Source organism: Camellia sinensis, chromosome 5 (assembly GCF_055761805.1).
Source record: "Camellia sinensis isolate YWXY chromosome 5, ASM5576180v1, whole genome shotgun sequence".
NCBI lineage: Eukaryota > Viridiplantae > Streptophyta > Magnoliopsida > Ericales > Theaceae > Camellia > Camellia sinensis.
In genome coordinates this window covers 33,877,845-34,149,752 of record NC_138965.1, presented here as the reverse complement: position 1 = coordinate 34,149,752, position 271,908 = coordinate 33,877,845, and the positions used below count along the sequence as shown (strand labels likewise).

Here is a 271,908-nt window from a genome sequence, read left to right as displayed (position 1 = left end):
ATCGAAGTGTCAGCCGAGGTGTCACGTGTCCTGGTCATGATGCCGAGATGATCTCGGCTAGGCCGAGGTTATCTGCGAAGATACCGAAATCCAGGATAAGCGGATAAGGGACAAGAGTCCTAAAATGAGAAAGGACTTCAGTTTGGGTGAAGATAAGACTCTTAGAGAGTTTATCCCAATCCTACTGAGAGTCCAAGATTAGCAGTAATCCTAAGTCCATTGAAGCTAGGCTTCTATTGGGATTACGTTTGTGTTGGCTATAAAAGAGAGGCACCCTCATGAGTCTAAGGTATGTCTTTTATGCTCTGTCTAATGAGTTAAGCACTATTGGTTATCTTTAAGAGATATTTTACTGACTTGATCGTCGGAGTGCCCCCGGGTGGACGAGCCACCGCCAGAATCTCTTCTTTCTATTGCAAGTTGTTAGGGCTTTACCTATTCTGTCGGTGTTCTCCAGTTGAGTACTAAGTTGGCAGTGTAGTCGGAAATTGCCACACACATGAAGATGTGATTTTAATCCACCAACTTGCTTTTTGTCTCACATGACTCTCATAATAGCTTTTGATTCTTCTAATAAATTATATAAAAGGTTAATTACACTTTACTCTCTCATTTATTACTCCTTTTTTTTATAATTGGGTATCTTGAGTCAGTTTACGCGTATTTTGATTAATCTCATAACCATGCAAAGCACATTGATTAATTAAGCTTTACTCTCTCATTTATTACTAAATATCACTCTTGCTCGCAACTTTAAAGTTAGTACACTAATTATCAACTATAAGAGATCATACTAGGGTTGTTCACGGGTTGGTCGGGGTCGGGTTTAATTTGGCCATGAACCATCAGCCGACTGAACATGGTCAAGTTCAGATGTGGTGAAACCGTTTTCGAACCACATGACTATTGAAATCGACCGAACATCAATTCAATTTTTCAGATCGATTGCGGTTGGATTACACAGGTTGAAAACTCCAAACGAAAATCCTAAATCAAAACATCATCAGATCAAAATATTTTGAAATATTTAAATAAAACCATGAAAATATGAAACAAGTACAAACCCTAAATCAACCATCATCAAATCAACAGATTTTAAAAATAATAAATCAAAACATGAAACCATAAACAAACATAAAATTACCTCAATTTTCTACGATTGTTGGAAAATCAAAACCTCTAAGGTTGAAGATGGACTATCACTCTTTTTAGAGAGAGACAAGAGACCGAGAGTAGAGAGAGAGAGAAGCAACAAATCGAATGAAGAGAGAGGTCAACAAATTTTTTTTTTAACCAACAAAAGCACCGAGCTGATGAGAGAGAAGAGAAAGAAAAGAGACAAAGAGTCATAAGAGACCAAGACTCTTAGCCTTTTGTGTTTAATTAGCTTTCTTTTTGGAAATGATAAAATGAGATAAATGAGAGACAGAAGGAAACACTGGAAAGTTAAGGAAGGTTAAGAGACGGTGGTCTATAATAAACATGTGGACAAGACTATCTTTCGATCAGATTGGTTCTGACGAGTGAATATATCACAAACCCACTACCGACCGTGATTTTAGAAATTCACAAAGAATAGAACCGGTGCCGACCGTGCTGCAACTTGAAACCATCCATATCTTTGTAGGGCCGATTCGGGCCGAGCGGGTTCATCTGATAAGCGGTTTGAATGAACAGCCATAGATCATACAAATACTCCCTCCTTTTTTTGAACGCAAAATACCCTCCTTTATACAAGTGTTTTTAATGTTTAATGTCCAAATCTATAATTTTAAAAATTATGAAAATAAATATATTTAATAATAATTGAGAAGTAAAATGTAATTATTCCTTATATAAATTTACTAAACAAACTTTTTGTAAACACGAGGCATCAAGTGTGACTGTGACCTTTGTTAGTGGATTCCAATCTTGTAGTAGGAACTCGGTGTGAGTTGAATCGCATTTCCAAACAGTATGAGTTGAATCTCATTTCCAAACGATTATGAGTGAATGTTATTGAAAAATAAAAACAAAATTGAAATATTGTCTTTGTCAATCTGAAAAAAAAAAAAAAAAAAAAAAAGAAAAGAAAAAAGAAGAAGGAAGCCAGAGTCTTAACTTAAATTTCCATTATTTAGTTGTATTTCATTGAATTCAAAAAAAATTCAACAGATTTTTTAAGTGCAATTTGAATATGATTGCTACTTTCTTTTTTGTTGTGAAATGATGGAGGCAAATTTATAATAGAAATAGAATTACGGGGCTAACAAATAATAATAAGATATGTTATTGATCATTTTCTTTTGGGTAAATTACATTGACCTTTCTTGTGATATGAAGAAAATTAGTAACTCTCACAATTTTGATATAATTAACTTTTTTTAGATTTTAAATCACATAACACTTAATTCCATTTTTATGAATAATTTGTTAGTCATGTAGATAAATAATAAATAAAAAGAAAAAAAGAAAAAATTAGTGAAACATATCTCTCTAACTTTGTGTAGTAGGAGAGATCTAAGATGTTTTTTTTATTAGCTAAGGTCCCTCAATGAAATTTCTCTATAAAAATTTAAATTTTTCTGTATCGGAGCCGAAATTTCTCTAAATCAAATTTTTTCTATGAAAATGTTGAGAGACCTTAACTATTATGAAAATATTGTATGCCATTTATCTTATAAAATTTTAATATTAGGGATCTTTAAAAAAATTTCCCTAAAAAAAATGATATTATCATGTCTTTTATTTTAAAATGTAAATTTTTTCTTTATTTATTTTATTTATTTTATTTTTGGTGTGTTTGCACACTATTTATATTAGTTTTGGTCATTTTAATCTTACTAAATAGAAGTCAGTTTAATTATATTAAAATTTCCTAAAAGGAGGTCAGTGTAATTAAGTAAAAATTGCAAAGCTAATTGTATTTCTTTCAAACCTCATTGGAGGTTAGTGTAATTTGAAAAAAAAAATGAAAATTATTCTGAGATTAGTAATTTATCATATTTGTGAAAGAAAAAAGATGAAAGAAGAATAAAATGGAAGAAGCCAACACTATAAATAAGCTCCTTATAGACTTATTGGTTATTTTAGACATATTATATTTTTATTTTTTTGCACATTTTTTCATAATAAGTAAAAAAATCAACTTATAAGAGATACCCAAAACAATCCGCCATGTTTAAGATTGGATTTGATTTGTGTGGTTTGGGTTTGATTTTTGTGGATGGTTTGTAAAATCAATTGGAGGAGGCAGGAGCACAAACTTATCTAGATATGGTTGAAAAATTCTATTCATCAAGTCCATGAAGTAGGCAGGAGCATTGGTCAAACCAAAAGGCATTACAAGAAATTCGTACAACCCATATCGGGTCCGAAAAGCAGTAAACGGTATACTTTCTTCTGACACACCCATCTGATGGTAACCCATTCTGAGATCAAACTGAGAGAACATGGCTGCCCCCTTCAACTGATCAAACAAGTCATCAATTCTAGGTAGCGGATACTTGTTCTTGATAGTCATCTTGTTCAGCTCTTTATAATCTATGCACATACGGAGAGTGCCATCTTTCTTGGAGACAAAGATCGCGGGTGCTCCCCATGGGGAGTTACTTGAACGAATGAACCATTTCTGAAGCATCTCTTCCAGTTGCTTTTTCATCTCCACAAGCTCCTTAGGCGTCATTCTGTATGCCACCTTAGAAATTGGTGCAGTTCCTGGCACTAGGTCAATGCGAAATTCTACTACCCATCGAGGTGGAGGTCCAAGTATCTCTTGAAAGACATCCTCAAGCTCATGCACCACATCTACCTCACTAATATCCTGCTTAGGGATTTCTACCGAGCACAGATAACTCGTCATCACCGACTCTTCTCCATCGCTAGAAGTGTGGATAAGCCGTGGCATACCGGGAATATCTATATTTCCAGTCCTTCTAGTACAATCTAGAGTCACAAAGTGTTTTCGCAGCCAATCCATACCCAAAATAATTTTAAACCCCTCAAACCCTAACACAATTAGGTCCGCATACAAGACTCTACCCGCAAAGTCAATCTCAAAATCTTTACACATGACATAAAGAGTAACTGCCTCTCCTAAAGGGGTCTCAACACGAATAGGTCTAGCCAATGAGGTAGTTACAATACGTTCTCTTTCTACAAACTGCCTAGATATGAAACAATGAGACACTAGAATCAAAAAGTACTTTAATGGATTCTTGAAAGAGATTAAAAGTACCTTCTAGCCATCACCTTCAAGTTAAACACACAAGAAGAATTCGTTCATAAATACTTAGAATAAATTCAACCACCAAACTAAACCAGCTAACCCATATTTCCACAATCCGAGGATCACCTAAACTCTCATAAGTCTAGGGTAACCTAGAGCTCTGATACCAAACTGTCACGCCCCAAAATTCGGACAATTATATATTAAATTAAGACTAAACCCAATCAATATTTCATCATCCAAATCTTAGGGGTGAAACAAAAAAAACTAAACGCCAACCAAACCATCCATTATAATTTCATAACTAACCAAATACCTCAACATTAAGGTAGCAACAACTAGTCAAAACAACTTAAATAAAGTACGGTTACAAACCATGCTAAATTATTCCAATACTAAAGTCATTAAAAAAAATAATAAATACATAAATTAGTATCAACCCTAAGCTCAAGAAAAATAAAAGAACTCCAAACAACATGTCCTACGATCACAGTTATTTCTTGTCACCACCAAAGCCTCTACTAATCCTGCAAAGGAAGCTCGGCTGCGCTCAAACAGAACGCACCCAAATTGTCAAGAGACAAAACGAGTCAGTATACAGGTATATTGGTATGAGTACAAGATTCAACACCCACGTGTCCACCAGACACAGACAAAAATACATTTAATTCTTATTACAGGACAAGACAAGTAGTTCCAACCACACCGAGACGAATGGGTAGTTTCCCGAGATACGGTGGCATTTAGTTTCTTGTTCGTATACAATGAAATATAAATTTATTATAAAATAAACAAAATAGAAATAGAAATATGGGGGGTCAGCCTTGCACAAAAAGTTAGTAACACCCACCATCCTGCAAAAAAAATAATGTTAGTATAAATTAATCATAAGTAACTTGCTAAATACGTATAAAAATGCACCGTTTCCTGCTTAAATAATTTGAATTGATCAAAACTCAAAGAACGAAAGTTGTACAGAATTAAATTTCCTAAAAGACTAAGCGAACGAATTTAACATAAACTAAACAGGTTGAGAGAAAAACTTGATATAAAAACCTAAACGGATTTCAACTGAAAAATATGAAACTAAAAACGAACAGAAACTATCCTAAGATGATTTTTTTCGAAAAAGTTCAAAACACGAAAAGTGTGCCGAATAATGTTTTACTTCAGTTTTCGCGAAACCAATAAAAATGAGCTCGTTTCATAGGTTAAAACAGCCTATAAAATCTGCATTACCAAAATGAATCAAATCGACAATAACCAAGGTCATCCGATTATAAGTTCGAATCGATCTTTTTAATAAAAAGTTACAACACAAAAGTTGTCCAAAATCACATATACATGCCTCTCCTAAAATTTCATAATTTATTGAGGTCGATTACTATTTTTCAAGATATACAAATCAATAAACTCATAATTAAATTTTTGTACCTTAACTCCACCACTTCGGCCCTCCCCTTCCGGCCTACACATATATCCCATGTGTCTCCCGTATACCTAACACCGCTCCAAAGCCAAACTTGCACGGAATATCGTCCCGAGTTTGACTCACACTCCCCAGATGGTTAGCATATACGTACGAGCACAAATCAAAGCACTCGTCTACTCATGAGAACGAGGCAACAATATATATATACACAACATCTCATACATGAGAATAAACATAACAATGCCGAGCCTAAGGCGTTCAAATAAATCTCATAATCCTCACTTTTTTTTTTATACACTATTTCTCACCATCACTCAAATAAAACAACAATCCATGGAGTCATGGTAGAGTATAAGGAATTTATCTATATATTCCTAATTAATTTTAAATTTCATATATTCGGGAATGTGATTATAATCATAAAATAAATACATATAAAAACCCTAAACATTACATACACATCTAACCAAATAATGAAATCAATCCATCATCTACATGCAAATACAAAATCAAACCAACATCAAATAAATAAAAATAAATAAATACCAACAACAAATCAATCCATCATCTAACCAATATCTGTGGATTCTAAGTTTATTCCAATTTCATATAATTATGAGTGTGATTAAAACCATAAAATAAATATATAAAAAAAATCATAAACCTTGCATACACAACTAATTAAAATAATTGAAATAAATCAATCATCTAAAAACCCTAAACTTTACATACACAACTAATCAAAATAATTAAAATCAATCAATTATCTAAAAAAAACCTAAACTTTACCTACACAACTAATCAAAGTAATTAAAATCAATCAATTATCTAAGAACCCTAAACTTTGCATACACCGCTAGTCAAAATAATTAAAATCAATCTATCATCTTTATATGAATACAAAATCAAACTAATATCAAATAAATAAGTAAAAACAAAGAATTAAATATAAATAAAGGGAAGTGGGTTTTGTACTCACAATATTATTTTGAAACTCAAAAAATTATTTAGAGAACTAATGGAGCCACCAAAACAAAACCCTAACTTTTTTTATTATTATTTTTCTCCTCTCCTCTTCTCCCCTGCCGTGTCTCTCTTCTCTCTTTTCTCTTTTTTCTCTCTCTCTCTCTCTCTCTCTCTCTCTCGGTTTCCGCTGCGCCTCCGATTCACTTTTCTTTGATTGACTAATCTATTTTCTAACCTAATACACCATTATATAATATTATATTATATAATACATTACAATATATATAAATATAAATATAAGATTAAATATATATAAATATCCATATATAACACCTCTCTTTTTTTATATAACAAATATAAATATATAAATATTTAGATTAATTATATATAATTAAATAACAAATTAAATTAATTAATTACCACATTAAATTTATTAAATAACACATTAAATTCTCATGTGACCACACAATTAATAAAGTCAAAAATAAAATAAGATGATAATAACCATAATAAAAAAATAATAATGACTTAAGAAAATTAGGATCGTTACATTTTTCAAAACTGTTGCTACCCAAATTTTGGCTTGTTCGCTTAAGCGAACTTTCTTACGCTCGAGCGAATTTTGAGAACTTCCAGTACTTTTGTAGGTTTGCAAAACTACTAGGAGTGTGGCATTCTTCGTTCGAGCGGTGTTTTTTGCGCTCAAGCGGTCTTGGCTTGAGCGGTCCTTCTTGAGCTCGAGCAGTCTTTAAGAACTCTCAGTACTTTTGCAGGCCTACAAAAATATTAGGAGGGTGGTGTTCTTTGCTTGAGCAATACTTTGTTCGCTCGACCGGTCTCTCTTTTTGTGTCGGGTTGCTCGAGCGGTTTACGCGTATATCAGATTGTAAAAATCACTTTTTGGATCACTTTTTTATCTATCTCTCTCTCACTCTCTCTAAACATTTCAAAATCTCAGATCTTCTCTCTCTCTCTCTAGAAAACAGCTTTAAACTTCAAATGCACCTTGATCTAGTGGTTTCTCAACCTTTGTCTTTTGGAGAAAAAGATAGAGCTCACCTAGAGCTTCCATTTGATCGGAACAAAGTTCATTTTCAGCTTCGTCGAGTTTCAACTCTTGTTCTTCTTGGTTTTTGTCTTTAAGGTAGAGATTTTTCTGCACTCTAGTATGGTTTTTAACTTGGTTATTTGTCTTTTTAAAGAAATCTTGATATTGGGGATTCTTAGAACAAAGCTAGGGTTTTGGTTTGAAATCAAAAGAGAAATTTTCAAAATGGGTTATTGAATATGAATATGAGTTTGTAAATGTGGTTGAGTTGTGATAAAATGGTAAATTTTACCTTGGAATTGATTTATAAAGAAAATGGATTTTTGCCTTAAATTGTGAATATTTGATTTTGTAAAGAGAAAATGGAATTGATGTTGGTTTTACGAAATTGGGATGATGATGATGATGGCGGTGGAGTTGGATATGAATTATCACTCATATCTTGAAATGTTAGGAAGTATACCTTTATTAGAAATTATCTATCTGTTTAGAGATATCTGTTTTGAGCTATCGGTGAAGGATAGCTATGATTATTGTAGAAATTGCATAAGAATTAGGTGAATTGAAACTAAATTCTTATCCATTTGCATTGAGCATTATAACATATTTAATACATTGAAAATGTTTATTATTTTGAGAAAAATGGGTGAATACCTTGGTGAATCTGGGTAGGGAGTGTAGTTGTGGTATTAAGCTAGCTTGTGTGTCCTTAGTAAAAGTCTAGAAACCCGCACGGATAGGTGCCGAGCCTTTTGATTAGTACCGGCAAAAATGGCAATTGGTAGTGCTTGTAGCCTACTTGTAGACACATCATAGAGATTCCCAGTGTTGTATCTGTTGCCCTGTTGTCTATTGTAAAACAAGTGATTTCATAAACTGTGATATATAATTGGTATTGCATAGTTTTGGAAAGAGATATAAAATATTTTGACACAAGCATTACATATGCATTCACGTTACAACTCTGTTAAGATTTATACACTGTGTTAGAGTTTCTCTACTGGGTTTTGACTCACCGTATGTGGAAAATCATTTTTAGGTGCTGATGATAAGCCTTCGCCAAGGTCGTAGCTTGGAAAGACTTGGAGCCGAGAGCTTCTTGTTTTGTTTTGTTGTATTTATTTTTGTACAAGCCAAGAGCTTTATTGGTATTGAGCTTCAAACTCACTTTTGTTGTAACAAAGTATCGTCTTGAAAAGTTGTAGCCAATAGGGCATTACTTTATTTATTTAGTTTTCCTTTCATATCTTTTGCTTATGACACATGCTATAGAGTCAGAGTTAGCACGTATGAATGCATCACTGCATGTGTTACCCTTTTGTAAAAATGGAACTTTATGAATGAAAGATAATTACTTCGGCATAGGTTGTTATTTAATTAATATTGTGAGATGGTTTTATTGTTATATTTTCAGGGCGTTATAGTTTGAACTTCTGGGAGTGTAAGTTCTATGCTCGAGTGAAAGTTTCATTGCTTGAGCGGTATCGTGTCTCTAACACTTGAGCGCATGTTTCATCGCTCGAGTGGTCTATTTCGGATCAGCACTTTAAAAAGTCACTTTTTGGTCAAATCTAAATCATTTTCTCTCTCTCATTTTCCTTTATTCTGCCATTGTTGAGGGTTTCAAGCTTTCTAACTTGGTTTTCATCTGTTTCCACCCACTTTTTACCCCTAGTTTTGTACCAAAATGTAGAGCACGAAGAGAGCTTTCTAGTAATCTGAGCGGATTGTGTTTTCGTGAAAGTCGGATTTTTGGGCTTTCTTCTTTTCTTGTTTAAGATAGGGATTTCTTTACTCATTTTCAATACTTCTTTATAGATAGTCATATGATGTATTTTTATTGCATAAAAAGGGATGATTATTTATGTGATTACAAAACCATGAAACAGGGTTTTGGGGTTTTAAGCTTTGGAAAGTGAGACTATATGTTTTGGAAGATTTTTGGTGTATTGGAAGGTAGTCAATCTTGTTTATGTTATGAATGGAGAAAAATCCTAATTTTTATTATCAAAGGTTTGATGAAATGTAAAGGGTTAAGTTGAGTAATTGTTGTGTTATATATATTATGGAAATTTAATTAATGTAACACTTGTTAAAAAGGGAGTTAACCGAGATATTAGGAATGTTTTTGATTAACATATGGTGAGTTGAGTGGAGTTGGATTGTGGTTTTGATATCCATGTATTGTGTTTGTTAAATGAAGGAAAAATGGATTTTGGATAAAGATTGGAGTATAGTGAAATTGGGAAAAATAAGAAAATTGATTTTTGGAAAGAAAAATGAATTCATAACACTTTGAAAATTGAGAATAAATAGGAGGTTGGATTTGAATACTTTATTTATTATTGTTGTTGTTGGACTCGAGTCTCCTGAGAATTGGATTATTATTACGCATATTAAATGCATATACTTAGAGATTTTGTCCTTGGTTATCGGTGAAGGATGACATTGATGTGTTTAATAGATTATGTGTATGTATTACACTTGTGTTATTTATGCTTTTAGCATGTTGTGATGGTTGGTAATGTACACGCACTGAGAATGAGAGATATCATTATCTTCCACCTAACGCTTGGAGAATTGGCTGCGCTTAGAATGAGAGGTACCAGTACCTTCCAGCTAATGCTTGGAGAACTTGACAAAGGTACCATTACCTTCTAACCGATATCTGGTAAATTGGTATAGGTACCATTACCTTTCAACTTACGTCTAGTAAATTGACATTTCGTTATGGAACGGTGTATTCTTGACTTAGCGTGCTTGAGGCAGGTAGAACATTATTTTGTTTCTCATTTTGTCTTGGTGCATCCGTGTGTATCATGCGTGGTAATGGTTATGATTAGATGAGGCTGAGTTGTCTTATGTAATAGTGTAGAGGTCATTGCACATGTATGGTTTTCATATTCGTGTTAAGATATATATGTATGTACATAGGTGTATTGGATAAGTTGTTAAAAGTATTTCTTCACAATGGGCTTAAGGCCGAGGAATGCGATGAACATATTAGAAATGAGAGGAGGTCATGTATTGGGGCGTAAGTAATGAGAAGTAATCGGGTTTTTGTGAACATGTTTTAAACAAATTAGTTGTTATGTGATATTTATGAAATGAGAAAGAAAAGTGGATCTTTTGTGTATTGAATAAATTGAATGATTTTGGAAAAAAAAATACTTATATAAGTATACTTTGATTATAAACCGTCACATTATTTATATAGTATGATATGAGGCATTCATGATTATAGCTATTTATATATTGTTATTGCTTACAATCATGTTAAAATCTCTACTGGACATTATGTTCATTCTACGTTGTCAATCATTTGCTGAGAAGTGGCTCAAGATCAAGGATCTTCTTTAGCTGTTGGCCACAAGGTCTTTATTTGTTGATGGAACGCCGTTATTGTAAAAAGGTTGAACCCTTTCTCTTTTACGTAATAGTGTTAGTCTACAGGCAATTTATCAGTTATAATTCATGTTGCATTTCAATATGTATATACAACTGGGAGGAGTTTTATGTATTTCTAGATATTTGTGGACTTGTCTCCATATTGTATCAATGAAAATGGACTATAATAATGGATTTAGTAATATTAACCATGTAATAAAAAGTAGGGCGTTACATAATGGTAGGACAATGATAGTGTTGGTGATGATGGTTAGGGTGATTAAGGGTAAGACTTATTGGGTGTGTGCAGAAAGAGAGATTTTTTGTAATGCGTACCGATAGTTGGTGATGATTAAGGGTGAGGGTAGAAAATATGTTGATTAGAGGTGTAGGTGGTAAATGGTGATTTTTAGGTGGTAAACGGTGATTTTGGGGTGGTGTTTTTTTGTTTTTCGATGGATATTTTGGGGTGGTGTTATAGATTAAATTTTATAGAGTGATTAGAAAAAGACCGAGGGATATAAGAGCAATCGATAAAGTTGATATTTCAAAAAATTATTAAACCATCAAATATGATTATTAATTTTATTCCTTCAAATGCTTCATTTTCTCTCTTAAACCATTAATCCAAATGAAAGTAAATGTAATTTTCAAAGACTTGAGAAATTATTATAATAACAATTTAAAATGAGAACTTGCTAACAAGTGCTAAATGCACAAGATCACGACGACGGCAATAATAATAATAATAATAATAATAATAATAATAATAATAATAATAATATAATAATAATAAATTTGTTATTAATTTTAAAATATTTTTCATTGATTTTAAAACTTTGTAAAATCCTTTTTCAACATTTTTAAAGGGTTTAAAATATTTTTTAATACACTTCCAATATTAAAACAAGACAGATGCTAAAAAGTATCCCGGTGCACTATTCAACATTGGGATTTAAAAAATTATCTTACAAATATTGAAGAGTATTAAAAAGTATTGATTTAATAAAAACTAAAATAAATTAAGGTAATTCCAAATATGACCTTTACCAACGCTCTGAGTGTTGGTGAAGCAAAGCTTGGCCATGGATGCTCCACTGAGGAAGAAGATCACTTGATACGAAGCACGAAAAAGATAAAGAGCATCGAAGGAATAGAAGATGCTACAATGGTGGAAAACCAGTCGGTCGGGGGTGAGAACATGGGGGCTATGGCCCACCCAATTGCTCTTGACGTTTCAATGAATGAGAAAGGAGTTTCAGAGGAAGCCAGCAGTGAAAAAGTGCAATCCTTCAAGCAAGCCCTTCTTAGATCAAGATTCAACGAGAATAGGAATGAAAAGAACTTCGATTGTGATGTGGAGGAAGTATCATCTGATGAAAATGAACCAGAGATGGCACAGGAACCAACAGATAATGAAGAGGATATGAACGATGTTAATAGGGGTATTCCCAGAGTTAAGATCCCCCAAGCGTTGCTGAAAAAAATTAGGAAACCTTGGAAGAAGTGCTTGATTGTAAGACTGCTGGGAAAGAAGATAGGATACAAGCTGTTCATGGCGAAAATGACTCGACTCTGGGGTCTTCAAGATGATTTTGAAGCCCTAGATATTGGCCATGGCTTTTTTATTGTTAAATTTGATATGATTGAAGATTACACCAAAGTTTACATTAGGGGGCCATGGATTGTCATGGACCATTATGTTACGGTGAGGAAATGGCAGCAAGATTTCAGATCGAATGCTGCAGAAGAGGATACAACAGCTCTCTGGGTGCGATTTCCAAATCTACCTATAGAATACTACAATGAAAAAGTCCTCTTTCATATTGCGAAGGTCCTGGGCATCCCATTAAAGATTGACATCAACACTGCCATGGCATCCAGAGGGAAATATGCACGCATGTGCATTGAAATGGATCTGCGGAAGCCCCTTGTGTCTCAATTTGCTATTGGCAAGAATATCTATTTAGTGGAATATGAACATCTTCACTCTGTATGTTTTTCTTGTAGCAAGGTAGGACATGTGAAGGAGGTCTGTCCTGATAAACTGGTGCTGGAAGGGATCAAACAGTAACAACAGCTCACCAAAAGGGAAAACCAAATAGAAGAAACAGCAGGGGCTAATGGGTTGGGCTCCAGCAGGGTAAAGGATATGGGTGAGACAAGTCAAGTTCGATATGGGCAATGGATGAAAGTCATAAATCAAAGGAAAACTAACAAAGGCCCAAGGCTACAAAAAGGCCCTACCCACCAACAAGAGAATAGATTCAGCAGCCTTCAAGAGGAAGTAGAGGAGGGGGCCCAACAGGCCCAACCAGGAAAAGATAAAGAACCACTACTACTCGTCTTTCTGGAGTTGGGGTTCAAGTATAAGGTAAAAAATAAAGACATCAATGCCAAAAGAAAATGAGGAGGGAACCAACTGGAAATAGCTCAGGGGAAGCACAAAGATGAGAGCAGAAGAGCAAAAGGGAAAGGGGTCAAAGAGGCTAGCACACATAGCATTGAGGCTGAGCAGAGTCACAAAGCTGACACACCAATGCTTACCTCTAGTCACTGTCCCGCAGTTACTAATCTGTCACATAGCCACCCTAATAACCCCCCACATATACATCATACTAATCCTTCACCCACCACCCATGTTATCTCTTCCATAACCCCCCTCATTAGGGAAAGAAAGTCTAGACCCAAGTTCAGAGAGCCACCAGACAAAAATAGAAGAAGAAGAGGGCGAGAACTATCCAATGGAGCAGCACGTGGTGACCCAACACAGAGTTCTGCTAATAATTACCCCCGAGAGAGAAGTGTTTCACCTCATCACCTCAGAATGGTGGATGGAGGAAGTAAGCATGAGGATCCAACCATGGAGACAGATAGAAGCACGTCAGGAGAGACATTATGTCTCAGTAACTCCCCCATTGTCAATGGAAGTTAACCATAGCAGAACAAGGGGTTTTTTGGACTTTCCAGCCCAGACCCCTCTTCCCCAACTTACTCAGACAAGTATGGATCTATTGATTTGGAATTGCAGAGGTGCAGGCAATAAACGTTTTAAGAGGAATATGAGGGAACTAGTTCGGATTCACAAGCCGGATTTATTAGTCCTTATGGAAACCAAAGTGGAGTTTAGTGCTATGGGTATGTTCTTCAATAGAATGGGGTATACCACTTCAGCACATGTGGACCCTATTGGCAGGAGTGGTGGCATCTGGATGGTTTGAAACCCTATTATTGTGAATGTTTAAGTCACTGAAGCAAGTTCTCAAGTAATAACTGCTAGAGTCTCTAGGCAGAGCTATAGTGACTGGATCTTGTCAACTATTTATGCAAGCCCTTGCACGAATAACAAGGTTGAACTGTGGCAAACTCTAGAAGACACTGCTCAATCCATGTCTGAGCCTTGGCTTGTAGCTGGGGATTTTAATGATTTTGCTAATCAGTCAGAGAAAAGAAGCTTGCTGGGGGTCAAAACCAAAGCCAGAGTCAGGATCAAAGAAGAACTCAAAAATTCTTGGATAGAATGAACAATTGTAACTTGATGGATTTGGGATGTACTGGGCCCAGGTTAACTTGGTCAAATAACAGGAAAGGGTGGGCAAATACCATGGTCAGATTAGATAGAGCTATGTGCAATACTGAATGGAGGGCTACCTTTCCTAAAGGGCTGGTTCAAAATCTTCCACGTACCTACTCTGACCATTCACCGCTAATGATCTTCACCCAAGGTAAGGCTCCCCCTTCTTCTAGAGGTAACTCTTTTAAATTTTTGGCTGCTTGGATCTCTCATATGGATTTTCAGTCTCTGGTGGAGAGTAATTGGACTAATTCACCTCCTCATCTTATGGATAAATTGGAGAAACTAGCTTGTAAGGCTAGTGAGTGGAATAAAGATAAGTTTGGTAATATTTTCAGAAATAAGAGGTGGTTACTTGGAAGGATTGAAAGTATTCAGAAATCCCAAAACCTTAATTACTCTCACAACCTCCATATCTTGGAAATGAATTTAATTGAACAGTACAATAAAATCCTTTATCAAGAGGAGCTATTGTGGTTTCAAAAATCTAGATCCAACTGGATTACCCAGGGGGATAGAAACACCAAGTTTTTCCACCTTTCCACTTTAACTAAAAGGAGGAAATGCAAAATTAAGACTCTCAATGATGAGAGTGGTACCTGGGTTGATAACATGGATACTTTGAAATCCATGATTTGTGATTATTTTGTGGAACACTTTTAGAGGACTCCAACTATCCAACTGGATCATTGGAATAACCTCACTCCTGTTGTGATTGGGCAGGAGGAGAATGATGAGTTGTCTAAGGAGATCACTGGGAATGAAATCTGGAGGGCTGTGAGAAACATTAAGGCTTTTAAAGCCCCTGGCCGAGATAGTTTCCAAGCTATCTTCTACCATACCTATTGGGAGATTGTTGGTCCCACTGTGTGTCAGTTTGTCAAACACTGCTTTGCTACCTGCTCTATACCCCATCAGATAAATAGAACACTCATTCCTCTTATTCCCAAAATTGAGAATCCTAAGACCATCAAACAGTTCCGCCCCATAAGCCTTTGTAATGTGTCCTATAAAATCATTTGTAAGATCCTTGTTGGGCGAATCAGACCTTTTTTGAATAAAATGGTTAGCCCTAACCAGCGTGGCTTTGTTCCTGGTAGATCCACTAGTGACAATATCATTATCACCCAAGAGACCATCCATACTTTAAGCCATAAAAAAGGGAAACTAGGGGGGATGATTTTAAAGATTGATTTGGAAAAAGCGTATGATAACATATCTTGGGACTTCCTTGAACAAACATTGAGGGAGTTAAAGTTCCAAAATAGATTCATTGAGCTTGTGATGTGTTGTTGTCACGACCCAAACCCGCCCCTATGGGTTTAGCACCGTAACCGGCCAGTAATCTGAGATTACCGAAGGCCTGCTTAGTAGTAATACAGTAATACAGAGTACAGGAGCTGGTAGAAGCCAAAACAGTAACTAAAAAATGTCCAATGAGCTGTGACAGTCTGTATGCAAAAAGACTTTCATATATATATATACAATTAGTACCAAAACAGTATGTACAATATATACAATCATTCAGGACAGGGACTTAATCCCTATTAGAGTAGTACAATACAACACCATTCAGTCTATACAAAACATAAACAAAAAGGGAAAAAAACTAAAACACCCCAAAAGCCCTAGCTTGACAGGCTCGAAACCTCGCAGCGAGGCACAGTGGATGGCTTTGACAAAAGGGAGTCTAACCCACGCTCCTAGCTCCGGTCTGGTGCCTGAACACCTACATATATATATAAACAGTGAGCTAAAGCCCAGTGAATAACATAATGTGTAAAGAGGTTAAGAATAAATGTCCTTACAGTAACGAAAACAGTTCATTGAATCAGTATATCAGTCATTCAGTGATAACAGTCATATGTGGTATATCCATTAACAGAACAGTACAGTAAACAGTAGGTCTTAAAAGACCGAACAGTCAATGATGGCCATCGTAACAGTAAACAGAAGTTTCAAGATAGGAATTGACAGAGATCTCTGTAACAGTAGCAGTAACAGTAACAGTAGTTGCTAAGGATGCCACAATACAGTTCAGAATAGAAGACAAACATCCATTCAGTTAACAGTAAACGGTTCAGAAAACAGTTCAGTTGATCATGCAGAAAATATTCATTTTCGAACATATCTTTACAACATTATTACTCACAGAGTTCTGGGCTATAAGCAGCTAGAGCGCGTCTCCGAAAGCCAACCCTACACAGTTACAGAATGAACACACACTAAACTACACAGTTGGGAAACAATAACTTAATCCCTAACTCGACTCGGTGTGGTCCTACATCAATATCCTCATTGAGATGCCTTAAACTAGGCCTAAGAATGCCTAGGATAAAATGAGGATACAAGGATGCACTTAGAAAACATTTTCAAGATTTTCAGAAAACAGAGGTCCCGCTCGAGCGGACATGCAAACAAAATTATCCGCTCGAGCGTAAACCTTCCCGCTCGAACGGTCTGCAAAACATGACAAAAGTACTAGATGGGTGAAAATCACGCTCGATGGGCGCTCGACACCCGCTCGAGCGTGTGACACAACTCCCCGCTCGAGCGTACATTATTCCGCTCAAGCGGATTGTAAAACAAATGAAAGTGCTGGGAACACGATTTTCCTGCTCGAGCGCCTGTAACCCCACTCGAGCGGAAGTCTAAATTCTGGAAATTCCATATTCGAACCTCAAGCTCAAAACCAAGTTTTAAAACACCAAATCCGATCATCTTGGGCCAATTTTCTGGAAAACTCTTGTAAACTCATAATATAACATGATTCAAAGCTCGATTTGTAAAATCAAAGCCCAAAGGTAGTTCAATTAAACACAATTTCAAACCAATCTCATGGACATGATGTAAAACATAACATGCATGGATTTAATCAACCTCAAGACTTTCATTACAAGAACAAATGAGCCAATCCTTTCAAAATCATGAGGAATTCATGAACTAGAACTATGATATGAACATGCATGTGGAATTCCATGGACAAAAATCCTCAAAACTCAATAATGGCAACATTCATGCATGAATTCCTACTCAATTCAACATATTAAGCTAATTTTGACTCCAATTTTTCAATATAACAAGAATCAAGCAAGAACTAACTTAAAGACAAGTTTAAGAAGGTGGATTCTCTACCTTAGACCTTGAATAACAAGTGTAGGAATCTCAACTATGAAATCAACCTTCAATTTCTTTAATTCACCAAGCAATTCATAAGATGGAACTCAATTTCTCTCTCTCTCCCCCTCTCTTCTCTCTTGGTCGGTTTGTCTCAAGAAAATGGCTGAGGAAAAGTGATGCCAACATTTGTAATTGAAGACTAAACAATAGCCTAGCTAAGTCCACTAGATGGCAAATTAGTAAAAAGGCCCAACTTATGTAATCTAGCTTGTTTAATCTAATTTAATCATACAGAATCACATTTCAATTAAATATACCCTAAAATCACATAAATCTCAATTAGCATAAAACACTAATCAATTTCCGGTTTGGCCGCCGATAAAGCCTTCAATTTGCAGTTTAAGGCATAAAACATGAACAAATAATCTAACAGTCAACAGATAGAATTGCATTCAAACTAGCACAATCAATCAATCAGTTTAGTAATTCAGTCAGTCAGTCAGTTAACATGCCTAATCATAGATTAGCACTAATCAGTAGTGAGGGTTGTCACAGTTGTGTCACATCTGTTACTACTACTGTGTTGTGGAATGGTGAACCGCTGCCAGATTTTAAACCTACAAGGGGGTTGAGACAGGGTGACCCCCTATCTCCCTATCTATTTGTGTTATGTATGGAAAGGCTCTCTAATATGATTAGATCCAAGGCTGAGAATAAGTTGTGGAAAGGGATTCATGTTGCTAAGGGTGGCCCATGCCTGACACACTTATTCTTTGCTGATGACCTGATGCTTTTTGCTAAAGCTGATATGAAGAACTGTGTTACAATTATGAATGTCTTGAATGAGTTTTGTGAGATTTCTGGTCTGAAAGTTAATGCCCATAAATCCAAATTATATGTTTCCCCTAACATCATTAGAAGGAATGCTAGAGAGATGCGCTTTAAATGTGGCATTCCTCTAACTGATGACTTGGGGAAATATCTTGGAGTCCCCCTTATTCATGGTAGAGTGCATAGAGGGCACTTCAACACAATTTTGGATAAATTGCAAAAAAGGCTTGCTGGTTGGAAAGCTAGTGCGCTTTCGTTACCAGGAAGAACAACACTCATTCAATCTGTGTGCTCTGCCTTGCCTGCATACACTATGCAGACAATAGATGTGCCCATGAAAGTGTGTAATGACATTGACAGACTCAATAGGAGATTTCTGTGGGGTGATACCATAGAAAAAAGAAAAATACACTTAGTTAATTGGGACCAGGTTTGCCAACTGAAAAAACTGGGTGGTCTTGGGATTAGGAAAACTAGACATCAGAACCTAGCTCTGCTGTCTAAGCTAAGCTGGAAACTAATTTGTGAAGAAGGTGCCTTGTGGAAAGATATCCTCAAGAATAAGTATCTTAAGACCACAAGCTTGAATAAGTGGCCTAAAAGTAGGCCTGCCTCTCATGTGTGGAGGGGCATCTTGAAAACAAGACACATCTTGAGGAATTGTGTAAAATGGGAGATTGGCAATGGTAAGAATGTGGACTTGTGGAGTGATTGGTGATGTGAAAACAAGCCTCTTGTTGAATCTGTTCCCTAGATTCTGCAGAATCAATCTGCTAGTACTGAGGTTGTCTCAGTCCACACTATTGCTAATAAACAAGGAGATTGGGATGTGATGAAAGTTAATGAACTTCCACCTTGTGTTTCATCAACTATGCTGAATTTACCTCCTCTTAATGCTAATGTTGATTCACCCACTTGGAAAGGTCCAGGTTGTCACGACCCAAACCCGCCCCCGTGGGTTAAGGACGTAACCGGCCAGTAATCATGATATTACCTACGGCCTCAAACCAAACCAAACGTATTTTAACAGAGTTAATGGGGGCCAAACGGAAGCAATTTAAAACTTTGTCCATAGAGCTGTGCTTATATGCACATCATAACATTCCAGACATATGTACGTTAATAACTCACGACAGAAACATAGTGACATAAGTTCTGTACAAACAGGATCATTCAAAACTAAGTCAACCCATCACAGCTATGTATAGATATACACAAAGTCCTCGCCAACATGACAAAATGTAAATACATAACAAAAGGGCGAAGACGGGTCTCGTACGTGAGACACGAGGGCTGACTCTTCGAAACCTTTGTTGCTCCTCACAGACTTCACTAGGGCTGGGTTTGGACTTCTCTTGGCTCACCTACAAACACATGAATGAGCGTGAGCGAACGCCCAGTGAATAATATCAAATCAAATACAGAAGTTACATAACAATGTAGAACAACATGTTCCAAACGGCCTTGGGCCCAATTCTAATTTCTATTTAACAGATATATACTGTACAAAATTCAAATCAAGTGACTGTAGTTCCAAACATTCTGGCCTTTGGCCCATTCAGATTTCCATTCATGTCAAAACGGCCTTCGGCCCATTCATTTCTGTCAAAACGGCCTTCGGCCCATACATTCGTGTCAAAATGGCCTTCGGCCCACTCATTCATGTCAAAATGACCTTAGGTCCATTCATATATGTCAAAACGACCTTCGGTCCACTCATTTCTATCAAAACGACCTTCGGTCCATTCATTTCTGTCAAAACGACCTTCGGTTCATTCATATATGTCAAAACGACCGTCGGTCCATTCGTATAGGTCAAAACGACCTTCGGTCTGTTCATATATGTCAAAACGACATTCGGTCCATTTATGTTTATCGAAACGACCTTTGGTCCATTTATGTTTCTCAAAACGACCTTTAGTCCATTTATGTTTATCGAAACGACCTTTGGTCCATTTATGTTTATTCCTGTCTGACTTTTGTCCACAATCTCAATTAGCAACTCATAAAGCTTATAAGGGAATAATAATTGGACATTCACAATCATTCAAATATCGATATTACTCACAGTGATCGGTTTGTGGATTTGCCCTGAAGCTTGACCCTACACATTTCATGAATACAAAAGGGTCACTAACAGTTCAATCCGTTCTTTGATTCACATATTCCTCTTTAGGCTTTATTCTTATCTCATTAACTCATTTACAATGCTTAACATATGCCTAAGAGTGCTTACAAGTGAAAGAGAACAGAAAACGAAACACAGAATGAGCATACAAAATTTCAGAGAACAGGGTCCCCGCTCGAGCGCCAACTTACCCGCTCGAACGGACCCTTAAGGCCTGCAAAAGTACTGGTTGCATGAAAAATACGCTCGAGCGTGGAATAGAGAGCTCGAGCGGAAGGCCTGTCTACAAAACTCCCCGCTCGAGCGTGAGATATCTCGCTCAAGCGGAAATCCAATTCTGCAAAAAGTGCTGGGAGCACGATTTTCCCGCTCGAGCGGCAATCACCCCGCTCGAGCGGACATAAAAAATCTGGGTTTTCCAGATTGAGTTCTTGAGCTCCCTTCAACATTCAAACCATCATTTCATGCTCTTAATGGCTCCAATTTCACATATACTTGTACTAACATGGTATAAACACCAAAACACATCTTCATGGAGCTCAATTTCAAGGATTTAACACATGCATGGCTCAAATTGACACCAAACTCAATTCTAGCATACACCTTCATGCATTCAAAGCTCTTATTTTCATAGATTGCACATGCATGTGATGTCTAGCTCCCATTCTCAACTTAGATGATACCAATGGTGATTATACATGAGCTTCAACTACAAATTTACATGGACCATACCCCTTTGAGCTCAAACATGCAACATTCAAAGCAATTACACACACATTGTGTTCAAATATGGAAATTCATAACAATTTCCTACATGCATGTGTTCTAAGACTTCAAATTTAACAAAACCAACTCAATTCATGTTCTTTAACATTTTTCAACTTTGAACTTACAAATTACAAACAAGAGTCCATGAATTCACTTACCTAAAAGCTTCAACACTCAAGCTCTAGCCAAATCTTGAGCTAGATCTTCAAGAGATTCAAGTCTTGAACCAAAATTGTACAACTCTCCCTTTTTTCCTTCTATAGCCGACCCTCCCCTCTCTTATCCTAGAGTTGAAATCAGCCCAAATGAATATAAAAAGGGAATTGAGTGTAGAATGCCCATTTAAAATAAGTCCCACTAGCCAAAAATATAAATATCAAATAATTGGGCACTAAAACCATTAATTAAATCAATTTAATCTGACTCAAATCAATTTCCAATTAAATTCCACCGTAGGCTCTAAAAATTATGCCAATCACAAAGGCGTAGTCAATTTTGGGTTTTGTGGCCGATAGGGCCCTCAATTTAATTCCCAAAGCAGATTATTCAACAGATATTCCCACAGTGAACAGATAGAACTTCAAAACCACATATTTTCACATAATGGAACACAAAATCATATCAAAACACATAATCACATCATATTAAGGACCGATTAACATATTACGGAACAGGGGTATTACACAGGTGATGGAAGGTTCTCTACCTCTAGTGCTTACAGGTTCATTTCTGGTAACTTAGGACTGGAGAAAGACTGGAGCTGACTGTGGAAATTGCGGTTACCACAGAAACTTAAAAGTTTTTTGTGGATTGTTATGCATGGAAAAATCTTAACTAATCAGTTGAGAGAGCAGAGGGGTTTGTCTTCAGACCCTAGCTGTCCCAGCTGCAATGAGATGGAAAACATTAATCACCTGTTTTGAACCTGCTTCAAAGCTAAAGCTGTTTGGTTAGCTATGTTTGGCAAGCCTTGGTATACTGCCATGATTCAAGAACCTTGGCTGGATTGGTTAATTTCTAATTCCAAAAAGAAAAAACACTTTAATGCTCAAACCAACTGGTATACCATTTTTATTATATGTCTCTGGCAAATCTGGAAAAATAGAAATCAAAAAATATTTCAGCAAACTGTGACTCTTAGCCAAGACAGTGTGAAACTTATTATGAGCTATGCCAATGAGATCAACCAAGCTTTTAACATGGACATTGTTAATGCCAGACTAGCTTTTAATCTGATTAAGTGGGTTCTTCCCCCTGTATGTAGGATTAAACTGAACACAGATGGATGCAGAAAGGTAAGTGGTGATGGTGGCTTTGGAGGGCTATTTCGAGATAAAGCGGGAACATGGTTGTGTGGCTACTATGGCAGAATACCTTATGGGACAAGTCTAGAAAACGAACTCTGGGCCATCTATAAAGGCCTAATAGTCCTGCTACAAAGAGGATGGAACAACATCATCATTGAAACGGATGCTATGCAAGCTGTGAAGCTGCTGGAGGAGGATACAGAAGCGACCTCGCCGTACAAAGGCCTATTAGAAGATGCCAAGATTATCATGAGAGGCTGCGACTGTACTGTGCAGCATGTATTCAAAGAGGGCAATCTATGTGTTGATGCACTCGCAAAATTTGGAGCTGAACAACCATAAGATATCCTAGTCGTGAATGAGCCTCCAGCTGAGATCCAGAGTCTGCTTGTTGCAGATATCATTGATAGAGCTAGGGAAAGGGCCTAGGCCTTGTGCTGTGTTTTATTTTTGATGTACCTAAAAAAAAAAAAAAAAAAACTAAATTAAATTTAGTGAAAAATATTTTGTATTCTTAAAAAAAAATATTGTAGTCAAGAACACTAATCAGTAAGATCCATTATCCAAAAACACTTATTAACATTTAGGGTAATTTACACTCACCTCTCCTGATATTTTGAGAAAATACAATAAGTTTTACAATTTTAAGATAATTATAGTAGGCTCTGCTAATGTTGTAATTCATATAACACTTAATTCTATTTTTATCAGAAATTCGTTAATTGTATGAATGAAAAATAATAATATTGTCATCTTTTTACCTTGCGATATATATTTGTCCTTGAGTATGTCTGTATTTTCATACTATCTATATTAATTTTAATCTCTTTAAATTTATTAAAAAATAAATTAATATAATTATTTTAAAATTATAAAATTTATTATATTTTTTTAAACTCAAAAAAAGTCTGCATAACTTACCCTTGACATTTATTATAATAATTTATCTAGCTTTCTGAAATCACATTGGGCCCAATCTATAGAATTGAAACAGTGGGGTCAGCATAAAGTCTCTGTCGGTGGAAGGAGAGAAATGAAAAAAACATTTTAATTGTATGATTCTTGCACTTAAAAAAATAAAAATAAAAATAAAATACATAATCGTATGAACCGACGCGTCATTTTCCTCAACAATAGAGTGGAACGGCTAAATTATCAAACCGTTAGGTGGACCCTTCCAGCGAAAGTTGCATTGCAGAATATAAAGGGTAAATTACACTTTGTCCTTTAAAATTTCACTTATTTTTTATTTAGCCTTTTAAGTTTAATTTTTTTTATTTAGCCTTTATATTTGTATTATTCTCACTTTTGCCATTTAAATTTAATTTTTCCTACTTTAGTCTTTCACGTTTGCAATCCATCTCACTCTGACCCTTCATATTTGCAATCATTCCCACTTTATTCCTAAACTAACTTTCATTCAAAAAACTAACAGAATCTGTTACATTACTAACACATCAGTTCTATGTATAATGTAAAAAATTCATTAAAGATGCAAAAAATAAAAAGCAAAAAAAAAAACAAAAAATTTGAAATTTTTTTAGTCACTAGTAAACTTCTTTTTTTTTCAAATTTATTCATAAACATTATTACATTATAGATGTATCTAGATTAGACGCAGCTAAAAAAATAAAAACAAATTGAACTAAAAAAAGAAAAAAGTTTACCAAAGATGAAAAAAATGAAAATATACTGACTCAAACACTTGTATTGTCAACTCTAAAATGAAAATTTTACTATCATTTTTTTTATCTTTAGTGAACTTTTTTTTTTAGTTAAATTTGTTTTAATTTTTTTAGCTGCATCTAATCTAGATGCATCTATAATGTAATAATGTTTATGAATAAATTTGAAAGAAGAAAAAAAAAAGTTTACTAAATTTTTTTTTTAGTTTTTGTTTTTTATAAACATTTTTTTTTATTTTTTTAGTTTTTATTTTTTGTTTCTTTTGTGAATTTTTTACATCACATATGGAGCTGATGTATTAGTGATGTGACAAATTCTGTTACTTTTTTTTTATGGAAGTTAGTTTAGCAGTAAAGTGAGAATGATTGCAAATATAAAGGGCCAAAGTAAGAAGAATTACAAACATGAAGAGTCAAAGTGGAAAAAATCAAATTTAAAATACTAAAGTGAGAAGGATTGCAAACATGAAGGACCAAAGTAAGAAGAATTGCAAACATAATAGGTTAAAGTGAGAAAAATCAAACTTAAAGGGTTAAAGCAAAAAATAGGTAAAATTTTAAGGGGTAAAGTGTAATTTATCAGAATATAAATGAAGCAAGTTGGCTACAGCAATGTCCAACCCAACTTAAATACTAGTTAATTTTCTCAGGAAAGAAAAATGAAAAAGAAAGCAAACGAAAATTCCACAAGTAACCTTCAAGACAGAGAGAGATTGGTTAGAGTTTATTTAGACAGTCTGTCTTTGTCTACTAGTGAACTCGTCATGACTCACTAACTACACAGTATTTCGGAATACAGTCCAATAATAGCCAATTACAAAGCACTGGTTTGACCTGATGAGTTGGAGTGAGTTGTGACTAAAATAATTATAAAAAGATAAAATAAATTTTTTAATTTTAGATTAAAAAATATCACATTTAAATTATAATTTTTTTTTTATAAAAGTCAAAAAAAATGAAAAAGTCTGTTACAAACAAGATTTTTTAATCCCAAATTAAAATAGTTAAAAAGTCAACCCATATCTCAAATAAAGCCAAAATAATAAGAGTAATATTAGAGATTCTAAAAATTCTACCAAATGTCTTATATTGGTGTGAGACCCGTAAGTCTCATGTGACTCTCACACCTATGTAAGAGTATCCTCATCAGCCTCTTTAAATTTTTAATCAAATTATAATCCAAAATCTATTTTTGCTATTTTAACTAGTCATCTTTTTAGTATTCACTGTATCAAACTCTCTATTTTAACTTAATTTTATTAAAATATTAATTTCTTATTATATTTGTTATTCTTTCTTTTTTTTATTAAATTGATGAGGTGCCACCCAAACAATCCTTAAAAAATGTAAAAAAATAAAAAATAAAATAAAAAATTGTCATTGACTGTTGACCGGCCGATCGACCAGTTAAGCTAATTTTGGATATTTTTCTTCTTCTGGTACAGGCACTCACGAGACATCCAGTAAGATATTCGGGGAGGATATCCGAATGGACAACCGATTTAAAGATTTTGGCCCAATTTTGCTCCAGAAAATATAATAAAAAAATATGTAGCTAATAAACAGCACCTCAACAAAGTTGTTGAAGTATTGTAGCAAATTTAACAAAAAGTTCATTTAAAAAAAAATTGTTCAGACTGATGGAGGAACAATTTTGTGATTTACTAACTACATTTTACCGGTTTGTTATTTTGGTTATGCTGATGCGGATGCTCTAAGACATTTGGTATAATTTTTGATAAAAAATTTTCGGTCTTTAGCATTTTTTAAATAATAATAAGCTTGTTTGGTTTGGTTTTTTAGAATTCACTTTTTAAAAAATTGAATTTTTTTATTTTTATATTTTTTTCACTGAATTTTTTTAATATTCTAAGCGATATTTTTAATTTTTAGATACACTTAACATAAATATACTTAAAAAGTATAATACTTGTGAAAAAAATCTTTAAAAAATTTACTAAATGCAAAAAAAATACTATAATTCAATACATCTTTCGTATTATTGTATATTTATTAATTTTTTTATAAATGTTTTACTTTTTAGATATATCTAAGTAAGATGCATCTAAAAAAATTACTTAAAATTTTAAAAATATTCACTAAAAATAAAAAAAAAATACGAAAAATAAAAAACTCAATTTTAAAAAAATTAAATCTAAAAAATTAAAACCAAACATAGTGAATAAAATTATTTAAGGTTTAATATAAGATAAATGACTTTTAAAGTGTAGGTTGTTATTTACCCTTACTTTTTTATTTTGGTATCGCACTTCTTTGAACTCTTACCCACAAAAATGAGTTTTCTTCATTTTTTTTTTAAAACCGTTACCTTAATATCAACTATACCCTTAACTCCAAATCAAACACAAACTCTAACTCCTAATCCTAATCCCATCCCCACCCACTCCGGCTAGCAGTTCTACCCCTCATAATACCACCCTTCCATAACCTCCGACCACTACGAAGTATAATGTACATTTCAAAATGGAGTGTGTACTTATATGCCAAGTTACAATCAGTGTGTTTTGTTTGAGTTTTTTGGATTAAGTTTTTTGAAAATTGAATTTTTTTGTTTTCGTATTTTTTTATTTTTAGTGAATATTTTTAAAATTTTAAACATTTTTTTTACTTTTTTAGATGCACCTTACTTAGATGTATCTAAAAAGTAAAAAAATTGTGAAAAAATATTTTAAAAATTTAATAAATACATAAAAATACAAAATATGTATTGAATTGTTATATTTTTTTGTATTTTTGGTATTTAGTGAATTTTTAAAAAAAAATACATTTTTTTTTTAACTTTTTAGGTGTATTTATGTTAAATGTGTCTAAAAAGTAAAAAAAAAATCCTAAAATATTTTAAAAATTCAGTAAAAACAAAAAAATACGGAAAATAAGAAAGTAGAATTTTCTGGAAAATATTTTTTGAAAAATGAAAACAAGACGTATTTGTTTATGACCCATTGTGATGTTAGTTTAAACTTAATTATGATATATTGTAATGTTAGTTAAGACTAATTATGATATTGATTATAATACATTGTAGTGTCAGTTATAACTGATTGTAGTGTTAATTATGACTTATTATATCATTATTTTAGTTATAATCGAAAATATTTTTATAATATGTGATATTTGATTATAATTTATTATTTTTTTAGAGTATCTCCAATAGCAAATGCTATGATAGCATTGCCATTGTTATAATTTGACAATGAATAGTAAAAAATTGTACAATTATGGTAATGGTACTTTAATGGTTAGATGTTATTTTGGCAGAACCAAACACAGAAACTGATGTGGCCGGATGACCACCTGATCAACTGGGTGGTTGTTCGGCCAGTCGTTCCGAACACATCAGTTTCTTTATTTGATTATGCAAAAATGCCAATTTTACAAAAACTTATCTGTTTTGCTGAAAGGAATGAAAGTTTTGCCTGAGTTGACACATATGACAGCTATCATATAGCACCATTACAGCATAATTTTTTCTCCAACTGTCAAATTATAACAATAATAATTCCAATGACAAACCGTTACAGATGTAGTTATGATTAAGAATATTATAGATTTATCCTTAAAATATATATATATATATATATATATATATATATATATATATATAACATAACCATTAATTAGTATGTTTGGTTTCAATTTTTTGAATTAAATTTTTTAGAAATTGAGTTTTTTATTTTTTATTTTTTGTGTTTTTTTTACTATTTTTAGTAAATATTTTTTAAATTCTAATTTTATTTTTTACTTTTTTAGATGCACCTTATTTAAATATATCTAAATAGTAAAATATTTTTAAAAATTAATAAATACAACAAAATATGAAAAATAGACTGAATTTTCATATATATATATTTTATATTTTTAGTATTTAGTAAATTTTTTCAAGATTTTTTTTACAAATATTATATTTTTTAAGTGTATTTTTATTAAGTATATTTAAAATTTTTAAAAATTACTTAAAATATTAAAAAAAAAGATAATGGTAGGAATACCAAATTTTCTACTAAATAAATAATCAAATATCTCACATAGGTGCGGGATTCGCAAAATTTACGAACCTCATACTTATGTTTGCGGACCCTACACTCATGTGAGACGTTTGATTATTTATTTAGTAAAAAATTTAAAATTTGTAGCATTTTTCTTAAAAAGGATGAAAACAAAAAATACGAAAATTGAAACTAAAATATGCCAAATAATTTAATAAAAAGCATTAAACAAAAAAAAACAATTTTCACAATCCAAATCCACCACCCACCGCATGAAAGGTACGTTATTGGGCATTTGCTCACAGCTGTTCACAAACAAGTCCAGAGAGATACACAAAACTCTCTCAATAATACCCCCTCCAACACCACCTTCAAATCATTCCCAGTCCACACACACACACACACAGACTCAAAACTCAAGTCACAGTCCCCAAAACGAAGTTCAGATCAAAACCCATTTCTCAACATTCACAGATCTTCCTATTCAGATCTGGGTTCTGATTAGATTTGGCATAGGAGCATGTACGGTCGAGATCCATGGGGAGGTCCGCTGGAGATCAATGCTGCGGACTCCGCCACCGACGACGACCGCAGCAGGAACCTCCACGACTTCGACAGGGCGGCGCTGTCGCGGCCTCTGGACGAGACGCAGCAGAGTTGGCTTCTGGGTCCTGGAGAACAGAAGAAGAAGAAGTATGTTGATCTGGGTTTCATCATCGTGAGTCGAAAACTGTTTCTTTGGACTGTTGGGACTATCCTAGCCGCTGGTTTTCTTGCTGGGTTCATCATCCTGATCGTCAAAACTGTTCCCCGCCACCACCGTCCTCAACCGCCGCCGGACAATTACACCGTCGCTCTCAATAAAGCCCTCATGTTCTTTAATGCCCAGAGATGTGAGCCAAAATCTCATTATCTATGTTTTGATTATATTCATCTTGATTTCCATCAAATTGAAAGAAAACCCATTTCAAATCTTTTATCTTTTAACAATTTCATCGAACTTTGAGTGGAAATGGGGTTGTTGGAAATTGGATGAAAGATTTGACTCATACCTATTTTGATGAATTGTTTGGTGAAAACTTGATTATACTCATCTCTTGCTGTATCACCTTTTTTTTCAAATCAAAAATCCATATTTAACCATCTCAAATCTTTTATCTTTTAACAATTTCATCAAACTTTAAGGGAAAATGGGGTTGTGGGAAATTGGCTCAAAGATTTGATTCATACCTATTTTTATGAAAGGATTGGACCTCATTGTCACTATAGTTGAATTTGATTAAGGATTTGGTGAAGGATTGGAGATGCTTAAGTCATTGTTTCTTAGATCTGATGATTCTTTATTGATTGTTAGATCACATCTACACTAGTTAGCATTTCATTTTGGAATTTACATGTTGTTGAGGTCATGATCTGATTAACGATATTGTTATGCTGTCTTTCTCTCTACTTGTTGTAGATTGTTGTTATTTGACAGGTTTGACTTTAAAAAAAGAAGAAGAAGAAAAAAGAAATGGGTATAAGGTTTTCATCATCCGTAGTCCTCTGATCGATCCGTAAAACTCTCATGTTTTATAGATTTAAAAATAAATAAATAATTTAAAAATTGTCCATTGTTTGACTAATTCAAAGACAAAGGAATCCGATGGAAGCCCTTTTATTTTTCAACTAAATAGATTCTTAATTGTTGTTTTCTTATGCATCTCCAATCCTTACTCTCTCTTTTTTCATTAAATTTCAGTAAAAATTTGGTTAAAACTTGATCTAGTATAGAACACAGCAATCCTTTATCTCTTTTTTCACCAAATCTTTTTGAAAAATGTCAAGATCATCCTAAAAAAACTGTTTTAACCATTTTTAATGAAAGAAAATTATCTACAATCCTTACTCTTTTTAAAATTTCATCAAATTTAAGCAAAAATATGAAAGTTGGAAATTTGGCATAGGATTTGGTTCAACCTTGATTTGTTGAAACTTTCGCCTTCCTTGATTTGATAACAACTTTGATGAAATGATTAAAGCTCACTTTTAGCTCTTTATTCATCAAATTTAAATTTGATGAAAGAATTGGTGAAGGATTGGGAATGCTCTTATATATTGATCACTTGGGTTTTAATTTTTGTTAATATTGAATATTGCAGCTGGAAAACTTCCAAGGCATAATAATGTTTCTTGGAGAGGAAACTCTTGTCTGAATGACGGCAAGGGTGACGCGCAAGCCCTAATGAAAGATCTGGTGGGCGGCTATTATGATGCAGGCGATGCTATCAAGTTCAACTTCCCTCAATCTTTTGCCATGACCATGTTGAGTTGGAGTGTGATTGAATACAGCGCGAAATATGATGCTGCTGGAGAGCTTGCCCATGTTAAAGACGTCATCAAGTGGGGGACCGATTACTTTCTCAAAACTTTCAATTCCTCCGCTGATACTATAGACCAGATCGCTGCACAGGTAAATGCCTTGCATTTTTAGGACAATTCATTTGGCAGACTTTTGTGATAAATCATATTTCTTCTTCTAGTAACCTTTGATGTTTTTAACTCAGGTTGTATTTTTCTGTCATTGTTTTCAATTTTTTAAGTCTTTTTGTTAAGGAACAAATGTCCATGTAGTGTTCTTTTTTCCTAGTCCTTCGAGTGTGTTTTTTCGTCGTACTTTTTCAGATTTTCTTGGCAAAATGATTATGCTTCCAGTGTGTAGTTGCTTATAACTTTTAGGGTAAATTACACTGACCTCTCTTGAGATTTTAGAAAAAATACAACAAGCCCCACAAGTTTGGCATAATTGCATTGGGCTCCCTTAGGATTTTAATTTACATACCACTTAGTCCCATTTTCATCCAACAGAAATGTGTCAGTCATATGAATGGAAAATAATGGTGTCATCTGTTTTACACTGAAATGTATATTCCACCTTGTTTATTTTTATGTCGTCACACCATTTGCATTAGTTTCGGTTCGTTTAGCCTCACTAAAAGGTAGGTCGGTGTAATTATGCCAAAACTGTGGGGCTGCTTGTATTTTTGTCAAACCTCAAGGGAGGTCACTGTACTTGCCCTCATTTTTAAACTTTTGGGCTATGGTGATTTGAAATCTAGCACTGCAACCTGATTAACCTGCTTTCATATCGTCTCTGTCTGACAGGTTGGAGTTGGGGATACTTCAGGAGGGACAACTCCTAACGATCATTATTGTTGGATGCGTCCTGAAGACATTGATTATGCACGGCCTGTTGCTGCATGTCATAGTTGTTCAGACCTTGGTGCAGAGATGGCTGCTGCTCTAGCTGCTGCATCTATTGTTTTTAAAGACAACAAGGCCTACTCACAGAAACTTGTCCATGGTGCAAGAACCCTCTTTAAATTTGCTAGGGATCAGCGTGGTAGATACAGTGCCGGTAGTGCAGATGCTTCAATTTTCTATAATTCTACTGGTTACTATGATGAGTATGTCTGGGGTGCAGCTTGGCTATATTATGCTACTGGCAATTCATCCTATCTTCAACTTGCTACCACTCCTGGTATTGCACGGCATGCCGGTGCCTTCTGGGGAGGACCTGATTATGGTGTACTTAGCTGGGACAACAAGCTTGCCGGAGCTCAAGTAAGTGGAGTTTCTTGTTAAAAGTTGTGCTATATAACTATATCATCTCGAAGGCAAATTGATATGCCATAAACATGCGCACATCATCTGCAATAAACAAAAATTATTGGAAAACATGTTGTTTGACTCCTAGAAAAATGGCGATACATGTAATACAACAACCTTTTTACATGATCTCCTCCTCTCTTTTTGTGGGATTCAAATAATATGTTTTCCAATTATTTGTTCTTTGTTGCACATGGTATTTGTGTGTGTGTTTATGCTTATGGTATAGTCTTTTCCCTTGGGTATTCCAAATGTTCTGTGGTTCTTTGTATTCATTAGAGCTGAACAAGCCTTAAATATAGAGATGCTTAGTTCCTACCGATATGGCAAGAACCATAATCAAAAGATTTGCCAAGTTTCTAAACATTCTTGCTATGGCATTGCAATGGTTGGATACTTCTCATTGGTTCTTAAATGGTTGCTTGTTACCTGATGTACATTTATCATTTTTATGCTATCTTTTCCAACTTAATGTTTTTTAATCAGCCTCATTCTTGGAGTGTGATGTATGTCATATCATAGTAAGTGACATGCATCTCGAGTGTTGATCTGTTCCTTAGAAGTTAGGATTGGACAGGGAATAGCTATGATTGTATGGGAGCTGCTAAAGCATACGTGTTTGATGTGATGTTAAACATGCACTTCTAATTTTTAACTAGAGCAACTAAATGCGCAATTGAAGTTTTGTTTACTTTAGATTCATTGACCACAATATATAATTTTGTTTCAAAGGCTTTGATAATAAAACATTTTGGAGGCATGACCTTTGATTGGATTGGACATTAGCAGCATTAGTTTGTAAAATGTCCATGACATTGTTTTGGCCCTTTTGAATATTCTCTGATTTTAATTGGTGCACAGCTTGCTTTTAGAAAATATATACTCTCTCTCCTACCCCTTTCATAAGATGGTTGTGGAAATTCTTCTATATTTTCTTTTTTTTTATAGAATTGTGATAGAATGAGTCCATCTTATTCATGATTTCTCCTGCTTCACCTTTATTTCCGTTTTGCTTTCTCTCTTTTCTTGTTTGTTGGATTTCTCATCGTAATTTCATATTCATACAACAATAAACAAATTTGAGTAGCTTTTGTTAAATTAGAGTTTTATCACCAAGAAACATAATTTATATATTTTTATAACTTGGCTGGATCTTTAGCAAAAGTTTTTTCTATATAAATGGATTAGCTCTCATTGATACCCAAACTTATTTTTGTTGACTGAAGAACATTGGTGTTATTTATTTCAGAAACCTAATTTGTCATAGATTTTGGAGATACCATGCACTTTCCATTGCTGATGTAGTAATCTCTTGGTATTTATATGTTTAGGTGCTCTTGAGCCGTTTGAGGTTGTTCTTGAGCCCAGGGTATCCATACGAGGAAATTTTAAGCACATTCCATAATCAAACCAGCATAATCATGTGCTCGTATCTTCCATATTTTACAAGCTTTAATAGAACAAACGGTATGCTCATATCTTCCATTACTTCATTTCATGAGTTTGTGTGTTTCATGTAAATATGGGATCTTATTGAAAATGCTGTGGCCTGTTGCAGGAGGCTTGATCCAATTAAACCATGGAAGGCCTCAGCCTCTTCAATATGTGGTCAATGCAGCCTTCTTGGCTACTCTTTACAGTGATTATCTTGCGGCTGCTGATACACCTGGGTGGTACTGTGGGCCCCATTTCTACTCAACAGATGTCCTGCGTAAATTTGCGGAAACACAGGTTTGTGATATACTGAAGGTCAATATGGTTTTCTCTTTTCCATGTGCATATATATATTTATGCATATCGTTTACCCCAAAAGAAGTCTAGCTAGCACTCACAATTGGAACCACTGATGACCAAAGTCTTAAAAGGCTTTGGCAAGGCTAAGGCGAAATGTATCGAGACTTTGATTTTTAGGCGACACTTTGTGCATCATAGTCTGAGGCGTGTGCCTCAGGAGCGCCTTTTATGCGTTTTGTGCATAAGCAGATGGAGAGCTTGTTTTGAGCTGTTGTTAAATTTAGTCTAATATATATTTTAAGTAAATGACCAACAAAAAACAAATGAAACCAGAAACTAAGGCTCAAGTGGGAAGTTTTATAACTGACGCCAAGTAAGGTTGATTTTTTTTTATCTTCAATGAGGGCAAGTTTCGTACTCTCTAGTGCAATGTCCGACACCTTGAGGAGGAAACTATTTACACATTTATATATAATTTTTCATATTTCTTTTGCTATTTACTAAATAAAAAATTCGAAATTCGAAATGCTTTGCGTTATGCATTCACCTACCTTTAAAAACTTTGGCGATGGCTAGTTACAATAATTTTTCTTTTTTTCTTCCACATTTTTGCAGATAGACTACATTCTGGGCAAAAACCCTAGAGGAATAAGTTATGTTGTGGGTTTTGGCAAACATTATCCTAAACATGTCCACCATAGAGGTGCATCAATCCCAAAGAACAAGGTCAAGTATAATTGTAAAGGAGGATGGAAATGGAGGGACAGTACAAAGCCGAATCCAAACACAATTGTTGGAGCCATGGTTGCTGGCCCTGACAAGCACGATGGTTTCCACGACGTGCGTACTAACTACAATTACACAGAGCCAACAATTGCAGGCAATGCTGGTTTGGTTGCTGCCCTGGTGGCTCTTTCGGGCGACAAGACTGTTGGGATTGACAAGAACACCATATTCTCAGCAGTTCCACCAATGTTTCCAACCCCACCACCGCCTCCAGCACCATGGAAACCATGAGATGCCAACGACTCAGTCTTTATCTTTTTTTCTTTGTGTCGTGCGACTCGTGCTTTAGATGATTTTGCTGCCAAGAGTTTTTGGATTTTCAACGCTGAAAGTGAAAGTAATACAAAGAATGAGGAATATGATGGGCATAAAAGCATTGAAGATGGCTGGGCTGGGGACTGTGAACTCGGGCTACCATGAGAAAGTGGGTAATTGAAAGTCTCAGATTGTTTTTTTCATTTGTAATTTGTGATATATACATAGCATGTATGTACTAAATCGGTCATGTATTCTTTCAGAAACTAGAATTTGAACAGTTGGTACATTTAAGTTCGTTTACAATAAATTCTAACTAGTCTTTTTCCATGCATGTAGTGTCTTCTTTACTTATATGCTTGACTTTTTGTTCACATTTTTTGGTTTGTTAAGTTAAATCTTATGGAAATGGCAATAAATCATGATTTGGGCAAACTTGTTCATTAATGAGGGGAAAAAATCCTAAGCTAGTGTTTGGTTTATTAGAATGAAAATGGAATGGAATAGTTTAGAATGTTCATTTTCATATTTGACTCATCAGAAAAACAATGAAAAATATAATTTAAATAAAAAAAATGGTGCTATTTTAAACTCATTGCTTGCATCGTCCACAAATTACACTTGCACTATGCACAAAAGATTTGCACTGGGTCATAATTTTCACTTGGACCGAACAAAGTTTGCAACGATGTTATTTTGAGTCCTTAAGTTTTCGATAGTGGATTAAAAATAACAATTTTCAATCTAGAAAGTAATTTTAGATAATTTTATGATTTATACTAATTTCAAGAATACATCTCATTTTAATTATGTATTTTTTCTCAAAACAATGTAATTATTGTTTTTTTTGAATTATTATTTTAATTTTTTTATTAAATATATTTAATATTAATCTCATTTTAGGGTTCAATACATTGGCCCGTTTGATATCAATTCTAAGTTAATTTTTACGATTAAATTTTTTTAGATTATCACTTTAAAAAATTTAAAATAAATTGTAATTATGTTTGGTGCATCGTTGGTGGCCGGCGGCGGTTGGTAATGGCGAGGTGGACAAATAAGTGATACATATATAGATACGTGACATTTAGATAGATAATTGGACAGATATGTGATATTTGGACAAATATGTGTCATTTTGAACAAATAGACAGATAGGTAAACTTTTGGATAGATAGGTGTCATTTTGGAGAGATAAAATGTTCTTTGAGTCAAAAAATATTTAAGCATGTGTCTATTGCCCTACAATTTTAGAAATCAATTTGTTTTATTTTTTTAGATGTACATAATTTAGATTCATCTAAGAAAATAAAATATTTGTGACAAAATTTGAAGAAAGATTATTAAAGAAAAATAAATGAAACTGCATTTATTTTTATTTTTACGTCTTTAGTGATTTTGTTATTTATATTTTAGTCAATTTATTTTCACTTTTTAAATATACCTAATTTAGATGCACTTAAAAAATAAAATATTATTAAAAAATTCACTAAAGATAAAAAATAAAATAAAAATGTATTTTCTTTTTTATTTTCTTGTTTATCTTTAGTATTTTTTTTTTTTTTTTAAAAAAAGACTTCACTAATAGTCTATATTTTAGACATCTTAAATGTAAATAAAATTTTATTAAAATATGAAGAAGTTACTAAAAACATACCAAAAAAATTCAAAATCCAAAACCAAACACGATAAATAACTTTGGGGAAAGAGCAAAACTATGGTCCCAGACTTATTCATCTAGAGTTTTTTTGGTGAATAATTGTGCAGTGAAAATTAAATTTGTGTATTATGGGGTTCATGCGTATAACAAATCTGAACCACAAGATAAATGTTCGAGGTAATTTCTAGGTTGATAAGAGTGGGTTCATAGTATTACTCTTGGAAAAATATAAAAAAGTAAAAAGTAGAAAAAGTAATTACAAATTCATGAAAGCACAACACTTATTTGCACATACTACATAATTTTTTTTTTTTTTGAGAACATGGGAAACATTATATTAATAAACAACAAACATTAGATAAATAAAATCCCAAAGGGTCATCTCAACCAAATAACAAAACAACAAAACGAACCAAAAAAAAAAAAAAAATTTGTCAAAAAATAGCTACGAGTTAGGAAAATTTACTGATCTTCTCAAAGATGTGGTCTAGAAAATAAGATATGCTTCAAAACTTGCCGTCTCTGTTGACGTCGTCCCTGTCATTACTGCGTAACTCCGCTGCCACCGAATATCGCCGAAAGCTAGAGTTGAGAAAAAAGTACACCCACAATGGTATGAGAGAAGACTTGAGAGAGGAAGTGTCACGACCCAAACCCGCCCCTATAGGTTTAGCGTCATAACCGGCCAACAATCCTTGGATTACCGAAGGCCTCTAAACAGATTAACAAGATTAAGGGGCTAGCGGAAGCTAATACATAAATATAGTTGTCCAATGAACTGTGCTGACTTATATGAAACGGAATATTTAAAAACTTTATATACATAATCAAAAGTCATTCATGCATTATACCCACACACATTAAAGTATCAAAAGTACAGGTACAACTAACAAAATTAAAACAAGTCATACAAATGCATAAAACCAACAGAACTTGAACACAGGACACTTCGGGAAGCTCCACGTGAGGTACAATGGTTGGCTGACAACAGAACACAGATCCAAACAAAAGCCTTCATGCTCGGGCTCCAGAATGCTCACATATACATATATATACACAGTGAGCTAAAGCCCAATGAATAACATTAAGGTAAAGGGGTTAGTGAACGAAATCCGAATATATCATAAGCAGAAAACAAATCATAGCATAATCATTTTCATATCAGAACATAATAATGGTACATCTCATAGAACACATCACAGAACGTCTTCCGACTAGAGTAATCGATTCCGGATACTGATTAGACACATATTACCACAATAAAGTGACTAACGAGATCTCGTAATTACTTGTATGTCATGGACCCGTATTTTCATGTCGTCCCTCATAACTTGGGACTATCTACGGATGCCATAATAGATTTCAAACTTGGGATATTTGTTCACGTAAACAGATATCATTTCAGAAATCATAGCTTATCACATTTCATTTGGAACATAATTCATATCAACATATCTTTACAGAAATATTACTCACAGTGGTTCCAGTAAGTGGTCAAGCAATCCTCGAGTCTTGACCTATAATCACAAAATACATAATACAAGCATGTCTTATCATTACACATTCAAGTGGCCATTAAGACTAGCTTCCATTACATTGGTTCTTATTTTATCTTATCACATTGCCTTAAACACACTCTTATAAACTCTTAACTTAGTACATTCTTTACTTAGTGTGTTTCTAATCCATAACCTCATTACTATGGCTTAATTAAGGCTTAGGAATGCCTAAGATGCCAAGAGGATGCCAAAATGTGCCTTGGAACACTTAGGAAAAATTTCTAAAAATAAGGTCCACGCTCGAGCGTAGCTTTCCTCGCTCGAGCGGACATGCAAAATGTGAAGGGTCGCTCGAGCGCATATTCCTTCGAACGATCTGTAAAAGACATGAAACTTCTGGGAGCTTGCAATTCACACTCGAGCGGACTTTTGGTCGCTCAAGCAAAGTGCACGCACTCAGAGTGGTCGCTCGAGCGTGAACTCCCACGCTCGAGCGTAGATGCAAATTCTGGAATTTCTATATTGCACTTTAAAGCTCAAAACTCGAATTCCAACCTTCAAAACACATCTTTTAGGCCCCAAAACTTGAGACAACATAGTAAACTTATAAAACATGAATAATTTAGGATCATTTCATAAAATCATGGCCCAAGAGTTTGTTAAAAACTCATAATTTCAACTTAAACATGATGAATGTTCATGAACACAACATGCATGAATTTTCTTGTATCAAACTTCTCAAAACATGATCAAACACCACAAAACAACTTGAAACTTGATGATTTTCCCAAATGAAGTTGAATTTCAAACATGCAAGAGAGAATTCTTGGAGTTCATGCTCAATTTGTGAGAAAATGTACATGCATGCATGATTTACTACTCAATTTAATATTTAAACCCATTCTTGACTTTAAACTCTAAATTACCATGAACCATGCAAGAACCAACTTGAATTCATAAACTAAAGGATAAATATCCTACATTGGGTCCTCAATTTCAAGTCTAGAAGCTCAATTATGCAATCCTCTCTTCAATTCTTCCAAGTTCAAGCAAGAATTCCTAGTTGAAACCAATTTTCTCCTAACTCTCTCTCTCTCTCTCTCTCTCTCTCTCTCTTTCTCTCTCTAGTCGGTTTTGTCTCTAGGAAGATGAATGAAGAGTGATGCCAAGCATAGATAAATCAAGACTAATAGATGGCCTAGCATTGTCCACTAATGGCAATTTGGTAAATAACTCAAATTGATGTAATATAACTTTTTAATCTAATTTAATCATACCAAATCAAATTTCAATTGAACATACCATAAAATCACATAAATTCTAATTAGCATAAAACATTAATCGATTTTAGATTCGGCCGCCGATAAGGCTCTTGATTTACATATTAAAGTGGAATTCCAAACAGATATTTCTCTAAGTAACAGATAGAAAGCCAAAATCATGGAAAACACAAAATAAACACATAAGTTATTTTAATTCTCTTATTAGCATCGTTAAATACGGATTAGTAGCCAATTATGAATCGGAGTTATTACAGGAAGGAACCATTGCAGGTGTCGAAAATCCAAAAATATATGTCGAAATCAGGAGAAAACTTTCAAAATCTCTATTTCAAACATAAAAAGTCCATATTTATAGATCTACACTCAAAAACTATATATCTATATTCTACAAGTGTAGATCTACACTTTAAAAATATAAAATGGGTCGCCAGAACATCGACGGAATACTACCAAAAATCACCTAGACAGAGAGGCTCTACTCTTTTTACTTTCACGAGTTTGCAACTATTTTCCCAACTTTCCATTTTTGTGATATTTCCTCAATAACTTTCCTCTCTCATTCATTAATTTTAATTAAAAAATTAGAAGAAACACACACAAAAAAAAATAAAAAGAAAAGGGGTTTGACCCTTGTAACAAAATGACATTTAAGTGTTTAATTTTGTAAATTTAAACTCTATTATTTTGATTTGTTTTTCAATTTAAACCACTCACCTATTTGCGTTAAGTAAAACTAATGAAAAAAATATATATTTTAGGTATATAAAAAATGTCTAAAATATCATTTTTCATTAAGTTAAGTGACTAAAATATATTCTTCTTATTTCTTCTTCTTTTTTTTTTTTGTATTTAGTTTATTTAATGAAAATAAATTGATGATTTAGATTGAATATAAATCAAAAGATTAGAGTCTAAATTGATAAAATTAAAAATATAGGGTTTATTATGTTAAAATAATCAAATTCTAGGTTTTTTTTTTTTTCTTCAATCAAGTGGGCTATTTTTTAAAATATTTATTGTAAGGTTTTTAAATACAAGGTTTGAACAAAATACAATAACACACTATAAGTTTGACGTAATTACATTGGTCTTCATTACAATAAACACTACAAGTTTTTTTTTGGTTTCCATTAAGGTTTTAATTCATATAACACTTGGTTTATTTTGATAAAACATTTGTTAGTCGTATGAATAAAAAAAATAATATTTTCATTTCTTTTATACTAAAAAATATATTTTATCTTATTTATCTCTGTGTTTTCGTATCATTTATATTAGTTGCAGTTTTTTTTTAATCTTATTAAAAGAGAGGTCAGTATATTTATGCCAAAAATATGAGATTTACTATATTTCCTACAAACCCCAAGGGAGGACACTGTAATTTACCCTCTCTTTTTATTTATAATTTTTTAGTTAATTTATTTTTAGAGTAAAATACAAATACACCCCTTAAAGTTTAGTTAAACTACAGATTGCACCTGTAATTTTAAAAATTACAAATATTCCATTGTAAGAATTTTCTATTTAACATAATTAATAAAAAAAATTATAATTACTTCCTTATACAACTATAAAGTTACTTGAATTGTTAACTAAAATACATTTGTGACATCATTAAAAGTTATTAATTGACTTATTTTTTTATTAATAAAAAAATATTTATTATGCGATTATAAATTTAAAGGGTAAGCTACATTAACACACTTTTAAATTTAGAGTGCTGCTATTAGCACTTATCAAAATTCTTTGGATCTCTCATTTTTTTGGACCCCAACCCTAAACCCTAAATTTTAATAATATTTTCTTGAACACCCCACTTATTACCAAATCTACCCATATTCATAATATTTTCACAATGAAATGCACACCCACCTAATTTTTCATCCCTCTCCTTCCCCGACTCACTCAATTTTTGGAGTTTGGAGCTTTGGTCCAGTGTAGAATTCTTGGACCGTAACCCTTTATCACTCTCGTCACCGTCTCGGCCGTCAACGGAGTATTCCGACGACTCTCATCTTCTCTGAACGCTCTTCATATCGCCGAATCAGTAACCTCTCTCATCCTCTCATCATCATCTTCTTTGTTGCTTTTTGTATCTTCGTCATCGCTGAGATCGATCGAAGATACTTCAATGTCTACAGGATTTGCATAACCGTTTGCGAGATGAGGAAAAATAGAATCATCGTCTGAATCGCCACCAGAATCATCATCTGAATCACTATCAGAATTCTGAATGTAGCCCAAAACAATTTGTTCACCACTGTGTAGCCGAAAAAATATATTTTGTCAGAACTGTTTTGTTGAACAACAATGATCCTGTCAGCACTGTATGTCCGAACAAAATTTGTTCATCACTGTGTAACGTGAATCCATTCCAATTCACAACTTAAAATAACATAAATTAAATCCATTCAAAATACATAACTTAAATCCATTCCAATTCTCTCTTTTCCATTCTAAGTTAGTCTAACAAAGAAAATTACATAACTGACTATCTGTATTAATGTTCAGAACCTATGTATTGAACGAAAGGATTATGTTCAGTACTGTATTACCGAACATAATTCTAACAGTCAGCAAACCAGTACCGAACAGCTCGAACGAAACAAGAACGACTAAAAACGACCGAGAATGTTAATATAAGACAGATAAACTTATCAATGGAACGCCGGTCTCACTAGAATTGTTGTCCTCATCCTTCATTGCTCTACATAGTGAAATAAGTGATGAAATATACGTTATACTTGAAGCAAAACTTTCAAGTTCAATAGCGTTGATGATGGTGATGAAGATGATACATTCAGATTTAAAATGATTATGAAAAATAATAGATTTAGGATTTATGTTAGTTAGTTATGAAAAGTAATAGGTTTAGGGTTTACAAACATAGAATACGTATAGTTGGAGTTGGAGTTGGAGTTGAAGGTGGGAGTGGGGGTGGGGGTGGAGGTGGGGGTGGGTGTGGGTGTGGGTGTGGGTGTCCAATATTATAGAGTATTAGTTCTTATTGATAGGTGGATGTTCCATTTAATAATGTCTTTTAATGTAATTTTACTTTAGGGTATAATTGTAATAAAAAAATTTATAAAATGGGAAGTCCAAAGAATTTTGACAGGTACTAATAGTAACACTCTAAATTTATTTGAAATCAAACAGTCACTTCCTTAATTTTTTGAAGTATTGCTTACCTCCTCCTTTGTAAAAAAACAAAAAACCTTTCAATTTTTTCCCCCTACAACTCCTTCCAGTGTCTCTCAGTAGCTCTTTTCAACCTCTCTCTCACGCACACCACAAGCCACCATAGCCAACCACCTTCATTGTTGCTTGCGATTGACGACCATCACTCATTGATCATTATAGTGCCTCCATTGCTACCCTCACTTTTCTCCTTCTTTTTGCATCTGCAATTGAAGCCCAAGCATCTGCAATGGGTAGAGTCAATGATGGATCTTTGGGGGGGGCTGCACCCCAAAAATTTGAAAAGTATCATATATTATACTAGAAATTTTAAAATAATTTAGAATTATAGGAGTTCGCATTCCCAATTTTTTTTTAGATAATGTCAAAATTATATAGAGCAGTCCCCCAAATTTTTTAAACTATAGAGTAGCCCCACAAAGTCATAATCTTGAATCCGTCCCTAGATAGAGTTTGACGACAACCTTTCATAAATGGTGCCACAGTGGCAAAGTCAGAAATTCAATGTAAAGGGACACACATTAATCACAACATTGAATTGTTTCCCCCATAACAAGTAACAACGAGATATTATTAAATTTACACAACTATATTTTTATTTTTATTACAATTATTCTGAGATTTATATTAATGTGACTTATAAATCCACTGAATAACTAAATTTTATGAACCAAATAATCAATAAGTTCAATTCTATCAACTCAAAAAAAAATGTCCCACAATGAGAAAAAATAAGCAACTAAACAAATCTCATAATAAGAAATGAATTATCAATTGATTTAATTCTTGCCTTGACCTACCAATTAAAAGTGTACAAAAATGATCAAAATAATAAAATAGAGAATTTTTAAAATTTTTAAAAAGCTGAAAGTTTTACATAAGTTAAAGAGGGTTACTATTACAATTTTATAAAGGATACATAATACATAATCTTTATCTATATGGATAACAGTTTAAATATTGAAAATTTAGGGACACGTGACCCCCACAGGCCTTAGATGGCTCCGCCCTGGCCACAGCCCTGCCCCACTGTTATGGATGATGTTTTAGGTGGCAATAGATGATACCTCACCATAGCCAACACCATAAACACCAATTCTCTCACTGCTACACAATTGCCCACAAATGTAGATGCATATATGTATACTCTTTACGATCATTATCTGGATGTAAATATTGATATATATATGTAGAATGTTTATTTAATTTGTACCAATGGCTACTCGTTTTACTCATTTAATTAACATTAATAAATTAGATTGCAACACATCAGTATATATATGAGAGGGTAATTTATGTGAAAATTGGGCTGAGCTGGGTAATGGGCCGTTATGAGCCGCAGTACAAAGGACCGAGTAAAATGGCCATGTAAGTTACTCCGGTCGAGTGAATATTTTGAAGTTAGTCCGGTCCTAAGGCCGTAAAGCTAGTCCGGTCCGACAGAAGATTGAAGTTAGATCGGTCTAACGGTGCATTGGAGTTAGGCCGGTCTTGGAGTTACACCAGTCATGACATGATAGTTCGGTCTAACCACGCCATGGGTTGTGCATGAGAAGCCGACGTAAGAGCAGTAAAGGAAGAGCTAGTTCGGCTTAGTCTGCCGCTATGCACAGTCATGTTTACTTTGGTCATATTGGAGTTCGGCCATGATAAAACCATCTCACTTGGTTTAAGTAGTGAGGGGGGTGTTGAAGGATAAGCATTATCTTTCAGGAGTATGAATCCTAGGAGGACTCTGCATGGAGGAGTAGAAGTCCTACTAGGATTGTGCCACACGAAACCCATAAAAGCTCACAAACATCACCTTTGGAGAGGTAACACACAACTTTGCTTTCTGAACACAAAACTTTGCTTTCTGAACACACAACTTTGCTATCTGAATACACAGAGCTTTTGTCTATTTGTCAAGCTTACTGACTTAGGCATCAGAGAGGTTTCCGGCACACACCCGCCGGCTAGCTCACGTTTGTGTTTTTAGGTGATAAAGCAACGACGTACAAAGGAGCGCAGACTTGATCAACAGGATTATACGAGAAGGTTTATTTCTTTCCCGTACAATATATGTATTATTATTACTACTAGCTAAAAAACATAAAAGGCATCACTATAAAACATGCAGCAACTCTCTAGTGATAGGAAATAATAAAATGAAAAGCAATTGAGAGCTATTCTTGGAAGACTTTGCTTTGATACGATGCAAGTGGCAGTGATGGTGTTGAGGTCATTATGGGTGCTTTATGGTGGGTGTGACTGATGGTGTTACCATAAGGTTGAGGATTGATTGAGGTTATGGGGAGTTCAAGCTTATGGATATTGATAATTTTCATTTGGTTTTTCATAGATGATCTCGGCTCACTTTCTTTGAGGGTAAGGCCTAATTTGAGCCGACTTGTATACGGCTCATTTTATTTTCAGCACTCACAGTCAATATGGTGTTGTTCTAATCCAAAATTTAATGAAAGAATTGAAGAGAGAGAGTTGATTATAAGGATAATTTGATTTTCATTTATGCTGGTCATTACATTTTGTTGGGTTAACTAATAGTCAACTAACAGATGGGCTTAATTGTTACATACTTTTATAAAATAAGGGAGGATAATGATATTTCAAGGAATAGAAAGGGTATATCCACTATTTGCTTCTCTCTAGTTTGAGAGCTTCTCTCTTTAAACTTTTCGTCCCCTAGGATTTCAAAGCATGCAGCAGCCAGTAGTGGGGGAGGGGGTTTCCGCCGGCCTCCGCCTCCTCTCCTCCTCCCCCTACCCCTCATTTCTCTCTCTTTTACTTGCTTTGCTATCAGATAACTTGGAAGCTCTAGCTTTCCACCTCTCTCTCCTTTGTGAGATGTTTCCCCTCTCCCCTCTATCAACTTAGGGAGTGGCTTCTTGGATCCGCCATCACCACCACCTCCACCTCTGTCGGTTTCTCAGCCCTTTTCCCCGCCACCTTCACCTTTGTCGGACTCGCCGACGCCACTGCTCCCGGTAGTTTTCTTGGGTGTGGTTTTGGGTCTTGTTTGTTTCCTTTTTATTTTTCTTCTGTTTGTTTGTTGTTTTTGGGTTTGTCTGGTTTGAAATCCTCTGTTTTGGATTTGTTGGCTGATTTTCTTTGAGTTCATCAGTGTAGATTTGTTTCAACTTACCCTCTCTGTGGTTGGGATCTATGATATATCTTGAACATGCTCTATCGTCGAACTTTTATGATCGACTCTGCTTTGCAGTATAAACACAGACACGAAATGTGGGTTCGAATATTTTCATAGTTTTTCCTTCCTTTGTGCTTCGAGAGCATCTATTTACACACACCAAATACACTCTTTGCACATCCTTCTCACTACACACACCAAAAAAATTAATTCCTAATTATTTTACTCACTGCACACGCGGTTCATTCCACATCTACCCTCATACACACACACACCCCCGACCCTCAAACCCAGCTCTCCCAACGGTGCAAATACACCCATTGAAGCTGAAGCTACATCTCTCACATTACCGTGTTGAAGACATTACCCCATAGCTCCCTACTTCACACAGCTTTCATCCCCAAAGCTGCATCCATTAAGACATCCCATTGAAGCATTCCAGTACATTTTCCATCCTCATTTGTATTTAGGTGAGTTTACTTTTCAATCCTTATTCCTATTTAATTTGTAATGTAGAGTTTTGTTTTTATCATTTTCAAAACGAACGAAGGCCCACGGAGTGTAAACAAGTTGTTCAGAACTGGTTTTCCGAAAGTAAGGAATTTGTTCGGAAGTAGAAATCTGAAATTAGTGATTTATTTCAATAGTAGGTTTCCGAATTTTTTTCATTCTTTCGGCAGTCAACTTCCGAATATTTTAAATTCGGTCACCATTCAACTTCCGAAATTAATTTTTTGTTTCAATTTTCAACTTCCGAACAATTTGTTTTTGGTTTTTTTTTTTCCCTCCTTTCTTTTGTATATTCTTTTTACATTTGTATAGTCATGGATTTTGAATATTAATTTTTGCAGATAATATGGATTTTGAATATCAACAACATGTCCCACTTACTGCTTCAAATAGATGACGTCGTGAATTGGATGTTGACCATGGACGGGGACGAGGGCGTGGGCGAGAACGAGGTCGAGGTCGTGGCCGAGGTCGTGATCCAGTTTCGGTAGAATATGATATCCCCAGTGCCAGTCAAAGACGAGTTCAAGGTGATGATATGCCTGACATTGTTGTGGAGGACGCCTCTTTACTCGATTCTCCTACTGTCCAGGAAGAGTACCTTACTCATGCTCTTCCAGGTGGACCGACTGATCCATCAATACTGCGGAGTTTCAATAGTCATGTCACTGCAGCTGTTTGACACGAGGAGGTAAACATTCCTGAGTATAAGTGAAATTCATTTGTATGTGAGTTCTTTTTTTCGTGTGTGTTGTATGGTAGTTTCTAATGAGATATCATTTCTGTTATAGGAACAAGGGCCCCTAAAGTGTCATAATCACTCTTCAAAGATCCTTGCATGGCCATGGTGGTTAATAGACAACAACACCAGATTCAAAGCCATTATTGAGCAGTCTGGGCTGTCACAGTTAGCTCGTTGCACTTATCGATTCGTCAACAAGCTTTTAATCTCTAGTTTTGTTGAGAGATGGCAACCTGAGACGAACACATTTCACATGACCGTTGGTGAGATGACTTTGACTTTGGATGATGTTGGCACTATTCTTAGCCTTCCCATTGTAGGCAGATCAGTCAGCGTACCAGATGTGACGGCTCATCATGGAGTTACACTACTAGTTTCTGGCTTGGGGATTACTGAACGTATAGCACATGAAGAGGTTTCTACTGCTGGTGGCAATTCAGTCAGGCTTGAGTGGTTGTGACGTCAGTTTGCTGGTGTCACAGATTCAAACCCCGATGAGGCTATACAGTGCACTGCTAGAGCTTATTTGTTGTTTTTTGTAACAACTCTCGCTACTGTTTACCGATAAACTACTGATTACCGTTAAACTGAACTGATTATGACTGATAAGTGAACTGAATAAACTACTGAACTGATTGACTGAAATTGAAACTGAATTGATTTAGTATATCTGTTCAATTGTATGTCTATCTGTTTGATTGTTTGATTATCTGTTTGTGTTTTTATGTTTGAACTGCTAATTGAAGGCCTTATTGGCGGCCGAACCGGAAATCGATTAGTGTTTCATGATCCTCATAATTTATAGGATTTTATGGTATATTTACCTGAAAACTGATTAGGTATGATTAAATTAGATTAAAATGAGTTAAATTGTAATAGTTGCCTTATTTACCTTATTGCCATTGTTAGTGGGCCTTTTATTATAACATGTTAGAGCCTTTGTATACTTGAAACAAACATTTTGCTCAGCTCATTCTCCTTGTTCTTGCCGACTTGAGAGAGAACGATAAGAGAGAGAGTTAGTTTCATCTCATTTGGCTTGGTTTGCTTGGAAATTGAGTAGATTAGAAGGACTTTTGCATAATTGAGCTTCCCTACCTAGAATTCAAGACTTAGGTATGAGAATTTAACCTTCTATTGATGTATTTGAACTTGTTCATGCTTAGTTCTTGAGCCTCTAGTGATTTGAGCCTTGATTTGGCCCATGTATGTTGAATTGGGGCCTAGTTCATGCATGCATGCCTTTATTTTGAAGTTTTGAAGTTGTCTTTCATAAAATTGTACTTGCATGCTCATATTTTTACAAAAGACCATGAACCCATCATGTTTTTGAAAGAATTGGCTCACTAAAGCATGAAATTGGAGCTTTGAATTGTATTGAATTCATGCATGTTTGCATGTTCTTCATATTCATGGAAATTGGTTTGAATTGAATTTATTTGAAACACCCTTGGGCTTTGATTTTGCAAATTGAGCTTTGAATCATGTTAAACTATGATTTTTGATTTGTTTTCTGGAAAATTGGCCCAAGAGGATCGAAATTTATGGTTTAAAACTTGGTTTTGAGCTTGAGGTTCAAATCTGAAATTTCCAGAATTTTACTCACGCTCGAGTAGGGTGACTGGCGCTCGAGCGTGGAAATTGTGCTCCCAGCATTTTTGTTCTGTTTTGAAGTCCGCTCGAGCGGAATAATTGACGCTCGAGCGGGACATTGTGTCTCATGCTCGAGCGGGTGTCGAGTGCCCAATCGAGCGTGATTTTCACCTTTCCAGCACTTTTGACTGTTTTGCAGAACGCTCGAGCGGAAACCTTTGTCTGCATGTCCGCTCGAGCGGAGTAACCTACGCTCGAGCGTGACCCCTGTTTTCCGAAAAGTCTGAAAATGCTTTTAAAGTGCATCTTTGCATCCTCATCCCATTCTAGGCATTCTTAGGCCTAGTTTAAGGCATCTTAATGAGGATATAGATGTAGAACACACCGAGACAAATTAGGGATTAAGTTATTATCTCTTTCGACTGTGTAGCTTAGTGTGTGTTCAATCTGTTAACTGTGTAGGATTGGCTTTCCGAGGAGACGCTCTAGCCTTACTGTAGCCCAGAACTCTGTGAGTAACGATTGTGTAAAGATATGTGCAAAAATGATTATTTTCTGAACAACTGAACTGTACTGTTTCTGAATTGAATACTGTTAATTGAATGAATGTATGTCCTGTATATTGAATTGTATTGTGGCATCCTTGGCACCTACTGTTTACTGTTACTGTTACAGAGATCTCTGTCGGTTCCCTTGTTGGAACCACTACTGTTTATTGACTGATGGCCATCACTACTGTTCGGTCTTTTAAGACCTACTGTTTTACTGTACTGTTATGCTAATGGATGTACCACATATGACTGTACTGACTGAACGACTGAAATACTGATTTAATGAACTGTTTTCATTACTGTAAGGACATTCATTCTTAACCCCTTTACGCATTATGTTATTCACTAGGCATTAGCTCACTGCTCATATATATATGTAGGTGTACAGGCACCAGAACGCGGCTAGAAGCGTCGGAGTAGACTCCTGTTTTGTCAAGCCAACCTATGTGCCTCACTGCGAGGTTCCGAGCTTGCCATGCTATGGCTCAGGGGTCTTTTATTTCCCCCTTATGTCTCTGTATCTGTTTTGTGAACTGTATAGACTGATAGCACTGTACTGTACTACTCTATAAGGGATTGAGTCCCTATTCTGAATTAATGTAAATATTTGTACATACTGTTTTGTCTGACTGTATATCTTTGAATAAAAGTCTTTTTGCATACACACTGTCACAGCTCATTGGACGTTGTTTATTTACTGTATTGGCTTCCGCCAGGCCCTGTACTCTGTTTTACTGTATTACTGTTAAGCAGGCTTTCGGTAATCTTGGATTACTGGACGGTTACGGTGCTAAACCCATAGGGCCGGGTTTGGGTCGTGACATTTTTGTTGGGATGTACACTCTTCAGTGACAAGAGTGGCGGCAGGGTTCCTGTTGTTTACCTTGGCTTCTTGATGGATTTGGGATCCATTCATACTTACGCCTGGGGTGCTGCTGCATTAGCATTTTTATACAGACAGTTGGGGTATGCTAGCCGGTCCGGGGTTAAGTAGATAAGTGGTTATATGACTCTTTTGGAGGCATGGATTTATGAGCACTTCCAAGCATTCCGACCTCACCAAAACATGGGCTACAATGAAGACATGCCACACATGTACCATTGGGCATCTAAGAGAGAGACGGGTTCCTCCATTGATCATTTGAAATCTTTTCAAGCGAAGCTTGACAGTTTGGTAGCGACTGATGTAAGTTTACTTGTCCTGAGATAATTTTAACACTTTTCATTTATCTTACCCTTTATATACTTTAATTCAAAAACACTTTACGTTTACAGGTTATTTGGGATCCATACCACAGCTGCAGAGACCGGCATCCATGTAACCCGGTTACGTTCTACCATAGATGCTTAAAGTGCTTAGACGTGGTCGAACCCTATCACCCAGATAGAGTTTTGAGGCAGTTTGGCAGAGTTCAAACCATCCCAGATGCACTGCTAGCTCCCAGTCGTGGTGCTCGAGGCAACATATCTGCACGATATACAGTCATGTATAGATACTTGGATATGATCTGGGAGGCTTGGGGTAAACCACATGTTATCTGAGCAGCGGAGGAGCACACCAGTTCGTCAGCCTTGGGAATGCGTACCAGGTTACATAGATTGGTATAAGAATATCATGCACCTATATGTTGAGCACACTGATGAACCGCGTGTCCATGACCATCAGGATTTCAGTCAACATGCCGATGTAATATATTATCCTCTTTTATGCATTTGTAACTTACTTTTTATTTTCTGATATGTTCCCTAAAATGTGATATTCTTTTCAAATGCAGCGTATTGCATATGCACTGCAGATTGCACATCCTATTATTGAGGCTGATTATGAGGAGGGGATTCGACATCCTCATCGACTTTACCAGGCTATCGAGACTATGACACATGTTCTTGAAGGTCAGCACATTAACGAAGCTGGACCTAGTTATACTGGAGGTCGCTTTTTATCTCCGACATTGACATACAGTCGTAGGCCTAGACGTAGGCATACAGCTGATTCGTGACATGTTATTTGTTAGTTGATGAATTTTTTGTGGTGTTTTTTGTAAGATGACAATGGTCGATAACAATGGTCGTTGATTTTGTAAATGATATTTTGTTTTTAGAATGGAATGGTAGCAATGGCCGTTGATTTTGTAAATGATATTTTGTTATTAGAATGGAATGGTAGCAATGGTCGATAACATTCAATCCATGCCACAGAACACATCAACATCAAAAACACATCCATTAATTTCTTCTATAATTCTAACACTGTCAAATGCATACATGTGTCATGCGACATCAACAACATCAAATGTCTCTCGAGTAGCTACAATATCATGAATAATGTCCTTGAAATGCTGAATGCGGCATACATATGCATCATCCCAGTCGACAGTGCAAGGGTGCCGGTATTTTCGCCAATTAGTGGCTATAGGAGGAACTGGATGGCCTGGTTGCAAAAAAACCTACACCAAATGTCAATTGAGTTAGTGGTCATACCTCATAACTGCTTGTACATGCAGAAATTGATAAGTTTCTGTTATACCTAGATGAAATGATTTCCGTTGACAAACCCAATGACAATCTCACATCTATCAAGTTGAGGTACTGGCACTGTTCTAAGAGGTAAAATGGTGAGACATTGATGTAATGACAAGTGGTATAACATAAGATTGTAGCACAATGCAACAAGATGTCCCATGTCTGACATAGTCATCCAATGTGAGTATGCAGGACTGTCTTCAAAGTATGACAATATGCTTGTCAATTCTTCAAACCTTTCATAGGACCCATAAAGTGTAATGTATTCCTCTTTGTGTGTGTGTAACTCACCCAAAAGATCACGCCTAACCTAAGCCCAATCATCTTCTGTATGACCAATTGAAGCAGCTATAGCCCTGAAACCACAATTCTCATCTGCAGCTACATCCTCGACAAACTTAATGTATGGTTTTAACCCAGAAGGGAAAGCATCAACATATGCACCAAGTTTCATTGTTCTAGTAATGTACACCTTCCCTTTCGCATTCACCTTCTCATTTCCCTTAACAAGTCGCTTCTTTTTGGTTTCCATAGTAGAAGCTGATGTAGTGATTTGAGTGTCCCTAGGTGAGAAGGAATCATGTCCAGATTGCACCAACTCAAATGCACATAGATCACGATGGGTAGAAACATTGATCTTCTTATGATTTCGAGTATGTGTTTTGGGCTTCACCTTGGACTCAACAAGAAAAGTGTTTCTCGGAAATACAATCTCTTTAAACTTCTTCAAAAGCTCCAACCGCATGGTTTTATCACTTTCATTGAACTTTTTCACAAACAACTTTACTTCTACATGACAAGTCACATCCGTTTCCGCATGGAGATATGAAGTTGCCTCCACTGTGAGTGTATGGTAGCAAGTGGTATTGGACAATCTCGTCTGATGTAGTCAGCAATCTCATGGGCACAAGGTAAACCATGAGTGTGGCGAAGGACGCATCCACAAGCTTCAGCATCAATACCAATGGAATTGGCTCTCTTACTCTCTACAAGCAAATACTCTAATGCAGAGATAGACACATTACCCCGTAGCTCCCTAAACTGAGAAGGTTTAAATTGATGTTGCACAACAGTTAGACTTTTCTCAAATGAAGCCTTGATATCAGTGTGTTGCAACTCAAGCAGACTGTGTATTTTCTCAAATGATGTCTGAAATGAGACTTGACATGAACCCAATTGTCTTTTAAGTTTTGCATGTGCACTCTCAGCCATGTTTAATTCAATGTAAGTGAAATTAAAATCAAGTACATGGCACTTATTAATAACATATTGAACAAAAGTAATCTTACCGATTAGTTGTAACATTGCCACAATGCATACACGTGTTTGTCTATGCCGCCGCAAATTTCTCCTTGTAAGGAACCAACCAATTATCTATGACGTAGGTGACTGCATCAGGATAACTACTGAATTCCTTAAGTAATGATTTAAGACGCTCATCGTATTGAATTTCAGAAGATGAATACACTAAAGAGTTTCACTCATGGTTGAACTTCTCCCATTTCTGCTGTGTCTCAAACATTTTCTTGCATTTGGTCAATACATTCTTATTGATATACCAACGACATAATAAATGTCTGCTAGTCAGGAATATCTTCTGTATGGCATTCATTAAGGCTAGCTCTCTGTCAGTAACAATAATTGATGGCAAAACAAAACCATCCATGACATCACGCAATGTAGCTAACACCCACGCATAGTTATCGGCCCTCTCATACTGTAAGTGTGCGAAAGCTACAGAGAAAGTCATTTCAGTTGATGTTACCCCCACAATTTCAAGAAGAGGAAGACAATATCTATTGGTTTTATACGTGAAATCCATAATTAATATACGTGGGAAATACCGAAATAAGTCTAAACTAGTAAGATGTGCCCAAAACAAGTTTGTCACAGTCATCGTGGACTCTTCACATCGATGGCGCTCAATGTAATTATACTTGGCCAATTTACCTAATAAGTGTTGCATCTGTGATCTTCCAGCTCTCTGTACCACCCTGTTTCGATGGCGTACATTGTAAATGGTTTTAAGTGTGCTTACATTGAGGGCATCTTGCTATTTCAAGGTTACTAGGATTTCTTTTGGCCAAACCATGCTCTTTGACATATCCATTAACAATGCTTTCTCATTCTTTGACAGCCTCCCCGCATATGAATGTCCCTCAAGGTGCTCTGCAGGTGGATGGATATGTAATCTGCATACTACGGTCAATGTCCATTCATCATGTGTAGTAAACCTGTGAGCCCTCATATCAAAAGGACAACCACACTTCTTTGTACCAGTTATTCTTGATGTATTGTTGCCATTATGTTTTAACTTCTTTGTCGCTCTATATTGGCCACTCCTCTCACAAGCAAGATACATCCTGGGTCTTTTTTTTCCCTCTACCATAGTCTGATGTTTTGATTACAATGACCGAACCATTTCTCTTTCCAACTTCACGTACTCAGTTGAGCAATTCATCCTTACTTTTGAATACCTACAAAGTCAAATAAATATTATCAAACATTTACATTTGTTAAGCAATTCGAAACATAATCATTATAATTTTATAGAGTGAATCTGTTCAGTTGTGAATTGAGTAGTGTAATCTAACACACTATCTGCGCAAACCTGACTTCCTTGAGTTGACACATATTCCTATATGTTTTGTATAACATTACAAATTTTTAATGGCATTATAAAAATTAATTTGCAATTTGAAACTGTAAATTTGGTATGCAGTTTACAAATTTGGAATATAAAATGGGGAAATTTTTTTTTTACTTCATTTAGAAGTACAGTGTTGAACAAAATGCTAATTTTCGAAAATAGTTGTCCGAATTAATTTAAAAATTTCGGAAGTTGAATGTTGTAAAATTTAACTTATTTCGGACAACAACTTCTGAAAATTAAATATTTATTTCGGAAGTAGATTTCCGAACATAATGATATAATTCGGCTCTGGTTATCCGAACGACGTTGAAAAAAAAAAACAAGACTTTTACATTGCAAAACTCACATTTCCTTAGCTATCTTGCTCATAAACATTTTATTTGCTTCTGAAAATCTGAATTTCCAGAAGAGAAATCCTCCATAACAATGATGAATGATGATGAGGTTAGTGTGTAAACTAATGGAAATGGAAAGCTACGAATGGACTTGGAGCTTCAATAGCTTCAATGGACTTTGAGCTTCAACAGCTTCAATAGAAGAAGTACTAGCTACGAACTTTGAGCTAAACAGCTTGAACAGCAGATGGATGAACTTGGAGCTAAACAGCTTGAACAACAGATGGATGTGAAGTCTGGATGTGTATTGAGATGTTTGTTTATTTGAAATGGTATGATGTCTAAAATAGTAATTTCACTTAGGGATAAAATTGTAATAAAAATAAATATCATTAAGTGTATGTATAGAGTGTATTTGGTGTGTGTAAATAGATGCTCCCTTGTGCTTCTCGCTTTATTTTCACTTTGTTTGGTGTAAGTTTTGGGTTGGATGGACTCGTGTAAATGCCGTTTGGCTTCTTAAATGAAATATTTCTTCTGATTAAAAAAAAGAAAAGAAAAAGGGAATAGAAAGGATGCTAATGTAATTTCAAATTAACAGAAGGTCAGAGTAATTTAACCAAATTAAAAAGGATGGAATGTCATTTTCAGACCAATAAAAATGAAGGAACTTGTGTGTAAGTCCTAATTGGTAGACTTGTCCAATAAGTCCTATGATAATTAGGCCTAGTTTGGGAAGACTAAATAAGTGCACTTTTTGACTTTTTATGAAATATGGGTTGGGTTTGGGTTGGGTTTTAAGTGATGTGTTAGATAGGTGATGTGACTTAAATAAGATGATGTGACTTAAATAGGATAGTGACTTTTTGACTTTTTGTCTTTTTTGCCTCATGTCAAACTTGGCCTTAATGTTTTTTTTTTTTTTATCAAATGCTATTAAAAAATGTTACTGATTGTTAATTTTCAGCAACAGTTTAAAAATTTTATCACAAAAAAGTCACTAATTATAATTTTTAATAACAATTTAAAAAAATTGACACAAAAAATCACTAATTTTTCATTTTCAGCAACAGTTTAAAAAATTCGTTTAAAAAAATATTACTAATTGTAAATTTTAACAACAATTTATAAAAATTGTGACAAAAAAATCACTAATTATCAAATTTTAGTGACATGTGTAAAAAATTATTACAAAAAAATTATTTTTAGTGACTATTTTATTAAAACTTAATTTTAATAAAAATTGATAGGAATTAAAGTGGAAATATTAGCAGTATCTCCCGATTCCAGTGGGTTTATATGTAATTAAACTTTTTTTTCAAGAGTGGAGTGGAGTAAAGCAAAAACCCTGGTAAGCGCCAAGAACTCCCCAACTCTTCCTCCCTCTGCCTCCGACAGCCCTCTTCTACTCTCTCTCTCTCTCTCTCTCTCTCTCTGTACTCTCTCGTAACGGCTAGCTAGGGTTTTGAAAATACACACATCAAACCAAAATGGGAAGTAGGTCTTTGGTGGGGACAGAGGTCCCCATCATCGGCAGTGACTCCGTCAAGTGGCTCGAAGTCTCTCTACCTTCCACTTCGCCGCCTTCTTCCGCCGCCACCGCCGCCGATTTTCATACTTTGCCTCCGCCGTCGCTGTTGTCCCCGCCGACGGTGGACGCCGCTTCCTGCTACATCGTTGGAGACCCTCCCACCTATCTCATTTGGTACTCTCTCTCTCTCTCTCGTGCTTATTTTAGTGGTTTTGTGAATGAAAAGCTATTCTGAAGTATCAATCACACCACGGAAATGCAATTCTGAGGACTGGTTTTTCGATTTCCAAGTTCATCTACTCATTTAATTTTATTTTATGGGTTAATTAATTATTATTACTCTATTTTGTAAATTAAGAAGATTGTTTGAATCTAGTGGCTCTAACTGATGGTTCAAGCTTTTGCTTTGTCATGACTTCCTAGTTCCAACTACGACTTGTGTGTTCTGCTTACGTGATTAAACCCATTCCCCCCTTTATGTTGGGTTTGGTTCATGGATTTGAAAAAGGACAGGGAAAATGTGTGTTCCAAATCTCTCCCCAAATCTATAAACCAAACACAGCCTTTAAGGTTTAGAAAAATGATGTACAAACCTACTTTTTAGACTGGGTGATGTGTGAGAGAGATGATTGGCAGATGAATAGAAAAGATATGAGATAGAGAGTTGCCTTAGATATTCTAATAGACTGCCTAATCATTAGGTTTAGAGTAGAACTATTCTTAAGTTAATTTGATTTGTCATGGGCATATTTTGACCATTGATAATTTGATTTGTCGTGGATATATTTTGGTGAATTGGTGCTGCTTGTGTGGTCGGGCAACGAAATCGATTGATCATTTCCTCATTCATTGCTTGGTCTTTTTTCGTCTTTGGATGCTTGTGGTTGCAATTTTTGGGATGGTTTGGGTTCAACTGGATTCTGTGTTCGCAGTTTTGCAAAGTTGGGTAGAGGGGAGGGTGGGGAACAGGCGTCGAAAGGCTTGGATTCTTGCTTCGCACTGTTTACTGTGGTTGATTTGGCTGGAGCATAATAGGCGGGTGTTTCACGGGGTGGCTCATTCCATCCCTTGGTTAAAGAGGCGGTTTCTTACTATCTTGTATAGTTGGGTGACAGGTTTAGTAGATCCAGATGTGTTGGCTTTTATAGATTTTGTGGAGAATTTGATTTGTTAGTTTCGTTCGGCTCTTTTGGCTGTTTTTGTATTCTTTGCATCTTCTTGATGCTTTATCTATAAAATTTGGTTATTTATCCAAAAAAAAAAAAAAAAAACACTATTTTTAAGTTAATGCTTGGAAATTGAGTTTGGTACGGGGTTAATGCATTAAATTCTAGCTGGTGCAATATTTAATTTTTAGATAGTTTGCTGATTGGGGAATACTTATTCCTAGTTTTGGATGGTTTGATGAATGAGAAAATTCATTCTAATGGTTATTGAATGGGACGGTTACTGAGTTAGTTGGAAGGGCATTTTTGGAAAAGTAAAAGCATGATACCACACCAACTCATGTATACTCTTTATATAATAGAATAGATTTGTCATTACTTGACATGGTCGCTGGTTAAGTTTTATCAAGGACAAGAACTAAAGGGCTATGTATTCCTTGGACAGAGCTTAACTAGTTTTGAACCATTTTGCACATTGGCAGACCCAATGGGTGGGTAGGGCTATGGTTCAAGTATCTTATATGCTTTTGTTCTTCATCAGGTTTATTGAAGTGCTCTCTATTGTGACTCTGAGTGTGTTTACACAATGTTCAGTTTAGTCTGTGTTTATCTGGATCTCTATGCTCCACTGGGGCAAGGGAGACCTTGACAAAATTGTTGAGCCCATTCTTGGTAGCTTAAACTTTGGAGCAGTTAATTGTTAACGGAGTTTGTTAGCCTAAAAGTCTAGGAATCTTTGTGGTCAAGTAATCTTGGAAGCCAATTAAGGCGACCCACTAAACGCATTAAGTTTGACTTACAATAAATTAGTCAGTCAAACCAAAAGATTACCAAGGCAGCCTACTCTACAACCAAAAATCAAAATTATCAAAACACCCTAGGAATGAACTTTTAAATATATTATTTCCTAATATCACAACAATACTTTAATTAAAGCATGTAAAGACTCCAAAATTAGACAAGGAAAAAAATCAAGTTTTGTTGTTGGTCCTCACTTTTTTGTTTTTTAATTATGTTATCAGCAAAAAAACAGAGTTTATTGGTAAAGAAAGTGAAGGTAAAAGATGAGGATAAGGAGTCTTCTTACAAGTAAAGACAAACAAAAACCAATATCAAATATAACGAAGAATATAAAAGATTCACAAACAACTCTCCAATCATTGGATATCAAAAAAAGCGGGACTCCCTTGAATGTAGGAGAAACATAATCCCAAAACGTAGCCAAATGGCAAACCCTATTCCATAACGAATCCAAGTTTGCAACCTTTTGCATTCCTTTCCAACTAAATAACCCAAAAGCTAGTGAACACAACACAACCACAATGTTTTTGCTTTCTTGTTGCCTCCAAAGCCCCGAAAATCAACTAAGAGCATTTGAAAGCTACCACCCATCTTGCTTTCTTCTTGTTGGTCCTTCCTTGACATTAGGCCAAGGTTTTTTAGTTAGGTTCTCCAAAATACAGAAAGATGGGAAGCAGAATGTTGTGCCGCAGGATGGAGGTCCCAATTGCTGGTCCTATGTCAAGTTGGTTGAGGTCTTTGTCCTTTCCTCCTCACTATGCCCCATCTTCTGCTGTGAATAATTCTGCTTGATGCCTTTTGTCCCTGTCACTTATACTAACGTTTCTTTTACCGGCCTGAGTGCTTATACTCCACTGACAGGAATCTGATTATCATCCACTCATGTGCTACAGGAGAATTCACAAGGATCAGCCCAATGCACTGGAGATACAGGAGCTCTATGGTTATAAAGAGTTTCCAGAGATCGGATTGCGAATCATCTTTCCAGATGCACTCTGCCCATTTGCTTTAATATGCAAGGATGAGGTTTGTGTTGTCTCATATTTTTCTGGGTGATTTTTTATAATATTTTTGTTTTGGCTGAGTCTTGTATTACTTGTTATTTTTTCCCTCTCTTGTTTGCAGACCAATTGTGCTTCAGGGAATCAATACCTTCTTTACACATTGACTGTCTCAGGAGTTGCTTACCTGATTAGGCTCAAAAGCATTTATAACTATGCATCATGCTCTGTTTTCCCACCAAACGAGATCACAGAGTTCAATATTCAAAATTATCCTCATTATGGAGCAATAACAGCCGTAGCAGGAACAGCTGGATGTCTGGTTATTGGGAGAAATGACGGGTCTGTCAGTTGTATTCAACTTGGCATACTTGAACCTAGTGCTCCTGGTGAGAAATACTATTGCATTTTTTAATATGTGAATGTTTGTGCAATGATTGCACATCTCTTGCACTGTTGTAATTTGATAGTTCGTCTGCTTTTTTAAATCATGCAATTGTATGAGTTTATGAGTTCACTTACTTTCTGTTTTGGATTATGGAAGGGCATGGTTATGAGTTTATCACAAAAGTTTTGCTTGTTTTTATCAGAATGAAGTTGCTTTTTATGCCGATATGTTTTCCTCAATATTGATGATCTTTTAAGTTTCTATGATAGTGGTTGAGCATCATTCCTGACATCTTTTCCCCATCGTATTTATAGGCTTTGTGCATGAACTGCGTGATGATGCAGGATTTGGTCGCTTGTGGAGTTTAATGTCAAGGTACTCAATTTTGCATCTGCATCTCAATTTATTTGAAAAATTCGATCTCTTTTTCCCCCTCCCTCCCCTTTTAATTCAATGGAGATTAATAAGTTGTTTTGAAATGGGTTGGAGAAAGAACTGCAAAGCTCTTTAGAGTTCCATACTCCATACTATATATCCCGTAATTTATTTATGTTGATGTTGAAGCCATCATGTTGTTATAGTTTTACTATCAAAGAGAAGATTTAGAAATGCTGCTTTTCTAGTGAATATGTCTCAGCAAATGAGTGCGTCTTAACAGGCCAATGCTTCCACTTGTTCCAAAATATAATGTTGTTACAGCTTTGGAGCCTGTTAATGATTGCGTTCTGACATGTTGAACAAATTGCTTGAAGTTTCTATTCTGCCTTATGATGAATGGATAATGGAGAGATAGGGTCTCTTTAGTTTGGCGAATCTGAATGAGTATTTATTTAGGTTAATGGTTGAGCAGTGAGCACTAGAGCAAATGCCAAAGATTGATTCACTTTCTGTCTGAAGTCTATGTTCATTATGATGGAAATTTTGAGGAAGATTTTCTCCCCAGGAAAAAATATGGACTGTATGCTTGATACATTTTTTATCCCAAAACTAATTGTGGATTGACCATAAAATCTCACATAATCTTAGATTAATGAAGTCTCAATAAAAGAGCTTCTCCAGCAATAAAAAAATTTCCGTTTTCTATTTTCTGTTGAAATGAATGGATCATATATACATTTAGGCATCTGTTGCACAGAAAACTGGTCTATAATTCCAAGGAACATGTTAGCATGCTTTTGGTGTATCATATTATTATTATTTTTTTTTGATAAATAAGTAAATTTATTAGAAAAGCATCAAGAGGATGCAAAGAATACAAATTTGAAACTCCCAATGAAACAATGCTAAGCTAACAAATCCTCTATGAAATCAACATAAGCTAAAACATCTGTATCAATCGATCCCATAACCCAATTATATAACACGAAAAAAACCTGCCTCTCCAGCCAAGAAATCGACTGAGAAACCCCTTGGAATACATGCCTGTTACCTTCCAACCAAATAAGCCACATTAAACAGTGATAGGCAATCAGCCACGCCTTCCGACAACTCCTCCCAACCCTCCCCCCAGCCCAACTTTGCAAGACAGCCAACATCGAATTGAGCTGCACCCAAACCAAGCCCAAAATCCCCATAATAAGCATCTAGAGCCGGTATGTAACTGGGCAATGAATGAGCAAATGGTCTACCGACTCAGCATCACTACCACACAAACAACACCAATTCATCAGTATATGCTCACGACGCATCAGATTGTCAATCGTCAGAATACGTCCTAAGGCCGCCGTCCACACAAAGAAAGCTACCTTGGATGGCGTGCCCGACACCCAGACACATTTCTAAGGAAACAAAACTGCATCAACATGAACGAGCGCACCATAGTAGGAAGACACAGAGAAAAGCCGCTGAGAACCGGGACAAACTCAAACCATAGAATCTTTCCCTACACTCCCAGGTTGCAACCCATATAAAAATCCCAACAGCTCCACTAACTGATCCACCTCCCAATCCTGAACCTCACGACGCAGCTGCACATTCCATACCACCGCCTGTCCTTGCCCTGTTCGAGCCGCCTCTACCATAACCTTGCAATCCTCTGCAATCCCAAAAATCAAAGGAAACTGATGCTCGTATTTTTAAACTCCTGAACAATAATTTTTCTTCATCTTTTCTTCTTTTTATGCATTAAAGAAATCACTTGAAATAACATGGATCAATCTGTAGAGATATGGGCATATTGTCTTGATTCTTAACTATGGAGGCTGCAAAGGACCTCTTAAATCTTTCTAGAGGCTGAATAGAATTAAATATTGGATTCCTGGCTCCTCCATCTATTATTCCATTCTTCAATTGTACAATTTGTTTACTTACAATACCATTCGATTATACAATGATGTAATGTTCGGTCATAGAAAGGTGCCTTTAATTTTAGATATGCCTATTTGTCTCCAATTGGCTTAAATTTTCCATCTACTTTAATATTGTTCTTCTTAGTGTCACTTGCATTAGAGATTGAGCACAATTGAGCGTATTCACCTGGCTGACCAATTTTTGCAATGCTCCCCTAGAATCATTTTCGTTTTCGTTTTCTTTTTATTTCTTATTTCTTATTTCTTTTTTATTTTTTATTTATTTTTAATTTTTTTTAATGTTCTTGAAAATAGAAGAAATGGAAACTGACACAGAACTTGTATCGCAAACTGTTTTTGAAAATGGTTTTCTGTAAAATTTTCTGAAAACACCATTTTTAGGAAACACTTTTAAGTTGTTTTGAAAGTGGGTTTCACACAAAAATGAAACTGATATGATAACGATGGATGTTTTTCAGACTTTTAATTGTTTTTGTTTCCTAAATCATGAAGAATGAAAACATAAAAAATGAAAATGATACCAAACAGGTCCTTAATCTTTTTGGCATGTGCTAGGTTACATTTCATCTTTTCTTATTTTTTGAGAGCTATATGTGTGATTTCTTGCAACCAAAATTTTTGAAAGGCATCGTTGAGGCTTGCTTCAAGGTGAGGCTAGAGAAAAATGCATGGAGGATTTGATTTTTAGGTGACTGTTTTCAAAAGTTTGTGTATCATAGTCTAAGGTGTGCACCTTGTACACTTTTTGTGCTATAAGGAGTACGCATATGGAGAGCTTGTTTTGGGCTGTTGTTAAACTTGGTCTAATACATCATTTACACATGAAAAAGAATAACCTCTTTTGTAACTATATTCTATGAGAAAAAATCAACTAAACAACAAACCAAGAAAAACACAAAGCTAAGACTAAAGAGAGAAAATTGATAATTGAAGCTAAGAATGTCAATTTCACCTTTGATGAGAGCAAGCTTCCTTCTGTATAATGAAATGTTTGATGCTTTAAGGAGAAAAGTATGTACACTTTTTTTGTTTAATTTTTAATATTTTTTTACTATTTTTAAAATATTTATTTATTTACTAAATATAAAAATTCAAAATTCAAAATGCTTATGCCTCAACACGTTGAGGCTTACGCATCGTCTCATGAGTGATAAATTGTCTCATTTTACGCATTTGCCTTCAAAAACTTTGCTTGCAATGAATGTGGTTTTTCACAAACAATATAATAGTGAAAATGCTATTCTCACATGGATTATTTGTTCTCCCATGCAACTCAACTCAAATGCATTGTTCCTGAGAATGTTTTGCAGGAGGACAATAGGTGCTGTGCAGGATTTGGTAGTATCAGAGGTGTATGGGAAAAAACTTCTTTTTGTGCTTCATTTTGATGGGACCTTACGAGTTTGGGACTTTCTAAGTCGTAGCAGAATTTTCAGTAATACAATGAGTATTCCAACGTTGACAGGCAATTCTTATCACCTTTATCTGATTGCTATCTTCTTTTCAATTTGTATGTTGATTTTCATATCAACAATGATAAAGACCACTAATTTTGGAGCTCTAAAAAGACCACTAATGACATGACACTCAATAAAAAAAGAAAAAAAATACAACACCAAGGCCAAAACATCAAATCATTCATGGTGGGGCCTACTACCACATCATTAGTGATAGCACTAATTAGTGCTCTCACTCATTTTCCTTTTCATATTGTGTAATTTTTTCAACATGAAGGATTTATCATCTAGTATGCAAAATCCTAAATGTTATGTGCATGTTTTAGTGATCTGTTTTTTTTTATTAGTCTGTTCTTCTTGTGACATAATTGTATGCTAAATTTGAGCTTCCTTTTTACATTATTAAACATTTTAAATATTTTTTTTGATATGTATTTTAAAATTTATCATACTCGGCTGATGAATAATATTAATAATGTAACAGTGGAAGTTGTAGGGAAATATTCACTCAAAATTCAGAAGATTCCCCCCCCCCCCCCCCCCCCCCCCCACACACACACACACACCCAAAAAAATAAAAAAATTGTCATAGTTAATTTTCTTTGCATATGTTGAACTGGGTAGTCAATATTTATTTATTTTCTGTTTGATTACTCATTCTATTTAATCTCTCTTTTTTTTTAATAAATTTTTGGACTTCTGTTTTTGCAATGTGCTTGTCTTGGTGACATTTTATTTGATCTTTTTGGTTGCAGGTGCTACTTTTGTAAGGTTATGGGTTGGTGAAGCTAACAATGATACAAGTGCTATTCCTTTGGCAATCCTATATAAACGTTCTCCAGTATGTATTGCCAAAACAAATAATGGATATTTAAATACCCTTTTGATGTGAAAATGATCCCCTAATATTTTGCGCACTGCCAGTCCATTTGTTTGGCCTCTCTTCTTCCATCCTTCAATGATGGTGCAACATCAGTTTTGAAGGTTTTTAGTGAGTTTTTTGTACATGGCATTGTTAACGCTTGTTCCAATGCCATTTTGATGTACAACGGAGTTTTATTTGTTTCATTCCAAAGAAGGAGAATTTATTAAAAATTAGTGATTTTCTACCCATTAGTTTAGTTACATCATTGTATAAAGTTTTGGCTGAAGTTGTCTTTAAGGTTTTAAGAGATACTATTTCTTTGTCTCATGGGCATTTGTTGAGGGGCGTCAAATTGTGGATTGGTAGCAAATGATGATACGAAGATTATAGAGGGTCGGTCTATCAGGGAAATATTTATTTGTAAGGCTGATTTTGAAAATGCATATGATCATGTGGATTGGGATTTTTTCAAGCTAAAAGTATTTTTGAAAGAGATGGAGGAAATGTATTAGTGGATGCTTGTCTTCTTGTAATTTATTCAGTTATAGTAAATGGTGAAGTGAGTGATACATTTAAGGAATCTAGGGGGCTTAGTTAGGGTGACCAATTGTCTCCCTTTTTGTTTACTCTAGTGGTTGATGGTTTGGATAGGTTGGTTAATAGGGTTAAAGAGATAAGTTTGGTGCAAGGTTTTTACATTGGGAGAGGATTTATGTTTCGAATTTACAATTTGTTGAGGATGTTATTTTTAGCCTCTATTAAAGAGATTAAAGTGGTGAATTTTTATTTTTATTTTTTATATCCTTGGAATCTTTGAAGTGTTGTCAGCACTTAAGGTGAATATGGATAAGGGCTCTTTAGATGGTATTAATATTCCAAATGATAGGTTACACAGGGGGGTGGGTCAACTCAGGCACGCCATTAAATCTTTTCCAATTAAATACTTGGGCTCCCTTTGAGAGATAGTCCTAAGCTACGTTACATGGACTCGGGTATGAGTGTTGGGTGCATGTGTATATCTAAAGGTCAAACCCATCAAACTTCAAATTTAAGGGTGCACAGACTCAAGAAAAAAGCGTCGTATTTTTATATTTTTTTAATCTATTATGTGAGATAAAATGGTGTTGTGTGTAGCAATTAGTGTAAAAAGGCATTTCATGTATTTTATAGCAATTATATGACAATATATATAATGATAGTGTTCAATGCAAATAGTATCGAATGAAAGTATTGGACACATCCACATCTTGTCCAAGTGTTGGGTGTCTGACACAGGTATTTGATTTATTTTCAAGAATTCATGTAACATAGGTCCTAAGTTTGAAATTTTTTGGATTCCAATGATTGACAGGATTAGTAAAAGGCTGGGAGGTTAGAAGAGGACAATGTTATCTAGGGGGAGGCTTAGTTTAGTTAATTTGTATTGTCTAGTGTGCCAAGCCAATTCACCATATTTCTTTCTTTGTTTAGAATTTGGTTGGGGGTGGTGAATAAGATTGAATAAATGGTGAGGGACTTTTTGTGGGAGGGAAGTGCTGAAAAGAGGAGAGATCATTTGTTCAGTTTGGGGGTGCTTTCACTTCTAAGGAATAAAGGAGGTCCTGGGTTAAGGAATATTGTTGCTGAAAATACAATTTTTCTTGGTAAATGGTTGTGTGAACGTTTCCTTTTGAGCGTGGGTTTTGTGGCATGTTATTAGAAGCAAATATGTGGTTCAGGAAAATGGATGGGATTCTTGACAGGTTGTTAGGAAAATTCTCCATCTTCTTGGAAATCCATTTCTCATTGTCTTTCTTGTTTTTCTAGAGATATTCATTTTGTTTTGGGAATGGGATAATTTTTTTTTGGAAATATGTTTACAAAGGAGAGGCTTCTTTTGCTCATTTTTTTTCTTTATTTTTTTGCATCATTATCTCGGTCTCATGGCACTTCCATTGCCTCTATGATTTCATCCTATACTCATCTAGTTTTGGAATTTCAATTTTTCCAAAGATCTTAATGATCGAGAGGCAATTGATTTAGTTTCTTTCCTATTCATTTCTTATGATATTTTTGAGACGAGAAGGCAATGATAGGAGAGTAATCTATTCATTCTTTTGGGGTTTTTTTTCTTGCAAATTCTTTTTTGATTCTATTATTGATCTTAATGTTCCCATTCTTGACACCCATAAGTTAATTTGGGCTGCAAATGTGCCCTTCCAAGTCAATTTTTTTTGTCTGATTTATGGTTTATAAGAAACTTACTAATGACATGGTTCAAAAAGGTGAGGAGCTAAAAACACATGGACACTTCTATAGAGGAACCATGTCATGTCCGACACTCGTGGCGGACACCAACACTTTTTGGACTAGGACTGTGCAAAATACCGCCCAATCCGTTAAAATCGCACCGATTTACACTGTTCTATCCTCTAACCGCAGATTAAACTTTAAAATTTATAATCCGCCTTCGAAATCGTTCCGCTCCGCTATAGTTGATATATATATATATATATTAATCTCTAATGAAATATCAAAATAAAAATTTAATATGTGAAATTTGTTACAAATTAGTAGTTATATATATGAAATATACCAAACTAAATCAAACCAAGCCTTAAGTCCCATCAATTGGGGTTGGCTACATGAATCCTTCTGCTCCACGTAGTCCTATCAAAGGCCATTTCGTTAATCAAATTAAGTAGATCCATATCTCGATTTACAACGCTAGCCAACGTTAATCTAGGCCTACCTCGTCCCCCAACACTACCATCTACCGTTACAGTATCTCATTTCTTCACTACTGTCTTTGTTAGTCTCCGTTGAATGTGACTAAACCATCTCAATTGATTCTCTCTCAATTTATCTTCTATTGGTGCTGCTCTTACCCATTCCCGAATATACTCATTCCTGATTCTGTCTTATCTAGTCTTGCCACACATCGATCTTAGCATCCTCATCTCAGCCACACTCATTTTATTTGCATGTTGTTTTTTGGTTGCCCAACACTCCGTCCCATACAACTTCGTTGGTCTAATAGCCGTTCTATAGAACTTACCTTTTAGTCTAGTGGGTATTTATTTATCACACAGTATCGCAGACGCACTTCTCCACTTACACCATTCCACCTTAATCCTATGGTCCACATCTGCATCAATCTCCCACGCTGTTGTGATAATCGACCCTAAATAATGAAAATGTTCACTCTTAGGCAGTTTTTGGTTCTCAATCTGCACTTCTCCTCTGTTTTCATTGTTATTGTTTGTTAAAAATATATGTATGGATGATTGATTTATTGATTGATATGTTGTATTACAAATCAGAGTGGCATTATATAGGAGAGGGTTTGGGTAGTAGGTGTAGTGTAGTGGAGGTGGTAGGTGAAGTGGGTGCTAGTGGAGATGGTAGGTGGAGGAGTAAATTGGTAAATTCTAACAGCCCCCCGCAAACTCAAGGAGGATAGAAACTAACCAACTTGAGTTTGAAGAGAGGAACAAAACAAGAAAATACATAAAAATAAACAAGAAAATACATAAAAATAAAAATAAAAAAAAGATAGGAGACACTGTATGGTCGTGTCAGACCGTTGGTGAAGACTCTGAAAGGTGGTGCCATAACGATGTAGAGGACACTGGATGGCGGTGTCATAACGGTGTAGAGGACACTGGATGGCGGTGTCATAACGGTGTAGAGGACACTGGATGGCGGTGTCATAACGTTGTAGAGGACACGGTATGGTGGTGTCATAACGGTGTAGAGGACACTGTATGGTGGTGTCATAACATTGTAGAGGACACTGTATGGTTGTGGCAGAACGCTGTAGCAGATAAAGTCTGGACAGTTGACGAGGTCATACCGGACCGATGGAGATGCTAACCGGAATCAAAAGTCGGGACAGTTTATGGGGTCATGTCGGACCGTTGGAGATGCTAACCGGAATCAATGTCGGGACAGTTTATGGGGTCATGTCGGACCGTTGAAAAAGCTAACCGGAATCAAATGTCGGGACAGTTTATGGGGTCATGTCGGACCGTTGGTGAAGTTGCACCCTCAAAAGGCGTGCCCAATTTTATCAAAAAGCGTGCCATCAAAAGGCGTGCCCAATTTTATCAAAAGGCGTGCCGGATTCATCATGGCGAGGCACGTGAGTGCCTTGGTTGGAGCGCCCGTTTGTCGGCTGGTGGCAAGAGGCGCGCGATGCGCGTGGCTGCCTCGGCTATAAGACGGAGGCTGAGGCTGAGGCAGAAGCTGAGACAGAAAAACGGATAGAAACCTCTGAACATTGTCATTCTGAAACACTCGGTAAAGACGTTGTAACCAAACCTTCTCTGAAACATCTGAACAATGGCCTCTTCTTCCCGTTCAGCTACCCAGAATACGGCATCCTCATCCCGAGGTCTACTCACTCTCTTTCCCGACCTCAATGAGTCAACGAGAGAGAGAACTGGTGCGGTGGCACTGGAAACTCAACCAAGCGCCCTGGAGTATACTCCGTTGAACTTTCCGATGCGGTCTGTGGAGCAAAGAATGGCAGTGCTGTCGGATGTGGAGGCCAATCAGTATACTTTGAAGGCATGTGTGGAAAGCATGACGGCGGTCACAAATTTGTCGAACCGGCTGCAGAGTAGGACAAATGAGGTGCAGCATTTAAACGCCCAACTGGCTCTGCTCCAACGCATGTATAAGGATGCGCGAGCAGAGATAAGCGTGCTAAGGGCAGAAAACAAGGACCTGAAGCGGAAGACCACCGTGATGTTCCGATTTGGAGGGCCGCCATATGCGGCAGTGGAGGAGCAGGGAGTAAATGTGCTCGGTGGCGTGGGAAACACGGAGGCAACACCGTCAAGGGCAGGCCAGGACGGAGGCAAAAAGAAGAGACCGGCGGCTGAATAGAGAAGAAAAAATCCCGCCTGTGGATGTGTTGCTGTTGTTTGTTTGTTTTTTTTTTTTTTTTTTTTTTGTGTAAAATTGGGATCGGGGTTGATCCCAGAGAGGAATAAAATATGATTTGTTGTGTAAATTGGTAAATTGTTTTTTTTTTTTTTTTTTTGGAAGATATATATAATAATAATAATAATAATAATAATAATAATAATAATAATAATACAAAGAATGGGTCAAAGTGGGAGGGTGTGAAGAAATGTTATTTTAGAGGATGGTGGAAGACATGGGTGGAGTGCAGAAGTGGACGTGCCAGAGCCACTTATTTTTTTTTTTTTTTTTTTTTTTTTTTTTTTTTTTTTTTAAGAAAAATAAAAAAAAAATAAAAAAATAAAATAAAATAAAATAAAAGAAAGTGATAATGAGTCCCACGGGTTTGGGTAAAACCTGGTTTGTTGGTGCAAAAATATTGTTTAAACAAAAAAGAAAGGGAGGTGGTGGAAGATATGATGATGAATAAAAAATAAAAGAAAGGAAAAGAGAGGGTTTAAAGGAAGAGAGAGAGAGAGAAAACATGGAATCTTTGTACAGTTGAATGCACATTTCGGGGGGCTTTATCCTCCATGCCGAGCTTGTTAATCATATATTCTATGATGTTCTTGGTGCATTCTGCAGACAGACCAGATTTTAGGGGATAAAGAGTATCATCGACATCAAAGAGGAGGCAGTCATATTTCGGGTTTGGATCTTGATGGTGAGAAAGTTTAAACATGTCTGAACAGGTGGCTTCAGCCTCGGAAGCCTCGTCGAGGTCCGGCGGAGTCAGGCCGGCGCGACCGAAGAACTTGGCGACGAAGACGGTGGCGTGGCCTTGAGATTCAGGGGAGTCGATCCACTGAAGGCATGGTCGGAGGATACAGTTTTCACTGCAACCCTTTCGAAGAACTCGACAGCCATTGCAACTCATGATTACAAGCTCAACATATCAGATTCAAGCTATAAACGAGGAAATGAATTTGGTAGCCAAACGCAGAAACTGGGGAGAGAGAAAGATGAAGTTACAGTCTGGGTATGTGTAGAGGTCCGGCGGGCGGCCAAGCTGAGGCTGCCGCCCGCCGGTGAAGCAGAATGAATAGGCTCTTAACCTTGCTCTGATACCATGTTAAAAATATATGTATGGATGATTGATTTATTGATTGATATGTTGTATTACAAATCAGAGTGGCATTATATAGGAGAGGGTTTGGGTAGTAGGTGTAGTGTAGTGGAGGTGGTAGGTGAAGTGGGTGCTAGTGGAGATGGTAGGTGGAGGAGTAAATTGGTAAATTCTAACATTGTTACTAAATTTACATTTCATGTACTTTGTCTTAGTCCTGCTTATCCGGAATCCTTTAGATTCAAGAGTTTTTCTCAAAATTTCTAATTTTGTGTTTACTCCTTCTCTAGTCTCATCCACTAGCACAATATTGTCTGCAAAAAGCATATACCATGGCACGTCATCCTGAATATTTCTTGTTAACTCATCCATAACTAAAGCAAAAAGATAAGGACTTAAGGTAGATCCTTAATGTAACCCTACAGTGATAGGAAATTCATTTGTCTCTCCAGCAGGTGATCTAATAGCGATCTAATAGTGGTCACCACCCTTTCATACATGTCCCTAATCACATCAATGTAACTTTTTGTCACCCTTTTCTTCTCTAACACCCACCATATTATATCTCGGTGTACTCTATCATATGCTTTCTCAAGGTCGATAAACACAATATGAATGTTTCTTTTATTTTCTCTATACTTTTCTATTATTCTCCTCAAAAGATAAATCGCTTCCATTGTTGACCTGCCAGGTATAAACTCAAATTGATTTTCTGACACCTCTGTTATATCTCGCAATCGGCGTTCCATCACCCCCTCCCACACTTTCATTATATGACACATTAACTTGATTCCTTTATAGTTGTTGCAATTCTGGACATCTCCTTTATTCTTATAGATTGACACTAAAATATTCTTCCTTCATTCATCCGGCATGTTCCTAGTCAACAAAATTTTGCTAAACAACCTAATCAACCAAGCAATTCCCTTTTTACCCAAACACTTCTAAACTTCAATAGGGATATTATTGGGTCCTAAAGCCTTATTTGATTTCATCTTTTTAAGTGCAATCTCCACTTCAAAGTTTCTAATCCTACGATAGAACCTATAGTCTTGGTTTATTGTATTACTGGCTATTTTTTCCCCTATTGCCGTATCTCCATGTTCCTCATTTGATAGTTTCTCAAAATAGTTCTTCCATCTTTCTTTAATCTCTTCATCCTTCACCAATACCTTAGAATCCACACTCTTGATGCACTTAACTTGATTAAAATTTCTTGTTTTCCTCTCCCGTATCTTAGCAAGTTTGTATGTCCTCTTCTTTCCCTCCTTACTATCTAGTCTAGTATATAGTTCATCATAAGCTTTCAACTTAGCCTCTCTCGCTATTTTGTTGACCTCCTTATTAGCCAGTTTATATCTCTTAAGGTTTTCCTCAGTTCTATCCTTCTGCCACTTTTTAAAGTACTTTTTTTTTACCTTAACAACCGCTTAAACCTCTGTCCTCCACCACCACCAAGTTTCCCGGGTCTTATCCCTTTTGACTCTTTAAGCACTTCCCTTGAGATTCTCCTCATACAATAGGCCATCGAGTTCCACATAGTGTTAGCATCATCTTCCAAGTCCCAAATACCTTCTTTATCCATTCTATTCTTAAATATTTATAGTTTATCCCCTTTTAGGTCCCACCATCTCGTCCTACGATGCCCGCCATCCTTCCTAACTTGGTATTGCCCTCTAAAACATAAATCTAATACCAAAATCCTATGTTGAGAGGCCATGCTCTCTCCAGGAATCACCTTACAATCATTGTATTTTAGGCGGTCCACTTTTCTCATTAAGAAGTAATCTATTTGGTTCTTAACTGACCAACTCTTAAAAGTTATCAAATGCTCCCCACTCTTCTTATATAGATGAGGAATATTGTGTACATTAGTGTTATATATTATGAAAATACTTGATAATTGGTTAAGAATATTTTTCGATCCGCCAATCCACCCCAAATTGCCCAAATCGCGATTTGGTTATTTGCCAATCCATCAATCCACCAATCTGCCATTTGGTTTGTAATTTTACTCTCAAACTGTCCGAACTGCACCATGCACACCCCTATTCTGGACACTTCTAAATGCGTGTCCGACATTTTTTCAACGTGTATTAATTTAAAAATCAAAATTTTAATATTGGACACTTTATCGACATTTCACTAACACTTCGGCAACACTTCTTGAACACTCCGAACGAACACGTCCTATGTGATAATGTGATGAATATTTTGTCGTAATAACAATGTTTTGCATTCTTCTATGTAGTACTTTAAGTATGTTTTGAAACGTTAACAAACGAGTGTATTGTAATGTTCTATAAGAATGTAATTGTTACTTGAAGATATCTTAATGTTTAAACAACAAAATATACAACTTTTTTATGTAATTGGTGTTATTTTACATATTTTTCATTGTCTTTGAATAAATTATTCATATATATGACATATAATAAATTAAAAAAATATAAAATTTTAATTTATCCTAAGCTTGTCGTGTCTTGCATTTCTTGAAAATCGATATGTCGGCATGTTAGTGTCGTGTCACATGTTCGTGTTTGTGCTACTTGGAGGGAGAGGATTGACCATCTATTTTTGCATTATCCGCCGGGCACAGGGTGGTGGTTTTTTTTTTTTTTTTTTTTGGGGGGGGGGGGGGGCGTTGCTTTAGTTGGTAGGCATTGATTGGGTGATTACATCTTCCATTGATTTCATCATTGACTTAAGTGGTCTTGGTTCAAATGAAAAGTCACAGGCCCTTTGGAGTTGTGTGATCTGTGCAGATTATGGCTAGAAAGAAACTTCATTTTCGGTGTTGGTTGTGGCACCTTTTAAAGGAATTCCTATGCCAGTTGTAATTGTGTTTTATTTTTTCTTTTTCTCCTCTTAGAGGATGTATTTTCCTCTTTTTTTTTTATTCTTGTACTTCTATTTTCTCTCTCACTGGTATCTCTTTTTTTGTTGCTGATTAAAAAACATAGAAGACATACATGCTGCATTAGATTTCTTTTTATGTTTCTTTTATTTGAGCAAAGAGTTAACTTTTTATTAAAGTGGCACTATATTTACTACATGCAATATACAAAATTTATTGATAGATAGCTAATGGAAAAGTATCTTTCATAGGCAAAGCACGCTCTTCTATTCCCAAGTCTGGCTTGGCTTGTCTTGTCTTGTCTTGTCTGCTTGAGTTGAATCAGTCCCAACATGGACTAGAAGTTCAGATTAGAGTCGGGCTTAGGTCCAACCCAACATAAATAATTATTGGATTTGGCCAGCCAAAAGTTTGTGTTGGGTTGGTTGGTTTGGGCAAGCCCATCCCAACATGCAGAATAGGGATATATTTTCCAGTTGTTCAGTTTCTAGACGTGACTCCAAATGTGTTCAGCAGCAATTATGTGTATAATGCTGTAGTCCAATGTTATGGGTTATTATATATCTTCATCTTTTATATTGAAGAGTTGCTGTTTATGTTATTGCTTACCCAATTAGATATCTTAGCTGGTTTCTCTACTTGTCAAGCTAAAGTGTGTTAGTTTGATGCAGTACCTTGTCAGAATATTCATTTGACTTCAGAATGTTTTTACACTGCTACTGAACAATTTTTTGGCTCAATTGTGAAGGGAGTTAGCATGGAGATGATCTATGTTTATAGCCTTCATTATAGTGTGGGGGACAGGATCATTTTATTGTTGGACTCTTCAGTGCAACACATCCCATTGGAGGAGGTAATCTAATCTTTCATCACTCTTCCGGTTTATTTTCTTTATTCTTTGACAAGAATCAACTTCTATTCATTGTATTGAATGTCTGTGCTTTGATTCTGTTAGGGTGCACTCATTGATGTCAAAATTACTTCAAACAAAATATGGATACTCAAAGAAGATGGACTAATAATGCTGGGTTTGTTTAATACAACTGATAATGGGTAAGTATTCCAGGAATGTTACTCATTGACCAATGATATTTAAGAGTGATGCTTTGGCTTTACCTTAAATTTCATTATGTTAACTGTAAAAGTTACATTAATTTTTTAGGCATACTATAGCACTTTTAGGTCAGTGGGATGTATCCATTTTATTCCTGGCTTGGATTTTTGAACTATGAACTTGGTGCTCTGATACTTTACCTGACTGTCAGAACTGCGGCTTTTTTCTTCCCCCCTTTCAACTTGTAAAAAGGGTTTATATTCACTACCAAAAAGAATTAGATGGATAATTTTTGCTTTGTAACGTTTTCTTTTCTTCTCCATAACTGTTCTTGGGTCGTTGACTGGAAAGGGTAGTTCACTTGAGTTGTTGCTTGCTGTGATTTTGCAGGTATCAATTCATATGTGTTTCTTCTTGATAATGATTTGTATCCCAGTAATTGCTACTGTTGATTGTAAATGTCAATTAAGTTGACAGTCGCACATATATCTTCATTTGTGTTTTAATTGATCTAATGGACTCTATTTAATGTTTATGCTTAATTGATCCTGCAATTTTGATGTTAGGGGGGTAGCACAATGCTATTCTTTGCAGGAAGCAGTTGTTGCTGATCAACTATTTCAAAGTTCTGAACATTCTTCAGATGATCTTCTTTGGCTTGCTCAATCAATTTTTTCATCTTTGAAGGTACTGGGAACATTTTTACCATGTCATCTTCAATACATTTGTCTCTTCACTTTACATGATACTTCTTTCTACAATGTTTTAGTTAGTCCACTTAATAACTTCGGAAATTCAACATTTTCTTCACCTATTAGCCTGTTGGTGTCGGTGTCTGATCTTTAATCTACTCTTCTTTTTGAGCTTTTTGTCATGATTTTCTTATCTTAATTTAATAAGAAACGAAATACTTAGAAAATATGAAGAAGAAGAACTCCGAAAATATGAGGAAGAAGGAATATATTTCTGTTATATTCAAAACTTCTTATCTTACAAGACCAAATGACACTCCTTATATAGGAGATATTACAAACATCATCATAACCCATTATATGCCACTTACATATTATATATTACCACTATCTACCACTATCATATTATATACATGCCACTATCTACCACCAACGCCACTATCATATTCTATGCATGCCACTATCTACAACCAACACCACTATCATATTCTATACATACCACTATCTACCACCAACACCACTATCATATTCTATACATGCCACTATCTACCACCAACACCACTATCATATTATATGCATGAACACAATTTCCAGCACTCCCCCTCAAGCTGGTTTGAAGATATCTTCCATAGCCAGCTTGCTAGCCAGCTTGCTAGTTGGCTTATCAAATTACTTCTTGTGTAGTCCCTTCGTTAGCACATCAGCTAATTGTTCACCTGTTGGAAGGTAGGTCATACAGATTATGCCAGCATTGATTTTCTCCTTGATGAAATGTTTATCCACTTCTATATGTTTTGTGCGATCATGTAGAACTGGATTATGAGCTATAGATATAGCTGCTTTGTTGTCACAATAGACCTTCATAGGTGTCGGGTGAGAAAGCTTTAATTCTTCAAGAATTCTTTTAATCCACATTACTTCACAGATTCCATGGGCAACAGCTCTGAACTCTGCTTCTGCACTACTTCTAGCTACCACATTCTGTTTTTTACTCCGCCATGTAACTAGGTTCCCACCTACAAAGGAGTAGTATCCGGATGTTGATCTCCTGTCTGTAACACTTCCTGCCCAGTCTGCATCTGTGTATACTTCAACTTGAAGATGTCCATGTTTCTTGAATAGTAAGCCTCTCCCTGGAGTTCCTTTCAAATATCTTAAGATCTTATAAACGGCCTCAAAGTGCTCTACCCCTGGTGAGTGCATGAACTGACTTACCATGCTGACTGCAAAGGCAATATCAGGCCGCGTATGAGACAAGTAAATCAATTTCCCTACAAGTCGCTGATATTGTTCTCTCTCTTTGACTTCTTCAGCCTTAGCAGCTTGTAACTTCAAGTTAGGCTCGATCGGAGTCTCCGCCATCTTACAACCAAGCATACCTGTTTCTCCAAGGAGATCAAGAACATATTTTCTCTGATTAACGAATATACCTTCCTTGGATCTTGCAAATTCCATTCCGAGGAAATACTTGAGGGCTCCCAGATCCTTAATGTGAAATTCTTTTGCGAGTTTCTCTTTGAGGGCTGCTAACTCTGCTTCATCATTACCAGTTAAAATGATGTCATCAACATAAACAATCAAAATTGCAATTTTACTGTTTTTTGAATGTTTATAAAATATTGTGTGATCTGCTTGACTCTGCGAGAAGCCACAACTGATAACTGCCTTCCCAAAGCGTTCAAACCACGCTCTTGGTGATTGTTTGTGTCCGTATAATGACTTGTTCAATCTGCATACTCTGTCACTTCCAAGTCTCTGCTCAAATCCCGGCGGTAGGCTCATGAACACCTCCTCTTCAAGATCACCATTGAGAAATGCATTTTTAATGTCAAGTTGATGTAGAGGCCAATCTGAATTTACTGCAAGAGATAACAGTACTCTGATGGAATTTATTTTAGCAACAGGAGCAAACGTCTCCTGATAGTCGATCCCATAAGTTTGAGTGAAGCCTTTAGCTACCAGTCTCGCCTTGTATCTCTCAACGCTTCCATCTGCGTTACATTTTATCGTAAACACCCATTTACACCCAACTGTTTTCTTGTCTTTGGGTAGATCAACTATCTCCCAAGTACCACTTCTCCTTAAAGCATTCATCTCCTCCATGACTGCTAATTTTCAATTCGGATCATCCAATGCTTCCTGTATATTCCTTGGAACAAACAAGTGTGAAATCCTAGATGTGAAAGCTCTATGGTTTTTAGACAGTCTTTGATAGGAGAGGTAATTTGCAATAGGATGTTTAATGCAATTTCGGACACCTTTCCTAATTGCTATAGGTACATCAAGGTCGGAAATAGAAGGAATAGGATTACCTAAAATTTCGATGCCAGAACTCGGGTGGACATTCGGGTCATTAGGATGGACGTTCGGGTCATTATTCCTCAGATGAAATCGCTTCCTAGTATAAACCTGAAGCTCAGGATTTAGATCATTTTGTAGTACTTCTCCCCCTAAGCAAGAATCTTCTTGACTAGGCACCATAGAACTTGGTTCTCCTAAGTGATCATTATCAGACAGATGTGGTTTTTGTGTAGGATAAATGACATTGGGGAGCGGGATAGAAATATCCCAAAAACGGTCTTCTACTCCACTTGTCTCCCCCTGAAGAGAAGTGTTGGGGAAATAGGATTTTGTTTCCACAAATGACACATCCATACTCACATGAAATTTCTTGTTTTGAGGATCGAAGCACTTATACCCCTTTTTGTTTGAGGAATAACCCAAAAAAACACATTTTATAGCACGGGGGTCAAGTTTTGAACGAAATTGACTAGGAACATGAACATAGGCAGTACATCCAAAAACTTTGGCGGGTAAATCAGAAAACAACCTCGTGTCAGGAAAAAAAGTTTTGAGACAATCAAAATGTGTTTTGTATGTTAACACCTTTGTAGGCATCGTGTTTATCAAATAAGAGGCTGTTAAAATTGCTTCACCCCATAAATATTTAGGAACATGCATGTAAAACATTATAGCACGTGCTACTTCAAGTAGATGTTTATTTTTTCGTTCTGCAATGCCATTTTGTTGAGGGGTATCCCGACATGTAGATTGATGAAAAATCCCCTTTTTTTCCAAAAACTCACCCAACTGCTCATTGAAATATTCTGTTCCATTATCAGAATGTAAAATACCAATTTTGGTTTGAAATTGGTTTTCAATCATATTGTAAAAATTTGTGAATAAATTTTTCACGTCAGATTTTTTATTCATCAAATAAATCCAACATAAGCGGGTATGGTCATCAATAAATGTAACAAACCATCTTTTACCAGAAAGAGTAGTGATTTTAGAAGGGCCCCAAACATCACTATGAATCAAATAAAAAGGTTTTGAAGCCTGGTAAGGTTTTGGCAAATAAGTAGAGCGATGAAATTTTGCAAAAATGCAACTTTCACAATGAAAAGAAGAACAATCAATCCCTTTAAATAATTCTGGAAATAAATGTTTCAGATAAAGAAAACTAGGATGTCCTAGCCTATAGTGCCATAGCATTATTTTTTCTCGAACAGAGATTGAACTGGTACTATTAAAGCTCTGAGCTTTTTTATTACTAACAGGTACTTCATCAAAGTAGTAAAGACCTTCAAGCATCCTAGCACGCCCAATCATCATCCCCGAGTTCTGGTTCTGAAATTCACAATGGGATTCAAAAAATGTAACACGACAATTAGAATCCTTAGATAGTTTACTGACAGACAAAAGGTTACAGGCTAAGTTGGGGACGTGAAGAACAGCATTGAGATTAATTTTCTCAGTTAGTTTAATAAATCCTTTTCCTGCAATAGGTGAAAAACTACCATCGGCTATTCTGATTTTGTCATGACCAGAACAAGGGAAATAGGTACTAAATAAATGGGAAAAACTAGTCATGTGATCGGAGGCACCGGAATCTATGATCCACGGAGAGAAGTTTAGGCAAGAGAAGGCTTTAGGATTTCTACCTGTTTGTGCCAACAAAACACTAGGAGTACCGGTTGAGGAGTTGGATTTTATCAGCTTTAAGAGTTGATCAATCTGCTCTTTGTTGAAGGGACCTGAATCGGCTTCATTAGCGGTAGGAAAGCCACGATTCTTCTCTCCTTGTTTGCTGCTTTTCCAGTTGACAGGTTTGCCATGAATCTTCCAACACGTTTCGCGTGTATGGCGAGGCTTGTTGCAAAAATCACACCAGACCCGTGGCTTATCATCAAACCTGCGCTGGTAATTTGCAGCCTTGTTGGCCGCAGCATCGCTAATTAATGCAGAAATTTCAATTGATTCACCATTACCTTTTTTCTTAAGCATGACGCTCCTTCGGCTCTCTTCCCTTCTGACTTCGGCAAATACTTCGCCAATGGATGGGAGAGGAGGTCTGCCAATAATTCTTCCTTGCACTTCATCGAACTCAATGTTGAGGCCGGCAAGAAACTTGTAAATACGGCTGTCTTCCACAGTTTTCTTGTGGTGGTTGCAGTCGTCAACCGATTTCCATTCGTATGTGTTGAAGATGTCAAGATCCTGCCACAACCTTTTCAACGAATTGAAATATTTGGTGACGGAATCATCTCCTTGACGAATCTCTCCCAACTTCAAAGTTAATTCGAAAACTTGAGATTGATTTCCTAGGTCAGAATACATCTGACTAACATTATCCCACAATTCTTGTGCAGTAGTATAGCACATGTAATTAGAGCTTATATCCTCCTCCATGGAATTGACCAACCATGTCATAACCATGGAGTTTTCAGCGTCCCAATTGTCGAACAGCGGATCATTAACAGCAGGAGCCTTCTTGTCACCAGTGATGTAACCGATCTTTCCTTGCCCACGGATATACATCCGGACAGATTGTGACCAGCGGAGAAAATTATCACCATTTAGGCGGATGGTGGTGATTTGGACAGAGTGAGAGTTGGACGTTTTCACCGGAATGGCAGCGGCAGGGGTTGAAGTGGTTCCGGACGTGACTTCCGACATGGCTATGACGGTTTTAGGGCTGCTGTGTTTTTTGTTGCTCTGATACCAACTTAGAAAATATGAAGAAGAAGAACTCCGAAAATATGAGGAAGAAGGAATATATTTCTGTTATATTCAAAACTTCTTATCTTACAAGACCAAATGACAATCCTTATATAGGAGATATTACAAACATCATCATAACCCATTATATGCCACTTACATATTATATATTACCACTATCTACCACTATCATATTATATACATGCCACTATCTACCACCAACACCACTATCATATTCTATGCATGCCACTATCTACAACCAACACCACTATCATATTCTATACATACCACTATCTACCACCAACACCACTATCATATTCTATACATGCCACTATCTACCACCAACACCACTATCATATTATATGCATGAACACAATTTCCAGCAGAAATATTATGCAAAATTCTCACTTGACTATGTTCTAGAATGCGAGGAATGATATAAATGTATCTAGAACCTGTTCCTTAAAATTTATAAGGAGTGGTGTAAGAGAGTTGAGTATCTGATTGCGCAGAACTGAACTGTAATTGTGTATAATTACTATGGAACTAAACAGAATTCTCGCTTTGAGTTTGGAGGGATTCAGTGGTAAATCCAAACTAAAGTGTAGACTTTCTCTGGGGACGTCATTGTTAGTTCAGAGAATTAGCCAGAAATTTCTGCTGAGAGGATTAGACTGCAATATGATGCCCATAATTTAGAGGGTTGTCATCCTTCTTGTGTATCATTTTTCATTTATATGATTTTCTGCTTTCTTATAATGAAGGAGGTTAAAAAGAGATTACCATCTTATATATTTGCATCAATGTACTGAAACCGAAAGATGTCTATTTGATTTTACACTGTTCTCTGTCTCTCTGTTTTTTAATTATTGGTGGAAAGAATGTCACTTCAGGATTGCAGTGATGGATGTCAACGCATTGGTTTTTAAGTTATATTGTTCATTTTACGTCATGACATCCTCCTTAGAATGTGCTCATTTGACTTAGCACTGCTTACCATCGTACTATTGAAAATCAACTGTGACTGTAACTGTAACCTATTGTCGTTAATATGTAATTGGATATACATGGCCATGACACGTTACTTTCTTAGAAGTGCCATGCTTCTTAGCTTATAGATAAATTTCACTTAATATTTTTGTTGTACTTGTAGTCTTGACTTATATTTGTTGTCATTAACCTACTAAAAAAAAGTATTTGTAGTAATTAAACTGACAGAACTCTATAAAGCAAAATGAAGCTCACACAAACAACTGTGAATCCGATAATCAAATCTATTTCTTACACTAATTTATCTTCATGAGTTTTAAAAAAAAAAAAAAAAAATGTATATTCCTACTTTCAAGCTAGTTGTGTGACTACTTAAAAAAATCATAGTTTTAGAATTAAATCCCATTACTTGACATTTGTTAGGCCTGTTAGCATATTATATTAGCCGAAAGTTTCACTAAGGTCTGTCTGTAATCATTTTGTGCCCTCAGGGATTATCTTGTAATTGACTTTCTTGTAAACCCTAATCTTCATTTATAAATAGGGGGTGATATTCTATCATACCTCTAAGCTGGTTACTCAAGCTTCATGGTATCAGAGCAGAACCTCTAGGGTTTCGGCTCACCCTCGTTGGTAGACCTTTACACCAAAGACACTCTAGGGTTGGAAGCTTGCCTGGGTGGATCATCACACAGCCGTCAGCTCGTCTTCCTCGCCTTCCTCTGTCGTCTCCCTCACCTCGTCAGCTCGTCTTCCTCACCTCGTCGATCTCCTCAGCTCGTCTTCCTCGCCTTCCTCTGTCGTCTCCCTCACCTCGTCGATCTCCTCGCCTTCCTCTGTCGATCGTCGCTCGTCGTCATCGTCCTCAGCCTCTGTCTCACTGTGGTATGATCTCAGCCTTGGTATATATAAATATATATATATATATATATATCCTGATATTTATATAAATATAGCCTGTTATATATATTTATATATAAATATATGTATACATAAATAAATCGATATATATATATATATATAAAAAAACACAAAAAAACACAAAAAAACACAAAAAAAAAAAAAAAAATGGTTTCTTAATTTTGTTATGTCTTTATAGTGGTCATTGTGCCTGTTATCTCACTGCCACCTTCCGGGTTTGTGATTTCCGCTAGTTTTGTTGCGGGTTTGGTAGTATTGTATCCATGACAGATTCCACCAGTGTGTCCCCTTCTTCTCAAACACCAAAGAGTGAGAGTCCCATTCTACCTACTACCATGACTGAGAACCCCAACCCTAGTCTGAAAATCACTACCTCTCTATTTAATGGTGAGAACTACCTAGCATGGTCTCAAAGTTTGACTATGTTTTTGAAAAGCAGAGGGAAGATGGGGTATGTTGATGGCAGGATACAGGCACCTAGTACCACTGACTCAGGTTATGACCAATGGGAGATTACCAACTCTTTGATTATGAGTTGGCTTATCCATTCGATGGTTCCAGAACTTGGTGAGGGCTACTTGTCTATGGAGACTGCCCAGGACGTTTGGGAGGCTGTGGCTGTTACCTATTCCCGCAAAGGAAATTTTTCACAAGCATTTGAGTTGCGCCGATCTATTGAGAGCTCACTTCAGGGGGAGCAGACTGTTCTTCAGTACTTCACTTTCCTCACCAACGGCTGGAAACGCCTTGACCACCTAGAAGACTATAAGCCCGTTTGCCCTGCTGATTCTGTCGGGTACAAGAAGTTCATCGCATGGGAACGGGTCTTTAAATTTTTGGCCGGCCTAAATGTGGAGTATGATCCAGTTAGGGGTCGAGTTCTGAGTATGGACACTCTTCCTTCACTTCAGGAGGCATTTGCCTATGTACAAAATGAGGAGAGTCGTCGGTCTGCTATGATATCCCCTGTCTCTACTGACCGTTCTGCATTACTGTCTACTCCTCGAGATGGCCTCAGCCTGCCTCCTCCGTCTGCTGCTAAGGAGTCTGTATTTTGTGATTATTGCAAGAAGCCGCGGCATACTCGTGAGACGTGTTGGAAGCTTCATGGGACTCCATCCGGGGGTCGAGGTGATCGGTCTGGTTCTCGAGGAGGTCGGTCCGGCCAATCTCGAGGACGTGGTTCCTATTCCCGGGCTCATCAGTCTAGTGCCGTTGATACCCTTGATTCTAATTCTACTTCTGTTACCCAAGCTTCTGATACTGAGCTGGAGGATGCTTTGCGCCAATTGTTGGACCGCCGATCTTCTACTGCTCTCAGTACCGCTTCCTCGTCCTTTGCCCGCTCAGGTAACTTAGCATCTTCTCCTTGTGCTTTCCTGTGTCATACATCTTTGCCTTGGATTATTGATTCTGGTGCCTCAGATCATATGTCTGGCTCCTCTGATCTTTTCTCTGTCTATAAGCCCTCTTCAGGTCAGGACAAAGTTAGGATTGCCGATGGTACTGTTTCTTCCATTTCTGGAAAAGGTTTAGTCCAAGTCACTCCTACCATACATCTATCTTCTGTTCTCCATGTTCCCAAGTTTTCTGTTAATCTGTTATCCTTAAGTCGTCTTACCTAGGATTTGAATTGTAGTGTGACGTTTTTTTCTGATCATTGTCTTTTTCAGGACCTTGTCACGGGGAGGACGATTGGCAGTGGTAGTGCAGAAAATGGTCTCTACTTCCTAGATCAACCGGACAAACTTGCTTATTCTTCCACCACGTCTTCTACTACTCCGCTGATTTATGGCTGTGGCATCGGCGTCTTGGGCATCCCTCATTTCATTTACTTAAACATTTATTTCCTTCTCGTTTCGCAAATCATCATGTGTCTGACTTTCTTTGTGAGTCTTGTCAACTTGGCAAACAACATAGAGCTTCTTTTGCTCCCAGTTTGAATAAAAGTTTCGTTCCTTTTTCATTAATACATTCTGATGTTTGGGGTCCCTCTCGTGTTCTGTCTATGAAAGGTCATCGCTGGTTTGTTACATTTATTGATGATTTTTCTCGTGCTACTTGGGTGTATCTCATGAAAGATAAGAGTGAGGTTTTCTCTGTGTTTCACACTTTTCATAAGATGATTTGTACTCAGTTTGGGGCCACTATCAAAATATTTCGTTCTGATAATGGCGGGGAATACATAGATTCTGGGTTAGGACAATATTTCTCTACTCATGGCATTATCCATCAGACCTCTTGCACAAATACCCCTCAACAAAATGGGGTGGCCGAACGCAAGAATCGGCATCTTCTTGACATGGCTCGGTGCATGTGTTTTTTTATGAATGTGCCTCGGCCCTATTGGGGCGACACTGTTCTCACCGCTGCCCATCTTATTAATCGTCTCCCTACCCAGGTCTTGGACAAACAGGCTCCGCTTCACGTCCTCCTCGGTTCTCCGTCCTTGTTTTCTATTCCTCCCAAAATATTTGGTTGTGTCTGTTTTGTCCATAATCACTCTCCCTCTCGTGGTAAGTTGGACCCTCGCTCCCTCAAATGTGTTTTCCTTGGTTACTCTCCTACTCAAAAGGGGTATAAATGTTACCACCCTTCTTCTCGTAAGTGGTTTGTGTCCATGGATGTAACTTTCTTTGAGTCCCAGTCCTATTTCTTGTCCTCTCCGGTGTCACCGTCCTCATTTCCGGGGGAGCCTTGGTGTGAAGTGAGTCTTGTGCCTCCTATGGTGGAACCAGTTCCTGTGCCTCCTATGGTGGAACCAGTTGTTCTTGCACCACCCTCTACTACTGTGCTTCCTATGGTGGAACCAGTTGTTCTTGCACCCCCCTCTTCTACTGGGACTATCGAACCCACTGTCACCAAGAATAAGGACGGGCATGTTTATGTCCGGGACATAGATAGAAAACCAGTTAACTGGATACACGGGACCATTTCTGCTACTCCACTGCCATCTCCTGCTTCTGATGAGAGTCTGGGTAGCTTTGAATCTCTTGAGTCCATTGATCTTGATGTTCCTATTGCCAAGAGGAAGGGTGTGAGATCTTGTACTCAACATCCTATCTCACAGTTTGTATCATACTCTCATTTGTCATCCTCATATAGAGCATTTGTGTCCAATATTTCCTCTGTTAGCATTCCTAACCATTTTCAGGATGCTCTTGCTACCTCTGAGTGGAAACTAGCCATGATTGAGGAAATGAAAGCACTTAGGAAGAATGGCACTTGGGAATTGACTGAGTTACCTACGGGCAAACGACCTGTGGGATGTAAATGGGTATATACTGTGAAACACAAAGCAGATGGGTCTATTGAGCGTTATAAGGCAAGACTTGTGGCAAAAGGGTTTACTCAGACATATGGCATTGATTATCAGGAGACCTTCGCACCAGTGGCTAAAATGAATTCAGTCAGAGTACTTCTCTCTCTAGTAGCTAATCTAGATTGGCCGCTTTATAAATTTGATGTCAAGAATGCTTTTCTCCATGGTGACCTCGAAGAAGAAGTATATATGGACATTCCTCCGGGTTTTGAGGATCATCAAACAGAAGGCAAAGTATGCAAACTACGGAAGTCATTATATGGTCTCAAACAGTCTCCAAGGGCTTGGTTTGAGAGATTCACTCAGGCTATGTTTAAATATGGCTTCAAACAAAGTCAGGCAGATCACACATTGTTTGTGAAACATTCCTCACGCGGTAAGACTACAGCACTTATTGTTTATGTAGATGACATAGTTCTTACAGGTAATGATAGTGGGGAAATACCTCTGTTGAAGAAATATTTAGCTAAAGAATTTGAAATCAAAGACTTGGGAAGCTTGAAGTATTTTCTGGGAATTGAAGTTGCTCGCTCAAAGGATGAGATATTTATCTCACAGAGAAAATATGTGCTTGACCTGTTGAAGGAAACTGGGATGCTTGGCTGTAAGGCATGTGCCACCCCACTGGAACCCAATCAGAAATTGGGGGATGATGAAGGAGGAGAAGTTGTGGATAGGGGGAGCTATCAACGATTAGTGGGTAAGCTCATTTACCTATCTCACTCCCGTCCTGATATTGCTGTTGCTGTCAGTGTAGTTAGTCAGTTTATGCATGCTCCTCATCAGATTCACTTTGATGCTGTCATGAGAATCTTGAGGTATTTGAAGTCTGCTCCTGGTAAGGGTCTGTATTTTTCAAAGTATGATCATCTTCGTGTAGAAGCCTATACAGATGCTGACTGGGCTGGGTCAGTAACTGATAGGAGATCAACTTCAGGGTATTGCACATTTGTTGGCGGCAACCTAGTTACTTGGAGGAGTAAGAAACAGAATGTGGTTGCCAGGTCCAGTGCAGAAGCTGAGTTTAGAGTTATGGCCCAAGGTGTGTGTGAACTTTTATGGATTAAATTATTGTTGCGTGATCTAGGTATTGATCAGACGGACTCCATGCGGTTATACTGTGATAATAAGGCCGCCATCAACATCGCTCACAATCCAGTTCAACATGACAGGACAAAACATGTTGAGATTGATCGCCACTTCATTAAGGAGAAACTCACTAGTGATACCATTTGTACTCCTTTTGTCCAGTCTGGTGAACAACTTGCTGACATTCTCACCAAGGGGATTGGGAATAAACCATTTCATGACATATTAGACAAGCTGGGCATGAGAGATATCTTCGCACCAGCTTGAGGGGGAGTGTTAGCATATTATACTAGCCGAAAGTTTTACTAAGGTCTGTCTGTAATCATTTTGTGCCCTCAGGAATTATCTTGTAATTGACTTTCTTGTAAACCCTAATCTTCATTTATAAATAGGGGGTGATATTCTATCATACCTCTAAGCTTCAAGACCCATGTCCGTGTTAGTATGCTACCTACTGCTATGAGTGATTGCCATGCGAAGGTTGATTCTTGTGTCATTTGTTGTTGTGTTTTTTTTTGGGGTAAGGTGAATTGCATATCATAGTGGTTATTATCATGTCGGAGATTTTGTATTCTTTTATTAATATTTTGTAGGCTTGTTGCTTACAATATTTTGCTCTACTTAAATTGTTTCAGGATCAAATTGTCCCATTTGTGTCTTCTATTTTCTTACGTAGGCTACTTTCTCCTGGGGTTCTTCAAAGTACTGTTCTCCGAGCAACATTTCAGGATTATAACAAGCACTTGGCCAATTCCGAGTTCTATTCCTTAACTGTTGACAGATTGAAAATGGAAATCCTTTCACTTGTTGAGCATGAGGTTTTCTTTAGTTATCTCAGTTTCTCTTGTTTCTTTAATCTCTACCTTCAAAGTTGCTCCTTCTGTGCCCTTTGAAGTAGAAAGTTCTGGGTATGTTTGGTTTGGCTTTGTAGAGTGATTTTGGGAAAATTTTTCTAAAAAACTTGTTTGGTTTGTAAGTTTTTCAAAACAATTTCCAAAATCGCTTTCTCTCTCTTATACATCAATCAATCACTTTTTCTCTCTCTTCTCTTCTTCTCAATCACTTTTTCTCTCACACACATCTACTCAGTTATATTAAAATATCAAATCATTCCAAACTCACAAACTCCAAAACTACTTTCAAAATACACAACCAAACAAATCAAAAAAATTTCTAAACTCTCTCCCCAAAACAATTTTTAAAAACTACTCTCTCAAAACCAAACCAAACATACCCTCTATTGCTGGGAAAGGGAGTTTTCAAGGTAGCTGATAACTGAGTGTTTTTTGCTAGGGGATCTCTGAAAGTCCAGTTTCAATACTCTATCGCTGGAAAACCTTTTGTACACGCTATTTCCATTGTTGGTGCAAGATGAATGCACCAATTGGTTTCCTCATTGATTCATCCATGGGTGCTATTGGCTTAATCAGAAAAAATTCAGTCTCACTCTTCCGTTGTTTGGAAGATATAGAGTTTCTTATCTACGGTATGTGGGGAAACCATAGTTCTCATGTGTAAATTTTCTGCTTGATTTTTCTGAAAAATTATTTTTAGTTAATCTATTGACTAGCATCTCATTTAAGAAGTTCTATGTACTGATGTTTTAGGTTCTTTTGATGAACTTGGAGATATTGTAAGCTCTGGGCTGGATCTTTCTGATGATAACGTTGACCGTGAGATTCTTTTTGAGGTGCTCCGATGTGTCAGTAATGTCAGCCAACAATTGGGAAAAGGTTCTTCTGCTATATTTTATGAATCACTCCTTAGTGCGCCATCTATATCATCTGAAGAAGTTGTGCCTCGCTTGCTGAAGATTTTAGAAACAGGATATAGTTCATCAGTAACAGCTTTTCATATATCTGAGCTGGGAGCTGATATTGCTTGGGAGAAGGAAATGGCAGATCACAAAAATCTGAGGAAATTCTCTGTAGATATGTTTTTGTCACTTCTTGCTTTGTCAAATAAAGCTACTGCATGGGGAAAAGTTTTGGATGTCATAGAGAACTACTTAAAATTTCTTGTACCTCGCAAAATTATACAGAAGTTTGATTCTGACGTAGGCTTCAACATCAACACTTGTGTCATGATCCAGGCTACTTCTCAAGTTGCAAAAGTGATGTTTGAATCTTCGTTGGACATACTTCTGTTGCTAAGCTATCTGGTGAACATCGGTGGGCAGGTCAGTAATTGTTCTGTCTGAGGGAGCATAATTACTATTATACGCAGTATATGATATAGCTCAATATTTTTGTGTATGCTTTAATCTCTTGGCTGCCTAGTAATTGTATTTGAAATTGGATTTTTATGTTCTATTGTTGCTTCATTATTACCGTGTTATATGGCCTTGTGAACTGGACTGTGGAAGCTCTGAAGGAAAAAATATTGACTCCTGTAGTTTCCTGTGTACATTCAATTATGTTATGTGGTTTGTGTATTTAGGATGAGAATGGTAGTCTGTCCAAAGCTGGTCATCTTTGGTTAGGGAGAGTTAGCTACTTTTCGGTAAGTCTGTTTTAGAGTTCCTGCTCAATTGAAGTTGCTCAATTCATTTGAAACATGATGTTAATTGATTACCATTGGCTAGAGCATCTACCAGTGGATTATCAGTTGAAACAAAGGCATACAAGTTTCTCCAGTTTCATGTGCTTTGCTATATGATGTTAGACAGGACTATGTGGAACACTAATAGCTTCCCCATTATCATAATAAAAGTATCTTGTTCCCTGTCCAGTTACTTGGATTTCTTCGACAATAGTTGACCGACTTTTCTGCAAAATGGCGCTCTTGTCCAAAATTTAGCTAAGCGGTAGACATGGCTAGCACAATTTGTTTCTTTGCCAAGTCTTAAATTCCAAAATCTATCATGAGTAAAGGACATAAACCAGTGTAGGTCCTTGTTAGTCGAGGGTGTTGGGAGGGGTTAGACTCGAGACAATTCATCACATAAGTGCAGTAGCTAAATGTAGATTCTCAATCTTCATAAAAACCAGCTGTAAAATCCCCTTGCTAAGGGTAAACGGGTAACGATGGAGTATATCTGCCCTCATGGTGGTGTGATATTTGGGTTTACAAACTAATTGACAATCTTCAAAGCATATGGAAATTTCAGTTTCTTTATAGGTAATATGGTGTTTTTAATTTTTTTTTTATTATAAGAAATATCATTAATGAGACACCAAACACTAACAAAATATAACCATCAGTGTGTCATATTCCTAACTGAACTTGTGATTGGATTAGTAGTTGACAATCTACTGGTTTGCATCTTGTGGCACATTATAAGTGAGTGAGGCAATTGTCAGACTGCACCCTTTGGGAAGTATAGTGGGCATTGAGTTGGTGCAGAACCACAAGAGTTAGGTTGGGCAAGATTGGAGGTATCCTTGGGAGGAGAGACCGAGAGAGAAGCAATGGTGTTTTGGCTTGTAGAATCAAAGTCTCTATGATGCAGACTATAAGAAGGTCAAGGGAAATTAAATTCAAAGAAGCTATGATATTTGAAAATTGGCATGATTTCAAAGAGAAGCCAATAGAAACCATACATAATCATGTTTCTAGTGTTAGGAGAGATATATTTTATGATTTCTAGGGTTTTTAGGCTAAGGGTGTTTTGGTAATTTCCTATTTGCTGACATGGGCTGTAGGGGTCATCCATGGGTTGTCTTGTGGGTCAAATTGTTTAATTGGTTTTTATTTATAAGATTTATTTGGTCTTAGATATGTTTTAGAAGTTAAACGCCTAGTTTCCTCTTTTAGAATCCTAGTAAAAAACTCCTATTTATTAGTCAAAGCTTTTGAGCCCTCTTTCCCTGGGATTGATTTAAGGCATGAAAAAGCGGTATTTTTGGCATCAAATGAATCTCTTTCTGGCTAGGGCATATAGGACACATAAATATAGTTTAAAGAAGAAGTTTCTAAAGACTATATAAAGTATTATAGTACTTCTAATTTAATGGAGTTAATATTTTAAACAGTTTTCAAAGCGTTGAAGCTTTATGATGCTTGAGGCCTCTAGGAGTGATTTTTAGAATTATCTTTTTCTTCCTTGAATTTCTACACTTAAATTCAGAAACACACTGTCACGGTTACTGAATCATTATCTCTTGAGGTCTAGTGCAAGAGTCACTGTGTAGCGCTTGGGTGCCCTATGATTGTGGAACCAACCACCCCAGAATCTGAATTTATTATTTTCAATGCTGTTGTAATTTGTAAAAAGTTGAATATTACTCCCTGTCTCATTCTACCCTCATTTTACCTATATTATTAATTACAATCACAATTCCCAAAAAAAAAAAAAAAAAAAAAATTCAAAAAAGACTAGGGACATTTTTGTGAATTTATCATTCAATTATTCTTCCTTTGAACTTTGTGCATAGTCAGCTATAAGACTCGTAAAACGTGGAGGAAGTACGTGTTTACACCTTATTAATGCTTTGTGATATTGTCACAATGTGATGATGTAATGTCTATTAGCCATGAAGCTTAACTTTTATAAACAACCAGTGCATTTTTTTTTTGTCTCCGTTTTGCTTTTGCAGATTCATATATTACATGATGATATTTCCAGAATACAACTTGAGCTGGTCCCAATGATTCAAGAAATTATTACTGATTGGCATATCATCCATTTCTTGGGGACCACATCATCTGAATCCCCTGCTACTGAAGATTTCAGTTATCAACTTTCATCTTTACAAATTGGTAGGTTGGTACTAATTTTGATTGCCAGATTAAGATACTTCTCTCTGTTGGTGGGGTTTGCTGCCATTGACATGATTGGTGTCCTACTATACTTGTTCTAAATAAATTACATATCCGTGAAAAGGATTTCCCCTTTGCCTTATTGACATTCATTGATGGTTTTCATGTCACATGCATATGAATATGGCCATAGGTTCAGCGGCAGCAGCATTTTCAGTTTTTTGAGTTTATTGAGTTGGATACTGTGGCGGCATTACTTCTGTTGTTTATTGTTTGACAATTGTCATATTTTTGTTCACTGGTCAGATAACAATATTGATAAGAGATCATGGAATGTGAACCTTGGGAAATGCGACTTCACATTGGCTTGTATACTGTTGTTAAATTTTAGAAGTTCCTCTGAAGACCAGGCTTACCTCTCGGTAAAATGTCTGCCTGATCCTGGAAGCTTTATCAGTTCTGTGCGGAACTTTACTAGCTGGATAATGTGGGGCAGGACTGGGGGAGAAACCCCTGCGTTCTTCAGCCATTCAACTGAGCTTGCTTTAATCTTACTTAGACATGGCCAGTATGATGCCGTTGAGGTTTATTACTGTGATTTAAATTTCTATGATTATCAGACTTTTTTCTTTGAAAAAATTTGTGTTTTTATTATTATTTGCAAGAAATGTATTGAAGGTCTGAAATAAGTTCTTGTTTCTTCTCCAAGTATCTACTTACTATTGTGGATGCACATTCACGGAAGGAGAAAATATCTGAAAGTATTCAGAGTGGTGATGGTGAATGGGGCATACTTCTCCATCTTCTTGGATGTTGCCTCCTTGCTCAAGCACAACGTGTACCACAGGGACTGCTGAAAGAGAAAAAAGTTTCTGAAGCTGTTCGCTGTTTCTTTAGGTATGTTATTTTCAATAAATGCATCAATTCACTTTCTGATATAAATTCTAAACTGCAGTGTCCATTGTTTTGATCCAAGTGTTTGAGTCAATGTAACAGCTCTGGACAAACCAGTGCTCTTCAGATGGTAGGAATGTAGTTGAACTTTGTCAGGAATTTTAAAGGTTTGGTTGCAAAACATTAAATATACCATACTTTTCTTTATCAGTTATAAAATATTATGAGGCTTCAAATTGTGTATCTAACACAAGTTCCCATCCTAAAAACAAAACAAACATCATTTTATAAACCTAAAATTTCATGTACGTGCAAGGAGAATCGTGGATACTGAAATCGAGAATCTGAATACCTACGAATTGTGTGCAATGCAAAGCACATTGTCATATCCACCTGTATATCTCTTTAAACTCTAAGCAAAATTTCTATGATTTCTTTTCAACAATGAGCGATGGAGTTCAAATGGCAATGCCCTGTTATTTCATATCTAGTGAATATGTCTCAATAAAAGGGTTGCGTATATATGTGTCTTTAGATACACAATGCGTCTGATATGTCATACAATACGTGTAGGTTCCAGAATGATATCATTGGCACAGATCAGGATTCATTTTACTGAAAGTGAATACAGTGTGAACTGGTGAAGAAAACCACTTAAGAATGTAGAATTAGGTTGTGTACTTGTCTGTAACCACACCCTGTTTCTCTTTGTTGTTTTCGTTTGAGTATGTGTGTCGAGTAAGTTGATATTCAATATGCTGTGGATTTCTAGTTTATATAATATAGATGTTCATTGCTTTTCGACTGATTCGTCCTATCCACTTCAAATTTTTACCTTTGTTGTATACATGAAGGCAAAGTGTTTCAGAATCTGCTTCTTTAACAAGTTTTAAGGGGTTTCATTAATTAGAATTATTTGCTAACCAGATTGCGGCATTTTTTCCCGTGGTTGAGAAAGAATTGGATTATAATTGATTTTGTACTGTAGATATTACAGTTGCGCAGGTAAGCATAAAGCAAACTTTGTATTGCTTTTTTCTACTGGTTTCTAAACCAAACCAAACCAAACCAAGCCAAGCTTTAAGTCCCATCAAATGGGGTCTCGACTACATGAATCTTTCTTCTTCATTTGACTCTATCAAAGGACATTTGATTAGTCAAATTAAAGAGATTCATATCTCTATTTACTACACTAGCCCACGTCAATTTAGGTCCGTCCCTTTCCCTAGTACTTTCCTCTACCGTCACTGTATCACATCTTTTCACTACTGCCTCTGTTGGTCTTCGTTGTATATGACCAAACCATCTTAATCTATTTTCTCTTAGCTTATCTTCTATCGGTGTTACTTTTACCCATTCAAGGATATAATCTTTCCTAACTCTGTCTTTTCTAGTCTTGCCAAACATCCCTTTAGCATCCTCATGTTAGCAACACTCATCTTATCTACATGTTGTTTCTTAGTTGCTTAACATTTCGTCTAATACAACATCATTGGTTTAATAGTCGTTTTATAAACTTACTTTTTAATCTAGGAGGTACTCATTTATCGCACAATATCCCAGACGCACTCCTCCACTTAAGTCACCCCACCTTAATTCTATGGATCACATCTGCTTCAATCTCCCCAGCTGTTGTGATAATCGATCCTAAATAACGAAAAAGTTCTCTCTTTGGTAGTTCTTAATTCTCAATTTTCACTTCTCTTTTATTTCCATTGTTATTATTACTAAAATTATATTCCATGTATCCTATTTTAGTTCTGCTTATCTTAAATCTTTTAGATTCAAGTGCTTTTCTCAAAGTCTCCAACTTAGTGTTAACTCTTTCTCTAGTCTACGATATCATCTGCAAAAAGCATACACCATGGCACATCATTTTGAATATTTCTCGTCAACTTATCCATAACTAAAGCAAAAATATAAGGACTTAAGGTTGATCCTTGGTGTAACTCCACAGTAATTGGAAATTCACTTGTCTCTCTAGTTGGTGATCTAATAGTGGTCACTACACCTTTATACATGTCCCTAATCATATCAATGTAGTTTTTTGTCACCTCTTTCTTTTCTAACACTCACCAGATTATATCTTGAGACACTCTATCATATGCCTTCTCAAGATCGATAAAAATCATATAAATGTCTATTTTCTTCTCTCTACTTTTCTATTACTCTCCTCAAAAGATAGATCGTTTTCATTGTTGACCCACCGGGCATAAATCCAAATTGATTCTGTGTCACCTTCGTTATATCTCGTAATTGACGTTCCATTACTCTTTTCCACACTTTCATTATATAATACATCAACTTGATTCCTCTATAGTTATTGCAATTCTGGACATCTCTTTATTCTTATAGATTGGCACTAAAATACTCTTCGTTCACTCATCTCGCATTTTGGTAGTCAAAATCTTACTAAATAACCTAGTCAACCAAAAAAATCCCTTCTTATCCAAACATTTTCAAGCTTCAATAAGGATGTCCTCGGGTCCTAAAGCCTTATTCAATTTCATCTTCTTAAGTGCAATCTCCACTTCAAAGTTCTTAATCTTGGGATAGAACTCGTAGTCTTGGTTTTCCTTATTACTAGCTATTTCCTCTCCTTTCGACCTTCTTTTATGTTTCTCATTTAACTTCTTCGCAAAATAATTCTTCCACCTTTCCTTAATCTCTTCATCCTTCACCAACACCTTAGAGTCCTTACTCTTGATGCACTTCACCTGATTAAAATATATTGTTTTCTTTTCTCTTATCTTAGCAAGTTTGTATATTCTCTTTTCTCCCTCCTTACTATCTAGTCTAGTATATAGGTCATCATAGGCTTTCAACTTAATATCTATCACTACTTTTTTGACCTCTTTATTAGCCAATTTTTAGCTCTTAAGGTTTTTTTCAATTCTATCATTCTGTCACTTTTTAAAGCACAATTTTTTTTTTTAAACCCGTTTTCACTACCGCTTCAAACATCCCTCCACTACTAAATTTCCTTAGAGTTGGGTCCCTTTCCTTTCGACTCTCTAAGGACTTCCCTTGAGATTCTCCTCATACAATTGGCCATCAGGTTCCACATAATGTTAGTATCATCTTCTAAGTCCCAAGTACCTTCTTCATTCATTCTATTCTTAAATATTTCTAGTGTATTTCCTTTTAGGTCCTACCATCTCGTCCTACTGCGCCCACTATCCTTTCTAGTTTGGTGTTGCTCTTTAAAGCATAAATCTAATACCAAAATCTTACGTTGAGACATTAGGCTCTCTCCAAAAATCACCTTATAGCCGCTGCATTTCAGACAGTCCATTTTTTTTACTAGAAAGTAATTTATTTGGCTCATAATTGACCCACTCTTAAAGGTTATTAAATGCTCCTCTCTTTTTTTATACATAGTATTGGCCACCACCAGGTCGAAGGCCAATGCAAAATTTAAAATACTTTCTCTAGCCTCATTTCTATCACCAAAACTATACCCACCATGCACCCTAGTTTATTTATTCCTACGTAGAATAAAATGCCATTTTGAATAATACAGTTGCACAAGTTAGCAGAAAGAAAACCTGCTTTTGCCTCTTGCCTTTGGTTTTCTATTGGAATGAAATATTGCTTTTCCCCCAAAAGAGATGATTAATCTGCTTTTCCCCCAAAAGAAATATTGTTTTTGCATCTTGCCTTATGATTAATTACATGTACCATCCTTTTCTACTTGCAAAATCCTTCTGCTAAAATGTTGGTGATGCGAAAGTAAAATAAAAAAATAATGTTTTGAAATTACTTTGTATCAAAATGGTCAATTTTTTATTTTTGAATATGGTCAATTATCTATATAAATTTTTGTTTTATAGGCCAAGGATATTTTTATAATTTGCAGAATTTCCTTACATGGTCTGTAAAGAGTCGTCCACAAGTCATCTTATGGGTCAGTTGCGTATTAAGGTTTTTATTTATGGGTTCTAGTTGGTTTTAGATGGCTTTAGAAGTCAAAAATCTTAGTTTCCAAGGACGAAGTCAAAATCCCATTAGGACGATGAATTCTCAGAAGTCTATATAATGTTACAGTTCTAAGGAGTGATTCCTAGAATTTTTTTCCTTATCTGCTTCTTCTTTTTCACTTTTAGCCTATACGTTTTACATGCCTATTTTACAAACCTATACCCTTCTTCCTCCAACCTAACAAACCATATCTCATAAAAGAAATGCAAAACCAGCCTCCATATTGTTCTTGGGTTCACAGCCCTTTGGAACAGTCCCTCAACTCCTTATACCTTTTTTTTTCCTCCATTCCCGAAACTTTATCTGTTACCACTTTTAAACTGTACAGTTCTACATAATTTTTTCAATTTTTTGCCTCATAAAGTAGTCAATTAAGTGGTTAATTGCACTGAGACTCCCTCAACTATTAGTAGTAAATTAAGGGGTTAATATCAACTAACCCCCTCATCTATGAACTCATACATTTTAGCCCCTTCAACTATGTAAATGCATTACTTTCACCCCCTCCAACCACCTTCAAAAAGGGTGTATTTGTACGGTTTTAATAGTTGAGGGGATGAATATGTACGGGTTTATAGAACTTTTTGTTGTTGCATCTTAGTAATTTTGGGCTCACTACTTTTAGGAGAGTGTTACCTGCACTTGTCCTACATCAGTTGGCCTTGGCTATTGCCAAAGCAATACATACGGTTAGTGCTTAGTGTACAACTAATCAAAGCGCTAGTTGATTTGGCAATAGAGTTGGTGAAACTGTTCTTTGTCTGGTTAGAAAGCAACTTTAGTTTGGTATTTACTCAATCTAAATTTGAATATTGCCTTTTTCCTAGTTAATCGCCAAAGGAAAGGGGAAAATAGAGGTACATTCAAAACTAGTGTATTGCATCTCAATGCAACGACATAAATTATTTTCTATGTTACTTATGCAATGCGTTAGTGATGTAGGATAAATTAGGAAACTAGTGTGCCTAAAGCTACTTACAATAAGAATTTGGTTGGTTTTGGCTACGGAAAGTTTTCAGTGTTAGTATTCTATGAGGTAGAACAATTAGTGTTCTACACTTTTGCTTTTGATAGATTTTAGAGCTTTTGGTATATGGGTTATTAGGTTGGAGCGCAATGTTAGAATCTTTGAGGACAAAGCTTAGTTGCAGGAATCGTGCAATCAGGTGGCGATTCTTACTCAGTATCGCAATTCTGCGTTTCCTAGAAAGAAACGTGTAAGAATCGCGTTTCTGTGGAGAGAGAAACGTGATTCAGTTTAAAATGGGACTGTAAAGGGGGGAGAGAGAGAGAGAGAGAGAGAGAGAGAGACCTGGTCTGGCCATCGACTTCGACCTTCGCTCTAGCCCTAGCCTTCGACGTCGACCTTTGCTCTAGCCCTAGCCTTCGCCTTCATTTTCTCTGTCTTCATCTGTGTCGATCACCTTCGTCTTCTTTTCGCCTTCGCTTGCCTTCGTTGTCTTCTTCTTCTCCTTCTTCCTGTTCTTCTCTCTCTCTCTCTCTCTCTCTCTCTCATTTGTGTATCTCTCTCCCCTCCCGTTTATAACATATAATAAATAATATAATTTGTTATATAATAATAAATCTAATTAAATCATATATAATAAAAAAAATATCTAATAAAATCTATAAAATAAATCATTCAATTTTTATTTTTTATTTATTTTAACATATTTTATTATTCCTTATTTGTTATATATTTTTATTTATAATATATATATAATTTTAAAAAAAAAATTAACAATAATACATTATTTAAAAAATATAATAGATAAATAAAATAATTAATGTGTATTAAAATAAAAATATTTATAAAAAATTTCTAATGTGTATTAAAATATATATATGTATATATTACCGCTCCCCAGGGCGCTCCCAACCTAAGAAACTTCTATCGGCTCATGCTTCCCAGCTCCCCCCCCCCGCTTTCGTGCAACTAAGGGACAAAGTTGAGGATACTAATTCTCTTTAGGATAAAGTGTGTTTTTTAATCCTCTTTTTGTCTTAGGTTTCTTCTTCTTTTAAGGGGATTCCTTTATTATTTATTTCTAGGGATTTGAGGGTGGTGTGTGTCACTAGTTGCTTGCTACCTTGATGAGTTTTGCTTTTTTCATCTCTTTTGTTTTCTTTGGTGGAGTTCTTGTCTCCCACTTTGTTGTAATTCTTTTTATTTTTAATATAATTAGTTTTATTGCCAATTACCAAAATAAAAAAAAGGATTTGGTTTTTCTTTCAAAAGTTGCATAGTACAAGAAATTTGGAACAGACGAATTTTTTAGGGCCTAAATTGCTAATTAGGGTTCTAAAGGTTAAATTGAAGGCCAATGGGTAACTGACAGGGTTAGGATTGACGTGGAATTTTGGGGTTGAAAGGGACTTTTCTAGTGTTGTGAATAATAACCTAAGAATTGTTACTTTGTGAAAAGAAGAAGAAGAAGAAGAAAAAGAAGAAGAAGAAGAAGAAGAAGAAGAAGAAGAAGAAGATATAACAATTATTGTTTCATTACTTAGTTTGGCTTGGTCATCATATGTTAATTTTTTTCTGTTAAAGTGCTTGTATGTCTGAGCCTCTAATGAGTTTCTATTTTTTACTGTAATCTTTGTCTTCAGAGCTTCATCAGTACAAGGTGCTCCCCAGGCTTTGCAGGGTTTGTCTTATGAAGCAGGATTGCCGCATCTTGGTTTCAGTAAGTAATTTGAATAGTTTATGATTAATTCCTGAAATGAGAAATTTCGTTTTTTGCTGTCATCTTTTAACTGTATCTATATTTTTTCCCTACACCAGCTGATTGTCAATCAGCTGCAGTGTGGAAGCTTCATTATTATCAATGGGCGATGCAGATATTTGAACAGTATAATTTGAGTGAAGGTGCTTGTCAATTTGCTCTTGCTGCTCTTGAGCAAGTTGATGAATCTCTTGGTTCTAAGGATGACAACTCTGGAGCAGATACTCTAAATGAATCAGTTAATACAGTTAAAGGACGTCTTTGGGCAAATGTCTTCAAGTTTACACTGGATCTCAATTATTATTATGATGCTTATTGTGCAATAATTTCGAATCCAGACGAGGAAAGCAAGAATATTTGTTTGAGGCGTTTCATAATTGTTCTTTATGAGCGTGGTTCCATTAAGGTAGGCTTTCTATCAAATTATGTTTGTTATTTTTTGAAACTATTTCATCCTTAGTTTTCTTTATACTTCTCACTTCCGGAAATTCAAATAAAAAATAAATTTTGGCATAATGTTAAGTGAGCTTTAAATCAAAAATAAGGTTGAGGCATTTCATTTAGGATTGCTATACGCTTCAATAAATAGCTTGGCATTTGTTCTCAGGAACGGCCACATGAAGAATTTGTCTATGTGCTTAAAGCTATGAAATGAGCCTGGTTTTTTTTCTGGTTGGAAGAAACTGCTGCAAAAGTTTTAAACACTAGCAATTAAAAAAAATGCTTGCTATTTTGTCAACTGATTCTCATGCATTGTGTGAATTGTGTCTTCTTCTTTATTTTGTTTGTTATAATGCTGATAATTCTTTCTTGTTTAATTGTCATTTGTGCAAAAGTCCAAAGATGTGAATTTTATCGTGGCATGTGGTGAATGAATAAAAAAATGACATGTAATAATTGACCTTATATTGATAACTGCTTTTTATTATTATTATTATTATTATTTGAATGCTAGAAAGACACAATGTTTTCCTAATATGCTACTTATGGAAGACTTCTGCATTTTTGTTTGCTGTAGATTCTTTGTGATGGTCAACTACCTTTTATTGGTTTAACAGAGAAGGTAGAGCGAGAACTTGCTTGGAAGGTCTGTCCTAGTCACAACAGAAAATTTACTGGTTTTTGTTATTTATTATTTATTTTTTCTTGATATTAGTTGTAGACAAAGTTATGCATGTTTTTGGAAGTTTTCTGAATGAAACTGTATATTAGACTGAATAGTTAAAACCAAGAATACATATGCATCACTTATATAGAACTCTAATTCCTAAGCCTACAAGAATACATCACTTGTATAGAACTTATATAGAACGCTAATTCCTAAGCCTAAAAGGAAAAAGAAAAACCGAATAGAACTAGAACTGAAGGAAAACCGAATAGAACTAGAACTATATTTTCACTCCTGCTCAAACTTAAGGTGTGTTAGTAGAAAACACTGAGAGTTTGTCAAGAAGAAACCAAAACCGAAACCGAGTAGTGGTGTGAGTCTTAGTGAAGAAGTCAGCAAGTTGTAGAGTCGAAGAGACAAAATGAAGTGAGATAGAGCTAGACAACAGATGCTGACGGACGAAGTGACAATCAATCTCAATATGCGTTGTTCGTTCATGGAAGACAGTGTTATGAGCAATCTGAATAGCACTTCGGTTGTCACAATAGAGAGAGGTTGGAGAAGACTGAGGGATGCCCAAGTCAGATAAGAGACCACGAAGCCAGACAATTTCAACTGTAGCATGAGCCATAGCACGATATTCAGCTTCGGCAGTAAAATGGGGCAACAATAGTTTGTTTCTTGCTTTTCTAAGAAATCAGAGAATCGCCAAGAAATATACAGAAACCAGAAGTGGATATACGATCATTAACATCATTAGCCCAATCAGCATAGGCCACCAAGTCTAAGGAAGAAGTAGAAGATAGTAGCAAGTCCTGAAAGATAGTACTACAAAGATAGCGAAGAATCCAAATCAAAGCAGCCCAATGTGTAGAGCGAGGAGCAGAAACAAACTGACTAACCACATGGACATCATAGGCAAGATCAGGGCGAGTAACTGTCAGATAGACTGAGCAATCCACAAGCTCGCGATATAACGTAGGATCGTCCAAAGGAACACCATTAGTGGTGTTGAGCTTCACATTAAGCTCAATGGGGTATCAGAAAGCTTAGTGTTAGTAAGACCGACACGATGGATAACCTCGTTGGCATACTTGGCCTGAGACAAAAAGTAGCCCTTGGTAGAAGAAGCTATCTCAATACCAAGAAAATATTGCAATGGTCTCAAATTCTTCATTTTGAAAGTGCAAAAGAGATGCTGCTTGACCTTAGAGATAGCAGAAGAGTCAGAGCCAGTGATGATCATATCATCCACATATAATAATAAGGCAATAAAACCAGTAGAGGTGTGGAGGAGAAACAATGCAGCATCGTGGGCACAAGGATGAAACCCAAGTCTAGTAATAGCTGTCTGAAAGCGATCATACCAAGCACGAGGAGATTGCTTCAAACCATACAGAGCACGCAGAAGACGACAAACCTGACCATTGGAATGGTAAAGGCCAGAGGGAGGACGCATGTAAATCTCCTCGGTGAGATGGCCATTAGGAAAAACATTCTCAACATTCATCTGATATAGAGGCCAATGACGAATAGCAGTAACAAAGATCAAAGTACGGGCATTAGTCATTTTGGCAACAGGGGCAAAAGTCTCCTCATAATCAATACCATATTCTTGTGAGAAACCTTTGGCAATTAGGCGAGCTTTATGGCACTCGAGAGAACCATCAGAATGAGTCTTTACTTTATAGACTCATTTGCAATCAATCAGATTCTTGACAGCAGACAGAGGAATTAGCTCCCAAGTACTAGTCTTTTGTAATGCAGACAACTCATCCTTCATAGCTTGAACGCAATTAGGATCCTCACAGGCCTCCTTGTAAGACTAAGGTTTTGAAAAAGAGTGAATAGTAGACAAAAACGTACAATATGAAGGAGAAAAACAGGTTTTAGCAAAACCAAGTTTGACTACCTGTTTACGGACGCGAAGGGGGTACTTACGGTTGGCTAGATTAGGGTCATCAGAAGCAGGAGGATCAACAGTAGGGGCAGAGACAACTGGTGGAGGGAGAGCCTTGCGACGAGAACTATATTTTTTAAGGCAAAAAGCGAACCAAGGCGACATGGTCTCCTAATGCCTAAGCGCGAGGCGAGGCGAGGGCTTCATTGAATCGAGGAGACCACAAAGGATATTTTTTTAAAATAAATAGTATAGACAAAAATATAAATATTTTCAAGAATCATCATGCATTTATCATTCTAAATGCTAAATATCTATAAACAACAGAAAATATCCAACAAAGACAAATACAATCCACCAACAATTTCAGCATAAAGAAATTAAAGAACAACATATTTTTAGGAGAGGTCATGGAAAAATAGTGTTTCAGCAAAATTAATTGAAATTTTTTTTCGGCAAAACAATTATACAATTAACACTGCAAAATAATTAAACAATTTTAAAATCAATTTAGTAAAATTAATTGAAAAATTTTTCAGCAAAATAAATAAGAAGAGAAACAAAACAAGAACCAGGGAAGAAAAAAAAAGGGGAAAAAAAAAAGTCTGCCGAAAAAGAAGGAAAAAAAAAAGAGTTCGAAGAAGAAGAAAAGAAGACAAAAGGAAGAAGAAGCAGCAGGAGAAGACGAAGAGAAGAAAGGAAGAAGAAGAAGGAGGTACTCACCTTCTCTTTCGACTGGAACGATGTCGAAAGCAGGTAATCAGTGAGGTTCTTGAAAGCAATTGTCGATTGGAACGATGTCGACTAAGGTTTCAACTTCTTATTCAGTAGAAAACAATTATAAAGTGCTACGCATGTCCACAAATAGCACAAAAGTCATTCAAATCAAGGGCCCAGATCTTTTGAACTGAAAGCAAACAAAACATGGTGAAGCGACGCTTCGCATCGCCTCTCGTTTCGACGCCTAAGACTCGCTTCATGCGCTTAGACTGCGCTTCAACATTTCGCCTCGCCTCAGTGGGTATGAAGTGCTAAAGGGTCACCTCACCTCGCTTCGTGCTTAGGCGAGCGCTTAGTCGCGCCCTTAGTTGCACGAAGCGGGAGCGGAAGCGAGAAAGCGTGAGCCGATAGAAGTTTCTTAGGTTGGAAGCACATTGGGGAGCGGTAATATATATATATATATTTTAATATACATTAGAAGTTTTTTATAAATATTTTTATTTTAATACACATTAATTATTTTATTTATTTATTATATTTTTTAAATAATGTATTATTGTTAATTTATTTTTTTATTTTTAATTTATATGTATATATATTATAAATAAAAAAATATAACAAATAAGGAATAATAAATTATGTTAAAATAAAAAAAAAATTGAATGATTTATTTAATAGATTTTATTAGATATTTTTTTTATTATATATAATTTAATTAGATTTATTATTATATAACAAATTATATTATTTATTATATGTTATAAATGGAAGGTGAGAGAGATACACAAATCAGAGAGAGAGAGAGAGAAGAGAAAGAAGAAGAAGAAGAAGAAAAAGAAGAAGAAGACGACGAAGGCGAAGGCGAAGGCGAAGGCGAAGAGAAGACGAAGGCGACCGACACAGATGACGACAAAGAGAAGGCGAAGGCGAAGGCGAAGGCTAGGGCTAGAACAAAGGTCGAAGGTGAGGGCGAAGGCGAAGGCGAAGGCGAGGGCGAGGGCGAGGGCGAGGGCTAGGGCTAGGGCTAGGGCTAGAGCAAAGGTCGACGTCAAAAGTTAGGGCTAGGGCTAGGGCTAGAGCTAGAGCGAAGGTCGAAGTCGACGGCGAGGCCAGGTTTCTCTCTCTCTCTTTCCCCTTTACGATCCCATCTTGAACTGAATCGCGTTTCTCTCTCCACAGAAACGCGATTCTTACATGTTTCTCTCTAGGAAATACAGAATCGCGCCACCTGGTTGCACGATTCCTGCAACTAAGGTCGTGCCTCTAATAACACTGGACAAGAATAGATGGACAAGAATAGACTAACAACGGAGGAGGAGAATGAGCAGGCGAGGGAGGAGGTGGAGAGGATGGAACAGACTCATGGGGTACAGTAGAGAGGGACTTAGCAGAAGGTGTAGTAAGAGGAGAAGAAGGAACAAGTTCATGGGAACATGAGAGATGTACTCATCAGGAGAGACCTCAGAAGGAAATGGATCAATGTGAATCAAATCTTCTTTAGAAACCGGAGCAGTGAGAGGAGGAAACTGAAAGTAAGTTAGACGTTCCACCAGGAAGGCAACATGGCGAGAGACATAAAGGCGGTAGGAAACAGGATCGTAATAACGATACCCTTTTTGAGTAAGACTGTATCCAAAAAAGACACACAGGATAGATCGGGCACTAAGTTTTGTCCTGTCTTTCCGAGAAAGAAGGACAAAACATGTAGACCCAAAAACACGAAGGAGAGAGTAATGAGGGAGTTAGAAAAATAGAGCCTCATAAGGAGAACTACCAGAGAGTAGAGGGGTAGGCATATGGTTGAGAAGAAAAGTAGCTGTAAGAACGGCTTCCCCCCGAAAAGGAGCCGGAACAGAGGCAGAAAGAAGGAGAGATCTAGCTGTCTCAAGGAGATGACGGTGTTTACGCTCGGCATGACCATTTTGGGCGGGTGTGTCAGTATAGGAAGTTTGGTGAATAGTACTTAAATTGGCTAGATACTCATAGAACTCAATTTTAAAATACGCCCGACCTAAGTTAGACCGTAACAATTTAATGGTAGAGCCAAACTGTGTAGTGATCATAGACTGAAAGTTATAGTATATTTGGTAGAAGTCAGATTTATGAGTCATAAGATAAACCCAAGTATAGCGGGTGCAATCATTAACAAAAGACATATAGTATGCAGGACCCCCTTTTGTAAGAACATGAGAGGGTTCCTAGATATCAGTATGCACAAGAGAAATAGAGAAACAGAAAGGCATACTTTTATTAAATGATAAAGCTGACATTTTGGTAAGTTTATGCCCCCGACATTCATTAATTTGATTAAGAGAAACTTTACCCAACAACCCTGACTGAGCTAAAGGCCATAAGCGATCAACAGACAAATGACCAAGGCGAGAATGCCATAAGTAAAACTGACTCGACTGAGAATCTAATTGAAACGAGGAAAGTGCAATTGGAGAGGTGGATAAGGGGAGATGTAAGCTTTCTTCCACATAGAGATCTCCAACTCTACGGCCGGTCCTAATCTGCTTCTTGGACACCCGATCCTGCACACAACAGACATAAGAGGAAAAGATAACATCAAAACCAGAAGTATCAAGTTGACTGATAAATAATAAACTGACAGATATCTGAGGGACAAAGAATAGAGGGAATAGTAACAACAGACATAGCAAAGGGTAAGACAAACCCAATAGACAGTACAGATATACCAGATCCATTAGCAGTATTAACAGTAATAGGAACGGGTGGGGGAATACAGTTTTGAAGTAAGGAAAGGTGTGGAGGCATATGATGAGAGATACTAGAATCAAAAAGCCAGACAGAAGAAGAGATACTAGAAGAGGACCTAAGTAAACCTGAATGAAGAGAGGTAAGAGCGGTGGCAGATGAGGATGGTTGAGAGGTGGACAAGATACCCTGAAGTTGCATAATCTGAGCACTCAAGGAAGCCAAGTCAAGATCGGGAGCTGAAGCAGATGCGGTATAAGCGGCAGAATGTCGGAAAGTACTTGGAGTAGGACTGCGGAACTGTGTTTGAGAAGACGGAGTAAGCTGACATCCCTTCTTGGGATAGTTGCTCTTCCAATGACCTCTCTGATGGCAGAAAACACACTCATATGGACCTAATGGTCCTTTTTTGGGTTTTGTAGTAGCTTGAAGCTGATGAGGAGGTGGAGTCGATAATAAAGGAGGCTTAGAAAGAGCCAAAAAGACAGAGGGAGGCAGAGTCTGATTGGTCGTCTTAAGACGGGTTTCCTCGGAGAGGAACTCACGAACAATAGCATCCATGGAGAAAAAAGGAGACCGGTGAAGGATGCCACCTTAGATAGCCTCATACTGAGGGGAAAGAGCCGTTCAGAACTGCACTAAACGACCCTGCTCCTGAAACTCAATATAAGCGTCTAGTATCTTGAGACTAGGTGGTTCCATAAGAGCTAACTGATCCCAGAGACCTATCATCTCAATATAGAAGTCCTGAATAGTCTGATCCCGCTGACGAGCACTCTGAATAGCTATTTCAAGCTCATATCGCTTGGCAAAGTTGGGCTGCTGATAAACACCTAGTAAATAATCCTACACTTCCTTGGCAGTACTGTACTTGGAAAATATCATTCTGTAGAAAATTTAATGTATAAAGAGAAATAGAGAATTGTATTATTGATTGATATATATTGATATGTAGAAAATTTAATGTATAAAGAGAAATAGAGAATTGTATTATTGATTGATATATATTGATATCTATTACAATGATTCATGATTCCTATATATAGAAGAGGGTGAGTGTGTAGTAGGTAAGGAGTAGGTGAAGTGGAGGTGGTAGTGGTGTAGTGGGTTAGGTTTAGTGGAGTAGGTTTAAGTGGGTGAAGTAGGTGGAGAGTAGGTGGATTTTAACAGCCCCCCGCAAACTCAAGGGGGATAGGAACTAACCAACTTGAGTTTGGAGAGAGTAACAAAACAAGAAAATACATAAAAATAAAAGAGGATAGGTGACACTGTATGGTCGTGTCAGACCATTGGTGAAGACACTGGATGGTGGTGTCATAACGTTGTAGTGGACACTGTATGGGGTTGTCATAACGTTGTAGAGGACACTGTATGGTGGTGTCATAACGGTGTAGAGGACACTGGATGGCGGTGTCAGACCGATGTAGAAGACAGTTTATGGGGTCATGTCGGACCGTTGTAGCAGACAATGCTGTGACAGTTGTTGTGACAGTTTACGGAGTCTTGCTGGACCCTTGTAGAAACTAACCGGAATCAATGTCGGGACAGTTTACAGAGTCTTGTCAGACCCATAAAGGAGCTAACCGGAATCAATGTCGGGACAGTTTACAGAGTCTTGTCGGACCCATGAAGGAGCTAACCGGAATTAATGTCGGGACAGTTTACAGAGTCTTGTCGGACCCATAAAGGAGCTAACCGGAATCAATGTCGGGACAGTTTACAGAGTCTTGTCGGACCCTTAAAAAAGTTGCACCCTCAAAAGGTGTGCCCAATTTTTTCAAAAGGCGTGCCATCAAAAGGCGTGCCCACTTGATCAAAAGATGTGCCATGAAAAGGCGTGCCAGTTTGTCGGGCGGCAAGAGGCGCGCAATGCGCGTGGCTTGCCCTGGCTATTTAAAACAAGGTTGAGGCGAAGGCTGTGCATACGAGTCTGAAACCTCTGAATGCTCGGAGAGCTTGTCTCTGCAAATCTTGAAACACCCGGAAACCAACCCTTCTCTGAAACACTTAGCAACTCAAAAACATGGCCTCTTCTTCCCGTCCAGCTACCCAGAACCTGCTCACGCTCTTTCCAGAACTGAACGAGCCCACAAGAGAAATAACTGGTGCGGTGGCCAGTGAACCGCAACCAAACACCTCTGGTTTTGCTCCATTGAACTTTCCGATGCGGTCGGTGGAGCAAAAAATGGCGATGCAAACTGATATTGAGGCTAATCAGTATACTCTGAAGTCATGCGTGGAAACCATGACGGCGGTCACAAATTTGTCGAACCGGCTGCAGAGTAGGACAAATGAGGTGCAGCATGTAAACTCCCAGCTGGCTCTGCTCCAACGCATGTATAAGGATGCGCGAGCAGAGATAAGCGTGCTAAGGGCAGAAAACAAGGAGCTGAAGCGGAAGGCCACCGTGATGTTTCGATTTGGAGGTCTACCATATGCTGCAGTGGAGGAGCAGGAGGGAGTGAACGTGCTCGGTGGAGTGGGTAGTATGGAGGCAGCGCCGGTAAGGGACACCCAAGAGAAAAGCAAGAAGAAGAGACCTGCAGCAGAGTAGAGAAGAAAAATACCACTGTGGGTGCGGGTGTGTTGTGGTGGTTTGTTTGTTTGTTGGTTTTTTTTTTTTTTTTTTTTTTTTTTTTTTGTGTGTAAAATTGTGATCGGGGTTAATCCCTGAGATGAATAAAATATGATTTGGTGTGCAAAGCTATATGGTATGAAGGGAATTGGAAAAAGATTAAAAAGAATGTGAAAGAAAAATAAAGAAAAAATAATAAAAATATATTTGAAATCAAAAATAAAAGATGGAGGAAATAAGGAAAGTGGTTTGGAGAAAATAAATAAAAATAAAAATAAAAATAATGGAGTTGGAAATCAAACGGAGGAGAGATGAAGATTTTTTTTTTTTTTTTTTAATATAATATAATAAAAAGAGATATATATATATATATAATAATAAAGAAAGTGGGGAACAAGAGTGTAAAGAAAAGAAAAAGTATAGGTTGCATCGTGGGTCACATGGGTGAGTAAAAGAAAACAATAAAGAAATGAGTGGGTGCCCCCCATGTGCAAGGATAGTGCTGGCACTTCAATAGGTGGTACAGCCTGCTGAGCATCAGCTTTGACAGGAGCTGCCTTTGGACCTTTTCTCTAATAAATGCGTCAAACTGTTGCTGTTGGTGTTATCAAGAATGTGGAGAAGAGGAGGCTTGTCTGATGGCCTCTTGGGCTGTGTAATCATATCGAGGTTGGTGGACCTCTCAATCATGTTGTCACCCTCAAAACCAGAGATGGGGACAAAAGGAATTTTGTCAGGGTTGTAACCAACCTTCTTCAGATAGGAAGAGACTTCCTGCACAATTTCATCATACCTTGCTTTTGAGTACTTAGGAGTGGTAGCATCCATCTTGTTACAGCAGCAAATCATCTGCCTCACTCCAAGAGTAAAAGGAAGGAGAGCATGTTCACGGAAGAACTTGGGCTCCTTCTCAATCTCCTTGCCAGATCGACGATCAATCTCAGCAAACTTGACAGTAATGTGGGAGGTGTGGCAGTCAAGAACTGGAGCATACCCATTACCAATCTGACCCGGGTGATTCATAATAATAACCTGGGAGGTGAAATTTGCAGCTTCCTTGGCTGGATCATCCTTTGAGTTGGATGCAACAAAACCACGCTTGAGATCCTTCACTGCAACATTGTAGATGAAGACGATCGAGACGGTGGTGTATGGGAGGACAACAGTGAGAGGAGAGGCAGTGGTGGTGGACTCGAAGAAATTTCAAGGTATGTGTAGAAAATTCTAGCAGATTAGGTTGAGGTCCGGCGGGCGGCCAAGGCGAGGTTGCCGCCCGCCGGTGAAGCGAAAAATACTAAGTGCTTAACCTTGCTCTGATACCATGTAGAAAATTTAATGTATAAAGAGAAATAGAGAATTGTATTATTGATTGATATATATTGATATCTATTACAATGATTCATGATTCCTATATATAGAAGAGGGTGAGTGTGTAGTAGGTAAGGAGTAGGTGAAGTGGAGGTGGTAGTGGTGTAGTGGGTTAGGTTTAGTGGAGTAGGTTTAAGTGGGTGAAGTAGGTGGAGAGTAGGTGGATTTTAACACATTCCAATACGATCATTCATATAATTAAAATCCGGTCAGAACTTGGACATTATCACAATCCCACGTATTATAGGAAGTCAAATATCTTTTTGCCTTCGGGTTCGATGGACGAGGAATAAAACCAGAAACATAGCCCCATTTTTTTTGATTGAGAAGAAAATTCTTCATAACACTGGCCTAATAGGCATAATTGCCACCAGTGAGTTTGCATTTGATGGCTTGGATTTCAGTGTCTGACATTGTAACAAAACAAATTTTATAGAATGTTATGGGTCGAAGTATAAATAAAACAAATTAGGGCTTCAAGTGTAAATACCTAGAACCAGCAACAAAGATAGAAATCAGCGAGTGAGATGGATTTCACGAAGCGAAGCTGAGCCAGAGAGAAGTTTTGCGAAAACGACACCACCGAGAGAGAGAGAGCAAACCTTCGCGAGAGAGGTTCTTCACGAAGCAAAGCTGAGTGAGAGTGAGCCCTTGTTGCCTCGAAGCAGAGTGAGAGAATGAAGAACCCTCGCGAACACGATCAGACCTAGACGAGAGAGCTACGACTTCGGACCAAAAAATCAGAGAGCCTTCATGACTTCAGACCAGAGAGAGAAGACGACTTGAAGCACCAAGTCGACGCACTGAGAGAAAGCGAAGACCAGCAAACACGACTTTGAATTAGGAACAGATGGGTCACCCACCCAAGTTGAAGACAACCAGTGAGTCCGAGAGAGCACGAATCAAAGAACAATGGTGACAGTTCTAGGGTTTTGAATAAGAGAATAATGGTGACTGTTCTGATATCATGTAAGTTTTTTGAATGAAACTGTATATTAGACTGAATAGTTAAAACAAAGAATACATATACATCACTTATATAGAACTCTAATTCCTAAGCCTAAAAGAATACGTCACTTAAATAGAACTCTAATTCTTAAGCCTAAAAGGAAAAAGGAAAACCGAATAGAACTAGAACTATATTCTCACAGTTTTTGCTCTGACTTCTTGTAGGCGGGGCGCTCAGATATTTCAGCAAAGCCGAACCCTTTTAAATTGCTTTATGCGTTTGAGATGCGCCAACATAACTGGAGAAGAGCAGCAACTTATATTTATCTATATTCAGCTCAATTGAAAGCTGAAGCAGCTTTCAAAGACCACCAACGCAGGTCCCTGGTTCTGCAAGAGAGGCTGAATGGGCTCTCTGCTACTATCAATGCACTGCATCTTGTTCATCCTGCATATGCTTGGATCGATCCTCTACTTGAAGAAAGCTCTCTTCAGAAAGAACATTATTCAAGTAAAAAGGCTAGATTAACGGTGGATGAACAGTGTAAAGAATCCATTTGCTAGGAATTTCTTTAATTTCTTTTAATAATCATTATAACTGCCCTCTCTATGATTCTTCTCTTGTTTACCATATGCTTTTATCACCCTACAAGTATAGTAGAGTGGTCATGTACACAATAATATGTTTTCTTTTCTGCTGCAGCGGCTGGCAATGGTATTCAAACACAAAGATTGCAATCTTATGTTGATGTAGAGAAGCTTGAAAACGAGTTTGTGCTAACATCAGCTGAATATATGCTCTCATTGGCAAATGTCAAATGGACATTTACTGGTACAGTTCTTTTGTTATCCTAGAAACATTGTACTTCTCATACATAAATATTGGAGACAACTTCAGGTTTGAGAGTAATTTATGTTAAGCCCAAAACTAAAGTTCTAGCCTTATCCCTCTACCTATACTCACATTAACTCATCTTCAGAAGTGAATGATGTTTATTATTGTTGTTGCTGCTGCTGCTGTTAATATTATTGTGATGTGGATGAAACCCCATCCTACCCATCCTGTGAATGGGTTGGGTAATCCCTGGATGCATGCACCCGTCGGCAAGACATGTATATAGTAAAGACTGGGTGTGGGCAACAAGAGTTGAACCTAGAATGTCTGAGTTTACAGTTTGCCCCAAGGCCCTTGCCATTGGGCCACCCATGTGGGTTGAGTGATTGATGTTTAATATAATATAAACCTTGAAATTGCCATCGGGCCACCCATGTGGATTGGGTAATTGATGTAGAAACACTGCCCATGATGATGAACTTGTGTAGAAAATTGACCCTTTCTCAAGCATTCTGACATATATTCAACTTTTAACTAGTTGGGCAGAACAGTGTCAGCTTTTCTTTCCTTTCTGTTCTTATTGGCCTTTTCTCCTTCCAGGGAATGAAAAACCCCCGCCGGACTTGGTTGACTTGTTGCTCCAGGCAGACTTATATGACATGGCTTTTACAGTTATTTTGAAGTTTTGGAAGGGTTCGGGATTGAAGAGGTGTAGCTCCTGTTTCAAATTGTACAGTATTATATGTGCTACCTTTGGATCTTTGGCGTAACCTCTATAATATTAATCCTTTTTGTTTTTTGTTTAGGGAACTGGAAAGAGTCTTTATTGCAATGTCATTGAAGTGCTGTCCAAATAGAGTAGGTCCCTCATTGATTGGGTAAGATATGTTTGATATCTGTTTCTTTATTTGTTCAGAGTGTGTTAAATCCTTTTATTGTTTGACATTTTGGGTCTAGCTTAATGTTTATTTTTGACATAAGTCCCCTCCCTTGGATTCCTTTGTAAATTATTAATGTAATATATACCTTTCAGGAATGACATTAAAATGTCCGGTCTCCTGTTGACATCATCAAAAGATGAAGTGGTTGTTCATGGTTCACTTGATACGATTCCTCCAACGCATCAGTCTAAAGGGAATACCCAGTGGGAAACACTTGAGCTCTATCTTGTTCGTACTGCTTCCTTCGTTTTTAAGTCATTTTAACTTTCTGTTATATGTGAAGTTTTTGTTCTTACTTTTCAATAAACTCAAGGGATTTTTAATTCCTTATGTTCTTTGATAGATATTCATCGAAGCTGTTAGTTGTTTTGTATGCATGCTGTTGGTAGTTTAATGTCATGTAGGGAAATATGACACTAATATATTGCTGGCATTTGCCAGCAGGTTACTCTGGCCTACTTCATCTATAGGCATTTTTCTATCCGCCCATCCAAGATTCCCCACTGCCGCCTCCATGGGAGTCCAGGGGATTGCTTACTAAGCCGCATTTAGAATTATTGTAATGGGTTAGGCGCCGTTTATGGTGTGATATTTTTGAAGAAATAAAATGAGTTTGGCTTCATTAATTAGTGGTATTTAGAACTTCCTCAAAGGCCTTGTGATTGTATTCTGTGTTTTTGTGGCATTTAGAACCTCCTCAAAGACCCTGTGATTATTTTATATGTTCTTGAAGGTAGACTTGTAATAAAGATTTTTGTCTCCAAATTTCTTAGTAGAGCTGAAATTAGAACATTAGTCTAACCTTTGGAGTGGCATGGGTCAATGTTGTGCTTAATTGTTTGATTAATTCAGGAAATGGCGTAGACTTTTGTGGATTATGAGCAATAATTGTAGTTTTCTTTTTGTCCTGTCTCATATGACTGATATATTTTCCATTGGTACTTATTAATTACAGGAAAAATACAAAGGATTTCATTCCAGATTACCAGTAATTGTTGCAGAAACTCTTCTTTCTGCTGATCCTCAAATTGAATTGCCACTTTGGTTGGTTCAGATGTTCAAGGTAAATTATTTAGCCATACATCGGATAATGTGCGCCGACCCCATTTGATGGGACTTAAGGCTTGGTTTGGTTTGGTTTACATTGGATAATGTGGTTATATATATATATATGTTATAGAAATGCAACAATGAAGCTTCCTTCAAGTTTTTTCATTTTTTTTAGGCTTTTGGTCTTTGATTTGAATTGTCTTCGTAGGTTGTCCATTCTTTCCTAATTTCCAATTTGCCATCTTTGTCTGACGACTAGATATTCACATCGTACATTGATTAGTTATAACTTCCTGATGACACAACCCTTGACTGGCTGGAAGCTAATTATCAGAATTGAAGCCTAGGGTGAAGCCCATGGGCTTGACGACCTTTTGGTCTTATAAATGTCATTGGTAGATTATTATTATTATTATTATTATTATTATTATTATTATTATTATTGTTTAGTTAGTTTAATAATATAATTATTAGAAAGATATTCTAATTTTGTTTCCAAATAATAATAGGAATAGTTTCGTACTAAGAAGCACGGACATGGACACACCAATTTTCTAAAAATGCAAGACACACGACATGTGGGAGACACATGAAATATATAATTTTATATATTTATTATATGTTAAATATATCATTCAAAGATAATAAAAAATGTAATATGACACTAATTTCTATAAATTTATATAGTTTTTGTTTTATTATTGTATCTTAAGTTATTTTGTTCAAACTTATAATTAGTTTCACTTGTGTCTAATTGATAGATATGTGTGTTTAAGCGATAGACATGTGTCCTCCAAGTGTCTAGGTCTTTAAAAAAATTAAAAAATAGGACACACGCTTTGAAGAGTGTCGAACACGTGTCAGGAAAGTGTCCAAAGAGTGTCAGTGTCCGACACGAACACGGCATGGATACATCACTTTCTTAGAAGTATTCTTTCAATTATACACTAGGGTTTGCAGCGTAATAATCAACTTTTGGAATAATATTATTGAGAGTAAAAGGCTGCGGCTGTGTGTTCCTCTTTCCCTCTCTTCTACTTATTTCTACATCACTTCCTCTAGATTGTAGAATTTCATTCCTTCTCCTTTAGTCAAGTTGTTGTGCATAGCTTAACAGTTTGACTAAAGTTCATCTTCTATTTGAACTCCAACAAAATTGGTGTTAGAAAAAGAACTCCCACAAAATCACTCTAAGTTTATGTCAATGTTTTGTTTTTCTTCTTTTTATTCCTTGCACCTCTATCCTTTTTTCTCCTCTTGCTGTATTATGGTTCTCATTTTCTTGGGATAAGTTTTGGGATGCAGGAGGAGGCCTTCTTAGTATCTTTGAAAGAGATTCACCTTTTCGGATATTCTTTTCACAAAACTTTAGTGCAAGCCTTGATACTACTATATCTTTGCAAGTTGAATATTTTCCTTATGAATATATTGAAGTTCAATTGTTTTAGGTCTCTGTTTCCACATTTCATTTGAAGTCAAAATTCTCCCTACTTTTTTTCTATTATCTTTTACAAACTTATTAAATATCCTAAGTTTCTAATTTATCACATTGAAATCCACATGATAAAACAGTAGTTTATCTTGCAAGGACTTGAACTAGATACTAGATTCAACATAAATGTGAGCCTGCATAAAACTTGGACCAACCAGACACCGTCACTTATGTTGCTCAAGGCTAGCTTACACAATGCCCTAGCCTCGAGCCAAGGCTCTTGGAACCAATCTTCAGGAAGCCCCAGGCACGGATGATTCTCTCCCATTTGCTCAAGATAGCTCTCTACCCAAGGATGCCGACCTGCACTTGTGATACATTCGCTCGACCCTCCCTCAGCTTGGCTGGGTAGTTCTTCATTTGGGTGCACATCTGCTATGATCTAAAGGCACCCTAATACTCTACACTAGCTTCTCTCTAGAGTGGGGCCTAGAAACCCCCTCCCTCAAGGTTGGTACCGGAGCCCATAGTCATGGGCTGTTCAAGCGATCCCATGACCCTCATGAGGAATCATTGGGGTCTTGTGGCTTGGTGATTAAATTCGAGTTTGTCAGGGTGGCTGGTCCCATTTCTTTCGAAGGACTTTCACCCCTTCACTAATTTTAGAGAGAGATCTCTACATGACAATAAACTCTAGATCATGACACAGGCACATAGATGGCTCTGTACCTTTCTTCTCTTGTTTAGCATCAGTCAGCCATTGTAGTCACCGAAGCCTCCGAGTACTTCAGTGCAACTACCAAAAGTGCTTTCTACCTCCAGATTGACAGCAGAAGAACATGTGGTATTGTGCTCTCAGATAAATTGGCTTGCAAGGCCAGACCCTCTTACAAACAGAAGCCAGCTCTCTTGCTTCATGATCGCCTATGCTCCCACCCAGTCCATCTTCAGTGAGCTAGCAACCACCACCTCAGACAGCATTATACCTCCCAAAGGGCTCCATGGCCATCCTGCTTAGCAACTATCTCCCTCAATAAAGCTATATGGTTAAATGGGAACTTGAAAGAAAGTAAATTTTCGGTATAAAAGTAAATTTTCGGTATAAAAAGCAACAAGTAATGAAAATAGTAGATTCTGATGCATTAAAAAGAACCCAAAAAAGACTCTTTATATTTAGTAAATGACTAATCTTGACTATGCATTAGAGGACATATTTTAGTAATGTCAGGGTTCTGAATCTAGAAGCAGTTTTGGACTTAATCGGATATTTGGGCCTTTTCAATTTGGCCAGACATTGATAGGCTAGCCTGCCAGATATGATCCCTCATCACCCAGTCAGTGAGCGCAACTCCTATTTTTCAATATTTGTTTGAATGTCCTGAAATGGTATTTTGCTCTTAACATCAATGGATGGGGGAAAGGAAATTGGAACACGATTAATTGGCAACTCTTTGTCTTGTGTGAGCTTTATGAACTGATCTGTACCTCAATTAGATCTCACCTCTCCACATAGTACTTTGCTATGTAGTTTGTAATTTCTAATTGAAGCAAGTTTATATAGTTTTAAATGGGTGAATATCTGGCCTTGTTTTGATTATCTTGCCTTATGTGAAGTTCTTGTTTTCTCATGACTAAAGCCATACCCTACGAATTTGCTTGATGTTCATGGTTATGACAGGGTGTTCGAAGGGAAAGTACTTTGGGGATGACTGGCAATGAAGCAAACCCTGCATTCTTGTTTCAACTATATGTTGATTATGGCCGGTATGCAGAGGCTACTAATCTCTTGCTTGAGTACTTTGAATCCTTTGCATCAATGGTAAATTTCTGTCTCTTCCTTGAAACAAATAGCTTTGATCTTTGCACAAGTACCAGGAAACGTTTATTAATTTATGTTGATCATGGGTATTTTTAAAGATTTTATTATGTTGATCACTATGCAGAGGGTACTAATCTTCTTCTCAAGTACATTGTGTCCTTTGGCATTAGTTGAAAATATCAGTCTTCTTTGCTAGACAGAGCATTGATCTTTACAAACTGCCACTGAAATTTTATGAACTGTTGGTCCTAGTTAAATTTAAAGTTTTTATTGTATTTCCATTGCTTACTCTACCTACTAGTCAATATCTGTGTGAAACCCAACCTATAATGCCTAAGCGTAACCAAAAATTGGAATGTGCAAGTACTTCGGCAAACTACCTTCTTAGTGACAGTCCTTAACCCATTTGCAGATATTGTTTTCTTTCTTCAGTTATGTGAAACTTAGAAAATATGAGGAAGAAGAACTCCGAAAATATGGGGAAAAAGGAATATATTTCTGTTATATTCAAAACTTCTTATCTTACAAGACCAAATGACACTCCTTATATAGGAGATATTACAAACATCATTATAACTCATTATATGCCACTTACATATTATATATTACCACTATCTACCACTATCATATTATATACATGCCACTATCTTCCACCAACACCACTATCATATTCTATACATGCTACTATCTTCCACCAACACCACTATCATATTATATACATGAACACAAATTTCCAGCACTCCCCCTCAAGCTGGTTTGAAGATATCTTCCATAGCCAGCTTGCTAGTCAGCTATCAAATTGCTTCTTGTGTAGTCCCTTCGTTAGCACATCAGCTAATTGTTCACCTGTTGGGAGGTAGGTCATACAGATTATGCCAGCATTGATTTTCTCCTTGATGAAATGTTTATCCACTTCTATATGTTTTGTGCGATCATGTAGAACTGGATTATGAGCTATAGATATAGCTGCTTTGTTCATAGGTGTCGGGTGAGAAAGCTTTAATTCTTTAAGAATTCTTTTAATCCACATTACTTCACAGATTCCATGGGCAACAGTTCTGAACTCTGCTTCTGCACTACTTCTAGCTACCACATTCTGTTTTTTACTCCGCCATGTAACTAGGTTCCCACCTACAAAGGAGCAGTATCCGGATGTTGATCTCCTGTCTGTAACACTTCCTGCCCAGTCTGCATCTGTGTATACTTCAACTTGAAGATGTCCATGTTTCTTGAACAGTAAGCCTCTCCCTGGAGTTCCTTTCAAATATCTTAAGATCTTATAAACGGCCTCAAAGTGCTCTGTCCCTGGTGAGTGCATGAACTGACTTACCATGCTGACTGCAAAGGCAATATCAGGCCGCGTATGAGACAAGTAAATCAATTTCCCTACAAGTCGCTGATATTGTTCCCTCTCTTTGACTTCTTCAGCCTTAGCAGCTTGTAACTTCAAGTTAGGCTCGATCGGAGTCTCCACCATCTTACAACCAAGCATACCTGTTTCTCCAAGGAGATCAAGAACATATTTTCTCTGATTAACGAATATACCTTCCTTGGATCTTGCAAATTCCATTCCGAGGAAATACTTGAGGGCTCCCAGATCCTTAATGTGAAATTCTTTTGCGAGTTTCTCTTTGAGGGTTGCTAACTCTGCTTCATCATTACCAGTTAAAATGATGTCATCAACATAAACAATCAAAATTGCAATTTTACTGTCTTTTGAATGTTTATAAAATATTGTGTGATCTGCTTGACTCTGCGAGAAGCCACAACTGATAACTGCCTTCCCAAAGCGTTCAAACCACGCTCTTGGTGATTGTTTGAGTCCGTATAATGACTTGTTCAATCTGCATACTCTGTCGCTTCCAAGTCTCTGCTCAAATCCCGGCGGTAGGCTCATGAACACCTCCTCTTCAAGATCACCATTGAGAAATGCATTTTTAATGTCAAGTTGATGTAGAGGCCAATCTGAATTTACTGCAAGAGATAACAGTACTCTGATGGAATTTATTTTAGCAACAGGAGCAAACGTCTCCTGATAGTCGATCCCATAAGTTTGAGTGAAGCCTTTAGCCACCAGTCTCGCCTTGTATCTCTCAACGCTTCCATCTGCGTTACATTTTATCGTAAACACCCATTTACACCCAACTGTTTTCTTGTCTTTGGGTAGATCAACTATCTCCCAAGTACCACTTCTCCTTAAAGCATTCATCTCCTCCATGACTGCTAATTTTCAATTCGGATCATCCAATGCTTCCTGTATATTCCTTGGAACAAACAAGTGTGAAATCCTAGATGTGAAAGCTCTATGGTTTTTAGACAGTCTTTGATAGGAGAGGTAATTTGCAATAGGATGTTTAATGCAATTTCGGACACCTTTCCTAATTGTTATAGGAACATCAAGGTCGGAAATAGAAGGAATAGGATTACCTAAAATTTCGATGCCAAAACTCGGGTGGACATTCGGGTCATTAGGATGGACATTCGGGTCATTATTCCTCAGATGAAATCGCTTCCTAGTATAAACCTGAAGCTCAGGATTTAGATCATTTTGTAGTACTTCTCCCCCTAAACAAGAATCTTCTTGACTAGGCACCATAGAACTTGGTTCTCCTAAGTGATCATTATCAGACTGATGTGGTTTTTGTGTAGGATAAATGACATTGGGGAGCGGGATAGAAATATCCCAAAAACGGTCTTCTACTCCACGTGTCTCCCCCTGAAGAGAAGTGTTGGGGAAATAGGATTTTGTTTCCACAAATGACACATCCATACTCACATGAAATTTCTTGGTTTGAGGATCGAAACACTTATACCCCTTTTTGTCTGAGGAATAACCCAAAAAAACACATTTTATAGCACGGGGGTCAAGTTTTGAACGAAATTGACTGGGAACATGAACATAGGCAGTACATCCAAAAACTTTGGCGGGTAAATCAGAAAACAACCTCGTGTCAGGAAAAAAAGTTTTGAGACAATCAAAAGGTGTTTTGTATGTTAACACCTTTGTAGGCATCGTGTTTATCAAATAAGAGGCTGTTAAAATTGCTTCACCCCATAAATATTTAGGAACATGCATGTAAAACATTATAGCACGTGCTACTTCAAGTAAATGTTTATTTTTTCGTTCTGCAATGCCATTTTGTTGAGGGGTATCCCGACATGTAGATTGATGAAAATTTTCTTTTTTTTCCAAAAACTCACCCAACTGCTCATTGAAATATTCTGTTCCATTATCAGAATGTAAAATACCAATTTTGGTTTGAAATTGGTTTTCAATCATATTATAAAAATTTGTGAATAAATTTTTCACGTCAGATTTTTTATTCATCAAATAAATCCAACATAAGCGGGTATGGTCATCAATAAATGTAACAAACCATCTTTTACCAGAAAGAGTAGTGATTTTAGAAGGGCCCCAAACATCACTATGAATCAAATAAAAAGGTTTGGAAGCCTGGTAAAGTTTTGGCAAATAAGTAGAGCGATGAAATTTTGCAAAAATGCAACTTTCACAATGAAAAGAAGAACAATCAATCCCTTTAAATAATTTTGGAAATAAATGTTTCAGATAAAGAAAACTAGGATGTCCTAGCCTATAGTGCCATAGCATTATTTTTTCTCGAACAGAGATTGAACTAGTACTATTAAAGCTCTGAGCTTTTTTATTACTAACAGGTACTTCATCAAAGTAGTAAAGACCTTCAAGCATCCTAGCACGCCCAATCATCATCCCCGAGTTCTGGTCCTGAAATTCACAATGGGATTCAAAAAATGTAACACGACAATTAGAATCCTTAGATAGTTTACTGACAGACAAAAGGTTACAGGCTAAGTTGGGGACGTGAAGAACAGCATTGAGATTAATTTTCTCAGTTAGTTTAATAAATCCTTTTCCTGCAATAGGTGAAAAACTACCATCGGCTATTCTGATTTTGTCATGACCAGAACAAGGGAAATAGGTACTAAATAAATGGGAAAAACTAGTCATGTGATCGGAGGCACCGGAATCTATGATCCACGGAGAGAAGTTTAGGCAAGAGAAGGCTTTAGGATTTCTACCTGTTTGTGCCAACAAAACACTAGGAGTACCGGATGAGGAGTTGGATTTTATCAGCTTTAAGAGTTGATCAATCTGCTCTTTGTTGAAGGGACCTGAATCGGCTTCATTAGCGGTCGGAAAGCCACGATTCTTCTCTCCTTGTTTGCTGTTTTTCCAGTTGACAGGTTTGCCATGGATCTTTCAACACGTTTCGCGTGTATGGCGAGGCTTGTTGCAAAAATCACACCAGACCCGTGGCTTATCATCAAACCTGCGCTGGTAATTTGCAGCCTTGTTGGCCGCAACATCGCTAATTAAAGCAGAAATTTCAATTGATTCACCAGTACCTTTTTTCTTAAGCATGACACTCCTTCGGCTCTCTTCCCTTCTGACTTCGGCAAATACTTCGCCAATGGATGGGAGAGGAGGTCTGCCAATAATTCTTCCTCGCACTTCATCGAACTCAATGTTGAGGCCGGCAAGAAACTTGTAAATACGACTGTCTTCCACAGTTTTCTTGTGGTGGTTGCAGTCGTCAACCGATTTCCATTCGTATGTGTTGAAGATGTCAAGATCCTGCCACAACATTTTCAACGAATTGAAATATTTGGTGACGGAATCATCTCCTTGACGAATCTCTCCCAACTTCAAAGTTAATTCGAAAACTTGAGATTGATTTCCTAGGTCAGAATACATCTGACTAACATTATCCCACAACTCTTGTGCAGTAGTATAGCACATGTAATTAGAGCTTATATCCTCCTCCATGGAATTGACCAACCCTGTCATAACCATGGAGTTTTCAGCGTCCCAACTGTCGAACAGCGGATCATTAACAGCAGGAGCCTTCTTGTCACCAGTGATGTAACCGATCTTTCCTTGCCCACGGATATACATCCGGACAGATTGTGACCAGCGGAGAAAATTATCACCATTTAAGCGGATGGTGGTGATTTGGACAGAGTGAGAGTTGGACGTTTTCACTGGAATGGCAGCGGCAGGGGTTGAAGTGGTTTCGGACATGACTTCCGACATGGCTATGACCTTCTTGTCACCAGTGATGTAACCGATCTTTCCTTGCCCACGGATATACATCCGGACAGATTGTGACCAGCGGAGAAAATTATCGCCATTTAGGCGGATGGTGGTGATTTGGACAGAGTGAGAGTTGGACATTTTCACTGGAATGGCAGCGGCAGGGGTTGAAGTGGTTTCGGACGTGACTTCCGACATGGCTATGACGGTTTTAGGGCTGCTGTGTTTTTTGTTGCTCTGATACCAACTTAGAAAATATGAGGAAGAAGAACTCCGAAAATATGGGGAAGAAGGAATATATTTATGTTATATTCAAAACTTCTTATCTTACAAGACCAAATGACACTCCTTATATAGGAGATATTACAAACATCATTATAACTCATTATATGCCACTTACATATTATATATTACCACTATCTACCACTATCATATTATATACATGCCACTATCTTCCACCAACACCACTATCATATTCTATACATGCTACTATCTTCCACCAACACCACTATCATATGATATACATGCCACTATCTTCCACCAACACCACTATCATATTATATACATGAACACAAATTTCCAGCAGTGAATTATAATTATCATTTGTTGTTATTATTTGATAATTTACTTCAATTGTGATAATTATTGTTATATGGTGTATATTGTTCCAAGCATTTGACCTTTCTGGATCAATTCAGATTTCTCCAGGCGGAGACTTGGTGTTCAAGTTGATGTTTATATTGACGGATATAATTACGTTAACACTGAATAAGATGAAATTGTTCAAATTTGAGAAAATACTTTCTAAAATTTGGGAATTCTCTGAAGGACTCTGTCAAGTTCGCATGTCTGCGTGTGCAAGATTTTAAGGAGGAAATTTGTTCTCAACTATTAGTGGTTAAGAAATAATCAACCACCATTGAAGCGCTAAACATTTATTTTTCTGCAATACAAATTTCATTAAGTATAATAATAACTTGTCCCCTATGAAGCATGGGTACTCTGAAAAAGTGATACCCGTACTGGGTATGTATTGGGTATTGTACAATACTTGCATGTGTGTATCAAGTATACAAAGCATGTACTCAATTTTATTTTTTCTTAATTTTTAGCGTACCCCAGAGGGACCTAGTATATACCAAACCATACTTTAGCTGGAATAGTTTTTTCCTTTAAGTTGGTATCATTGGAAAAAAAAACTTGCTTGCTTTGAATAAATTGATCCATCATCATGATGGGAAAGCTGTGATTAAGCTTGTATCGAACCCTTTATAAAGTTGTGAATTGACCAAGGGAAATTAACATTGGATGTGCACAACATATAACATCTATGGATGTTTTATTAAAATTGTTTGCTCACATTCAAGTACAGTTTTATTTACTAATCCGTTTTTGTGAATTGGAGCCATAGTACATGACAGCCATCATCACAAATGAGAAGAAAATGTTGAGCCATTTTCATGAAATTTGAAACCAATTGCAATTCATAGTGACAGCTAAGCTTTCATTTTATTTTATGGCCTTATTTGTGTTGCGTTAGTAGCATTCTAGATTATGTAAAACGATGTTCTCTGTAGAGCCATTCAATTTCCCGAGATGTTCAAATGAGATGTAATTGTTTGACCATAGTTGGATCATTTAACATGATAATTATCATGTGCGACCATTGTTGACATCTTCTGGCTATCCACTGAAGTTGCTATTTTCTGCAGAGACCAACTGACATCATTCGTCGAAAAAGGCCATCTGCGGCTTGGTTCCCGTACACAACAATCGAGCGCTTGTGGTGCCAACTTGAAGAATTAATCAGAATGGGTCACATGGTCGATCAATGTGAAAAGCTGAAAAACTTGATACGAGGGGCTCTGCGGAACCATCTCAATCTAGTATATGCTATATCCTCTTTTTTACAGCTTCTGTTTTTTAAACCTGTTGCCATATGTGAAATTCATGATCATTCTTATTTTGTTGTTTTCAGCTGAGAGAAGACTCAGATGATGTGCAATCTTCTGCAGCTTGCTAAAAAAAATTCCATTGATGGCTAATATGTTGCTAAATGACAAAGATTTTGTGGAGATCATGACGCCAAGTGCAAGAGAGAGTACGAAATAATGCTGAGTGAGAAAGTTGAGCTTCATCGTTCTTCTTTACGTATGGATTCAGATCACCCTCAATGTCCCGTTCTCCTGAATTTGGGTTTTGTGGGAAGAAACTTAAATGGGAGAGCAGTATAAGAATATCAATTCACACATTTTGTTTATAGGGTGATGTTGTATGGACGAAGGGAAGGAAATGAGCAGTCTTTTCTTTTTCTTTTTTCTTTTTTTGGGATGGTTAATTTATGGTCTACACAAACAGGTGCTTGTCTTTGTTGATAGCAGCATCTAGTCCTTTTGGTGTAAAATTCATAAATCAATTATTCATCTTGATGTGCATCCTGTTGTTGTATGTGCTTGTGACTGTCCATGTAATTGTCTTTTTCGGTACGGAAAAGTAAATTCACAAGTTGTTCTGTGGATGTATGAGGGTTGGAATGACTATTTCAATGGAATAACAATTTTCACTTGCATAAGGCGTATCAAATAAGAGAAAGGAAATGCAAAATTATAATGTGCATTTCATTCTAGCCATTGTACCAAACATGCTTTCAAGGAATTGTACTATGAAATCACAGGTTGATTTTGGTTGTGGTGTCGGGGGCTGCTTCTTCTTCTTTTTTTTTTTTTTTCTTTTTTTTTTTCATTTCTATTTTTGTGTTTACTTACACAAATATGATTTTGAAAATTTAAAAATAGTTTTTGATATTTCTTTAAGAAAGTGGGTAGTTTTAGAATTTTATCACAAGTGGTTATTTGAGATGATTTGTAAGATGAGGGTTTTTTTATTTTTATTTTTTATTATTTATAAATAAAAATCAAAAACCACAACAACCAAATAGGAGTTTTAATTGATTAATTAAATTTTTTTTTTTTGAGGAATAAAATAGGAGTTCTTATCCTTTGTGTGTTATTTCACGATTAAGACAACCTTTTCTTTTTCGGTACAAAAAGAGAACCTTTTGTCATTCTGTGACCTTTTACGTGGAGAGATTGTCTTCATGTTTTGTAGTGCACGTTACTCTCACTATTCAGGCTAAGGGGTTGGCTGGTCTATTGATTGAGGCACTCTTTTAAAGAATAAAAGTGTAGATTTTAAAAAAATTTATCAAATATTTTACATAGATGTAAGACGTACATGGGATCCATACAGTGTGGGTTTCAGACCCATGTGAGACATTTGATAAAAATTTTAATAGAATTTTTGAAATTTCTAGCATTACTCTTTAAAGAATCCCTTCATATTTAGACATGTAGAAAAATATTTTCATTTGCCATACCCCAAAAAAAAAGATAACTGTTTTGTGTCTTGGATTGTGATATTGGTGTTAAAATAAGGGAGCTGCTATTACACACTAAATTATTTCTTTCAATCCCCTTTCTGTTTTTTCATTTTTTTTTTAACACCTACCATAATCCACTTTCTATCATTGGACCCTACACTACTCCAACTGACTCCGACAGCCCCACCCTTACCTACGGCGACCTTCTCCAGCCTTCTTCCCCATCCGATGACCCTCTCCCAGCCCTTCTCCCCTTTTGCCAATGCTTCCTTCCCCTTTTTTTCTACTTTCCAACAACCATCTCTTTCCATCTTCTTCTTTCTTAATCACCACCACTTCTTCTCCCCCCCCCCCCCCGGTTGTTCCTATTCTTCTTCTTATTTTTTGTCATGATCTGTAAACCCTAGATTTAAGGTTTATAGGTCTCAAGTGAAGAAAATGAAGAAAGAAAACCAAGAGTAAGAAGGAAGGGGTGGATTTGATGAGGCAGACAACAAGTCGACTCAAGAAGGCGAGGAATGCATGATGATGGTGGGCTTGGGTTGGAGAGGGGTGACAAAAGTGGGGTCGCAGTGGTTGCAGCCGATGTTAGAGAGAGCTAGTGGGGGGAAGTGGGCGGAGTTAGGTTAGTGTTGGAAATTGGGTCGGGTTTAGAACTCATAGCTGATTCGGTCGCCTATGGTAGCATGACCCATAACCCATTGAGAGACCTTATTAGGAGAGAAATCAGAAAACAACCTCGTGTCAGGAAAAAAAGTTTTGAGACAATCAAAATGTGTTTTGTATGTTAACACCTTTGTAGGCATCGTGTTTATCAAATAAGAGGCTGTTAAAATTGCTTCACCCCATAAATATTTAGGAACATGCATGTAAAACATTATAGCACGTGCTACTTCAAGTAGATGTTTATTTTTTCGTTCTGCAATGCCATTTTGTTGAGGGGTATCCCGACATGTAGATTGATGAAAAATCCCCTTTTTTTCCAAAAACTCACCCAACTGCTCATTGAAATATTCTGTTCCATTATCAGAATGTAAAATACCAATTTTGGTTTGAAATTGGTTTTCAATCATATTGTAAAAATTTGTGAATAAATTTTTCACGTCAGATTTTTTATTCATCAAATAAATCCAACATAAGCGGGTATGGTCATCAATAAATGTAACAAACCATCTTTTACCAGAAAGAGTAGTGATTTTAGAAGGGCCCCAAACATCACTATGAATCAAATAAAAAGGTTTTGAAGCCTGGTAAGGTTTTGGCAAATAAGTAGAGCGATGAAATTTTGCAAAAATGCAACTTTCACAATGAAAAGAAGAACAATCAATCCCTTTAAATAATTCTGGAAATAAATGTTTCAGATAAAGAAAACTAGGATGTCCTAGCCTATAGTGCCATAGCATTATTTTTTCTCGAACAGAGATTGAACTGGTACTATTAAAGCTCTGAGCTTTTTTATTACTAACAGGTACTTCATCAAAGTAGTAAAGACCTTCAAGCATCCTAGCACGCCCAATCATCATCCCCGAGTTCTGGTTCTGAAATTCACAATGGGATTCAAAAAATGTAACACGACAATTAGAATCCTTAGATAGTTTACTGACAGACAAAAGGTTACAGGCTAAGTTGGGGACGTGAAGAACAGCATTGAGATTAATTTTCTCAGTTAGTTTAATAAATCCTTTTCCTGCAATAGGTGAAAAACTACCATCGGCTATTCTGATTTTGTCATGACCAGAACAAGGGAAATAGGTACTAAATAAATGGGAAAAACTAGTCATGTGATCGGAGGCACCGGAATCTATGATCCACGGAGAGAAGTTTAGGCAAGAGAAGGCTTTAGGATTTCTACCTGTTTGTGCCAACAAAACACTAGGAGTACCGGTTGAGGAGTTGGATTTTATCAGCTTTAAGAGTTGATCAATCTGCTCTTTGTTGAAGGGACCTGAATCGGCTTCATTAGCGGTAGGAAAGCCACGATTCTTCTCTCCTTGTTTGCTGCTTTTCCAGTTGACAGGTTTGCCATGAATCTTCCAACACGTTTCGCGTGTATGGCGAGGCTTGTTGCAAAAATCACACCAGACCCGTGGCTTATCATCAAACCTGCGCTGGTAATTTGCAGCCTTGTTGGCCGCAGCATCGCTAATTAATGCAGAAATTTCAATTGATTCACCATTACCTTTTTTCTTAAGCATGACGCTCCTTCGGCTCTCTTCCCTTCTGACTTCGGCAAATACTTCGCCAATGGATGGGAGAGGAGGTCTGCCAATAATTCTTCCTTGCACTTCATCGAACTCAATGTTGAGGCCGGCAAGAAACTTGTAAATACGGCTGTCTTCCACAGTTTTCTTGTGGTGGTTGCAGTCGTCAACCGATTTCCATTCGTATGTGTTGAAGATGTCAAGATCCTGCCACAACCTTTTCAACGAATTGAAATATTTGGTGACGGAATCATCTCCTTGACGAATCTCTCCCAACTTCAAAGTTAATTCGAAAACTTGAGATTGATTTCCTAGGTCAGAATACATCTGACTAACATTATCCCACAATTCTTGTGCAGTAGTATAGCACATGTAATTAGAGCTTATATCCTCCTCCATGGAATTGACCAACCATGTCATAACCATGGAGTTTTCAGCGTCCCAATTGTCGAACAGCGGATCATTAACAGCAGGAGCCTTCTTGTCACCAGTGATGTAACCGATCTTTCCTTGCCCACGGATATACATCCGGACAGATTGTGACCAGCGGAGAAAATTATCACCATTTAGGCGGATGGTGGTGATTTGGACAGAGTGAGAGTTGGACGTTTTCACCGGAATGGCAGCGGCAGGGGTTGAAGTGGTTCCGGACGTGACTTCCGACATGGCTATGACGGTTTTAGGGCTGCTGTGTTTTTTGTTGCTCTGATACCAACTTAGAAAATATGAAGAAGAAGAACTCCGAAAATATGAGGAAGAAGGAATATATTTCTGTTATATTCAAAACTTCTTATCTTACAAGACCAAATGACACTCCTTATATAGGAGATATTACAAACATCATCATAACCCATTATATGCCACTTACATATTATATATTACCACTATCTACCACTATCATATTATATACATGCCACTATCTACCACCAACACCACTATCATATTCTATGCATGCCACTATCTACAACCAACACCACTATCATATTCTATACATACCACTATCTACCACCAACACCACTATCATATTCTATACATGCCACTATCTACCACCAACACCACTATCATATTATATGCATGAACACAATTTCCAGCAGAAATATTATGCAAAATTCTCACTTGACTATGTTCTAGAATGCGAGGAATGATATAAATGTATCTAGAACCTGTTCCTTAAAATTTATAAGGAGTGGTGTAAGAGAGTTGAGTATCTGATTGCGCAGAACTGAACTGTAATTGTGTATAATTACTATGGAACTAAACAGAATTCTCGCTTTGAGTTTGGAGGGATTCAGTGGTAAATCCAAACTAAAGTGTAGACTTTCTCTGGGGACGTCATTGTTAGTTCAGAGAATTAGCCAGAAATTTCTGCTGAGAGGATTAGACTGCAATATGATGCCCATAATTTAGAGGGTTGTCATCCTTCTTGTGTATCATTTTTCATTTATATGATTTTCTGCTTTCTTATAATGAAGGAGGTTAAAAAGAGATTACCATCTTATATATTTGCATCAATGTACTGAAACCGAAAGATGTCTATTTGATTTTACACTGTTCTCTGTCTCTCTGTTTTTTAATTATTGGTGGAAAGAATGTCACTTCAGGATTGCAGTGATGGATGTCAACGCATTGGTTTTTAAGTTATATTGTTCATTTTACGTCATGACATCCTCCTTAGAATGTGCTCATTTGACTTAGCACTGCTTACCATCGTACTATTGAAAATCAACTGTGACTGTAACTGTAACCTATTGTCGTTAATATGTAATTGGATATACATGGCCATGACACGTTACTTTCTTAGAAGTGCCATGCTTCTTAGCTTATAGATAAATTTCACTTAATATTTTTGTTGTACTTGTAGTCTTGACTTATATTTGTTGTCATTAACCTACTAAAAAAAAGTATTTGTAGTAATTAAACTGACAGAACTCTATAAAGCAAAATGAAGCTCACACAAACAACTGTGAATCCGATAATCAAATCTATTTCTTACACTAATTTATCTTCATGAGTTTTAAAAAAAAAAAAAAAAAATGTATATTCCTACTTTCAAGCTAGTTGTGTGACTACTTAAAAAAATCATAGTTTTAGAATTAAATCCCATTACTTGACATTTGTTAGGCCTGTTAGCATATTATATTAGCCGAAAGTTTCACTAAGGTCTGTCTGTAATCATTTTGTGCCCTCAGGGATTATCTTGTAATTGACTTTCTTGTAAACCCTAATCTTCATTTATAAATAGGGGGTGATATTCTATCATACCTCTAAGCTGGTTACTCAAGCTTCATGGTATCAGAGCAGAACCTCTAGGGTTTCGGCTCACCCTCGTTGGTAGACCTTTACACCAAAGACACTCTAGGGTTGGAAGCTTGCCTGGGTGGATCATCACACAGCCGTCAGCTCGTCTTCCTCGCCTTCCTCTGTCGTCTCCCTCACCTCGTCAGCTCGTCTTCCTCACCTCGTCGATCTCCTCAGCTCGTCTTCCTCGCCTTCCTCTGTCGTCTCCCTCACCTCGTCGATCTCCTCGCCTTCCTCTGTCGATCGTCGCTCGTCGTCATCGTCCTCAGCCTCTGTCTCACTGTGGTATGATCTCAGCCTTGGTATATATAAATATATATATATATATATATATATCCTGATATTTATATAAATATAGCTTGTTATATATATTTATATATAAATATATGTATACATAAATAAATCGATATATATATATATATATAAAAAAACACAAAAAAACACAAAAAAACACAAAAAAAAAAAAAAAAATGGTTTCTTAATTTTGTTATGTCTTTATAGTGGTCATTGTGCCTGTTATCTCACTGCCACCTTCCGGGTTTGTGATTTCCGCTAGTTTTGTTGCGGGTTTGGTAGTATTGTATCCATGACAGATTCCACCAGTGTGTCCCCTTCTTCTCAAACACCAAAGAGTGAGAGTCCCATTCTACCTACTACCATGACTGAGAACCCCAACCCTAGTCTGAAAATCACTACCTCTCTATTTAATGGTGAGAACTACCTAGCATGGTCTCAAAGTTTGACTATGTTTTTGAAAAGCAGAGGGAAGATGGGGTATGTTGATGGCAGGATACAGGCACCTAGTACCACTGACTCAGGTTATGACCAATGGGAGATTACCAACTCTTTGATTATGAGTTGGCTTATCCATTCGATGGTTCCAGAACTTGGTGAGGGCTACTTGTCTATGGAGACTGCCCAGGACGTTTGGGAGGCTGTGGCTGTTACCTATTCCCGCAAAGGAAATTTTTCACAAGCATTTGAGTTGCGCCGATCTATTGAGAGCTCACTTCAGGGGGAGCAGACTGTTCTTCAGTACTTCACTTTCCTCACCAACGGCTGGAAACGCCTTGACCACCTAGAAGACTATAAGCCCGTTTGCCCTGCTGATTCTGTCGGGTACAAGAAGTTCATCGCATGGGAACGGGTCTTTAAATTTTTGGCCGGCCTAAATGTGGAGTATGATCCAGTTAGGGGTCGAGTTCTGAGTATGGACACTCTTCCTTCACTTCAGGAGGCATTTGCCTATGTACAAAATGAGGAGAGTCGTCGGTCTGCTATGATATCCCCTGTCTCTACTGACCGTTCTGCATTACTGTCTACTCCTCGAGATGGCCTCAGCCTGCCTCCTCCGTCTGCTGCTAAGGAGTCTGTATTTTGTGATTATTGCAAGAAGCCGCGGCATACTCGTGAGACGTGTTGGAAGCTTCATGGGACTCCATCCGGGGGTCGAGGTGATCGGTCTGGTTCTCGAGGAGGTCGGTCCGGCCAATCTCGAGGACGTGGTTCCTATTCCCGGGCTCATCAGTCTAGTGCCGTTGATACCCTTGATTCTAATTCTACTTCTGTTACCCAAGCTTCTGATACTGAGCTGGAGGATGCTTTGCGCCAATTGTTGGACCGCCGATCTTCTACTGCTCTCAGTACCGCTTCCTCGTCCTTTGCCCGCTCAGGTAACTTAGCATCTTCTCCTTGTGCTTTCCTGTGTCATACATCTTTGCCTTGGATTATTGATTCTGGTGCCTCAGATCATATGTCTGGCTCCTCTGATCTTTTCTCTGTCTATAAGCCCTCTTCAGGTCAGGACAAAGTTAGGATTGCCGATGGTACTGTTTCTTCCATTTCTGGAAAAGGTTTAGTCCAAGTCACTCCTACCATACATCTATCTTCTGTTCTCCATGTTCCCAAGTTTTCTGTTAATCTGTTATCCTTAAGTCGTCTTACCTAGGATTTGAATTGTAGTGTGACGTTTTTTTCTGATCATTGTCTTTTTCAGGACCTTGTCACGGGGAGGACGATTGGCAGTGGTAGTGCAGAAAATGGTCTCTACTTCCTAGATCAACCGGACAAACTTGCTTATTCTTCCACCACGTCTTCTACTACTCCGCTGATTTATGGCTGTGGCATCGGCGTCTTGGGCATCCCTCATTTCATTTACTTAAACATTTATTTCCTTCTCGTTTCGCAAATCATCATGTGTCTGACTTTCTTTGTGAGTCTTGTCAACTTGGCAAACAACATAGAGCTTCTTTTGCTCCCAGTTTGAATAAAAGTTTCGTTCCTTTTTCATTAATACATTCTGATGTTTGGGGTCCCTCTCGTGTTCTGTCTGTGAAAGGTCATCGCTGGTTTGTTACATTTATTGATGATTTTTCTCGTGCTACTTGGGTGTATCTCATGAAAGATAAGAGTGAGGTTTTCTCTGTGTTTCACACTTTTCATAAGATGATTTGTACTCAGTTTGGGGCCACTATCAAAATATTTCGTTCTGATAATGGCGGGGAATACATAGATTCTGGGTTAGGACAATATTTCTCTACTCATGGCATTATCCATCAGACCTCTTGCACAAATACCCCTCAACAAAATGGGGTGGCCGAACGCAAGAATCGGCATCTTCTTGACATGGCTCGGTGCATGTGTTTTTTTATGAATGTGCCTCGGCCCTATTGGGGCGACACTGTTCTCACCGCTGCCCATCTTATTAATCGTCTCCCTACCCAGGTCTTGGACAAACAGGCTCCGCTTCACGTCCTCCTCGGTTCTCCGTCCTTGTTTTCTATTCCTCCCAAAATATTTGGTTGTGTCTGTTTTGTCCATAATCACTCTCCCTCTCGTGGTAAGTTGGACCCTCGCTCCCTCAAATGTGTTTTCCTTGGTTACTCTCCTACTCAAAAGGGGTATAAATGTTACCACCCTTCTTCTCGTAAGTGGTTTGTGTCCATGGATGTAACTTTCTTTGAGTCCCAGTCCTATTTCTTGTCCTCTCCGGTGTCACCGTCCTCATTTCCGGGGGAGCCTTGGTGTGAAGTGAGTCTTGTGCCTCCTATGGTGGAACCAGTTCCTGTGCCTCCTATGGTGGAACCAGTTGTTCTTGCACCACCCTCTACTACTGTGCTTCCTATGGTGGAACCAGTTGTTCTTGCACCCCCCTCTTCTACTGGGACTATCGAACCCACTGTCACCAAGAATAAGGACGGGCATGTTTATGTCCGGGACATAGATAGAAAACCAGTTAACTGGATACACGGGACCATTTCTGCTACTCCACTGCCATCTCCTGCTTCTGATGAGAGTCTGGGTAGCTTTGAATCTCTTGAGTCCATTGATCTTGATGTTCCTATTGCCAAGAGGAAGGGTGTGAGATCTTGTACTCAACATCCTATCTCACAGTTTGTATCATACTCTCATTTGTCATCCTCATATAGAGCATTTGTGTCCAATATTTCCTCTGTTAGCATTCCTAACCATTTTCAGGATGCTCTTGCTACCTCTGAGTGGAAACTAGCCATGATTGAGGAAATGAAAGCACTTAGGAAGAATGGCACTTGGGAATTGACTGAGTTACCTACGGGCAAACGACCTGTGGGATGTAAATGGGTATATACTGTGAAACACAAAGCAGATGGGTCTATTGAGCGTTATAAGGCAAGACTTGTGGCAAAAGGGTTTACTCAGACATATGGCATTGATTATCAGGAGACCTTCGCACCAGTGGCTAAAATGAATTCAGTCAGAGTACTTCTCTCTCTAGTAGCTAATCTAGATTGGCCGCTTTATAAATTTGATGTCAAGAATGCTTTTCTCCATGGTGACCTCGAAGAAGAAGTATATATGGACATTCCTCCGGGTTTTGAGGATCATCAAACAGAAGGCAAAGTATGCAAACTACGGAAGTCATTATATGGTCTCAAACAGTCTCCAAGGGCTTGGTTTGAGAGATTCACTCAGGCTATGTTTAAATATGGCTTCAAACAAAGTCAGGCAGATCACACATTGTTTGTGAAACATTCCTCACGCGGTAAGACTACAGCACTTATTGTTTATGTAGATGACATAGTTCTTACAGGTAATGATAGTGGGGAAATACCTCTGTTGAAGAAATATTTAGCTAAAGAATTTGAAATCAAAGACTTGGGAAGCTTGAAGTATTTTCTGGGAATTGAAGTTGCTCGCTCAAAGGATGAGATATTTATCTCACAGAGAAAATATGTGCTTGACCTGTTGAAGGAAACTGGGATGCTTGGCTGTAAGGCATGTGCCACCCCACTGGAACCCAATCAGAAATTGGGGGATGATGAAGGAGGAGAAGTTGTGGATAGGGGGAGCTATCAACGATTAGTGGGTAAGCTCATTTACCTATCTCACTCCCGTCCTGATATTGCTGTTGCTGTCAGTGTAGTTAGTCAGTTTATGCATGCTCCTCATCAGATTCACTTTGATGCTGTCATGAGAATCTTGAGGTATTTGAAGTCTGCTCCTGGTAAGGGTCTGTATTTTTCAAAGTATGATCATCTTCGTGTAGAAGCCTATACAGATGCTGACTGGGCTGGGTCAGTAACTGATAGGAGATCAACTTCAGGGTATTGCACATTTGTTGGCGGCAACCTAGTTACTTGGAGGAGTAAGAAACAGAATGTGGTTGCCAGGTCCAGTGCAGAAGCTGAGTTTAGAGTTATGGCCCAAGGTGTGTGTGAACTTTTATGGATTAAATTATTGTTGCGTGATCTAGGTATTGATCAGACGGACTCCATGCGGTTATACTGTGATAATAAGGCCGCCATCAACATCGCTCACAATCCAGTTCAACATGACAGGACAAAACATGTTGAGATTGATCGCCACTTCATTAAGGAGAAACTCACTAGTGATACCATTTGTACTCCTTTTGTCCAGTCTGGTGAACAACTTGCTGACATTCTCACCAAGGGGATTGGGAATAAACCATTTCATGACATATTAGACAAGCTGGGTATGAGAGATATCTTCGCACCAGCTTGAGGGGGAGTGTTAGCATATTATATTAGCCGAAAGTTTTACTAAGGTCTGTCTGTAATCATTTTGTGCCCTCAGGAATTATCTTGTAATTGACTTTCTTGTAAACCCTAATCTTCATTTATAAATAGGGGGTGATATTCTATCATACCTCTAAGCTTCAAGACCCATGTCCGTGTTAGTATGCTACCTACTGCTATGAGTGATTGCCATGCGAAGGTTGATTCTTGTGTCATTTGTTGTTGTGTTTTTTTTTGGGGTAAGGTGAATTGCATATCATAGTGGTTATTATCATGTCGGAGATTTTGTATTCTTTTATTAATATTTTGTAGGCTTGTTGCTTACAATATTTTGCTCTACTTAAATTGTTTCAGGATCAAATTGTCCCATTTGTGTCTTCTATTTTCTTACGTAGGCTACTTTCTCCTGGGGTTCTTCAAAGTACTGTTCTCCGAGCAACATTTCAGGATTATAACAAGCACTTGGCCAATTCCGAGTTCTATTCCTTAACTGTTGACAGATTGAAAATGGAAATCCTTTCACTTGTTGAGCATGAGGTTTTCTTTAGTTATCTCAGTTTCTCTTGTTTCTTTAATCTCTACCTTCAAAGTTGCTCCTTCTGTGCCCTTTGAAGTAGAAAGTTCTGGGTATGTTTGGTTTGGCTTTGTAGAGTGATTTTGGGAAAATTTTTCTAAAAAACTTGTTTGGTTTGTAAGTTTTTCAAAACAATTTCCAAAATCGCTTTCTCTCTCTTATACATCAATCAATCACTTTTTCTCTCTCTTCTCTTCTTCTCAATCACTTTTTCTCTCACACACATCTACTCAGTTATATTAAAATATCAAATCATTCCAAACTCACAAACTCCAAAACTACTTTCAAAATACACAACCAAACAAATCAAAAAATTTTCTAAACTCTCTCCCCAAAACAATTTTTAAAAACTACTCTCTCAAAACCAAACCAAACATACCCTCTATTGCTGGGAAAGGGAGTTTTCAAGGTAGCTGATAACTGAGTGTTTTTTGCTAGGGGATCTCTGAAAGTCCAGTTTCAATACTCTATCGCTGGAAAACCTTTTGTACACGCTATTTCCATTGTTGGTGCAAGATGAATGCACCAATTGGTTTCCTCATTGATTCATCCATGGGTGCTATTGGCTTAATCAGAAAAAATTCAGTCTCACTCTTCCGTTGTTTGGAAGATATAGAGTTTCTTATCTACGGTATGTGGGGAAACCATAGTTCTCATGTGTAAATTTTCTGCTTGATTTTTCTGAAAAATTATTTTTAGTTAATCTATTGACTAGCATCTCATTTAAGAAGTTCTATGTACTGATGTTTTAGGTTCTTTTGATGAACTTGGAGATATTGTAAGCTCTGGGCTGGATCTTTCTGATGATAACGTTGACCGTGAGATTCTTTTTGAGGTGCTCCGATGTGTCAGTAATGTCAGCCAACAATTGGGAAAAGGTTCTTCTGCTATATTTTATGAATCACTCCTTAGTGCGCCATCTATATCATCTGAAGAAGTTGTGCCTCGCTTGCTGAAGATTTTAGAAACAGGATATAGTTCATCAGTAACAGCTTTTCATATATCTGAGCTGGGAGCTGATATTGCTTGGGAGAAGGAAATGGCAGATCACAAAAATCTGAGGAAATTCTCTGTAGATATGTTTTTGTCACTTCTTGCTTTGTCAAATAAAGCTACTGCATGGGGAAAAGTTTTGGATGTCATAGAGAACTACTTAAAATTTCTTGTACCTCGCAAAATTATACAGAAGTTTGATTCTGACGTAGGCTTCAACATCAACACTTGTGTCATGATCCAGGCTACTTCTCAAGTTGCAAAAGTGATGTTTGAATCTTCGTTGGACATACTTCTGTTGCTAAGCTATCTGGTGAACATCGGTGGGCAGGTCAGTAATTGTTCTGTCTGAGGGAGCATAATTACTATTATACGCAGTATATGATATAGCTCAATATTTTTGTGTATGCTTTAATCTCTTGGCTGCCTAGTAATTGTATTTGAAATTGGATTTTTATGTTCTATTGTTGCTTCATTATTACCGTGTTATATGGCCTTGTGAACTGGACTGTGGAAGCTCTGAAGGAAAAAATATTGACTCCTGTAGTTTCCTGTGTACATTCAATTATGTTATGTGGTTTGTGTATTTAGGATGAGAATGGTAGTCTGTCCAAAGCTGGTCATCTTTGGTTAGGGAGAGTTAGCTACTTTTCGGTAAGTCTGTTTTAGAGTTCCTGCTCAATTGAAGTTGCTCAATTCATTTGAAACATGATGTTAATTGATTACCATTGGCTAGAGCATCTACCAGTGGATTATCAGTTGAAACAAAGGCATACAAGTTTCTCCAGTTTCATGTGCTTTGCTATATGATGTTAGACAGGACTATGTGGAACACTAATAGCTTCCCCATTATCATAATAAAAGTATCTTGTTCCCTGTCCAGTTACTTGGATTTCTTCGACAATAGTTGACCGACTTTTCTGCAAAATGGCGCTCTTGTCCAAAATTTAGCTAAGCGGTAGACATGGCTAGCACAATTTGTTTCTTTGCCAAGTCTTAAATTCCAAAATCTATCATGAGTAAAGGACATAAACCAGTGTAGGTCCTTGTTAGTCGAGGGTGTTGGGAGGGGTTAGACTCGAGACAATTCATCACATAAGTGCAGTAGCTAAATGTAGATTCTCAATCTTCATAAAAACCAGCTGTAAAATCCCCTTGCTAAGGGTAAACGGGTAACGATGGAGTATATCTGCCCTCATGGTGGTGTGATATTTGGGTTTACAAACTAATTGACAATCTTCAAAGCATATGGAAATTTCAGTTTCTTTATAGGTAATATGGTGTTTTTAATTTTTTTTTTATTATAAGAAATATCATTAATGAGACACCAAACACTAACAAAATATAACCATCAGTGTGTCATATTCCTAACTGAACTTGTGATTGGATTAGTAGTTGACAATCTACTGGTTTGCATCTTGTGGCACATTATAAGTGAGTGAGGCAATTGTCAGACTGCACCCTTTGGGAAGTATAGTGGGCATTGAGTTGGTGCAGAACCACAAGAGTTAGGTTGGGCAAGATTGGAGGTATCCTTGGGAGGAGAGACCGAGAGAGAAGCAATGGTGTTTTGGCTTGTAGAATCAAAGTCTCTATGATGCAGACTATAAGAAGGTCAAGGGAAATTAAATTCAAAGAAGCTATGATATTTGAAAATTGGCATGATTTCAAAGAGAAGCCAATAGAAACCATACATAATCATGTTTCTAGTGTTAGGAGAGATATATTTTATGATTTCTAGGGTTTTTAGGCTAAGGGTGTTTTGGTAATTTCCTATTTGCTGACATGGGCTGTAGGGGTCATCCATGGGTTGTCTTGTGGGTCAAATTGTTTAATTGGTTTTTATTTATAAGATTTATTTGGTCTTAGATATGTTTTAGAAGTTAAACGCCTAGTTTCCTCTTTTAGAATCCTAGTAAAAAACTCCTATTTATTAGTCAAAGCTTTTGAGCCCTCTTTCCCTGGGATTGATTTAAGGCATGAAAAAGCGGTATTTTTGGCATCAAATGAATCTCTTTCTGGCTAGGGCATATAGGACACATAAATATAGTTTAAAGAAGAAGTTTCTAAAGACTATATAAAGTATTATAGTACTTCTAATTTAATGGAGTTAATATTTTAAACAGTTTTCAAAGCGTTGAAGCTTTATGATGCTTGAGGCCTCTAGGAGTGATTTTTAGAATTATCTTTTTCTTCCTTGAATTTCTACACTTAAATTCAGAAACACACTGTCACGGTTACTGAATCATTATCTCTTGAGGTCTAGTGCAAGAGTCACTGTGTAGCGCTTGGGTGCCCTATGATTGTGGAACCAACCACCCCAGAATCTGAATTTATTATTTTCAATGCTGTTGTAATTTGTAAAAAGTTGAATATTACTCCCTGTCTCATTCTACCCTCATTTTACCTATATTATTAATTACAATCACAATTCCCAAAAAAAAAAAAAAAAAAAAAATTCAAAAAAGACTAGGGACATTTTTGTGAATTTATCATTCAATTATTCTTCCTTTGAACTTTGTGCATAGTCAGCTATAAGACTCGTAAAACGTGGAGGAAGTACGTGTTTACACCTTATTAATGCTTTGTGATATTGTCACAATGTGATGATGTAATGTCTATTAGCCATGAAGCTTAACTTTTATAAACAACCAGTGCATTTTTTTTTTGTCTCCGTTTTGCTTTTGCAGATTCATATATTACATGATGATATTTCCAGAATACAACTTGAGCTGGTCCCAATGATTCAAGAAATTATTACTGATTGGCATATCATCCATTTCTTGGGGACCACATCATCTGAATCCCCTGCTACTGAAGATTTCAGTTATCAACTTTCATCTTTACAAATTGGTAGGTTGGTACTAATTTTGATTGCCAGATTAAGATACTTCTCTCTGTTGGTGGGGTTTGCTGCCATTGACATGATTGGTGTCCTACTATACTTGTTCTAAATAAATTACATATCCGTGAAAAGGATTTCCCCTTTGCCTTATTGACATTCATTGATGGTTTTCATGTCACATGCATATGAATATGGCCATAGGTTCAGCGGCAGCAGCATTTTCAGTTTTTTGAGTTTATTGAGTTGGATACTGTGGCGGCATTACTTCTGTTGTTTATTGTTTGACAATTGTCATATTTTTGTTCACTGGTCAGATAACAATATTGATAAGAGATCATGGAATGTGAACCTTGGGAAATGCGACTTCACATTGGCTTGTATACTGTTGTTAAATTTTAGAAGTTCCTCTGAAGACCAGGCTTACCTCTCGGTAAAATGTCTGCCTGATCCTGGAAGCTTTATCAGTTCTGTGCGGAACTTTACTAGCTGGATAATGTGGGGCAGGACTGGGGGAGAAACCCCTGCGTTCTTCAGCCATTCAACTGAGCTTGCTTTAATCTTACTTAGACATGGCCAGTATGATGCCGTTGAGGTTTATTACTGTGATTTAAATTTCTATGATTATCAGACTTTTTTCTTTGAAAAAATTTGTGTTTTTATTATTATTTGCAAGAAATGTATTGAAGGTCTGAAATAAGTTCTTGTTTCTTCTCCAAGTATCTACTTACTATTGTGGATGCACATTCACGGAAGGAGAAAATATCTGAAAGTATTCAGAGTGGTGATGGTGAATGGGGCATACTTCTCCATCTTCTTGGATGTTGCCTCCTTGCTCAAGCACAACGTGTACCACAGGGACTGCTGAAAGAGAAAAAAGTTTCTGAAGCTGTTCGCTGTTTCTTTAGGTATGTTATTTTCAATAAATGCATCAATTCACTTTCTGATATAAATTCTAAACTGCAGTGTCCATTGTTTTGATCCAAGTGTTTGAGTCAATGTAACAGCTCTGGACAAACCAGTGCTCTTCAGATGGTAGGAATGTAGTTGAACTTTGTCAGGAATTTTAAAGGTTTGGTTGCAAAACATTAAATATACCATACTTTTCTTTATCAGTTATAAAATATTATGAGGCTTCAAATTGTGTATCTAACACAAGTTCCCATCCTAAAAACAAAACAAACATCATTTTATAAACCTAAAATTTCATGTACGTGCAAGGAGAATCGTGGATACTGAAATCGAGAATCTGAATACCTACGAATTGTGTGCAATGCAAAGCACATTGTCATATCCACCTGTATATCTCTTTAAACTCTAAGCAAAATTTCTATGATTTCTTTTCAACAATGAGCGATGGAGTTCAAATGGCAATGCCCTGTTATTTCATATCTAGTGAATATGTCTCAATAAAAGGGTTGCGTATATATGTGTCTTTAGATACACAATGCGTCTGATATGTCATACAATACGTGTAGGTTCCAGAATGATATCATTGGCACAGATCAGGATTCATTTTACTGAAAGTGAATACAGTGTGAACTGGTGAAGAAAACCACTTAAGAATGTAGAATTAGGTTGTGTACTTGTCTGTAACCACACCCTGTTTCTCTTTGTTGTTTTCGTTTGAGTATGTGTGTCGAGTAAGTTGATATTCAATATGCTGTGGATTTCTAGTTTATATAATATAGATGTTCATTGCTTTTCGACTGATTCGTCCTATCCACTTCAAATTTTTACCTTTGTTGTATACATGAAGGCAAAGTGTTTCAGAATCTGCTTCTTTAACAAGTTTTAAGGGGTTTCATTAATTAGAATTATTTGCTAACCAGATTGCGGCATTTTTTCCCGTGGTTGAGAAAGAATTGGATTATAATTGATTTTGTACTGTAGATATTACAGTTGCGCAGGTAAGCATAAAGCAAACTTTGTATTGCTTTTTTCTACTGGTTTCTAAACCAAACCAAACCAAACCAAGCCAAGCTTTAAGTCCCATCAAATGGGGTCTCGACTACATGAATCTTTCTTCTTCATTTGACTCTATCAAAGGACATTTGATTAGTCAAATTAAAGAGATTCATATCTCTATTTACTACACTAGCCCACGTCAATTTAGGTCCGTCCCTTTCCCTAGTACTTTCCTCTACCGTCACTGTATCACATCTTTTCACTACTGCCTCTGTTGGTCTTCGTTGTATATGACCAAACCATCTTAATCTATTTTCTCTTAGCTTATCTTCTATCGGTGTTACTTTTACCCATTCAAGGATATAATCTTTCCTAACTCTGTCTTTTCTAGTCTTGCCAAACATCCCTTTAGCATCCTCATGTTAGCAACACTCATCTTATCTACATGTTGTTTCTTAGTTGCTTAACATTTCGTCTAATACAACATCATTGGTTTAATAGTCGTTTTATAAACTTACTTTTTAATCTAGGAGGTACTCATTTATCGCACAATATCCCAGACGCACTCCTCCACTTAAGTCACCCCACCTTAATTCTATGGATCACATCTGCTTCAATCTCCCCAGCTGTTGTGATAATCGATCCTAAATAACGAAAAAGTTCTCTCTTTGGTAGTTCTTAATTCTCAATTTTCACTTCTCTTTTATTTCCATTGTTATTATTACTAAAATTATATTCCATGTATCCTATTTTAGTTCTGCTTATCTTAAATCTTTTAGATTCAAGTGCTTTTCTCAAAGTCTCCAACTTAGTGTTAACTCTTTCTCTAGTCTACGATATCATCTGCAAAAAGCATACACCATGGCACATCATTTTGAATATTTCTCGTCAACTTATCCATAACTAAAGCAAAAATATAAGGACTTAAGGTTGATCCTTGGTGTAACTCCACAGTAATTGGAAATTCACTTGTCTCTCTAGTTGGTGATCTAATAGTGGTCACTACACCTTTATACATGTCCCTAATCATATCAATGTAGTTTTTTGTCACCTCTTTCTTTTCTAACACTCACCAGATTATATCTTGAGACACTCTATCATATGCCTTCTCAAGATCGATAAAAATCATATAAATGTCTATTTTCTTCTCTCTACTTTTCTATTACTCTCCTCAAAAGATAGATCGTTTTCATTGTTGACCCACCGGGCATAAATCCAAATTGATTCTGTGTCACCTTCGTTATATCTCGTAATTGACGTTCCATTACTCTTTTCCACACTTTCATTATATAATACATCAACTTGATTCCTCTATAGTTATTGCAATTCTGGACATCTCTTTATTCTTATAGATTGGCACTAAAATACTCTTCGTTCACTCATCTCGCATTTTGGTAGTCAAAATCTTACTAAATAACCTAGTCAACCAAAAAAATCCCTTCTTATCCAAACATTTTCAAGCTTCAATAAGGATGTCCTCGGGTCCTAAAGCCTTATTCAATTTCATCTTCTTAAGTGCAATCTCCACTTCAAAGTTCTTAATCTTGGGATAGAACTCGTAGTCTTGGTTTTCCTTATTACTAGCTATTTCCTCTCCTTTCGACCTTCTTTTATGTTTCTCATTTAACTTCTTCGCAAAATAATTCTTCCACCTTTCCTTAATCTCTTCATCCTTCACCAACACCTTAGAGTCCTTACTCTTGATGCACTTCACCTGATTAAAATATATTGTTTTCTTTTCTCTTATCTTAGCAAGTTTGTATATTCTCTTTTCTCCCTCCTTACTATCTAGTCTAGTATATAGGTCATCATAGGCTTTCAACTTAATATCTATCACTACTTTTTTGACCTCTTTATTAGCCAATTTTTAGCTCTTAAGGTTTTTTTCAATTCTATCATTCTGTCACTTTTTAAAGCACAATTTTTTTTTTTAAACCCGTTTTCACTACCGCTTCAAACATCCCTCCACTACTAAATTTCCTTAGAGTTGGGTCCCTTTCCTTTCGACTCTCTAAGGACTTCCCTTGAGATTCTCCTCATACAATTGGCCATCAGGTTCCACATAATGTTAGTATCATCTTCTAAGTCCCAAGTACCTTCTTCATTCATTCTATTCTTAAATATTTCTAGTGTATTTCCTTTTAGGTCCTACCATCTCGTCCTACTGCGCCCACTATCCTTTCTAGTTTGGTGTTGCTCTTTAAAGCATAAATCTAATACCAAAATCTTACGTTGAGACATTAGGCTCTCTCCAAAAATCACCTTATAGCCGCTGCATTTCAGACAGTCCATTTTTTTTACTAGAAAGTAATTTATTTGGCTCATAATTGACCCACTCTTAAAGGTTATTAAATGCTCCTCTCTTTTTTTATACATAGTATTGGCCACCACCAGGTCGAAGGCCAATGCAAAATTTAAAATACTTTCTCTAGCCTCATTTCTATCACCAAAACTATACCCACCATGCACCCTAGTTTATTTATTCCTACGTAGAATAAAATGCCATTTTGAATAATACAGTTGCACAAGTTAGCAGAAAGAAAACCTGCTTTTGCCTCTTGCCTTTGGTTTTCTATTGGAATGAAATATTGCTTTTCCCCCAAAAGAGATGATTAATCTGCTTTTCCCCCAAAAGAAATATTGTTTTTGCATCTTGCCTTATGATTAATTACATGTACCATCCTTTTCTACTTGCAAAATCCTTCTGCTAAAATGTTGGTGATGCGAAAGTAAAATAAAAAAATAATGTTTTGAAATTACTTTGTATCAAAATGGTCAATTTTTTATTTTTGAATATGGTCAATTATCTATATAAATTTTTGTTTTATAGGCCAAGGATATTTTTATAATTTGCAGAATTTCCTTACATGGTCTGTAAAGAGTCGTCCACAAGTCATCTTATGGGTCAGTTGCGTATTAAGGTTTTTATTTATGGGTTCTAGTTGGTTTTAGATGGCTTTAGAAGTCAAAAATCTTAGTTTCCAAGGACGAAGTCAAAATCCCATTAGGACGATGAATTCTCAGAAGTCTATATAATGTTACAGTTCTAAGGAGTGATTCCTAGAATTTTTTTCCTTATCTGCTTCTTCTTTTTCACTTTTAGCCTATACGTTTTACATGCCTATTTTACAAACCTATACCCTTCTTCCTCCAACCTAACAAACCATATCTCATAAAAGAAATGCAAAACCAGCCTCCATATTGTTCTTGGGTTCACAGCCCTTTGGAACAGTCCCTCAACTCCTTATACCTTTTTTTTTCCTCCATTCCCGAAACTTTATCTGTTACCACTTTTAAACTGTACAGTTCTACATAATTTTTTCAATTTTTTGCCTCATAAAGTAGTCAATTAAGTGGTTAATTGCACTGAGACTCCCTCAACTATTAGTAGTAAATTAAGGGGTTAATATCAACTAACCCCCTCATCTATGAACTCATACATTTTAGCCCCTTCAACTATGTAAATGCATTACTTTCACCCCCTCCAACCACCTTCAAAAAGGGTGTATTTGTACGGTTTTAATAGTTGAGGGGATGAATATGTACGGGTTCATAGAACTTTTTGTTGTTGCATCTTAGTAATTTTGGGCTCACTACTTTTAGGAGAGTGTTACCTGCACTTGTCCTACATCAGTTGGCCTTGGCTATTGCCAAAGCAATACATACGGTTAGTGCTTAGTGTACAACTAATCAAAGCGCTAGTTGATTTGGCAATAGAGTTGGTGAAACTGTTCTTTGTCTGGTTAGAAAGCAACTTTAGTTTGGTATTTACTCAATCTAAATTTGAATATTGCCTTTTTCCTAGTTAATCGCCAAAGGAAAGGGGAAAATAGAGGTACATTCAAAACTAGTGTATTGCATCTCAATGCAACGACATAAATTATTTTCTATGTTACTTATGCAATGCGTTAGTGATGTAGGATAAATTAGGAAACTAGTGTGCCTAAAGCTACTTACAATAAGAATTTGGTTGGTTTTGGCTACGGAAAGTTTTCAGTGTTAGTATTCTATGAGGTAGAACAATTAGTGTTCTACACTTTTGCTTTTGATAGATTTTAGAGCTTTTGGTATATGGGTTATTAGGTTGGAGCGCAATGTTAGAATCTTTGAGGACAAAGCTTAGTTGCAGGAATCGTGCAATCAGGTGGCGATTCTTACTCAGTATCGCAATTCTGCGTTTCCTAGAAAGAAACGTGTAAGAATCGCGTTTCTGTGGAGAGAGAAACGTGATTCAGTTTAAAATGGGACTGTAAAGGGGGGAGAGAGAGAGAGAGAGAGAGAGAGAGACCTGGTCTGGCCATCGACTTCGACCTTCGCTCTAGCCCTAGCCTTCGACGTCGACCTTTGCTCTAGCCCTAGCCTTCGCCTTCATTTTCTCTGTCTTCATCTGTGTCGATCACCTTCGTCTTCTTTTCGCCTTCGCTTGCCTTCGTTGTCTTCTTCTTCTCCTTCTTCCTGTTCTTCTCTCTCTCTCTCTCTCTCTCTCTCTCATTTGTGTATCTCTCTCCCCTCCCGTTTATAACATATAATAAATAATATAATTTGTTATATAATAATAAATCTAATTAAATCATATATAATAAAAAAAATATCTAATAAAATCTATAAAATAAATCATTCAATTTTTATTTTTTATTTATTTTAACATATTTTATTATTCCTTATTTGTTATATATTTTTATTTATAATATATATATAATTTTAAAAAAAAAATTAACAATAATACATTATTTAAAAAATATAATAGATAAATAAAATAATTAATGTGTATTAAAATAAAAATATTTATAAAAAATTTCTAATGTGTATTAAAATATATATATGTATATATTACCGCTCCCCAGGGCGCTCCCAACCTAAGAAACTTCTATCGGCTCATGCTTCCCAGCTCCCCCCCCCGCTTTCGTGCAACTAAGGGACAAAGTTGAGGATACTAATTCTCTTTAGGATAAAGTGTGTTTTTTAATCCTCTTTTTGTCTTAGGTTTCTTCTTCTTTTAAGGGGATTCCTTTATTATTTATTTCTAGGGATTTGAGGGTGGTGTGTGTCACTAGTTGCTTGCTACCTTGATGAGTTTTGCTTTTTTCATCTCTTTTGTTTTCTTTGGTGGAGTTCTTGTCTCCCACTTTGTTGTAATTCTTTTTATTTTTAATATAATTAGTTTTATTGCCAATTACCAAAATAAAAAAAAGGATTTGGTTTTTCTTTCAAAAGTTGCATAGTACAAGAAATTTGGAACAGACGAATTTTTTAGGGCCTAAATTGCTAATTAGGGTTCTAAAGGTTAAATTGAAGGCCAATGGGTAACTGACAGGGTTAGGATTGACGTGGAATTTTGGGGTTGAAAGGGACTTTTCTAGTGTTGTGAATAATAACCTAAGAATTGTTACTTTGTGAAAAGAAGAAGAAGAAGAAGAAAAAGAAGAAGAAGAAGAAGAAGAAGAAGAAGAAGAAGAAGATATAACAATTATTGTTTCATTACTTAGTTTGGCTTGGTCATCATATGTTAATTTTTTTCTGTTAAAGTGCTTGTATGTCTGAGCCTCTAATGAGTTTCTATTTTTTACTGTAATCTTTGTCTTCAGAGCTTCATCAGTACAAGGTGCTCCCCAGGCTTTGCAGGGTTTGTCTTATGAAGCAGGATTGCCGCATCTTGGTTTCAGTAAGTAATTTGAATAGTTTATGATTAATTCCTGAAATGAGAAATTTCGTTTTTTGCTGTCATCTTTTAACTGTATCTATATTTTTTCCCTACACCAGCTGATTGTCAATCAGCTGCAGTGTGGAAGCTTCATTATTATCAATGGGCGATGCAGATATTTGAACAGTATAATTTGAGTGAAGGTGCTTGTCAATTTGCTCTTGCTGCTCTTGAGCAAGTTGATGAATCTCTTGGTTCTAAGGATGACAACTCTGGAGCAGATACTCTAAATGAATCAGTTAATACAGTTAAAGGACGTCTTTGGGCAAATGTCTTCAAGTTTACACTGGATCTCAATTATTATTATGATGCTTATTGTGCAATAATTTCGAATCCAGACGAGGAAAGCAAGAATATTTGTTTGAGGCGTTTCATAATTGTTCTTTATGAGCGTGGTTCCATTAAGGTAGGCTTTCTATCAAATTATGTTTGTTATTTTTTGAAACTATTTCATCCTTAGTTTTCTTTATACTTCTCACTTCCGGAAATTCAAATAAAAAATAAATTTTGGCATAATGTTAAGTGAGCTTTAAATCAAAAATAAGGTTGAGGCATTTCATTTAGGATTGCTATACGCTTCAATAAATAGCTTGGCATTTGTTCTCAGGAACGGCCACATGAAGAATTTGTCTATGTGCTTAAAGCTATGAAATGAGCCTGGTTTTTTTTCTGGTTGGAAGAAACTGCTGCAAAAGTTTTAAACACTAGCAATTAAAAAAAATGCTTGCTATTTTGTCAACTGATTCTCATGCATTGTGTGAATTGTGTCTTCTTCTTTATTTTGTTTGTTATAATGCTGATAATTCTTTCTTGTTTAATTGTCATTTGTGCAAAAGTCCAAAGATGTGAATTTTATCGTGGCATGTGGTGAATGAATAAAAAAATGACATGTAATAATTGACCTTATATTGATAACTGCTTTTTATTATTATTATTATTATTATTTGAATGCTAGAAAGACACAATGTTTTCCTAATATGCTACTTATGGAAGACTTCTGCATTTTTGTTTGCTGTAGATTCTTTGTGATGGTCAACTACCTTTTATTGGTTTAACAGAGAAGGTAGAGCGAGAACTTGCTTGGAAGGTCTGTCCTAGTCACAACAGAAAATTTACTGGTTTTTGTTATTTATTATTTATTTTTTCTTGATATTAGTTGTAGACAAAGTTATGCATGTTTTTGGAAGTTTTCTGAATGAAACTGTATATTAGACTGAATAGTTAAAACCAAGAATACATATGCATCACTTATATAGAACTCTAATTCCTAAGCCTACAAGAATACATCACTTGTATAGAACTTATATAGAACGCTAATTCCTAAGCCTAAAAGGAAAAAGAAAAACCGAATAGAACTAGAACTGAAGGAAAACCGAATAGAACTAGAACTATATTTTCACTCCTGCTCAAACTTAAGGTGTGTTAGTAGAAAACACTGAGAGTTTGTCAAGAAGAAACCAAAACCGAAACCGAGTAGTGGTGTGAGTCTTAGTGAAGAAGTCAGCAAGTTGTAGAGTCGAAGAGACAAAATGAAGTGAGATAGAGCTAGACAACAGATGCTGACGGACGAAGTGACAATCAATCTCAATATGCGTTGTTCGTTCATGGAAGACAGTGTTATGAGCAATCTGAATAGCACTTCGGTTGTCACAATAGAGAGAGGTTGGAGAAGACTGAGGGATGCCCAAGTCAGATAAGAGACCACGAAGCCAGACAATTTCAACTGTAGCATGAGCCATAGCACGATATTCAGCTTCGGCAGTAAAATGGGGCAACAATAGTTTGTTTCTTGCTTTTCTAAGAAATCAGAGAATCGCCAAGAAATATACAGAAACCAGAAGTGGATATACGATCATTAACATCATTAGCCCAATCAGCATAGGCCACCAAGTCTAAGGAAGAAGTAGAAGATAGTAGCAAGTCCTGAAAGATAGTACTACAAAGATAGCGAAGAATCCAAATCAAAGCAGCCCAATGTGTAGAGCGAGGAGCAGAAACAAACTGACTAACCACATGGACATCATAGGCAAGATCAGGGCGAGTAACTGTCAGATAGACTGAGCAATCCACAAGCTCGCGATATAACGTAGGATCGTCCAAAGGAACACCATTAGTGGTGTTGAGCTTCACATTAAGCTCAATGGGGTATCAGAAAGCTTAGTGTTAGTAAGACCGACACGATGGATAACCTCGTTGGCATACTTGGCCTGAGACAAAAAGTAGCCCTTGGTAGAAGAAGCTATCTCAATACCAAGAAAATATTGCAATGGTCTCAAATTCTTCATTTTGAAAGTGCAAAAGAGATGCTGCTTGACCTTAGAGATAGCAGAAGAGTCAGAGCCAGTGATGATCATATCATCCACATATAATAATAAGGCAATAAAACCAGTAGAGGTGTGGAGGAGAAACAATGCAGCATCGTGGGCACAAGGATGAAACCCAAGTCTAGTAATAGCTGTCTGAAAGCGATCATACCAAGCACGAGGAGATTGCTTCAAACCATACAGAGCACGCAGAAGACGACAAACCTGACCATTGGAATGGTAAAGGCCAGAGGGAGGACGCATGTAAATCTCCTCGGTGAGATGGCCATTAGGAAAAACATTCTCAACATTCATCTGATATAGAGGCCAATGACGAATAGCAGTAACAAAGATCAAAGTACGGGCATTAGTCATTTTGGCAACAGGGGCAAAAGTCTCCTCATAATCAATACCATATTCTTGTGAGAAACCTTTGGCAATTAGGCGAGCTTTATGGCACTCGAGAGAACCATCAGAATGAGTCTTTACTTTATAGACTCATTTGCAATCAATCAGATTCTTGACAGCAGACAGAGGAATTAGCTCCCAAGTACTAGTCTTTTGTAATGCAGACAACTCATCCTTCATAGCTTGAACGCAATTAGGATCCTCACAGGCCTCCTTGTAAGACTAAGGTTTTGAAAAAGAGTGAATAGTAGACAAAAACGTACAATATGAAGGAGAAAAACAGGTTTTAGCAAAACCAAGTTTGACTACCTGTTTACGGACGCGAAGGGGGTACTTACGGTTGGCTAGATTAGGGTCATCAGAAGCAGGAGGATCAACAGTAGGGGCAGAGACAACTGGTGGAGGGAGAGCCTTGCGACGAGAACTATATTTTTTAAGGCAAAAAGCGAACCAAGGCGACATGGTCTCCTAATGCCTAAGCGCGAGGCGAGGCGAGGGTTTCATTGAATCGAGGAGACCACAAAGGATATTTTTTTAAAATAAATAGTATAGACAAAAATATAAATATTTTCAAGAATCATCATGCATTTATCATTCTAAATGCTAAATATCTATAAACAACAGAAAATATCCAACAAAGACAAATACAATCCACCAACAATTTCAGCATAAAGAAATTAAAGAACAACATATTTTTAGGAGAGGTCATGGAAAAATAGTGTTTCAGCAAAATTAATTGAAATTTTTTTTCGGCAAAACAATTATACAATTAACACTGCAAAATAATTAAACAATTTTAAAATCAATTTAGTAAAATTAATTGAAAAATTTTTCAGCAAAATAAATAAGAAGAGAAACAAAACAAGAACCAGGGAAGAAAAAAAAAGGGGAAAAAAAAAAGTCTGCCGAAAAAGAAGGAAAAAAAAAAGAGTTCGAAGAAGAAGAAAAGAAGACAAAAGGAAGAAGAAGCAGCAGGAGAAGACGAAGAGAAGAAAGGAAGAAGAAGAAGGAGGTACTCACCTTCTCTTTCGACTGGAACGATGTCGAAAGCAGGTAATCAGTGAGGTTCTTGAAAGCAATTGTCGATTGGAACGATGTCGACTAAGGTTTCAACTTCTTATTCAGTAGAAAACAATTATAAAGTGCTACGCATGTCCACAAATAGCACAAAAGTCATTCAAATCAAGGGCCCAGATCTTTTGAACTGAAAGCAAACAAAACATGGTGAAGCGACGCTTCGCATCGCCTCTCGTTTCGACGCCTAAGACTCGCTTCATGCGCTTAGACTGCGCTTCAACATTTCGCCTCGCCTCAGTGGGTATGAAGTGCTAAAGGGTCACCTCACCTCGCTTCGTGCTTAGGCGAGCGCTTAGTCGCGCCCTTAGTTGCACGAAGCGGGAGCGGAAGCGAGAAAGCGTGAGCCGATAGAAGTTTCTTAGGTTGGAAGCACATTGGGGAGCGGTAATATATATATATATATTTTAATATACATTAGAAGTTTTTTATAAATATTTTTATTTTAATACACATTAATTATTTTATTTATTTATTATATTTTTTAAATAATGTATTATTGTTAATTTATTTTTTTATTTTTAATTTATATGTATATATATTATAAATAAAAAAATATAACAAATAAGGAATAATAAATTATGTTAAAATAAAAAAAAAATTGAATGATTTATTTAATAGATTTTATTAGATATTTTTTTTATTATATATAATTTAATTAGATTTATTATTATATAACAAATTATATTATTTATTATATGTTATAAATGGAAGGTGAGAGAGATACACAAATCAGAGAGAGAGAGAGAGAAGAGAAAGAAGAAGAAGAAGAAGAAAAAGAAGAAGAAGACGACGAAGGCGAAGGCGAAGGCGAAGGCGAAGAGAAGACGAAGGCGACCGACACAGATGACGACAAAGAGAAGGCGAAGGCGAAGGCGAAGGCTAGGGCTAGAACAAAGGTCGAAGGTGAGGGCGAAGGCGAAGGCGAAGGCGAGGGCGAGGGCGAGGGCGAGGGCTAGGGCTAGGGCTAGGGCTAGAGCAAAGGTCGACGTCAAAAGTTAGGGCTAGGGCTAGGGCTAGAGCTAGAGCGAAGGTCGAAGTCGACGGCGAGGCCAGGTTTCTCTCTCTCTCTTTCCCCTTTACGATCCCATCTTGAACTGAATCGCGTTTCTCTCTCCACAGAAACGCGATTCTTACATGTTTCTCTCTAGGAAATACAGAATCGCGCCACCTGGTTGCACGATTCCTGCAACTAAGGTCGTGCCTCTAATAACACTGGACAAGAATAGATGGACAAGAATAGACTAACAACGGAGGAGGAGAATGAGCAGGCGAGGGAGGAGGTGGAGAGGATGGAACAGACTCATGGGGTACAGTAGAGAGGGACTTAGCAGAAGGTGTAGTAAGAGGAGAAGAAGGAACAAGTTCATGGGAACATGAGAGATGTACTCATCAGGAGAGACCTCAGAAGGAAATGGATCAATGTGAATCAAATCTTCTTTAGAAACCGGAGCAGTGAGAGGAGGAAACTGAAAGTAAGTTAGACGTTCCACCAGGAAGGCAACATGGCGAGAGACATAAAGGCGGTAGGAAACAGGATCGTAATAACGATACCCTTTTTGAGTAAGACTGTATCCAAAAAAGACACACAGGATAGATCGGGCACTAAGTTTTGTCCTGTCTTTCCGAGAAAGAAGGACAAAACATGTAGACCCAAAAACACGAAGGAGAGAGTAATGAGGGAGTTAGAAAAATAGAGCCTCATAAGGAGAACTACCAGAGAGTAGAGGGGTAGGCATATGGTTGAGAAGAAAAGTAGCTGTAAGAACGGCTTCCCCCCGAAAAGGAGCCGGAACAGAGGCAGAAAGAAGGAGAGATCTAGCTGTCTCAAGGAGATGACGGTGTTTACGCTCGGCATGACCATTTTGGGCGGGTGTGTCAGTATAGGAAGTTTGGTGAATAGTACTTAAATTGGCTAGATACTCATAGAACTCAATTTTAAAATACGCCCGACCTAAGTTAGACCGTAACAATTTAATGGTAGAGCCAAACTGTGTAGTGATCATAGACTGAAAGTTATAGTATATTTGGTAGAAGTCAGATTTATGAGTCATAAGATAAACCCAAGTATAGCGGGTGCAATCATTAACAAAAGACATATAGTATGCAGGACCCCCTTTTGTAAGAACATGAGAGGGTTCCTAGATATCAGTATGCACAAGAGAAATAGAGAAACAGAAAGGCATACTTTTATTAAATGATAAAGCTGACATTTTGGTAAGTTTATGCCCCCGACATTCATTAATTTGATTAAGAGAAACTTTACCCAACAACCCTGACTGAGCTAAAGGCCATAAGCGATCAACAGACAAATGACCAAGGCGAGAATGCCATAAGTAAAACTGACTCGACTGAGAATCTAATTGAAACGAGGAAAGTGCAATTGGAGAGGTGGATAAGGGGAGATGTAAGCTTTCTTCCACATAGAGATCTCCAACTCTACGGCCGGTCCTAATCTGCTTCTTGGACACCCGATCCTGCACACAACAGACATAAGAGGAAAAGATAACATCAAAACCAGAAGTATCAAGTTGACTGATAAATAATAAACTGACAGATATCTGAGGGACAAAGAATAGAGGGAATAGTAACAACAGACATAGCAAAGGGTAAGACAAACCCAATAGACAGTACAGATATACCAGATCCATTAGCAGTATTAACAGTAATAGGAACGGGTGGGGGAATACAGTTTTGAAGTAAGGAAAGGTGTGGAGGCATATGATGAGAGATACTAGAATCAAAAAGCCAGACAGAAGAAGAGATACTAGAAGAGGACCTAAGTAAACCTGAATGAAGAGAGGTAAGAGCGGTGGCAGATGAGGATGGTTGAGAGGTGGACAAGATACCCTGAAGTTGCATAATCTGAGCACTCAAGGAAGCCAAGTCAAGATCGGGAGCTGAAGCAGATGCGGTATAAGCGGCAGAATGTCGGAAAGTACTTGGAGTAGGACTGCGGAACTGTGTTTGAGAAGACGGAGTAAGCTGACATCCCTTCTTGGGATAGTTGCTCTTCCAATGACCTCTCTGATGGCAGAAAACACACTCATATGGACCTAATGGTCCTTTTTTGGGTTTTGTAGTAGCTTGAAGCTGATGAGGAGGTGGAGTCGATAATAAAGGAGGCTTAGAAAGAGCCAAAAAGACAGAGGGAGGCAGAGTCTGATTGGTCGTCTTAAGACGGGTTTCCTCGGAGAGGAACTCACGAACAATAGCATCCATGGAGAAAAAAGGAGACCGGTGAAGGATGCCACCTTAGATAGCCTCATACTGAGGGGAAAGAGCCGTTCAGAACTGCACTAAACGACCCTGCTCCTGAAACTCAATATAAGCGTCTAGTATCTTGAGACTAGGTGGTTCCATAAGAGCTAACTGATCCCAGAGACCTATCATCTCAATATAGAAGTCCTGAATAGTCTGATCCCGCTGACGAGCACTCTGAATAGCTATTTCAAGCTCATATCGCTTGGCAAAGTTGGGCTGCTGATAAACACCTAGTAAATAATCCTACACTTCCTTGGCAGTACTGTACTTGGAAAATATCATTCTGTAGAAAATTTAATGTATAAAGAGAAATAGAGAATTGTATTATTGATTGATATATATTGATATGTAGAAAATTTAATGTATAAAGAGAAATAGAGAATTGTATTATTGATTGATATATATTGATATCTATTACAATGATTCATGATTCCTATATATAGAAGAGGGTGAGTGTGTAGTAGGTAAGGAGTAGGTGAAGTGGAGGTGGTAGTGGTGTAGTGGGTTAGGTTTAGTGGAGTAGGTTTAAGTGGGTGAAGTAGGTGGAGAGTAGGTGGATTTTAACAGCCCCCCGCAAACTCAAGGGGGATAGGAACTAACCAACTTGAGTTTGGAGAGAGTAACAAAACAAGAAAATACATAAAAATAAAAGAGGATAGGTGACACTGTATGGTCGTGTCAGACCATTGGTGAAGACACTGGATGGTGGTGTCATAACGTTGTAGTGGACACTGTATGGGGTTGTCATAACGTTGTAGAGGACACTGTATGGTGGTGTCATAACGGTGTAGAGGACACTGGATGGCGGTGTCAGACCGATGTAGAAGACAGTTTATGGGGTCATGTCGGACCGTTGTAGCAGACAATGCTGTGACAGTTGTTGTGACAGTTTACGGAGTCTTGCTGGACCCTTGTAGAAACTAACCGGAATCAATGTCGGGACAGTTTACAGAGTCTTGTCAGACCCATAAAGGAGCTAACCGGAATCAATGTCGGGACAGTTTACAGAGTCTTGTCGGACCCATGAAGGAGCTAACCGGAATTAATGTCGGGACAGTTTACAGAGTCTTGTCGGACCCATAAAGGAGCTAACCGGAATCAATGTCGGGACAGTTTACAGAGTCTTGTCGGACCCTTAAAAAAGTTGCACCCTCAAAAGGTGTGCCCAATTTTTTCAAAAGGCGTGCCATCAAAAGGCGTGCCCACTTGATCAAAAGATGTGCCATGAAAAGGCGTGCCAGTTTGTCGGGCGGCAAGAGGCGCGCAATGCGCGTGGCTGGCCCTGGCTATTTAAAACAAGGTTGAGGCGAAGGCTGTGCATACGAGTCTGAAACCTCTGAATGCTCGGAGAGCTTGTCTCTGCAAATCTTGAAACACCCGGAAACCAACCCTTCTCTGAAACACTTAGCAACTCAAAAACATGGCCTCTTCTTCCCGTCCAGCTACCCAGAACCTGCTCACGCTCTTTCCAGAACTGAACGAGCCCACAAGAGAAATAACTGGTGCGGTGGCCAGTGAACCGCAACCAAACACCTCTGGTTTTGCTCCATTGAACTTTCCGATGCGGTCGGTGGAGCAAAAAATGGCGATGCAAACTGATATTGAGGCTAATCAGTATACTCTGAAGTCATGCGTGGAAACCATGACGGCGGTCACAAATTTGTCGAACCGGCTGCAGAGTAGGACAAATGAGGTGCAGCATGTAAACTCCCAGCTGGCTCTGCTCCAACGCATGTATAAGGATGCGCGAGCAGAGATAAGCGTGCTAAGGGCAGAAAACAAGGAGCTGAAGCGGAAGGCCACCGTGATGTTTCGATTTGGAGGTCTACCATATGCTGCAGTGGAGGAGCAGGAGGGAGTGAACGTGCTCGGTGGAGTGGGTAGTATGGAGGCAGCGCCGGTAAGGGACACCCAAGAGAAAAGCAAGAAGAAGAGACCTGCAGCAGAGTAGAGAAGAAAAATACCACTGTGGGTGCGGGTGTGTTGTGGTGGTTTGTTTGTTTGTTGGTTTTTTTTTTTTTTTTTTTTTTTTTTTTTTTTTGTGTGTAAAATTGTGATCGGGGTTAATCCCTGAGATGAATAAAATATGATTTGGTGTGCAAAGCTATATGGTATGAAGGGAATTGAAAAAAGATTAAAAAGAATGTGAAAGAAAAATAAAGAAAAAATAATAAAAATATATTTGAAATCAAAAATAAAAGATGGAGGAAATAAGGAAAGTGGTTTGGAGAAAATAAATAAAAATAAAAATAAAAATAATGGAGTTGGAAATCAAACGGAGGAGAGATGAAGATTTTTTTTTTTTTTTTTTAATATAATATAATAAAAAGAGATATATATATATATATATAATAATAAAGAAAGTGGGGAACAAGAGTGTAAAGAAAAGAAAAAGTATAGGTTGCATCGTGGGTCACATGGGTGAGTAAAAGAAAACAATAAAGAAATGAGTGGGTGCCCCCCATGTGCAAGGATAGTGCTGGCACTTCAATAGGTGGTACAGCCTGCTGAGCATCAGCTTTGACAGGAGCTGCCTTTGGACCTTTTCTCTAATAAATGCGTCAAACTGTTGCTGTTGGTGTTATCAAGAATGTGGAGAAGAGGAGGCTTGTCTGATGGCCTCTTGGGCTGTGTAATCATATCGAGGTTGGTGGACCTCTCAATCATGTTGTCACCCTCAAAACCAGAGATGGGGACAAAAGGAATTTTGTCAGGGTTGTAACCAACCTTCTTCAGATAGGAAGAGACTTCCTGCACAATTTCATCATACCTTGCTTTTGAGTACTTAGGAGTGGTAGCATCCATCTTGTTACAGCAGCAAATCATCTGCCTCACTCCAAGAGTAAAAGGAAGGAGAGCATGTTCACGGAAGAACTTGGGCTCCTTCTCAATCTCCTTGCCAGATCGACGATCAATCTCAGCAAACTTGACAGTAATGTGGGAGGTGTGGCAGTCAAGAACTGGAGCATACCCATTACCAATCTGACCCGGGTGATTCATAATAATAACCTGGGAGGTGAAATTTGCAGCTTCCTTGGCTGGATCATCCTTTGAGTTGGATGCAACAAAACCACGCTTGAGATCCTTCACTGCAACATTGTAGATGAAGACGATCGAGACGGTGGTGTATGGGAGGACAACAGTGAGAGGAGAGGCAGTGGTGGTGGACTCGAAGAAATTTCAAGGTATGTGTAGAAAATTCTAGCAGATTAGGTTGAGGTCCGGCGGGCGGCCAAGGCGAGGTTGCCGCCCGCCGGTGAAGCGAAAAATACTAAGTGCTTAACCTTGCTCTGATACCATGTAGAAAATTTAATGTATAAAGAGAAATAGAGAATTGTATTATTGATTGATATATATTGATATCTATTACAATGATTCATGATTCCTATATATAGAAGAGGGTGAGTGTGTAGTAGGTAAGGAGTAGGTGAAGTGGAGGTGGTAGTGGTGTAGTGGGTTAGGTTTAGTGGAGTAGGTTTAAGTGGGTGAAGTAGGTGGAGAGTAGGTGGATTTTAACACATTCCAATACGATCATTCATATAATTAAAATCCGGTCAGAACTTGGACATTATCACAATCCCACGTATTATAGGAAGTCAAATATCTTTTTGCCTTCGGGTTCGATGGACGAGGAATAAAACCAGAAACATAGCCCCATTTTTTTTGATTGAGAAGAAAATTCTTCATAACACTGGCCTAATAGGCATAATTGCCACCAGTGAGTTTGCATTTGATGGCTTGGATTTCAGTGTCTGACATTGTAACAAAACAAATTTTATAGAATGTTATGGGTCGAAGTATAAATAAAACAAATTAGGGCTTCAAGTGTAAATACCTAGAACCAGCAACAAAGATAGAAATCAGCGAGTGAGATGGATTTCACGAAGCGAAGCTGAGCCAGAGAGAAGTTTTGCGAAAACGACACCACCGAGAGAGAGAGAGCAAACCTTCGCGAGAGAGGTTCTTCACGAAGCAAAGCTGAGTGAGAGTGAGCCCTTGTTGCCTCGAAGCAGAGTGAGAGAATGAAGAACCCTCGCGAACACGATCAGACCTAGACGAGAGAGCTACGACTTCGGACCAAAAAATCAGAGAGCCTTCATGACTTCAGACCAGAGAGAGAAGACGACTTGAAGCACCAAGTCGACGCACTGAGAGAAAGCGAAGACCAGCAAACACGACTTTGAATTAGGAACAGATGGGTCACCCACCCAAGTTGAAGACAACCAGTGAGTCCGAGAGAGCACGAATCAAAGAACAATGGTGACAGTTCTAGGGTTTTGAATAAGAGAATAATGGTGACTGTTCTGATATCATGTAAGTTTTTTGAATGAAACTGTATATTAGACTGAATAGTTAAAACAAAGAATACATATACATCACTTATATAGAACTCTAATTCCTAAGCCTAAAAGAATACGTCACTTAAATAGAACTCTAATTCTTAAGCCTAAAAGGAAAAAGGAAAACCGAATAGAACTAGAACTATATTCTCACAGTTTTTGCTCTGACTTCTTGTAGGCGGGGCGCTCAGATATTTCAGCAAAGCCGAACCCTTTTAAATTGCTTTATGCGTTTGAGATGCGCCAACATAACTGGAGAAGAGCAGCAACTTATATTTATCTATATTCAGCTCAATTGAAAGCTGAAGCAGCTTTCAAAGACCACCAACGCAGGTCCCTGGTTCTGCAAGAGAGGCTGAATGGGCTCTCTGCTACTATCAATGCACTGCATCTTGTTCATCCTGCATATGCTTGGATCGATCCTCTACTTGAAGAAAGCTCTCTTCAGAAAGAACATTATTCAAGTAAAAAGGCTAGATTAACGGTGGATGAACAGTGTAAAGAATCCATTTGCTAGGAATTTCTTTAATTTCTTTTAATAATCATTATAACTGCCCTCTCTATGATTCTTCTCTTGTTTACCATATGCTTTTATCACCCTACAAGTATAGTAGAGTGGTCATGTACACAATAATATGTTTTCTTTTCTGCTGCAGCGGCTGGCAATGGTATTCAAACACAAAGATTGCAATCTTATGTTGATGTAGAGAAGCTTGAAAACGAGTTTGTGCTAACATCAGCTGAATATATGCTCTCATTGGCAAATGTCAAATGGACATTTACTGGTACAGTTCTTTTGTTATCCTAGAAACATTGTACTTCTCATACATAAATATTGGAGACAACTTCAGGTTTGAGAGTAATTTATGTTAAGCCCAAAACTAAAGTTCTAGCCTTATCCCTCTACCTATACTCACATTAACTCATCTTCAGAAGTGAATGATGTTTATTATTGTTGTTGCTGCTGCTGCTGTTAATATTATTGTGATGTGGATGAAACCCCATCCTACCCATCCTGTGAATGGGTTGGGTAATCCCTGGATGCATGCACCCGTCGGCAAGACATGTATATAGTAAAGACTGGGTGTGGGCAACAAGAGTTGAACCTAGAATGTCTGAGTTTACAGTTTGCCCCAAGGCCCTTGCCATTGGGCCACCCATGTGGGTTGAGTGATTGATGTTTAATATAATATAAACCTTGAAATTGCCATCGGGCCACCCATGTGGATTGGGTAATTGATGTAGAAACACTGCCCATGATGATGAACTTGTGTAGAAAATTGACCCTTTCTCAAGCATTCTGACATATATTCAACTTTTAACTAGTTGGGCAGAACAGTGTCAGCTTTTCTTTCCTTTCTGTTCTTATTGGCCTTTTCTCCTTCCAGGGAATGAAAAACCCCCGCCGGACTTGGTTGACTTGTTGCTCCAGGCAGACTTATATGACATGGCTTTTACAGTTATTTTGAAGTTTTGGAAGGGTTCGGGATTGAAGAGGTGTAGCTCCTGTTTCAAATTGTACAGTATTATATGTGCTACCTTTGGATCTTTGGCGTAACCTCTATAATATTAATCCTTTTTGTTTTTTGTTTAGGGAACTGGAAAGAGTCTTTATTGCAATGTCATTGAAGTGCTGTCCAAATAGAGTAGGTCCCTCATTGATTGGGTAAGATATGTTTGATATCTGTTTCTTTATTTGTTCAGAGTGTGTTAAATCCTTTTATTGTTTGACATTTTGGGTCTAGCTTAATGTTTATTTTTGACATAAGTCCCCTCCCTTGGATTCCTTTGTAAATTATTAATGTAATATATACCTTTCAGGAATGACATTAAAATGTCCGGTCTCCTGTTGACATCATCAAAAGATGAAGTGGTTGTTCATGGTTCACTTGATACGATTCCTCCAACGCATCAGTCTAAAGGGAATACCCAGTGGGAAACACTTGAGCTCTATCTTGTTCGTACTGCTTCCTTCGTTTTTAAGTCATTTTAACTTTCTGTTATATGTGAAGTTTTTGTTCTTACTTTTCAATAAACTCAAGGGATTTTTAATTCCTTATGTTCTTTGATAGATATTCATCGAAGCTGTTAGTTGTTTTGTATGCATGCTGTTGGTAGTTTAATGTCATGTAGGGAAATATGACACTAATATATTGCTGGCATTTGCCAGCAGGTTACTCTGGCCTACTTCATCTATAGGCATTTTTCTATCCGCCCATCCAAGATTCCCCACTGCCGCCTCCATGGGAGTCCAGGGGATTGCTTACTAAGCCGCATTTAGAATTATTGTAATGGGTTAGGCGCCGTTTATGGTGTGATATTTTTGAAGAAATAAAATGAGTTTGGCTTCATTAATTAGTGGTATTTAGAACTTCCTCAAAGGCCTTGTGATTGTATTCTGTGTTTTTGTGGCATTTAGAACCTCCTCAAAGACCCTGTGATTATTTTATATGTTCTTGAAGGTAGACTTGTAATAAAGATTTTTGTCTCCAAATTTCTTAGTAGAGCTGAAATTAGAACATTAGTCTAACCTTTGGAGTGGCATGGGTCAATGTTGTGCTTAATTGTTTGATTAATTCAGGAAATGGCGTAGACTTTTGTGGATTATGAGCAATAATTGTAGTTTTCTTTTTGTCCTGTCTCATATGACTGATATATTTTCCATTGGTACTTATTAATTACAGGAAAAATACAAAGGATTTCATTCCAGATTACCAGTAATTGTTGCAGAAACTCTTCTTTCTGCTGATCCTCAAATTGAATTGCCACTTTGGTTGGTTCAGATGTTCAAGGTAAATTATTTAGCCATACATCGGATAATGTGCGCCGACCCCATTTGATGGGACTTAAGGCTTGGTTTGGTTTGGTTTACATTGGATAATGTGGTTATATATATATATATGTTATAGAAATGCAACAATGAAGCTTCCTTCAAGTTTTTTCATTTTTTTTAGGCTTTTGGTCTTTGATTTGAATTGTCTTCGTAGGTTGTCCATTCTTTCCTAATTTCCAATTTGCCATCTTTGTCTGACGACTAGATATTCACATCGTACATTGATTAGTTATAACTTCCTGATGACACAACCCTTGACTGGCTGGAAGCTAATTATCAGAATTGAAGCCTAGGGTGAAGCCCATGGGCTTGACGACCTTTTGGTCTTATAAATGTCATTGGTAGATTATTATTATTATTATTATTATTATTATTATTATTATTATTGTTTAGTTAGTTTAATAATATAATTATTAGAAAGATATTCTAATTTTGTTTCCAAATAATAATAGGAATAGTTTCGTACTAAGAAGCACGGACATGGACACACCAATTTTCTAAAAATGCAAGACACACGACATGTGGGAGACACATGAAATATATAATTTTATATATTTATTATATGTTAAATATATCATTCAAAGATAATAAAAAATGTAATATGACACTAATTTCTATAAATTTATATAGTTTTTGTTTTATTATTGTATCTTAAGTTATTTTGTTCAAACTTATAATTAGTTTCACTTGTGTCTAATTGATAGATATGTGTGTTTAAGCGATAGACATGTGTCCTCCAAGTGTCTAGGTCTTTAAAAAAATTAAAAAATAGGACACACGCTTTGAAGAGTGTCGAACACGTGTCAGGAAAGTGTCCAAAGAGTGTCAGTGTCCGACACGAACACGGCATGGATACATCACTTTCTTAGAAGTATTCTTTCAATTATACACTAGGGTTTGCAGCGTAATAATCAACTTTTGGAATAATATTATTGAGAGTAAAAGGCTGCGGCTGTGTGTTCCTCTTTCCCTCTCTTCTACTTATTTCTACATCACTTCCTCTAGATTGTAGAATTTCATTCCTTCTCCTTTAGTCAAGTTGTTGTGCATAGCTTAACAGTTTGACTAAAGTTCATCTTCTATTTGAACTCCAACAAAATTGGTGTTAGAAAAAGAACTCCCACAAAATCACTCTAAGTTTATGTCAATGTTTTGTTTTTCTTCTTTTTATTCCTTGCACCTCTATCCTTTTTTCTCCTCTTGCTGTATTATGGTTCTCATTTTCTTGGGATAAGTTTTGGGATGCAGGAGGAGGCCTTCTTAGTATCTTTGAAAGAGATTCACCTTTTCGGATATTCTTTTCACAAAACTTTAGTGCAAGCCTTGATACTACTATATCTTTGCAAGTTGAATATTTTCCTTATGAATATATTGAAGTTCAATTGTTTTAGGTCTCTGTTTCCACATTTCATTTGAAGTCAAAATTCTCCCTACTTTTTTTCTATTATCTTTTACAAACTTATTAAATATCCTAAGTTTCTAATTTATCACATTGAAATCCACATGATAAAACAGTAGTTTATCTTGCAAGGACTTGAACTAGATACTAGATTCAACATAAATGTGAGCCTGCATAAAACTTGGACCAACCAGACACCGTCACTTATGTTGCTCAAGGCTAGCTTACACAATGCCCTAGCCTCGAGCCAAGGCTCTTGGAACCAATCTTCAGGAAGCCCCAGGCACGGATGATTCTCTCCCATTTGCTCAAGATAGCTCTCTACCCAAGGATGCCGACCTGCACTTGTGATACATTCGCTCGACCCTCCCTCAGCTTGGCTGGGTAGTTCTTCATTTGGGTGCACATCTGCTATGATCTAAAGGCACCCTAATACTCTACACTAGCTTCTCTCTAGAGTGGGGCCTAGAAACCCCCTCCCTCAAGGTTGGTACCGGAGCCCATAGTCATGGGCTGTTCAAGCGATCCCATGACCCTCATGAGGAATCATTGGGGTCTTGTGGCTTGGTGATTAAATTCGAGTTTGTCAGGGTGGCTGGTCCCATTTCTTTCGAAGGACTTTCACCCCTTCACTAATTTTAGAGAGAGATCTCTACATGACAATAAACTCTAGATCATGACACAGGCACATAGATGGCTCTGTACCTTTCTTCTCTTGTTTAGCATCAGTCAGCCATTGTAGTCACCGAAGCCTCCGAGTACTTCAGTGCAACTACCAAAAGTGCTTTCTACCTCCAGATTGACAGCAGAAGAACATGTGGTATTGTGCTCTCAGATAAATTGGCTTGCAAGGCCAGACCCTCTTACAAACAGAAGCCAGCTCTCTTGCTTCATGATCGCCTATGCTCCCACCCAGTCCATCTTCAGTGAGCTAGCAACCACCACCTCAGACAGCATTATACCTCCCAAAGGGCTCCATGGCCATCCTGCTTAGCAACTATCTCCCTCAATAAAGCTATATGGTTAAATGGGAACTTGAAAGAAAGTAAATTTTCGGTATAAAAGTAAATTTTCGGTATAAAAAGCAACAAGTAATGAAAATAGTAGATTCTGATGCATTAAAAAGAACCCAAAAAAGACTCTTTATATTTAGTAAATGACTAATCTTGACTATGCATTAGAGGACATATTTTAGTAATGTCAGGGTTCTGAATCTAGAAGCAGTTTTGGACTTAATCGGATATTTGGGCCTTTTCAATTTGGCCAGACATTGATAGGCTAGCCTGCCAGATATGATCCCTCATCACCCAGTCAGTGAGCGCAACTCCTATTTTTCAATATTTGTTTGAATGTCCTGAAATGGTATTTTGCTCTTAACATCAATGGATGGGGGAAAGGAAATTGGAACACGATTAATTGGCAACTCTTTGTCTTGTGTGAGCTTTATGAACTGATCTGTACCTCAATTAGATCTCACCTCTCCACATAGTACTTTGCTATGTAGTTTGTAATTTCTAATTGAAGCAAGTTTATATAGTTTTAAATGGGTGAATATCTGGCCTTGTTTTGATTATCTTGCCTTATGTGAAGTTCTTGTTTTCTCATGACTAAAGCCATACCCTACGAATTTGCTTGATGTTCATGGTTATGACAGGGTGTTCGAAGGGAAAGTACTTTGGGGATGACTGGCAATGAAGCAAACCCTGCATTCTTGTTTCAACTATATGTTGATTATGGCCGGTATGCAGAGGCTACTAATCTCTTGCTTGAGTACTTTGAATCCTTTGCATCAATGGTAAATTTCTGTCTCTTCCTTGAAACAAATAGCTTTGATCTTTGCACAAGTACCAGGAAACGTTTATTAATTTATGTTGATCATGGGTATTTTTAAAGATTTTATTATGTTGATCACTATGCAGAGGGTACTAATCTTCTTCTCAAGTACATTGTGTCCTTTGGCATTAGTTGAAAATATCAGTCTTCTTTGCTAGACAGAGCATTGATCTTTACAAACTGCCACTGAAATTTTATGAACTGTTGGTCCTAGTTAAATTTAAAGTTTTTATTGTATTTCCATTGCTTACTCTACCTACTAGTCAATATCTGTGTGAAACCCAACCTATAATGCCTAAGCGTAACCAAAAATTGGAATGTGCAAGTACTTCGGCAAACTACCTTCTTAGTGACAGTCCTTAACCCATTTGCAGATATTGTTTTCTTTCTTCAGTTATGTGAAACTTAGAAAATATGAGGAAGAAGAACTCCGAAAATATGGGGAAAAAGGAATATATTTCTGTTATATTCAAAACTTCTTATCTTACAAGACCAAATGACACTCCTTATATAGGAGATATTACAAACATCATTATAACTCATTATATGCCACTTACATATTATATATTACCACTATCTACCACTATCATATTATATACATGCCACTATCTTCCACCAACACCACTATCATATTCTATACATGCTACTATCTTCCACCAACACCACTATCATATTATATACATGAACACAAATTTCCAGCACTCCCCCTCAAGCTGGTTTGAAGATATCTTCCATAGCCAGCTTGCTAGTCAGCTATCAAATTGCTTCTTGTGTAGTCCCTTCGTTAGCACATCAGCTAATTGTTCACCTGTTGGGAGGTAGGTCATACAGATTATGCCAGCATTGATTTTCTCCTTGATGAAATGTTTATCCACTTCTATATGTTTTGTGCGATCATGTAGAACTGGATTATGAGCTATAGATATAGCTGCTTTGTTCATAGGTGTCGGGTGAGAAAGCTTTAATTCTTTAAGAATTCTTTTAATCCACATTACTTCACAGATTCCATGGGCAACAGTTCTGAACTCTGCTTCTGCACTACTTCTAGCTACCACATTCTGTTTTTTACTCCGCCATGTAACTAGGTTCCCACCTACAAAGGAGCAGTATCCGGATGTTGATCTCCTGTCTGTAACACTTCCTGCCCAGTCTGCATCTGTGTATACTTCAACTTGAAGATGTCCATGTTTCTTGAACAGTAAGCCTCTCCCTGGAGTTCCTTTCAAATATCTTAAGATCTTATAAACGGCCTCAAAGTGCTCTGTCCCTGGTGAGTGCATGAACTGACTTACCATGCTGACTGCAAAGGCAATATCAGGCCGCGTATGAGACAAGTAAATCAATTTCCCTACAAGTCGCTGATATTGTTCCCTCTCTTTGACTTCTTCAGCCTTAGCAGCTTGTAACTTCAAGTTAGGCTCGATCGGAGTCTCCACCATCTTACAACCAAGCATACCTGTTTCTCCAAGGAGATCAAGAACATATTTTCTCTGATTAACGAATATACCTTCCTTGGATCTTGCAAATTCCATTCCGAGGAAATACTTGAGGGCTCCCAGATCCTTAATGTGAAATTCTTTTGCGAGTTTCTCTTTGAGGGTTGCTAACTCTGCTTCATCATTACCAGTTAAAATGATGTCATCAACATAAACAATCAAAATTGCAATTTTACTGTCTTTTGAATGTTTATAAAATATTGTGTGATCTGCTTGACTCTGCGAGAAGCCACAACTGATAACTGCCTTCCCAAAGCGTTCAAACCACGCTCTTGGTGATTGTTTGAGTCCGTATAATGACTTGTTCAATCTGCATACTCTGTCGCTTCCAAGTCTCTGCTCAAATCCCGGCGGTAGGCTCATGAACACCTCCTCTTCAAGATCACCATTGAGAAATGCATTTTTAATGTCAAGTTGATGTAGAGGCCAATCTGAATTTACTGCAAGAGATAACAGTACTCTGATGGAATTTATTTTAGCAACAGGAGCAAACGTCTCCTGATAGTCGATCCCATAAGTTTGAGTGAAGCCTTTAGCCACCAGTCTCGCCTTGTATCTCTCAACGCTTCCATCTGCGTTACATTTTATCGTAAACACCCATTTACACCCAACTGTTTTCTTGTCTTTGGGTAGATCAACTATCTCCCAAGTACCACTTCTCCTTAAAGCATTCATCTCCTCCATGACTGCTAATTTTCAATTCGGATCATCCAATGCTTCCTGTATATTCCTTGGAACAAACAAGTGTGAAATCCTAGATGTGAAAGCTCTATGGTTTTTAGACAGTCTTTGATAGGAGAGGTAATTTGCAATAGGATGTTTAATGCAATTTCGGACACCTTTCCTAATTGTTATAGGAACATCAAGGTCGGAAATAGAAGGAATAGGATTACCTAAAATTTCGATGCCAAAACTCGGGTGGACATTCGGGTCATTAGGATGGACATTCGGGTCATTATTCCTCAGATGAAATCGCTTCCTAGTATAAACCTGAAGCTCAGGATTTAGATCATTTTGTAGTACTTCTCCCCCTAAACAAGAATCTTCTTGACTAGGCACCATAGAACTTGGTTCTCCTAAGTGATCATTATCAGACTGATGTGGTTTTTGTGTAGGATAAATGACATTGGGGAGCGGGATAGAAATATCCCAAAAACGGTCTTCTACTCCACGTGTCTCCCCCTGAAGAGAAGTGTTGGGGAAATAGGATTTTGTTTCCACAAATGACACATCCATACTCACATGAAATTTCTTGGTTTGAGGATCGAAACACTTATACCCCTTTTTGTCTGAGGAATAACCCAAAAAAACACATTTTATAGCACGGGGGTCAAGTTTTGAACGAAATTGACTGGGAACATGAACATAGGCAGTACATCCAAAAACTTTGGCGGGTAAATCAGAAAACAACCTCGTGTCAGGAAAAAAAGTTTTGAGACAATCAAAAGGTGTTTTGTATGTTAACACCTTTGTAGGCATCGTGTTTATCAAATAAGAGGCTGTTAAAATTGCTTCACCCCATAAATATTTAGGAACATGCATGTAAAACATTATAGCACGTGCTACTTCAAGTAAATGTTTATTTTTTCGTTCTGCAATGCCATTTTGTTGAGGGGTATCCCGACATGTAGATTGATGAAAATTTTCTTTTTTTTCCAAAAACTCACCCAACTGCTCATTGAAATATTCTGTTCCATTATCAGAATGTAAAATACCAATTTTGGTTTGAAATTGGTTTTCAATCATATTATAAAAATTTGTGAATAAATTTTTCACGTCAGATTTTTTATTCATCAAATAAATCCAACATAAGCGGGTATGGTCATCAATAAATGTAACAAACCATCTTTTACCAGAAAGAGTAGTGATTTTAGAAGGGCCCCAAACATCACTATGAATCAAATAAAAAGGTTTGGAAGTCTGGTAAAGTTTTGGCAAATAAGTAGAGCGATGAAATTTTGCAAAAATGCAACTTTCACAATGAAAAGAAGAACAATCAATCCCTTTAAATAATTTTGGAAATAAATGTTTCAGATAAAGAAAACTAGGATGTCCTAGCCTATAGTGCCATAGCATTATTTTTTCTCGAACAGAGATTGAACTAGTACTATTAAAGCTCTGAGCTTTTTTATTACTAACAGGTACTTCATCAAAGTAGTAAAGACCTTCAAGCATCCTAGCACGCCCAATCATCATCCCCGAGTTCTGGTCCTGAAATTCACAATGGGATTCAAAAAATGTAACACGACAATTAGAATCCTTAGATAGTTTACTGACAGACAAAAGGTTACAGGCTAAGTTGGGGACGTGAAGAACAGCATTGAGATTAATTTTCTCAGTTAGTTTAATAAATCCTTTTCCTGCAATAGGTGAAAAACTACCATCGGCTATTCTGATTTTGTCATGACCAGAACAAGGGAAATAGGTACTAAATAAATGGGAAAAACTAGTCATGTGATCGGAGGCACCGGAATCTATGATCCACGGAGAGAAGTTTAGGCAAGAGAAGGCTTTAGGATTTCTACCTGTTTGTGCCAACAAAACACTAGGAGTACCGGATGAGGAGTTGGATTTTATCAGCTTTAAGAGTTGATCAATCTGCTCTTTGTTGAAGGGACCTGAATCGGCTTCATTAGCGGTCGGAAAGCCACGATTCTTCTCTCCTTGTTTGCTGTTTTTCCAGTTGACAGGTTTGCCATGGATCTTTCAACACGTTTCGCGTGTATGGCGAGGCTTGTTGCAAAAATCACACCAGACCCGTGGCTTATCATCAAACCTGCGCTGGTAATTTGCAGCCTTGTTGGCCGCAACATCGCTAATTAAAGCAGAAATTTCAATTGATTCACCAGTACCTTTTTTCTTAAGCATGACACTCCTTCGGCTCTCTTCCCTTCTGACTTCGGCAAATACTTCGCCAATGGATGGGAGAGGAGGTCTGCCAATAATTCTTCCTCGCACTTCATCGAACTCAATGTTGAGGCCGGCAAGAAACTTGTAAATACGACTGTCTTCCACAGTTTTCTTGTGGTGGTTGCAGTCGTCAACCGATTTCCATTCGTATGTGTTGAAGATGTCAAGATCCTGCCACAACATTTTCAACGAATTGAAATATTTGGTGACGGAATCATCTCCTTGACGAATCTCTCCCAACTTCAAAGTTAATTCGAAAACTTGAGATTGATTTCCTAGGTCAGAATACATCTGACTAACATTATCCCACAACTCTTGTGCAGTAGTATAGCACATGTAATTAGAGCTTATATCCTCCTCCATGGAATTGACCAACCCTGTCATAACCATGGAGTTTTCAGCGTCCCAACTGTCGAACAGCGGATCATTAACAGCAGGAGCCTTCTTGTCACCAGTGATGTAACCGATCTTTCCTTGCCCACGGATATACATCCGGACAGATTGTGACCAGCGGAGAAAATTATCACCATTTAAGCGGATGGTGGTGATTTGGACAGAGTGAGAGTTGGACGTTTTCACTGGAATGGCAGCGGCAGGGGTTGAAGTGGTTTCGGACATGACTTCCGACATGGCTATGACCTTCTTGTCACCAGTGATGTAACCGATCTTTCCTTGCCCACGGATATACATCCGGACAGATTGTGACCAGCGGAGAAAATTATCGCCATTTAGGCGGATGGTGGTGATTTGGACAGAGTGAGAGTTGGACATTTTCACTGGAATGGCAGCGGCAGGGGTTGAAGTGGTTTCGGACGTGACTTCCGACATGGCTATGACGGTTTTAGGGCTGCTGTGTTTTTTGTTGCTCTGATACCAACTTAGAAAATATGAGGAAGAAGAACTCCGAAAATATGGGGAAGAAGGAATATATTTATGTTATATTCAAAACTTCTTATCTTACAAGACCAAATGACACTCCTTATATAGGAGATATTACAAACATCATTATAACTCATTATATGCCACTTACATATTATATATTACCACTATCTACCACTATCATATTATATACATGCCACTATCTTCCACCAACACCACTATCATATTCTATACATGCTACTATCTTCCACCAACACCACTATCATATGATATACATGCCACTATCTTCCACCAACACCACTATCATATTATATACATGAACACAAATTTCCAGCAGTGAATTATAATTATCATTTGTTGTTATTATTTGATAATTTACTTCAATTGTGATAATTATTGTTATATGGTGTATATTGTTCCAAGCATTTGACCTTTCTGGATCAATTCAGATTTCTCCAGGCGGAGACTTGGTGTTCAAGTTGATGTTTATATTGACGGATATAATTACGTTAACACTGAATAAGATGAAATTGTTCAAATTTGAGAAAATACTTTCTAAAATTTGGGAATTCTCTGAAGGACTCTGTCAAGTTCGCATGTCTGCGTGTGCAAGATTTTAAGGAGGAAATTTGTTCTCAACTATTAGTGGTTAAGAAATAATCAACCACCATTGAAGCGCTAAACATTTATTTTTCTGCAATACAAATTTCATTAAGTATAATAATAACTTGTCCCCTATGAAGCATGGGTACTCTGAAAAAGTGATACCCGTACTGGGTATGTATTGGGTATTGTACAATACTTGCATGTGTGTATCAAGTATACAAAGCATGTACTCAATTTTATTTTTTCTTAATTTTTAGCGTACCCCAGAGGGACCTAGTATATACCAAACCATACTTTAGCTGGAATAGTTTTTTCCTTTAAGTTGGTATCATTGGAAAAAAAAACTTGCTTGCTTTGAATAAATTGATCCATCATCATGATGGGAAAGCTGTGATTAAGCTTGTATCGAACCCTTTATAAAGTTGTGAATTGACCAAGGGAAATTAACATTGGATGTGCACAACATATAACATCTATGGATGTTTTATTAAAATTGTTTGCTCACATTCAAGTACAGTTTTATTTACTAATCCGTTTTTGTGAATTGGAGCCATAGTACATGACAGCCATCATCACAAATGAGAAGAAAATGTTGAGCCATTTTCATGAAATTTGAAACCAATTGCAATTCATAGTGACAGCTAAGCTTTCATTTTATTTTATGGCCTTATTTGTGTTGCGTTAGTAGCATTCTAGATTATGTAAAACGATGTTCTCTGTAGAGCCATTCAATTTCCCGAGATGTTCAAATGAGATGTAATTGTTTGACCATAGTTGGATCATTTAACATGATAATTATCATGTGCGACCATTGTTGACATCTTCTGGCTATCCACTGAAGTTGCTATTTTCTGCAGAGACCAACTGACATCATTCGTCGAAAAAGGCCATCTGCGGCTTGGTTCCCGTACACAACAATCGAGCGCTTGTGGTGCCAACTTGAAGAATTAATCAGAATGGGTCACATGGTCGATCAATGTGAAAAGCTGAAAAACTTGATACGAGGGGCTCTGCGGAACCATCTCAATCTAGTATATGCTATATCCTCTTTTTTACAGCTTCTGTTTTTTAAACCTGTTGCCATATGTGAAATTCATGATCATTCTTATTTTGTTGTTTTCAGCTGAGAGAAGACTCAGATGATGTGCAATCTTCTGCAGCTTGCTAAAAAAAATTCCATTGATGGCTAATATGTTGCTAAATGACAAAGATTTTGTGGAGATCATGACGCCAAGTGCAAGAGAGAGTACGAAATAATGCTGAGTGAGAAAGTTGAGCTTCATCGTTCTTCTTTACGTATGGATTCAGATCACCCTCAATGTCCCGTTCTCCTGAATTTGGGTTTTGTGGGAAGAAACTTAAATGGGAGAGCAGTATAAGAATATCAATTCACACATTTTGTTTATAGGGTGATGTTGTATGGACGAAGGGAAGGAAATGAGCAGTCTTTTCTTTTTCTTTTTTCTTTTTTTGGGATGGTTAATTTATGGTCTACACAAACAGGTGCTTGTCTTTGTTGATAGCAGCATCTAGTCCTTTTGGTGTAAAATTCATAAATCAATTATTCATCTTGATGTGCATCCTGTTGTTGTATGTGCTTGTGACTGTCCATGTAATTGTCTTTTTCGGTACGGAAAAGTAAATTCACAAGTTGTTCTGTGGATGTATGAGGGTTGGAATGACTATTTCAATGGAATAACAATTTTCACTTGCATAAGGCGTATCAAATAAGAGAAAGGAAATGCAAAATTATAATGTGCATTTCATTCTAGCCATTGTACCAAACATGCTTTCAAGGAATTGTACTATGAAATCACAGGTTGATTTTGGTTGTGGTGTCGGGGGCTGCTTCTTCTTCTTTTTTTTTTTTTTTCTTTTTTTTTTTCATTTCTATTTTTGTGTTTACTTACACAAATATGATTTTGAAAATTTAAAAATAGTTTTTGATATTTCTTTAAGAAAGTGGGTAGTTTTAGAATTTTATCACAAGTGGTTATTTGAGATGATTTGTAAGATGAGGGTTTTTTTATTTTTATTTTTTATTATTTATAAATAAAAATCAAAAACCACAACAACCAAATAGGAGTTTTAATTGATTAATTAAATTTTTTTTTTTTGAGGAATAAAATAGGAGTTCTTATCCTTTGTGTGTTATTTCACGATTAAGACAACCTTTTCTTTTTCGGTACAAAAAGAGAACCTTTTGTCATTCTGTGACCTTTTACGTGGAGAGATTGTCTTCATGTTTTGTAGTGCACGTTACTCTCACTATTCAGGCTAAGGGGTTGGCTGGTCTATTGATTGAGGCACTCTTTTAAAGAATAAAAGTGTAGATTTTAAAAAAATTTATCAAATATTTTACATAGATGTAAGACGTACATGGGATCCATACAGTGTGGGTTTCAGACCCATGTGAGACATTTGATAAAAATTTTAATAGAATTTTTGAAATTTCTAGCATTACTCTTTAAAGAATCCCTTCATATTTAGACATGTAGAAAAATATTTTCATTTGCCATACCCCAAAAAAAAAGATAACTGTTTTGTGTCTTGGATTGTGATATTGGTGTTAAAATAAGGGAGCTGCTATTACACACTAAATTATTTCTTTCAATCCCCTTTCTGTTTTTTCATTTTTTTTTTAACACCTACCATAATCCACTTTCTATCATTGGACCCTACACTACTCCAACTGACTCCGACAGCCCCACCCTTACCTACGGCGACCTTCTCCAGCCTTCTTCCCCATCCGATGACCCTCTCCCAGCCCTTCTCCCCTTTTGCCAATGCTTCCTTCCCCTTTTTTTCTACTTTCCAACAACCATCTCTTTCCATCTTCTTCTTTCTTAATCACCACCACTTCTTCTCCCCCCCCCCCCCCGGTTGTTCCTATTCTTCTTCTTATTTTTTGTCATGATCTGTAAACCCTAGATTTAAGGTTTATAGGTCTCAAGTGAAGAAAATGAAGAAAGAAAACCAAGAGTAAGAAGGAAGGGGTGGATTTGATGAGGCAGACAACAAGTCGACTCAAGAAGGCGAGGAATGCATGATGATGGTGGGCTTGGGTTGGAGAGGGGTGACAAAAGTGGGGTCGCAGTGGTTGCAGCCGATGTTAGAGAGAGCTAGTGGGGGGAAGTGGGCGGAGTTAGGTTAGTGTTGGAAATTGGGTCGGGTTTAGAACTCATAGCTGATTCGGTCGCCTATGGTAGCATGACCCATAACCCATTGAGAGACCTTATTAGGAGAGAAATCAGAAAACAACCTCGTGTCAGGAAAAAAAGTTTTGAGACAATCAAAATGTGTTTTGTATGTTAACACCTTTGTAGGCATCGTGTTTATCAAATAAGAGGCTGTTAAAATTGCTTCACCCCATAAATATTTAGGAACATGCATGTAAAACATTATAGCACGTGCTACTTCAAGTAGATGTTTATTTTTTCGTTCTGCAATGCCATTTTGTTGAGGGGTATCCCGACATGTAGATTGATGAAAAATCCCCTTTTTTTCCAAAAACTCACCCAACTGCTCATTGAAATATTCTGTTCCATTATCAGAATGTAAAATACCAATTTTGGTTTGAAATTGGTTTTCAATCATATTGTAAAAATTTGTGAATAAATTTTTCACGTCAGATTTTTTATTCATCAAATAAATCCAACATAAGCGGGTATGGTCATCAATAAATGTAACAAACCATCTTTTACCAGAAAGAGTAGTGATTTTAGAAGGGCCCCAAACATCACTATGAATCAAATAAAAAGGTTTTGAAGCCTGGTAAGGTTTTGGCAAATAAGTAGAGCGATGAAATTTTGCAAAAATGCAACTTTCACAATGAAAAGAAGAACAATCAATCCCTTTAAATAATTCTGGAAATAAATGTTTCAGATAAAGAAAACTAGGATGTCCTAGCCTATAGTGCCATAGCATTATTTTTTCTCGAACAGAGATTGAACTGGTACTATTAAAGCTCTGAGCTTTTTTATTACTAACAGGTACTTCATCAAAGTAGTAAAGACCTTCAAGCATCCTAGCACGCCCAATCATCATCCCCGAGTTCTGGTTCTGAAATTCACAATGGGATTCAAAAAATGTAACACGACAATTAGAATCCTTAGATAGTTTACTGACAGACAAAAGGTTACAGGCTAAGTTGGGGACGTGAAGAACAGCATTGAGATTAATTTTCTCAGTTAGTTTAATAAATCCTTTTCCTGCAATAGGTGAAAAACTACCATCGGCTATTCTGATTTTGTCATGACCAGAACAAGGGAAATAGGTACTAAATAAATGGGAAAAACTAGTCATGTGATCGGAGGCACCGGAATCTATGATCCACGGAGAGAAGTTTAGGCAAGAGAAGGCTTTAGGATTTCTACCTGTTTGTGCCAACAAAACACTAGGAGTACCGGTTGAGGAGTTGGATTTTATCAGCTTTAAGAGTTGATCAATCTGCTCTTTGTTGAAGGGACCTGAATCGGCTTCATTAGCGGTAGGAAAGCCACGATTCTTCTCTCCTTGTTTGCTGCTTTTCCAGTTGACAGGTTTGCCATGAATCTTCCAACACGTTTCGCGTGTATGGCGAGGCTTGTTGCAAAAATCACACCAGACCCGTGGCTTATCATCAAACCTGCGCTGGTAATTTGCAGCCTTGTTGGCCGCAGCATCGCTAATTAATGCAGAAATTTCAATTGATTCACCATTACCTTTTTTCTTAAGCATGACGCTCCTTCGGCTCTCTTCCCTTCTGACTTCGGCAAATACTTCGCCAATGGATGGGAGAGGAGGTCTGCCAATAATTCTTCCTTGCACTTCATCGAACTCAATGTTGAGGCCGGCAAGAAACTTGTAAATACGGCTGTCTTCCACAGTTTTCTTGTGGTGGTTGCAGTCGTCAACCGATTTCCATTCGTATGTGTTGAAGATGTCAAGATCCTGCCACAACCTTTTCAACGAATTGAAATATTTGGTGACGGAATCATCTCCTTGACGAATCTCTCCCAACTTCAAAGTTAATTCGAAAACTTGAGATTGATTTCCTAGGTCAGAATACATCTGACTAACATTATCCCACAATTCTTGTGCAGTAGTATAGCACATGTAATTAGAGCTTATATCCTCCTCCATGGAATTGACCAACCATGTCATAACCATGGAGTTTTCAGCGTCCCAATTGTCGAACAGCGGATCATTAACAGCAGGAGCCTTCTTGTCACCAGTGATGTAACCGATCTTTCCTTGCCCACGGATATACATCCGGACAGATTGTGACCAGCGGAGAAAATTATCACCATTTAGGCGGATGGTGGTGATTTGGACAGAGTGAGAGTTGGACGTTTTCACCGGAATGGCAGCGGCAGGGGTTGAAGTGGTTCCGGACGTGACTTCCGACATGGCTATGACGGTTTTAGGGCTGCTGTGTTTTTTGTTGCTCTGATACCAACTTAGAAAATATGAAGAAGAAGAACTCCGAAAATATGAGGAAGAAGGAATATATTTCTGTTATATTCAAAACTTCTTATCTTACAAGACCAAATGACACTCCTTATATAGGAGATATTACAAACATCATCATAACCCATTATATGCCACTTACATATTATATATTACCACTATCTACCACTATCATATTATATACATGCCACTATCTACCACCAACACCACTATCATATTCTATGCATGCCACTATCTACAACCAACACCACTATCATATTCTATACATACCACTATCTACCACCAACACCACTATCATATTCTATACATGCCACTATCTACCACCAACACCACTATCATATTATATGCATGAACACAATTTCCAGCAGAAATATTATGCAAAATTCTCACTTGACTATGTTCTAGAATGCGAGGAATGATATAAATGTATCTAGAACCTGTTCCTTAAAATTTATAAGGAGTGGTGTAAGAGAGTTGAGTATCTGATTGCGCAGAACTGAACTGTAATTGTGTATAATTACTATGGAACTAAACAGAATTCTCGCTTTGAGTTTGGAGGGATTCAGTGGTAAATCCAAACTAAAGTGTAGACTTTCTCTGGGGACGTCATTGTTAGTTCAGAGAATTAGCCAGAAATTTCTGCTGAGAGGATTAGACTGCAATATGATGCCCATAATTTAGAGGGTTGTCATCCTTCTTGTGTATCATTTTTCATTTATATGATTTTCTGCTTTCTTATAATGAAGGAGGTTAAAAAGAGATTACCATCTTATATATTTGCATCAATGTACTGAAACCGAAAGATGTCTATTTGATTTTACACTGTTCTCTGTCTCTCTGTTTTTTAATTATTGGTGGAAAGAATGTCACTTCAGGATTGCAGTGATGGATGTCAACGCATTGGTTTTTAAGTTATATTGTTCATTTTACGTCATGACATCCTCCTTAGAATGTGCTCATTTGACTTAGCACTGCTTACCATCGTACTATTGAAAATCAACTGTGACTGTAACTGTAACCTATTGTCGTTAATATGTAATTGGATATACATGGCCATGACACGTTACTTTCTTAGAAGTGCCATGCTTCTTAGCTTATAGATAAATTTCACTTAATATTTTTGTTGTACTTGTAGTCTTGACTTATATTTGTTGTCATTAACCTACTAAAAAAAAGTATTTGTAGTAATTAAACTGACAGAACTCTATAAAGCAAAATGAAGCTCACACAAACAACTGTGAATCCGATAATCAAATCTATTTCTTACACTAATTTATCTTCATGAGTTTTAAAAAAAAAAAAAAAAAATGTATATTCCTACTTTCAAGCTAGTTGTGTGACTACTTAAAAAAATCATAGTTTTAGAATTAAATCCCATTACTTGACATTTGTTAGGCCTGTTAGCATATTATATTAGCCGAAAGTTTCACTAAGGTCTGTCTGTAATCATTTTGTGCCCTCAGGGATTATCTTGTAATTGACTTTCTTGTAAACCCTAATCTTCATTTATAAATAGGGGGTGATATTCTATCATACCTCTAAGCTGGTTACTCAAGCTTCATGGTATCAGAGCAGAACCTCTAGGGTTTCGGCTCACCCTCGTTGGTAGACCTTTACACCAAAGACACTCTAGGGTTGGAAGCTTGCCTGGGTGGATCATCACACAGCCGTCAGCTCGTCTTCCTCGCCTTCCTCTGTCGTCTCCCTCACCTCGTCAGCTCGTCTTCCTCACCTCGTCGATCTCCTCAGCTCGTCTTCCTCGCCTTCCTCTGTCGTCTCCCTCACCTCGTCGATCTCCTCGCCTTCCTCTGTCGATCGTCGCTCGTCGTCATCGTCCTCAGCCTCTGTCTCACTGTGGTATGATCTCAGCCTTGGTATATATAAATATATATATATATATATATATATATCCTGATATTTATATAAATATAGCCTGTTATATATATTTATATATAAATATATGTATACATAAATAAATCGATATATATATATATATATAAAAAAACACAAAAAAACACAAAAAAACACAAAAAAAAAAAAAAAAAATGGTTTCTTAATTTTGTTATGTCTTTATAGTGGTCATTGTGCCTGTTATCTCACTGCCACCTTCCGGGTTTGTGATTTCCGCTAGTTTTGTTGCGGGTTTGGTAGTATTGTATCCATGACAGATTCCACCAGTGTGTCCCCTTCTTCTCAAACACCAAAGAGTGAGAGTCCCATTCTACCTACTACCATGACTGAGAACCCCAACCCTAGTCTGAAAATCACTACCTCTCTATTTAATGGTGAGAACTACCTAGCATGGTCTCAAAGTTTGACTATGTTTTTGAAAAGCAGAGGGAAGATGGGGTATGTTGATGGCAGGATACAGGCACCTAGTACCACTGACTCAGGTTATGACCAATGGGAGATTACCAACTCTTTGATTATGAGTTGGCTTATCCATTCGATGGTTCCAGAACTTGGTGAGGGCTACTTGTCTATGGAGACTGCCCAGGACGTTTGGGAGGCTGTGGCTGTTACCTATTCCCGCAAAGGAAATTTTTCACAAGCATTTGAGTTGCGCCGATCTATTGAGAGCTCACTTCAGGGGGAGCAGACTGTTCTTCAGTACTTCACTTTCCTCACCAACGGCTGGAAACGCCTTGACCACCTAGAAGACTATAAGCCCGTTTGCCCTGCTGATTCTGTCGGGTACAAGAAGTTCATCGCATGGGAACGGGTCTTTAAATTTTTGGCCGGCCTAAATGTGGAGTATGATCCAGTTAGGGGTCGAGTTCTGAGTATGGACACTCTTCCTTCACTTCAGGAGGCATTTGCCTATGTACAAAATGAGGAGAGTCGTCGGTCTGCTATGATATCCCCTGTCTCTACTGACCGTTCTGCATTACTGTCTACTCCTCGAGATGGCCTCAGCCTGCCTCCTCCGTCTGCTGCTAAGGAGTCTGTATTTTGTGATTATTGCAAGAAGCCGCGGCATACTCGTGAGACGTGTTGGAAGCTTCATGGGACTCCATCCGGGGGTCGAGGTGATCGGTCTGGTTCTCGAGGAGGTCGGTCCGGCCAATCTCGAGGACGTGGTTCCTATTCCCGGGCTCATCAGTCTAGTGCCGTTGATACCCTTGATTCTAATTCTACTTCTGTTACCCAAGCTTCTGATACTGAGCTGGAGGATGCTTTGCGCCAATTGTTGGACCGCCGATCTTCTACTGCTCTCAGTACCGCTTCCTCGTCCTTTGCCCGCTCAGGTAACTTAGCATCTTCTCCTTGTGCTTTCCTGTGTCATACATCTTTGCCTTGGATTATTGATTCTGGTGCCTCAGATCATATGTCTGGCTCCTCTGATCTTTTCTCTGTCTATAAGCCCTCTTCAGGTCAGGACAAAGTTAGGATTGCCGATGGTACTGTTTCTTCCATTTCTGGAAAAGGTTTAGTCCAAGTCACTCCTACCATACATCTATCTTCTGTTCTCCATGTTCCCAAGTTTTCTGTTAATCTGTTATCCTTAAGTCGTCTTACCTAGGATTTGAATTGTAGTGTGACGTTTTTTTCTGATCATTGTCTTTTTCAGGACCTTGTCACGGGGAGGACGATTGGCAGTGGTAGTGCAGAAAATGGTCTCTACTTCCTAGATCAACCGGACAAACTTGCTTATTCTTCCACCACGTCTTCTACTACTCCGCTGATTTATGGCTGTGGCATCGGCGTCTTGGGCATCCCTCATTTCATTTACTTAAACATTTATTTCCTTCTCGTTTCGCAAATCATCATGTGTCTGACTTTCTTTGTGAGTCTTGTCAACTTGGCAAACAACATAGAGCTTCTTTTGCTCCCAGTTTGAATAAAAGTTTCGTTCCTTTTTCATTAATACATTCTGATGTTTGGGGTCCCTCTCGTGTTCTGTCTGTGAAAGGTCATCGCTGGTTTGTTACATTTATTGATGATTTTTCTCGTGCTACTTGGGTGTATCTCATGAAAGATAAGAGTGAGGTTTTCTCTGTGTTTCACACTTTTCATAAGATGATTTGTACTCAGTTTGGGGCCACTATCAAAATATTTCGTTCTGATAATGGCGGGGAATACATAGATTCTGGGTTAGGACAATATTTCTCTACTCATGGCATTATCCATCAGACCTCTTGCACAAATACCCCTCAACAAAATGGGGTGGCCGAACGCAAGAATCGGCATCTTCTTGACATGGCTCGGTGCATGTGTTTTTTTATGAATGTGCCTCGGCCCTATTGGGGCGACACTGTTCTCACCGCTGCCCATCTTATTAATCGCCTCCCTACCCAGGTCTTGGACAAACAGGCTCCGCTTCACGTCCTCCTCGGTTCTCCGTCCTTGTTTTCTATTCCTCCCAAAATATTTGGTTGTGTCTGTTTTGTCCATAATCACTCTCCCTCTCGTGGTAAGTTGGACCCTCGCTCCCTCAAATGTGTTTTCCTTGGTTACTCTCCTACTCAAAAGGGGTATAAATGTTACCACCCTTCTTCTCGTAAGTGGTTTGTGTCCATGGATGTAACTTTCTTTGAGTCCCAGTCCTATTTCTTGTCCTCTCCGGTGTCACCGTCCTCATTTCCGGGGGAGCCTTGGTGTGAAGTGAGTCTTGTGCCTCCTATGGTGGAACCAGTTCCTGTGCCTCCTATGGTGGAACCAGTTGTTCTTGCACCACCCTCTACTACTGTGCTTCCTATGGTGGAACCAGTTGTTCTTGCACCCCCCTCTTCTACTGGGACTATCGAACCCACTGTCACCAAGAATAAGGACGGGCATGTTTATGTCCGGGACATAGATAGAAAACCAGTTAACTGGATACACGGGACCATTTCTGCTACTCCACTGCCATCTCCTGCTTCTGATGAGAGTCTGGGTAGCTTTGAATCTCTTGAGTCCATTGATCTTGATGTTCCTATTGCCAAGAGGAAGGGTGTGAGATCTTGTACTCAACATCCTATCTCACAGTTTGTATCATACTCTCATTTGTCATCCTCATATAGAGCATTTGTGTCCAATATTTCCTCTGTTAGCATTCCTAACCATTTTCAGGATGCTCTTGCTACCTCTGAGTGGAAACTAGCCATGATTGAGGAAATGAAAGCACTTAGGAAGAATGGCACTTGGGAATTGACTGAGTTACCTACGGGCAAACGACCTGTGGGATGTAAATGGGTATATACTGTGAAACACAAAGCAGATGGGTCTATTGAGCGTTATAAGGCAAGACTTGTGGCAAAAGGGTTTACTCAGACATATGGCATTGATTATCAGGAGACCTTCGCACCAGTGGCTAAAATGAATTCAGTCAGAGTACTTCTCTCTCTAGTAGCTAATCTAGATTGGCCGCTTTATAAATTTGATGTCAAGAATGCTTTTCTCCATGGTGACCTCGAAGAAGAAGTATATATGGACATTCCTCCGGGTTTTGAGGATCATCAAACAGAAGGCAAAGTATGCAAACTACGGAAGTCATTATATGGTCTCAAACAGTCTCCAAGGGCTTGGTTTGAGAGATTCACTCAGGCTATGTTTAAATATGGCTTCAAACAAAGTCAGGCAGATCACACATTGTTTGTGAAACATTCCTCACGCGGTAAGACTACAGCACTTATTGTTTATGTAGATGACATAGTTCTTACAGGTAATGATAGTGGGGAAATACCTCTGTTGAAGAAATATTTAGCTAAAGAATTTGAAATCAAAGACTTGGGAAGCTTGAAGTATTTTCTGGGAATTGAAGTTGCTCGCTCAAAGGATGAGATATTTATCTCACAGAGAAAATATGTGCTTGACCTGTTGAAGGAAACTGGGATGCTTGGCTGTAAGGCATGTGCCACCCCACTGGAACCCAATCAGAAATTGGGGGATGATGAAGGAGGAGAAGTTGTGGATAGGGGGAGCTATCAACGATTAGTGGGTAAGCTCATTTACCTATCTCACTCCCGTCCTGATATTGCTGTTGCTGTCAGTGTAGTTAGTCAGTTTATGCATGCTCCTCATCAGATTCACTTTGATGCTGTCATGAGAATCTTGAGGTATTTGAAGTCTGCTCCTGGTAAGGGTCTGTATTTTTCAAAGTATGATCATCTTCGTGTAGAAGCCTATACAGATGCTGACTGGGCTGGGTCAGTAACTGATAGGAGATCAACTTCAGGGTATTGCACATTTGTTGGCGGCAACCTAGTTACTTGGAGGAGTAAGAAACAGAATGTGGTTGCCAGGTCCAGTGCAGAAGCTGAGTTTAGAGTTATGGCCCAAGGTGTGTGTGAACTTTTATGGATTAAATTATTGTTGCGTGATCTAGGTATTGATCAGACGGACTCCATGCGGTTATACTGTGATAATAAGGCCGCCATCAACATCGCTCACAATCCAGTTCAACATGACAGGACAAAACATGTTGAGATTGATCGCCACTTCATTAAGGAGAAACTCACTAGTGATACCATTTGTACTCCTTTTGTCCAGTCTGGTGAACAACTTGCTGACATTCTCACCAAGGGGATTGGGAATAAACCATTTCATGACATATTAGACAAGCTGGGCATGAGAGATATCTTCGCACCAGCTTGAGGGGGAGTGTTAGCATATTATATTAGCCGAAAGTTTTACTAAGGTCTGTCTGTAATCATTTTGTGCCCTCAGGAATTATCTTGTAATTGACTTTCTTGTAAACCCTAATCTTCATTTATAAATAGGGGGTGATATTCTATCATACCTCTAAGCTTCAAGACCCATGTCCGTGTTAGTATGCTACCTACTGCTATGAGTGATTGCCATGCGAAGGTTGATTCTTGTGTCATTTGTTGTTGTGTTTTTTTTTGGGGTAAGGTGAATTGCATATCATAGTGGTTATTATCATGTCGGAGATTTTGTATTCTTTTATTAATATTTTGTAGGCTTGTTGCTTACAATATTTTGCTCTACTTAAATTGTTTCAGGATCAAATTGTCCCATTTGTGTCTTCTATTTTCTTACGTAGGCTACTTTCTCCTGGGGTTCTTCAAAGTACTGTTCTCCGAGCAACATTTCAGGATTATAACAAGCACTTGGCCAATTCCGAGTTCTATTCCTTAACTGTTGACAGATTGAAAATGGAAATCCTTTCACTTGTTGAGCATGAGGTTTTCTTTAGTTATCTCAGTTTCTCTTGTTTCTTTAATCTCTACCTTCAAAGTTGCTCCTTCTGTGCCCTTTGAAGTAGAAAGTTCTGGGTATGTTTGGTTTGGCTTTGTAGAGTGATTTTGGGAAAATTTTTCTAAAAAACTTGTTTGGTTTGTAAGTTTTTCAAAACAATTTCCAAAATCGCTTTCTCTCTCTTATACATCAATCAATCACTTTTTCTCTCTCTTCTCTTCTTCTCAATCACTTTTTCTCTCACACACATCTACTCAGTTATATTAAAATATCAAATCATTCCAAACTCACAAACTCCAAAACTACTTTCAAAATACACAACCAAACAAATCAAAAAAATTTCTAAACTCTCTCCCCAAAACAATTTTTAAAAACTACTCTCTCAAAACCAAACCAAACATACCCTCTATTGCTGGGAAAGGGAGTTTTCAAGGTAGCTGATAACTGAGTGTTTTTTGCTAGGGGATCTCTGAAAGTCCAGTTTCAATACTCTATCGCTGGAAAACCTTTTGTACACGCTATTTCCATTGTTGGTGCAAGATGAATGCACCAATTGGTTTCCTCATTGATTCATCCATGGGTGCTATTGGCTTAATCAGAAAAAATTCAGTCTCACTCTTCCGTTGTTTGGAAGATATAGAGTTTCTTATCTACGGTATGTGGGGAAACCATAGTTCTCATGTGTAAATTTTCTGCTTGATTTTTCTGAAAAATTATTTTTAGTTAATCTATTGACTAGCATCTCATTTAAGAAGTTCTATGTACTGATGTTTTAGGTTCTTTTGATGAACTTGGAGATATTGTAAGCTCTGGGCTGGATCTTTCTGATGATAACGTTGACCGTGAGATTCTTTTTGAGGTGCTCCGATGTGTCAGTAATGTCAGCCAACAATTGGGAAAAGGTTCTTCTGCTATATTTTATGAATCACTCCTTAGTGCGCCATCTATATCATCTGAAGAAGTTGTGCCTCGCTTGCTGAAGATTTTAGAAACAGGATATAGTTCATCAGTAACAGCTTTTCATATATCTGAGCTGGGAGCTGATATTGCTTGGGAGAAGGAAATGGCAGATCACAAAAATCTGAGGAAATTCTCTGTAGATATGTTTTTGTCACTTCTTGCTTTGTCAAATAAAGCTACTGCATGGGGAAAAGTTTTGGATGTCATAGAGAACTACTTAAAATTTCTTGTACCTCGCAAAATTATACAGAAGTTTGATTCTGACGTAGGCTTCAACATCAACACTTGTGTCATGATCCAGGCTACTTCTCAAGTTGCAAAAGTGATGTTTGAATCTTCGTTGGACATACTTCTGTTGCTAAGCTATCTGGTGAACATCGGTGGGCAGGTCAGTAATTGTTCTGTCTGAGGGAGCATAATTACTATTATACGCAGTATATGATATAGCTCAATATTTTTGTGTATGCTTTAATCTCTTGGCTGCCTAGTAATTGTATTTGAAATTGGATTTTTATGTTCTATTGTTGCTTCATTATTACCGTGTTATATGGCCTTGTGAACTGGACTGTGGAAGCTCTGAAGGAAAAAATATTGACTCCTGTAGTTTCCTGTGTACATTCAATTATGTTATGTGGTTTGTGTATTTAGGATGAGAATGGTAGTCTGTCCAAAGCTGGTCATCTTTGGTTAGGGAGAGTTAGCTACTTTTCGGTAAGTCTGTTTTAGAGTTCCTGCTCAATTGAAGTTGCTCAATTCATTTGAAACATGATGTTAATTGATTACCATTGGCTAGAGCATCTACCAGTGGATTATCAGTTGAAACAAAGGCATACAAGTTTCTCCAGTTTCATGTGCTTTGCTATATGATGTTAGACAGGACTATGTGGAACACTAATAGCTTCCCCATTATCATAATAAAAGTATCTTGTTCCCTGTCCAGTTACTTGGATTTCTTCGACAATAGTTGACCGACTTTTCTGCAAAATGGCGCTCTTGTCCAAAATTTAGCTAAGCGGTAGACATGGCTAGCACAATTTGTTTCTTTGCCAAGTCTTAAATTCCAAAATCTATCATGAGTAAAGGACATAAACCAGTGTAGGTCCTTGTTAGTCGAGGGTGTTGGGAGGGGTTAGACTCGAGACAATTCATCACATAAGTGCAGTAGCTAAATGTAGATTCTCAATCTTCATAAAAACCAGCTGTAAAATCCCCTTGCTAAGGGTAAACGGGTAACGATGGAGTATATCTGCCCTCATGGTGGTGTGATATTTGGGTTTACAAACTAATTGACAATCTTCAAAGCATATGGAAATTTCAGTTTCTTTATAGGTAATATGGTGTTTTTAATTTTTTTTTTATTATAAGAAATATCATTAATGAGACACCAAACACTAACAAAATATAACCATCAGTGTGTCATATTCCTAACTGAACTTGTGATTGGATTAGTAGTTGACAATCTACTGGTTTGCATCTTGTGGCACATTATAAGTGAGTGAGGCAATTGTCAAACTGCACCCTTTGGGAAGTATAGTGGGCATTGAGTTGGTGCAGAACCACAAGAGTTAGGTTGGGCAAGATTGGAGGTATCCTTGGGAGGAGAGACCGAGAGAGAAGCAATGGTGTTTTGGCTTGTAGAATCAAAGTCTCTATGATGCAGACTATAAGAAGGTCAAGGGAAATTAAATTCAAAGAAGCTATGATATTTGAAAATTGGCATGATTTCAAAGAGAAGCCAATAGAAACCATACATAATCATGTTTCTAGTGTTAGGAGAGATATATTTTATGATTTCTAGGGTTTTTAGGCTAAGGGTGTTTTGGTAATTTCCTATTTGCTGACATGGGCTGTAGGGGTCATCCATGGGTTGTCTTGTGGGTCAAATTGTTTAATTGGTTTTTATTTATAAGATTTATTTGGTCTTAGATATGTTTTAGAAGTTAAACGCCTAGTTTCCTCTTTTAGAATCCTAGTAAAAAACTCCTATTTATTAGTCAAAGCTTTTGAGCCCTCTTTCCCTGGGATTGATTTAAGGCATGAAAAAGCGGTATTTTTGGCATCAAATGAATCTCTTTCTGGCTAGGGCATATAGGACACATAAATATAGTTTAAAGAAGAAGTTTCTAAAGACTATATAAAGTATTATAGTACTTCTAATTTAATGGAGTTAATATTTTAAACAGTTTTCAAAGCGTTGAAGCTTTATGATGCTTGAGGCCTCTAGGAGTGATTTTTAGAATTATCTTTTTCTTCCTTGAATTTCTACACTTAAATTCAGAAACACACTGTCACGGTTACTGAATCATTATCTCTTGAGGTCTAGTGCAAGAGTCACTGTGTAGCGCTTGGGTGCCCTATGATTGTGGAACCAACCACCCCAGAATCTGAATTTATTATTTTCAATGCTGTTGTAATTTGTAAAAAGTTGAATATTACTCCCTGTCTCATTCTACCCTCATTTTACCTATATTATTAATTACAATCACAATTCCCAAAAAAAAAAAAAAAAAAAAAATTCAAAAAAGACTAGGGACATTTTTGTGAATTTATCATTCAATTATTCTTCCTTTGAACTTTGTGCATAGTCAGCTATAAGACTCGTAAAACGTGGAGGAAGTACGTGTTTACACCTTATTAATGCTTTGTGATATTGTCACAATGTGATGATGTAATGTCTATTAGCCATGAAGCTTAACTTTTATAAACAACCAGTGCATTTTTTTTTTGTCTCCGTTTTGCTTTTGCAGATTCATATATTACATGATGATATTTCCAGAATACAACTTGAGCTGGTCCCAATGATTCAAGAAATTATTACTGATTGGCATATCATCCATTTCTTGGGGACCACATCATCTGAATCCCCTGCTACTGAAGATTTCAGTTATCAACTTTCATCTTTACAAATTGGTAGGTTGGTACTAATTTTGATTGCCAGATTAAGATACTTCTCTCTGTTGGTGGGGTTTGCTGCCATTGACATGATTGGTGTCCTACTATACTTGTTCTAAATAAATTACATATCCGTGAAAAGGATTTCCCCTTTGCCTTATTGACATTCATTGATGGTTTTCATGTCACATGCATATGAATATGGCCATAGGTTCAGCGGCAGCAGCATTTTCAGTTTTTTGAGTTTATTGAGTTGGATACTGTGGCGGCATTACTTCTGTTGTTTATTGTTTGACAATTGTCATATTTTTGTTCACTGGTCAGATAACAATATTGATAAGAGATCATGGAATGTGAACCTTGGGAAATGCGACTTCACATTGGCTTGTATACTGTTGTTAAATTTTAGAAGTTCCTCTGAAGACCAGGCTTACCTCTCGGTAAAATGTCTGCCTGATCCTGGAAGCTTTATCAGTTCTGTGCGGAACTTTACTAGCTGGATAATGTGGGGCAGGACTGGGGGAGAAACCCCTGCGTTCTTCAGCCATTCAACTGAGCTTGCTTTAATCTTACTTAGACATGGCCAGTATGATGCCGTTGAGGTTTATTACTGTGATTTAAATTTCTATGATTATCAGACTTTTTTCTTTGAAAAAATTTGTGTTTTTATTATTATTTGCAAGAAATGTATTGAAGGTCTGAAATAAGTTCTTGTTTCTTCTCCAAGTATCTACTTACTATTGTGGATGCACATTCACGGAAGGAGAAAATATCTGAAAGTATTCAGAGTGGTGATGGTGAATGGGGCATACTTCTCCATCTTCTTGGATGTTGCCTCCTTGCTCAAGCACAACGTGTACCACAGGGACTGCTGAAAGAGAAAAAAGTTTCTGAAGCTGTTCGCTGTTTCTTTAGGTATGTTATTTTCAATAAATGCATCAATTCACTTTCTGATATAAATTCTAAACTGCAGTGTCCATTGTTTTGATCCAAGTGTTTGAGTCAATGTAACAGCTCTGGACAAACCAGTGCTCTTCAGATGGTAGGAATGTAGTTGAACTTTGTCAGGAATTTTAAAGGTTTGGTTGCAAAACATTAAATATACCATACTTTTCTTTATCAGTTATAAAATATTATGAGGCTTCAAATTGTGTATCTAACACAAGTTCCCATCCTAAAAACAAAACAAACATCATTTTATAAACCTAAAATTTCATGTACGTGCAAGGAGAATCGTGGATACTGAAATCGAGAATCTGAATACCTACGAATTGTGTGCAATGCAAAGCACATTGTCATATCCACCAGTATATCTCTTTAAACTCTAAGCAAAATTTCTATGATTTCTTTTCAACAATGAGCGATGGAGTTCAAATGGCAATGCCCTGTTATTTCATATCTAGTGAATATGTCTCAATAAAAGGGTTGCGTATATATGTGTCTTTAGATACACAATGCGTCTGATATGTCATACAATACGTGTAGGTTCCAGAATGATATCATTGGCACAGATCAGGATTCATTTTACTGAAAGTGAATACAGTGTGAACTGGTGAAGAAAACCACTTAAGAATGTAGAATTAGGTTGTGTACTTGTCTGTAACCACACCCTGTTTCTCTTTGTTGTTTTCGTTTGAGTATGTGTGTCGAGTAAGTTGATATTCAATATGCTGTGGATTTCTAGTTTATATAATATAGATGTTCATTGCTTTTCGACTGATTCGTCCTATCCACTTCAAATTTTTACCTTTGTTGTATACATGAAGGCAAAGTGTTTCAGAATCTGCTTCTTTAACAAGTTTTAAGGGGTTTCATTAATTAGAATTATTTGCTAACCAGATTGCGGCATTTTTTCCCGTGGTTGAGAAAGAATTGGATTATAATTGATTTTGTACTGTAGATATTACAGTTGCGCAGGTAAGCATAAAGCAAACTTTGTATTGCTTTTTTCTACTGGTTTCTAAACCAAACCAAACCAAACCAAGCCAAGCTTTAAGTCCCATCAAATGGGGTCTCGACTACATGAATCTTTCTTCTTCATTTGACTCTATCAAAGGACATTTGATTAGTCAAATTAAAGAGATTCATATCTCTATTTACTACACTAGCCCACGTCAATTTAGGTCCGTCCCTTTCCCTAGTACTTTCCTCTACCGTCACTGTATCACATCTTTTCACTACTGCCTCTGTTGGTCTTCGTTGTATATGACCAAACCATCTTAATCTATTTTCTCTTAGCTTATCTTCTATCGGTGTTACTTTTACCCATTCAAGGATATAATCTTTCCTAACTCTGTCTTTTCTAGTCTTGCCAAACATCCCTTTAGCATCCTCATGTTAGCAACACTCATCTTATCTACATGTTGTTTCTTAGTTGCTTAACATTTCGTCTAATACAACATCATTGGTTTAATAGTCGTTTTATAAACTTACTTTTTAATCTAGGAGGTACTCATTTATCGCACAATATCCCAGACGCACTCCTCCACTTAAGTCACCCCACCTTAATTCTATGGATCACATCTGCTTCAATCTCCCCAGCTGTTGTGATAATCGATCCTAAATAACGAAAAAGTTCTCTCTTTGGTAGTTCTTAATTCTCAATTTTCACTTCTCTTTTATTTCCATTGTTATTATTACTAAAATTATATTCCATGTATCCTATTTTAGTTCTGCTTATCTTAAATCTTTTAGATTCAAGTGCTTTTCTCAAAGTCTCCAACTTAGTGTTAACTCTTTCTCTAGTCTACGATATCATCTGCAAAAAGCATACACCATGGCACATCATTTTGAATATTTCTCGTCAACTTATCCATAACTAAAGCAAAAATATAAGGACTTAAGGTTGATCCTTGGTGTAACTCCACAGTAATTGGAAATTCACTTGTCTCTCTAGTTGGTGATCTAATAGTGGTCACTACACCTTTATACATGTCCCTAATCATATCAATGTAGTTTTTTGTCACCTCTTTCTTTTCTAACACTCACCAGATTATATCTTGAGACACTCTATCATATGCCTTCTCAAGATCGATAAAAATCATATAAATGTCTATTTTCTTCTCTCTACTTTTCTATTACTCTCCTCAAAAGATAGATCGTTTTCATTGTTGACCCACCGGGCATAAATCCAAATTGATTCTGTGTCACCTTCGTTATATCTCGTAATTGACGTTCCATTACTCTTTTCCACACTTTCATTATATAATACATCAACTTGATTCCTCTATAGTTATTGCAATTCTGGACATCTCTTTATTCTTATAGATTGGCACTAAAATACTCTTCGTTCACTCATCTCGCATTTTGGTAGTCAAAATCTTACTAAATAACCTAGTCAACCAAAAAAATCCCTTCTTATCCAAACATTTTCAAGCTTCAATAAGGATGTCCTCGGGTCCTAAAGCCTTATTCAATTTCATCTTCTTAAGTGCAATCTCCACTTCAAAGTTCTTAATCTTGGGATAGAACTCGTAGTCTTGGTTTTCCTTATTACTAGCTATTTCCTCTCCTTTCGACCTTCTTTTATGTTTCTCATTTAACTTCTTCGCAAAATAATTCTTCCACCTTTCCTTAATCTCTTCATCCTTCACCAACACCTTAGAGTCCTTACTCTTGATGCACTTCACCTGATTAAAATATATTGTTTTCTTTTCTCTTATCTTAGCAAGTTTGTATATTCTCTTTTCTCCCTCCTTACTATCTAGTCTAGTATATAGGTCATCATAGGCTTTCAACTTAATATCTATCACTACTTTTTTGACCTCTTTATTAGCCAATTTTTAGCTCTTAAGGTTTTTTTCAATTCTATCATTCTGTCACTTTTTAAAGCACAATTTTTTTTTTTAAACCCGTTTTCACTACCGCTTCAAACATCCCTCCACTACTAAATTTCCTTAGAGTTGGGTCCCTTTCCTTTCGACTCTCTAAGGACTTCCCTTGAGATTCTCCTCATACAATTGGCCATCAGGTTCCACATAATGTTAGTATCATCTTCTAAGTCCCAAGTACCTTCTTCATTCATTCTATTCTTAAATATTTCTAGTGTATTTCCTTTTAGGTCCTACCATCTCGTCCTACTGCGCCCACTATCCTTTCTAGTTTGGTGTTGCTCTTTAAAGCATAAATCTAATACCAAAATCTTACGTTGAGACATTAGGCTCTCTCCAAAAATCACCTTATAGCCGCTGCATTTCAGACAGTCCATTTTTTTTACTAGAAAGTAATTTATTTGGCTCATAATTGACCCACTCTTAAAGGTTATTAAATGCTCCTCTCTTTTTTTATACATAGTATTGGCCACCACCAGGTCGAAGGCCAATGCAAAATTTAAAATACTTTCTCTAGCCTCATTTCTATCACCAAAACTATACCCACCATGCACCCTAGTTTATTTATTCCTACGTAGAATAAAATGCCATTTTGAATAATACAGTTGCACAAGTTAGCAGAAAGAAAACCTGCTTTTGCCTCTTGCCTTTGGTTTTCTATTGGAATGAAATATTGCTTTTCCCCCAAAAGAGATGATTAATCTGCTTTTCCCCCAAAAGAAATATTGTTTTTGCATCTTGCCTTATGATTAATTACATGTACCATCCTTTTCTACTTGCAAAATCCTTCTGCTAAAATGTTGGTGATGCGAAAGTAAAATAAAAAAATAATGTTTTGAAATTACTTTGTATCAAAATGGTCAATTTTTTATTTTTGAATATGGTCAATTATCTATATAAATTTTTGTTTTATAGGCCAAGGATATTTTTATAATTTGCAGAATTTCCTTACATGGTCTGTAAAGAGTCGTCCACAAGTCATCTTATGGGTCAGTTGCGTATTAAGGTTTTTATTTATGGGTTCTAGTTGGTTTTAGATGGCTTTAGAAGTCAAAAATCTTAGTTTCCAAGGACGAAGTCAAAATCCCATTAGGACGATGAATTCTCAGAAGTCTATATAATGTTACAGTTCTAAGGAGTGATTCCTAGAATTTTTTTCCTTATCTGCTTCTTCTTTTTCACTTTTAGCCTATACGTTTTACATGCCTATTTTACAAACCTATACCCTTCTTCCTCCAACCTAACAAACCATATCTCATAAAAGAAATGCAAAACCAGCCTCCATATTGTTCTTGGGTTCACAGCCCTTTGGAACAGTCCCTCAACTCCTTATACCTTTTTTTTTCCTCCATTCCCGAAACTTTATCTGTTACCACTTTTAAACTGTACAGTTCTACATAATTTTTTCAATTTTTTGCCTCATAAAGTAGTCAATTAAGTGGTTAATTGCACTGAGACTCCCTCAACTATTAGTAGTAAATTAAGGGGTTAATATCAACTAACCCCCTCATCTATGAACTCATACATTTTAGCCCCTTCAACTATGTAAATGCATTACTTTCACCCCCTCCAACCACCTTCAAAAAGGGTGTATTTGTACGGTTTTAATAGTTGAGGGGATGAATATGTACGGGTTCATAGAACTTTTTGTTGTTGCATCTTAGTAATTTTGGGCTCACTACTTTTAGGAGAGTGTTACCTGCACTTGTCCTACATCAGTTGGCCTTGGCTATTGCCAAAGCAATACATACGGTTAGTGCTTAGTGTACAACTAATCAAAGCGCTAGTTGATTTGGCAATAGAGTTGGTGAAACTGTTCTTTGTCTGGTTAGAAAGCAACTTTAGTTTGGTATTTACTCAATCTAAATTTGAATATTGCCTTTTTCCTAGTTAATCGCCAAAGGAAAGGGGAAAATAGAGGTACATTCAAAACTAGTGTATTGCATCTCAATGCAACGACATAAATTATTTTCTATGTTACTTATGCAATGCGTTAGTGATGTAGGATAAATTAGGAAACTAGTGTGCCTAAAGCTACTTACAATAAGAATTTGGTTGGTTTTGGCTACGGAAAGTTTTCAGTGTTAGTATTCTATGAGGTAGAACAATTAGTGTTCTACACTTTTGCTTTTGATAGATTTTAGAGCTTTTGGTATATGGGTTATTAGGTTGGAGCGCAATGTTAGAATCTTTGAGGACAAAGCTTAGTTGCAGGAATCGTGCAATCAGGTGGCGATTCTTACTCAGTATCGCAATTCTGCGTTTCCTAGAAAGAAACGTGTAAGAATCGCGTTTCTGTGGAGAGAGAAACGTGATTCAGTTTAAAATGGGACTGTAAAGGGGGGAGAGAGAGAGAGAGAGAGAGAGAGAGACCTGGTCTGGCCATCGACTTCGACCTTCGCTCTAGCCCTAGCCTTCGACGTCGACCTTTGCTCTAGCCCTAGCCTTCGCCTTCATTTTCTCTGTCTTCATCTGTGTCGATCACCTTCGTCTTCTTTTCGCCTTCGCTTGCCTTCGTTGTCTTCTTCTTCTCCTTCTTCCTGTTCTTCTCTCTCTCTCTCTCTCTCTCTCTCTCTCTCATTTGTGTATCTCTCTCCCCTCCCGTTTATAACATATAATAAATAATATAATTTGTTATATAATAATAAATCTAATTAAATCATATATAATAAAAAAAATATCTAATAAAATCTATAAAATAAATCATTCAATTTTTATTTTTTATTTATTTTAACATATTTTATTATTCCTTATTTGTTATATATTTTTATTTATAATATATATATAATTTTAAAAAAAAAATTAACAATAATACATTATTTAAAAAATATAATAGATAAATAAAATAATTAATGTGTATTAAAATAAAAATATTTATAAAAAATTTCTAATGTGTATTAAAATATATATATGTATATATTACCGCTCCCCAGGGCGCTCCCAACCTAAGAAACTTCTATCGGCTCATGCTTCCCAGCTCCCCCCCCCGCTTTCGTGCAACTAAGGGACAAAGTTGAGGATACTAATTCTCTTTAGGATAAAGTGTGTTTTTTAATCCTCTTTTTGTCTTAGGTTTCTTCTTCTTTTAAGGGGATTCCTTTATTATTTATTTCTAGGGATTTGAGGGTGGTGTGTGTCACTAGTTGCTTGCTACCTTGATGAGTTTTGCTTTTTTCATCTCTTTTGTTTTCTTTGGTGGAGTTCTTGTCTCCCACTTTGTTGTAATTCTTTTTATTTTTAATATAATTAGTTTTATTGCCAATTACCAAAATAAAAAAAAGGATTTGGTTTTTCTTTCAAAAGTTGCATAGTACAAGAAATTTGGAACAGACGAATTTTTTAGGGCCTAAATTGCTAATTAGGGTTCTAAAGGTTAAATTGAAGGCCAATGGGTAACTGACAGGGTTAGGATTGACGTGGAATTTTGGGGTTGAAAGGGACTTTTCTAGTGTTGTGAATAATAACCTAAGAATTGTTACTTTGTGAAAAGAAGAAGAAGAAGAAGAAAAAGAAGAAGAAGAAGAAGAAGAAGAAGAAGAAGAAGAAGATATAACAATTATTGTTTCATTACTTAGTTTGGCTTGGTCATCATATGTTAATTTTTTTCTGTTAAAGTGCTTGTATGTCTGAGCCTCTAATGAGTTTCTATTTTTTACTGTAATCTTTGTCTTCAGAGCTTCATCAGTACAAGGTGCTCCCCAGGCTTTGCAGGGTTTGTCTTATGAAGCAGGATTGCCGCATCTTGGTTTCAGTAAGTAATTTGAATAGTTTATGATTAATTCCTGAAATGAGAAATTTCGTTTTTTGCTGTCATCTTTTAACTGTATCTATATTTTTTCCCTACACCAGCTGATTGTCAATCAGCTGCAGTGTGGAAGCTTCATTATTATCAATGGGCGATGCAGATATTTGAACAGTATAATTTGAGTGAAGGTGCTTGTCAATTTGCTCTTGCTGCTCTTGAGCAAGTTGATGAATCTCTTGGTTCTAAGGATGACAACTCTGGAGCAGATACTCTAAATGAATCAGTTAATACAGTTAAAGGACGTCTTTGGGCAAATGTCTTCAAGTTTACACTGGATCTCAATTATTATTATGATGCTTATTGTGCAATAATTTCGAATCCAGACGAGGAAAGCAAGAATATTTGTTTGAGGCGTTTCATAATTGTTCTTTATGAGCGTGGTTCCATTAAGGTAGGCTTTCTATCAAATTATGTTTGTTATTTTTTGAAACTATTTCATCCTTAGTTTTCTTTATACTTCTCACTTCCGGAAATTCAAATAAAAAATAAATTTTGGCATAATGTTAAGTGAGCTTTAAATCAAAAATAAGGTTGAGGCATTTCATTTAGGATTGCTATACGCTTCAATAAATAGCTTGGCATTTGTTCTCAGGAACGGCCACATGAAGAATTTGTCTATGTGCTTAAAGCTATGAAATGAGCCTGGTTTTTTTTCTGGTTGGAAGAAACTGCTGCAAAAGTTTTAAACACTAGCAATTAAAAAAAATGCTTGCTATTTTGTCAACTGATTCTCATGCATTGTGTGAATTGTGTCTTCTTCTTTATTTTGTTTGTTATAATGCTGATAATTCTTTCTTGTTTAATTGTCATTTGTGCAAAAGTCCAAAGATGTGAATTTTATCGTGGCATGTGGTGAATGAATAAAAAAATGACATGTAATAATTGACCTTATATTGATAACTGCTTTTTATTATTATTATTATTATTATTTGAATGCTAGAAAGACACAATGTTTTCCTAATATGCTACTTATGGAAGACTTCTGCATTTTTGTTTGCTGTAGATTCTTTGTGATGGTCAACTACCTTTTATTGGTTTAACAGAGAAGGTAGAGCGAGAACTTGCTTGGAAGGTCTGTCCTAGTCACAACAGAAAATTTACTGGTTTTTGTTATTTATTATTTATTTTTTCTTGATATTAGTTGTAGACAAAGTTATGCATGTTTTTGGAAGTTTTCTGAATGAAACTGTATATTAGACTGAATAGTTAAAACCAAGAATACATATGCATCACTTATATAGAACTCTAATTCCTAAGCCTACAAGAATACATCACTTGTATAGAACTTATATAGAACGCTAATTCCTAAGCCTAAAAGGAAAAAGAAAAACCGAATAGAACTAGAACTGAAGGAAAACCGAATAGAACTAGAACTATATTTTCACTCCTGCTCAAACTTAAGGTGTGTTAGTAGAAAACACTGAGAGTTTGTCAAGAAGAAACCAAAACCGAAACCGAGTAGTGGTGTGAGTCTTAGTGAAGAAGTCAGCAAGTTGTAGAGTCGAAGAGACAAAATGAAGTGAGATAGAGCTAGACAACAGATGCTGACGGACGAAGTGACAATCAATCTCAATATGCGTTGTTCGTTCATGGAAGACAGTGTTATGAGCAATCTGAATAGCACTTCGGTTGTCACAATAGAGAGAGGTTGGAGAAGACTGAGGGATGCCCAAGTCAGATAAGAGACCACGAAGCCAGACAATTTCAACTGTAGCATGAGCCATAGCACGATATTCAGCTTCGGCAGTAAAATGGGGCAACAATAGTTTGTTTCTTGCTTTTCTAAGAAATCAGAGAATCGCCAAGAAATATACAGAAACCAGAAGTGGATATACGATCATTAACATCATTAGCCCAATCAGCATAGGCCACCAAGTCTAAGGAAGAAGTAGAAGATAGTAGCAAGTCCTGAAAGATAGTACTACAAAGATAGCGAAGAATCCAAATCAAAGCAGCCCAATGTGTAGAGCGAGGAGCAGAAACAAACTGACTAACCACATGGACATCATAGGCAAGATCAGGGCGAGTAACTGTCAGATAGACTGAGCAATCCACAAGCTCGCGATATAACGTAGGATCGTCCAAAGGAACACCATTAGTGGTGTTGAGCTTCACATTAAGCTCAATGGGGTATCAGAAAGCTTAGTGTTAGTAAGACCGACACGATGGATAACCTCGTTGGCATACTTGGCCTGAGACAAAAAGTAGCCCTTGGTAGAAGAAGCTATCTCAATACCAAGAAAATATTGCAATGGTCTCAAATTCTTCATTTTGAAAGTGCAAAAGAGATGCTGCTTGACCTTAGAGATAGCAGAAGAGTCAGAGCCAGTGATGATCATATCATCCACATATAATAATAAGGCAATAAAACCAGTAGAGGTGTGGAGGAGAAACAATGCAGCATCGTGGGCACAAGGATGAAACCCAAGTCTAGTAATAGCTGTCTGAAAGCGATCATACCAAGCACGAGGAGATTGCTTCAAACCATACAGAGCACGCAGAAGACGACAAACCTGACCATTGGAATGGTGAAGGCCAGAGGGAGGACGCATGTAAATCTCCTCGGTGAGATGGCCATTAGGAAAAACATTCTCAACATTCATCTGATATAGAGGCCAATGACGAATAGCAGTAACAAAGATCAAAGTACGGGCATTAGTCATTTTGGCAACAGGGGCAAAAGTCTCCTCATAATCAATACCATATTCTTGTGAGAAACCTTTGGCAATTAGGCGAGCTTTATGGCACTCGAGAGAACCATCAGAATGAGTCTTTACTTTATAGACTCATTTGCAATCAATCAGATTCTTGACAGCAGACAGAGGAATTAGCTCCCAAGTACTAGTCTTTTGTAATGCAGACAACTCATCCTTCATAGCTTGAACGCAATTAGGATCCTCACAGGCCTCCTTGTAAGACTAAGGTTTTGAAAAAGAGTGAATAGTAGACAAAAACGTACAATATGAAGGAGAAAAACAGGTTTTAGCAAAACCAAGTTTGACTACCTGTTTACGGACGCGAAGGGGGTACTTACGGTTGGCTAGATTAGGGTCATCAGAAGCAGGAGGATCAACAGTAGGGGCAGAGACAACTGGTGGAGGGAGAGCCTTGCGACGAGAACTATATTTTTTAAGGCAAAAAGCGAACCAAGGCGACATGGTCTCCTAATGCTTAAGCGCGAGGCGAGGCGAGGGCTTCATTGAATCGAGGAGACCACAAAGGATATTTTTTTAAAATAAATAGTATAGACAAAAATATAAATATTTTCAAGAATCATCATGCATTTATCATTCTAAATGCTAAATATCTATAAACAACAGAAAATATCCAACAAAGACAAATACAATCCACCAACAATTTCAGCATAAAGAAATTAAAGAACAACATATTTTTAGGAGAGGTCATGGAAAAATAGTGTTTCAGCAAAATTAATTGAAATTTTTTTTCGGCAAAACAATTATACAATTAACACTGCAAAATAATTAAACAATTTTAAAATCAATTTAGTAAAATTAATTGAAAAATTTTTCAGCAAAATAAATAAGAAGAGAAACAAAACAAGAACCAGGGAAGAAAAAAAAAGGGGAAAAAAAAAAGTCTGCCGAAAAAGAAGGAAAAAAAAAAGAGTTCGAAGAAGAAGAAAAGAAGACAAAAGGAAGAAGAAGCAGCAGGAGAAGACGAAGAGAAGAAAGGAAGAAGAAGAAGGAGGTACTCACCTTCTCTTTCGACTGGAACGATGTCGAAAGCAGGTAATCAGTGAGGTTCTTGAAAGCAATTGTCGATTGGAACGATGTCGACTAAGGTTTCAACTTCTTATTCAGTAGAAAACAATTATAAAGTGCTACGCATGTCCACAAATAGCACAAAAGTCATTCAAATCAAGGGCCCAGATCTTTTGAACTGAAAGCAAACAAAACATGGTGAAGCGACGCTTCGCATCGCCTCTCGTTTCGACGCCTAAGACTCGCTTCATGCGCTTAGACTGCGCTTCAACATTTCGCCTCGCCTCAGTGGGTATGAAGTGCTAAAGGGTCACCTCACCTCGCTTCGTGCTTAGGCGAGCGCTTAGTCGCGCCCTTAGTTGCACGAAGCGGGAGCGGAAGCGAGAAAGCGTGAGCCGATAGAAGTTTCTTAGGTTGGAAGCACATTGGGGAGCGGTAATATATATATATATATTTTAATATACATTAGAAGTTTTTTATAAATATTTTTATTTTAATACACATTAATTATTTTATTTATTTATTATATTTTTTAAATAATGTATTATTGTTAATTTATTTTTTTATTTTTAATTTATATGTATATATATTATAAATAAAAAAATATAACAAATAAGGAATAATAAATTATGTTAAAATAAAAAAAAAATTGAATGATTTATTTAATAGATTTTATTAGATATTTTTTTTATTATATATAATTTAATTAGATTTATTATTATATAACAAATTATATTATTTATTATATGTTATAAATGGAAGGTGAGAGAGATACACAAATCAGAGAGAGAGAGAGAGAAGAGAAAGAAGAAGAAGAAGAAGAAAAAGAAGAAGAAGACGACGAAGGCGAAGGCGAAGGCGAAGGCGAAGAGAAGACGAAGGCGACCGACACAGATGACGACAAAGAGAAGGCGAAGGCGAAGGCGAAGGCTAGGGCTAGAACAAAGGTCGAAGGTGAGGGCGAAGGCGAAGGCGAAGGCGAGGGCGAGGGCGAGGGCGAGGGCTAGGGCTAGGGCTAGGGCTAGAGCAAAGGTCGACGTCAAAAGTTAGGGCTAGGGCTAGGGCTAGAGCTAGAGCGAAGGTCGAAGTCGACGGCGAGGCCAGGTTTCTCTCTCTCTCTTTCCCCTTTACGATCCCATCTTGAACTGAATCGCGTTTCTCTCTCCACAGAAACGCGATTCTTACATGTTTCTCTCTAGGAAATACAGAATCGCGCCACCTGGTTGCACGATTCCTGCAACTAAGGTCGTGCCTCTAATAACACTGGACAAGAATAGATGGACAAGAATAGACTAACAACGGAGGAGGAGAATGAGCAGGCGAGGGAGGAGGTGGAGAGGATGGAACAGACTCATGGGGTACAGTAGAGAGGGACTTAGCAGAAGGTGTAGTAAGAGGAGAAGAAGGAACAAGTTCATGGGAACATGAGAGATGTACTCATCAGGAGAGACCTCAGAAGGAAATGGATCAATGTGAATCAAATCTTCTTTAGAAACCGGAGCAGTGAGAGGAGGAAACTGAAAGTAAGTTAGACGTTCCACCAGGAAGGCAACATGGCGAGAGACATAAAGGCGGTAGGAAACAGGATCGTAATAACGATACCCTTTTTGAGTAAGACTGTATCCAAAAAAGACACACAGGATAGATCGGGCACTAAGTTTTGTCCTGTCTTTCCGAGAAAGAAGGACAAAACATGTAGACCCAAAAACACGAAGGAGAGAGTAATGAGGGAGTTAGAAAAATAAAGCCTCATAAGGAGAACTACCAGAGAGTAGAGGGGTAGGCATATGGTTGAGAAGAAAAGTAGCTGTAAGAACGGCTTCCCCCCGAAAAGGAGCCGGAACAGAGGCAGAAAGAAGGAGAGATCTAGCTGTCTCAAGGAGATGACGGTGTTTACGCTCGGCATGACCATTTTGGGCGGGTGTGTCAGTATAGGAAGTTTGGTGAATAGTACTTAAATTGGCTAGATACTCATAGAACTCAATTTTAAAATACGCCCGACCTAAGTTAGACCGTAACAATTTAATGGTAGAGCCAAACTGTGTAGTGATCATAGACTGAAAGTTATAGTATATTTGGTAGAAGTCAGATTTATGAGTCATAAGATAAACCCAAGTATAGCGGGTGCAATCATTAACAAAAGACATATAGTATGCAGGACCCCCTTTTGTAAGAACATGAGAGGGTTCCTAGATATCAGTATGCACAAGAGAAATAGAGAAACAGAAAGGCATACTTTTATTAAATGATAAAGCTGACATTTTGGTAAGTTTATGCCCCCGACATTCATTAATTTGATTAAGAGAAACTTTACCCAACAACCCTGACTGAGCTAAAGGCCATAAGCGATCAACAGACAAATGACCAAGGCGAGAATGCCATAAGTAAAACTGACTCGACTGAGAATCTAATTGAAACGAGGAAAGTGCAATTGGAGAGGTGGATAAGGGGAGATGTAAGCTTTCTTCCACATAGAGATCTCCAACTCTACGGCCGGTCCTAATCTGCTTCTTGGACACCCGATCCTGCACACAACAGACATAAGAGGAAAAGATAACATCAAAACCAGAAGTATCAAGTTGACTGATAAATAATAAACTGACAGATATCTGAGGGACAAAGAATAGAGGGAATAGTAACAACAGACATAGCAAAGGGTAAGACAAACCCAATAGACAGTACAGATATACCAGATCCATTAGCAGTATTAACAGTAATAGGAACGGGTGGGGGAATACAGTTTTGAAGTAAGGAAAGGTGTGGAGGCATATGATGAGAGATACTAGAATCAAAAAGCCAGACAGAAGAAGAGATACTAGAAGAGGACCTAAGTAAACCTGAATGAAGAGAGGTAAGAGCGGTGGCAGATGAGGATGGTTGAGAGGTGGACAAGATACCCTGAAGTTGCATAATCTGAGCACTCAAGGAAGCCAAGTCAAGATCGGGAGCTGAAGCAGATGCGGTATAAGCGGCAGAATGTCGGAAAGTACTTGGAGTAGGACTGCGGAACTGTGTTTGAGAAGACGGAGTAAGCTGACATCCCTTCTTGGGATAGTTGCTCTTCCAATGACCTCTCTGATGGCAGAAAACACACTCATATGGACCTAATGGTCCTTTTTTGGGTTTTGTAGTAGCTTGAAGCTGATGAGGAGGTGGAGTCGATAATAAAGGAGGCTTAGAAAGAGCCAAAAAGACAGAGGGAGGCAGAGTCTGATTGGTCGTCTTAAGACGGGTTTCCTCGGAGAGGAACTCACGAACAATAGCATCCATGGAGAAAAAAGGAGACCGGTGAAGGATGCCACCTTAGATAGCCTCATACTGAGGGGAAAGAGCCGTTCAGAACTGCACTAAACGACCCTGCTCCTGAAACTCAATATAAGCGTCTAGTATCTTGAGACTAGGTGGTTCCATAAGAGCTAACTGATCCCAGAGACCTATCATCTCAATATAGAAGTCCTGAATAGTCTGATCCCGCTGACGAGCACTCTGAATAGCTATTTCAAGCTCATATCGCTTGGCAAAGTTGGGCTGCTGATAAACACCTAGTAAATAATCCTACACTTCCTTGGCAGTACTGTACTTGGAAAATATCATTCTGTAGAAAATTTAATGTATAAAGAGAAATAGAGAATTGTATTATTGATTGATATATATTGATATGTAGAAAATTTAATGTATAAAGAGAAATAGAGAATTGTATTATTGATTGATATATATTGATATCTATTACAATGATTCATGATTCCTATATATAGAAGAGGGTGAGTGTGTAGTAGGTAAGGAGTAGGTGAAGTGGAGGTGGTAGTGGTGTAGTGGGTTAGGTTTAGTGGAGTAGGTTTAAGTGGGTGAAGTAGGTGGAGAGTAGGTGGATTTTAACAGCCCCCCGCAAACTCAAGGGGGATAGGAACTAACCAACTTGAGTTTGGAGAGAGTAACAAAACAAGAAAATACATAAAAATAAAAGAGGATAGGTGACACTGTATGGTCGTGTCAGACCATTGGTGAAGACACTGGATGGTGGTGTCATAACGTTGTAGTGGACACTGTATGGGGTTGTCATAACGTTGTAGAGGACACTGTATGGTGGTGTCATAACGGTGTAGAGGACACTGGATGGCGGTGTCAGACCGATGTAGAAGACAGTTTATGGGGTCATGTCGGACCGTTGTAGCAGACAATGCTGTGACAGTTGTTGTGACAGTTTACGGAGTCTTGCTGGACCCTTGTAGAAACTAACCGGAATCAATGTCGGGACAGTTTACAGAGTCTTGTCAGACCCATAAAGGAGCTAACCGGAATCAATGTCGGGACAGTTTACAGAGTCTTGTCGGACCCATGAAGGAGCTAACCGGAATTAATGTCGGGACAGTTTACAGAGTCTTGTCGGACCCATAAAGGAGCTAACCGGAATCAATGTCGGGACAGTTTACAGAGTCTTGTCGGACCCTTAAAAAAGTTGCACCCTCAAAAGGTGTGCCCAATTTTTTCAAAAGGCGTGCCATCAAAAGGCGTGCCCACTTGATCAAAAGATGTGCCATGAAAAGGCGTGCCAGTTTGTCGGGCGGCAAGAGGCGCGCAATGCGCGTGGCTGGCCCTGGCTATTTAAAACAAGGTTGAGGCGAAGGCTGTGCATACGAGTCTGAAACCTCTGAATGCTCGGAGAGCTTGTCTCTGCAAATCTTGAAACACCCGGAAACCAACCCTTCTCTGAAACACTTAGCAACTCAAAAACATGGCCTCTTCTTCCCGTCCAGCTACCCAGAACCTGCTCACGCTCTTTCCAGAACTGAACGAGCCCACAAGAGAAATAACTGGTGCGGTGGCCAGTGAACCGCAACCAAACACCTCTGGTTTTGCTCCATTGAACTTTCCGATGCGGTCGGTGGAGCAAAAAATGGCGATGCAAACTGATATTGAGGCTAATCAGTATACTCTGAAGTCATGCGTGGAAACCATGACGGCGGTCACAAATTTGTCGAACCGGCTGCAGAGTAGGACAAATGAGGTGCAGCATGTAAACTCCCAGCTGGCTCTGCTCCAACGCATGTATAAGGATGCGCGAGCAGAGATAAGCGTGCTAAGGGCAGAAAACAAGGAGCTGAAGCGGAAGGCCACCGTGATGTTTCGATTTGGAGGTCTACCATATGCTGCAGTGGAGGAGCAGGAGGGAGTGAACGTGCTCGGTGGAGTGGGTAGTATGGAGGCAGCGCCGGTAAGGGACACCCAAGAGAAAAGCAAGAAGAAGAGACCTGCAGCAGAGTAGAGAAGAAAAATACCACTGTGGGTGCGGGTGTGTTGTGGTGGTTTGTTTGTTTGTTGGTTTTTTTTTTTTTTTTTTTTTTTTTTTTTTGTGTGTAAAATTGTGATCGGGGTTAATCCCTGAGATGAATAAAATATGATTTGGTGTGCAAAGCTATATGGTATGAAGGGAATTGGAAAAAGATTAAAAAGAATGTGAAAGAAAAATAAAGAAAAAATAATAAAAATATATTTGAAATCAAAAATAAAAGATGGAGGAAATAAGGAAAGTGGTTTGGAGAAAATAAATAAAAATAAAAATAAAAATAATGGAGTTGGAAATCAAACGGAGGAGAGATGAAGATTTTTTTTTTTTTTTTTTAATATAATATAATAAAAAGAGATATATATATATATATATATAATAATAAAGAAAGTGGGGAACAAGAGTGTAAAGAAAAGAAAAAGTATAGGTTGCATCGTGGGTCACATGGGTGAGTAAAAGAAAACAATAAAGAAATGAGTGGGTGCCCCCCATGTGCAAGGATAGTGCTGGCACTTCAATAGGTGGTACAGCCTGCTGAGCATCAGCTTTGACAGGAGCTGCCTTTGGACCTTTTCTCTAATAAATGCGTCAAACTGTTGCTGTTGGTGTTATCAAGAATGTGGAGAAGAGGAGGCTTGTCTGATGGCCTCTTGGGCTGTGTAATCATATCGAGGTTGGTGGACCTCTCAATCATGTTGTCACCCTCAAAACCAGAGATGGGGACAAAAGGAATTTTGTCAGGGTTGTAACCAACCTTCTTCAGATAGGAAGAGACTTCCTGCACAATTTCATCATACCTTGCTTTTGAGTACTTAGGAGTGGTAGCATCCATCTTGTTACAGCAGCAAATCATCTGCCTCACTCCAAGAGTAAAAGGAAGGAGAGCATGTTCACGGAAGAACTTGGGCTCCTTCTCAATCTCCTTGCCAGATCGACGATCAATCTCAGCAAACTTGACAGTAATGTGGGAGGTGTGGCAGTCAAGAACTGGAGCATACCCATTACCTAAGAAGCACGGACACTTCTAAGAAGGTAACGTATCCGTGTCGTATCCGTGTCGGACACCGACACTCTTTGGACACTTTCCCGACACGTGTCCGACACTCTTTAAAACGTGTCCTATTTTTTAAAGACCCGGACACTCTTTGGACACTTGGAGAATACATGTGTATCTCTTAAACACACATGTCTATCAATTAGACACATGTGAAACCAATTATAAGTTTGAACAAAACAACTTAAGATACAATAATAAAACAAAAATCATATAAATTCATAAGAATTATTGTCATACTTAATATTTTTATTATCTTTGAATGATATATTCATATATATAACATATAATAAATATATAAAATTATATATTTCATGCGTGTCCCCCGCGTGTCGTGTCCTGCATTTTTTGAAAATTAGCGTGTCGGCGTGTCCGTGTCGTATCCGTGTCGTGTCACGTGTCCGTGTCCATGCTTCTTAGCCCATTACCAATCTGACCCGGGTGATTCATAATAATAACCTGGGAGGTGAAATTTGCAGCTTCCTTGGCTTGATCATCCTTTGAGTTGGATGCAACAAAACCACGCTTGAGATCCTTCACTGCAACATTGTAGATGAAGACGATCGAGACGGTGGTGTATGGGAGGACAACAGTGAGAGGAGAGGCAGTGGTGGTGGACTCGAAGAAATTTCAAGGTATGTGTAGAAAATTCTAGCAGATTAGGTTGAGGTCCGGCGGGCGGCCAAGGCGAGGTTGCCGCCCGCCGGTGAAGCGAAAAATACTAAGTGCTTAACCTTGCTCTGATACCATGTAGAAAATTTAATGTATAAAGAGAAATAGAGAATTGTATTATTGATTGATATATATTGATATCTATTACAATGATTCATGATTCCTATATATAGAAGAGGGTGAGTGTGTAGTAGGTAAGGAGTAGGTGAAGTGGAGGTGGTAGTGGTGTAGTGGGTTAGGTTTAGTGGAGTAGGTTTAAGTGGGTGAAGTAGGTGGAGAGTAGGTGGATTTTAACACATTCCAATACGATCATTCATATAATTAAAATCCGGTCAGAACTTGGACATTATCACAATCCCACGTATTATAGGAAGTCAAATATCTTTTTGCCTTCGGGTTCGATGGACGAGGAATAAAACCAGAAACATAGCCCCATTTTTTTTGATTGAGAAGAAAATTCTTCATAACACTGGCCTAATAGGCATAATTGCCACCAGTGAGTTTGCATTTGATGGCTTGGATTTCAGTGTCTGACATTGTAACAAAACAAATTTTATAGAATGTTATGGGTCGAAGTATAAATAAAACAAATTAGGGCTTCAAGTGTAAATACCTAGAACCAGCAACAAAGATAGAAATCAGCGAGTGAGATGGATTTCACGAAGCGAAGCTGAGCCAGAGAGAAGTTTTGCGAAAACGACACCACCGAGAGAGAGAGAGCAAACCTTCGCGAGAGAGGTTCTTCACGAAGCAAAGCTGAGTGAGAGTGAGCCCTTGTTGCCTCGAAGCAGAGTGAGAGAATGAAGAACCCTCGCGAACACGATCAGACCTAGACGAGAGAGCTACGACTTCGGACCAAAAAATCAGAGAGCCTTCATGACTTCAGACCAGAGAGAGAAGACGACTTGAAGCACCAAGTCGACGCACTGAGAGAAAGCGAAGACCAGCAAACACGACTTTGAATTAGGAACAGATGGGTCACCCACCCAAGTTGAAGACAACCAGTGAGTCCGAGAGAGCACGAATCAAAGAACAATGGTGACAGTTCTAGGGTTTTGAATAAGAGAATAATGGTGACTGTTCTGATATCATGTAAGTTTTTTGAATGAAACTGTATATTAGACTGAATAGTTAAAACAAAGAATACATATACATCACTTATATAGAACTCTAATTCCTAAGCCTAAAAGAATACGTCACTTAAATAGAACTCTAATTCTTAAGCCTAAAAGGAAAAAGGAAAACCGAATAGAACTAGAACTATATTCTCACAGTTTTTGCTCTGACTTCTTGTAGGCGGGGCGCTCAGATATTTCAGCAAAGCCGAACCCTTTTAAATTGCTTTATGCGTTTGAGATGCGCCAACATAACTGGAGAAGAGCAGCAACTTATATTTATCTATATTCAGCTCAATTGAAAGCTGAAGCAGCTTTCAAAGACCACCAACGCAGGTCCCTGGTTCTGCAAGAGAGGCTGAATGGGCTCTCTGCTACTATCAATGCACTGCATCTTGTTCATCCTGCATATGCTTGGATCGATCCTCTACTTGAAGAAAGCTCTCTTCAGAAAGAACATTATTCAAGTAAAAAGGCTAGATTAACGGTGGATGAACAGTGTAAAGAATCCATTTGCTAGGAATTTCTTTAATTTCTTTTAATAATCATTATAACTGCCCTCTCTATGATTCTTCTCTTGTTTACCATATGCTTTTATCACCCTACAAGTATAGTAGAGTGGTCATGTACACAATAATATGTTTTCTTTTCTGCTGCAGCGGCTGGCAATGGTATTCAAACACAAAGATTGCAATCTTATGTTGATGTAGAGAAGCTTGAAAACGAGTTTGTGCTAACATCAGCTGAATATATGCTCTCATTGGCAAATGTCAAATGGACATTTACTGGTACAGTTCTTTTGTTATCCTAGAAACATTGTACTTCTCATACATAAATATTGGAGACAACTTCAGGTTTGAGAGTAATTTATGTTAAGCCCAAAACTAAAGTTCTAGCCTTATCCCTCTACCTATACTCACATTAACTCATCTTCAGAAGTGAATGATGTTTATTATTGTTGTTGCTGCTGCTGCTGTTAATATTATTGTGATGTGGATGAAACCCCATCCTACCCATCCTGTGAATGGGTTGGGTAATCCCTGGATGCATGCACCCGTCGGCAAGACATGTATATAGTAAAGACTGGGTGTGGGCAACAAGAGTTGAACCTAGAATGTCTGAGTTTACAGTTTGCCCCAAGGCCCTTGCCATTGGGCCACCCATGTGGGTTGAGTGATTGATGTTTAATATAATATAAACCTTGAAATTGCCATCGGGCCACCCATGTGGATTGGGTAATTGATGTAGAAACACTGCCCATGATGATGAACTTGTGTAGAAAATTGACCCTTTCTCAAGCATTCTGACATATATTCAACTTTTAACTAGTTGGGCAGAACAGTGTCAGCTTTTCTTTCCTTTCTGTTCTTATTGGCCTTTTCTCCTTCCAGGGAATGAAAAACCCCCGCCGGACTTGGTTGACTTGTTGCTCCAGGCAGACTTATATGACATGGCTTTTACAGTTATTTTGAAGTTTTGGAAGGGTTCGGGATTGAAGAGGTGTAGCTCCTGTTTCAAATTGTACAGTATTATATGTGCTACCTTTGGATCTTTGGCGTAACCTCTATAATATTAATCCTTTTTGTTTTTTGTTTAGGGAACTGGAAAGAGTCTTTATTGCAATGTCATTGAAGTGCTGTCCAAATAGAGTAGGTCCCTCATTGATTGGGTAAGATATGTTTGATATCTGTTTCTTTATTTGTTCAGAGTGTGTTAAATCCTTTTATTGTTTGACATTTTGGGTCTAGCTTAATGTTTATTTTTGACATAAGTCCCCTCCCTTGGATTCCTTTGTAAATTATTAATGTAATATATACTGTAAAAATTTATGTATATTGATTGATGTTTATTGATTTATTACAATGATTCATGATTCCTATATATAGAAGAGGGTGAGTGTGTAGTAGGTAAGGAGTAGGTGAAGTGGAGGTGGTAGTGGTGTAGTGGGTTAGGTTTAGTGGAGTAGGTGAGGTGGTAGTGGTGTAGTGGGTTAGGTTTAGTGGAGTAGGTTTAAGTGGGTGAAGTAGGTGATAGGTTTTAACAGCCCCCCGCAAACTCAAGGGGGATAGGAACTAACCAACTTGAGTTTGGAGAGAGTTACAAAACAAGAAAATACATAAAAATAAAAGAGGATAGGTGACACTGTATGGTCGTGTCAGACCATTGGTGAAGACACTGGATGGTGGTGTCATAACGTTGTAGAGGACACGGTATGGGGGTGTCATAACGTTGTAGAGGACACTGTATGGGGGTGTCATAACGTTGTAGAGGACACTGTATGGTGGTGTCAGACCGATGTAGAAGACAGTTTATGGGGTCATGTCAGACCGTTGTAGCAGACAATGTTGTGACAGTTGTTGTGACAGTTTACAGAGTCTTGCTGGACCCTTGTAGAAACTAACCGGAATCAATGTCGGGACAGTTTACAGAGTCTTGTCGGACCCATAAAGGAGCTAACCGGAATCAATGTCGGGACAGTTTACAGAGTCTTGTCGGACCCATAAAGGAGCTAACCGGAATTAATGTCGGGACAGTTTACAGAGTCTTGTCGGACCCATAAAGGAGCTAACCGGAATCAATGTCGAGACAGTTTACAGAGTCTTGTCGGACCCATGAAGGAGCTAACCGGAATCAATGTCGGGACAGTTTACAGAGTCTTGTCGGACCCCTAAAAAGTCGCACCCTCAAAAGGTGTGCCCAATCTTTCAAAAGGCGTGCCATCAAAAGGCGTGCCCAATCCATAAAAAGACGTGCCATCAAAAGTTGCGCCCTCAAAAGGCGCGCCTACTTCATCAAAAGTCGTGCCCGACAGAAAGCGTCGAGCCATCAAAAGGTGAGCCGGAGACGCGGCGAGGCACGTGAGCGACAGAGTGGCGTGTCGGCCGCGTCGTCAGTGTCGATATAAACCAATGCGGAGGCTGTGCTTGAGGCAGAAGCGAAGACAAAAAAACCTGGGAAAAAACTTCTGAAAAACTCTTCATTTTCTGAGAGAGATATTCGTTTTTCTGAGAGATTGCCTCTAAGAGCTGCAAATCTTGAAACACTCCCCTTCCGAACATTATCAGTCTGAAATTGCTATTTCGCTGAAACACTCAGCAACCCAAAAAACATGGCCTCTTCTTCCCGTTCAGCTACCCAGAATATGGCCTCTTCATCCCGTGGTCTACTCACTCTCTTTCCCGACCTCAACGAGTCAACAAGAGAGATAACTGGTGCGGAGGCCCGTGAACCTCAACCAAACACCTCTGGTTTTGCTCCGTTGAACTTTCCGATGCGGTCGGTGGAGCAAAGAATGGCAGTGCAGTCGGATGTGGAGGCCAATCAGTATACATTGAAGTCATGTGTGGAAACCATGACTGCGGTTACAAATTTGTCGAACCGGCTGCAGAGTAGGACAAATGAGGTGCAGCAGTTAAACGCCCAACTGGCTCTGCTCCAACGCATGTATAAGGATGCGCGAGCAGAGTTAAGTGTGCTAAAGGCGGAAAATAAGGAGCTGAAGCGGAAGGCCACCGTGATGTTCCGATTTGGAGGTCCACCGTATGCTGTAGTGGAGGAGCAGGGAGGAGGCAACTTGCTTGGTGGTCTAGGAAGCACCGAGGCAACACCGGCAAGGACCACCCAGGACAGAGGCAAGAAGAAAAGACCGGCGGCTGAGTAGAGAAGAAAAATCCCACTGTGGGTGTGGTAGTTTTGTTTTTGTTTGTGTGGGTTTTTTTTTTTTGATGTAAAAGTGTGATTGGGGTTGATCCCCTGATATGAATAAAATGACAAGGTTGTGGAATGTTGTTGGTGTTATTTTGTGGTGTTGTTTTGTTTAATAAGAAAAATAAAATAAAAGAAAATAATGGATAAAGAAAATAGAGAAAAATATTTGTGGATGAAATAAATTAAGAGAAAGGAGAGATATGATTAAAGTGGGTTTGAAAGTGGGAAAAGATGAGAGAGAGGGAGATAGAGTGGGTGCATGATGATGATGTTGGGTCCATGGAGAGAGAGAGAGAGGGATGTCCAAGAAGCTTGTGCTTTTGATAGTTACACATTACCCAAGCTGTATGTGGAGATGCATGTTACTGTCTTACACTTCTGCAGGCTTGGTATTCTTTGTGGGGCACTTGCAACACGTGACATTGAAAATTGTATTCGAAAAATGATGACATCTCCAACATGAAATGTCTTGGAAGCAGCCCAGGCCTTGTAATCAATATTCCCAATGATGGTTCAACCAGCGGAGTCCCCAACCTTGTACACTGCTGCCATTGAAACCTTCAAGCCAGCAAACATGGCTACCAACAACAGAGCCACAGCTCTACACCCCACACCCAAATCCATGGCTAAGAGAGAGAGAGAGCAAATCGGGAAAAAAAACAGCAGTGACGAGCAGAAAAGCAGCGCCAGAAACGCCAACGACGACGACGAGTAAGAGTACAACCACGGATATGTGAGAGGCGAGGTGAACGGCGATAGAGGCTAAACGATGATGCGGGTGCCGCCACCGACATAGCGGAGGAGGGGTGTAAGAAAATGTTGAAGAAGTCAAGGTATGTGTAGAAAATAAGCGGAATAGGTTGAGGTCCGGCGGACGGCCAAGGCGAGGTTGCCGCCCGCCGGTGAAGCGAAAAATACTAAGTGCTTAACCTTGCTCTGATACCATGTAAAAATTTATGTATATTGATTGATGTTTATTGATTTATTACAATGATTCATGATTCCTATATATAGAAGAGGGTGAGTGTGTAGTAGGTAAGGAGTAGGTGAAGTGGAGGTGGTAGTGGTGTAGTGGGTTAGGTTTAGTGGAGTAGGTGAGGTGGTAGTGGTGTAGTGGGTTAGGTTTAGTGGAGTAGGTTTAAGTGGGTGAAGTAGGTGATAGGTTTTAACATATACCTTTCAGGAATGACATTAAAATGTCCGGTCTCCTGTTGACATCATCAAAAGATGAAGTGGTTGTTCATGGTTCACTTGATACGATTCCTCCAACGCATCAGTCTAAAGGGAATACCCAGTGGGAAACACTTGAGCTCTATCTTGTTCGTACTGCTTCCTTCGTTTTTAAGTCATTTTAACTTTCTGTTATATGTGAAGTTTTTGTTCTTACTTTTCAATAAACTCAAGGGATTTTTAATTCCTTATGTTCTTTGATAGATATTCATCGAAGCTGTTAGTTGTTTTGTATGCATGCTGTTGGTAGTTTAATGTCATGTAGGGAAATATGACACTAATATATTGCTGGCATTTGCCAGCAGGTTACTCTGGCCTACTTCATCTATAGGCATTTTTCTATCCGCCCATCCAAGATTCCCCACTGCCGCCTCCATGGGAGTCCAGGGGATTGCTTACTAAGCCGCATTTAGAATTATTGTAATGGGTTAGGCGCCGTTTATGGTGTGATATTTTTGAAGAAATAAAATGAGTTTGGCTTCATTAATTAGTGGTATTTAGAACTTCCTCAAAGGCCTTGTGATTGTATTCTGTGTTTTTGTGGCATTTAGAACCTCCTCAAAGACCCTGTGATTATTTTATATGTTCTTGAAGGTAGACTTGTAATAAAGATTTTTGTCTCCAAATTTCTTAGTAGAGCTGAAATTAGAACATTAGTCTAACCTTTGGAGTGGCATGGGTCAATGTTGTGCTTAATTGTTTGATTAATTCAGGAAATGGCGTAGACTTTTGTGGATTATGAGCAATAATTGTAGTTTTCTTTTTGTCCTGTCTCATATGACTGATATATTTTCCATTGGTACTTATTAATTACAGGAAAAATACAAAGGATTTCATTCCAGATTACCAGTAATTGTTGCAGAAACTCTTCTTTCTGCTGATCCTCAAATTGAATTGCCACTTTGGTTGGTTCAGATGTTCAAGGTAAATTATTTAGCCATACATCGGATAATGTGCGCCGACCCCATTTGATGGGACTTAAGGCTTGGTTTGGTTTGGTTTACATTGGATAATGTGGTTATATATATATATATGTTATAGAAATGCAACAATGAAGCTTCCTTCAAGTTTTTTCATTTTTTTTAGGCTTTTGGTCTTTGATTTGAATTGTCTTCGTAGGTTGTCCATTCTTTCCTAATTTCCAATTTGCCATCTTTGTCTGACGACTAGATATTCACATCGTACATTGATTAGTTATAACTTCCTGATGACACAACCCTTGACTGGCTGGAAGCTAATTATCAGAATTGAAGCCTAGGGTGAAGCCCATGGGCTTGACGACCTTTTGGTCTTATAAATGTCATTGGTAGATTATTATTATTATTATTATTATTATTATTATTATTATTATTGTTTAGTTAGTTTAATAATATAATTATTAGAAAGATATTCTAATTTTGTTTCCAAATAATAATAGGAATAGTTTCGTACTAAGAAGCACGGACATGGACACACCAATTTTCTAAAAATGCAAGACACACGACATGTGGGAGACACATGAAATATATAATTTTATATATTTATTATATGTTAAATATATCATTCAAAGATAATAAAAAATGTAATATGACACTAATTTCTATAAATTTATATAGTTTTTGTTTTATTATTGTATCTTAAGTTATTTTGTTCAAACTTATAATTAGTTTCACTTGTGTCTAATTGATAGATATGTGTGTTTAAGCGATAGACATGTGTCCTCCAAGTGTCTAGGTCTTTAAAAAAATTAAAAAATAGGACACACGCTTTGAAGAGTGTCGAACACGTGTCAGGAAAGTGTCCAAAGAGTGTCAGTGTCCGACACGAACACGGCATGGATACATCACTTTCTTAGAAGTATTCTTTCAATTATACACTAGGGTTTGCAGCGTAATAATCAACTTTTGGAATAATATTATTGAGAGTAAAAGGCTGCGGCTGTGTGTTCCTCTTTCCCTCTCTTCTACTTATTTCTACATCACTTCCTCTAGATTGTAGAATTTCATTCCTTCTCCTTTAGTCAAGTTGTTGTGCATAGCTTAACAGTTTGACTAAAGTTCATCTTCTATTTGAACTCCAACAAAATTGGTGTTAGAAAAAGAACTCCCACAAAATCACTCTAAGTTTATGTCAATGTTTTGTTTTTCTTCTTTTTATTCCTTGCACCTCTATCCTTTTTTCTCCTCTTGCTGTATTATGGTTCTCATTTTCTTGGGATAAGTTTTGGGATGCAGGAGGAGGCCTTCTTAGTATCTTTGAAAGAGATTCACCTTTTCGGATATTCTTTTCACAAAACTTTAGTGCAAGCCTTGATACTACTATATCTTTGCAAGTTGAATATTTTCCTTATGAATATATTGAAGTTCAATTGTTTTAGGTCTCTGTTTCCACATTTCATTTGAAGTCAAAATTCTCCCTACTTTTTTTCTATTATCTTTTACAAACTTATTAAATATCCTAAGTTTCTAATTTATCACATTGAAATCCACATGATAAAACAGTAGTTTATCTTGCAAGGACTTGAACTAGATACTAGATTCAACATAAATGTGAGCCTGCATAAAACTTGGACCAACCAGACACCGTCACTTATGTTGCTCAAGGCTAGCTTACACAATGCCCTAGCCTCGAGCCAAGGCTCTTGGAACCAATCTTCAGGAAGCCCCAGGCACGGATGATTCTCTCCCATTTGCTCAAGATAGCTCTCTACCCAAGGATGCCGACCTGCACTTGTGATACATTCGCTCGACCCTCCCTCAGCTTGGCTGGGTAGTTCTTCATTTGGGTGCACATCTGCTATGATCTAAAGGCACCCTAATACTCTACACTAGCTTCTCTCTAGAGTGGGGCCTAGAAACCCCCTCCCTCAAGGTTGGTACCGGAGCCCATAGTCATGGGCTGTTCAAGCGATCCCATGACCCTCATGAGGAATCATTGGGGTCTTGTGGCTTGGTGATTAAATTCGAGTTTGTCAGGGTGGCTGGTCCCATTTCTTTCGAAGGACTTTCACCCCTTCACTAATTTTAGAGAGAGATCTCTACATGACAATAAACTCTAGATCATGACACAGGCACATAGATGGCTCTGTACCTTTCTTCTCTTGTTTAGCATCAGTCAGCCATTGTAGTCACCGAAGCCTCCGAGTACTTCAGTGCAACTACCAAAAGTGCTTTCTACCTCCAGATTGACAGCAGAAGAACATGTGGTATTGTGCTCTCAGATAAATTGGCTTGCAAGGCCAGACCCTCTTACAAACAGAAGCCAGCTCTCTTGCTTCATGATCGCCTATGCTCCCACCCAGTCCATCTTCAGTGAGCTAGCAACCACCACCTCAGACAGCATTATACCTCCCAAAGGGCTCCATGGCCATCCTGCTTAGCAACTATCTCCCTCAATAAAGCTATATGGTTAAATGGGAACTTGAAAGAAAGTAAATTTTCGGTATAAAAGTAAATTTTCGGTATAAAAAGCAACAAGTAATGAAAATAGTAGATTCTGATGCATTAAAAAGAACCCAAAAAAGACTCTTTATATTTAGTAAATGACTAATCTTGACTATGCATTAGAGGACATATTTTAGTAATGTCAGGGTTCTGAATCTAGAAGCAGTTTTGGACTTAATCGGATATTTGGGCCTTTTCAATTTGGCCAGACATTGATAGGCTAGCCTGCCAGATATGATCCCTCATCACCCAGTCAGTGAGCGCAACTCCTATTTTTCAATATTTGTTTGAATGTCCTGAAATGGTATTTTGCTCTTAACATCAATGGATGGGGGAAAGGAAATTGGAACACGATTAATTGGCAACTCTTTGTCTTGTGTGAGCTTTATGAACTGATCTGTACCTCAATTAGATCTCACCTCTCCACATAGTACTTTGCTATGTAGTTTGTAATTTCTAATTGAAGCAAGTTTATATAGTTTTAAATGGGTGAATATCTGGCCTTGTTTTGATTATCTTGCCTTATGTGAAGTTCTTGTTTTCTCATGACTAAAGCCATACCCTACGAATTTGCTTGATGTTCATGGTTATGACAGGGTGTTCGAAGGGAAAGTACTTTGGGGATGACTGGCAATGAAGCAAACCCTGCATTCTTGTTTCAACTATATGTTGATTATGGCCGGTATGCAGAGGCTACTAATCTCTTGCTTGAGTACTTTGAATCCTTTGCATCAATGGTAAATTTCTGTCTCTTCCTTGAAACAAATAGCTTTGATCTTTGCACAAGTACCAGGAAACGTTTATTAATTTATGTTGATCATGGGTATTTTTAAAGATTTTATTATGTTGATCACTATGCAGAGGGTACTAATCTTCTTCTCAAGTACATTGTGTCCTTTGGCATTAGTTGAAAATATCAGTCTTCTTTGCTAGACAGAGCATTGATCTTTACAAACTGCCACTGAAATTTTATGAACTGTTGGTCCTAGTTAAATTTAAAGTTTTTATTGTATTTCCATTGCTTACTCTACCTACTAGTCAATATCTGTGTGAAACCCAACCTATAATGCCTAAGCGTAACCAAAAATTGGAATGTGCAAGTACTTCGGCAAACTACCTTCTTAGTGACAGTCCTTAACCCATTTGCAGATATTGTTTTCTTTCTTCAGTTATGTGAAACTTAGAAAATATGAGGAAGAAGAACTCCGAAAATATGGGGAAAAAGGAATATATTTCTGTTATATTCAAAACTTCTTATCTTACAAGACCAAATGACACTCCTTATATAGGAGATATTACAAACATCATTATAACTCATTATATGCCACTTACATATTATATATTACCACTATCTACCACTATCATATTATATACATGCCACTATCTTCCACCAACACCACTATCATATTCTATACATGCTACTATCTTCCACCAACACCACTATCATATTATATACATGAACACAAATTTCCAGCACTCCCCCTCAAGCTGGTTTGAAGATATCTTCCATAGCCAGCTTGCTAGTCAGCTATCAAATTGCTTCTTGTGTAGTCCCTTCGTTAGCACATCAGCTAATTGTTCACCTGTTGGGAGGTAGGTCATACAGATTATGCCAGCATTGATTTTCTCCTTGATGAAATGTTTATCCACTTCTATATGTTTTGTGCGATCATGTAGAACTGGATTATGAGCTATAGATATAGCTGCTTTGTTCATAGGTGTCGGGTGAGAAAGCTTTAATTCTTTAAGAATTCTTTTAATCCACATTACTTCACAGATTCCATGGGCAACAGTTCTGAACTCTGCTTCTGCACTACTTCTAGCTACCACATTCTGTTTTTTACTCCGCCATGTAACTAGGTTCCCACCTACAAAGGAGCAGTATCCGGATGTTGATCTCCTGTCTGTAACACTTCCTGCCCAGTCTGCATCTGTGTATACTTCAACTTGAAGATGTCCATGTTTCTTGAACAGTAAGCCTCTCCCTGGAGTTCCTTTCAAATATCTTAAGATCTTATAAACGGCCTCAAAGTGCTCTGTCCCTGGTGAGTGCATGAACTGACTTACCATGCTGACTGCAAAGGCAATATCAGGCCGCGTATGAGACAAGTAAATCAATTTCCCTACAAGTCGCTGATATTGTTCCCTCTCTTTGACTTCTTCAGCCTTAGCAGCTTGTAACTTCAAGTTAGGCTCGATCGGAGTCTCCACCATCTTACAACCAAGCATACCTGTTTCTCCAAGGAGATCAAGAACATATTTTCTCTGATTAACGAATATACCTTCCTTGGATCTTGCAAATTCCATTCCGAGGAAATACTTGAGGGCTCCCAGATCCTTAATGTGAAATTCTTTTGCGAGTTTCTCTTTGAGGGTTGCTAACTCTGCTTCATCATTACCAGTTAAAATGATGTCATCAACATAAACAATCAAAATTGCAATTTTACTGTCTTTTGAATGTTTATAAAATATTGTGTGATCTGCTTGACTCTGCGAGAAGCCACAACTGATAACTGCCTTCCCAAAGCGTTCAAACCACGCTCTTGGTGATTGTTTGAGTCCGTATAATGACTTGTTCAATCTGCATACTCTGTCGCTTCCAAGTCTCTGCTCAAATCCCGGCGGTAGGCTCATGAACACCTCCTCTTCAAGATCACCATTGAGAAATGCATTTTTAATGTCAAGTTGATGTAGAGGCCAATCTGAATTTACTGCAAGAGATAACAGTACTCTGATGGAATTTATTTTAGCAACAGGAGCAAACGTCTCCTGATAGTCGATCCCATAAGTTTGAGTGAAGCCTTTAGCCACCAGTCTCGCCTTGTATCTCTCAACGCTTCCATCTGCGTTACATTTTATCGTAAACACCCATTTACACCCAACTGTTTTCTTGTCTTTGGGTAGATCAACTATCTCCCAAGTACCACTTCTCCTTAAAGCATTCATCTCCTCCATGACTGCTAATTTTCAATTCGGATCATCCAATGCTTCCTGTATATTCCTTGGAACAAACAAGTGTGAAATCCTAGATGTGAAAGCTCTATGGTTTTTAGACAGTCTTTGATAGGAGAGGTAATTTGCAATAGGATGTTTAATGCAATTTCGGACACCTTTCCTAATTGTTATAGGAACATCAAGGTCGGAAATAGAAGGAATAGGATTACCTAAAATTTCGATGCCAAAACTCGGGTGGACATTCGGGTCATTAGGATGGACATTCGGGTCATTATTCCTCAGATGAAATCGCTTCCTAGTATAAACCTGAAGCTCAGGATTTAGATCATTTTGTAGTACTTCTCCCCCTAAACAAGAATCTTCTTGACTAGGCACCATAGAACTTGGTTCTCCTAAGTGATCATTATCAGACTGATGTGGTTTTTGTGTAGGATAAATGACATTGGGGAGCGGGATAGAAATATCCCAAAAACGGTCTTCTACTCCACGTGTCTCCCCCTGAAGAGAAGTGTTGGGGAAATAGGATTTTGTTTCCACAAATGACACATCCATACTCACATGAAATTTCTTGGTTTGAGGATCGAAACACTTATACCCCTTTTTGTCTGAGGAATAACCCAAAAAAACACATTTTATAGCACGGGGGTCAAGTTTTGAACGAAATTGACTGGGAACATGAACATAGGCAGTACATCCAAAAACTTTGGCGGGTAAATCAGAAAACAACCTCGTGTCAGGAAAAAAAGTTTTGAGACAATCAAAAGGTGTTTTGTATGTTAACACCTTTGTAGGCATCGTGTTTATCAAATAAGAGGCTGTTAAAATTGCTTCACCCCATAAATATTTAGGAACATGCATGTAAAACATTATAGCACGTGCTACTTCAAGTAAATGTTTATTTTTTCGTTCTGCAATGCCATTTTGTTGAGGGGTATCCCGACATGTAGATTGATGAAAATTTTCTTTTTTTTCCAAAAACTCACCCAACTGCTCATTGAAATATTCTGTTCCATTATCAGAATGTAAAATACCAATTTTGGTTTGAAATTGGTTTTCAATCATATTATAAAAATTTGTGAATAAATTTTTCACGTCAGATTTTTTATTCATCAAATAAATCCAACATAAGCGGGTATGGTCATCAATAAATGTAACAAACCATCTTTTACCAGAAAGAGTAGTGATTTTAGAAGGGCCCCAAACATCACTATGAATCAAATAAAAAGGTTTGGAAGCCTGGTAAAGTTTTGGCAAATAAGTAGAGCGATGAAATTTTGCAAAAATGCAACTTTCACAATGAAAAGAAGAACAATCAATCCCTTTAAATAATTTTGGAAATAAATGTTTCAGATAAAGAAAACTAGGATGTCCTAGCCTATAGTGCCATAGCATTATTTTTTCTCGAACAGAGATTGAACTAGTACTATTAAAGCTCTGAGCTTTTTTATTACTAACAGGTACTTCATCAAAGTAGTAAAGACCTTCAAGCATCCTAGCACGCCCAATCATCATCCCCGAGTTCTGGTCCTGAAATTCACAATGGGATTCAAAAAATGTAACACGACAATTAGAATCCTTAAATAGTTTACTGACAGACAAAAGGTTACAGGCTAAGTTGGGGACGTGAAGAACAGCATTGAGATTAATTTTCTCAGTTAGTTTAATAAATCCTTTTCCTGCAATAGGTGAAAAACTACCATCGGCTATTCTGATTTTGTCATGACCAGAACAAGGGAAATAGGTACTAAATAAATGGGAAAAACTAGTCATGTGATCGGAGGCACCGGAATCTATGATCCACGGAGAGAAGTTTAGGCAAGAGAAGGCTTTAGGATTTCTACCTGTTTGTGCCAACAAAACACTAGGAGTACCGGATGAGGAGTTGGATTTTATCAGCTTTAAGAGTTGATCAATCTGCTCTTTGTTAAAGGGACCTGAATCGGCTTCATTAGCGGTCGGAAAGCCACGATTCTTCTCTCCTTGTTTGCTGTTTTTCCAGTTGACAGGTTTGCCATGGATCTTTCAACACGTTTCGCGTGTATGGCGAGGCTTGTTGCAAAAATCACACCAGACCCGTGGCTTATCATCAAACCTGCGCTGGTAATTTGCAGCCTTGTTGGCCGCAACATCGCTAATTAAAGCAGAAATTTCAATTGATTCACCAGTACCTTTTTTCTTAAGCATGACACTCCTTCGGCTCTCTTCCCTTCTGACTTCGGCAAATACTTCGCCAATGGATGGGAGAGGAGGTCTGCCAATAATTCTTCCTCGCACTTCATCGAACTCAATGTTGAGGCCGGCAAGAAACTTGTAAATACGACTGTCTTCCACAGTTTTCTTGTGGTGGTTGCAGTCGTCAACCGATTTCCATTCGTATGTGTTGAAGATGTCAAGATCCTGCCACAACATTTTCAACGAATTGAAATATTTGGTGACGGAATCATCTCCTTGACGAATCTCTCCCAACTTCAAAGTTAATTCGAAAACTTGAGATTGATTTCCTAGGTCAGAATACATCTGACTAACATTATCCCACAACTCTTGTGCAGTAGTATAGCACATGTAATTAGAGCTTATATCCTCCTCCATGGAATTGACCAACCATGTCATAACCATGGAGTTTTCAGCGTCCCAACTGTCGAACAGCGGATCATTAACAGCAGGAGCCTTCTTGTCACCAGTGATGTAACCGATCTTTCCTTGCCCACGGATATACATCCGGACAGATTGTGACCAGCGGAGAAAATTATCACCATTTAAGCGGATGGTGGTGATTTGGACAGAGTGAGAGTTGGACGTTTTCACTGGAATGGCAGCGGCAGGGGTTGAAGTGGTTTCGGACATGACTTCCGACATGGCTATGACCTTCTTGTCACCAGTGATGTAACCGATCTTTCCTTGCCCACGGATATACATCCGGACAGATTGTGACCAGCGGAGAAAATTATCGCCATTTAGGCGGATGGTGGTGATTTGGACAGAGTGAGAGTTGGACATTTTCACTGGAATGGCAGCGGCAGGGGTTGAAGTGGTTTCGGACGTGACTTCCGACATGGCTATGACGGTTTTAGGGCTGCTGTGTTTTTTGTTGCTCTGATACCAACTTAGAAAATATGAGGAAGAAGAACTCCGAAAATATGGGGAAGAAGGAATATATTTATGTTATATTCAAAACTTCTTATCTTACAAGACCAAATGACACTCCTTATATAGGAGATATTACAAACATCATTATAACTCATTATATGCCACTTACATATTATATATTACCACTATCTACCACTATCATATTATATACATGCCACTATCTTCCACCAACACCACTATCATATTCTATACATGCTACTATCTTCCACCAACACCACTATCATATGATATACATGCCACTATCTTCCACCAACACCACTATCATATTATATACATGAACACAAATTTCCAGCAGTGAATTATAATTATCATTTGTTGTTATTATTTGATAATTTACTTCAATTGTGATAATTATTGTTATATGGTGTATATTGTTCCAAGCATTTGACCTTTCTGGATCAATTCAGATTTCTCCAGGCGGAGACTTGGTGTTCAAGTTGATGTTTATATTGACGGATATAATTACGTTAACACTGAATAAGATGAAATTGTTCAAATTTGAGAAAATACTTTCTAAAATTTGGGAATTCTCTGAAGGACTCTGTCAAGTTCGCATGTCTGCGTGTGCAAGATTTTAAGGAGGAAATTTGTTCTCAACTATTAGTGGTTAAGAAATAATCAACCACCATTGAAGCGCTAAACATTTATTTTTCTGCAATACAAATTTCATTAAGTATAATAATAACTTGTCCCCTATGAAGCATGGGTACTCTGAAAAAGTGATACCCGTACTGGGTATGTATTGGGTATTGTACAATACTTGCATGTGTGTATCAAGTATACAAAGCATGTACTCAATTTTATTTTTTCTTAATTTTTAGCGTACCCCAGAGGGACCTAGTATATACCAAACCATACTTTAGCTGGAATAGTTTTTTCCTTTAAGTTGGTATCATTGGAAAAAAAAACTTGCTTGCTTTGAATAAATTGATCCATCATCATGATGGGAAAGCTGTGATTAAGCTTGTATCGAACCCTTTATAAAGTTGTGAATTGACCAAGGGAAATTAACATTGGATGTGCACAACATATAACATCTATGGATGTTTTATTAAAATTGTTTGCTCACATTCAAGTACAGTTTTATTTACTAATCCGTTTTTGTGAATTGGAGCCATAGTACATGACAGCCATCATCACAAATGAGAAGAAAATGTTGAGCCATTTTCATGAAATTTGAAACCAATTGCAATTCATAGTGACAGCTAAGCTTTCATTTTATTTTATGGCCTTATTTGTGTTGCGTTAGTAGCATTCTAGATTATGTAAAACGATGTTCTCTGTAGAGCCATTCAATTTCCCGAGATGTTCAAATGAGATGTAATTGTTTGACCATAGTTGGATCATTTAACATGATAATTATCATGTGCGACCATTGTTGACATCTTCTGGCTATCCACTGAAGTTGCTATTTTCTGCAGAGACCAACTGACATCATTCGTCGAAAAAGGCCATCTGCGGCTTGGTTCCCGTACACAACAATCGAGCGCTTGTGGTGCCAACTTGAAGAATTAATCAGAATGGGTCACATGGTCGATCAATGTGAAAAGCTGAAAAACTTGATACGAGGGGCTCTGCGGAACCATCTCAATCTAGTATATGCTATATCCTCTTTTTTACAGCTTCTGTTTTTTAAACCTGTTGCCATATGTGAAATTCATGATCATTCTTATTTTGTTGTTTTCAGCTGAGAGAAGACTCAGATGATGTGCAATCTTCTGCAGCTTGCTAAAAAAAATTCCATTGATGGCTAATATGTTGCTAAATGACAAAGATTTTGTGGAGATCATGACGCCAAGTGCAAGAGAGAGTACGAAATAATGCTGAGTGAGAAAGTTGAGCTTCATCGTTCTTCTTTACGTATGGATTCAGATCACCCTCAATGTCCCGTTCTCCTGAATTTGGGTTTTGTGGGAAGAAACTTAAATGGGAGAGCAGTATAAGAATATCAATTCACACATTTTGTTTATAGGGTGATGTTGTATGGACGAAGGGAAGGAAATGAGCAGTCTTTTCTTTTTCTTTTTTCTTTTTTTGGGATGGTTAATTTATGGTCTACACAAACAGGTGCTTGTCTTTGTTGATAGCAGCATCTAGTCCTTTTGGTGTAAAATTCATAAATCAATTATTCATCTTGATGTGCATCCTGTTGTTGTATGTGCTTGTGACTGTCCATGTAATTGTCTTTTTCGGTACGGAAAAGTAAATTCACAAGTTGTTCTGTGGATGTATGAGGGTTGGAATGACTATTTCAATGGAATAACAATTTTCACTTGCATAAGGCGTATCAAATAAGAGAAAGGAAATGCAAAATTATAATGTGCATTTCATTCTAGCCATTGTACCAAACATGCTTTCAAGGAATTGTACTATGAAATCACAGGTTGATTTTGGTTGTGGTGTCGGGGGCTGCTTCTTCTTCTTTTTTTTTTTTTTTCTTTTTTTTTTTCATTTCTATTTTTGTGTTTACTTACACAAATATGATTTTGAAAATTTAAAAATAGTTTTTGATATTTCTTTAAGAAAGTGGGTAGTTTTAGAATTTTATCACAAGTGGTTATTTGAGATGATTTGTAAGATGAGGGTTTTTTTATTTTTATTTTTTATTATTTATAAATAAAAATCAAAAACCACAACAACCAAATAGGAGTTTTAATTGATTAATTAAATTTTTTTTTTTTGAGGAATAAAATAGGAGTTCTTATCCTTTGTGTGTTATTTCACGATTAAGACAACCTTTTCTTTTTCGGTACAAAAAGAGAACCTTTTGTCATTCTGTGACCTTTTACGTGGAGAGATTGTCTTCATGTTTTGTAGTGCACGTTACTCTCACTATTCAGGCTAAGGGGTTGGCTGGTCTATTGATTGAGGCACTCTTTTAAAGAATAAAAGTGTAGATTTTAAAAAAATTTATCAAATATTTTACATAGATGTAAGACGTACATGGGATCCATACAGTGTGGGTTTCAGACCCATGTGAGACATTTGATAAAAATTTTAATAGAATTTTTGAAATTTCTAGCATTACTCTTTAAAGAATCCCTTCATATTTAGACATGTAGAAAAATATTTTCATTTGCCATACCCCAAAAAAAAAGATAACTGTTTTGTGTCTTGGATTGTGATATTGGTGTTAAAATAAGGGAGCTGCTATTACACACTAAATTATTTCTTTCAATCCCCTTTCTGTTTTTTCATTTTTTTTTTAACACCTACCATAATCCACTTTCTATCATTGGACCCTACACTACTCCAACTGACTCCGACAGCCCCACCCTTACCTACGGCGACCTTCTCCAGCCTTCTTCCCCATCCGATGACCCTCTCCCAGCCCTTCTCCCCTTTTGCCAATGCTTCCTTCCCCTTTTTTTCTACTTTCCAACAACCATCTCTTTCCATCTTCTTCTTTCTTAATCACCACCACTTCTTCTCCCCCCCCCCCGGTTGTTCCTATTCTTCTTCTTATTTTTTGTCATGATCTGTAAACCCTAGATTTAAGGTTTATAGGTCTCAAGTGAAGAAAATGAAGAAAGAAAACCAAGAGTAAGAAGGAAGGGGTGGATTTGATGAGGCAGACAACAAGTCGACTCAAGAAGGCGAGGAATGCATGATGATGGTGGGCTTGGGTTGGAGAGGGGTGACAAAAGTGGGGTCGCAGTGGTTGCAGCCGATGTTAGAGAGAGCTAGTGGGGGGAAGTGGGCGGAGTTAGGTTAGTGTTGGAAATTGGGTCGGGTTTAGAACTCATAGCTGATTCGGTCGCCTATGGTAGCATGACCCATAACCCATTGAGAGACCTTATTAGGAGAGAAATCAGAAAACAACCTCGTGTCAGGAAAAAAAGTTTTGAGACAATCAAAATGTGTTTTGTATGTTAACACCTTTGTAGGCATCGTGTTTATCAAATAAGAGGCTGTTAAAATTGCTTCACCCCATAAATATTTAGGAACATGCATGTAAAACATTATAGCACGTGCTACTTCAAGTAGATGTTTATTTTTTCGTTCTGCAATGCCATTTTGTTGAGGGGTATCCCGACATGTAGATTGATGAAAAATCCCCTTTTTTTCCAAAAACTCACCCAACTGCTCATTGAAATATTCTGTTCCATTATCAGAATGTAAAATACCAATTTTGGTTTGAAATTGGTTTTCAATCATATTGTAAAAATTTGTGAATAAATTTTTCACGTCAGATTTTTTATTCATCAAATAAATCCAACATAAGCGGGTATGGTCATCAATAAATGTAACAAACCATCTTTTACCAGAAAGAGTAGTGATTTTAGAAGGGCCCCAAACATCACTATGAATCAAATAAAAAGGTTTTGAAGCCTGGTAAGGTTTTGGCAAATAAGTAGAGCGATGAAATTTTGCAAAAATGCAACTTTCACAATGAAAAGAAGAACAATCAATCCCTTTAAATAATTCTGGAAATAAATGTTTCAGATAAAGAAAACTAGGATGTCCTAGCCTATAGTGCCATAGCATTATTTTTTCTCGAACAGAGATTGAACTGGTACTATTAAAGCTCTGAGCTTTTTTATTACTAACAGGTACTTCATCAAAGTAGTAAAGACCTTCAAGCATCCTAGCACGCCCAATCATCATCCCCGAGTTCTGGTTCTGAAATTCACAATGGGATTCAAAAAATGTAACACGACAATTAGAATCCTTAGATAGTTTACTGACAGACAAAAGGTTACAGGCTAAGTTGGGGACGTGAAGAACAGCATTGAGATTAATTTTCTCAGTTAGTTTAATAAATCCTTTTCCTGCAATAGGTGAAAAACTACCATCGGCTATTCTGATTTTGTCATGACCAGAACAAGGGAAATAGGTACTAAATAAATGGGAAAAACTAGTCATGTGATCGGAGGCACCGGAATCTATGATCCACGGAGAGAAGTTTAGGCAAGAGAAGGCTTTAGGATTTCTACCTGTTTGTGCCAACAAAACACTAGGAGTACCGGTTGAGGAGTTGGATTTTATCAGCTTTAAGAGTTGATCAATCTGCTCTTTGTTGAAGGGACCTGAATCGGCTTCATTAGCGGTAGGAAAGCCACGATTCTTCTCTCCTTGTTTGCTGCTTTTCCAGTTGACAGGTTTGCCATGAATCTTCCAACACGTTTCGCGTGTATGGCGAGGCTTGTTGCAAAAATCACACCAGACCCGTGGCTTATCATCAAACCTGCGCTGGTAATTTGCAGCCTTGTTGGCCGCAGCATCGCTAATTAATGCAGAAATTTCAATTGATTCACCATTACCTTTTTTCTTAAGCATGACGCTCCTTCGGCTCTCTTCCCTTCTGACTTCGGCAAATACTTCGCCAATGGATGGGAGAGGAGGTCTGCCAATAATTCTTCCTTGCACTTCATCGAACTCAATGTTGAGGCCGGCAAGAAACTTGTAAATACGGCTGTCTTCCACAGTTTTCTTGTGGTGGTTGCAGTCGTCAACCGATTTCCATTCGTATGTGTTGAAGATGTCAAGATCCTGCCACAACCTTTTCAACGAATTGAAATATTTGGTGACGGAATCATCTCCTTGACGAATCTCTCCCAACTTCAAAGTTAATTCGAAAACTTGAGATTGATTTCCTAGGTCAGAATACATCTGACTAACATTATCCCACAATTCTTGTGCAGTAGTATAGCACATGTAATTAGAGCTTATATCCTCCTCCATGGAATTGACCAACCATGTCATAACCATGGAGTTTTCAGCGTCCCAATTGTCGAACAGCGGATCATTAACAGCAGGAGCCTTCTTGTCACCAGTGATGTAACCGATCTTTCCTTGCCCACGGATATACATCCGGACAGATTGTGACCAGCGGAGAAAATTATCACCATTTAGGCGGATGGTGGTGATTTGGACAGAGTGAGAGTTGGACGTTTTCACCGGAATGGCAGTGGCAGGGGTTGAAGTGGTTCCGGACGTGACTTCCGACATGGCTATGACGGTTTTAGGGCTGCTGTGTTTTTTGTTGCTCTGATACCAACTTAGAAAATATGAAGAAGAAGAACTCCGAAAATATGAGGAAGAAGGAATATATTTCTGTTATATTCAAAACTTCTTATCTTACAAGACCAAATGACACTCCTTATATAGGAGATATTACAAACATCATCATAACCCATTATATGCCACTTACATATTATATATTACCACTATCTACCACTATCATATTATATACATGCCACTATCTACCACCAACACCACTATCATATTCTATGCATGCCACTATCTACAACCAACACCACTATCATATTCTATACATACCACTATCTACCACCAACACCACTATCATATTCTATACATGCCACTATCTACCACCAACACCACTATCATATTATATGCATGAACACAATTTCCAGCAGAAATATTATGCAAAATTCTCACTTGACTATGTTCTAGAATGCGAGGAATGATATAAATGTATCTAGAACCTGTTCCTTAAAATTTATAAGGAGTGGTGTAAGAGAGTTGAGTATCTGATTGCGCAGAACTGAACTGTAATTGTGTATAATTACTATGGAACTAAACAGAATTCTCGCTTTGAGTTTGGAGGGATTCAGTGGTAAATCCAAACTAAAGTGTAGACTTTCTCTGGGGACGTCATTGTTAGTTCAGAGAATTAGCCAGAAATTTCTGCTGAGAGGATTAGACTGCAATATGATGCCCATAATTTAGAGGGTTGTCATCCTTCTTGTGTATCATTTTTCATTTATATGATTTTCTGCTTTCTTATAATGAAGGAGGTTAAAAAGAGATTACCATCTTATATATTTGCATCAATGTACTGAAACCGAAAGATGTCTATTTGATTTTACACTGTTCTCTGTCTCTCTGTTTTTTAATTATTGGTGGAAAGAATGTCACTTCAGGATTGCAGTGATGGATGTCAACGCATTGGTTTTTAAGTTATATTGTTCATTTTACGTCATGACATCCTCCTTAGAATGTGCTCATTTGACTTAGCACTGCTTACCATCGTACTATTGAAAATCAACTGTGACTGTAACTGTAACCTATTGTCGTTAATATGTAATTGGATATACATGGCCATGACACGTTACTTTCTTAGAAGTGCCATGCTTCTTAGCTTATAGATAAATTTCACTTAATATTTTTGTTGTACTTGTAGTCTTGACTTATATTTGTTGTCATTAACCTACTAAAAAAAAGTATTTGTAGTAATTAAACTGACAGAACTCTATAAAGCAAAATGAAGCTCACACAAACAACTGTGAATCCGATAATCAAATCTATTTCTTACACTAATTTATCTTCATGAGTTTTAAAAAAAAAAAAAAAAAATGTATATTCCTACTTTCAAGCTAGTTGTGTGACTACTTAAAAAAATCATAGTTTTAGAATTAAATCCCATTACTTGACATTTGTTAGGCCTGTTAGCATATTATATTAGCCGAAAGTTTCACTAAGGTCTGTCTGTAATCATTTTGTGCCCTCAGGGATTATCTTGTAATTGACTTTCTTGTAAACCCTAATCTTCATTTATAAATAGGGGGTGATATTCTATCATACCTCTAAGCTGGTTACTCAAGCTTCATGGTATCAGAGCAGAACCTCTAGGGTTTCGGCTCACCCTCGTTGGTAGACCTTTACACCAAAGACACTCTAGGGTTGGAAGCTTGCCTGGGTGGATCATCACACAGCCGTCAGCTCGTCTTCCTCGCCTTCCTCTGTCGTCTCCCTCACCTCGTCAGCTCGTCTTCCTCACCTCGTCGATCTCCTCAGCTCGTCTTCCTCGCCTTCCTCTGTCGTCTCCCTCACCTCGTCGATCTCCTCGCCTTCCTCTGTCGATCATCGCTCGTCGTCATCGTCCTCAGCCTCTGTCTCACTGTGGTATGATCTCAGCCTTGGTATATATAAATATATATATATATATATATATATATCCTGATATTTATATAAATATAGCCTGTTATATATATTTATATATAAATATATGTATACATAAATAAATCGATATATATATATATATATAAAAAAACACAAAAAAACACAAAAAAACACAAAAAAAAAAAAAAAAATGGTTTCTTAATTTTGTTATGTCTTTATAGTGGTCATTGTGCCTGTTATCTCACTGCCACCTTCCGGGTTTGTGATTTCCGCTAGTTTTGTTGCGGGTTTGGTAGTATTGTATCCATGACAGATTCCACCAGTGTGTCCCCTTCTTCTCAAACACCAAAGAGTGAGAGTCCCATTCTACCTACTACCATGACTGAGAACCCCAACCCTAGTCTGAAAATCACTACCTCTCTATTTAATGGTGAGAACTACCTAGCATGGTCTCAAAGTTTGACTATGTTTTTGAAAAGCAGAGGGAAGATGGGGTATGTTGATGGCAGGATACAGGCACCTAGTACCACTGACTCAGGTTATGACCAATGGGAGATTACCAACTCTTTGATTATGAGTTGGCTTATCCATTCGATGGTTCCAGAACTTGGTGAGGGCTACTTGTCTATGGAGACTGCCCAGGACGTTTGGGAGGCTGTGGCTGTTACCTATTCCCGCAAAGGAAATTTTTCACAAGCATTTGAGTTGCGCCGATCTATTGAGAGCTCACTTCAGGGGGAGCAGACTGTTCTTCAGTACTTCACTTTCCTCACCAACGGCTGGAAACGCCTTGACCACCTAGAAGACTATAAGCCCGTTTGCCCTGCTGATTCTGTCGGGTACAAGAAGTTCATCGCATGGGAACGGGTCTTTAAATTTTTGGCCGGCCTAAATGTGGAGTATGATCCAGTTAGGGGTCGAGTTCTGAGTATGGACACTCTTCCTTCACTTCAGGAGGCATTTGCCTATGTACAAAATGAGGAGAGTCGTCGGTCTGCTATGATATCCCCTGTCTCTACTGACCGTTCTGCATTACTGTCTACTCCTCGAGATGGCCTCAGCCTGCCTCCTCCGTCTGCTGCTAAGGAGTCTGTATTTTGTGATTATTGCAAGAAGCCGCGGCATACTCGTGAGACGTGTTGGAAGCTTCATGGGACTCCATCCGGGGGTCGAGGTGATCGGTCTGGTTCTCGAGGAGGTCGGTCCGGCCAATCTCGAGGACGTGGTTCCTATTCCCGGGCTCATCAGTCTAGTGCCGTTGATACCCTTGATTCTAATTCTACTTCTGTTACCCAAGCTTCTGATACTGAGCTGGAGGATGCTTTGCGCCAATTGTTGGACCGCCGATCTTCTACTGCTCTCAGTACCGCTTCCTCGTCCTTTGCCCGCTCAGGTAACTTAGCATCTTCTCCTTGTGCTTTCCTGTGTCATACATCTTTGCCTTGGATTATTGATTCTGGTGCCTCAGATCATATGTCTGGCTCCTCTGATCTTTTCTCTGTCTATAAGCCCTCTTCAGGTCAGGACAAAGTTAGGATTGCCGATGGTACTGTTTCTTCCATTTCTGGAAAAGGTTTAGTCCAAGTCACTCCTACCATACATCTATCTTCTGTTCTCCATGTTCCCAAGTTTTCTGTTAATCTGTTATCCTTAAGTCGTCTTACCTAGGATTTGAATTGTAGTGTGACGTTTTTTTCTGATCATTGTCTTTTTCAGGACCTTGTCACGGGGAGGACGATTGGCAGTGGTAGTGCAGAAAATGGTCTCTACTTCCTAGATCAACCGGACAAACTTGCTTATTCTTCCACCACGTCTTCTACTACTCCGCTGATTTATGGCTGTGGCATCGGCGTCTTGGGCATCCCTCATTTCATTTACTTAAACATTTATTTCCTTCTCGTTTCGCAAATCATCATGTGTCTGACTTTCTTTGTGAGTCTTGTCAACTTGGCAAACAACATAGAGCTTCTTTTGCTCCCAGTTTGAATAAAAGTTTCGTTCCTTTTTCATTAATACATTCTGATGTTTGGGGTCCCTCTCGTGTTCTGTCTGTGAAAGGTCATCGCTGGTTTGTTACATTTATTGATGATTTTTCTCGTGCTACTTGGGTGTATCTCATGAAAGATAAGAGTGAGGTTTTCTCTGTGTTTCACACTTTTCATAAGATGATTTGTACTCAGTTTGGGGCCACTATCAAAATATTTCGTTCTGATAATGGCGGGGAATACATAGATTCTGGGTTAGGACAATATTTCTCTACTCATGGCATTATCCATCAGACCTCTTGCACAAATACCCCTCAACAAAATGGGGTGGCCGAACGCAAGAATCGGCATCTTCTTGACATGGCTCGGTGCATGTGTTTTTTTATGAATGTGCCTCGGCCCTATTGGGGCGACACTGTTCTCACCGCTGCCCATCTTATTAATCGTCTCCCTACCCAGGTCTTGGACAAACAGGCTCCGCTTCACGTCCTCCTCGGTTCTCCGTCCTTGTTTTCTATTCCTCCCAAAATATTTGGTTGTGTCTGTTTTGTCCATAATCACTCTCCCTCTCGTGGTAAGTTGGACCCTCGCTCCCTCAAATGTGTTTTCCTTGGTTACTCTCCTACTCAAAAGGGGTATAAATGTTACCACCCTTCTTCTCGTAAGTGGTTTGTGTCCATGGATGTAACTTTCTTTGAGTCCCAGTCCTATTTCTTGTCCTCTCCGGTGTCACCGTCCTCATTTCCGGGGGAGCCTTGGTGTGAAGTGAGTCTTGTGCCTCCTATGGTGGAACCAGTTCCTGTGCCTCCTATGGTGGAACCAGTTGTTCTTGCACCACCCTCTACTACTGTGCTTCCTATGGTGGAACCAGTTGTTCTTGCACCCCCCTCTTCTACTGGGACTATCGAACCCACTGTCACCAAGAATAAGGACGGGCATGTTTATGTCCGGGACATAGATAGAAAACCAGTTAACTGGATACACGGGACCATTTCTGCTACTCCACTGCCATCTCCTGCTTCTGATGAGAGTCTGGGTAGCTTTGAATCTCTTGAGTCCATTGATCTTGATGTTCCTATTGCCAAGAGGAAGGGTGTGAGATCTTGTACTCAACATCCTATCTCACAGTTTGTATCATACTCTCATTTGTCATCCTCATATAGAGCATTTGTGTCCAATATTTCCTCTGTTAGCATTCCTAACCATTTTCAGGATGCTCTTGCTACCTCTGAGTGGAAACTAGCCATGATTGAGGAAATGAAAGCACTTAGGAAGAATGGCACTTGGGAATTGACTGAGTTACCTACGGGCAAACGACCTGTGGGATGTAAATGGGTATATACTGTGAAACACAAAGCAGATGGGTCTATTGAGCGTTATAAGGCAAGACTTGTGGCAAAAGGGTTTACTCAGACATATGGCATTGATTATCAGGAGACCTTCGCACCAGTGGCTAAAATGAATTCAGTCAGAGTACTTCTCTCTCTAGTAGCTAATCTAGATTGGCCGCTTTATAAATTTGATGTCAAGAATGCTTTTCTCCATGGTGACCTCGAAGAAGAAGTATATATGGACATTCCTCCGGGTTTTGAGGATCATCAAACAGAAGGCAAAGTATGCAAACTACGGAAGTCATTATATGGTCTCAAACAGTCTCCAAGGGCTTGGTTTGAGAGATTCACTCAGGCTATGTTTAAATATGGCTTCAAACAAAGTCAGGCAGATCACACATTGTTTGTGAAACATTCCTCACGCGGTAAGACTACAGCACTTATTGTTTATGTAGATGACATAGTTCTTACAGGTAATGATAGTGGGGAAATACCTCTGTTGAAGAAATATTTAGCTAAAGAATTTGAAATCAAAGACTTGGGAAGCTTGAAGTATTTTCTGGGAATTGAAGTTGCTCGCTCAAAGGATGAGATATTTATCTCACAGAGAAAATATGTGCTTGACCTGTTGAAGGAAACTGGGATGCTTGGCTGTAAGGCATGTGCCACCCCACTGGAACCCAATCAGAAATTGGGGGATGATGAAGGAGGAGAAGTTGTGGATAGGGGGAGCTATCAACGATTAGTGGGTAAGCTCATTTACCTATCTCACTCCCGTCCTGATATTGCTGTTGCTGTCAGTGTAGTTAGTCAGTTTATGCATGCTCCTCATCAGATTCACTTTGATGCTGTCATGAGAATCTTGAGGTATTTGAAGTCTGCTCCTGGTAAGGGTCTGTATTTTTCAAAGTATGATCATCTTCGTGTAGAAGCCTATACAGATGCTGACTGGGCTGGGTCAGTAACTGATAGGAGATCAACTTCAGGGTATTGCACATTTGTTGGCGGCAACCTAGTTACTTGGAGGAGTAAGAAACAGAATGTGGTTGCCAGGTCCAGTGCAGAAGCTGAGTTTAGAGTTATGGCCCAAGGTGTGTGTGAACTTTTATGGATTAAATTATTGTTGCGTGATCTAGGTATTGATCAGACGGACTCCATGCGGTTATACTGTGATAATAAGGCCGCCATCAACATCGCTCACAATCCAGTTCAACATGACAGGACAAAACATGTTGAGATTGATCGCCACTTCATTAAGGAGAAACTCACTAGTGATACCATTTGTACTCCTTTTGTCCAGTCTGGTGAACAACTTGCTGACATTCTCACCAAGGGGATTGGGAATAAACCATTTCATGACATATTAGACAAGCTGGGCATGAGAGATATCTTCGCACCAGCTTGAGGGGGAGTGTTAGCATATTATATTAGCCGAAAGTTTTACTAAGGTCTGTCTGTAATCATTTTGTGCCCTCAGGAATTATCTTGTAATTGACTTTCTTGTAAACCCTAATCTTCATTTATAAATAGGGGGTGATATTCTATCATACCTCTAAGCTTCAAGACCCATGTCCGTGTTAGTATGCTACCTACTGCTATGAGTGATTGCCATGCGAAGGTTGATTCTTGTGTCATTTGTTGTTGTGTTTTTTTTTGGGGTAAGGTGAATTGCATATCATAGTGGTTATTATCATGTCGGAGATTTTGTATTCTTTTATTAATATTTTGTAGGCTTGTTGCTTACAATATTTTGCTCTACTTAAATTGTTTCAGGATCAAATTGTCCCATTTGTGTCTTCTATTTTCTTACGTAGGCTACTTTCTCCTGGGGTTCTTCAAAGTACTGTTCTCCGAGCAACATTTCAGGATTATAACAAGCACTTGGCCAATTCCGAGTTCTATTCCTTAACTGTTGACAGATTGAAAATGGAAATCCTTTCACTTGTTGAGCATGAGGTTTTCTTTAGTTATCTCAGTTTCTCTTGTTTCTTTAATCTCTACCTTCAAAGTTGCTCCTTCTGTGCCCTTTGAAGTAGAAAGTTCTGGGTATGTTTGGTTTGGCTTTGTAGAGTGATTTTGGGAAAATTTTTCTAAAAAACTTGTTTGGTTTGTAAGTTTTTCAAAACAATTTCCAAAATCGCTTTCTCTCTCTTATACATCAATCAATCACTTTTTCTCTCTCTTCTCTTCTTCTCAATCACTTTTTCTCTCACACACATCTACTCAGTTATATTAAAATATCAAATCATTCCAAACTCACAAACTCCAAAACTACTTTCAAAATACACAACCAAACAAATCAAAAAATTTTCTAAACTCTCTCCCCAAAACAATTTTTAAAAACTACTCTCTCAAAACCAAACCAAACATACCCTCTATTGCTGGGAAAGGGAGTTTTCAAGGTAGCTGATAACTGAGTGTTTTTTGCTAGGGGATCTCTGAAAGTCCAGTTTCAATACTCTATCGCTGGAAAACCTTTTGTACACGCTATTTCCATTGTTGGTGCAAGATGAATGCACCAATTGGTTTCCTCATTGATTCATCCATGGGTGCTATTGGCTTAATCAGAAAAAATTCAGTCTCACTCTTCCGTTGTTTGGAAGATATAGAGTTTCTTATCTACGGTATGTGGGGAAACCATAGTTCTCATGTGTAAATTTTCTGCTTGATTTTTCTGAAAAATTATTTTTAGTTAATCTATTGACTAGCATCTCATTTAAGAAGTTCTATGTACTGATGTTTTAGGTTCTTTTGATGAACTTGGAGATATTGTAAGCTCTGGGCTGGATCTTTCTGATGATAACGTTGACCGTGAGATTCTTTTTGAGGTGCTCCGATGTGTCAGTAATGTCAGCCAACAATTGGGAAAAGGTTCTTCTGCTATATTTTATGAATCACTCCTTAGTGCGCCATCTATATCATCTGAAGAAGTTGTGCCTCGCTTGCTGAAGATTTTAGAAACAGGATATAGTTCATCAGTAACAGCTTTTCATATATCTGAGCTGGGAGCTGATATTGCTTGGGAGAAGGAAATGGCAGATCACAAAAATCTGAGGAAATTCTCTGTAGATATGTTTTTGTCACTTCTTGCTTTGTCAAATAAAGCTACTGCATGGGGAAAAGTTTTGGATGTCATAGAGAACTACTTAAAATTTCTTGTACCTCGCAAAATTATACAGAAGTTTGATTCTGACGTAGGCTTCAACATCAACACTTGTGTCATGATCCAGGCTACTTCTCAAGTTGCAAAAGTGATGTTTGAATCTTCGTTGGACATACTTCTGTTGCTAAGCTATCTGGTGAACATCGGTGGGCAGGTCAGTAATTGTTCTGTCTGAGGGAGCATAATTACTATTATACGCAGTATATGATATAGCTCAATATTTTTGTGTATGCTTTAATCTCTTGGCTGCCTAGTAATTGTATTTGAAATTGGATTTTTATGTTCTATTGTTGCTTCATTATTACCGTGTTATATGGCCTTGTGAACTGGACTGTGGAAGCTCTGAAGGAAAAAATATTGACTCCTGTAGTTTCCTGTGTACATTCAATTATGTTATGTGGTTTGTGTATTTAGGATGAGAATGGTAGTCTGTCCAAAGCTGGTCATCTTTGGTTAGGGAGAGTTAGCTACTTTTCGGTAAGTCTGTTTTAGAGTTCCTGCTCAATTGAAGTTGCTCAATTCATTTGAAACATGATGTTAATTGATTACCATTGGCTAGAGCATCTACCAGTGGATTATCAGTTGAAACAAAGGCATACAAGTTTCTCCAGTTTCATGTGCTTTGCTATATGATGTTAGACAGGACTATGTGGAACACTAATAGCTTCCCCATTATCATAATAAAAGTATCTTGTTCCCTGTCCAGTTACTTGGATTTCTTCGACAATAGTTGACCGACTTTTCTGCAAAATGGCGCTCTTGTCCAAAATTTAGCTAAGCGGTAGACATGGCTAGCACAATTTGTTTCTTTGCCAAGTCTTAAATTCCAAAATCTATCATGAGTAAAGGACATAAACCAGTGTAGGTCCTTGTTAGTCGAGGGTGTTGGGAGGGGTTAGACTCGAGACAATTCATCACATAAGTGCAGTAGCTAAATGTAGATTCTCAATCTTCATAAAAACCAGCTGTAAAATCCCCTTGCTAAGGGTAAACGGGTAACGATGGAGTATATCTGCCCTCATGGTGGTGTGATATTTGGGTTTACAAACTAATTGACAATCTTCAAAGCATATGGAAATTTCAGTTTCTTTATAGGTAATATGGTGTTTTTAATTTTTTTTTTATTATAAGAAATATCATTAATGAGACACCAAACACTAACAAAATATAACCATCAGTGTGTCATATTCCTAACTGAACTTGTGATTGGATTAGTAGTTGACAATCTACTGGTTTGCATCTTGTGGCACATTATAAGTGAGTGAGGCAATTGTCAGACTGCACCCTTTGGGAAGTATAGTGGGCATTGAGTTGGTGCAGAACCACAAGAGTTAGGTTGGGCAAGATTGGAGGTATCCTTGGGAGGAGAGACCGAGAGAGAAGCAATGGTGTTTTGGCTTGTAGAATCAAAGTCTCTATGATGCAGACTATAAGAAGGTCAAGGGAAATTAAATTCAAAGAAGCTATGATATTTGAAAATTGGCATGATTTCAAAGAGAAGCCAATAGAAACCATACATAATCATGTTTCTAGTGTTAGGAGAGATATATTTTATGATTTCTAGGGTTTTTAGGCTAAGGGTGTTTTGGTAATTTCCTATTTGCTGACATGGGCTGTAGGGGTCATCCATGGGTTGTCTTGTGGGTCAAATTGTTTAATTGGTTTTTATTTATAAGATTTATTTGGTCTTAGATATGTTTTAGAAGTTAAACGCCTAGTTTCCTCTTTTAGAATCCTAGTAAAAAACTCCTATTTATTAGTCAAAGCTTTTGAGCCCTCTTTCCCTGGGATTGATTTAAGGCATGAAAAAGCGGTATTTTTGGCATCAAATGAATCTCTTTCTGGCTAGGGCATATAGGACACATAAATATAGTTTAAAGAAGAAGTTTCTAAAGACTATATAAAGTATTATAGTACTTCTAATTTAATGGAGTTAATATTTTAAACAGTTTTCAAAGCGTTGAAGCTTTATGATGCTTGAGGCCTCTAGGAGTGATTTTTAGAATTATCTTTTTCTTCCTTGAATTTCTACACTTAAATTCAGAAACACACTGTCACGGTTACTGAATCATTATCTCTTGAGGTCTAGTGCAAGAGTCACTGTGTAGCGCTTGGGTGCCCTATGATTGTGGAACCAACCACCCCAGAATCTGAATTTATTATTTTCAATGCTGTTGTAATTTGTAAAAAGTTGAATATTACTCCCTGTCTCATTCTACCCTCATTTTACCTATATTATTAATTACAATCACAATTCCCAAAAAAAAAAAAAAAAAAAAAATTCAAAAAAGACTAGGGACATTTTTGTGAATTTATCATTCAATTATTCTTCCTTTGAACTTTGTGCATAGTCAGCTATAAGACTCGTAAAACGTGGAGGAAGTACGTGTTTACACCTTATTAATGCTTTGTGATATTGTCACAATGTGATGATGTAATGTCTATTAGCCATGAAGCTTAACTTTTATAAACAACCAGTGCATTTTTTTTTTGTCTCCGTTTTGCTTTTGCAGATTCATATATTACATGATGATATTTCCAGAATACAACTTGAGCTGGTCCCAATGATTCAAGAAATTATTACTGATTGGCATATCATCCATTTCTTGGGGACCACATCATCTGAATCCCCTGCTACTGAAGATTTCAGTTATCAACTTTCATCTTTACAAATTGGTAGGTTGGTACTAATTTTGATTGCCAGATTAAGATACTTCTCTCTGTTGGTGGGGTTTGCTGCCATTGACATGATTGGTGTCCTACTATACTTGTTCTAAATAAATTACATATCCGTGAAAAGGATTTCCCCTTTGCCTTATTGACATTCATTGATGGTTTTCATGTCACATGCATATGAATATGGCCATAGGTTCAGCGGCAGCAGCATTTTCAGTTTTTTGAGTTTATTGAGTTGGATACTGTGGCGGCATTACTTCTGTTGTTTATTGTTTGACAATTGTCATATTTTTGTTCACTGGTCAGATAACAATATTGATAAGAGATCATGGAATGTGAACCTTGGGAAATGCGACTTCACATTGGCTTGTATACTGTTGTTAAATTTTAGAAGTTCCTCTGAAGACCAGGCTTACCTCTCGGTAAAATGTCTGCCTGATCCTGGAAGCTTTATCAGTTCTGTGCGGAACTTTACTAGCTGGATAATGTGGGGCAGGACTGGGGGAGAAACCCCTGCGTTCTTCAGCCATTCAACTGAGCTTGCTTTAATCTTACTTAGACATGGCCAGTATGATGCCGTTGAGGTTTATTACTGTGATTTAAATTTCTATGATTATCAGACTTTTTTCTTTGAAAAAATTTGTGTTTTTATTATTATTTGCAAGAAATGTATTGAAGGTCTGAAATAAGTTCTTGTTTCTTCTCCAAGTATCTACTTACTATTGTGGATGCACATTCACGGAAGGAGAAAATATCTGAAAGTATTCAGAGTGGTGATGGTGAATGGGGCATACTTCTCCATCTTCTTGGATGTTGCCTCCTTGCTCAAGCACAACGTGTACCACAGGGACTGCTGAAAGAGAAAAAAGTTTCTGAAGCTGTTCGCTGTTTCTTTAGGTATGTTATTTTCAATAAATGCATCAATTCACTTTCTGATATAAATTCTAAACTGCAGTGTCCATTGTTTTGATCCAAGTGTTTGAGTCAATGTAACAGCTCTGGACAAACCAGTGCTCTTCAGATGGTAGGAATGTAGTTGAACTTTGTCAGGAATTTTAAAGGTTTGGTTGCAAAACATTAAATATACCATACTTTTCTTTATCAGTTATAAAATATTATGAGGCTTCAAATTGTGTATCTAACACAAGTTCCCATCCTAAAAACAAAACAAACATCATTTTATAAACCTAAAATTTCATGTACGTGCAAGGAGAATCGTGGATACTGAAATCGAGAATCTGAATACCTACGAATTGTGTGCAATGCAAAGCACATTGTCATATCCACCTGTATATCTCTTTAAACTCTAAGCAAAATTTCTATGATTTCTTTTCAACAATGAGCGATGGAGTTCAAATGGCAATGCCCTGTTATTTCATATCTAGTGAATATGTCTCAATAAAAGGGTTGCGTATATATGTGTCTTTAGATACACAATGCGTCTGATATGTCATACAATACGTGTAGGTTCCAGAATGATATCATTGGCACAGATCAGGATTCATTTTACTGAAAGTGAATACAGTGTGAACTGGTGAAGAAAACCACTTAAGAATGTAGAATTAGGTTGTGTACTTGTCTGTAACCACACCCTGTTTCTCTTTGTTGTTTTCGTTTGAGTATGTGTGTCGAGTAAGTTGATATTCAATATGCTGTGGATTTCTAGTTTATATAATATAGATGTTCATTGCTTTTCGACTGATTCGTCCTATCCACTTCAAATTTTTACCTTTGTTGTATACATGAAGGCAAAGTGTTTCAGAATCTGCTTCTTTAACAAGTTTTAAGGGGTTTCATTAATTAGAATTATTTGCTAACCAGATTGCGGCATTTTTTCCCGTGGTTGAGAAAGAATTGGATTATAATTGATTTTGTACTGTAGATATTACAGTTGCGCAGGTAAGCATAAAGCAAACTTTGTATTGCTTTTTTCTACTGGTTTCTAAACCAAACCAAACCAAACCAAGCCAAGCTTTAAGTCCCATCAAATGGGGTCTCGACTACATGAATCTTTCTTCTTCATTTGACTCTATCAAAGGACATTTGATTAGTCAAATTAAAGAGATTCATATCTCTATTTACTACACTAGCCCACGTCAATTTAGGTCCGTCCCTTTCCCTAGTACTTTCCTCTACCGTCACTGTATCACATCTTTTCACTACTGCCTCTGTTGGTCTTCGTTGTATATGACCAAACCATCTTAATCTATTTTCTCTTAGCTTATCTTCTATCGGTGTTACTTTTACCCATTCAAGGATATAATCTTTCCTAACTCTGTCTTTTCTAGTCTTGCCAAACATCCCTTTAGCATCCTCATGTTAGCAACACTCATCTTATCTACATGTTGTTTCTTAGTTGCTTAACATTTCGTCTAATACAACATCATTGGTTTAATAGTCGTTTTATAAACTTACTTTTTAATCTAGGAGGTACTCATTTATCGCACAATATCCCAGACGCACTCCTCCACTTAAGTCACCCCACCTTAATTCTATGGATCACATCTGCTTCAATCTCCCCAGCTGTTGTGATAATCGATCCTAAATAACGAAAAAGTTCTCTCTTTGGTAGTTCTTAATTCTCAATTTTCACTTCTCTTTTATTTCCATTGTTATTATTACTAAAATTATATTCCATGTATCCTATTTTAGTTCTGCTTATCTTAAATCTTTTAGATTCAAGTGCTTTTCTCAAAGTCTCCAACTTAGTGTTAACTCTTTCTCTAGTCTACGATATCATCTGCAAAAAGCATACACCATGGCACATCATTTTGAATATTTCTCGTCAACTTATCCATAACTAAAGCAAAAATATAAGGACTTAAGGTTGATCCTTGGTGTAACTCCACAGTAATTGGAAATTCACTTGTCTCTCTAGTTGGTGATCTAATAGTGGTCACTACACCTTTATACATGTCCCTAATCATATCAATGTAGTTTTTTGTCACCTCTTTCTTTTCTAACACTCACCAGATTATATCTTGAGACACTCTATCATATGCCTTCTCAAGATCGATAAAAATCATATAAATGTCTATTTTCTTCTCTCTACTTTTCTATTACTCTCCTCAAAAGATAGATCGTTTTCATTGTTGACCCACCGGGCATAAATCCAAATTGATTCTGTGTCACCTTCGTTATATCTCGTAATTGACGTTCCATTACTCTTTTCCACACTTTCATTATATAATACATCAACTTGATTCCTCTATAGTTATTGCAATTCTGGACATCTCTTTATTCTTATAGATTGGCACTAAAATACTCTTCGTTCACTCATCTCGCATTTTGGTAGTCAAAATCTTACTAAATAACCTAGTCAACCAAAAAAATCCCTTCTTATCCAAACATTTTCAAGCTTCAATAAGGATGTCCTCGGGTCCTAAAGCCTTATTCAATTTCATCTTCTTAAGTGCAATCTCCACTTCAAAGTTCTTAATCTTGGGATAGAACTCGTAGTCTTGGTTTTCCTTATTACTAGCTATTTCCTCTCCTTTCGACCTTCTTTTATGTTTCTCATTTAACTTCTTCGCAAAATAATTCTTCCACCTTTCCTTAATCTCTTCATCCTTCACCAACACCTTAGAGTCCTTACTCTTGATGCACTTCACCTGATTAAAATATATTGTTTTCTTTTCTCTTATCTTAGCAAGTTTGTATATTCTCTTTTCTCCCTCCTTACTATCTAGTCTAGTATATAGGTCATCATAGGCTTTCAACTTAATATCTATCACTACTTTTTTGACCTCTTTATTAGCCAATTTTTAGCTCTTAAGGTTTTTTTCAATTCTATCATTCTGTCACTTTTTAAAGCACAATTTTTTTTTTTAAACCCGTTTTCACTACCGCTTCAAACATCCCTCCACTACTAAATTTCCTTAGAGTTGGGTCCCTTTCCTTTCGACTCTCTAAGGACTTCCCTTGAGATTCTCCTCATACAATTGGCCATCAGGTTCCACATAATGTTAGTATCATCTTCTAAGTCCCAAGTACCTTCTTCATTCATTCTATTCTTAAATATTTCTAGTGTATTTCCTTTTAGGTCCTACCATCTCGTCCTACTGCGCCCACTATCCTTTCTAGTTTGGTGTTGCTCTTTAAAGCATAAATCTAATACCAAAATCTTACGTTGAGACATTAGGCTCTCTCCAAAAATCACCTTATAGCCGCTGCATTTCAGACAGTCCATTTTTTTTACTAGAAAGTAATTTATTTGGCTCATAATTGACCCACTCTTAAAGGTTATTAAATGCTCCTCTCTTTTTTTATACATAGTATTGGCCACCACCAGGTCGAAGGCCAATGCAAAATTTAAAATACTTTCTCTAGCCTCATTTCTATCACCAAAACTATACCCACCATGCACCCTAGTTTATTTATTCCTACGTAGAATAAAATGCCATTTTGAATAATACAGTTGCACAAGTTAGCAGAAAGAAAACCTGCTTTTGCCTCTTGCCTTTGGTTTTCTATTGGAATGAAATATTGCTTTTCCCCCAAAAGAGATGATTAATCTGCTTTTCCCCCAAAAGAAATATTGTTTTTGCATCTTGCCTTATGATTAATTACATGTACCATCCTTTTCTACTTGCAAAATCCTTCTGCTAAAATGTTGGTGATGCGAAAGTAAAATAAAAAAATAATGTTTTGAAATTACTTTGTATCAAAATGGTCAATTTTTTATTTTTGAATATGGTCAATTATCTATATAAATTTTTGTTTTATAGGCCAAGGATATTTTTATAATTTGCAGAATTTCCTTACATGGTCTGTAAAGAGTCGTCCACAAGTCATCTTATGGGTCAGTTGCGTATTAAGGTTTTTATTTATGGGTTCTAGTTGGTTTTAGATGGCTTTAGAAGTCAAAAATCTTAGTTTCCAAGGACGAAGTCAAAATCCCATTAGGACGATGAATTCTCAGAAGTCTATATAATGTTACAGTTCTAAGGAGTGATTCCTAGAATTTTTTTCCTTATCTGCTTCTTCTTTTTCACTTTTAGCCTATACGTTTTACATGCCTATTTTACAAACCTATACCCTTCTTCCTCCAACCTAACAAACCATATCTCATAAAAGAAATGCAAAACCAGCCTCCATATTGTTCTTGGGTTCACAGCCCTTTGGAACAGTCCCTCAACTCCTTATACCTTTTTTTTTCCTCCATTCCCGAAACTTTATCTGTTACCACTTTTAAACTGTACAGTTCTACATAATTTTTTCAATTTTTTGCCTCATAAAGTAGTCAATTAAGTGGTTAATTGCACTGAGACTCCCTCAACTATTAGTAGTAAATTAAGGGGTTAATATCAACTAACCCCCTCATCTATGAACTCATACATTTTAGCCCCTTCAACTATGTAAATGCATTACTTTCACCCCCTCCAACCACCTTCAAAAAGGGTGTATTTGTACGGTTTTAATAGTTGAGGGGATGAATATGTACGGGTTCATAGAACTTTTTGTTGTTGCATCTTAGTAATTTTGGGCTCACTACTTTTAGGAGAGTGTTACCTGCACTTGTCCTACATCAGTTGGCCTTGGCTATTGCCAAAGCAATACATACGGTTAGTGCTTAGTGTACAACTAATCAAAGCGCTAGTTGATTTGGCAATAGAGTTGGTGAAACTGTTCTTTGTCTGGTTAGAAAGCAACTTTAGTTTGGTATTTACTCAATCTAAATTTGAATATTGCCTTTTTCCTAGTTAATCGCCAAAGGAAAGGGGAAAATAGAGGTACATTCAAAACTAGTGTATTGCATCTCAATGCAACGACATAAATTATTTTCTATGTTACTTATGCAATGCGTTAGTGATGTAGGATAAATTAGGAAACTAGTGTGCCTAAAGCTACTTACAATAAGAATTTGGTTGGTTTTGGCTACGGAAAGTTTTCAGTGTTAGTATTCTATGAGGTAGAACAATTAGTGTTCTACACTTTTGCTTTTGATAGATTTTAGAGCTTTTGGTATATGGGTTATTAGGTTGGAGCGCAATGTTAGAATCTTTGAGGACAAAGCTTAGTTGCAGGAATCGTGCAATCAGGTGGCGATTCTTACTCAGTATCGCAAGTCTGCGTTTCCTAGAAAGAAACGTGTAAGAATCGCGTTTCTGTGGAGAGAGAAACGTGATTCAGTTTAAAATGGGACTGTAAAGGGGGGAGAGAGAGAGAGAGAGAGAGAGAGAGACCTGGTCTGGCCATCGACTTCGACCTTCGCTCTAGCCCTAGCCTTCGACGTCGACCTTTGCTCTAGCCCTAGCCTTCGCCTTCATTTTCTCTGTCTTCATCTGTGTCGATCACCTTCGTCTTCTTTTCGCCTTCGCTTGCCTTCGTTGTCTTCTTCTTCTCCTTCTTCCTGTTCTTCTCTCTCTCTCTCTCTCTCTCTCTCATTTGTGTATCTCTCTCCCCTCCCGTTTATAACATATAATAAATAATATAATTTGTTATATAATAATAAATCTAATTAAATCATATATAATAAAAAAAATATCTAATAAAATCTATAAAATAAATCATTCAATTTTTATTTTTTATTTATTTTAACATATTTTATTATTCCTTATTTGTTATATATTTTTATTTATAATATATATATAATTTTAAAAAAAAAATTAACAATAATACATTATTTAAAAAATATAATAGATAAATAAAATAATTAATGTGTATTAAAATAAAAATATTTATAAAAAATTTCTAATGTGTATTAAAATATATATATGTATATATTACCGCTCCCCAGGGCGCTCCCAACCTAAGAAACTTCTATCGGCTCATGCTTCCCAGCTCCCCCCCCCCGCTTTCGTGCAACTAAGGGACAAAGTTGAGGATACTAATTCTCTTTAGGATAAAGTGTGTTTTTTAATCCTCTTTTTGTCTTAGGTTTCTTCTTCTTTTAAGGGGATTCCTTTATTATTTATTTCTAGGGATTTGAGGGTGGTGTGTGTCACTAGTTGCTTGCTACCTTGATGAGTTTTGCTTTTTTCATCTCTTTTGTTTTCTTTGGTGGAGTTCTTGTCTCCCACTTTGTTGTAATTCTTTTTATTTTTAATATAATTAGTTTTATTGCCAATTACCAAAATAAAAAAAAGGATTTGGTTTTTCTTTCAAAAGTTGCATAGTACAAGAAATTTGGAACAGACGAATTTTTTAGGGCCTAAATTGCTAATTAGGGTTCTAAAGGTTAAATTGAAGGCCAATGGGTAACTGACAGGGTTAGGATTGACGTGGAATTTTGGGGTTGAAAGGGACTTTTCTAGTGTTGTGAATAATAACCTAAGAATTGTTACTTTGTGAAAAGAAGAAGAAGAAGAAGAAAAAGAAGAAGAAGAAGAAGAAGAAGAAGAAGAAGAAGATATAACAATTATTGTTTCATTACTTAGTTTGGCTTGGTCATCATATGTTAATTTTTTTCTGTTAAAGTGCTTGTATGTCTGAGCCTCTAATGAGTTTCTATTTTTTACTGTAATCTTTGTCTTCAGAGCTTCATCAGTACAAGGTGCTCCCCAGGCTTTGCAGGGTTTGTCTTATGAAGCAGGATTGCCGCATCTTGGTTTCAGTAAGTAATTTGAATAGTTTATGATTAATTCCTGAAATGAGAAATTTCGTTTTTTGCTGTCATCTTTTAACTGTATCTATATTTTTTCCCTACACCAGCTGATTGTCAATCAGCTGCAGTGTGGAAGCTTCATTATTATCAATGGGCGATGCAGATATTTGAACAGTATAATTTGAGTGAAGGTGCTTGTCAATTTGCTCTTGCTGCTCTTGAGCAAGTTGATGAATCTCTTGGTTCTAAGGATGACAACTCTGGAGCAGATACTCTAAATGAATCAGTTAATACAGTTAAAGGACGTCTTTGGGCAAATGTCTTCAAGTTTACACTGGATCTCAATTATTATTATGATGCTTATTGTGCAATAATTTCGAATCCAGACGAGGAAAGCAAGAATATTTGTTTGAGGCGTTTCATAATTGTTCTTTATGAGCGTGGTTCCATTAAGGTAGGCTTTCTATCAAATTATGTTTGTTATTTTTTGAAACTATTTCATCCTTAGTTTTCTTTATACTTCTCACTTCCGGAAATTCAAATAAAAAATAAATTTTGGCATAATGTTAAGTGAGCTTTAAATCAAAAATAAGGTTGAGGCATTTCATTTAGGATTGCTATACGCTTCAATAAATAGCTTGGCATTTGTTCTCAGGAACGGCCACATGAAGAATTTGTCTATGTGCTTAAAGCTATGAAATGAGCCTGGTTTTTTTTCTGGTTGGAAGAAACTGCTGCAAAAGTTTTAAACACTAGCAATTAAAAAAAATGCTTGCTATTTTGTCAACTGATTCTCATGCATTGTGTGAATTGTGTCTTCTTCTTTATTTTGTTTGTTATAATGCTGATAATTCTTTCTTGTTTAATTGTCATTTGTGCAAAAGTCCAAAGATGTGAATTTTATCGTGGCATGTGGTGAATGAATAAAAAAATGACATGTAATAATTGACCTTATATTGATAACTGCTTTTTATTATTATTATTATTATTATTTGAATGCTAGAAAGACACAATGTTTTCCTAATATGCTACTTATGGAAGACTTCTGCATTTTTGTTTGCTGTAGATTCTTTGTGATGGTCAACTACCTTTTATTGGTTTAACAGAGAAGGTAGAGCGAGAACTTGCTTGGAAGGTCTGTCCTAGTCACAACAGAAAATTTACTGGTTTTTGTTATTTATTATTTATTTTTTCTTGATATTAGTTGTAGACAAAGTTATGCATGTTTTTGGAAGTTTTCTGAATGAAACTGTATATTAGACTGAATAGTTAAAACCAAGAATACATATGCATCACTTATATAGAACTCTAATTCCTAAGCCTACAAGAATACATCACTTGTATAGAACTTATATAGAACGCTAATTCCTAAGCCTAAAAGGAAAAAGAAAAACCGAATAGAACTAGAACTGAAGGAAAACCGAATAGAACTAGAACTATATTTTCACTCCTGCTCAAACTTAAGGTGTGTTAGTAGAAAACACTGAGAGTTTGTCAAGAAGAAACCAAAACCGAAACCGAGTAGTGGTGTGAGTCTTAGTGAAGAAGTCAGCAAGTTGTAGAGTCGAAGAGACAAAATGAAGTGAGATAGAGCTAGACAACAGATGCTGACGGACGAAGTGACAATCAATCTCAATATGCGTTGTTCGTTCATGGAAGACAGTGTTATGAGCAATCTGAATAGCACTTCGGTTGTCACAATAGAGAGAGGTTGGAGAAGACTGAGGGATGCCCAAGTCAGATAAGAGACCACGAAGCCAGACAATTTCAACTGTAGCATGAGCCATAGCACGATATTCAGCTTCGGCAGTAAAATGGGGCAACAATAGTTTGTTTCTTGCTTTTCTAAGAAATCAGAGAATCGCCAAGAAATATACAGAAACCAGAAGTGGATATACGATCATTAACATCATTAGCCCAATCAGCATAGGCCACCAAGTCTAAGGAAGAAGTAGAAGATAGTAGCAAGTCCTGAAAGATAGTACTACAAAGATAGCGAAGAATCCAAATCAAAGCAGCCCAATGTGTAGAGCGAGGAGCAGAAACAAACTGACTAACCACATGGACATCATAGGCAAGATCAGGGCGAGTAACTGTCAGATAGACTGAGCAATCCACAAGCTCGCGATATAACGTAGGATCGTCCAAAGGAACACCATTAGTGGTGTTGAGCTTCACATTAAGCTCAATGGGGTATCAGAAAGCTTAGTGTTAGTAAGACCGACACGATGGATAACCTCGTTGGCATACTTGGCCTGAGACAAAAAGTAGCCCTTGGTAGAAGAAGCTATCTCAATACCAAGAAAATATTGCAATGGTCTCAAATTCTTCATTTTGAAAGTGCAAAAGAGATGCTGCTTGACCTTAGAGATAGCAGAAGAGTCAGAGCCAGTGATGATCATATCATCCACATATAATAATAAGGCAATAAAACCAGTAGAGGTGTGGAGGAGAAACAATGCAGCATCGTGGGCACAAGGATGAAACCCAAGTCTAGTAATAGCTGTCTGAAAGCGATCATACCAAGCACGAGGAGATTGCTTCAAACCATACAGAGCACGCAGAAGACGACAAACCTGACCATTGGAATGGTGAAGGCCAGAGGGAGGACGCATGTAAATCTCCTCGGTGAGATGGCCATTAGGAAAAACATTCTCAACATTCATCTGATATAGAGGCCAATGACGAATAGCAGTAACAAAGATCAAAGTACGGGCATTAGTCATTTTGGCAACAGGGGCAAAAGTCTCCTCATAATCAATACCATATTCTTGTGAGAAACCTTTGGCAATTAGGCGAGCTTTATGGCACTCGAGAGAACCATCAGAATGAGTCTTTACTTTATAGACTCATTTGCAATCAATCAGATTCTTGACAGCAGACAGAGGAATTAGCTCCCAAGTACTAGTCTTTTGTAATGCAGACAACTCATCCTTCATAGCTTGAACGCAATTAGGATCCTCACAGGCCTCCTTGTAAGACTAAGGTTTTGAAAAAGAGTGAATAGTAGACAAAAACGTACAATATGAAGGAGAAAAACAGGTTTTAGCAAAACCAAGTTTGACTACCTGTTTACGGACGCGAAGGGGGTACTTACGGTTGGCTAGATTAGGGTCATCAGAAGCAGGAGGATCAACAGTAGGGGCAGAGACAACTGGTGGAGGGAGAGCCTTGCGACGAGAACTATATTTTTTAAGGCAAAAAGCGAACCAAGGCGACATGGTCTCCTAATGCCTAAGCGCGAGGCGAGGCGAGGGCTTCATTGAATCGAGGAGACCACAAAGGATATTTTTTTAAAATAAATAGTATAGACAAAAATATAAATATTTTCAAGAATCATCATGCATTTATCATTCTAAATGCTAAATATCTATAAACAACAGAAAATATCCAACAAAGACAAATACAATCCACCAACAATTTCAGCATAAAGAAATTAAAGAACAACATATTTTTAGGAGAGGTCATGGAAAAATAGTGTTTCAGCAAAATTAATTGAAATTTTTTTTCGGCAAAACAATTATACAATTAACACTGCAAAATAATTAAACAATTTTAAAATCAATTTAGTAAAATTAATTGAAAAATTTTTCAGCAAAATAAATAAGAAGAGAAACAAAACAAGAACCAGGGAAGAAAAAAAAAGGGGAAAAAAAAAAGTCTGCCGAAAAAGAAGGAAAAAAAAAAGAGTTCGAAGAAGAAGAAAAGAAGACAAAAGGAAGAAGAAGCAGCAGGAGAAGACGAAGAGAAGAAAGGAAGAAGAAGAAGGAGGTACTCACCTTCTCTTTCGACTGGAACGATGTCGAAAGCAGGTAATCAGTGAGGTTCTTGAAAGCAATTGTCGATTGGAACGATGTCGACTAAGGTTTCAACTTCTTATTCAGTAGAAAACAATTATAAAGTGCTACGCATGTCCACAAATAGCACAAAAGTCATTCAAATCAAGGGCCCAGATCTTTTGAACTGAAAGCAAACAAAACATGGTGAAGCGACGCTTCGCATCGCCTCTCGTTTCGACGCCTAAGACTCGCTTCATGCGCTTAGACTGCGCTTCAACATTTCGCCTCGCCTCAGTGGGTATGAAGTGCTAAAGGGTCACCTCACCTCGCTTCGTGCTTAGGCGAGCGCTTAGTCGCGCCCTTAGTTGCACGAAGCGGGAGCGGAAGCGAGAAAGCGTGAGCCGATAGAAGTTTCTTAGGTTGGAAGCACATTGGGGAGCGGTAATATATATATATATATTTTAATATACATTAGAAGTTTTTTATAAATATTTTTATTTTAATACACATTAATTATTTTATTTATTTATTATATTTTTTAAATAATGTATTATTGTTAATTTATTTTTTTATTTTTAATTTATATGTATATATATTATAAATAAAAAAATATAACAAATAAGGAATAATAAATTATGTTAAAATAAAAAAAAAATTGAATGATTTATTTAATAGATTTTATTAGATATTTTTTTTATTATATATAATTTAATTAGATTTATTATTATATAACAAATTATATTATTTATTATATGTTATAAATGGAAGGTGAGAGAGATACACAAATCAGAGAGAGAGAGAGAGAAGAGAAAGAAGAAGAAGAAGAAGAAAAAGAAGAAGAAGACGACGAAGGCGAAGGCGAAGGCGAAGGCGAAGAGAAGACGAAGGCGACCGACACAGATGACGACAAAGAGAAGGCGAAGGCGAAGGCGAAGGCTAGGGCTAGAACAAAGGTCGAAGGTGAGGGCGAAGGCGAAGGCGAAGGCGAGGGCGAGGGCGAGGGCGAGGGCTAGGGCTAGGGCTAGGGCTAGAGCAAAGGTCGACGTCAAAAGTTAGGGCTAGGGCTAGGGCTAGAGCTAGAGCGAAGGTCGAAGTCGACGGCGAGGCCAGGTTTCTCTCTCTCTCTTTCCCCTTTACGATCCCATCTTGAACTGAATCGCGTTTCTCTCTCCACAGAAACGCGATTCTTACATGTTTCTCTCTAGGAAATACAGAATCGCGCCACCTGGTTGCACGATTCCTGCAACTAAGGTCGTGCCTCTAATAACACTGGACAAGAATAGATGGACAAGAATAGACTAACAACGGAGGAGGAGAATGAGCAGGCGAGGGAGGAGGTGGAGAGGATGGAACAGACTCATGGGGTACAGTAGAGAGGGACTTAGCAGAAGGTGTAGTAAGAGGAGAAGAAGGAACAAGTTCATGGGAACATGAGAGATGTACTCATCAGGAGAGACCTCAGAAGGAAATGGATCAATGTGAATCAAATCTTCTTTAGAAACCGGAGCAGTGAGAGGAGGAAACTGAAAGTAAGTTAGACGTTCCACCAGGAAGGCAACATGGCGAGAGACATAAAGGCGGTAGGAAACAGGATCGTAATAACGATACCCTTTTTGAGTAAGACTGTATCCAAAAAAGACACACAGGATAGATCGGGCACTAAGTTTTGTCCTGTCTTTCCGAGAAAGAAGGACAAAACATGTAGACCCAAAAACACGAAGGAGAGAGTAATGAGGGAGTTAGAAAAATAGAGCCTCATAAGGAGAACTACCAGAGAGTAGAGGGGTAGGCATATGGTTGAGAAGAAAAGTAGCTGTAAGAACGGCTTCCCCCCGAAAAGGAGCCGGAACAGAGGCAGAAAGAAGGAGAGATCTAGCTGTCTCAAGGAGATGACGGTGTTTACGCTCGGCATGACCATTTTGGGCGGGTGTGTCAGTATAGGAAGTTTGGTGAATAGTACTTAAATTGGCTAGATACTCATAGAACTCAATTTTAAAATACGCCCGACCTAAGTTAGACCGTAACAATTTAATGGTAGAGCCAAACTGTGTAGTGATCATAGACTGAAAGTTATAGTATATTTGGTAGAAGTCAGATTTATGAGTCATAAGATAAACCCAAGTATAGCAGGTGCAATCATTAACAAAAGACATATAGTATGCAGGACCCCCTTTTGTAAGAACATGAGAGGGTTCCTAGATATCAGTATGCACAAGAGAAATAGAGAAACAGAAAGGCATACTTTTATTAAATGATAAAGCTGACATTTTGGTAAGTTTATGCCCCCGACATTCATTAATTTGATTAAGAGAAACTTTACCCAACAACCCTGACTGAGCTAAAGGCCATAAGCGATCAACAGACAAATGACCAAGGCGAGAATGCCATAAGTAAAACTGACTCGACTGAGAATCTAATTGAAACGAGGAAAGTGCAATTGGAGAGGTGGATAAGGGGAGATGTAAGCTTTCTTCCACATAGAGATCTCCAACTCTACGGCCGGTCCTAATCTGCTTCTTGGACACCCGATCCTGCACACAACAGACATAAGAGGAAAAGATAACATCAAAACCAGAAGTATCAAGTTGACTGATAAATAATAAACTGACAGATATCTGAGGGACAAAGAATAGAGGGAATAGTAACAACAGACATAGCAAAGGGTAAGACAAACCCAATAGACAGTACAGATATACCAGATCCATTAGCAGTATTAACAGTAATAGGAACGGGTGGGGGAATACAGTTTTGAAGTAAGGAAAGGTGTGGAGGCATATGATGAGAGATACTAGAATCAAAAAGCCAGACAGAAGAAGAGATACTAGAAGAGGACCTAAGTAAACCTGAATGAAGAGAGGTAAGAGCGGTGGCAGATGAGGATGGTTGAGAGGTGGACAAGATACCCTGAAGTTGCATAATCTGAGCACTCAAGGAAGCCAAGTCAAGATCGGGAGCTGAAGCAGATGCGGTATAAGCGGCAGAATGTCGGAAAGTACTTGGAGTAGGACTGCGGAACTGTGTTTGAGAAGACGGAGTAAGCTGACATCCCTTCTTGGGATAGTTGCTCTTCCAATGACCTCTCTGATGGCAGAAAACACACTCATATGGACCTAATGGTCCTTTTTTGGGTTTTGTAGTAGCTTGAAGCTGATGAGGAGGTGGAGTCGATAATAAAGGAGGCTTAGAAAGAGCCAAAAAGACAGAGGGAGGCAGAGTCTGATTGGTCGTCTTAAGACGGGTTTCCTCGGAGAGGAACTCACGAACAATAGCATCCATGGAGAAAAAAGGAGACCGGTGAAGGATGCCACCTTAGATAGCCTCATACTGAGGGGAAAGAGCCGTTCAGAACTGCACTAAACGACCCTGCTCCTGAAACTCAATATAAGCGTCTAGTATCTTGAGACTAGGTGGTTCCATAAGAGCTAACTGATCCCAGAGACCTATCATCTCAATATAGAAGTCCTGAATAGTCTGATCCCGCTGACGAGCACTCTGAATAGCTATTTCAAGCTCATATCGCTTGGCAAAGTTGGGCTGCTGATAAACACCTAGTAAATAATCCTACACTTCCTTGGCAGTACTGTACTTGGAAAATATCATTCCAATACGATCATTCATATAATTAAAATCCGGTCAGAACTTGGACATTATCACAATCCCACGTATTATAGGAAGTCAAATATCTTTTTGCCTTCGGGTTCGATGGACGAGGAATAAAACCAGAAACATAGCCCCATTTTTTTTGATTGAGAAGAAAATTCTTCATAACACTGGCCTAATAGGCATAATTGCCACCAGTGAGTTTGCATTTGATGGCTTGGATTTCAGTGTCTGACATTGTAACAAAACAAATTTTATAGAATGTTATGGGTCGAAGTATAAATAAAACAAATTAGGGCTTCAAGTGTAAATACCTAGAACCAGCAACAAAGATAGAAATCAGCGAGTGAGATGGATTTCACGAAGCGAAGCTGAGCCAGAGAGAAGTTTTGCGAAAACGACACCACCGAGAGAGAGAGAGCAAACCTTCGCGAGAGAGGTTCTTCACGAAGCAAAGCTGAGTGAGAGTGAGCCCTTGTTGCCTCGAAGCAGAGTGAGAGAATGAAGAACCCTCGCGAACACGATCAGACCTAGACGAGAGAGCTACGACTTCGGACCAAAAAATCAGAGAGCCTTCATGACTTCAGACCAGAGAGAGAAGACGACTTGAAGCACCAAGTCGACGCACTGAGAGAAAGCGAAGACCAGCAAACACGACTTTGAATTAGGAACAGATGGGTCACCCACCCAAGTTGAAGACAACCAGTGAGTCCGAGAGAGCACGAATCAAAGAACAATGGTGACAGTTCTAGGGTTTTGAATAAGAGAATAATGGTGACTGTTCTGATATCATGTAAGTTTTTTGAATGAAACTGTATATTAGACTGAATAGTTAAAACAAAGAATACATATACATCACTTATATAGAACTCTAATTCCTAAGCCTAAAAGAATACGTCACTTAAATAGAACTCTAATTCTTAAGCCTAAAAGGAAAAAGGAAAACCGAATAGAACTAGAACTATATTCTCACAGTTTTTGCTCTGACTTCTTGTAGGCGGGGCGCTCAGATATTTCAGCAAAGCCGAACCCTTTTAAATTGCTTTATGCGTTTGAGATGCGCCAACATAACTGGAGAAGAGCAGCAACTTATATTTATCTATATTCAGCTCAATTGAAAGCTGAAGCAGCTTTCAAAGACCACCAACGCAGGTCCCTGGTTCTGCAAGAGAGGCTGAATGGGCTCTCTGCTACTATCAATGCACTGCATCTTGTTCATCCTGCATATGCTTGGATCGATCCTCTACTTGAAGAAAGCTCTCTTCAGAAAGAACATTATTCAAGTAAAAAGGCTAGATTAACGGTGGATGAACAGTGTAAAGAATCCATTTGCTAGGAATTTCTTTAATTTCTTTTAATAATCATTATAACTGCCCTCTCTATGATTCTTCTCTTGTTTACCATATGCTTTTATCACCCTACAAGTATAGTAGAGTGGTCATGTACACAATAATATGTTTTCTTTTCTGCTGCAGCGGCTGGCAATGGTATTCAAACACAAAGATTGCAATCTTATGTTGATGTAGAGAAGCTTGAAAACGAGTTTGTGCTAACATCAGCTGAATATATGCTCTCATTGGCAAATGTCAAATGGACATTTACTGGTACAGTTCTTTTGTTATCCTAGAAACATTGTACTTCTCATACATAAATATTGGAGACAACTTCAGGTTTGAGAGTAATTTATGTTAAGCCCAAAACTAAAGTTCTAGCCTTATCCCTCTACCTATACTCACATTAACTCATCTTCAGAAGTGAATGATGTTTATTATTGTTGTTGCTGCTGCTGCTGTTAATATTATTGTGATGTGGATGAAACCCCATCCTACCCATCCTGTGAATGGGTTGGGTAATCCCTGGATGCATGCACCCGTCGGCAAGACATGTATATAGTAAAGACTGGGTGTGGGCAACAAGAGTTGAACCTAGAATGTCTGAGTTTACAGTTTGCCCCAAGGCCCTTGCCATTGGGCCACCCATGTGGGTTGAGTGATTGATGTTTAATATAATATAAACCTTGAAATTGCCATCGGGCCACCCATGTGGATTGGGTAATTGATGTAGAAACACTGCCCATGATGATGAACTTGTGTAGAAAATTGACCCTTTCTCAAGCATTCTGACATATATTCAACTTTTAACTAGTTGGGCAGAACAGTGTCAGCTTTTCTTTCCTTTCTGTTCTTATTGGCCTTTTCTCCTTCCAGGGAATGAAAAACCCCCGCCGGACTTGGTTGACTTGTTGCTCCAGGCAGACTTATATGACATGGCTTTTACAGTTATTTTGAAGTTTTGGAAGGGTTCGGGATTGAAGAGGTGTAGCTCCTGTTTCAAATTGTACAGTATTATATGTGCTACCTTTGGATCTTTGGCGTAACCTCTATAATATTAATCCTTTTTGTTTTTTGTTTAGGGAACTGGAAAGAGTCTTTATTGCAATGTCATTGAAGTGCTGTCCAAATAGAGTAGGTCCCTCATTGATTGGGTAAGATATGTTTGATATCTGTTTCTTTATTTGTTCAGAGTGTGTTAAATCCTTTTATTGTTTGACATTTTGGGTCTAGCTTAATGTTTATTTTTGACATAAGTCCCCTCCCTTGGATTCCTTTGTAAATTATTAATGTAATATATACTGTAAAAATTTATGTATATTGATTGATGTTTATTGATTTATTACAATGATTCATGATTCCTATATATAGAAGAGGGTGAGTGTGTAGTAGGTAAGGAGTAGGTGAAGTGGAGGTGGTAGTGGTGTAGTGGGTTAGGTTTAGTGGAGTAGGTGAGGTGGTAGTGGTGTAGTGGGTTAGGTTTAGTGGAGTAGGTTTAAGTGGGTGAAGTAGGTGATAGGTTTTAACAGCCCCCCGCAAACTCAAGGGGGATAGGAACTAACCAACTTGAGTTTGGAGAGAGTTACAAAACAAGAAAATACATAAAAATAAAAGAGGATAGGTGACACTGTATGGTCGTGTCAGACCATTGGTGAAGACACTGGATGGTGGTGTCATAACGTTGTAGAGGACACGGTATGGGGGTGTCATAACGTTGTAGAGGACACTGTATGGGGGTGTCATAACGTTGTAGAGGACACTGTATGGTGGTGTCAGACCGATGTAGAAGACAGTTTATGGGGTCATGTCAGACCGTTGTAGCAGACAATGTTGTGACAGTTGTTGTGACAGTTTACAGAGTCTTGCTGGACCCTTGTAGAAACTAACCGGAATCAATGTCGGGACAGTTTACAGAGTCTTGTCGGACCCATAAAGGAGCTAACCGGAATCAATGTCGGGACAGTTTACAGAGTCTTGTCGGACCCATAAAGGAGCTAACCGGAATTAATGTCGGGACAGTTTACAGAGTCTTGTCGGACCCATAAAGGAGCTAACCGGAATCAATGTCGAGACAGTTTACAGAGTCTTGTCGGACCCATGAAGGAGCTAACCGGAATCAATGTCGGGACAGTTTACAGAGTCTTGTCGGACCCCTAAAAAGTCGCACCCTCAAAAGGTGTGCCCAATCTTTCAAAAGGCGTGCCATCAAAAGGCGTGCCCAATCCATAAAAAGACGTGCCATCAAAAGTTGCGCCCTCAAAAGGCGCGCCTACTTCATCAAAAGTCGTGCCCGACAGAAAGCGTCGAGCCATCAAAAGGTGAGCCGGAGACGCGGCGAGGCACGTGAGCGACAGAGTGGCGTGTCGGCCGCGTCGTCAGTGTCGATATAAACCAATGCGGAGGCTGTGCTTGAGGCAGAAGCGAAGACAAAAAAACCTGGGAAAAAACTTCTGAAAAACTCTTCATTTTCTGAGAGAGATATTCGTTTTTCTGAGAGATTGCCTCTAAGAGCTGCAAATCTTGAAACACTCCCCTTCCGAACATTATCAGTCTGAAATTGCTATTTCGCTGAAACACTCAGCAACCCAAAAAACATGGCCTCTTCTTCCCGTTCAGCTACCCAGAATATGGCCTCTTCATCCCGTGGTCTACTCACTCTCTTTCCCGACCTCAACGAGTCAACAAGAGAGATAACTGGTGCGGAGGCCCGTGAACCTCAACCAAACACCTCTGGTTTTGCTCCGTTGAACTTTCCGATGCGGTCGGTGGAGCAAAGAATGGCAGTGCAGTCGGATGTGGAGGCCAATCAGTATACATTGAAGTCATGTGTGGAAACCATGACTGCGGTTACAAATTTGTCGAACCGGCTGCAGAGTAGGACAAATGAGGTGCAGCAGTTAAACGCCCAACTGGCTCTGCTCCAACGCATGTATAAGGATGCGCGAGCAGAGTTAAGTGTGCTAAAGGCGGAAAATAAGGAGCTGAAGCGGAAGGCCACCGTGATGTTCCGATTTGGAGGTCCACCGTATGCTGTAGTGGAGGAGCAGGGAGGAGGCAACTTGCTTGGTGGTCTAGGAAGCACCGAGGCAACACCGGCAAGGACCACCCAGGACAGAGGCAAGAAGAAAAGACCGGCGGCTGAGTAGAGAAGAAAAATCCCACTGTGGGTGTGGTAGTTTTGTTTTTGTTTGTGTGGGTTTTTTTTTTTTGATGTAAAAGTGTGATTGGGGTTGATCCCCTGATATGAATAAAATGACAAGGTTGTGGAATGTTGTTGGTGTTATTTTGTGGTGTTGTTTTGTTTAATAAGAAAAATAAAATAAAAGAAAATAATGGATAAAGAAAATAGAGAAAAATATTTGTGGATGAAATAAATTAAGAGAAAGGAGAGATATGATTAAAGTGGGTTTGAAAGTGGGAAAAGATGAGAGAGAGGGAGATAGAGTGGGTGCATGATGATGATGTTGGGTCCATGGAGAGAGAGAGAGAGGGATGTCCAAGAAGCTTGTGCTTTTGATAGTTACACATTACCCAAGCTGTATGTGGAGATGCATGTTACTGTCTTACACTTCTGCAGGCTTGGTATTCTTTGTGGGGCACTTGCAACACGTGACATTGAAAATTGTATTCGAAAAATGATGACATCTCCAACATGAAATGTCTTGGAAGCAGCCCAGGCCTTGTAATCAATATTCCCAATGATGGTTCAACCAGCGGAGTCCCCAACCTTGTACACTGCTGCCATTGAAACCTTCAAGCCAGCAAACATGGCTACCAACAACAGAGCCACAGCTCTACACCCCACACCCAAATCCATGGCTAAGAGAGAGAGAGAGCAAATCGGGAAAAAAAACAGCAGTGACGAGCAGAAAAGCAGCGCCAGAAACGCCAACGACGACGACGAGTAAGAGTACAACCACGGATATGTGAGAGGCGAGGTGAACGGCGATAGAGGCTAAACGATGATGCGGGTGCCGCCACCGACATAGCGGAGGAGGGGTGTAAGAAAATGTTGAAGAAGTCAAGGTATGTGTAGAAAATAAGCGGAATAGGTTGAGGTCCGGCGGACGGCCAAGGCGAGGTTGCCGCCCGCCGGTGAAGCGAAAAATACTAAGTGCTTAACCTTGCTCTGATACCATGTAAAAATTTATGTATATTGATTGATGTTTATTGATTTATTACAATGATTCATGATTCCTATATATAGAAGAGGGTGAGTGTGTAGTAGGTAAGGAGTAGGTGAAGTGGAGGTGGTAGTGGTGTAGTGGGTTAGGTTTAGTGGAGTAGGTGAGGTGGTAGTGGTGTAGTGGGTTAGGTTTAGTGGAGTAGGTTTAAGTGGGTGAAGTAGGTGATAGGTTTTAACATATACCTTTCAGGAATGACATTAAAATGTCCGGTCTCCTGTTGACATCATCAAAAGATGAAGTGGTTGTTCATGGTTCACTTGATACGATTCCTCCAACGCATCAGTCTAAAGGGAATACCCAGTGGGAAACACTTGAGCTCTATCTTGTTCGTACTGCTTCCTTCGTTTTTAAGTCATTTTAACTTTCTGTTATATGTGAAGTTTTTGTTCTTACTTTTCAATAAACTCAAGGGATTTTTAATTCCTTATGTTCTTTGATAGATATTCATCGAAGCTGTTAGTTGTTTTGTATGCATGCTGTTGGTAGTTTAATGTCATGTAGGGAAATATGACACTAATATATTGCTGGCATTTGCCAGCAGGTTACTCTGGCCTACTTCATCTATAGGCATTTTTCTATCCGCCCATCCAAGATTCCCCACTGCCGCCTCCATGGGAGTCCAGGGGATTGCTTACTAAGCCGCATTTAGAATTATTGTAATGGGTTAGGCGCCGTTTATGGTGTGATATTTTTGAAGAAATAAAATGAGTTTGGCTTCATTAATTAGTGGTATTTAGAACTTCCTCAAAGGCCTTGTGATTGTATTCTGTGTTTTTGTGGCATTTAGAACCTCCTCAAAGACCCTGTGATTATTTTATATGTTCTTGAAGGTAGACTTGTAATAAAGATTTTTGTCTCCAAATTTCTTAGTAGAGCTGAAATTAGAACATTAGTCTAACCTTTGGAGTGGCATGGGTCAATGTTGTGCTTAATTGTTTGATTAATTCAGGAAATGGCGTAGACTTTTGTGGATTATGAGCAATAATTGTAGTTTTCTTTTTGTCCTGTCTCATATGACTGATATATTTTCCATTGGTACTTATTAATTACAGGAAAAATACAAAGGATTTCATTCCAGATTACCAGTAATTGTTGCAGAAACTCTTCTTTCTGCTGATCCTCAAATTGAATTGCCACTTTGGTTGGTTCAGATGTTCAAGGTAAATTATTTAGCCATACATCGGATAATGTGCGCCGACCCCATTTGATGGGACTTAAGGCTTGGTTTGGTTTGGTTTACATTGGATAATGTGGTTATATATATATATATGTTATAGAAATGCAACAATGAAGCTTCCTTCAAGTTTTTTCATTTTTTTTAGGCTTTTGGTCTTTGATTTGAATTGTCTTCGTAGGTTGTCCATTCTTTCCTAATTTCCAATTTGCCATCTTTGTCTGAAGACTAGATATTCACATCGTACATTGATTAGTTATAACTTCCTGATGACACAACCCTTGACTGGCTGGAAGCTAATTATCAGAATTGAAGCCTAGGGTGAAGCCCATGGGCTTGACGACCTTTTGGTCTTATAAATGTCATTGGTAGATTATTATTATTATTATTATTATTATTATTATTATTATTATTGTTTAGTTAGTTTAATAATATAATTATTAGAAAGATATTCTAATTTTGTTTCCAAATAATAATAGGAATAGTTTCGTACTAAGAAGCACGGACATGGACACACCAATTTTCTAAAAATGCAAGACACACGACATGTGGGAGACACATGAAATATATAATTTTATATATTTATTATATGTTAAATATATCATTCAAAGATAATAAAAAATGTAATATGACACTAATTTCTATAAATTTATATAGTTTTTGTTTTATTATTGTATCTTAAGTTATTTTGTTCAAACTTATAATTAGTTTCACTTGTGTCTAATTGATAGATATGTGTGTTTAAGCGATAGACATGTGTCCTCCAAGTGTCTAGGTCTTTAAAAAAATTAAAAAATAGGACACACGCTTTGAAGAGTGTCGAACACGTGTCAGGAAAGTGTCCAAAGAGTGTCAGTGTCCGACACGAACACGGCATGGATACATCACTTTCTTAGAAGTATTCTTTCAATTATACACTAGGGTTTGCAGCGTAATAATCAACTTTTGGAATAATATTATTGAGAGTAAAAGGCTGCGGCTGTGTGTTCCTCTTTCCCTCTCTTCTACTTATTTCTACATCACTTCCTCTAGATTGTAGAATTTCATTCCTTCTCCTTTAGTCAAGTTGTTGTGCATAGCTTAACAGTTTGACTAAAGTTCATCTTCTATTTGAACTCCAACAAAATTGGTGTTAGAAAAAGAACTCCCACAAAATCACTCTAAGTTTATGTCAATGTTTTGTTTTTCTTCTTTTTATTCCTTGCACCTCTATCCTTTTTTCTCCTCTTGCTGTATTATGGTTCTCATTTTCTTGGGATAAGTTTTGGGATGCAGGAGGAGGCCTTCTTAGTATCTTTGAAAGAGATTCACCTTTTCGGATATTCTTTTCACAAAACTTTAGTGCAAGCCTTGATACTACTATATCTTTGCAAGTTGAATATTTTCCTTATGAATATATTGAAGTTCAATTGTTTTAGGTCTCTGTTTCCACATTTCATTTGAAGTCAAAATTCTCCCTACTTTTTTTCTATTATCTTTTACAAACTTATTAAATATCCTAAGTTTCTAATTTATCACATTGAAATCCACATGATAAAACAGTAGTTTATCTTGCAAGGACTTGAACTAGATACTAGATTCAACATAAATGTGAGCCTGCATAAAACTTGGACCAACCAGACACCGTCACTTATGTTGCTCAAGGCTAGCTTACACAATGCCCTAGCCTCGAGCCAAGGCTCTTGGAACCAATCTTCAGGAAGCCCCAGGCATGGATGATTCTCTCCCATTTGCTCAAGATAGCTCTCTACCCAAGGATGCCGACCTGCACTTGTGATACATTCGCTCGACCCTCCCTCAGCTTGGCTGGGTAGTTCTTCATTTGGGTGCACATCTGCTATGATCTAAAGGCACCCTAATACTCTACACTAGCTTCTCTCTAGAGTGGGGCCTAGAAACCCCCTCCCTCAAGGTTGGTACCGGAGCCCATAGTCATGGGCTGTTCAAGCGATCCCATGACCCTCATGAGGAATCATTGGGGTCTTGTGGCTTGGTGATTAAATTCGAGTTTGTCAGGGTGGCTGGTCCCATTTCTTTCGAAGGACTTTCACCCCTTCACTAATTTTAGAGAGAGATCTCTACATGACAATAAACTCTAGATCATGACACAGGCACATAGATGGCTCTGTACCTTTCTTCTCTTGTTTAGCATCAGTCAGCCATTGTAGTCACCGAAGCCTCCGAGTACTTCAGTGCAACTACCAAAAGTGCTTTCTACCTCCAGATTGACAGCAGAAGAACATGTGGTATTGTGCTCTCAGATAAATTGGCTTGCAAGGCCAGACCCTCTTACAAACAGAAGCCAGCTCTCTTGCTTCATGATCGCCTATGCTCCCACCCAGTCCATCTTCAGTGAGCTAGCAACCACCACCTCAGACAGCATTATACCTCCCAAAGGGCTCCATGGCCATCCTGCTTAGCAACTATCTCCCTCAATAAAGCTATATGGTTAAATGGGAACTTGAAAGAAAGTAAATTTTCGGTATAAAAGTAAATTTTCGGTATAAAAAGCAACAAGTAATGAAAATAGTAGATTCTGATGCATTAAAAAGAACCCAAAAAAGACTCTTTATATTTAGTAAATGACTAATCTTGACTATGCATTAGAGGACATATTTTAGTAATGTCAGGGTTCTGAATCTAGAAGCAGTTTTGGACTTAATCGGATATTTGGGCCTTTTCAATTTGGCCAGACATTGATAGGCTGGCCTGCCAGATATGATCCCTCATCACCCAGTCAGTGAGCGCAACTCCTATTTTTCAATATTTGTTTGAATGTCCTGAAATGGTATTTTGCTCTTAACATCAATGGATGGGGGAAAGGAAATTGGAACACGATTAATTGGCAACTCTTTGTCTTGTGTGAGCTTTATGAACTGATCTGTACCTCAATTAGATCTCACCTCTCCACATAGTACTTTGCTATGTAGTTTGTAATTTCTAATTGAAGCAAGTTTATATAGTTTTAAATGGGTGAATATCTGGCCTTGTTTTGATTATCTTGCCTTATGTGAAGTTCTTGTTTTCTCATGACTAAAGCCATACCCTACGAATTTGCTTGATGTTCATGGTTATGACAGGGTGTTCGAAGGGAAAGTACTTTGGGGATGACTGGCAATGAAGCAAACCCTGCATTCTTGTTTCAACTATATGTTGATTATGGCCGGTATGCAGAGGCTACTAATCTCTTGCTTGAGTACTTTGAATCCTTTGCATCAATGGTAAATTTCTGTCTCTTCCTTGAAACAAATAGCTTTGATCTTTGCACAAGTACCAGGAAACGTTTATTAATTTATGTTGATCATGGGTATTTTTAAAGATTTTATTATGTTGATCACTATGCAGAGGGTACTAATCTTCTTCTCAAGTACATTGTGTCCTTTGGCATTAGTTGAAAATATCAGTCTTCTTTGCTAGACAGAGCATTGATCTTTACAAACTGCCACTGAAATTTTATGAACTGTTGGTCCTAGTTAAATTTAAAGTTTTTATTGTATTTCCATTGCTTACTCTACCTACTAGTCAATATCTGTGTGAAACCCAACCTATAATGCCTAAGCGTAACCAAAAATTGGAATGTGCAAGTACTTCGGCAAACTACCTTCTTAGTGACAGTCCTTAACCCATTTGCAGATATTGTTTTCTTTCTTCAGTTATGTGAAACTTAGAAAATATGAGGAAGAAGAACTCCGAAAATATGGGGAAAAAGGAATATATTTCTGTTATATTCAAAACTTCTTATCTTACAAGACCAAATGACACTCCTTATATAGGAGATATTACAAACATCATTATAACTCATTATATGCCACTTACATATTATATATTACCACTATCTACCACTATCATATTATATACATGCCACTATCTTCCACCAACACCACTATCATATTCTATACATGCTACTATCTTCCACCAACACCACTATCATATTATATACATGAACACAAATTTCCAGCACTCCCCCTCAAGCTGGTTTGAAGATATCTTCCATAGCCAGCTTGCTAGTCAGCTATCAAATTGCTTCTTGTGTAGTCCCTTCGTTAGCACATCAGCTAATTGTTCACCTGTTGGGAGGTAGGTCATACAGATTATGCCAGCATTGATTTTCTCCTTGATGAAATGTTTATCCACTTCTATATGTTTTGTGCGATCATGTAGAACTGGATTATGAGCTATAGATATAGCTGCTTTGTTCATAGGTGTCGGGTGAGAAAGCTTTAATTCTTTAAGAATTCTTTTAATCCACATTACTTCACAGATTCCATGGGCAACAGTTCTGAACTCTGCTTCTGCACTACTTCTAGCTACCACATTCTGTTTTTTACTCCGCCATGTAACTAGGTTCCCACCTACAAAGGAGCAGTATCCGGATGTTGATCTCCTGTCTGTAACACTTCCTGCCCAGTCTGCATCTGTGTATACTTCAACTTGAAGATGTCCATGTTTCTTGAACAGTAAGCCTCTCCCTGGAGTTCCTTTCAAATATCTTAAGATCTTATAAACGGCCTCAAAGTGCTCTGTCCCTGGTGAGTGCATGAACTGACTTACCATGCTGACTGCAAAGGCAATATCAGGCCGCGTATGAGACAAGTAAATCAATTTCCCTACAAGTCGCTGATATTGTTCCCTCTCTTTGACTTCTTCAGCCTTAGCAGCTTGTAACTTCAAGTTAGGCTCGATCGGAGTCTCCACCATCTTACAACCAAGCATACCTGTTTCTCCAAGGAGATCAAGAACATATTTTCTCTGATTAACGAATATACCTTCCTTGGATCTTGCAAATTCCATTCCGAGGAAATACTTGAGGGCTCCCAGATCCTTAATGTGAAATTCTTTTGCGAGTTTCTCTTTGAGGGTTGCTAACTCTGCTTCATCATTACCAGTTAAAATGATGTCATCAACATAAACAATCAAAATTGCAATTTTACTGTCTTTTGAATGTTTATAAAATATTGTGTGATCTGCTTGACTCTGCGAGAAGCCACAACTGATAACTGCCTTCCCAAAGCGTTCAAACCACGCTCTTGGTGATTGTTTGAGTCCGTATAATGACTTGTTCAATCTGCATACTCTGTCGCTTCCAAGTCTCTGCTCAAATCCCGGCGGTAGGCTCATGAACACCTCCTCTTCAAGATCACCATTGAGAAATGCATTTTTAATGTCAAGTTGATGTAGAGGCCAATCTGAATTTACTGCAAGAGATAACAGTACTCTGATGGAATTTATTTTAGCAACAGGAGCAAACGTCTCCTGATAGTCGATCCCATAAGTTTGAGTGAAGCCTTTAGCCACCAGTCTCGCCTTGTATCTCTCAACGCTTCCATCTGCGTTACATTTTATCGTAAACACCCATTTACACCCAACTGTTTTCTTGTCTTTGGGTAGATCAACTATCTCCCAAGTACCACTTCTCCTTAAAGCATTCATCTCCTCCATGACTGCTAATTTTCAATTCGGATCATCCAATGCTTCCTGTATATTCCTTGGAACAAACAAGTGTGAAATCCTAGATGTGAAAGCTCTATGGTTTTTAGACAGTCTTTGATAGGAGAGGTAATTTGCAATAGGATGTTTAATGCAATTTCGGACACCTTTCCTAATTGTTATAGGAACATCAAGGTCGGAAATAGAAGGAATAGGATTACCTAAAATTTCGATGCCAAAACTCGGGTGGACATTCGGGTCATTAGGATGGACATTCGGGTCATTATTCCTCAGATGAAATCGCTTCCTAGTATAAACCTGAAGCTCAGGATTTAGATCATTTTGTAGTACTTCTCCCCCTAAACAAGAATCTTCTTGACTAGGCACCATAGAACTTGGTTCTCCTAAGTGATCATTATCAGACTGATGTGGTTTTTGTGTAGGATAAATGACATTGGGGAGCGGGATAGAAATATCCCAAAAACGGTCTTCTACTCCACGTGTCTCCCCCTGAAGAGAAGTGTTGGGGAAATAGGATTTTGTTTCCACAAATGACACATCCATACTCACATGAAATTTCTTGGTTTGAGGATCGAAACACTTATACCCCTTTTTGTTTGAGGAATAACCCAAAAAAACACATTTTATAGCACGGGGGTCAAGTTTTGAACGAAATTGACTGGGAACATGAACATAGGCAGTACATCCAAAAACTTTGGCGGGTAAATCAGAAAACAACCTCGTGTCAGGAAAAAAAGTTTTGAGACAATCAAAAGGTGTTTTGTATGTTAACACCTTTGTAGGCATCGTGTTTATCAAATAAGAGGCTGTTAAAATTGCTTCACCCCATAAATATTTAGGAACATGCATGTAAAACATTATAGCACGTGCTACTTCAAGTAAATGTTTATTTTTTCGTTCTGCAATGCCATTTTGTTGAGGGGTATCCCGACATGTAGATTGATGAAAAATTTCTTTTTTTTCCAAAAACTCACCCAACTGCTCATTGAAATATTCTGTTCCATTATCAGAATGTAAAATACCAATTTTGGTTTGAAATTGGTTTTCAATCATATTATAAAAATTTGTGAATAAATTTTTCACGTCAGATTTTTTATTCATCAAATAAATCCAACATAAGCGGGTATGGTCATCAATAAATGTAACAAACCATCTTTTACCAGAAAGAGTAGTGATTTTAGAAGGGCCCCAAACATCACTATGAATCAAATAAAAAGGTTTGGAAGCCTGGTAAAGTTTTGGCAAATAAGTAGAGCGATGAAATTTTGCAAAAATGCAACTTTCACAATGAAAAGAAGAACAATCAATCCCTTTAAATAATTTTGGAAATAAATGTTTCAGATAAAGAAAACTAGGATGTCCTAGCCTATAGTGCCATAGCATTATTTTTTCTCGAACAGAGATTGAACTAGTACTATTAAAGCTCTGAGCTTTTTTATTACTAACAGGTACTTCATCAAAGTAGTAAAGACCTTCAAGCATCCTAGCACGCCCAATCATCATCCCCGAGTTCTGGTCCTGAAATTCACAATGGGATTCAAAAAATGTAACACGACAATTAGAATCCTTAGATAGTTTACTGACAGACAAAAGGTTACAGGCTAAGTTGGGGACGTGAAGAACAGCATTGAGATTAATTTTCTCAGTTAGTTTAATAAATCCTTTTCCTGCAATAGGTGAAAAACTACCATCGGCTATTCTGATTTTGTCATGACCAGAACAAGGGAAATAGGTACTAAATAAATGGGAAAAACTAGTCATGTGATCGGAGGCACCGGAATCTATGATCCACGGAGAGAAGTTTAGGCAAGAGAAGGCTTTAGGATTTCTACCTGTTTGTGCCAACAAAACACTAGGAGTACCGGATGAGGAGTTGGATTTTATCAGCTTTAAGAGTTGATCAATCTGCTCTTTGTTGAAGGGACCTGAATCGGCTTCATTAGCGGTCGGAAAGCCACGATTCTTCTCTCCTTGTTTGCTGTTTTTCCAGTTGACAGGTTTGCCATGGATCTTTCAACACGTTTCGCGTGTATGGCGAGGCTTGTTGCAAAAATCACACCAGACCCGTGGCTTATCATCAAACCTGCGCTGGTAATTTGCAGCCTTGTTGGCCGCAACATCGCTAATTAAAGCAGAAATTTCAATTGATTCACCAGTACCTTTTTTCTTAAGCATGACACTCCTTCGGCTCTCTTCCCTTCTGACTTCGGCAAATACTTCGCCAATGGATGGGAGAGGAGGTCTGCCAATAATTCTTCCTCGCACTTCATCGAACTCAATGTTGAGGCCGGCAAGAAACTTGTAAATACGACTGTCTTCCACAGTTTTCTTGTGGTGGTTGCAGTCGTCAACCGATTTCCATTCGTATGTGTTGAAGATGTCAAGATCCTGCCACAACATTTTCAACGAATTGAAATATTTGGTGACGGAATCATCTCCTTGACGAATCTCTCCCAACTTCAAAGTTAATTCGAAAACTTGAGATTGATTTCCTAGGTCAGAATACATCTGACTAACATTATCCCACAACTCTTGTGCAGTAGTATAGCACATGTAATTAGAGCTTATATCCTCCTCCATGGAATTGACCAACCATGTCATAACCATGGAGTTTTCAGCGTCCCAACTGTCGAACAGCGGATCATTAACAGCAGGAGCCTTCTTGTCACCAGTGATGTAACCGATCTTTCCTTGCCCACGGATATACATCCGGACAGATTGTGACCAGCGGAGAAAATTATCACCATTTAAGCGGATGGTGGTGATTTGGACAGAGTGAGAGTTGGACGTTTTCACTGGAATGGCAGCGGCAGGGGTTGAAGTGGTTTCGGACATGACTTCCGACATGGCTATGACCTTCTTGTCACCAGTGATGTAACCGATCTTTCCTTGCCCACGGATATACATCCGGACAGATTGTGACCAGCGGAGAAAATTATCGCCATTTAGGCGGATGGTGGTGATTTGGACAGAGTGAGAGTTGGACATTTTCACTGGAATGGCAGCGGCAGGGGTTGAAGTGGTTTCGGACGTGACTTCCGACATGGCTATGACGGTTTTAGGGCTGCTGTGTTTTTTGTTGCTCTGATACCAACTTAGAAAATATGAGGAAGAAGAACTCCGAAAATATGGGGAAGAAGGAATATATTTATGTTATATTCAAAACTTCTTATCTTACAAGACCAAATGACACTCCTTATATAGGAGATATTACAAACATCATTATAACTCATTATATGCCACTTACATATTATATATTACCACTATCTACCACTATCATATTATATACATGCCACTATCTTCCACCAACACCACTATCATATTCTATACATGCTACTATCTTCCACCAACACCACTATCATATGATATACATGCCACTATCTTCCACCAACACCACTATCATATTATATACATGAACACAAATTTCCAGCAGTGAATTATAATTATCATTTGTTGTTATTATTTGATAATTTACTTCAATTGTGATAATTATTGTTATATGGTGTATATTGTTCCAAGCATTTGACCTTTCTGGATCAATTCAGATTTCTCCAGGCGGAGACTTGGTGTTCAAGTTGATGTTTATATTGACGGATATAATTACGTTAACACTGAATAAGATGAAATTGTTCAAATTTGAGAAAATACTTTCTAAAATTTGGGAATTCTCTGAAGGACTCTGTCAAGTTCGCATGTCTGCGTGTGCAAGATTTTAAGGAGGAAATTTGTTCTCAACTATTAGTGGTTAAGAAATAATCAACCACCATTGAAGCGCTAAACATTTATTTTTCTGCAATACAAATTTCATTAAGTATAATAATAACTTGTCCCCTATGAAGCATGGGTACTCTGAAAAAGTGATACCCGTACTGGGTATGTATTGGGTATTGTACAATACTTGCATGTGTGTATCAAGTATACAAAGCATGTACTCAATTTTATTTTTTCTTAATTTTTAGCGTACCCCAGAGGGACCTAGTATATACCAAACCATACTTTAGCTGGAATAGTTTTTTCCTTTAAGTTGGTATCATTGGAAAAAAAAACTTGCTTGCTTTGAATAAATTGATCCATCATCATGATGGGAAAGCTGTGATTAAGCTTGTATCGAACCCTTTATAAAGTTGTGAATTGACCAAGGGAAATTAACATTGGATGTGCACAACATATAACATCTATGGATGTTTTATTAAAATTGTTTGCTCACATTCAAGTACAGTTTTATTTACTAATCCGTTTTTGTGAATTCGAGCCATAGTACATGACAGCCATCATCACAAATGAGAAGAAAATGTTGAGCCATTTTCATGAAATTTGAAACCAATTGCAATTCATAGTGACAGCTAAGCTTTCATTTTATTTTATGGCCTTATTTGTGTTGCGTTAGTAGCATTCTAGATTATGTAAAACGATGTTCTCTGTAGAGCCATTCAATTTCCCGAGATGTTCAAATGAGATGTAATTGTTTGACCATAGTTGGATCATTTAACATGATAATTATCATGTGCGACCATTGTTGACATCTTCTGGCTATCCACTGAAGTTGCTATTTTCTGCAGAGACCAACTGACATCATTCGTCGAAAAAGGCCATCTGCGGCTTGGTTCCCGTACACAACAATCGAGCGCTTGTGGTGCCAACTTGAAGAATTAATCAGAATGGGTCACATGGTCGATCAATGTGAAAAGCTGAAAAACTTGATACGAGGGGCTCTGCGGAACCATCTCAATCTAGTATATGCTATATCCTCTTTTTTACAGCTTCTGTTTTTTAAACCTGTTGCCATATGTGAAATTCATGATCATTCTTATTTTGTTGTTTTCAGCTGAGAGAAGACTCAGATGATGTGCAATCTTCTGCAGCTTGCTAAAAAAAATTCCATTGATGGCTAATATGTTGCTAAATGACAAAGATTTTGTGGAGATCATGACGCCAAGTGCAAGAGAGAGTACGAAATAATGCTGAGTGAGAAAGTTGAGCTTCATCGTTCTTCTTTACGTATGGATTCAGATCACCCTCAATGTCCCGTTCTCCTGAATTTGGGTTTTGTGGGAAGAAACTTAAATGGGAGAGCAGTATAAGAATATCAATTCACACATTTTGTTTATAGGGTGATGTTGTATGGACGAAGGGAAGGAAATGAGCAGTCTTTTCTTTTTCTTTTTTCTTTTTTTGGGATGGTTAATTTATGGTCTACACAAACAGGTGCTTGTCTTTGTTGATAGCAGCATCTAGTCCTTTTGGTGTAAAATTCATAAATCAATTATTCATCTTGATGTGCATCCTGTTGTTGTATGTGCTTGTGACTGTCCATGTAATTGTCTTTTTCGGTACGGAAAAGTAAATTCACAAGTTGTTCTGTGGATGTATGAGGGTTGGAATGACTATTTCAATGGAATAACAATTTTCACTTGCATAAGGCGTATCAAATAAGAGAAAGGAAATGCAAAATTATAATGTGCATTTCATTCTAGCCATTGTACCAAACATGCTTTCAAGGAATTGTACTATGAAATCACAGGTTGATTTTGGTTGTGGTGTCGGGGGCTGCTTCTTCTTCTTTTTTTTTTTTTTTCTTTTTTTTTTTCATTTCTATTTTTGTGTTTACTTACACAAATATGATTTTGAAAATTTAAAAATAGTTTTTGATATTTCTTTAAGAAAGTGGGTAGTTTTAGAATTTTATCACAAGTGGTTATTTGAGATGATTTGTAAGATGAGGGTTTTTTTATTTTTATTTTTTATTATTTATAAATAAAAATCAAAAACCACAACAACCAAATAGGAGTTTTAATTGATTAATTAAATTTTTTTTTTTTGAGGAATAAAATAGGAGTTCTTATCCTTTGTGTGTTATTTCACGATTAAGACAACCTTTTCTTTTTCGGTACAAAAAGAGAACCTTTTGTCATTCTGTGACCTTTTACGTGGAGAGATTGTCTTCATGTTTTGTAGTGCACGTTACTCTCACTATTCAGGCTAAGGGGTTGGCTGGTCTATTGATTGAGGCACTCTTTTAAAGAGTAAAAGTGTAGATTTTAAAAAAATTTATCAAATATTTTACATAGATGTAAGACGTACATGGGATCCATACAGTGTGGGTTTCAGACCCATGTGAGACATTTGATAAAAATTTTAATAGAATTTTTGAAATTTCTAGCATTACTCTTTAAAGAATCCCTTCATATTTAGACATGTAGAAAAATATTTTCATTTGCCATACCCCAAAAAAAAAGATAACTGTTTTGTGTCTTGGATTGTGATATTGGTGTTAAAATAAGGGAGCTGCTATTACACACTAAATTATTTCTTTCAATCCCCTTTCTGTTTTTTCATTTTTTTTTTAACACCTACCATAATCCACTTTCTATCATTGGACCCTACACTACTCCAACTGACTCCGACAGCCCCACCCTTACCTACGGCGACCTTCTCCAGCCTTCTTCCCCATCCGATGACCCTCTCCCAGCCCTTCTCCCCTTTTGCCAATGCTTCCTTCCCCTTTTTTTCTACTTTCCAACAACCATCTCTTTCCATCTTCTTCTTTCTTAATCACCACCACTTCTTCTCCCCCCCCCCCCCCGGTTGTTCCTATTCTTCTTCTTATTTTTTGTCATGATCTGTAAACCCTAGATTTAAGGTTTATAGGTCTCAAGTGAAGAAAATGAAGAAAGAAAACCAAGAGTAAGAAGGAAGGGGTGGATTTGATGAGGCAGACAACAAGTCGACTCAAGAAGGCGAGGAATGCATGATGATGGTGGGCTTGGGTTGGAGAGGGGTGACAAAAGTGGGGTCGCAGTGGTTGCAGCCGATGTTAGAGAGAGCTAGTGGGGGGAAGTGGGCGGAGTTAGGTTAGTGTTGGAAATTGGGTCGGGTTTAGAACTCATAGCTGATTGGGTCGCCTATGGTAGCATGACCCATAACCCATTGAGAGACCTTATTAGGAGAGATTCATTTTTTATCAACATATCCTAGGGATAAGATTATATAATCCACTATCTCATCTCTTAAGGAGATAGAATTGTGGGTGATTATAACACTCCCATTATAATAAATGTATTATATGGGTAAGATTAATTTAACCATATGGGTAATCCGCTAATCTCTTTCTCTTAGTCTCTCTTTCTTTTTTCTCTTTCCATGGAAACACAGAACATAGCATTTGTATTGTAAAGAGTGGGTAGTTCCTTACTAGTTTTACCCCACTGTTGGGAATTATTCAAGACATCAATGGAGACATGTGATTCACCCACATGATCCATAGATTTGGTTTGAGCATAAAAAGTATGTATGAATCCATTTATTCCCGTTGTGTATTATTTCTCATTTTTCTTATATTAATATCAGAGTCATTATTGGATATTTTCGTATTTTTTATGCATGAAATATAACTTAAATCATGTGTGTAATTTTAAAATATCTATACATATTTTTCAAGTAAGAAAATTGATGGTTTTCAAAATACCTCTGATCGACTTGAATTTCATATATGCTGTGGCTCATATAATTTAGATTATATCTGCAAAGTTTTACAAAAATTAGACGGTCGAATTTTGAGAAAAATGAAGATTCATATTTGATTTTCATAACTTTGACTGCATGTTGTTTTTACATACTTCATTTTCATGTTGTGAAAACTTTATATTTTAGATCCTTGTTTTAAAACTTTTGAAACAATATATTATTGGTCTGATTCCAATTTACGGTTGAGGAGAAAACTCAAATCCTAATTTCGGATGAGAGTTGAGCATTAGAGCTTACTTGTGTGCTGACATCATCATGACATGTGCGCTGATGTCATCGCGTGCTGAGCCGAGCTGCTTGAGCCGCAAAAGGCCCAGTTGTTGCCTGCAGCTGTTTTAAGGCCCTGTTTGTTTGTTTTTTAATTCAAAACTACGTTAATTGCTTCTATATTATTTGTTGTAATTCTAATTGGAGCATGGCTTATACCGTTGGACTTGTAATTCATTTTCCTACAATATGTTAAATGTTCAGAATTTTTTGAGAAACAAATATTTTTCATTAATGGATAATTCAATATTTTTACGTTAAATTGCTCTTGGGAGAGCATGACGTGGATTTTGGACTTGAAATTTTTACAATAGACTATTGTTATGTAAGTTTATTTACTGGTATGATTGTTGTATTTTTTTTCAGATTCTGTAATATTTATTTCTAATTTTCTATGTAATTATTAATTACTTGTAATTCTAAATAATTTTAGAAAATTGCAGAAATTATAGAAATATGTTATGGCATTATTGTACACAACATGTTAAGTTCTTTTAAATGCTTAAAACTTATAGTATTTTGTTATTTTAAATATCATGATTTCTTTATATTGGTGAATTTCA

The 271,908-nt window shown here is 37.5% G+C and overlaps 9 protein-coding genes across 10 annotated transcripts; 6 read left to right on the top strand and 3 right to left on the bottom strand.

Moving 5' to 3' along the window:
* Nucleotides 1–13,192: 13,192 nt before the first annotated feature.
* Nucleotides 13,193–19,283, top strand: LOC145791323 (uncharacterized). The gene is made up of 6 exons (XM_082871674.1): nt 13,193–13,407; nt 14,072–14,178; nt 14,287–14,479; nt 14,605–15,217; nt 15,338–15,489; nt 18,416–19,283. The coding sequence occupies exons 1-6, from the start codon at nt 13,193–13,195 to the stop codon at nt 19,281–19,283; spliced, it is 2,148 nt and encodes a 715-aa protein (XP_082727800.1).
* Nucleotides 19,284–28,700: 9,417 nt separating this feature from the next.
* Nucleotides 28,701–35,213, top strand: LOC114287482 (endoglucanase 25). Its single transcript, XM_028230859.2, has 6 exons — nt 28,701–29,353; nt 30,602–30,912; nt 31,605–32,063; nt 33,440–33,575; nt 33,667–33,839; nt 34,458–35,213. The coding sequence occupies exons 1-6, from the start codon at nt 28,981–28,983 to the stop codon at nt 34,857–34,859; spliced, it is 1,854 nt and encodes a 617-aa protein (XP_028086660.2). The 5' UTR covers nt 28,701–28,980; the 3' UTR covers nt 34,860–35,213.
* Nucleotides 35,214–55,866: 20,653 nt separating this feature from the next.
* SAR1 (SUPPRESSOR OF AUXIN RESISTANCE1) lies at nt 55,867–123,394 on the top strand. Of its 2 annotated transcripts, none has more exons than XM_028230874.2 (27): nt 55,867–56,280; nt 58,967–59,099; nt 59,199–59,463; nt 59,777–59,837; nt 63,082–63,236; nt 63,984–64,069; nt 73,715–73,819; nt 73,922–74,019; nt 74,587–74,707; nt 86,671–86,853; nt 87,329–87,521; nt 87,643–88,214; nt 90,574–90,736; nt 91,043–91,320; nt 91,446–91,633; nt 98,222–98,298; nt 98,397–98,743; nt 99,356–99,424; nt 109,900–110,185; nt 110,378–110,506; nt 111,110–111,218; nt 111,316–111,387; nt 111,543–111,678; nt 112,406–112,513; nt 115,611–115,751; nt 122,538–122,711; nt 122,804–123,394. In XM_028230874.2, exons 1-27 carry the CDS (start codon nt 56,066–56,068, stop codon nt 122,846–122,848), a joined length of 4,509 nt encoding a protein of 1,502 aa, XP_028086675.2. In that variant the 5' UTR covers nt 55,867–56,065; the 3' UTR covers nt 122,849–123,394. The 2 variants fall into 2 exon arrangements, with proteins under 2 accessions (XP_028086675.2, XP_028086669.2); XM_028230868.2 differs by having other exon boundaries at nt 109,900–110,218.
* LOC145790537 (uncharacterized) lies at nt 107,748–108,561 on the bottom strand (the record flags this gene model as incomplete). The annotated part of the gene is made up of 1 exon (XM_082868530.1): nt 107,748–108,561. A coding segment is annotated over one exon (666 nt), but the record flags the coding sequence as incomplete, so codon positions are not given.
* LOC145791322 (nuclear pore complex protein NUP160-like) lies at nt 122,937–170,792 on the top strand. Its single transcript, XM_082871673.1, has 20 exons — nt 122,937–123,053; nt 128,716–128,988; nt 134,073–134,255; nt 134,731–134,923; nt 135,045–135,616; nt 137,976–138,138; nt 138,445–138,722; nt 138,848–139,035; nt 145,621–145,697; nt 145,796–146,142; nt 146,755–146,823; nt 157,304–157,622; nt 157,782–157,910; nt 158,514–158,622; nt 158,720–158,791; nt 158,947–159,082; nt 159,810–159,917; nt 163,012–163,152; nt 169,939–170,112; nt 170,205–170,792. The coding sequence occupies exons 1-20, from the start codon at nt 122,937–122,939 to the stop codon at nt 170,247–170,249; spliced, it is 3,693 nt and encodes a 1,230-aa protein (XP_082727799.1). The 3' UTR covers nt 170,250–170,792.
* LOC145790536 (uncharacterized) lies at nt 155,152–155,965 on the bottom strand (the record flags this gene model as incomplete). Its single annotated transcript, XM_082868529.1, has 1 exon — nt 155,152–155,965. A coding segment is annotated over one exon (666 nt), but the record flags the coding sequence as incomplete, so codon positions are not given.
* Nucleotides 170,338–221,743, top strand: LOC145791321 (nuclear pore complex protein NUP160-like). The gene is made up of 20 exons (XM_082871672.1): nt 170,338–170,454; nt 176,117–176,389; nt 181,477–181,659; nt 182,135–182,327; nt 182,449–183,020; nt 185,380–185,542; nt 185,849–186,126; nt 186,252–186,439; nt 193,029–193,105; nt 193,204–193,550; nt 194,163–194,231; nt 205,188–205,506; nt 205,666–205,794; nt 206,398–206,506; nt 206,604–206,675; nt 209,898–210,033; nt 210,761–210,868; nt 213,963–214,103; nt 220,890–221,063; nt 221,156–221,743. The coding sequence occupies exons 1-20, from the start codon at nt 170,338–170,340 to the stop codon at nt 221,198–221,200; spliced, it is 3,693 nt and encodes a 1,230-aa protein (XP_082727798.1). The 3' UTR covers nt 221,201–221,743.
* LOC145790538 (elongation factor 1-alpha-like) lies at nt 202,559–203,838 on the bottom strand. The gene is made up of 2 exons (XM_082868532.1): nt 203,648–203,838; nt 202,559–203,170 (listed from the first exon to the last, which is right to left on the bottom strand). Exons 1-2 carry the CDS (start codon nt 203,667–203,669, stop codon nt 202,707–202,709), a joined length of 486 nt encoding a protein of 161 aa, XP_082724658.1. The 5' UTR covers nt 203,670–203,838; the 3' UTR covers nt 202,559–202,706.
* Nucleotides 221,289–268,967, top strand: LOC145791320 (nuclear pore complex protein NUP160-like). The gene is made up of 19 exons (XM_082871671.1): nt 221,289–221,405; nt 232,424–232,606; nt 233,082–233,274; nt 233,396–233,967; nt 236,327–236,489; nt 236,796–237,073; nt 237,199–237,386; nt 243,968–244,044; nt 244,143–244,489; nt 245,102–245,170; nt 252,412–252,697; nt 252,890–253,018; nt 253,622–253,730; nt 253,828–253,899; nt 257,122–257,257; nt 257,985–258,092; nt 261,187–261,327; nt 268,114–268,287; nt 268,380–268,967. Exons 1-19 carry the CDS (start codon nt 221,289–221,291, stop codon nt 268,422–268,424), a joined length of 3,387 nt encoding a protein of 1,128 aa, XP_082727797.1. The 3' UTR covers nt 268,425–268,967.
* Nucleotides 268,968–271,908: the final 2,941 nt, after the last annotated feature.

What these genes read in the sequence shown, in the direction of transcription:
- LOC145791321 (XM_082871672.1), top strand. Translation starts at nt 170,338, where the DNA reads ATGCTGAGTGAGAAAGTTGAGCTTCATCGTTCTTCTTTACGTATGGAT. An exon ending in TGGTGAACATCGGTGGGCAG is followed by an intron (nt 183,021 to 185,379) that starts GTCAGTAATTGT and finishes TTGCTTTTGCAG; the next exon opens with ATTCATATATTACATGATGA. An exon ending in AAGGGTTCGGGATTGAAGAG is followed by an intron (nt 206,507 to 206,603) that starts GTGTAGCTCCTG and finishes TTTTTTGTTTAG; the next exon opens with GGAACTGGAAAGAGTCTTTA.
- SAR1 (XM_028230868.2), top strand. Translation starts at nt 56,066, where the DNA reads ATGGGAAGTAGGTCTTTGGTGGGGACAGAGGTCCCCATCATCGGCAGT. An exon ending in TGTCAAATGGACATTTACTG is followed by an intron (nt 110,507 to 111,109) that starts GTACAGTTCTTT and finishes TTCTCCTTCCAG; the next exon opens with GGAATGAAAAACCCCCGCCG. An exon ending in TTGAATCCTTTGCATCAATG is followed by an intron (nt 115,752 to 122,537) that starts GTAAATTTCTGT and finishes TATTTTCTGCAG; the next exon opens with AGACCAACTGACATCATTCG.
- LOC145791323 (XM_082871674.1), top strand. Translation starts at nt 13,193, where the DNA reads ATGGGTGAGACAAGTCAAGTTCGATATGGGCAATGGATGAAAGTCATA. An exon ending in TTTCTGGAGTTGGGGTTCAA is followed by an intron (nt 13,408 to 14,071) that starts GTATAAGGTAAA and finishes TTGGAATTGCAG; the next exon opens with AGGTGCAGGCAATAAACGTT. An exon ending in TTTAATGATTTTGCTAATCA is followed by an intron (nt 14,480 to 14,604) that starts GTCAGAGAAAAG and finishes TACTGGGCCCAG; the next exon opens with GTTAACTTGGTCAAATAACA.
- LOC145790538 (XM_082868532.1), bottom strand. Translation starts at nt 203,669, where the DNA reads ATGAATCACCCGGGTCAGATTG. An exon ending in GAATCACCCGGGTCAGATTG is followed by an intron (nt 203,171 to 203,647) that starts GTAATGGGCTAA and finishes CGTGCTTCTTAG; the next exon opens with GTAATGGGTATGCTCCAGTT.
- LOC114287482 (XM_028230859.2), top strand. Translation starts at nt 28,981, where the DNA reads ATGTACGGTCGAGATCCATGGGGAGGTCCGCTGGAGATCAATGCTGCG. An exon ending in AAGCTTTAATAGAACAAACG is followed by an intron (nt 33,576 to 33,666) that starts GTATGCTCATAT and finishes GGCCTGTTGCAG; the next exon opens with GAGGCTTGATCCAATTAAAC. An exon ending in GTAAATTTGCGGAAACACAG is followed by an intron (nt 33,840 to 34,457) that starts GTTTGTGATATA and finishes ACATTTTTGCAG; the next exon opens with ATAGACTACATTCTGGGCAA.
- LOC145791320 (XM_082871671.1), top strand. Translation starts at nt 221,289, where the DNA reads ATGCTGAGTGAGAAAGTTGAGCTTCATCGTTCTTCTTTACGTATGGAT. An exon ending in TATAGAGTTTCTTATCTACG is followed by an intron (nt 233,275 to 233,395) that starts GTATGTGGGGAA and finishes CTGATGTTTTAG; the next exon opens with GTTCTTTTGATGAACTTGGA. An exon ending in AGCGAGAACTTGCTTGGAAG is followed by an intron (nt 245,171 to 252,411) that starts GTCTGTCCTAGT and finishes GACTTCTTGTAG; the next exon opens with GCGGGGCGCTCAGATATTTC.
- LOC145791322 (XM_082871673.1), top strand. Translation starts at nt 122,937, where the DNA reads ATGCTGAGTGAGAAAGTTGAGCTTCATCGTTCTTCTTTACGTATGGAT. An exon ending in ACTTTCATCTTTACAAATTG is followed by an intron (nt 138,139 to 138,444) that starts GTAGGTTGGTAC and finishes TTCACTGGTCAG; the next exon opens with ATAACAATATTGATAAGAGA. An exon ending in GCTGTTCGCTGTTTCTTTAG is followed by an intron (nt 139,036 to 145,620) that starts GTATGTTATTTT and finishes CTTTGTCTTCAG; the next exon opens with AGCTTCATCAGTACAAGGTG.